Below are 288,358 nucleotides of genomic sequence, written 5' to 3'. Positions count from 1 at the left end.
AATAAATCAATTATTTTTCCTGATAATTTTTCAGGGGGAAAAAAAAATCACTGTTACTCTATACTAGTTCTCAGATCCTAGGACCTCAGCGTTATGTGACCCAATCATTTGGAGACAACTTTCTAGATTACCAAAATACCTTTCTCCAACCCTTCAAGTTATGGCTTCCTCCCTCTCCTCTCCACTGCTCCACTATCCCACACTCCTTTCCACTTCTTCACTTTCCATTCTTCACCTCCCACTCACTCCATAACCCACTGCCTTATAGCGTGGTTTGCTCACCTGATCACTGTGGCCCACTAGCCCACCGAGAATCAGAATGCACTAGAGCAAGGTTGCTCTGGGTAAAATAAATCACCTTTAAAAATAAATCCTCCATTTAAGCATTTGAATAAAGATTTCCTTTGTAGCCTTGCCAAGTGAGGAGAGGTCACTCTGTGCCTTGTTTTAATGAGGAGGACAGACAGAGACAGGAGAGGGTTTGCCATTGCCAAGTGTGCTGGGGTTGACCACAAAGGCTCTATCAGCAACCTTTTGTAGCTGACAAACAATGATATCAGAGACAATTTGGGTACTGTAACTCTGCCCCAGGCTCTGCAGGAGTCTCCAGTAGAAGCCTCAGAGCTAACTCCACTATTTGGCCTCAGGAAAAGTTTCCCCGGCCAAGTTTAAACCCCTGGAGATCAGGGGTGTATAACTTAAGCACTAATATAAGCTAAGAGGGAAAGCAACAATACTAGTGCTTCCATAATGGAAAGATCATTATTTTTAGGTTTGTATAGAAAGCAGAGCTGGCAGCTGTGAGGGAAAATGTACCCTTTGAAAAGAACCTACCATTGTTATATTTAAGCTGTTGGGATACAGCTTTTGACTCAGAGGCAATTGTCATATGCTCAGAATTACCCTATGAAGAGTCACAGGCTTAATGATTTTGAAAGTAGCAATATACAAACAAAGAAAAGTGAGGGACCAGGCCCATTATTTCTTTTGCCTGCTAAAGAATTTGTAACCATACTCAGAGCTGATGGAGAATGATAATGCTAAGTTTACTTTTATTTTTGCTCATAAATATTTACCTGTCTTTCTTTAGGCAGGATAACAGAGGTTAAGTACTTGTTAAAATAGACTTCATCTAAAATACCAGATCTGCTACTTACTACGTGACTATGAGTAAGTTACTAACCTCTCTCAGTTTCCAGTTTTTCATCTAATAGATGCAAAACAGAGATAATAAAATCATCTGTCTCAGATGCGGCATAATGTTTCATTCATTCTACACATACTTATTGGCAGCTACACTGTGTCTGGCAATGTTTAGGTGCTGGGGATGCAACAGAGAACAAGAGAGACACAAGATCCTAGCCCTGTTAGAGAACCTTACAGTCAAGTGAATCAGATAAGATAATGCATGTGTGTAACTGAGTAGAGTGTAGGGCATGAAGTAGGTACTTAATAAATGACAGCCTTTATTCAATGGTAATATCCCACTGTAAAGGCCATTAGGTGTACGGTAAAGGGGAGCAGAATTTGCAACCCCCAAATATGCCTCTTTGGCATAAGGATTATCTTAAACTGGTTATTTTTAAGAAATGGTCCACACAGGAGAAGCTCTGAAAACTGAGCAGATGTTACCCTTTTGTAAGAGACATTTACATTTATAAGGGAAGTCTCCATTTATCAGAGTAGGTCTGCTCTGTACCAGGAAGAGGAGGTTGACTGACACTCTAGAAACTCTTGACAATGGAAAAGACACCAACTCAAATCTGCATAACAACCATACCCTTGTTTACTGTGCTTTTCCTGGCAACTTCCCATAACTGGCTCCCCACTAACTTCTTTCCTTTGTCTTAATCTGAAGAAGGTATTTAAGGTGATGGCTTGGGCCATTTGGAAGAGTTGCTCAATTTTCCTGGGCATCTCCCATGCATCCAGGAGGTATACATGTTATTAAACTTCTGTTTTTCTCCTGTTAATCTGTCTTTATTATGGGGGGTGGGGGTGGGGAGAGTGTCTCAGCTGAGAACCTAGAAGGGTATTATTTTTCCTCCCCTACAGGGGTCAGGCTGACCAGGCTTGATCCCAGTTCTACCACACATGAATGACTTGGCTGGGGATAAGGCATGTCACCTCTTGCAGTCTGTTGTTTCCTCACTTGCAAATCGGAGGCAGTAACAATGCCTACTTCCAAGAGTTAGGGAAAAGGATGAAAGGAGATAACTCACAGTTCCTGGCATCCTGAAGAAGGTTGTGAATCAGAAACCCCTCAGACTGAGATATCGACAAATTGACGATGGCAAGAGAGGACTGAAAACCTGACTGGGTCTGAAGGCAAACAAAAGCAGCTGTGGCCATTTCTGGCCTGAGTCCCACTTAACTGCCCTTTATTAACATCTGCTATATTCCAGGTATCACACTGTGGGCTGTGGAGAAGTGAAAAGCAGTTTCCCTGTCTGGGGGCATGAGGGGAGAGGCAGTTTCATGAGAAAACAGAGAAGTAGGCATGTGACTCTAAGACCGGACACTTCAGTGAGTGCCGTGGGGTAGATGCACGTGAAGGGTGCGGGGTCTGTGGGAATGCAGTCAGGTCTGAGTCCTGGGAAGAATGTCTGCCACGTAGGCAACCAGACCTCTAGAGCGCTGGCTCCATTGTAAACATAATGCTTTGTCATTCTGCAATCACAGATGCCTACCCAGAGGGGACACCCACAGCTGCATATGAGCGCCACGCTAAATAGGGGCAGGGGACAAGAAAAATAGCACCTACAGGGAACCCACTAGGGGCCAGGCAGTGGACCAGGTACATTAAACATCATCTCACTTGATCTTTCCAACCATTCTGTGAAGGAGATGTGTCTGCACACTCCATTCTAAAGTTGAGGCAACTAAGATTTAGAGGGTCTAACTCACTTGAGCAGGAGCATGCAATCAGTAAAAGGTGATGCAATGTGTGTACCCCCAGGTCTTAGTGATTCAAATGCTCCTTTTCCTACCCTACTATGATGCCTCTCACTAGTCATATATAGATCACAGTTTTCCTTGTGGGGGGAAAAGTAAGATCAGGAAGGTGGAAACAATTCAATAAATTGGTTCAGTGTCACGCAAGTACAATGTACTATTATTGCCAAAGGTCTAAAAGAAACTGGATTTACCCAGGCAGAGTAATTTACCAAAGAAAGTGAGGTTTGTTTGGGTCTAGAATTCAAGTTATTTTTATCTGTTGATATATTTGCCTGATCCCAGTATGGGACATAATCTACCAGGACCATACGCAGTGGACTTCTAAAGGGCATGAGTATACACCTTGACTTTGAGCAGGAACCCAGGACATGATCTTGAAATCATTATGGTGGTTAATGAGCATATTAAAATGGTTACATCATCTAGAACTATCCATGAATTGCAAAATAATTGGGTTGGTTGGTAGACATTATAAGAAATATGGATTCAGGGCGAGACTCAAGGTAACTAAGCAATGTGTGGTCAAGGATCAGAGACCCAGAAAAGGAGGCTTAGTTGTCCTTTGAGAGGTCAACTCACAAAACTCATGAGATTAGTCACTGAAGCAGTTTTTTTAATGGACCAGATTTATCCCAATTCAAAGGCAAGAACAGGTGTGCTTAGAAATTCAGCCAAGGTTCGAAAGGATGCAAAAGAATCCTGTAGCCTGGCCACTGGTGGTATTAAATCTGAGAGAGTATATTTTTTAAAAATAAAGGAGAGGGAGGAGGGTATTTCTGCACCCAAGAAGAATAACGGTAGAATGACACTTCATCAGTGTTGATTCAGAACTGTCCAAGGAAAGAGATACTAAATATAGAACATACCCATATTCTGGAGAGTCCAAGAGCTACCTCCATGCCTAAAGAATATATTTCTCTCTATTATTCATTGCTTTTTGCCCTAATTGCACTTGCCAATGGAATAATTTAAAAGTCTGATGTGGATTACCTGGAATTATAGATGTATATATTTCAATTATTTGCAAGGTATAACCTGCAAATACATAATTGTGAACTAATATGTTGGCCTCTGAATTCTACTTTGATCTCTTGTGATTTTGGCCAGTGTTAAGTCAGTCCCAAGTAGCCGCTTACCTTTGAGTGCCCTGACACTGTTTTTGAGCCCACGATGCTGAGGTAACACCCTGAGTCAAGACGGTTATACCCAGGCTTATAGCCCAGAGACACCCATCTGACATCTGATCATCACCTTCAGTGTTAACACTCTCATTTCAGCACATCATGAGTACTGAATAACCCCAATTTTTTTTTTCTTTTTTACGTAGAAAGTTATTCATCAGGCCTTAAGCTGGAAGACAATAGGTGTAGCTCCTTTTTTTTTTCCCGACAGTGTTTGGGTGACCATGTGACATTCAGCAAACAGCCATTACTCATTACTGAGTTCACTGTGTTAGCAAGTACAGAAATGAGTAAGACTGAGGCACTGTCCATCAAGTACTGAGCCAGGTGGAGGAAACCATTCATGCATTCATACATGAATTCACTTACACTTGCATTCATCCATTCATTCATAAACCCGTTAAACATTGAGTACCTAGTGTATTCCAGGCTCTGAGCAACCAGCAGTGATTATAACAGACCAATTCCTTGACCTCATCATTCAATAAGGAAAGAAACATGTAACATATCAGATGATGATCAGTGCTGTGGAAAATGTTAAATCAGGGTAATCTGGAAAGAGAGTGCTAGGCTGCGGGTAGGGAGAGTAGTAGTCACTATTTTATATAGATTGGTAATGGAAGGCTTCTATATTAAGGAAGCACGTGAGAAAGACCTAAAGGAAGCGAAGGAATGAGATAGGTAGATAAATGGAGAAAGGATATTCCTGGGTGAAAGAAAAACCTAATGTAAGGGCACACTCAGCGTGGTCAAAGAGCAACAAAGAGCGAAGTGGACATAGAAACAATGCAGGTATGGTTACCAAGGGGGAAGGTGGGGGGATAAATTGGGAGATTGTGATTGACATATACACACTACTATACACAAAATAGATAACTAACAAGGGCCTACTATAGAGCACAGAGAACTCTACTCAATAATCTGTAATGGCCTATATGGGAAAAGAATCTAAAAAACAGTGGATATATGTATATGTATAACTGAGTCACTTTGCTGTACACCTGAAACTAACACAACATTGTAAATCAGCTATACTCCAATAAAAATTAATTAAAAATAACAATAAAGCCCTTTACCATCCTAAAAGAAAGAAAAACAACAGCAAGAGGTAATTTCAAAGAGTTAATGGGGACAACATTATGTAGGACTTTGTAGGTGGTGACGAAGAGTTTAGCTTTTCCTTGAAGTGAAAGGGGAAGCTAGCGGAGGGGTTTACGGAGGGGAGCAATGTAGTCTGACGTTTTGCAAAGATTACTGTAATTGCTGTGTGAAGAACAGGCTGTTAGAAAGCAAGGGTGAACAAAAAGATATCACAGAAAAACTGCAGCCAATTTTATAAGCACTAACCCAGCAATTCAGGAATAATTAGTCTATGTAGAGAAATCTATACCGGTCTTCAGAGGCCACACCCATGGGCCAGGTAAGGCTTCCTTTCTTTTAGGGGCTGGCCTTCAAGAGGTTAAAAGAAATAGGGCTGCACAATCTCTGGAAAGAGCACCAATAGAGCATCTGCCTGGAATCTACTTGAGGTTGAATAAATTCCCACTCTTAAGCAAGGTGGAAATAAAAGAGTAAAGATTCGGTCCAGGACACAAAAGGAAACTCAAGTGACTCATTTCTTACCCTATCCCTGACCCAACTCTAGTTAGGGGACACTATAAATGCCCTCAAGTGGAAATAAAAAGATGGAGATTCCCAAGCTCTCTTTACTAGCCAAGACACTGAGAAGGAATGACAGGAATTTCTGGAGTGTCCCTCTTGGGGCTACATTTCAATCTTTCTCCAAAGGTTGAGATGGAAACATCACTACCATCTTTGGGAGAGAAAGGCAGTGGTGTTGATGATGATGTTGGCAGAGGCAAATGGGCCAGCAAAGATGTCAACATTTCTGAATACAGTGGCTTGGGAGCTAGCTAGGAGCAGCTCTATATGGGGAAAAATGGTGAAAGCACCTCAGCACTAAAACAGTGACTCAGGGCAACACAATACAACCAAGAACTAGACAGGTCAGCAAGACCCTGACCGGGAGCTCTGAGGCCTTTCCCTTCAGGGATCACGGCCAGACAGTGGAAAGGGCAGAAGCTAAAATGGAGGTGGCGAGATGAACAGATACACAGAGGGTAGGGTAACAGGTTAACCAGGTGCTGACAGGGGATGGTGGCAGCGGAATGTGGAGCACAGCAGAAAGCTGGTGGTGGTGGTTGTCTCAATCCCCTCTCAAGGACCAGGTAAAATGTCACATATTTGCATATGTTGCTTCCTTCTGGCATCAAGTAGGAAACATCTAAACAGGGTTAGGACTTATCTAAGTGTTAAACTAACAAAAAAGGTAACTTGTTCCATGATCTGCCCAGGGTTTATTTTCCTGTTATAACTTATGTTGCACTAAAACAGATACAGGAGAAGGTCTGTACCGTAATAAATGTGGCACCTGTCAACTCCTACCAGAACTGAAAAATGGGGAAGGATAGAGCAAGGCACTATGAATAGCTCCGGCCACAGAAGGAATTGTGGCCTTAGATGAGATGCAATGATATGGAGGATGCACTGGGCTCGTTCTGACTAAAAAGCAAGTGGGAATGCAAGGTCTGCTGCTGAAGGAGCGCAGAACCCAAAATTCCTGGGAAGGAAAAGGCTGGGGAAAGAGATGCATGGGAGAGGAAGGGCTTTTAAAAATGTCCTCATATAACAGGTAATCGAGAAGGCCAAGCACATGTCCAGGGCTGGAAATATGCTCAGAAAAAGTCCAAGACCTAAACTTTCACCTCTAGCTGAACTTCAGACTCTGCACGGCAGGGAGTGAAGACTGAAGCAGGGCTGTAAGTGGACTGTCTAAGCACTGAAGGAGTGCCCCGGCAAAGTCCCTATGCACAGACTGCTAATGTGTCTTTGTCTTTCTTTTCCTTTTTTTTCTTTTCTGTGGCTCCAGGCATTTAAAGAAACTCTGTCAAAACACTAGCAGACCTGTACGCAAATGGAACACAGACTTTCGGTGTGCCCACATGAGAAATAACACAGAATTTACATTAAAAGTCTAGAAAATCACAAAACAAACCACCACCATCCACAACAAAGCACCTACAACAAACTATTGGAGGGGGAGTATCTGAATTCTAGAATTGCCACATTATATTATTCAAAATGTCCAGCCAGTAACAAAAAATTATGAGGCATGTAAAGATACAAGAAACCATGGCCCACGCACATATAAAGAGAAGTTAGTAGGAACTAGAGTGTGTGCCATTTCCCCAAAACTAATACGTCCCTTAACAGATAAATGGATAAATAAACTATGGTAAATCCATACGATGTAATATTATCCAGCGTTAAAAGGAAATGAACTATCAAGCCACAAAAATACAGAGTTGAATCTAAATGCATATTGCTAGATGAAAGAAGTCAGTCTGAAAGGGCTACACACTGTATGAGCCCAATCATGTAATATTCTGTAAAAGGCAATACCATAGAGAAAATACAAAATCTGTGGTTGCCAGGGGTGTGGGTGAAAGGGACAGTGTTGAGTAGGTGAAGAACGAGACCTTCTAAAGTGGTGAAATTCTTCTGCCTGATATTGTAATGGTGGATATACGACACTATGTATTTGTCAAAACCAAGAGAACTTTACAGCACAGAGTGAACCGTAGCACATGTAAATTTTTAAAATATCACTCAGGAGTTCATGGGATCCTAGAATGAAATGCATAATGTGATAAAAGAATCTGACCATTTTACAAATATATGAAATAACCTCATTTGAAGGGGGTGAAGAGAAAAGAGGGAGACCTAAGTAATTGAAAATGAGTGGAGTCTATAAGAAAAAGGTAAAAGGACCTCTACATAAGCACTGTACTCTCATCAATAAAGCTATTTTTCATGGGGGAGGGGTTGACTGATCTCATACCACTGTACATGTGAATTGAATAGTTAAGTAAATGATGGCGAATGGCAGTCAGGTTTCTCACTGTTGCATGGGAGGTTACACAGAAGCAAAGGGAAGAGGCCAGAATGATCTATGTAGTGATGAATTATAGCTGGAGATATCAGTGAGAACTCATGCTTAGCTTAATATAGATATAGGTAGTTATACAGAGAAATATGTATAGATACATGTATATACACAGTTTTAGGAAACATGCATATTTTCCCCTGTTCTTCTGGCCTAGAAGCAATGACACCCCAGTGACAATGAGTGCACCACGCTCCCAGATCTTGGTTTCTGATACAATTCTCCAGTGAAAGGAAACAGGGGTTCTTGGTGAATGGATTATTCTAGGACTGGGGTAATAAATATTCAAGATGCACTAGGAGCATCAGAAAGTAGGAAAGTGCTAAAAATAAATAACAATAATGGGGGTATGTCAAAGGGACACAGGGGTCAACTGAAAGAGCCCCCAATGACCAAAGATGAAACAATTTGAGCAACAAAATAAAATAACATTGGATTAAAATTCGGAGTATGAAGTAAGCATCAATGAGTCCATAGTGATACCGATACCTATAAATAAATCAATGTGGGAAAACAGACAAATCTCCCCATACAAAAGAATTCCAAATTTTTTTACGTAGATATCCATACCCAAGCAGGTAGAGTATAACTCCCCACGCCCTAACTGCAGTCTGTGCACAGTGACTTCCATCAGAAGATTGCAGTTTGGAAAGAAGGACACACAAAATAACTTTATAGTAGGAAAACCTAATGAACCGTATCTCTGCCAGGTGACCAAAGTTAATACCAACAGTGATGTCATCTTGAGAACTTGTGGTCTTGATGTGATGTGAGAAAAATGGTACTTTGCAGTCTTCCTCCCCCAAACACAGAACACCAGTGTAATTGTGAGAAAAATATCAGAAAACTCTCAATTAAGGAACATTTTTGAAAGCATCTCGACAGGACTTCTCAAAGATATTAAGATCATCAAAAACAAGGAAATCCTGAAAAACTGTCACAGCCAAGAGGAGCCTAAGGAGAAACAATAAGTAGATATAATGTGGTATCCTTAGTGACCCTGGGACATATAAAAGACATTAGGTTAAGAAAAAATTAAGGAAATCTGAATAAAATACGGATTTTAGTTAATAACAATGTATCGATATTGCTTCATGAATTGTCACAAACGCACAATACCAATGCACATTAAGGGAAACTTGGTGTGGGGTATATAACTCAATACCATCTTAACAAAATTTGGGTAAATTTAAAACTGTTCTAAAATGAAAGTTATTTATAAAGAGAACAATGATTAAAGTCATTATATATTTCCTTCAAGAGTGTTTTCCTATTTATTTTATACACATTTAAATTGATTTTGTTTGTACTTATATAATCTGGGTTTTTTTTCAATTATTTTAGACATAGGCATTTTCCCTCATTATAAAAAATCTTTTATTTAAATCATTGCAATTGCAGCAAAAATTATGTATGGAGGTACCATAATTTACTCAATCTCTATTACTGTATATTTAAAGTATTTACAGTCTCTATTTATAAGACACTTTCCACACAGTAGAGTATTTCTAAAGGATTCGATATCCGTGGGATTTTTCACTAGTTTTCAAGGATGAGTATCAGCCATGTGGTCATTCCAAGGGCACAGAGTAGGAAACAGTGCTATATGCTAAACACAATGTTTCTCACATCCTCAGATAAGACTGGCCTGCAGATCCTGTTAGTTAAAATGTAGATTCTGATTCAGTGGATCTGGAATGTGGCTTGAGATTCTCCATTCCCAGCAAGCTCCCAAGTGATGCCAGGGCTGCTGAGCCATGGACCACAAACTTGGAATGCCCAGGCTGTAAAGAGCACCGTGCCTGGATCCAAGGGAGCTGGATTTTCTGCTTTACCATTTCTCCCTCTCATGTGACCTTCAAGAATCCCATGCTATTTGAGAAACACATGCCCCACCCCCCACCTCATTCTACTTTCCTCCCCTGGCTGTTATGAATCAGATCATGGATGTGAAAGCTCCCTGTGAACTATGAAACACCTAGTATAAGTATGTTTGAGCTCTCTCTTTCTCTCTCTCTCTCAATGGAAAGCTCACTGTACAAAGCCCCCCACCTTGCACACTGCACTTTTGTAAAAGTGTCTCAAACGCAAAAATGGCAACATTAGCAACTTAGACATGCATGAAATGGCTGTAGCACCATTAAGGTTCTTACAGTCCCCCTTGCCAAGGGTCAGACCGTTTAATCCTCATTAGGACTGATATCATTAACGGAAGGAGTTCGGGAGACATACGTGGCAATAAAACCTGAGCCTTGTTTTCAAGGAAATTGACACTCTTAGCAGAGCTGGGCAGGGTACCAGTAGGTAGGAACGGTGGAATCATCATTAAGCAGGAGCAAGTCAATCACACCGAAGACGGCAGGCAAACCTTGTGTTTTCCTAGAAACGGATGCTCTCAGCAGCACGTTCCCATCAGGGGCCCATGACATATTCTCACCAAAATAAAACGGCATGTTGGGGTTTGCATTTTGGTCCCTGGGGTGTGTGTCAAGTAACATGAGATCCAAGAGATAGAAACTCAAGACAGACAGATCCAGTGTAATAATCTAACAATGAGGAAAACACACTTGATTTCATTTATTTAACTGACTGGAAATTAATCAAACAAATTAATATGACTTTTTACCTTATCTTATTATGAAGGCTCTGTCAGGGCTGATGGATGGATTAATACATAAGTGAAAAAATAAGTGAATTATAAGTGAAAGAGTGAGTGAATAAGGGTTTGACAGACCCACTCACTTTGAATTTGGTGAATAATGTAAGTACATTTTTAACATGCCAGAAGCTCCATTAAACCTAAGGGTTCTAACAAGTGTATGAAGAACTCTAAAGCTAACGAAAAGCAGGCAAATCAAATGCACCTACATGCATACTGTGAAACTGGGAAAGGAAAGAGAAAAACAGCAAAAGACAAGATCGAAAAATCTGTGAGGGCAGGAACCAAGCCTATCTTATTCGTGTCTATATGTCCAGCACCAAGTACAATTCCTGACACACAATGGGCACTGAATAAATATTGCTGAATGAATGAATGAGAAGGCGATCGCAGTAATTGTGCTAAGACTTTAAAGTGGATGAGAATCACTTGTGGGGCACGCACAAAGCCTCCATTTCTAAAAATTCTGATTCTGTGTGTATGAGGTGGGTCCAAGATATTTACTTCTTCAATGAACTATCCCTAGATGACTCAGATACAGGTGAGCCACACTGAGAAACCCCAACCAATTCTTTATAAAGTTATTTCCAGGTGCCCAAAGAGACACTAGACATGCCATATGACATTCTGATGCAAACAGTGTAATAGCTCAGTATCAAAACCAGAGCTTTGATTTCCAGTTCAAGACTGCCTCTGTAATGCTAAAGTTGCTAGGCCATTGGCTGAATAGATAATTCTGCAAACAAGTTACACTTCAAACTATACTGTATGTTCAGAGATTTCTGTGTCCCACCCTTTCCAAGATATTGGTTAGTACAGTTGTTCTCAGTCCTAGATCAACATTAGAACCACTGGATGGAGGGATTTTAAAAAGACTGATGCCTGAGGCATACCATAAGCCAGCAAATTCACAAATCTGAAGACAGGGCTCAGGGGTCAGTGGGTAGGATGGGTGTCCTCCATACAACCAGCTGGAAGACCCTGCCTCATCGGCACCTGTACCACATTCAGTAAAATTTCACATAACCCCTCTTAACTCCCTCCTCACCATTGGTTGTTTTATTCTCTGAAATATGCTGGACTCAAAACATTTTATATCCTGAATTCTGGTTAAAATCAAGGGAAAAGCTCACTGCATTAAAATGAACCAGAGCAGAAATAAACCAGGAAAGAATCCATCTTTGAAATTGTAGTTTCATGTCATTTACTTTTATTTAATAATTTAGTTTGGAAAGGCCATGATATGTTTCACTGCCATGCAGCTTGAATTTGGGAAGGGGAGAAGGTTTTGCAAATCCAGTTCATGACCACTGTCTTACCAGCCTGTCCCTGAAATGACCCCGTTGGCTGAGCTGGTATCCTCAGGTGAGAGAGGCTCATTCCCAAATACATACCTCCCTTACTGAGTTAAAAAAAAAAAAAAGTATGTGTTTTATATATTGCCTATGCTCCAAAACAGATTAAGAAAAGTTCTTAAATGTAATTCTATATATATAAGAGAAACATACATTGGAAGTAGGTGAAGACAATGAAACAAAGAGAAGCAAGGGCACACCCACAAAATGAAGCCAAGTATGAGTCTAGGTCACGATCTTCTCTCCGCAGGACTCCCTGAGGCTCCCAGGGCCTCCCCAGTCTCCCCAGTACTATCAGCCTGCATGGTCTTCTGATGCTGATTTCATCATGCTGATCCCACCCCTTCCCACTGACTCACTGCACCCTGTTCCCAGCCTAGCATTTCTGCCCTGGCAGTGTTCCGCCAGCTTTGGCACGCACAGGAATCTCCTGGAGAGCTTGTTAAAAACCCAGATTGCTGGGCACCTCTTCCTGAGTTTTTCATTCAGCAGGTCTGGAGTGGAGCCTGAGAAGGTGCCTTTCCCACAAGTTTCCAGGTGATGCTGAAGCTGTGGGTCTGGGGAGCACAGTTTGAGACCCAGTCCTCTGATGGTTTCCAATACAACAGGCACCCTTTGGATCAGGACAATGTATTTCCTCTGACTTGCATGCAGTTCTGGCTTCTCCCTTCTTCCTTAGGTCTGTTTAGCAAGATTCTCTCCTGAGCCTCTAAGCTCCTACTGCAATGCCCTTCACCCAGTTTCTTAAGCAAGCCATCCTTCCTTCTCCCACACATGCAGTTCCCTCTCACCACTAACCTCGTCTCACAACCCTTGCCCACCCCCATCTCCAATGCCCTCTTTGTCTAGTTAACTCATGTTTCATTTCCACAGGGAAGTCCTTCATTTAAATCAGGTTGTTCTATACTCCCACACAAGCCTATTCCTTTTCTCTACAATACTCATCTCAACTGATAACTATTCATTCATCAGTGCGACCTGTGGATTAATGTCCTTCTCCTCCTCTACACTCCAAGCCCCATGAGAATGGGAGCTCTTCTTGGTTTTGTGCACCGATTTATCCTGAGGTCCTGGTGTTGCTGAACTAGGTTTTTTTAGCCCCACGTGCAGCAGGCCAAAACACCAAGGTTTACAGCAAAGAGAGGGCTTATTCACAAGGCAGCCAAGCGAGGAGATGCGAGAACAAGTCTCAGATCTGCCTCCCCAAAGGCAATGGGCTCAGGGTACTTCTGGGATAAAGAAGCATCATGGTCTGAGGCATGGGGAGTGTGGGAAAAGGTGGCTGGAAAAAGGTGTGGTAATCATCATTCTTTTCTGGTGCAACTAAGCTATAGGCCTCTGCACATTCAAAAATGCAGGTGCTTAGCATGATCTGAGGGTGGAGTTTTTGGCCTCTGACATCAAAATGTCACATAGTGGACAATGGCAGTCTCAGAAAGAGGGTTGATGGTCCTGTCCAGTCTTAACCGGCTCAGCTCCAACTAGACACAGCTGACTCCAAGTTCCTGGAAAACAACTTGGGCAATCATCTCACTGTTTAGGCTACCTGCTGCCTGGAGGACATGCAAATCTTTTGTAGCAACATTTAAAATGACCTTGATTAGTGAAGGCAGGTTAAATGGATTTAACTGATGATTACCCACTGTTTCACTAGCACACTACTTGGGACAGAGGAAAGCCATTTACTTTTAGTGGCATAAGACTGCATACACTTGATAAAGTTGACCTCACATTTAGCTCTAACTTTCTAGCCAAAATGTAAAAATGAAAATTAAAATAAAAAAATGCTATTCACAGTCTACGTTACCCATACGTTTCAAGGAAATCAATTGTTCGGAGCTATTACAACCATCTCTGATTCTCTGATTCTTACACTGGGGTGGGGCTGCATGTAACCCAAACCTGCTGGTCAAAAGCAACAGAACACGCATTGATGTCAGTCCAACTGCAAACCCAGTAATCAGGGTCTTGGCTCCTGCCTCTCGCTCAGTGCCCAGCGTGGGCTGGGGGAAGACGTCCAGAGCATATGCCATGGTGCTGATGGGTAGACACAGTGGGATATTCTGCAGGTACACTGCTGACGGCTGATGCTCTGGTTGAATCCAGAGTTGACTTCGAGCCCTCAGAGGAATAGGTGCATTCTACATACTCCAGGCCATAGTCCAAGAATATTGTTTCTCTCGGCAAAACCTTTGAAAACTTGGATATCTCCAGTGTGTTTAAGATTTCAATCCCTGGCAAGGATAGTTTGGGTGGGTTCCATGAAAGAGTGAAACCTTATGCTTTACAAGCCAATCTAGATGAGGAATCTGAACCTTAGACAAGCTGCCCGGGGCCTCCTGGAATAGCCAGGGTCACATCTATGATCATTTTAATACTCATATGCTGGCCTCCCTGATCTGTAAGCCTAAAGCTTTCAGGCTCCAAATCTGTTACAGGAAACTGCGGTGGAGGCACAAAGATTCGTGCAGTGGAAGCATGGAGGCTGAACATGGATCACAGCAACCTGAGTTCAAATCCTGCCTGCGACAATGGCCAGCTATATCTCTTGGAGTAAATTATCTAAACCTTCTCTAACTACCAGTTTCCTCAACTGGAAATGTTAAATGTGTTTTTAAAAGATTAGGGATAAATAAGATAATGTATGTAAAGTGCCCAGCTTATGAAGTATAATAAATGTTAGGTTTTCTGCTTGTTTTTTCTTCCATGACTCACGATTTTAATCAGCTATTATTTTAAGAAACCCAAAGCTTGACATACTACCACAAAATGATGTCACAGGAATTTTCATTTGTGAAGCAAAGCAGATTTGAGGTCAGGCTAAGCTGGGCTCTCAGCCTTTGTTCTTGTTCCCTCTAACGCCTTGAGAAAGATGCAGTGGATGCTTTTTTTAAAACACTAAAATAGAAAAAAGTGACTCCCCAGGGCCTAGTGGATGACAGAGCCTGAAAGAATCAGGCTGCCTATTGCTCTCAGCCAGGTGGTGGCAGGGAAAGGCACCTGGGGCCCACCTCAGAGGCTTTTGTTCACAGCTGAGTCCTGCAACCTAGGGTGCTCATGAACACCTTGTAATTCAGGTATTAACCTGGTGTGCTCAGCTGCCAGATCTCTCCCCAGTGGTTTCTGCAAAGAGTTTTAAGTTTGTCAGCTCATTTTTCACTTGCAGCATCTAACTCGGGAAATGGCAAATGGGCTTGGGCTGCCCCCAAACTCTGATTAGCATACGGAGCACTTCTTAACAGAATTTTCCATTTTTAATATTGCTTTGGAGCACCATAGTCAAGCAGCACTCACTCGGCATCAGGAGACATAGTTTGGACCTGACTCTGCCCATAAAAGGGCATCCAAGGAGAGGGAATGGCATGTGCAAAGTTGCAGAGACAACCGAATAACCTGGGGTACGTAGAAAGAATTTGGAAACTCAGTGGAGCTGCAGCCTTTGGGTTCCTGGGGTGGTGATGGAGAATAAGGACAGGCAGGGATGTCGGGAAGAGTCATTAAAGGGCCCCTGTTGTTCCAGAGTTCTTCTTACTCTCAGGAGCCACGAGAAATCAGCTCATGTAGGGTAGACATGGAGGTGTGGGCACAATCAGACTGTGATTATGAAATGTCAGTCTCACTCCTGTAGGCTTTGTGAAGGATGGAGAGAAGATAATGTAGACACAAGAAAACAAAACACCAGTTGGGAAGCTGTTGAAGTAATCCAGCTTTCTAAATTATATATATACATATAATACACATATTATATTTATATAATACTTATATATTTATATAAAGTATATATATTTTTTCCTTATGTGAACACCTTAACCACCTCCTAACCATGCACGAACACACACACACACAGTTTAAATAGAGAAATTACAGTGAGGGTAAATAATAGTTATTAAATTGAGGAGGTGATCCTCAGGAAAAATCAACTGGATGTAGGAAGAAATAGGGGAAGGAGCAGGTTTTCAGTTTGCTGGCTTAAACTGTCTGGGTGGATAAAGAAGTTATCATGAGGAAAGCTCTAAACAAATGCCTTTCCCTCTAGGTTTTGGTTTTGCCATTTGTAAGATTAGCAGATTGGAAGACAGAACTTTACTGAAATAGAGGGAAAATGAGTGATCTCTGTTGCAACCACTATCGTGCCCAAGGTGGTCTTCTGGTCAGCAAGCAGCAGCTCTATTTTTGGAAAGAAGTTTGTGGTTTGAATCTGCAGCATGAAGCTCCACATGCAAATATTTAAAAAAGGGTTAATGTTTCAGGACATGTTGCATCTTTGAATACTAGGATGAGAACTTGTGCTTGATGAAATAATTCCATAACATGAGATAGATAACAGATAGATAAATGTGGCTTCTCAGTGGGCCTGGGCTATTTCATTGCAAATTCAACCAAAGACAACATTTCTCAAAACTTGAGTTCTCTGCAACAGGCATCTATGAGCAGGTTCTATATCCTTAGATAATTTACATAAGTTGTCTCAGCGTTCATTTCCTTAACTCTAAAAGGGGTAATTAATACTGATCTCATCAGACTTTAGTGAACCAGAATGAGAGAATGAGTAAAATGACCACCATGCAGTTTGATATATAGAAGGGCTCACTTGAAGTTAATCATTCCATCCTTCTGTTTAGAGGATGCAGCCTCATGTAAAGGAATATCTGATGATTTGGAATCAAATAAACCTAGAGACTGTCCTATGAACTTGAGTAATTTGAGTTCCCTGAGTCTCAACTCTCTCCTCTGTAAAATGGAGATGGGAGTAGCTACTTTACATGGTTGATGAAATATAGCCAATTTAACATTGTTCAATGTGTGGTAGTAATAAATTTATCAGCTGTTACTGAATGAGCTGCAACAAAAGCAGGGTGTGGTTATGAGAAGTTTGCTCAGACAATTACAACCAATCCAGGAAAGAACTGGAACACTTCCTTTTTAACTAAGTTTACTGATGAATATGTGGGAAAGATGGAGACCTCAGCTCTACATAAGTCTCTGAGAAAGAAGTGATGTCTAAATATTATTCTTTTCTGCACAATTTATTATGTAACAAGATTACAACAATTCAGTTAACAGCAAACAACACATTTGAGCACTGATCAAATACTATGTGGCAGACACAGTACTTGGTTTCGAAAGTAATAGGAAAAGAAGAAAGAAAATACAAGATCTCACCTGCTTCCCAGGGAAAGTGATCCACAAGCAAATAAGAGTAGGGCACTGAATCAGTCTTTTAGTTAAGAGTACGAACATATGTAGCAATTCACAGACCTATTTCTTAGCTTGCTTTCTTTTCCTTAGGTGACCAACACGTGCCTTTGCAAGGAGTTAATTCCTCAGTTAGGAATGCACCCAACAGTTTTGACTACTTGAAGGACTAAATCACAAAGCTAACAGAAGACTGTGCTCTCTAAGAGAGGCTCACACAGAGACACAAAAAGACCTTGAACATCTATAAAACATGGGCCCTCATCGAGGGAAGCAGAATGCATTTTCTATTTCTAAACAAACTTAATATTTTTCATCTGGAGTTATTTCTATACTGTCAGCAGAAAAAAAAATCTTTGCATGTGGTTGTGTATTTATGAGCGAGTTTTATCTCTAAACAGATTTGTAACTAAAAACAGAAATATCTTTTTATGGGAGACAGCTGGTTGGGAGATTAAAGATATACATGGAGAGAGAAAGGGTCTCAAATTAACAAACATTCCTAGACATAGAATGTCTGTGAGTATTAGGAATCTTTCGACTTGTGACCTAAAAAATATCTAATCCTCACCAGTTTCCCAGGATAGATTTCAGCCTCTTTGGCACTTAAAAGAAAAAAAAAAAAAATCTTGGAAAGCCTAGTACAGAGCTATAACTCTCCAAAATCTCAGGGAATCATAGATAACCTATAAATACTATGTGGGGCATAAAATTCCTAAATATGCAGTTCCCTTTATGGGATTCAGAAAAAAAAAATAACCAGTCAAATCAGGCCAATTCTGGGCTTACTTTCTCCTTCCTGAAATACAGAAAAAGATGTGCTTCTGAAATTTTGGATTTGATCTCCAAATTTCAAGCCTCTGCCACATGTTTGTGCTGGGAGTGTGCTGTAGTTGCAATAAGGCTATTCTTGGGTTTATGTTCCAAAGGGCACTGATAAACTTGAATTTTTAAACCTTTTTATTGAGGCTGGGTAAAACACTTTGAATCTGGTAAACTAATCCCTAAATTGGATTTATAGGACACCAATGATTAAAATGTCTCTAGTTATTTCTTCCTAGTCCAGCAATGGCTTTTAAAATAAGTGGCCAGCGCATAGCACAGGGAGATCAGCTCGGTGCCTTGTGACCACCTAGAGGGGTGGGATAGGGAGGGTGGGAGGGAGACGCAAGAGGGAGGAGATATGGGGATATATGTATGTGTACAGCTGATTCGCTTTGTTATACAGCAGAAACTAACACACCATTGTAAAGCAATTATACTCCGATAAAGATGTTAAAATAAATAACTAAAAATAAATAAATAAAAAGGCAAAAGCAAAAAAAAATAAATGAATGAATTAAATAAAATAACTGGCCAGAACTCAGGCTGAATTCATTGGAGACTGCGGTCGCTGTCAGGAGTGCACTGGCGAGAGAGGGTTTGAGGAAAACCACTTTTATGTAATAAGCTCCACGACCCAACTCAAGAATCACATGTGCTTTAAGTTGACTTAATTTTTGGAATCATCTGAATAAGACCAAGGCATAGAGTTGGCTATACTCGGTGATTTTAACAGCAAGACCAAAGTTGCAATCATCAGGGTTGGCTGATGCAGGAGAAATTAAGCAAAGTCTATTTCCCACACTCCTCCCAATCTAGCTAGGTGTTTCTCAAAACTCCATTATTAAAACTGACTTACACATTTAATCTATTTGAAAAGCACAAGTATGCCTTTCTCATATATGGGAAATCAACATCAACTGCCACAAGCAGAAGGTTATGTACAAATAAATACAATGAAAATAAAATAGTCCTAGAAACGGTTGCTCCCTGAAGACCCTCAGTCTGATGCCTACTCTTTGGTGATGATTGTTTTTTAAAGGGAGGTTGGCAAGTTTTAATAGATGTTAAAGATAAATTACCAATAAAGTCATTGCATGGACTGACTGCTGAAAAAGTTATACATTTACACTTTGTAATATTTATTGTCATGTGCTCATACTACCATGAACAATCATCTATAATACCATCTGTGGTTTGTATTTCATGCCTTGGGAAATCCTTCTCTAGTGGACAGCTGCTGCTCTATATGGAAGCCTTATCACTCAGTAACGCACAACTTTTTAAGAGCTTATGAGTCATTAGCACCTGGGAGTGGATGAAGTTTAGATTCTTTCTTGATCTCCTTCCTGCCCATCAACTCTGCCTCATATTCTCCATTCCAGGGTTCAGACACAGGGTGAAGCTTTCCTTTACTCTTGCAGGTCTCCACGCTTTTACATGTATTGCTTCTAGGATCTAAAAATTCTCTTCCTCAAGGCAATCCTTCCGCTCATAAACACATCTTGCTCCACTTAGGCAACTTACATTCACCTACTAAGACTCAAAAAGCCATTATAGAACAAATGGATTATAGATATTAAGTGTGCTACACTTGAAGGAATTAATCACAAATATTTTGTTAAAGGTATGAGTACAAGAATGATTATTTTAGTATTGTTTGGAAAGACAAATATGGAAGTAATGGCAATATCCATAAATATAAGACTGGCTAAATGACCAAGCTCCCTCCATAAAATATAATATTTCAAAGTGGTTTTAAAAATGGAGTCATCTATACACTTACATGGGAAGAGAGCCACTTTGTCTATATAATTTATTGAATGCATCATTGCTATTTGCCTGGATTGATTCATTCATTCATTAACTCTTCACAAAATTATTAAGAGGTGGTTGCAGTATTACCCCATATTACAGATGAGGAATTCAGGACACAGGAAGGTAAGGCCATTTGCCCAAAATCACCCTGTTAGTGTACAGCCAAGATTTAACCCAGGAATTTTAATGCCTTAGATAGTTCTTCTGAATTTTAGACTGTATCGTAGGGCTTGAAGAATATATGTTAAATTGTTAATTTCATTTAACCTTGGAAGGAAGTACCAGATTCACAGGGATATCTCTGTATCTGCAACTGAGCACATGGTGTTTGTTCTCATTGCCTAACTGGCTGATGCCTTTTAGCCCTAGTTAGAGGGAGAGACATGAGAGGGGACATGTCTATTTATGCTCTGGGTCCAGTAGCAGACTCATAGTGTTACTCTGTGAGCCCCGATGTCTGGGGTAAAGACCTTCCAAAAGGACTCACCCCTTCAGGACTGGTTTATCACAATCATATTCCTACGGATCTCACTTGGGCTCACTAGCTCCCAGTCATGATTCCTCACCTCTTCCCGCCTCTCTGACCTTTCTGTCTGGCAGTTCTTGGACCTATCTTCCCTAGCTCTGTTCAATTTTACCTCTTCTAAGATTTAGGGTTCTTCTTAACGATTCCTGAATATCAGACCTCAGCTTCTTCCCCCTTTTTGTGGTGGGGGAATTTTTATTTCCAGAGTCATGCTGAGCCTGCACAATCGTCCCCAAGTTAGGATGGATAGAACTGAACGTGATTATAGCCTGTGGTTTTAACCCTTGGATTCCACCTGTCTTTTCAAGGTGAAGCGCAGAGATACAGTCTAGGGAGCTGTTGATGGAAGCACTGAGGCAGGAACTAGCTTACTTTTAAGTACATTATAATCACTATTGGCAAATCTATTCTGATCATCTCTCTTTGAAAATGAAAGCTCTGGGCAGTATGACAAGTATTGTGAAATACCACCTTCCTACTGACAACATAATTATTATTATCATTGTTATTATCCCACAGAGGTTTATTTGCAAACTTTAAATGGCAAGTATTTTTATCTGCTTTCCTGCCAGATACCAGGTGTCCCTCCCTCTGTCTTGGTTAATAATGCCTATAAACATCAATTGGAAATAAGTCTGTTGTTCTATGAACATTTACATGACGCAAAGTGGCAAAAGATGACTGAACATTGGGGGACTGAACGATGGCAACAAGACCATCATTCCCGTGGGTCTGATATGGGGCAGACACTATTACTTCCTTCATATTCAGAATCTCTCATCTTCTCAAGATAACATCAAGGTAAACTTTATTAAACCCCATTTCAGAGACTGGGATATTGAGGATTTGAGAGGTCATGTGATTTGACCATGGTCATCAGTGAGTGGTAGAACCATGACTCAGACACACACCTTCCTGACCTAAAAACCTCAACATGTTATCCAATTCCAGCTTCCATGCCCAAACCACAGACTTGCTTTAGTAACTTCCCATCTTTGAAAGGAGTTCCTTTGACAAATCTGAATGCTAAGGAAACTCCTCTCTAACTTCTGGGTTGTGGCCACCATGAAGGTGTGGGGACATGTGGGTAGGCGTTGGCTTTTTCTCCTTCCTACCCACAGCTATACATTTTAGAAGCTCCCAAACCTTGGCACTGTGCTGCATCAGCACACAGCTGTGGGATGTCTTACAGAGAAGATGTTTCTTTTCACTGACCCTTCCTCTCCCAAGGTTTAGTGTTATTTTTTTTTTAATGGGTTTAAGTGTGAACAATCACCATCCACATGAAATCTTCCAGCTGCTTCTGAAGCTCTTTGGAGACCAAGGTCCAAAAGCCATAGTCTTCCCTCTTTGAGGGAAGAACTCTAGAGCAGGGGCAAGGCTGGGAGGGAGCACAAGCCAGGGAAAAATCCAAGCCAAAGATGCCTCTGGACCCTCAGTGGCTGAGGGGGGCTGGCTGCTGGGATGATCAGCGGACATGGAAGTCCTTCCAGCACTGCTCCTGTTTATTTCCCTACTGGTTCTTTTTGTGGATTTCAGGACTTGCTTCCAAGTGATTTTTATTTGGTCTAAAGGAAAAGGCCCCAAGCTTTCTGTCAGGAACTGCAACTTTTCACCAGATCAGAAGGTAATGAGATCTACTGGATACATTCCAAGTGTATTACAATGTTGCATTACACACTTAAAAAACAACCAAACAAACCAAACTTCTTTACTGAGATAAAATTCACCATTGTAACCATTTTAAAGCATATACAGTGCAGTGGTTTCCGGAACACTCGCAATGTTGTGCAACCATCACCACTATCTAATTTCAGAATATTCCCATCACATCATCTCACTGAACCCCATCCAATATCATGAAGGAGGTGTTCTTGTTGGCACTTTACAGATGGGGAAATGAAGTCTCAGAGACTTGAAGTGACAAGGGTTGCAGAGGTGTGGGGTGCTGGAACTGGGATGCATATACCAGAGTGCCTCCTTTCCAAACTCAGCTGAGCCTATGCACCGGGGGCTGCTCATAGTAAGGTTTCTCGATACATGGAGACATTTAAGTGCCACTAAAAACAAGTGATTTACTTCTGTAGGAAACCCAGAAAATCGGGTGGAGGAGAAACAGTTGGTGGCATCGAGTTTAAAAACCTATCAGGGAAAAATTAGAGAGGTAGCAGGAGACTGCAATCTGTAAGTTACAATGGGGCCTGGGGGGTTTTGACTTGCACGTCAATAGAGCAGAGGGTATAAATGAAAAAAACAAATAACGCAACAATAGAAGTATGTGTTCCCACCAGAAAGTCAACACATAGGTTCGTCCCTCGGTATCTTCGGGGGACTGGTTCCAGGAACCCCCCCATGGATCTGCAGATGCTCAAGTCCCTTATATAAAACGGCAAATAACCTAGACACATCCTCCCATATACTTGAAATCATCTCTAGATTACTTATGATACCTAATACGATGGATGTAAATACTATGTAAATAGATGTAAACACAATGTAAATGCTATGTTAATAGCTGCCTTGTGTGGCAAATTCAAGTTTTACTTTTTGGAACTTTCTGGAATCTTTTTCTAGAATACTTCTGATCCTCAGTTGATTGAATCTGCCGATGCAGAACCCGCAGATACAGAGGGCCTACTGTATGTTGGGTCTGCATCTCGCTATTTCAGTCATGTCTCTGCAGAACTCTTCAGCACGTTACTCTGATGAATGAATGTATTCTACACTCTTATCCAAGTATCAGTAATTTAGCCAACAAACTAAGCAGCTCGTGTAGGGCAAGACTGGGTTAGTATAGATGGGAAACATTAGTTAGGAAGAATATTTACAAGATTGAGGAGAGGTCATGCCTGACACATGATCACTCAGCATTAGGGGGAGATCAACTTGGGCAGGAAAGACAGGCAGCAGAAGAGACCCAAGGATAGACGGTTCTAATCTCCTGCATCAGAGAGGGCTTCAGGCAGAATCCTAGAGGAGAAGGGATACTGGGCAGCTCCTGAGGCCACAGCCAAAGCTCTTATTCCTCAATTAGGAGGCTTCCCTATTGCTTCCTCTTTCTCTGTAACATTCTGTCTCTCAGAGATGCTGCTTCTTTATGTCACAGCCTGGTTCACATGGGTCCCCAGCATAATCCTCATCACCTCTTCTTGCTGGGCTGGAGGTGAGAACTGGATGTGGTCTTCCAGATGGAGTTATATCGCCCGCTGGATCTAGAGGACTGGCTTCAAGGTCAGAGGTGTGGATTCCTCTTTCTCACTGCTGGTCAGTTAACTCCCTAGGATTCTCTTTCTCCCAATTTATGTTGGTCTTGGGGTCTGAGGTTTGCAGTTGAGCTGTTCTTCTATCTGAGCCCTGAGCCTCAAAGCTCTTTTTCCTCAATGACCCCACTTCAACATGACACATACCCCTTTTTAATTCCTTACTCTAAAACTGCTGAAATTTCCCATTTAAAAGACAATATATAAGGGCTTCCCTGGTGGCGCAGTGGTTGAGAGTCCGCCTGCCGATGCAGGGGACACAGGTTCATGCCCCGATCCGGGAAGATCCCACATGCCGCGGAGCGGCTGGGCCTGTGAGCCATGGCTGCTGAGCCTGCGCGTCCGGAGCCTGTGCTCCGCAACGGGAGAGGCCACGGCAGTGAGAGGTCCGCGTATCGCAAAAAAAAAAAAAAAAAAAAAAAAAAAAAGACAATATTTAAAAGCAAAGAGGTCAATTTCTCTCCAAATTTATCTCTAAGTACCTCCTATGCAATTCCTATCAAGCTCCCAGCAAGATTTCCTTGTAGACATAGACAAACTTATTCTAATATTTATATGAAAAAGCAAAGGGTTTAAAACAAGTAAAACAATTTTGAAAAACAAGAATGAAGGAGTCACTCTATCTGATGTTAACGGTTATCATATAGCTACATTAATTGAGACAGTGTGGTATTGGCAGAGGGAAAGATACAGAGCCATGAACAGAATAGAAAACCTAGATATAGACCCATGTAAATATACCCAACTGATTTTTGACAAAGGCACAAAAGGATAGCCTTTTCAAAATATGGTACTGGAGCAACTGGACATCCATAGGCAAAAAAAAAAGGAGTCTTGACCTAAAACTCAACTCAAATCTTGCACAAAAATTAACTCAAAATAAATTGCAAACTTAAATAAAAAATGTAAAACTATAAAACTTCTAGAAAAAAATAAAAACAGGATAAAATCATCAGAATCTAGGGCTAGACAAAACACCTTTAGACTTGACACTAAAAGTATGAACCACAAAAGGAAAATGCAATAAATTGGACCTCATCAAGATTTTAAAAATTTGCCCTATGAAAGATCCTGAGAAGGGGATGAAAAGACAAGCTACAGACTGGGAGAAAATATTTGCAAACCAGGTATCTGGCAAAGGATTAATTTCTAGAATATAAAGAGAACTCTTGAAACTCAAGAGAAAAAAAAAGAAACTAACAGAAAGTATTCAATTAGAAAATGTTCAAAAGACATGGAGAGATATTTCACCAAAGAGGATATACTGACGGCAAATAAGTACATAAAAAGATGCTCAAAATTAATAGCTATTAGGGAAATGCAAATTAAAGCCACACTGCGGTATCATTACACGTCTGTCAAAATGACAAAATAAAAAATAGAGAAAACACCAAATACTGGCAACAATGAAGAGCAACTGAACCACTCATACATTTCTGGTGGAAATGTAAAATAGTACCACCACTCTGGAAAAGAGTTTGGCAGTCTCCTATAAAACCGAATCTGCAACTATTACATAACCCAGCAATCACACTCTGGCATTTATCCTAAAGAAATGAAAACTGACGTTCACACACAAACCTGTACATGAGTGTTATCAGAAGCTTTATTCACAACATGCAAAACCTATAAACAACCCAAATATTCTTCAACAGGTGAATCGTTAAGCCACCTGTGGCACAGCTATACTGTTAAATACTATGCAGCAATAAAAAAGAAATGAACTATTGTTATACATAACAACTTCAGTGGATCTCAAGGGAATTATGCTGAGTGAAAAAAGACAATCTCAAAACATTAAATACTATACAATTCCATTTATATATCATTCTTGAAATAACCAAATTGGAGAGATAGAGAACAGTTAATAGTTGCCAGGCCTTACGATTGGGGTGGGGAATTGGTGGGTGTAGTTATAATGGGATAATGAAAAGAAGCTTTGTGATGATGGAAAAATTCTACATCTTGATTTAATTGTGGTGGTGGTAATAAAATCAACACATGTGACAAAACTGTACATAACTATATATGCATACAAATAAGTGCATATGATTAGCAAACCTGAATAAGCCTTGTGAATTGTACCAATGTCAGTTTCCTAATATCAATATTTTACATAGTTATAGAAGATGTCATCACTGGGGTAAACTGGGCAAAGGATACACGGGAACTTCCAAACATTCTTTTAAACTTCCTGCAAGTTGATGATTATTTCAAAATAAAAAGTAAAAAAATAAACATTTCCTTGAGCACAGTATGTCAACAAATGATCCCCATTTTTTTCCTCCCATAAAAAAGAGCCTACCGACATTTGCCTCTCATGCTTCTCTTTCATTGATTCTATCACTCACAATCTCATTGAACCTCCTACCGATTCATTCAAATTCTTTTCCTTGAGGTCCCTGGCAATGCTTTGGTCTCTTCTCAGTCTTTTAGAGGGATTTGATCATATGGTGAATATTCACCAAACTCTGTCCTGAAGGACACTGATTTGATTAAAGATATTTGAGTAGGAAAATGTTAGCTGAGTCTGTTATTCAAACGCATTTCTAAAATGTTGAGCAAAACAACTTGCTTCACTGCCAAATTGCTGAGAGCCTTTAATGAGGTGATTTACTTTATGTACTTCTAAGAATCTGTCAGAGCTTGAAACAATCCCCTAAGTATCTTTCCACATACGCTTTCATTCAGGGAGCTAATGCATGGGACTGGTGTTCCACATGAGACCACTTTTGGCAATTCTGCTACGCAGTACATAGCCCCACACCCCTATACACCCACACGCACTTACACATCATTCTTTTTATATTCTTTCTCTGACCTGTGTGTTTCTTTGTGATTCGTGTTGCCTGTTCTATTCATGTATCCCTAAAGGCTCATTATATTCCTTTCTTGCAACTTCCCGTCCTGTTTCCCAAACGGTAATGTTTATTGTCTCACGACAGTCAGTATCCAGGACACATATCTTTTTATTCTGCCTCCCCACACTCCGTGTCAATTTTCACGGTTCCCTTTATCTCTATGGGGCATCTTCTAAATCTGTCTCATCAGTCAGGTGTTGCCTCTCTAATTCACACTCATGTACCCAATCAACAACTGGCATCTCCATCTGGGTGCTGTGAAAGCAACTCCAAACCAACTTGTCCAGAGCTGAATTGCAATTTTCCAATCCTGACTTTATGGACTGAATGTTTGTCTCCCCCTAAAATGCATATGTTGAAGCCGTAATCCTCAACGTGGTGGTATTTAGAGGTGGGGCCTATGGGAAGTAATTCGTTTAGATGAGGTCATGAGGGTGGGGTCCCCATGATGGGATAGTGTCATTTAAGACAAGGAAGAGAGACTGGAGCTCTCACTTTCTCTGCCATGGGAGGAAGGACACAACAAGGAAACAGCCACCTTCAAGCCAGGAAGAGGGACCTCACCAAGAACTGAATCTGCAGGCACCTTGATCTAGAACTTCCTTGCCTCCGGAACCGTGAGAAATAAACATCTCTTGTTTAAGATGGCTATGGTATTTTGTTAGAGCAGCCATAGCTCACTAAGACCCTGGTCGTCTTCTTAGTTTCCTCATTTCAGGAAAAGCCACCTCCACAAACCCAATCATCTAAGCGAGAAACTTGGAGGTGGTTCTACCACCTCTCCCTCCAAATCATAGTACCAGAATTACCAGTTACAGAGTACCAGTACTTACCATATGAATTAGGTCATATATACCCATTCCCTTAAGGAAAACGTGATTTAGATGTTAAGTTCACACCAAAACCAAAGTAATGCACCTATGTCATAAACCTCTATTTTTCAGACATCAAAATCCAGTCTTTTCACTTAACCATTCCACCTCCTTTAAATTCAATATTTCAACAACCTTCAATATTCATTCTCCCCTTTCCACCTTCTCTGCAGTTCCCCATGGCTTCTTTCCTAAACACTTGTGACAGTCTCCTTAGCTAACTTTTCACCTCCAATCTTTCCCTTCTCTATTTACTATTTCACAGTACCATTACATTTTCATGACCTTCAGTAACAATTATCACCTTCCACTGGATACTGAACTAAGTTTACAATTTTTAATCACAAAATTAACGTGACTTACAATATGTCCCACCCTCTAGCTCCATCTGTATATATAAAACTGCACTATTTTAAAAAATCAAACCCTCCTCTTTTTAACTACTTATTTATATCTATGTCTTTGGTTTATCCATTCATTTACTGGTATCAGAACCTCTGGATTGGAAACTCTGGGTCCAGTCTCTATCTTGCTTAACATCTTTTAGCAACTTGTATAAAATAACCTAAAGAACTTTTAAGAACATATGTGAGGAGGAAGCCATATGGGAAATAATGTGATAACAAGAAGAGATTAATGTGAATTCAAGCTATTGCCCACCTTCATAGCTATTGGGTTGGCCCAAAAGTTCATTCGGGTTTTTCCATAACATCGTAGGGAATGAGTTGCAAAAGGATTAGTGGAAGAATGGATGCACGAATATAAGCATACATGGATGAACAGGTAGCAGATCACAGTGTGTGTTATAGAATAAGATTTAAATATGTGGGGAAAAAAACAGCTAACTTCCTACATTGCTCAGCCTAAGACACCAAACAGGGAGAATTGGCTTTGCTAATCCCCTACAGATGAAAGCATGAAGACTCTAGCATTATCCAATTCTCAGACTCTGCCTTTTTCCTGCCATCCTAGGAGTAACTCCTACCTAGTTACCCCACATGAAATGAAAAGATACATTGAAGACCATAAAACGAATGGCAGGATATGTTGTCCTGCCTGATCAGTGGATTTCCAATGGACGTGAGTTTTCTCATCAGTAAATTGAAGACACTGGATAAAATAATGAGGTAGGATAACCCTCTCCTTAATCATGCCTTGTGAATCGGCCATGAGTTAAGCTCTTTCCTAGTGTGGCTTCCACTATAATGGCCTCAGAGAACCATGAATCACTTCCTGCATGAGCAGGATGGGACTATGGGGTCTCAGTAGATCAGCTGCCTCTGTCTGAACTTCCCTGGATAACCCACCTATCTGTCTTCATTTCCATTGCAGGCTTGGTTCCCTGAGACGAAGATTAATGCTGCAGTAACTTTATTATGGAATATTCTTGGGATCAACACCTGTGGAAGGATAGGGGTAGAAGCAGAATTGGCTAGACAGAAAAGTCAAGTGCAGTGTGGTCTCAAAAAGGGATTCAAAGGGCTTCCCTGGTGGTGCAGTGGTTAGAGTCCGCCTGCTGATGCAGGGGACGCAGGTTCGTGCCCCAGTCCGGGAGGATCCCACATGCCGTGGAGCGGCTGGGCCCATGGGCCATGGCCGCTGGGCCTGCGCATCCGGAGCCTGTGCTCCACAACAGGAGAGGCCACGGCAGTGAGAGGCCCGCGCACCACAAAAAAAAAAAAAAAAAAAAAAAAAGGGGGATTCAAATGACTTCAAGAGGAGTGCTGAAACTTGGATGGCCTTTTAGAGTTGTCTCCAGTTATAGTGGAGAGATGGGCCTTTATATCCCAACTACACTTTGGATATAGGCTGCCCCAGTTTGAGCAAGGAAGTTCTCTTTAGCCAAGGCACTTCCCAAAGGGACTGACTGCCTGGGGGCTATCTGCCAGTGGCACTTTCAGTAGCCGAACAATAGGCTCTTTATTCCTATCATGGGTCTGGGTGGACCATTATAATGATGCATTCTGCTCCCAGGTGTCCGGAAATCAGTAACGCCTGGTGAAGAAGTAGGAAGGCTTTGTGCTGGCAGAGGTGTCTTAGAGAATGGTTGGAATTCTCGTGTCTTTCTCACTGTATGGAGAGTGACCTGTCACTAGTTAAGCTACCTACACATCCCTCAACAGGCTCGCTGCCACTGACACTAATAGAGTCATTTACTGCCTGGCCTGCCCTCTCTCTCCCAATATTTTGTTGCCTGGCTAATTTCATTCTCCCATTCTCAATTCACCTCCTGGTCAGAAGACTTCATTTTCATTCCCTTCTGATAGGTCTCCATTGTTCTTCTGGATGGATTGCTTGGAATAGGTTCCTTCATATAAGGCTGACTTCATGGGTAAGCAATTTGATGGAAATTTGTGGAAAATGGATGGATTTATGGATGAGTGGATGGGTATATTTGATGGAAAAAGAGTTCCCTCTGGCCAGTTTATCTTCAATTCCTCCCTCTGTTCCTTTTGTTGCAATATCAGAAGAGAAAGAATGAAGCTCAAACTGGAACTTTGGTTGGAAAGAAAGAAAGAAAGTAAAATAAAGTACACCAGTGCCAAAGGGAATCAATCTTGCTGATCTCAAATGTACCAGGCTCAGGTCCGCTCTGTTTCTTGCCTATGCACAGTTCTCTCCATCTGTGATTTTCCTGGTCTCCACTCTCATTTCATCCATCCTTCCTGATCCAAGAGAATTCCCCTAGACATCTCTGCCTTCAACAATTTATCTTGTTCTCTGAACCAATTTAATACTCGCTGCCTGAATAACAGAACTCAAGGTAAGAAAAATTCATTGATCACCTATTCTGTACGGGGACTGAGTTATGACTTCAAGATTAAAGAAGAATGGCCAAACTTGGTTCTTCTTTCAAGAAGTTTGTTTTCCTTTTATACATATTTCATAGTAGTACAACACGGTAGTCATTACCACAGAAGATGCAAGACGTGTTGAGAACAGAAGGTGTATGGTAAATGCTCACTAATTTTTTTAAATGAATGAATGAACAGATTTGCATTTTAGCAATCATTCAGGTCGCATAGATAGTTATGATGCAGGAAGGCCAGGTAGAGGGTGTTGCCTGAAATGAGATCGTGAAAGAGGACAGTGGCAGAGAGGTCAGAGAATTAACCAGATAGTTGAGAAAATGTTGCCCTGCCCAGGGATACACACACAGCTTCTCTCAGGGACTTAGCAACACAGCATCTTGGATCAATGAATGAATGGTGACGAGGCTTGCACCCTGTCACATCCAAAGTAATAAATTCAAAGACTTAAAAAGAGTTTATTTTCTTTTTCTTACTATTTTAAGTCTTTTCTTGCAACTTCCATTCCTCCTTTTTCACCAGTTTGTAGCAAATTCATTTATAGTTCAATTTAAGTAATGGAGCATTTTACATAGTGATCTTTTCACATTTAGAATAATCACCCGGTTGTTTTCCCCAAACATATTTATATTAAGACTTTTGAGGAGCAAATTTGTAGTCTGCCAGCCATCAAATGTATAATAAAGCCAAATTTTAGCAGTTTACCAATGAAATAAAACAGACTGAAATCTGAGTTGTCAAATCGTCATTTTGGGTTCCGGAGTGACCAAATGAGGAAGTGCAGGCTTTCTCCTAAGCTCAGAGCTATAGTGCAAAGCACCTCGTTTATTGCTGATTTCTAATACTCGTAGTTTTGAATTTCAGACTTAAAAAAATTATGTCTCTTACCCAACCCCCTGCCACACATGCATACACTCACTAGCTCAAGCTATAAAAAACAACGAATTTCACCCCCCCAAACACTGTTTTTTTAGTCTTCGTGTTTTTGTTCACGAGTTTCTTCAGTGATAAATGTCCTCTGTAAGTCCCTGTTGCTTAACTCCCAGACTTCCACTGTGAGAATTAGCCACTGTCTTCTCTGTCTTGTCTACATCATATTAATATGTGTCATTATTGATGTCTGGCACAAAAGCTGTGTTTGATAAACATCTACTGAATTAGATAAATGCAGAGACCACAAGAGAAAATAAAAGACCAAGAAAGAAATGCATCTGTAAAATCTCAATGAACATACAATTCAGATTTTTGCATTTCATTGGATATAAACTATTATATTTAAAGAAAAAATACTGTAAATAAATATTAACTTTAGTTAGTAATGTGCATACTGAAGTAATTAGAAGGAGTGTACAGGTATCTACCATTTACTTGGAAATGTGTAAAAAATAGATGGATCAATGATGGATAGAGGGATAGATAGATGGATAGATATGTGATTTGCAAAACAAGTAAGATGTACATGGTAGAATTTACGTGATAGGTATGTGCATGCTCACTGTAAAATTCTTTCAACTTTGCTGTATGTTTGAAAATTTTTATAATAAAATGCTGTGGGAAAAAAGGTGGAAAGGAAAGATTTACCAAGGAATGGATAAATGCAAACAAAGTAATCAATATGATCCCTTTTAACTCTGACAATCAGCATTACCTCAATTTTTTTCTCATTAACTTATTTTTAAGTACCCACTATGGGTCACACAACAATGTTGTGCTATAAAATAGGTTAAGAAGGAACCTTTGCAAAATATTTCCATGGGAGAAGGAAACCACTAAAGGACACCCAGGTGGTCACTCCCTTTATGCATACTTACCCCAAAATTTATCCATCAATCTGAGATGAAAACACAACTCATAAGTTCAGAGATTAATGATGGTACATATGTGTTTTTGAGGTATGGGCAGAGACATTTTTTGGAAACAGCCAACCCAAGATTTGTAGCAGGATCACAGGGAGCTCTGGCCTGAAGCCAGTACATCACTCATATACAAAATTTTATTTATTTGGATTTCAAGGAAATAAATTAAGGACACATTTGAGGGGTGAGAATGAAGCTTTGTAAATCACATATATCTGTCTTTAGACTTTAGAGCAGACTAATAAATAAAGGCTGGAGCTTGGTTGGTTAGATCTAAGGAAGGTGGGTAAAACACTGCAGTAATGGGGACCCAGGTTAGCTAGTCCCTTGGGACGAGCCCCTACCTCACAAGTTAATTCACAAATTAGTTCACTCACTTTATACCTTAAGTATTCTCCAAACTCTCCATACCTTAATCGCCTCATCTGTAAAATGGAGCAAGAGTCTCTACCTGAACTTCCTGCTAAACTTGGTGGACTGAACACATTGGTTTGTCTCTGATCCCTCCTAAGAGTTAACTAAAATGACACTATAAGACTAAAGGGGTCCAAGTCTAAAAGCACAAGGAGAACAAAAAAGGAAATCCAAGAAGAAAATGAATGAAAACACAGGAAGCACATGAACAAGAACACTGACTTAGTAGAAGGAACACAGTTAGGGCCATCAACAAGGCAGGCCATTTTGTGTCTGTTTTGAGAAAAGCTCTGAAATCAGACACTCCTGTTGTCTCCGAAGGCAGAATGCGCTGTAAGACTGAACTCAGGCGACTTCCCTGGTGGCGCAGCAGTTAGGAATCTGCCTGCCAATGCAGGGAACACAGGTTCGAGCCCTGGTCCGGGAAGACCCTACATGCCACGGAGCAGCTAAGCCCGTGTGCCACAACCACTGAGCCTGCGTTCTGGAGCCCATGCTCTGCAACAAGAGAAGCCACCACAACGAGAAGCCTGCGCACCGCAACGAAGAGTAGCCCCCGCTCTCCACAATTAGAGAAAGCGTGCGCACAGCAACGAAGACCCAACACAGCCAAATATGAAAAAAAAAAAAAAAAAAGACTGTACTCAGGAGGGCTTCTTCACTGTCTTTATATAAGGTTGCTAGGATGCTCAGGCCAGTTCTTCCATGCTGTGGGACCAAGTCACCACCATCTCCCAACTTCAGTAGAAGACTGAACTTAATACTTAGAGAAAGAGAACCAGAAACTCTAGCCCCAGGCCATAAGGTACAGATGAAAGTTTAAATGAGACAACATACCCAAAAAAGAGAGATTAAGTGAATGTTCACAGACTGAAAGATGAGACTCCACCTCAAACCCTTTCCACGTCTGGCTCCTGGAATTCTGGTAAGCAGTCTTAGAATTGCAGGAAATGTGAGGATTCATTACTGGAGAAACTGACCAGCTCAACATAAATGGAAAAAAAAAATAGATTAATAGATGGATGGATAGATGGATGGATAAATGGATGGAGAGAGAGAAAGAGAAAGAACTACATAAAGCTTTTTTAGAAATAAAAAGAGAGGGAGAGAAAGATGGAATATTTGACAAGAGGAAGTGGATATAAAAGAACTAAATCTTATCTTCATACTATGAAGTCATTAGATTGTATCTAAAAATGAAAAAAAAACCAATATGACCTTGGGCATATTAATTAGAAATGTGAAGGTATATACTTGGTGAAGACAACCAAAGGATTTGAGAGCAGTTGTTTCTGGGTAGAAGATACAAGGCTGGGGAAAGTTTGGGCAAGAAACTGCTGGTTTTTGCTACCTATGTTATAGAATAATGTGATTTTTAAAAAACTATGCCCATATTGTACCTTTACAAAAAACTAGTAAACATAACACTAGGGTAACATACGCCACTGCACATAGTAGGCAGTGGGTCCTAGTGGTTAAGATGTAAGCTCTGAGCTAGGTTGTCTGGAGTCTTCCTCTGGCTCCATAGCCTTACAAGTTGTATGGCCCTGGGAAACTTATTTATGCTCTGATTGCCTCAATTCTCCTATCTGTAAATTGAAGACAATTTCATAAAGAAAATGAAGGACTAGATGAATAGATAAAGAAGATGTGGCACATACATACAATGGAATATTATTCAGCCATAAAAAGGAATGAAATTGAGTTATTTGTAATGAGGTGGATGGACGCAGAGTCTGTCATACAGAGTGAAGTAAGTCAGAAAGACAAAAACAAATACCGTATGCTAACGCACATATATGGAGCCAAAAAAAATGGTACTGATGAACCTAGTGGCAGGCAGGAATAAAGACGCAGACATAGAGAACGAACTTGAGGACATAGTGGGTGAAGGGGAAGCTGCGACGAAGTGAGAGAGTAGCACTGACATATATACGCTACCAAATGTAAAATGGGTGGCTAATGGGAAGCTGCTGCATAGCACAGGGAGATCAGCTCGGTGCTTTGTGACGACCTAGAGGCGTGGAACAGGGAGGGTGGGAGGGAAGCTCAGGAGGGAGGGGATATGGGGATATACATATACATATAGCTGATTCACTTTTCTGTACAGCAGAAACTAACACAACATTGTAAAACAAGAATACTCCAATAAAGATATTAAAAAAAAAAAATGAAGGACCCATTTCATAGCTTGGCTGTGGGATTAAAGAATTAGTAAATTTCAGTGGATTAGTTTACAGCTAAGTAGGAAGTGCTAAAAAAGTATAGTATCATTATTATACAAAGCCACTGAAAAATGATGTTTCTATGTAAAAATATACAGTAAATAATAAAAAGATAATAAGGTCTATATTGGGATGTTTGGTATATTTTTTTTTAAATAGGAAAATCCTAGAAATAGAAGCAACATGTAAAGACTGATTTTCTCTTAGTTGTGAAGATTTCTGTACCTTCAAAATTTTCTACTGTGAACATATCTCACTTTTATAATCAGAAATAAAACCTTGATTTTAAAATGCAAATGAGTTTTGGAAGATAAATCTGGCTGTCACAGGGAGAAATGATGTGCAGATTAAATGAGAAATGGTAACATCTGGCACAGCCAGACAAGACATTAGCTTTGTCCAAAGGTAATATTCCGAAAGCAAGGTGACTTCACTAGTTTTATCCAATCTGGGCTCCTGTTGTGACCTGGGGTCCTGGCAACACACATACCCATCTCCACCAATATCTAAAGAAATTCCTTTAATCACATGTATGTGCAACAGTGATAAAATGCTTAATCAAAAATGACTTAAATTATTAGTCATAAGAACTGCTATATATCAGTGTTTAATAGGTAGTAAACAATTTAAAAATATTTATTGATTGAACAGATAAAAACTATTGGGATAAGAACTACATACAGCTTACTGTATCACTGTCTCAAGTGTAATATTTTAAAACAACCCATAAGAGTTGCTGATTGTATTCCTGATATAAACCTTTAATTCCGTATTCATCAGGGAACTATTAACAACCACTGTCATGGGGCCAGTGTATCAGCTGAAGTTTCTCCTGGACTCTTTTCCTGGTGCTGCCCACATTCTGCTGATGTGCTTCTATTCAGTCCTCTCTGCTCCTTTTCACATTGACCTGCATTCCACTCTCTTGTATTAGAGCTCTTGTTACCCTATGCATAAAATCCCTGGCTTTTGCTGATGTTCTCATTAATGTTCACTTTATGTAATTTAACATGGCAAAGAAAACTCGCTTCCCTCCAAAATGTATGTCAAATGTTTTCATTCATTCATTTACTCATTCATTCATTCATCTGTTTTGTCAACAAATGAGTACTGAGAACGTACTATGTTCCCGATGGGCCCTGATGAGCAAGACATAGTTCCAGACCTTGAAAACTGAAGTCTAGTGGAGACAAGAAACATTTCCCTTTACCTCCACAAGGGAGTGGATGCATGCCTCAGCAGAGGAAAATATAGGGTGTTGATGGGCATGTATAAGGAAGCACCTGATCCAGAGGGGGTGAGTCAGGGTGAACTTCTTAAGGAAGGGAAATGGTTTATTACCTCTGTTCCACTTTTCTAAATGGAATGCCAACTGGTGCTGCACTTCATTCTGTTATTTCTGGGACAGGTATAGTCTCCTAACGTATGATGGACATAACACATCAGTGTAACGTCATCAAATAAGCCCTACATTTAAAACAGCTCAGGGAGCTTCTGTTTAACTTCTTCTCAGTCCGTTACTCTAAGCAAAATTCTGACTTCCATTAGAGCTGAAGAGCAAATCTGTCTTGTTCGTGTTTTAACAAAAGTTTTTAGCACTGCTTCTCACATAGTAGGTGTTTTATGAATACTGGTTGGATAAATAAGAGAATGGACTGTAGAAGATGAATGTCCATTCATCTTTCAAATTAAAGGGCTGGAAGAGATGCTCACCAAGTCCTGTTTCAGCCCAGAAATGTTTTTAGTTATATGTCAAATAGATCTTTTCATAAGAATATTGGCCTCTTTGGGCTCTTCTTCAACTTGCCTTCAACTGCCTCAAATAAGACAGGAACTTCCCTGGTGGCGCAATGGTTAAGAATCTGTCTGCCGGGCTTCCCTTGTGGCGCAGTGGTTGAGGGTCCGCCTGCTGATGCGGGGGACATGTGTTCGTGCCCCGGTCCGGGAGGATCCCGCGTGCCGCGGAGCGGCTGGGCCCGTGAGCCATGGCCGCTGGGCCTGCGCGTCCGGAGCCTGTGCTCCGCGGCGGGAGAGGCCGTAGCGGTGAGAGGCCCGCGTACCGCAAAAAAAAAAAAAAAAGAATCTGTCTGCCAACGCAGGGGACGTGGGTTCGATTCCTGGTCTTGGAAGATCCCACATGCCGTGGAGCAACTAAGCCTATGTGCCACAACTACTGAGCCTGCGCCCTAGAGTCCACGAGACACAACTACTGAGCCCGAGCGCCACAACTACTGAAGCCCGTGTGTCTAGACCCCGTGCTCTGCAACAAGAGAAGCCACCACAACGAGAAGCCCGCACACCGCAATGAAGAGTAGCCCCCACTCACCACAACTAGAGAGAGCCCGCGTGCAGCAATGAAAATCCAACGCAGCCATAAACAAAGAAAGAAAAGAAAAGAGAAAAGAAAGGAAGAAAGGAAGAAAGACATCAAACAGTAAATCAAGGGGCTTAGAATCAAATGCTTATGGACCAAAGGAATGACATAATGGACTTGGACAAGACAGTTCTGTGTTCTGATCCTGGTGCTACCAGTTACTAATTGTGAATCCCAGGGTCAATTCAGACCCATTCTCTGGGTCTTGGCTTTTATCTTCCTCAAAAGAGAAACAGCAGTATGTGCGTGATGACTTACAGAAGGCACTCAATACATATTTGTTGAGTGAATGAACTCAACAGAAAACTAGATGAAATAACCTATCTGTATTACCTGACGTAAGTATTCAGGTGTCCATTTCCTCCTTCCAAGCATTTTACAGTCAAATGCAAGTAAACAGGATGATGGCAGGAATAATGTTTCCTCTGGATTTGAAAAAAGTATGCGTTATGGCAAATATTTAAAGGAATAAAACTGCACGACTTTCCTACTTTCCCACAGAATTTAAATAGAAAAGAACAAGTGAAATGAGACAAGCAATTTATTAATCCATTTCACAATAGGCCCCTATTACATTACCTTTAAGGTCCTTTAACAAACAAAAATTAATTTCCAGACCCACAAGTTGTTGGCACATTGACAGACTCCTTAATTACAGGGTCTTTGGTTTAGAAAATAATGATTGATTATTTTAGACTATATTTCACTTAGTTATGGATGAGACCCTGAGTATGTACACAGAGAAATTATTTCAAAGTTATTATGATTAATAAGTGTTATAGACAGGATGTCTGAATTACTGCAAAATCTGAGACAATGAAAGCAATTTTCTAGGGTATCTGAGAGGGTTGTTCTGAGGTAGATGACAGGAAATTGGGAAAATGAATTGTGCTTCTGTTTATTTATTCCACAAATATTTATTTGGTACTTTCTAAATATCAAACCTTGTGTTGGCCACAGGAGATACAAAGTTAGAAGAGACATGATTCCTGCCCCAAGAAGATTACAATACTATGGAGGAAACCAAATGCTACACAAATAAATTCAGGGCAGTGATAGAGGTACCACGATAGAGCTCAGAGAGGACTCTCAAACGTGCAGCTTTATTTGATGTGCTAAACGAACAAACACACATCACCTCCTACACAAGAGGACACAAGCTGAAGTTGCAGAGATGAGTAAGGGCTTCCTGGGTGGACAAGGGCAGGGAAGAAGTCCCCGATAGTTGAACCAGCCTGAGCAAAGGCAGCACTATGCTTAGAGGCCCCTTCCAGGAGCGTGACTGTGGAGTAGAGGGTACCAATAGGTGAATGGCAGGGAGGTGAACTGTCCATTGGAGGTTTGCAAACAAGCAAGGAAAATGATCACGGTCACATGTTAAAGAGACCATTCTGGTGTCAACGTGAAGGCCTGAAGATGGCTAAAACTGGCCCCATGAGGCCCTTTGAGAAACAATATAGTAAAGAGGGGGAGGCAATGCTGGGATCTAAAATCGCAGTTGGATGCAGTAAAGGTAAGGTGACCCTCAGATTTCTGAGTAAGGGTACTGGGTGTGGGGTAAAGAGTGAGGTCACTCACGGAGGTAGGGAACTCAGAGAGAGACAAAGTTTGATGGGTAGGATAGATCAGAAAAAAAAAAGTTCACAGAGATCTGAACTAGAGGTGTTTTTCATTCATTAGAGATATATTCTTACCTAGATGTGATAAAGTATTTGACATAGTTGTCTTGGTTTTCCAAGTAAGGATCCAAGCTCTCTCAATCCTCTAGTTATTTTAGCACTAAGCAATGTGGAATGCTTTATGCTTTAGCCTTGCCAATGGAGTATAAGGGGAAACAACAGTCATAGTAATTTTTGTGGTAGTTGTTCTTGCTTTGGGATTCATTGCCTGCTGTAAAAAGGGAGAGAGACTCCTACCTGATTCACAAGGTAAGGATATTAGGAGAAGATCCGGCTAGAGGTAAGGAAAAGTATAGAAATTCATGGCTTTTCTCAAGCTGGGTTCCAAGCCCATGTTTGTGTGTTTAGTTACACAGGAATAAAAATTACAGGAGAATAAAATCTAACTCCAGGGCGACCTGAGGTGACTTCCATCTTCTTCCCATGGGTAATCCTTGAGATGGGGTTCTTTCCTATTTTGTCTGTCCCTTTTTGTTCCATCTGCATCAAATGCCTTGGCAGAAGAGTTCAAGGAAACAGTGCTGACAACAGAGATAAGATGTCACTGGATGGCCAGCTAAGGGTGCACCAGGACAAACAAACTGAAAACAAGTTCTATGTGTGCAGACAGTGGAAAATAGGGATTGTTCCAGGAACTGTGAAAAAGCAAACATTTAGAGAAGGGAATATAAAGCCCTGGACAGGCAGAGATCTTCCTCTTTTCACTTCCAACCTTTTGATGTAACATCCCTTAGACCAAATCCCCACAGAGGAGGTCTTATGTTACTAGAACGCCCCAAAATGGGCTGGAATTCTGGCTCAGTTGCTCTGTATATGACCTGGGGAAAAACTGCTGAATCTCTCTGATGTTTATTCACATTTATATATTCATTCATTCATGGAGGCAGGGCAACCACAATTGTCATGTATTTGGCAGTGCTTAAATGAAAGAATAAATTCACATTTTACTGGTGAGGAAACTAAGGTGCAAAGAGAGGTTACAGGGGGTTCATAGTGGAGCCTGGGCTTGATCCCAAGTATGGGGATAGTTACCACGAGCATTTTCCATAGGAGATGGTAAAGGAGATCTCCTACCCTCTGCTTCAGACGGTAGCAAGACTATGAACTTGATTTGAGTTCCTTGGAATCATATCACCAGTTTTCCTCTGTTCTCAGACCTGTTTAGGGTTGTGGGGCTTCAAGGGTAACTTGGGTAAAAATATTTAAGTAATTTATCAACCCTCCACTTTGCTTAGGCTGTTCAGCTCTGGCCTAAGGGAGTCAAACCAGGAGCCTTGCTCACCAATGAAGGCCGTCAATCATTCAGTCCATCCTTGTCCCCAACCCACTGAGAAGAGCTGGAGCAGCTAAAGGGAAGTTTGCTATTATTTATGGAATAGCCAGAACATAAATATGGTCATTCAAGATGCATGCCTTTTAAAAAAGAATTTTTCACAAAGCACCCAGCTGATCTCCCCGTGCAATGCAGCTGCTTCCCACTAGCTATCTATTTTACATTTGGTAGAGCATATATGTCCATGCCACTCTCTCACTTCGTCCCAGCTTACCCTTCCCCCTCCCCGTGTCATCAAGTCCATTCTCTACGTCTGCGTCTTTATTCCTGTCCTGCCCCTAGAGGGGTGGGATAGGGAGGGTGGGAGGGAGACGCAGAGGGAGGGGATATGGGGATATATGTATTCATATAGCGGATTCACTTTGTTACACAGCAGCAACTAACACAACACTGTAAAGCAATTATACTCCAATAAAGATGTTTAAAAAAAAAAGAATTAAGGCATAAGAGAGAAAAAAAGAATTTTTTTCCTGCAATAAAAGGAAGTAATGATTATCAGGGCAAGATCCATGAAATAGCAGATAAATAAAATAGGCTTTTATTAAGTCACCATTTCCATGTGGTGGAAAGGGAAATAAATAACAGAAGGCAGAGCTAGGGGCTGAGAAAATATTGCCAAGGGTGGAGTCTAACGACTTGACTACGAAGCAAAGACCCAGCGAATTAAATATACTGGTGAAATCAGAATGAATTTTCAAGTTCTCCACTGACCTTATGTGCAAATGCTTCTTTGTTCCCGGACTTTTAAGCTCAAGATGGACCCTTTAAATTTTTTTTCTTTTTCTGATCTCTCCTGATTTCATTTTAAGAAGTTCTTAGCCGTTGTTAGGCTCAAATAAATCCTCTGGTTCATTAGGATTCATTGAGATTTTATAATATGCTATTTTAAATAATACTGCAATTAACATTCTTCGTGCTTTCATTCTCTGGTAAGCTCTCTTGTCTCACCTCTGTGTGCTGCCTTACAGCTATCATAGTCAATTTCATATGTGTATGTGTGTATATATATATATATATATATATATATATATATATATGATTTCATATTGTGTATATATAAATATATATAATTTTTCTGGTAGGTTGCCTAGGCTAGATTCTGACTGCTTTTATTTTGTAGGTCACTGCAATGTCATATTCATATTGAAGTCTTTAGTAAACTGTGCTTTGTGCTAGGAAAAAAGTAGAAACATGTTAATTTTCCTTCTCTTCTATCCTTAAAAAAAAAAATCTCACTTTTTAGCATCTTGATGAATTTATAAATCAAGCTTTAAGGTTTTATTAAGTTTCAGGTAACAGTAAATTAAAATCTATTCACAGATGCTTCATTAATTTCATGTTACCAATAAATGCATCTAGATTTCTTGCTACATTTGAATGTGTCCTATAAATATATATTAATAATGAATTCCTAGCAAGAAATATAACACATTGTTGTATAAAGCATATTATAATGACAAGTATTTTTAAAGAATGTGTTTAATACATAATTCAAATGATCAAAATGTGGGTGTAATAAATCATAGCAGAGTTTAGAAATGAACTTTTCAAATGTGTATATGTAAATTTCTAGCACGAATCTTTCTATTTCTTTCTATTTTTTTTTGTGAATGTGTGGGTTTGAACAATTACTTGATAGGAATCCACACATACTAATGGTTTCTAAGCATATCATAATTAATATGTCCTCCTAAATGTAGTGCAAAGGTAATTTTCTCTTTAAATTACTTTAATAGAAACAGCAAAAATACCACAGCTTATGTTTACCGGATAGAATATCCTAACTGTGGCTTTCCTCTTGTTTCAATGAGTTCAGATACTGATATAGGCTGGGTCACTATTTTTGCTTTTGTGTGGTTTAGACAGAGCTGAGGAACTTGGAATGTAGACGGAAAGAAAAAGAACCAGGGACATCCAAGCTGTCTTCTCTCCCCGGATACTGTATCTTCAAATATTTATCCTGAGGGTGTCAAAAATAAGGATCATCAGCAGGGAAGGGGGCTGACACTGGCTCTAAGTAGATGACATTAGCTCAATCTAGTCACAAATAATTAAATTGGAAACTATGTGTGAGTGTAATTGGTCCAACTTTAGAAAGAATGTCTGATCAGCCCAAAGTATCACAATATAAAGAAGACAGCCTTAGAGCTAATGTGTTTCCTGCTACTGGAAGTATTTATGCAAAGGCAAGAAAACCACTTGATAAGGAAGGCGGTTTCCTCTAGATGACCATGAAAGGGTCTCTCAACTTGGTTATTTTATGATTCTCCCCGTAGGTCAGAGGCTCCTGAGAGAAAACAAGAGAAACAAGAGAAACAAGAGAAAACAAGAGAAAATCCTCTTGTGGATTCTTAAATCAGCAGGTCAAATAGTTGGGGGTCACCTAGGTTGGTTTTATCCTCTATGAGTCTGGTATCTCAAAATCTTAGAAACTTGAAACAGAGGGTACTTCTAGACATTTTCTGGCAAAGAGATGTCACGTTAAAGAAACCAGTGTTGAAGGACAGAAGAGTGAAATGATTTAATTAAAAATCACAAAGTAAGTTAAGCCTTGTTATGGCTTGAATTGTGTCCCCAGAAATTCATATATTGAAGTCCTAACCCCCAGTACCTCAGGATGTCACCCCATCCGGAAACAGGGTCATTGCAGATATAATTAGTTAAGATGAGTTCATTAGGGTGGGCACTAATACAATATGACTGGTGTCCTTATAAAAAGGGAGAAAATTCAGACACAGAGATAGAAATGCACACAGAGAAAACAGCATGTAAAGACTGGAATGCTGCCCCAAGTCAGGGAGCTACCAGAATCTAGGAGAAAGCCCTGCTGTGGATCCTTCTCCAGCACCTTCGGAGGGAGCATGGCCCTGTGGACATGCCTTGATTTCAGACCTAGAGGTCACATTTCTCTTCTAGAATATGTCCAGTTCACACCCATGTCTGAAGACTGATCATGAAAGAGCAGAATTCCTTTACATTTAAAATTGTACCCTCTTTAATATTTTGACATCTCTTTGAAATCAATACTGTAAATTAGAACTCTTCCAAGATGAAGCAAATCTTCACTTATTTTCTTGCTCCATGTTACAGATATCGCCAGGCTATAGTATAGTGGATCTCCCTGTCTAAGACAATCCCTGATCTGTAGCATGAATAAACACAGTGGCATCTGATACCTGGATCCCCCTGGAATTTTATTTAGGTTTTTCTTGATTTACAAAACACTTTGACACTTTCATTACCTGATCTCTTCCTACTATCAATTCCAGAAAGTAAGCAAAGAAGCTAGTATGCTACTTTAAATTTTAAAATGTCCTCATTTGTAGAAAGATTAAGTGGACTGTTTAGGATCACACAGAAAATTAATGACAGATTAGGGACCAGTGTATTGGTATTTTGTGCCAAATGCTTTTCATCTAGTGGATGTCTGCATGTGTTTTACTTCCTTCGATATGGAACTCTCAAATATCTACTGTATCTACCTTGGCAAGGGTTAAATACTTTGGCTTCATTGTTTTCTGGTTTGGCCACATGACTTGCATGATGAATGCAATGTGAGGGGAAATAACATGTTTATGTTTAAGCAGAAACCTATACATCATCATGTGGTCCCAACATGCATGGTCCCTCTGGCATAAGACTGGTAATATTCCCAACAGAAACTTTTCTTTCAGCTTGAGTTCTGGCATAAAAGTGGCACATTGCAGGCCACATCCAGCATGTGATGGTCATGTAAAAGTGGATGAGAATAATCCTTGGTTGTAAACTATTGAGATTTGAGGGCACTTCCTTAGCACAACATAATATAAGCTACCTGACTAATACAGACTTCAAAGAAGTTATCTTCTCTATTCAGCCTCTGGAGGGAAGGTTTTATTGTTTTCCAAAAATCAATATAGAGATTTCCCTGGTGGTGCAGTGGTTAAGAACCTGCCTGTCAATGCAGGGGACATAGGTTAGAGCCCTGATGTGGGAAGATCCCACATGCTGCAGAGCAACTAAGCCCGTGCGCCACAACTACTGCACCTGTGCTCTAGAGTCCACGAGCCACAATTACTGAGTCCGAGTGCCACAACTACTGAAGCCTGTGTGCCTAAAGCCTGTGCTCTGCAACCAGAGAAGCCACCGCGATGAGAAGTTCACGCACCACAACTAACAGTAGCTCCCGCTTGCTGCAACTGGAGAAAGCCCGGTGCAGCAACAAATACCCAATGCAGCCAATAAATAAATAAATTTATTTTAAAAAATCAATATAGTAAAAATAGATATTGAATGTATTATGCAGACTCTTAATCTGATACATTAATACAGATAAATTAAATACCTGTGTGTGATAAGACCTAAAACGTACTGAATATCTGTTATGTTTTTAAGCATTTTATACCTCATTTTCTCGAACTCTCTCCCATCAACCCTGACTTGTTGTGTGGTAGACTGTAAAAATGTTAACAAGTTCTTTCCCTTCCTGTACCACACCTTAGTAACGTAACATAGCAGGTCCTCCACGTAACGTAAGAGCTAGGAAGTGTTAAAACAATAACAACAAGAGCAACAACACATTTCCTTTTTTAAAAAATGTGAAAATTAAATCTCAAAGAAAGGAAGAGACACATTCAATATTTCTCAGTTAAGGTTTGTGAGAGCGGCAGTACAATAACCCAGTACTCTCTACATCAGTGTTAGCGTAACTGACTACCTCAGAAGAAAGGATTTTCTTGAGAAGTGTTGGATTTGTGTTCTTTCCCTTTCATCTATTTAACAACATTTATCTAGAGTTCCCCCCCAGTCTAGAAGGTTGAATTACTCCTGCTTTGCATAAAATTTTAATTGTGAATCATTTTCATGATTGGTATCATCAGGGCTTAAATCATAGACCCACTGTATGATATGTAGACAAGAAGGGGCCCAGCATCTCAAGGGAAATGTGGAGTCGAAAAGTTTGGGACAACATTCAAGTAAGTTCTCAGTTTAGTAAGAGTATCTATGAAGATCACTATCTACATGTAGAGCTACTAGGATGGAAACCAAATACACTAGACCAGAGAACAAAGGTGGAAGGTAAAATCCGGTGGAGTTCCCTGACAGTGAAGAGGGTTATCAGAGTGTATTTTCTTAAAAGATCCTGATCTGTGAATGTGGACACTGATGGAGCTGCTCCAGGTGCTAACCTGGCCTGGACATCCAGAGGTGGGAAATGTTCCTTTCAGCAATTCAGGGGCAAAGAAAGTGCTAGATCCTGTGAATTTATAGTGGCATCAATTAAAAAGCCACTGTAGGAGATGGTCTCATGCAACTGACATGCCTCAGAGAAGGTTGCAAAATAAACCAAGAAATGAGTGTAAGATGCATCAACAACTCATCCCCATGCATTTGAGAGTGGAGAAAAGGCCAGGAGACATAAGCAGCATCTGTCCTCACATCTTACAGAGGGAAGAACAATACTTGTGGAAAACATGAGACAACTGTAAAGAATGCCTGAGATCAACCACATATATTGTACAATATAAATCACTGTTAAATTGTTTTGGCATCAGTATAAAACTTAAATGATTTCAACAAGAATGAAAAGAAAGAAAGAAAGAAAAAAAAAAGCAAACCTGTAACGACCAGAAGAGAGAAAGGTAGGGGTTTAGGAAGAAAATATAAATGTCTTAGGTGTAAGAACAACATGGACAAGCATGTGTATAAGTTGGCATACAGATGGACAAGAATGCTTGTGAGGGTGGAGTTTGCCAGAGGAAGGGAAAGGACTTGCAAATATTTTAGTACACTTAGGCCTATGACCTGTTCATTATAACCGCTTGCCCCTGCATCCCCTCTTGGTAAAATCAGAGCTCTTTCTAGATAAGCCGCTAGGAAATATCTGTGTGATGGGATACAATGAAGAGGCACTGGCAGGGATCCTTTCTGGCCCCTGTAGTTCGCATTCTAATGATACTCACCCACATTTCCTAAGTAGAATCCTAATGACTGAGGCCTTTGACTTTCTCTTTCAACATTTTAAAGCTTTGCTGAAGTGTCTGAAAATTCATTATACTTTGACTTCCTTTTATTGTACAGAAATAAGAAGTCCCTGATGGAATTCTGGAATCAACATTACAGATACTGCACCCAGCAAAGTAGAGGAGAATCTTTAAAAAAATGATGCTCCCTGTAAGTCAATTAAGCATTTACACAAACATGTATGTTTACACATGTGTGCAAGCATATGCACCCACCCACTCACATGTGTATCACTCATGATATGGTCACACATTTCCAGCAAAGCCAACCCCCCACCCCTTGAAAATGAGGTCTACCCATCTTTGAAATAAATTACACATGTGGCAAATTACATGGGAAAAGAAAAAAACAAAAAAGTAAAAAAAAAAGGCAATTCAAAAGGGTAATAGAACAGACAGTAGTAGTTAATTATGATTTATAAACTTATTAAGTTGCTAATCACTGCAAGAACCAAAGAACACATTTAATTTTAAATAACATTAAAGTAGTGAAGTTGCCTAGTGAAAACACAAGCTAAGGAAATGTATTTAAAGACTGAGAAATCACATTTTTTTAGGAAATAGCCCAAATGTCACCTTTTAATTCAGCTTTCATCATTTAACATGAAGGCAAGTAGAACTAACACAGCACAACAACTCAACATTTCCTAGATAATTGTTATTCAGTGAAATAATGTGAGTTTTTTTCTTCCCTTGACGCAAGTTGCGTATTACTGGCAAAAACAGATTACCATGCAGTTTATAGTTCTGAACTCTAATGTTCTTTGTGCACCTACTCCGTGCAAACCATGGTCTAATAGAGTCTATCTTATGCATGTACAACTAAGCAGAAGAAAGCATCATGTCTTCATGAAAGCAGAAAAAGACATTAAAATGGTATCGAAATTTTGATATTACAGAAATCACCTTCATAATATGTGATGACAAAGGTAACAGTTATATTTGATTACATAATATTAGGTTGAATTATAATTCTGAACTTCCCTGTTTCTGCCTTCTAGCATATGAAACAAGAAGAAAATTTTAGTAAAAAATAAAACAAAATGTGCTTCTTTAGGCGTATTCTACTTGCCAGTTCTTTACCACCTGGGAAGTGATTCTGTTCCTATACCAATCACTCCAAGTTTAACATGGATTGATGATCAGACGTAAAGGAATAACTGTGTGTCTCCCTATACTAAAAAGTTTTAAGAGACTAAAAACCTACCATACTCTCACCCTTTTTCAAATGAGGCATACATTTCTACATAGCACCTGAGTTTTAGGTGCATATCCTCCTCGTTTTCCTGAACTGCCCAAGTAGAGCTCAACTGTGCCCCCACAGAATCTAGCTCTTTTTTTATATTTATATATAATAAAACTGCACACGTGCTGAGCACTTATTCTATGTCAGGCACTGTGTCAAGGATTTTACAGAGATTACCTAATTCCTCAAAAATAATCCATTCGCTGATGGGAAAATTGAGGATTAGAGAGTTTAATAATCCTCCCTGAAACATCAGGCTGAACTGGTGGAGCTGGAAGGGATCCCAGGCAGCCGAGCTTTGTAGGATGTTCTTAAGTCTCAAGCAGTGGGACCCATTTGGTGGATGGTTGGATGGCTGCTGGGTTGGTCAGTTAGTTGGCTGGTCATCCGTTTGACTGGTTTGCATGCCTTTCCCAATTAACAGGGAGCTTCTTGACAATAAGGATTACAATTTACTTATTTATTCCTGAAGCACTGATTTTCTACCACAGTCTAGACACTGTTCTGGGTAATTGGGATATAACAAGGAATAAAATAGAAAAAAACACCGCAGTCTATTGGAGTTTACTTTCTGGAGGGGGAAGAAAGACAAATACAACTTTATAAATAGATAGTGTGTCTGGTGCTGTAAAGTCCTTATGGAGAAAAATAACCCAGAAAGTAGAATAGGGAATGTAAGTATTTAGAAGGCAGGAGAGCTAATTTATAAATGGTAATCAAGGAAGGCTTCAAACTGAGGTGGTACTAATTCCAGATCAGTTATTGCAAAGGCCATGAAGCATGGCTGTATGAACTGTGTAAAAGAAACACCAAGAACAGGTGGTAGGAGGTGAGGTCAGAGAAGTAGCAAGATGAGGGAGGGACCCATCAGATAGAGCCTGAGGCCATTTAAATCCTTTAGTTTATGTATACAGAATGGTTCCCATTCAAAAGATTTTAATTTTAAAAAACAAAACAAAACAACTTGAACTGACCTTGACCAGGTCACTCATTGTCTCACTGATGCAGAATCATTACCAGATAAATAATGGGGTTGGTAATTGATTCCTTGACCTCTGCAAATCTGATTTTAAGTTTCACATGTAATCATATCAGTATAAGGTCTATTCTTTAATGACTTGATAAAATAATTTGCAACCAAGACCAGCAATGTCCAAGATCAAAAAACCAAGAGATGACCCTAGACTAATGCTAGGCAACTATACTGTGCTCAGGACCATCTTTTTTTTTTAAGAATCTGGCCATTTATAGGATAATTTAAGGTGTTATGTGAGGGATTTAGTTACCTATTTAGCACTGGCTGTTGGAATACTCAGAGCAAAAGTGGATTGGAGGGGGAGAGCGGAGAAGGAGAGGAATGACAGAGAAAAAGGAGGAGGAGAAAAAGACAGAGAAGAAACGAGGTGAAGGAGGAAGAGAAGAAGGAAAAGAGAAAAAAAATGATAAGTAATTTCTCAAGGACAGAAAACTGGACAGTTGAATCAGTCAAATCTGGGTTCAAATCCCAACTCTTCCACTTGGACACGAGAGAAGGCTGGCTGCCAACCTGCAGGCATCCCATTTCCCTTCTTCCTTGATCACCTTGGTCTTGTCTTTATTATCCTCGAAATGGCAATGTCACCAGGGAGACTAAGCCCACCTCAACTTCATGATCTGAATCTTTCTTGGTCTAAGGTCATATTATGGTGGTCTCATTTACCTTGCTAATTGAAAGATTTGGTGTATGTAGGTACAAACTCTATATACACCTACAGTAAGGCTCTGGGAGAGCTTCTGGAAAAGCTTTCTTTTATCTTAAAGAGACACAGGACAGAAATGTTCCCTTAGTTCAGCCTCTAGAGAATGCCAGCTGCATGTGCCAAGCTGCCTTATTTGGACAAGCTAAATTAAGGGTGGCAAAATGTGAAGCTGTTGGAAACCTGATCCACTGGAGTGATGTTGAGTCACTGAATTAAACTGTCTTGGTCTTGAAATAGCAGTAGTATCATTTAAGCCACTTTCAGATGGGTTTTCTGTTTGTTGCAACTCAACTGAAAACCAGCTAAGCAATGAAATTCACAAGACAAGTGATCTCCTTCCATCCACCAAATATTTAGTGAGTCCGAAGAACCATTCTAGGAGTGAAAGGCTCAAGGACGATAAGGTTTCTTAATCCTGCTGAGCCTTAACTTACAAATTTGCAAAGTGGTGCTACTAATACTGACCTCATAATCTTGCTATGGAGAACAGGTTATTATTATTATTATTCTTGAGCTTTGGAAACTGTAGGAAATCAGCTAAGGGATTATTATTGTATAAGTGGAAAAGTTCAACGGATGCCTTTGGCTGATAAAAATGGTTCCAATACGAGCTTTGGTAATTAAACAAAGACCCCTCTTCAGAATATTAATGCTAAATAAGGATGTCTAAAATGTAGGTAAGTTTTAGCTCCTTACCCTGAAGAAGGTTAGGTAATACCATTGTGGTGTCATGGAAAGAACACAGTTTGGAATCTGGGATCCAGACAGCTATATCATTTATTGCTATGTGACTTGGGGAAAGAACGTAATTTCTCTTGATTCACTGAGAAAATGGAAACAATATTCAGAAAAGAAGTTCCACCTGCTCCCATCAGCAAATATACTAACGTCTCTATCATTATCTGCAAAGGTGTGTCTTTGCTCCTGTTATGATGAGTGAACTCACCATGCTTTGCAGGCCACTTTCTCCAGTGCGCCCTGGGCCCTCTCTGACCTAGCCAAGGATCTCTCTTTTGCTGTTATCTTCTCTCTTTTTTGCATTATCATGTTTCCCCTATTGACTGCATTGTCATCATACAAAATCACTGTAATATTTCCCACGTCACCAAAAGCTCTCCCTTTATCCCAGAACTGCCTTAAACTACTGCCTAATATCTATGTTCTCCTTTACAGGAGAACTCCTAGAACAAGATGTACATTCACTGTCTTGACTTTTCCCCTTCCTTGTACCCATTCCAATTAAGTTTTTAGTGTGACCATGCCCCTGGAACCACTCCTGTCAATTATTTCTGTCACCTAATACAATGGTCATTTATTAATCCTCACTGCACTTATCACATCAGCAGCAATTGACATAAACTCCCTTCATCTTTAAATGCATAACTTGGTTTTAGAGAAAAACCGTAATTCAAAACGATACATGCACCCCAATGTTCACTGCAGCACTATTTACAAAAGCCAAGACATGAAAGCAACCTAAATGTCCATCAACAGATGAATGGATAGAAGATGTGGTGTATACACACACACACACACACACACACACACACACACAGGAATACAATGGAATATTACTCAGCCATAAAAAAGAATAAAATAATGCCATCAGCAACATGGATGGCCCTAGAGATTATCATACTAGGTAAATTAAGTCAGACAGAGAAACACAAATATCAAATGATATCAGTTATACGTGGAATCTAAAAAAAAGATACAAGTGAACTTATATACAAAATAGAAATAGACTCATAGACACAGAGAACAAACTTATGGTTACCAAAGGGGAAAGGGGAGGGAGGGATAAATTAGGAGTTTGGAATTAACAGATACATACTACTATATATAAAACAGATAACCAACATGGATCTACTGAATAGCACAGGGAACTATACTCAACATTTTGTAATAACCTACAAGGGAAAAGAATCTGAAAAAGAATAAATATATATATATATATATATATATATATATATATATGTGTGTGTGTGTATATATATATTTATGTGTGTATATATATATGTATATATATATATAACTGAATCACTTTGCTGTACACCTGAAACTAACACAACATTGTAAATCAACTATACTTCAATAAAGGATTTTTTTAATAAATAACTACATAACTTGGCTTCTGGGACACCACTCGGTTCTCTTCTTACATCACTGGTCATCACTTGTCAGTTTCTTTTTCGTGTTTTCCCTCATTTTCCCCCACTTTAAATAGTGAAGAATCCCAGGGCCGACTCCTCCTTTTATTTATCTAGCTCTACCTAATACCTAGGTTATCTCATTCAACCCTTTGAATGTTGAACTAATGTGTTTATCTGCTTATTTGATTAAACATCTCCAAAGTATTCCATCCCAAGCCAAATTCCTCATTTTTTCCCATCCCACCCTGAAATTGGTTCCTTCTACAGTTTTCTCTTGGTAAATGGCAACTTTATCTTACTATCTTTATCTATCTTTATCTCAGTGCACAAACCTGGGTGTCAGGGCCGAGTCCTCTTCTCTCCTCACACCCCATTTCAAATTCATAAGCAAACACCGACAGATCCATCCCTGAAATATTTTAAATTTATTTATTTATTTATGGCTGTGCTGGGTCTTCGTTTCTGTGCGAGGGCTTTCTCTAGTTGCGGCAAGCGGGGGCCACTCTTCATCGCGGTGCGTGGGCCTCTCACCGTCGCAGCCTCTCTTGTTGCGGAACACAGGCTCCAGACGTGCAGGGTCAGTAATTGTGGCTCACGGGCTCAGTTGCTCCGCGGTATGTGGGATCTTCCCAGACCAGGGCTCGAACCCGTGTCCCCTGCATTGGCAGGCAGATTCTCAACCACTGCGCCACCAGGGAAGCCCCCCTTTTTTAAAATAATTAATTAATTAATTAATTTATTGGCTGCATTGGGTCTTCGTTGCTATGCGCGGTCTTTCTCTACTTGCGGCAAGAGGGGGCTACTCTTCGTTGCCGTGTGTGGGCTTCTCATTGCATGGCTTCTCTCGTTGCGGAGCACAGGCTCTAGGCACACAGGCTTCAGTAGTTGTGGCTCGCGGTCTCTAGAGCGCAGGCTCAGTAGTTGTGGCACACAGGCTTAGCTGCCCCGCGGCATGTGGGATCTTTCCGGACCAGGGCTCGAACCCATGTCCCCTGTATTGGCAGGCAGATTCTTAACCACTACGCCACCAGGGAAGCCCCATCCCTGAAATATTTTGAATCCAAGCATTCTTCATGTTCCCTGCTGTGATCTTCGAGTCCAAGCTACTAATTTCTTACCTGATTCTGTATTGCCAATGCTGCTCCCAATCTCTTCCCCTCACAGCAGCCCAAATGACCGTTTTAAGATCGATCATGCCACACCTTAGCGCAGAATCCTCCAAATGCTTTTTATCTTTTTCAGTAAAAAAGCCAGAGTCCTGAAAATTGCCTACAAGGCTGACGTGACTCCCCTGCCACCAACCCACCCCGTGACCTCCTCTCCTACGACTTACCCCCCTCCCTTTTTTTCTTTGCAGGGTTCAAAGATTATGTTTATTATATAATTCTTCTCATATTTTTATCATGTAATATTCCTTAACTTTATTTATTTATTTATTTTACATCTTTATTGGAGCATAATTGCTTTACAATGGTGAGTTCGTTTCTGCTGTATAACACAGTGAATCAGCTATACATATATATATCCCCATATCTCCACCCTCTTGCGTCTCCCTCCCACCCTCCCTATCCCACCCCTTTAGGGGGACACAAAGCACCGAGCTGATCTCCCTGTGCTATGCCACTTGTATATATATGTCCATGCCACTCTCTCACTTCACCCCAGCTTCCCCTTCTCTATTACTCAGCCATAAAAAGAAATAAAATTGAGTTGTTTGCTAACACATATACATAGAATCTAAAAAAAAAGGTTCTGAAGAACCTAGGGGCAGGACAGAAATAAAGATGCAGATGTAGAGAATGGACTCCCTCACTTCTTTCAGGTCACATTTGCTTCCTTTTCTCCCTGAAGACTCCAAGTACCTCCAGGGCCTTTGTATCTAGGGTTCTCTCTGCTTGTCTCCAGTTACCTACCTGGATAGCTGCCCCACTTCCTTCAGACTTCTAGTCAAACATCATCTTTTCTATGAGGCTTCTAAGACCAACCCATATAAAATAACCCCAATAGCCCTCTAGCCCCTTATTCTAGTTCGTTTTCTCCAAAGGAGTTTGATCATCTAACATACTATACGTTTGTTTCTTTCTCATACACCCTCCCCTCTTTATAATATAAGCAGCACGAAACAGCAGTTTGGTCAACTTTGTTCACTACTGTGCGTGGAACTGTGTCTACAAAGTTATAACCTCTCCATAAATGCCCACTGGAAGAATAAACAAATAAATGTACTAATCATCTATGGTCATACAGACTATATACACAAATACTAACATCACATGTGAGTAGATTTAGCATTTGTGTATCTTTCCTTCTTATCTTTTCCTACGTATACACATACCTTGTTTGCTTTTCTATTCTTTTGTCTTATAGAGTGGATATCTTTTATATATATATATATATTCATTCCATTTTATATTCTAATTGTTTCACTTAACATGAAAAGCAAACCATTTCACACATTAAACTTTTCATATATGAGTCTTTCAATGGTGAGGTAACCTTTCTTCAAAGAGGTGAGTCAGATTTTACTTATCCATCTGCCCATTACTGGACATTTAGGTTCTCTCCATTTTTTATTTCACTCTTCTTATTAGCAGGATAATAAACATTTTTACCAAATAATTTTTTACTATTTCAAATAATGTCCTTAGGATCGGGTGAAAACAGAATGGGTGGGAGGGTGATGAGTTCTCTGAGACTTGAAAGATTGTTTACATAGCCTCCCAGAAGGGTTAAACCTACTCATACTCCAATACTGGATTTCCTTGGCCAGCCTTGACTTTACGCTGATGTGAGTGTATAGCCTTGGTAAACTCTTTTCTTGTATTATTAATGTATTTATTCTTATTAATTCTCCAATCCTAGCCATTACTAGAAATACATGTCTTAGTCCTGTTTCCAATGCTCCAGAAATACAGTGATTTTTTAAAATTAGTTTTCTCAAAGGAGTTGGATCACCCTTATCTTGATGGTCAGTGAGGCTCACGCTTTTTCATATGGAAAATGCATGACGTGGAGTAACTTGGCTATTTTTAGTACCACTCTGCTTCCAGAACTTTAACCTTTTCCACCAATCTTTACATGCTATGCTTTTCACCTGCCTAATCAATTAATATGAGTATTCATATTGGGTTGTATTATTGAAAAAATGGTTTTCACAATAGGGTTTTAGGCCTCACTTTGTCCACACACCAGTGTGGACATCACTATGTTGTCCTGGGAAGAACATGGCCTTTGAGTTAGTTAGGTGTGGATTCGAACACCAGCTCGAACTCTGTGACCTTAGACAGGTTTCTGAGTCAACCTGAACTCAGCTTCTTCACCTATCGGAACAGTAGCGGGAACTCATAGGGTTGTGGTCAAAACTGAATGACAACTGAATGAGAACAGTATATAAAAGTTCTTGGAAAATTATAGAGTTGTTGGCTCTCTTTCCCTTTGTTCAACCAACTGTAGATTATTCTTTTGCTGTTGTTGTTGTTGCTACAGGGGTCCTCCCTAAAGGAAGATTTTACAGACTTACACTGTTAAACTCTAAGGACCATGTGAATTGCTTTGGCCAATGAAACATGGACCAAGCGATGTGTCACTTCTGAGCAGAAGCTTTGTCCGTCACGCCTTGTTGTACTCTAGGTAATGACAAGCAAAGGAAGACTGCTCTATTAGCCTGGGTCCCAGACTAAAGATGACAGAGGACAGAGCTATAGCTGACCCTCCACGGACATGCAGCATCCGAGAAAGCAGAACCTCCATTTTCTGAGTCACTAGGATTGGGGGCATTTATTATCACAGTTTAATTTTAGCCTAACCTGACAACCGACCCCTACAATAAAAGAAGCGTCTAGAGTGTCTCCCCACTTCAGTAACAAAAAAGAAGCATCTAGAGCATCCAGGTGAAAAAAATGTAAAGCAAACCAAAACACACACACAAAGAGCCATGCTAAGTATGGCCAAGGTTCTTTGTGAGTTATCAAAATTATTTATAGGTGTTATTTGCCCTCAAAGAGATCACAGTCCATTATTTCAGCATATGTTGTTATAAATTATCTCTTTTCTGTTCACACAAGGGAAGATGCTCTCTGACCTGGAAACTTGAAGGAGATGTCAACAAATGCCCTTCTGCCAAAAGGGTGTGGAGTGAAGAGAATTTTTTTTTTCTCATTGTATCTACATCATATTCTACGTATATCCCAAAGCGACGAGCTCACTGCAGTGTCTGTTATTGTACAAGGACAAAAAGCAATTCCACAAGCTATTTTAGTTTTCCTAATGGAAAAACTAGATGCTGCTGATGAAAGAGTTATTAGAAAAATAAGTCTTAGCTACTCTGTAAAAGCATCATCCAAAATGCACTGCCCATCGCAGCCAGTCCATCAGCACTGTGAAGGGGTACATTAACAGACAGGATCTCTAATCAAAACATACCTTACATTTCAAGACTTTTTCACCAAGAAAGTAGCCAAAGAAGAAGCAGAGCCAGAAAAGACACCTGAAGCGAACGTGTTCTGATGCATCTGTCTGAGGCACCTGTTTCCAACAGCAGACAGAAGCTCTGCAGCTAGTGTTCACTCAGGCCACTCGCCCAAGCTCTAGTTTCTCTCCTCCCTTTCCTGGCATTATGGTTCCTTGTCTCCACTCTCAAGTTCTGCTTCTGATGATGTGCTTCTCTGTCCCTGATCTTTGCCATTTCTTCCTTCTTTTGTTTAAATGTTCAATTGTGATAAAATACACATAATATTAAATTTACCATCTTAACCATTTTTAGGTGCACAGATCAGTACTGTTGCCCAATCAATCCCCAGAACTTTTTCATCTTGCAAAACTGAAACTCTATACCCATTAAATAACAACTTCCAATTTCTCTCTCCCCAGTGCCAGCAATTACCATTCTTAGCTTCTGTTTCTATGAGTTTGACTACCCTTGATACTGCACGGAAATGAAATCACACAGTATTTGTCTTTTTTGTGACTGATTATTTTACTCAATATAATGTGCTCAAGTGTCCTCTGTGTTATAGCATGTGTCAGAATTCCCTTCCTTTTTAAAGCTGAATAATATTCCATTGTGTATATATATGACATTCTGCTTATCCATTCGTCAGTTGATAGACATGCAGGTTGCTTTCATCTTCTGCCTATTTTAATTAATGCTGCTGTGTACATGGATGTTCCATCCCTTCTTAATGCTGACTTTATGCAGAACCTCAGCACAAGATAAAATGAGTTTGCTCTTCCCTCCCCAGGTGGTCTGGGTAGGGATCAAACATTGGAGCTGGTAGTGGAGTGAGGTGATGAGGCACTTGCCTTGCGCATAAAGTCAAAAGGGCTCCAAGAAACTCAGCAATCAAGGCCCACAGTATTTCAATGCACTCTTTTAAAATACCAAAATTCATACAAAAAAAATCCACGGTAGACAAACTATCAAAATTTTATGTAGAGACAATAACAGTAACTACTGTACAGAGCCGTATTAGCACCAAAAGCAAAAGAAAAACATTAGTAATATTGATCTTGCCTTTATTTAAAATTTGTCATTTTGTTCATCATGGATTTTTTGCATTATTTTTTTTAAATACTGAATTAAAATATTATCTGGATTAGTGACCTTTTTGGTACCTTCATAAATGGCGTGACACCCATGACAAGAGCCTCCCTTTCCTCGCCCTAGTCCCAGCCCTGGGGAGCAGATTAGAATTAGGTGCTTACGGTCCCCACTGGCTTTATAAAGTCAGATCAGACCAAGCAATAGCTTCTTTATTATTATCTTTCTAAACTGAGAAACAGGCCAAGTTCTATAGCTTAAGTCATCATCAATCTTGCCCATGATCCTGCCAAATATATCATTCTTTGAAACACCCCTTTTTGTGAAAATAAATTTTTCATGGCCAAATTGGTTTTGTAAGTGATCAGTTAAACACAGCTAAACAGATATTCCTTGAGAATGTCCAGGAATATATGCTGAATGTGCTACTATATACTTATGTGCCAATATACGAGTCTTTTAGGTAGGCGGAGGCTGTATTATGTTCGTATTTGAGTAAGAAAGCACATTTTCAAGCACAGATCCAACTTGGACATCCAGAGAAATGCCCAGACAGTCTTGGGGAAGAGATCTCAATAAACTCGAAGTACATGCACACAGCTTGTGAAAAGGTAAATTGATAATAGGCACGCTGCCACAACCTAAAAAATGGTGTCACAACAGAAAGTTGAAAATAGCGCACTTGCTACTCGGGGGAAAGGAAGTTTACACTGGGTGATTTAACATCCTCCTGTTGCTAGATAACACGCAGCTTCATGGAGGAGAGAGTAGGAGAAATGTGAGTTATTGTTCACAACCCTTTTTTGGCTGATAGACTTTTCATTGACAGAAAAGTACCATTTTGCTGATTTCCTTTTAACTTTCATAAAATCATCATTTAGAGTTGAAAGACAGGGTCAAAGCTAGCTTTACAAAAAGGTAGGGAAATGAAATTGATTAATTTGAAGGCATGGGAAAAGGCTTCTCTCTCAGCATAATAATGGCGAAATCCATTTCACTGAGTGAGACAATGCACAGGCGTTTCTTTTTATTAGATATTGGCAGATCAGTGGTCTTAAGGACATCCCATTATAGAGTAAACAAGGTTTACTCTATAAACTTTGTATAAATAAAGTTTATTGGTTGTTCCCCATATGCCAGCTCCTGTGCTAAGTAAGCACTTACGTGGATTATCATTTTTAATACATACGACGGTCCCATGAGGTAGAAATTATAATTACCCCCATTTTACTCAAGAGGAAATTGGGTTCAGAGAGGTTAAGTCACTTACCTAACTCACATACCTAGTAAATGATGGAGCTTGGAGCAGAAGCTAGGCAGTCTGACTCGCTTTGCCTCATAACCTCTAGAGGCTAGAACCTTAAAACCTTTGCGTGCTAAGTATCAGCAAGCATTAAGTTGGCATCTATCTGGGAATACAAACCATCTGGCTAGGAACAACTTAAATAATGCTATCCTGAAAGAATTAAAGAGCAACAAAGGGAACTGGTGGCAGGACTGTCAGCAGCAATTCAATAGGTTCACGTTTTTTCATGCGCACAATAGTCGAAGAGAAAACAAGAACAAGCACCCCGTGCCACGGTGGAGTTGTCACAATAAGGGCATTACTTCCTACAAAAACAGAAGACTAAATCTATCTATACTACATCATAGCCACAAACTTCCAGAGAAGGAAAGAAAGTTAGAGGTAAATGATTCTCAAAACCTGACTGTGGTAAAGACATTCACTCTCCTCCCCAAACCTATGTCCCACTCCTCGTTTCTCAGCTCCCTACCAAGAGGGCCATGGGGTGAGGTCTGACCAAGGGATTTGTCAAAGATTTAAGAACTACTACTGCATGACCCTTCAGCTCTTCTCCTTGCCTCTTGCAAGAACATAAATGGCAGAGTCAAAGAAGGAGTATCTTGGATGTTTCTGCAAAGACGACACCTTGTGAATAATATTGCATCGTATGTATGTACCACATCTTCTTTAACCTTCCATCCACTGATGGACACTTAAATTGTTGCCATATCTTGGCTATTGTAAATAATGCTGCAATTAACATGGGGCATGCAAACATCTCTTCAAGATTCTGTTTTCATTTCCTTTGGATATACACCCAGAAGTGGGATTGCTGGATCATATGGCAGTTCTATTATTAATTTTTTGAGGAACTTCCATACTCATTTCCAAAGTGGCTGTACCAATTTACATTCCAACTAACAGTGCACAAGGGTTTCCTTTTTTCTCCATCCTCTTGGAATCTAAAAAAGCCAAACTCATAGAAATAGAAAGTGCAACGATGGTTACCAGAGACTGGGGGGAAATGGGGAGATGCTGGTCAAAGAAAACAGACTTCCAGTTCAAAGATGAGTAAGTTCTGAGGATCTAATGTACAGCATGGTGATTAGAGTTAATAATACTGTATTATGTATTTGAAAGTTGCTAAGAGAGTAGATCTTAAATGTTCTCACCACAAAAAAGGAATGGAAATTAATTATGTGACATGATGGAGACGTTAGCTAACCTGTGGTGATAATCTCATTGCAAAACCTAAGTGTATCAATCAACATGTTGTACACCTAAAAATTACACACTGTTACACATCAATTATATCTCAGTAAAGCTCGAAAAAATAAAGGAAAAAATAAAAAAAGAGGACATCTTCTTTAGAGAGTCATCCAAGCAGTGGATTTGTTGAGTAAGAATAAAATTTAATGTGATATGTTTCTGATATTTCATGTTTAATTTGTTACCACAGCATTACATAGACTATCCTGATAAATACAAGGTATCAGGATCACGTAGGGAGCGTACAAAAAAATACAGGTTTTAGGCCCAGATGTCAGTCTACTAAATCAAGGATGGAGCGTGAATCTCTGTCTTTACACAGCTAGGATATTCTAATGATTAGCACTTTAAAAAAAATACTGTTAGATGTCAGCTTCCTGCTTCCTCTCCAAACCCTACCATGATTGAAACACACACACACGAAAGTCCACATATGTTGGAGCTAAGCCTTGGGTATTCTGGTACAGTATAAGGAAGAGCATGGATTTGGCTACCAACTCCGCTATTTATTACTGGCCTATTTATTGGGCAAATTATATAACTCTAGTGAGCCCACTTTTTCTCATCTGGGAATTAGAGATAAAAATAGCATCTACTTCTGGGGTGATGGAAATATTCCTTTCTTGATTAGAGTACCAGATACACAAATATATACATTTGCCAAAACTTATGAAGTTATACAGCTAATACAGGTGCATCTCATTGAATTAAAGTTTTATAATAATAATAATAATAATACACCAGTACCTACTAGGCAGAATAGTGAGGATTAAATCAGATAACCATGGAGAACACTTAGCCTGATGCCTGGCACTTTTTGGAAGTCTTGCTATTACTAGAAAATACTAGCTATCATTACATTTATATTATATGCTGTGTGTTATGGGTTCGTTATCATGTATCATTATCAGAATATCCTCCAAAGTTACACATATTGAAAGCCATAGATTTGAGAAGGTGGGAGGAAAACTTAGACTATTTTAGACTGAATTGCGTTCTCAAGATGTATTTCTTCATGTTTTAAGTGCATACATTCTCTTTACCAAAAGTATTTCAAAAAGCAAATTTCATACTTACTCTGTGTCTTACAGAATGCTTTGAATTCATACCTCAGCTTATCCATGACTTATAATTTTGCAAATGGTGCATGCTCCAACACACAATATATATTTTATTATGCCTCTGCTATAATTAATCAAGCAAAAAAATGAGTATTATATTTCCTAATGACGACTTTGTGCCTGCAAAGAAAAACCTTTGCCACAATGTTAATGTATCTATATGATCGCCTGCATCAAAATGCACAATCCTTAATTCTAATTTCAAGCTTTAGTTGCTACAGGCCATACTAATAAGGGATTTTTTTTTTAAAATACACTTTCCGTAGGTTTTCTCTTTAAGAAATGCTACGTAGTATAATGATATATGACACCCAGAGAACAACAGGATAAAAAATACCAAGCGTTACAAATGTGTTTGGAGAGAGACAGATTAAGTTCCTACAAATTTTAATTTACTGCAACACAAGAAAATGCACCTAACAATAATATACTTTAAGAATAAGGCAAGGGGCTTCCCTGGTGGCGCAGTGGTTGAGAGTCCGCCTGCCGATGCAGGGGACACGGGTTCGTGCCCCGGTCCGGGAAGATCCCACATGCCGCAGAGCAGCTGGGCCCGTGAGCCATGGCCGCTGAGCCTGCGCGTCCGGAGCCTGTGCTCCGTGGCGGGAGAGGCCACAACAGTGAGAGGCCCGCGTACCGCAAAAAAAAAAAAGAATGAGGCAAAAGTTTTTGAGTAAGAAATGTGTGAAATGGAATATAGACTCTTCCTTCAGGCAGACCCCAGAGAATATCTGAGTGTTTACTGAGCTTCTCTTCTGGGTGGGGATGCAGACAATGAGGAAGGCAGGATTCCTTTCCTAAGAAACTTACACTTCACATTGGGAATGTTACCCATAGTTGGGGTTTTGATAAATTGCCAGTCTCCTGTCTCTAGAACTCAAAACAGCAGCAACAACAAACACAACAAGCTCAAGATTAAAAGCCTTAAAATAAAATAAATGATAAGTATGATCGTCACAAAGAGATAAATGACTCTTAGGCAACAGAAAGATTTGGCTGTAGCAGAACTGCTTATATTAACATATTTGAAGAAAAGTGCGGCTATCAAAAGAGAGAGGAGCAGGAAATGACAGACAGATTTACAATGTGTCTGTCCCAGCAATGTTTGGGGGCTGAAACAGAGGCCAGACATGCCCACATGGACCCCTCTCCTTTGACAGGGCTGATCCTATTGCAGGGGTGGTGCACAGTGTCTGAAGCACTGACAACATGGACCATCCCTGTGCTCTCCTCCTTCTTTTGTGAGGCTCCCCAAAACCTAATTATAACAGGTCTTTTCATGCAATTCCCAACACACACACACACACACACACACACACACACACACACACACACACACACTCTTCTTAGACTTTTCATTGTTACCAACTTCACTAACGTGTTTAGTTTCTTATGAATAGTGGATATAAGTTGGCTTTCCCATAAGAAGATAGTAAGCACATGTTGAGTATTTACTATTTCCATATAGTTTACATTTTCTTTTTGTTTAATACTCTTAAGAACCCTAAAAGCATTATCAAACATGATAGAACTGACTGAAGGTGTTTGGCAGGAAAATAAAGATGAGGACTTAACACTGCATCTATATATAAAAAAAAAAATTCCGTTAGACATTCCTCTGCTCCACAGCCACCTCCTAGCTTTGATGCCAGTGGTATCACCTGAAGTGGTGTGATGTAGCAGCCTGGTACAATTTAGACTCTGACTCCCGATTTTTCATCTCTCCACCAGTCAAGGTGCTCAGTCACAGCAAAAAATTCTCCTGGAGCTATAGTGTCCTTGAGAAGGCAATCTGGGAGCCACACTGAGTGTCTTCTTGCTGCTCACCACCCATACCACATATTATTCATTTCTTCAAAACACATATGGGGCCCCTCTTAAGGAAAATTCTGGTGAATGATGTTTCTTCCCTGCCTTACAATGAGATTGTGTGCTTCTGTTTTGCCCAGATTCAGTGCATTCTTCACAGTTAGAATACCCTGTAAAGCTGCTTAAGACCCCCAGCTGGCATTTCCCTAGTGATACTGTAACTCGCTATATGCATCTCTCGCCACTTGCACAGGAAAGGAAAACAGAGTCAAGAGGGGAAAAAATCCAGTAGGACAAGACAGCACATGATCCTGAATCGAATTTTGTGATGCAGAGGTTAACATCTACAGGATCTTGAGAGAAAACACCAGGAATCAGAGAAGTGAATAAAGACTTTGTTGGGGTGCAGGTCTTGAAAGATGGCTGGAGAATGTATGACACATAAAGAGAACATCGTGTGTGTAAACAAAAAGAAGGCGCGTGTACTTCCTATATATTTCCATATATTATTCCACTGAGGCTAGCATCATTATCTGAATCACCTCATCCAACTTGGGTTTTTAAGTCCCTTGGGGGAAGAGACTCTCTCTACTAAAATTGCTTACAATCATTTGTTTTCAGATATCTTTAATTTTATTATTCTTGATGTACTGACAATATCTCCAAATCTTCTCACCAACTTTGATTTTCCAATTCCTATTCAAGTTCTTCCACTTACCCTACATAGGTCCCTTTTGATTTCTCCTTTGGAGAAGATGTGTGTGAGCCATACACATAAATTGACCTGTTCTCATGCAATTGTGAGGCAGCTCTTCCTATGAAGGATGCAGTGGCCACAGAATTAAGTGGATTCCTCATAGAAATAATTAAACAATCTGTCTTTGATAACTGCAATTTACACAACCAGCAGTGTACACCTAGATGCTCAAGAAAGAACATTTCAGGAACAGAGTATCACTTTTTCCCAAATTAAATCTGATTTAAGCCGAGGATTATCACATGTTATTCCTCTCCTTTGATTTCCTCTCCTCGCCTCTCCTTTCCTCTCTTCTCTTCTCCCCCACCCTCTCTGTAAAACAGACAGGTAACTAATTTTGTGGTGAGACATACATGGGCTTGAGCGTTATTATCTGGCCAACCAGGAGCTGAGGGTTTCACCTCCCAGAGCTTCAGTCCCCCACAACTGCAAAATGGGGTTGAAAGCATGGACCATTCAGGATTGCTGTGCAGGTTAAATGACATAGTGCATGCAACATGCAAAGTGTCTAGCAGAGGGAATATGTACCTTATACACAGTAGCTACCCTGCAAATCAATAGTAATAGTAATCATAGTAGTGGTGGTAGTAGTAGTATAGTAGTAGTTTTACCATTAGTAGAAATACAATTCTGTCCGAGGCATATGGTACTCCAACTAGACTTTTTACAATTTCTATTAAAATTTATATTTAGATGAGATCATGGTGGTCCTGTAGTATCTTCTCCTACCCACAGCAGAAGACCCCTGTGAAATATGATAATACCTGTCAGGGGGACGGCCAGTCTGAGTTCCTGTGCCTGATGTGAACCAAAGCCTCTGTTCTGAGGAACACAAGATCTAGTGGCAGAGACCTTTGGGGCCAGATATCTGTCCTTAGACTGAGCAGCATTTTCTCTCCCTCCCTGAAGTTTCTATCCATCAGTCCCAGTTTCGTACCCCCCCGGGGCCAAGCAAGATGAATCCAAACACTCTTCTTCATGACAGTGCTTTAGATATTTGAACAAAGTGATCATGTGCCTCCAGAGCCTTCTCTTCTACGCACGACACAGCCTCAGATCATTTCTCCACGTGGCTTACATTCCGGGCTCTTCAATGTCCTGACTGTCAGTGTGACGCCCAGGACTGAAAACTCTAACACCGTCTATGGAAGAATACAGAGGGCAGAGAACCACCTGTGATCTGCACTGTGTGTTTAACAACGTGGCTAAATAAGTTGCCAATCTCTTTGTGTTGAAAACTTTGTGTTGAAAACTTATCAAGTGCATGATTAAGTAAAACACCCAGCTCTATGATGCGCATGTGTTTGTACAGGTAAGTTGTGTATTTATGTGTATGTATATACACGTGTATTTGTGTGCATATTTCTTGTCCTCTCTCTCTCTCTCACTAGAAATGATCCTTGTTAACAGTTTTAATCTCACCTGCAAGTTATGAGATTTAAATGAGTCTACATGTAAACTGCTTACATGGATCAGATGACTATAATGCTACCTATTCTTATTTTATCTTCACATGCATTAATATGGTCTATTTGCCAGCCAAGGTCTGCGACAGGTTCTAGAGATATTGATATATCTGGGAATATGTATCCCTAAATGATGTATAAAATATGGCCTCTGCCCTTAAAGAAATAAGAGCCCTGGGAGAAAAAAAATTTTTTACATAATGGGTCAAGTACTGTACACTGTTCCTGACTTATGATGTTTCAACTTTACAATGGTGCAAAAGTGATACATGTTCAGTAGAAACTGTACTTGGAATTTTGGATTTCGATCTTTTCTGGGGCTAGTGATATATGGTCTGATAATCCCTCGTGCTGGGCACGGCAGCGAGCCTGAGGCTCCCAGTCAGCCACTCAAAAACAAAGGTAAACAACCAATACACTACAACCATTCTGTACCCAGACAACCGTTCTGTTTTTCACTTTCAGCACAGTAAATTACATGAGATATTCAACACTTTATTATAAAATAAGCTTTGTGTTAAATGATTTTACCCAACTTCAGGCTCATGTAAGTGTTCTGAGCACATTTAAGGTAGGCTAGGCTCAGTTATGATGTTCTGTAGGTTAGGTTATTAAACGCATTTTCGACTTATTTCGACAATATTTTCAAGTTACGATGGGTTTATGGAGACATAATCCCATTGTAAGTCAAGGAAGACGTTTGGAATTAGGCACGTGGTGGGGTGCACAGAACACAAAGGAAGGATACTAAGTTCATACTGGCAGCAGGGTAGAGAGATGGGCAAGGAGTATCAGGAAAATATTTCTGGAGGATAGGACAGCTGAGCATGGAATTTTCAAAGAATAAATTGGAATTAGCCAGAGCATAAAGGAGCAAACTTGTTCTAAGGAGGGGGAGGAATATATGCAAAGAGGATGATGCTATGGGCCTCTGAACACGGGCAGAGTTGAATAGGTTTCCATGCACTTGGCTTCAGGATATAGATGCATTATGAGATGTTAAATGTCCAGTTTATAGGAAGTTACCATCCCCGCAGACTGAATGCTTGTCAGTTTACATCTGAGAAATACCAGCGCATACTGGAATGAGAAAGCTCTAGGGAGACACCCAAGCTCTAAGCTGTACCAACCTGGACATACAGCTTATCACCTGGCATTACAGTTTCTTCATCAGCAAAATCAGTGTAATTACACTCAGCAATAATACAGAGAAGGCACCTCCTTTCTAGTAACTGCTTACGATGCTGCTGCTACTACTGCTGCTCACTTGTGACATGATATTTAAAACAGACATTGGCCAAATAAAATGTGGAAAGTAAAAGGAAAGTAAAAGATGTTTATCGTGGAAAAGCAATCACTGGGTGCTGGGCATGAGGGTGAGAAATAGGGTTAGGAGGAAAAGGCTGGAAAGCACTAGCTGCTATTTTCAGCTGCCTTTCTGCTTTGAAATCGTACCTCCTTACAAGTGTTGATCTGGATAAATCTATTTGTTCCACCAGAATCTTTTGTAACTACACAAACTTTTAGCTGGAAACATAATCTTACTTCACTTTCTACACCTGCCACACCCAGAACAGTCTTATCTGATGATTGATTATTTTATAGCACAGCTTCCAACGTTTGCTTCTGTGACTCAACTGACATAAAGAAAATAGACTGTCTGGGTGCATTTTCCCCTTCCATAGATATAAGAAAAGCTATAGGAGGAGAGCAAATCGACTGTAAATACACATGATAAATTTTGCTTCTGTTGATAAACCTTCCTTAGTCAGTCAAGAATTGCTTGTACTGGGGGGCTTCCCTGGTGGCATAGTGGTTAAGAATCTGCCTGCCAATGCAGGGGACACGGGTCCGATCCCTGGTCTGGGAAGACCCCACATGCCACGGAGCAACTAAGCCCATGAGCCACAACTACTGAGCCTGTGTTCTAGAGCCCGTGAGCCACAACTACTGAGCCTGTGTGCCACAACTACTGAGCCCATGAGCCGCAACTACTGAGTCCTGTGCACCTAGAGCCCGTGCTCCGCAACAAAGAGAAGCCACCTCAATGAGAAGCCCGCGCACCGCAACGAAGGGTAGCCCCCGCTCACTGCAACGAGAGAAAGCCCGCGCACAGCAACGGAGACCCAATGCAGCCAAAAATAAATAAATAAATGAATAAATTTATTAAAATATATATATATATAAAAGAATTGCATGTACTAAAGACTAAATGATGACTATATGTCACATAGTAGAGAATTACTAATGTAATTTGGGTCAGTTAATGCATTCTGCTTTTACTCTATTTTCCCTTCATATTCTATACCAAATCTCTTTAGAGGAGCTGGCCTGACATACGTGATTTTTTTTCCCCTCCTCTTTGGTCATCATCCCTCTTCGAGGATGCCTTCTTTAAACAACCTCTTTGGCAGTAAACGTTAGCAAACATTTATTGAACACCTACCGTACGCCTGTATGCTTGAGAGACAGTGATGAAGTATCAGTAATTATTGGTCTCTAAATGTCTCCTACAGAGGGACAGTGGTGGGACAGACAAGCATTGGGGATAATATAATAATACATAGGGGATAATAATAATACACTGTAGCGAAATCAAATTGTAGACAAGACTGTGGGAAGGGAAAGGTCAGGAAATACTTTTCTGAAACGTTTGATGCCTTAGTTCAATTTTGAGAAACGAAAGCTAATGAGAAGTAGGAGTGAGATGAGTGAGGAGCAGAGGAGAAGAAAAACACATTCACTGAGTATTTACTATATTCTAGGCACTGCGATGTATCACCTTTCTAACTTACAGCAATTCTCTGAAGGAGGTACCAATGTTATTAGATGTGGAAAATGAGGATCACAGAGGTAAAGTATCTGCCAACAGCAAGTAAGGGCCATAACCAGAATTCAAACTTGGGCAGCTCAATTTCCAAGTCCATCGTCTGTGTCATGGAATCCTGCTCCCTCCCCTGATAGGAGCAGAGAAGGAGAAAATAAGATGGTATGGACACTTTAGGTAAGAAAGTGGACAGGTAAAAATCTTTGGAGGCCTTGAACAGCAAGGAATTGTTGACAAATGGCCCTGAGTGGCAACATCAGGGGACCTGGCTGACCTCCGCACTGACCTCTGGGGTAAACTGAATGCCCTCCGTGTCCTACCACTTGTGTTTCAGGGCAGGACTCTGACTGACACAGAATCAATATAAATGTATCCTTTGGACATACTTTTGAAAAACTGTGCCTGGAGTGAAGGTAATCAGTAACCATGGGCTTTCAGAGGGAAACAGAAATGTAGAAATCTTTCAGCCAAACTCCTCATTTTAGACAGGAAGTGGCTCAGAGAGAGGAAAGTATTTGTCCAAAGTCAGAGTCTGCTCAGAGCTGAGGGATTTCTCTTTTTAACTAATTAAACATCAGGTGACACTGTCGTCCTGACCCAGGAGGATATTTGTGGGCACAGGAAAGGAGAGCAGCCTAGTGCCCAAAATGATTTCATAAAACTGCAGGTTATATATACATATATATATATATATATATATATATAAAATATATTATATATATATTATGAGGTATATTATTTACTTGAGGTAAATAATAATGCTGTGAACATTGGGGTGCACATGAAAAGACCCTCAACATGACTAATCAACAGGGAAATGCAAATGAGGTATCACCTCACATCTGTCAGAATGACTGTCAACAAATAGATAAGACGTGTTATTAGCAAGGATGTGGAGAAAAGTGAACCCCTGTGCACTGTTGGTGGGAATGTAAATCGGTGCAGCCACTATGGAAAACTGCATGGAGGTTCCTCAAAATATTAAAAGTAGGACTACCATATGATCTAGCAATTCCACTCCTAGGTATATATCCAAAGAAAACGAAAACATTAATTTTAAAAGATCCATGCATCCCTTCTTTCTCTCATCCACTTGAAGCCACTATGCTCTTTGTCAACAAATACAATCAGATCACTTCTGCTTAAGAAAAAAAAAAAAATCAACAACTGCCCATTGCATTCAAGATATGATTCACGATTCTTTCCTTGTCCTACAAAGCCCTGTGTTATCTCTGTATTTCCACAAAGCTCATTAAGCATCAGTCTTAGAGTATTTTTTAGCTCCTCAAAAGTTCCAAATTCCATCTTGCCTCAATGCCCTTATGTAGTCTATTTCTTCCATGAATGTTCATGTTCTCTCCCTACACTTACCCTAACTAGCCCGTCTGCATCTTTTAATTCTCAGCTTTGATTCACACCTTTAAGGAGACCTCCGCTCACCTCTCCTTACCACCTCTCCCATATAGATTAGCTCCTAGTTATATTCCCTTGTAGACTCTGAGCAATTAAGTCACATTTAATTATTCATTTATTAGCAAACTATTTGAGTAAGCTGACCAATTTTCTGAGCTTCCCTGTTCTTCCCTATAAAATGGGCATAAGAATACTTGCTCTGTAGAACAGTTGTAAAGACTGAAATTAAAGTACTTAATAAGCATTCAATGAATAGCTATTCAAAGTGTTATTCTTTAATTCTACCCATGCCCAGAACAATACTCTTTGCAATGGGGAATCAATCATGGCTCAACACCCAGAACTAAAGTAACTGTCAATTAGAATAGAGAGACTTTTCTGGAATATTGTTTCCAAGAAGCAAGCTCTTGGGCCACCTGTGTAAAATACTGCATTCCATTTTGACCTACCTTTGCTCTATGGAAACATCACTATTATCTCTTAGCCACCAAAAAGGCAACTGAATAGGGAAAGGGAAACACACAACCACTAAAGCACTGAAATAGTCTATGCTGTGTAAGTTCATCTATCTTGAGCTGAGGACACTAAAGAAAGATTTTTTTTTTAAGCCTTCTCCATCAGCTAAGGATCATTTCCGCCTGCTCTTCTCAGCACTGATAGTCAATGTTTCAACATTCATGAAAATTGGAACACAGAGCTCTCAAATCCTGTAGTCTAAATTGCAGACTATTTGCAAAGCAAGCCGGTACCAATCTTGAAAATACTTCCAGTGGTTCTCCAGGAGCACAAACATATTTTAATGCACCTATTCACAAGTTTAAAAAGAAACGTAAATGTATGCACATACGAACATTGAAATAGCCCTCTGTGAGGCATTCTATTAAGCCAATTTCTTCGTCCATACATCAAACAAGAATTAGAAATCAGAATCAGAACTGTCATTATGCATACCTGTAATTCATTTTAAGAAATTCATATGTTCTAGAAAAGCTGTCTGCATACCACCACTTTGTAAATTGGATTATATTTTTAAAAGCACTAAACAAGGTAGCTATTTTAATTAGCTTTCCAATAAAACCTTTGGTAAAATGCAGAATCATTTTGTAGTGTGAATAACTGGCATCATTAAATTCACTTTGTAAACAAGGGACACTTGCACCACATTCAGATTCAAGCAGATGATTCATCTGCTCTTGGTTTGGGGATTCATTCATTCAGTTAGCATTTTTCATGCATATATTATTCATGTATTCATTCTTCAAATATTTACTGAGTGCTTACCATATGCCTGGCACAGTACTGGATGCTCAAGACACAGGAGTGAATGAGAGAGATGATGTACTTTGCCCTCCTGAAGTTATAGCCTGGTGGAGCAAGATGACCAATAAAAACATGTAAATTAAAATATGTAATATGTCAAGTACATATGTGTTATAAACAAGAAGAAAGCAGACTAAAGGGATAGAAAGTGGTAGACTACGGGGGATTCGAGCATCGAATGGGTGATTCTGCTGGTGAGAGAGCCAGGTAAATCCTGATTAAACAGGCAAAATGAGGGAGCAGACCATGAAATAGGGGCAGGGTGCTTCAGGCAGAGGGCAGAACAAATGCAGATGTCTTGAATCTGGAGTACACGTGCATTTGAACAACAACAAGAAAATAAGTGTGGCTTGAGTGATCAAGGGAGAGATTGGAAGATCAGCAAGATAGTCAGGGGCTGGCTCAGGTTGTAGCATCTACACTGTGGAATGGAGGCATGCGTGAGGCAATTGTTCTCAGCAGCAGTAGGGGCAAGGGATGAGTGACCCTCAGAATCCGCACATCTCTGCCCATCATGGAAAGGCATGGTTTTTCCATATAGATCAACATCCTTGTATCTTTTCACTTATATCCTCCTTCTTCCTCTCTTACTTTCTCCACTTCTGCTGACTTCCCCTTCCTCTCTCCCTTACCTCCTTTCACCCTTTCATCTTTTACCCTTCCATGAAAACTTTTTTGTGTACCTACTATATTGCAGACACTGTGCCTAGGGATCCGATAGATGCCCTCTGCCTTGGGCGTAGAGGAAAGTTCCTCTCTCTTCCCCACACACCCGCAAACATATCAAGACTAGAATCTGTTGCATGAGCTTCTCCACTTAAAGGGCAAGCTAGTGGGATGACTTGTGAGTCAAACATACATAGGCTGGAATCCCAGTTCCAGTACTTACCAGTTGTATTTATATTGAGCACAGCATATAATTTCCTTGTCTCAATTCTCTCATCTGTAAAATAAGGATAATACATACTTTGAAGGAATGTTTTGAGAATTTCTAGTTTTATATATAAGTTGGTGATTAACATTATTACATTATTATTTCTGCTTGATTTCTTCCTTTACAACTGGAACTTCAAAGTAAAGGAAGGACATGGTTAGAGTTTGGTAAGACACTGAAATCGCCTTCTGATCTTGTCTCCTCTAATGTTCTAGAATATTGTATTCATGATTATAGGATATAACCCATGGGACCTGACAACCCAAGATGACCCAGAATGGTGGCATGATGGAAATCTGTTTCTGCTTGTGGGAGAGTGCATTAATGGCCCCAACTCTTTACACTTCTCTGTATTCAGACTCTTTGCCATGCAACTTCTGAAGCTTCTTCCACTAAGAAAGCAGATTATATTTCTCCACCCCTTAACTTTCAATCTGGCCATATGGTGTGCTCTGGCCAACAAAATGAGATCAAAAAGATAGTTTCCAGTTCTCAGCCTACACCTCAAGACACCGCGCATATTTCTGCTTGGCATCTTGTGCAGTGGCCATCACCATGAGAATATGCCCAAGCTAGCCCTAAGGAGGAGGATGAGAAATACAGGAAGCTGAGTGGAGTTACCCCAGCCCAGCCCCAGCCAACCCACAGATGTATGAGAGTAAATAACTCTTATTTTAAGTCACTGAGTACCGCGGTTATTCATACCCTAGTATTACTGTGGTGATAGCTGACTGACATACTGGCCTTAAGTTAATAAAAATATTTCTTAATTAACATTATCAGTTAATCAAATATATTGATTGGACTTCTAATGCTGGAGATACAGACAAAAACCAAAAAAGGTATCATCCCTGCCCTTGGGGAACTTATAGTCTAGGTGAGAGGGAAAGACAAAGAAACACTACAGATAAGAGTTAAAGTGGGTTATGTTTGAGAGAGAGGGGATCCTTGGAGTCAGGTCTTAGCCTGAGATGATTGCCTGACTGCTCCTAGTGGTGGAAAGAGGAAATGCACCTAAGAGATGTTTTCAATTTAACAGAGTCTGACTTAAAAAACTCCAGAATTTCAGCTCTGGAAGTATCCTCCTCAGAACTTACGTTGAGTAAGCTCTCATTTACAGCCACGGGAACTGAGGCTCACAGAAAGAAAATTACTTCCCCAAGGTGATTCAGTGAATTTGCAGATCTAGGACATGAAACCCAGGGCCCCTGCCCCCAAGGCTGGCACATCTAATTCTATATGACCCATGACAGGCCTTACAGTGTCAGTAAATTTTGAACTGCTAAAATATTCTTGACCAGAAGTTTTATTACTGATATCATTTATAATAAGATTAATCTCCATCATTATTATAATTCATACTGTAACATGACTCCTTTCTTGCTCAGGTGATTTAAGGTGTGACAATAATCAGACCTCACAATTAATAACAGTAATTAATAACTTTCATTTATTGAGCCTCTGCTTTAAGCACAGTGCTTACTGCTCTAGGTACGTGGGCACATTTAATCCCTGCAACAAACTAGGCACAGATAACAAGCCCCATTTTACAGAATTGGAAACTGAATCTCACAGAGATTAAAGTCTTTGCTAGTAAGCAGCAGAACCAGGAATCAGACTCAGATCAAAGGCCTGTGGTCTCCTCACTTATCTGTGGCCTCAGCTGTGGGAATCTCTATCTGAAGTGCCCGGTTCAGAACAGGCATACCTGTTCAATCTTTCTCAGTGTTCTCCCCCTGCCTGGGGAAGGCATGATGCGGGCCTACTGCAATGTGATAAAACCATCTCCCTATTTGGATCCTGTCTCACTTTTTATACCATTTACCAAAGGATGCCTCTAGAGCAGGAAACTTTGAGAAGGCCTGGGGTAGCCTGGGGCTTCTAAGTGAAAACAAGGAACTGACTCAGCAGGGCCTGGCTATCTTCAGAGTCTGAGGACAGAGGCATCAAAGGGATGAGAGCCTGGTAACTTTGATGAAGGAACCAACAGGAAATTACCAGCCTCTTGCTGACAAGGACAAAGACAAGAAAAGGCCCATTTGAGCCTCATCTCTGTCTGAACTGAAAGAGTCAGGAAGCAGAAGGGACCGTTCAATCCTGCCTCCAGAGCAACCCTGAACCCTGGCTTCCTCCCTTGAAGAACAAGGTGAAGGAAAGGTGAGGCAAGTTAAGATAAACACCCAAACTTTTGGCTGCTGGATGAACTGACTCTTTTAATTTAAACTGTCAGTGGGTTCTTTTTTTTTTTTTCTCTTTTCCTTTTTTAATCCAAACTGTAATCACACAATACTCCACCCAAGTGCTTGATATGGATTTCTAAGACAGATCCTAACATAGTCATACAAAAATCCCCTCGGAAATGTGCACTTTGTACTGTGTCTATGTGTAGGTGTGTTTAAAATGTCACGAACTGGAATGCCTAACTCTAGTTCCCAGGAATTAATCACTTAGAAGAGTGATAGGGGGGAATTAACTTGCTTTAACACTTATAAGACTCTCCAAAGCAATCGCCAAAATAGAACTTGCTGAATAGAAGTATGGTTATCCTTCCATAAGAACTAGAACTCTTCTTTTTTTGTTTAAACATTTATCTCTCTATAAAACTGCCTTGCAAAAAGTTTTTCCCGTGGGGCTCAGCTGTAGGTCATAGATACTCTGGGAATAAAGGTGTAAAAGAAATTTTTGCCTTTCTTTTTGGTTACAATTCAATGAATTTTAATAAATGTATAGATTTGTGCAACCATCATCATTATCCAATTTTAGAACATTTTCATCTCCCAACAGTGCCTTCATGCCCATTTGCCGTTAATTCCTATTCATACCAAGACAACCACTGATCTGTTTCCTGTCTCTATAAATTTGCCTTTTTTGAATATTTTATATAAATGGAATCAGAAAATATCTGGCTTTTAGCATGTTTTAAGGGCCATTCATACTGTAACATGCATCAGTATTTCTTTTCTTTTTAATGCCGAATACTATTCCGTTATATGGATATACCACATTTGTTTATCCACTCACCCGTTGATGCACATGTTAACTGTTTCCAGTTTGGGGCTATAATGACTAACGCTGCTATGCACATTCAGGCACATGTGCCTGTGTGGACGTAAGTTTCCAGCTGTCTTAAGTAGACTCCCACGAATAAAACTGCTGGGTTGTACAAAGGAATATTGACTTCTGCTATACACTGGGTTCCATCTGATTCAGGTGTGCAATGTCAGTAGAAATCTACCAAGCAATTTTTTTTTTTTTTTTTGCGGTACGCGGGCCTCTCACTGTTGTGGCCTCTCCCGCAACGGAGCACAGGCTCCGGACGCGCAGGCTCAGCGGCCATGGCTCACGGGCCCAGTTGCTCCGCGGCATGTGGGATCTTCCCGGACCGGGGCACGAACCCATGTCCCCTGTATCGACAAGCGGACTCTCAACCACTGCGCCACCAGGGAAGCCCTACCAAGCAATTTTTAACATACTTTTGAAAATCCGCTGACGCTATCATTCACGGAAGGGATGGTCTAAAAATAACCGACCACCACCAACAAACAACTGCTGTCACTTAACGAATTCTTAACCAAAAAGCAAAGAACACATTCCGGATAATGTCAGGTCAAATGTGACAAGGCTCATCCTTGGTCCTGTCTCCAAAATGGAATTAATGAAACTTTTCTCACGGATCAAGCGCTGTCCTAACCATCGCCAATCCCCGACATCACTGTATACCTGCAATTAGACTGATGAGGCCTTCCCGTTCCCTTCCTGTTTCCACTTTCACTTACGTGGAAAGCATGAGAAAATTCAGACAAGCATTAGTAGACAAGTCAAACTCCGAGTATCTCTGAGGGAGAGTGGGGCCTTGTTCCCTCCTCTCCTCTGTAACTTCATTTATAAGTGGAAGCGTTGAGGTCAGAGCACCCCATCACCATGTACTGCCCCTTCAGAGTGCGGGGACCTGGGCGGTGGCGTAGGACATACTAAGCCCATACAAAGTTTTAGGGCTTAGAGCAGACAGAAGTGGCAGATGAAAAGGCAGGACCAGAGAGGATGATAAAGGAAGTAGGCAGAGTGTGGAAGGGACCAACCTGTGGAGGGAGAAGAGACAGGCACCGCGTCCCACTCACTGCGCTCTCGGGGAAAGCGCTCCGCCTCCTCGGCCTCGCGAGGGCCTCGCACCGGCACGTGTAGGGCGAGGGTGGGGGGGTATGTAGCGCCCAGAGGCCTGTCTCCTTGCGGCATTTGGGAGGTAAAGGGGGCCCACTTTACCTCCCAGCGGGAAACTCACCGCCCCCGCCCCCAGCCGAGGAAACGGCAGTTTAAGGGCCACGGCCACACGGAGGGCGAAGGACGCGGCAGCTTGGCTCAGGACGCCGGCTGGGGCGGCGGCCGACGCCTCAGGGATCCCGGAGTCGCCGAGAAGCCGGCGGGCGCACGGAGGGGCGGGGGCGTGGTAGCCGGATGGCCCCGCCCCGCCCGTCGCCCCCGCGCGCAGCCCAGCGCAGCCCCTTGCCGCGTGCAAACGTGAGGGTTCTGCGTGCAGCTGGGACTCAGGCGAACAGGGCTAGGAGCCCGAGAGCCGGCTTTGGCCGCCCCCACTCACCTCCCACTACTACAGTCCCTTCCCCCTTCGCGCACCCTCCGAGGCTTTCTCTTCATTCTTCGACCTCATTAGTGTTAATTCCTCTACTCCTGTCCGCCCCTCCCGCCCGGCTTTCCCTCCGCTTCCTCCTTCCCCTTCTTCGCGGGCCCATCACTCCTTTTCCGTCCTCATCCCCGTCCCTCCTGGGATTCCTTTTCCCCATTATCCGTTTGCTGCTCATCTTCTCTCCGTCTCTGCTTTGTCCGCCGCCTCCCACCAAAGGAACTTGTTCCGGCCAGGGGTTCCCACCAGGTCACAGACGTCCGCCTCCACCCTAGGGACGGCGGCGTGTGCGGGTCCCAGCACCACTCCCGAAGCACGAGCGCCCCGCCCAGTCCCTGGCGTGATTCCGAAGCCGAGGCCCCGCCAGCCTTTTCTCCCGGCGACTCGCGAGGGCAGGAAGCAGGCCCGGGGCCCCCTCCTCCAACGAGTCCTCCTGGAGGGCTACGGGGGCCACCCAGGGAGGATGCAGGCACTGCGCCCTCAGGCCCGGTCTCCCGCAGAACTGCACTCTCCACCGAGCCGGGGCGGGCGTGCGGCGAGGGGGCCTGAGGCAACAAGTGACGCTGTGTGCGGGCGGGGGCCACTGTACCTGCCTGGCGCGGGGACCGGGCCGACCCTGGCTAAGCGATCCCGGCACCCGCCTTCCCCACACTAGGCTTTGGGGATGGGGGGAGGGGAGGGAGAACTGGGAGAGAACAGAGACGTGGTTCTTCCCAAGTCCAAAGTCTCCCTCCCCCAGGTTTCACCACCCGCGCCCCAAGCAGAGTTTGCTAGGCATGGGGAGAGGGAGTAGGGCAGAAGCCACCGACGTGGAGGGATCTTTGGAACGTGGGGCGATGGGGTGAGGAAGCACGATGCCGGATTGCCTCCCCCACTTGGCCGACGCTTTCCCCCTACCCACCACCCAGGCCTCCTGGGCCAAGGGCCCAGCCTGACCAGCTGGAGCGGATTTGGGCGAAGGAGGAAAGAGGGGCCCCGGAGCCCTCCCCAGTATCCCTGTGCCGCCCTTCCTGATTGGCTGTGCGTCCCTGGAGCCCAACTTCAGTCGCTCCGGACTCCGTCTGAGCCCCAGGGGAGCCGGAGTGCGGCGACCCAAGGCGGGAAGGGGGCGGCCACGAATCCCGGGGGCTGACATCCCGGGGGCCCCTAGGGGGAGGGACGCGGACGGGCCGGCCCCCGCAGCCTCTGCGAGGCCCAGCTCGCCGCGACTAGCGGCCTCCGCTCCTCTCCACCCCCCGCCCTTTCCTTCCCTCCCAGCGGCGGCCTCCCTCCTCCTCCGCCCCCCCACCCCGCCCGCCACCTCCCCCCGGTTTCTCATTCCTGCCACCAGCGCGCTCGGCGGCTCATTCCGCGGCCGCCGCCAGACGAGGGGAGCGTCGCGAGCAGATGCCGCGGGGGCCGCTCGCAGCCGCCGCCGACTTGTGAATGGGACCCGGACTAGGGCCGGGGCTGACACCGCTGCGCTCGCCCTGCGCCAGATACCGACGGCCCGCACCTCGTGCCCACCCTCCAGGGCCCCAGGTGAGGCGCGCCGCCAGTGCCTTCCTCTCGCCTGGATGGAGCTTCTTCGGGTGGGGTGGGGGTGTCTCTGGATGAGAATGTTTGGGGACGGGGGAGAACTGACTCGAGACGGTTTCACTAATGCAAAGCAGAACCGGGGGGAGGGCGGAGGTAAGATTTGTTTAAAAATCGAAAAGGAAGAAGGGAGCCAGCTGTGGACGCGGGCAGCTTAGGGGGCAGAGGCGCCAGATGTGCGCTCCAGCCTCTCCCCCTGCTCCGGCCTTTTATGGGGTCTGCGCCGAGGCCGCGAGACAGGGGCTTTGCACCCGGCTGGAACTAGAGGCTGCAGAGCTGCGCTCCGGACACGCCGACTGCCCCCGGTCAGGTCTCCGGGGAAAGTCGCCCCCGGCGCGGTGCCCGCCCGCCCGCGCTGCGACTCTCTGCGAAAGCGACGACATGACCGCGCTCTGCAGGATCCCTACCCCTTCCTCCCCATCCCCGCCGAGTGCTCCCGGGGACTCAATTCCTCCATCGAGACCGCCGGGGAAGCCCCGGAAAACCGAAGGAACCCAGCTCGGGTCGGCGATTCCCCCGGCACTTTTATAGCGTGGGTTTGGGTCCACTGACTGCGGCTGGGGCTGCCGACTGCGATGCGCGCGCCAGCCCTCAAGCCGGAGTCTCTTCGGGGGCTCGGGGGGCCGTTTGTAAGCACCCGCCAGCTCAAGGGGTGACCCGTAAGCGGCTCAGACTCGGACTCGGCTCTGGCTGGGGCTTGGCGGAGCTTGCCGGGGTCAACGTTAACTTTGCGAAGCGAGCCTTCCCCGCAGCCTGCGCCTCCTCCCGGAACGCGCCGAGCCTCTCCAGCTCCGCACGCACGGCCTCCCTCCCTCATGTTTGCCCCGGAACGGGAGCCGGGGGTGAGGAGCTTGGAGAACCCCGCAGAACGTGGGGTCCGGCGAGGAGAGCACCCCTCTCCCCCTACACCCGGGTACAGCTGTAGGAGGCCTGCCTGGTGCTGTGAAGAAAAGAGTCCCCAGAGAAATTGGGGTCAGGGAGGCCCCCGGGTCGCTCTTCTTCATCCCTTTCTTGCCAAGGCCTTGCTCCTTGCTTTCTGGGCGGAGGGGGGGCTCGGGGGCGATTGTGTCCACACGCCTCCTTTTCCCGGGTGAAAGGTTTCGAAATGCTAGAAAAAGAAAGCCCTGTTGCTTTTGCTGATAATGCAGCAGGAATTTCACGGGCCAAAGCACTGCTATTAAGAAATTGCATCTTTTAATTCTTTAATAATGCCATCCCTGCATGACGACGCGTCATCCCTAAGGGGTGGGGTGGAAGGTTGTTTCTAAAATCCTGCTGCATGTAGGTATACATCTGCCTATAAAGTCTTCCCTCCCGTTTCCCTCTAAAGAAATCGTTTTCGGATGGCTCTGCAATCTTTCCTGGTTTTCCTCTTCCTATCATTCCTATCAGTTTCATACGAGGCAGAGTAAGTTTTCGATTTAATCACAGGGAAGACACGATAATTAATCTGGTGAGAGGATGGATCGATTTATCACTTGGGCTTACAGCAAACATCGATGGTTTTGCGGGGTGTCTGGATTTCCCGGGGACCGAGGTGTAGAAGTGTTCTCAGGAGCGAGGATCTGCCAGCATCGCATGAGCACATTTGCCACGCTGGGCTCTGAGAGCTAGAGCCTAATACCATGAGAGAGAAGAGAAGAGGCTGACCTTCATTTCATTAATCCTGGAATTATTTTCCCTACAAATACAGAGATACAGCCATCAGAACCCAGAAGTAATCACTGCCCAACCCCAGCTGCAGGGAGCCTGGTCTTCTTCCAGTAGAAGAAAGGAATAAAAGTTGCAAAACAAAGAGACAGAGGGTTGGGGCCAATGCCAGAGGGACCCTGAAGCTCCTGGTCACTAAAGTTCCTTAGTCATGAGCTCTAATTCAAAGTTTTAGAGTTGGCCAGTGGGCCTTGGAATTCAAACCTCTGTGCAAGACTGAAATCCTGCCTAGTACAAAGGAATGTGAGTAGTTTTCAAGTACAGACCAGGAAAAGGCATCTGAGAGGCCAGGAAACTTTGCTTGAGTGAGAATTATCTTTACATCTTGCTTCTGAAACACTGCAAATTAATACATTTAAAATGTCTTGCAGCTGCACTTTATTATTAATAATTATTATTACCATTATTTTCCTTGTTATTTCAGAGTCTGTATAAGCTGGTCATTTTATTACATTGTCAGAAAAGAAATAAATAAATAACCCTCCCCACCCCTGGGGGAGGGAAAATGAAGAGCCGCACTGAACGGACTGAGATAGGATAATCTGTTGAGGCCCAGACACGTAGATTTGCTCAAACTGAGCTTATTGCTTACTAGAAAAATAGGCTTTTGAAATAGCTCTAATTGAAGCACTGGACCATCTTGATAGCACTTCAGAACTTTCATTATGTTCAGCATTCTTATCGAAACACCAGACAGTAAAATTACTAGAAACCTAAATTCTGTTTTCAATTAAGATGCAATATTTTGTTAATTTGAGAATTTTTTTAAAAGTTACATCTGTTTTTTTACGACCCAGAACTCATGTTTCCTCTTTGCAGTGTTGGCTGTGGTTGTGTATGTGTGTTTGTTTATTCGTGTGAAGAGGAGGGGCAGGGTTGGAGAGCCATGCTGTGATTTGGGGGAATACAGATCAATTTCATGGTCCTTTAATGCACTTGTCTTCATAATTCATGGTTTTTCTTCCACTTTGAATAGAATTACATGGCTGCTTTGTAAAGATTCTGGTTTGGGGACCCTCATATGGGAAACGCCATGACTTTGACCTCAAGGCTTGATTTACAATGCCAGAGCTACAGTCCCATAAGCATAGTGTGTCCCAGAACCTTGCCTGTGAATGTCTGTGACTTATGAAGTTGACAGTTCATGTAAACTTTGATCTGTGATATTCAAAGCTATTTTCAGAACCATCTAAATATCTGCAAATCTGATTTTAGTCTGCCTTCATTTTCTACACATTTATGTAGGCAGATGTTCCAAAAATATGATCATTTCGTTTATTTTCAATATTGATTTTTTTCACTTTGATCATAAGAATACCTTATCATTAAATAGTAATAAGACAGTGGTCTATAGAGTTTGAAAGTAGGTAGCAAATCTTTTTTTCTTGAAGTGTCAAATTTGCAGAATAACTATAAATTCCAAAGTTTTTATTTTCCCTAGAAAATCTCAGCATTGTGTAAATTCACCAGCCAGTGGTTTAAGGGATTGGAATGTGTTTGGGATGTTTTTCCCTCTTATGCAATTGGTCCTTGTTCCATAAAAAGTTACCTGATTTGTCAAGAACCCCTGTTCTAGATTTACCAAAACATCGTAGTTGTCAGCCTTTCCAGTCCAAAGTTATTACCCCTGAAATATGTAAATATCTTTGGTCTCTCTCTGTCTCTCTATTTATAGATATGTGCGTGTGTGTTATTTAAGGGACTAGGGGAAAAACATCAACAGGTCTGCTAAAAAAAAAATAATAAAGCTGGAGAAAGTTGGACAAATTCTGGTGCACCAGTAGGAATGAGCTTTTCCATCAGGATTACTATGATAGCCATCCACAGCCTCCTCTATGGGCAAAGAAGGACTAAAGAAGACACTCGAGGAGGATAATTAAACATCTTTCTGCTATAATTTTACACTGACATTGAGAGCCTTGTGCATCTCTGGAAATGGGCTCCTTCGCGGAAGATTGCACTTTTGGCCACTAGAGGGCAATGGCACCCTTCTCCAACTTTGTGCGTGAGGCCCATCTTCTTTTGAGGGCACCATGAAAAGCGGTTTTGTTACCAGCAGCCTTGTCTGGACCTCTCAGGAGAGACCGAATTCAATCTAGCTGTGGTTCAGGCTACCGCTTGAGCAGTTTGTCAGGATTAACATCTTTCTAGTCGGTGGATCCCCTTACCTTCACTCTCTTCCCACCTTGGAGCTTACTAGAAAGTTGCAATATCTGAATCTTGAGATGTCTGAGCAGGAGATGGATGGGGGCTGGGCTGTATGAGAAACAAGGTCAGTTCTCACTGAGTCAGTGATCTGGGAGGATTTTCTGCCTCTTTTTTTTTTTTTTTTCTTCCGTGCAAAAAAGCGTCATTTCAGACTCTGAGGGGAAGAGAATGAATAAAGAAGAAAAATATTAGTGAGATTGCTGTGATATCATTGCCTGTTCTTTCAAGAGGTTTTTGAAGACGTCTGCAAGACATTTTTAATTTGCAAAAAAGAATAGCACTTTGATCTTTGGTAAACACTTTGGGGCCTGGAGTTTTAATAAAACAGTAAATGTTTTACTACTACCTTTAAACCATTCTTGATATTGCTGTACAAAACCTAACTTTAGCAGAGTGTAAAATTTAATTCAAGATTGGTCCTCATGCCCTGGAGTTTAATCATTTGACTTTTTTTTCCTCCTCAGTGATATGGAAATTACTGCTTATGATTAAATTGCGTATTCCAGGCTGCACAAATTTATATTTGTTACTGTTTGATAGTGTCATTAGGAAATTCAGAAGAATGAAACAAAAAACTAATGCTATATTATAATTAAGAGGAAAGCTCTCTTTAAAAAAATAAGTTCTGTCTTAAGTAGATTCTTATTTGTATCTTTTTTTTTAAAACTGAGTCCAGTTGCCTCCCTGGTGAATCAGCAGTGGAGTTCTTTGCAGCTCTCAGTGTGTTGGAATGCATGGGCAGTTGATGAAGGAGGGATCAATGCAAATGGATTATGGGAGGGAGTATTAAGTAACTCAGTGGAAAGTAAGACAAAGTGTTTTGTAAACCGAAGCTCACTTACGCTGGACAGTTTATTTAACTTTTAAAACGAAGGCACTTTTAAATTGTAAGTGCTTGTGAATAATGCACGCTCATTAGAACTGGAGGGAAAATTTCACTGTTATTTGGTTTAATTAGCCGTCAGACAGTCACAGAGTTCCAAGATGCTTATAGAGATAAAGCATTGTTCTCGAGTCTCTGTGGTCAGGGTTTCTGCTCAGGCAGAGAACCTAGTACACAGGATGTTAAATGAGATGGGAGTCTGAGAGAGAAGAAGAGAGGAAAGGAAGAAAGAGGAGGGGGAAAAAAAAAGAGTGTGGGAGAGACTAATGATGCTGTTTCTCATGGCAGGCCAAGGACTGGTGTCTCTCTCCCCTTTCCTCTCTCTTTCTACTCATTTAGACCATGTGAGGTGCTGAATCCAGAAAGCTGGCATACACAGCCTTACAGGCCACAGTAAACAGTGGCCAGAGCCTTATTCTATTGCCGCCTGGCACTGAGTACTCATCAAAGGATGTTGTGAATAAGCACTGCCTTTTTCTCGAAGTTTTCTGGTTATTCCAGTTGAAGAAAAACCTTCATTTACTCCATGAACCTCCTTATTTTCTGGAAATCCTCCTGACACGGTCCTCTGCACTGGCATGACTTCGCAAATTAAGATTACTTCTCCACGTTCACTTTTCTTGAAGAAAATGGCCACCATGATGATCATCTAACATAGCAACCATAGCAGTGGAGGCCCCTACCTGAATTTAGTTTAAGACACACAGAGATCTCTTTTCAGCCATTGTTAGGCTCCACCAGTGAGATCAAACAGTGAGAATTTAGAGCAGCATCCCTGCCATGGATGCTGTTCTATTCTCAGTAAGAACAAGCATGGATGAAGGCAGGGATAGACATAACCTCTGATTATGGTACATTCACCCCCACCATGATCTCTGCGTTATGTGTTACTGCTGATCACATCCTGAACACTCCGGCCTGTTACCATCATCCCCCAGGCCTGGACCACCTATTCAGACTTAAGAGGCAGTATTGCCAAGCGGCAGGGCCAAGATCAGGGTGAGGAGAGTGAGGCTAAGACATACAAGTGCAGAGTTAGATCCTGTCTGTATTTATTTATTTATTGGCCACACCACAGGGCATGCAGGATCTTAGTTCCCCGACCAGGGATCAAACCCGCACCCCCTGCAGTGGAAGCGTGGAGTCTTAACCACTGGACCGCCAGGGAAGTCCCAATCCTGTCGTTATTGAAAATGTTGATATTTTGCTCATTGTGGATTTTTTCTAGTGATCTTGATTTTTTAAATATTTCCTTAAAATATTATTTATCTTGATTACTGAGTTTTTTGGCATCCCCTTATATTCTGTCCCAAGGACAGAGCTCCACCTGACACCCTAGTTCCAACCCTGCCCAGCAGTTTGATTCTTCTCAATTCCAGCTCCACTGCTTACAAAGTACTAACCAAAAATGAGCTACCTTACTTCTGTAAGACTCAGCTACCTCACCTGTGAAAATGGAGCCCCTCACAATACCCACGTCCTAGGACCGTTGTAAGGTAACATAAGGATTGGGTTCAATGCCTGGTTCACAACAGGCACACAGTGACTGCTCAGGCCTTGTTGTCCTCTCAGAAGGAGACCTGAGTTTCACTTTTATAGACTAATGGTGGCAGGTAGAAGTTCTTCCTCACAATTTTTAGGCCAAAGTCCTTCACTAAACTTTCCCTTTGGCTTGAGGCCTCTCCGAATTAGTGACAAATTGTTTATTAGTACCTGCCTTTTTAAAAAAATCATTTCATAAGTTTAAGTGACCCATCCCTCTTCCATTTAAAATATTCAAGAGGCAGTTGAGATTTTAGAGATAAGTATGGCTTTTGAAAAGTGCCTGCCTCCTTCCTACCTTTGCATTTTCTCCCCGCTTGTTTTTACATATGGGTTGCTGTGGAAAAGCTGCCCTGAAGTAATATCTTACTGGGAAAGCTTGCTAAGCATGTGATGTTGAGATATTCCTCACAAGGGCTGCTTCCCTTTAAAAGGGACGCATTACTATTCCAGACTAGCTTAAATGATCATTAGTCTCTTGATAAATTGTCGCCATTCCAGAATATGCCTGTTTGTTTTTCAGGTAAATGTAGTTTGGGGTTTTCAGGAGGGTGAGCAGTGACGGTCTGACTTGTGGAAAGACTGCAGCTTGAAGAAGCTCTTGCCCTGTCTGCCGTCTTCCTCGGGCCGGAGCAGAAGCCCAGGGATTTGGCATCACGTTAAAAATAGCAGGAACCGTCACCCCCACGCAGCTGTTGATGGTGCTCTGTTTTCACACCCAGTATCACAGTCAGGCTGGGCTTTCCAAGGCTCCTGGTTCTTCCAGATTGTCCTGCTGTGTCCCATCTGTGGCCTCCTTGTGTCATCTGTTCCTACCCCAGGCCCTGTGCATTCGCTCCTGAGTGCAGGGTGCAATGAAAGGAAGGCTCTGCCTGTGTTTGCTGGGAAAAGGGCAGGGGAGAGAGCCAACTTTATGAGACGCTACTCTGTGAAAGGTGCTGCACCCACTACCTCCTTAATTCTATGCCGTCACCCCATGAGGAGGGTACTGTCAGCTCCATTTTACAAGCGGGGAAAATGACCCCCAGGAGGATTCCAGACACTTGTCCAAGCTCACCAGGCTGAAGGAAGGAAAGCTGGGTGTCCGAGCCTGTCTGACTCCACATGCCCAGCGGCGTTCTGCTCTGTGTGACGTGTGTGGCAACCCTGGGCCTCCTCAGCTTCCTGGAGAAGAGCAGCTGGACAGAGAGCTGAGCTGACGGCTTGACCCTGTGCCCCTACAGGATCCCAAATCTTGACCGTAAAAGGAGCCTCTGAGATCTTATGGTCTAACTCTCCCTCTCAGCAGGTTTTCTGCTTGCCACTCACCCTGCGGCTGCTTCAGTGTCCTGATGACAGCACGCTAGCGACCTCTCTGGAAACCCATGACATGAGAGGTGATTCATTACCTCTGCTCCTTAGAATGCCCGCTCATATGAGGAGCTAAAATACCCCTCTGCTGTAACTTTCTCCCAGCAGTCACTTTGCCCCTGCTCGCCATCGCTTTTTCCTTCTCTGACAGCCCTACAAATATTTGAAAATGGCATCCAATGACAGTTAAAATCCAATAAGAAGTATTTATTGAGCACTTAGCTAGTTTCGGGCACTGTGCTAAGAACATTCTATAACATGAGACTTATCCACAGTGACCCTACGAGCTGGTAAAATGATTGCTAGCTCCTTACAGAGGAAAAACCCAGACATTCCCAGTGTTCCACAGCTGGCAACTGGCAAAGCTGGGATTCAGACTCGGGCATCTGACACCGAACTTAACCCCTAGGTCCGTGTGCTCTGCCATTCAGTGCTTCAGCTAATCTGGCGAGATGCAGTTTACAGACCTCTCACCGTCCTCATCTCTCCCTTCTACTTCCACTCCATTTTGTCAATGTCCCCATTAACATGTGACATCTTACATCAGAGTCTCTATTGAAGTCTAACCATCATACGGTGATTGGACCTCCTACTACCTGTAACAAGGACTGGACATCCCACTTTACCAAGTAGAACTCTCAGGAATCAGATGTTTGAAGTCATTAACTGAACTATCAGCTATTCCAGTCGATCTTCTTTTAGCGATGAGGGTCCAGGGACCCAGAGAAGAGCCATGGCTTGCCTGAGGTCACTGGGTGATTTAGGAGCAGAGGGGAGCAAGAACTGGGGAGTGGGGGGTCTTGGCTCTTAACCGGATCTTTTACCACTATCTGAAAGCAGAAGCCTTTTTATTTTTTCTTTAGAGTCTATATACCTGTGCTCTGATTCTTATTTAAACAGATCATTGGTTCAAGTATATAGATGTGTATATATATATATATAGATAGATAGATAGATATATGTATATGTATGTATTCACCCTGTAACATCATTTGGTAGTTAAATCGTAACATCTATATATGGGGCTTTGCATGAATCTGCTATTTGGAAGGCAGGGTCAGCCAATGCAGTGCCATTTGATAATATTTTGCAATATGTACCATTTGACTTCACCCTTCAGCTCTGTCCTATCTGAAAGACATCTACCACTAATACCTCCATTCCAAGTTTCCAGAGATAACAGAGTAGGAATGGCATCCTCACCTTGCCACCCCTAAGCTTTCACAGGGCCCTCTGGCAGGGTTTGGTTTGAACTCCATCTCAAACTCATTTCTTTGTCCCATACTTTATTGAAAGGCCTGGGCTGGGCACAATGAAGTGGTCAAATCACAGGGCCTTCCTTCAGAGAGCTGACAATATCAATGGTGCAGAACACACTAGGTCTGTCTGTAACATCTCAAGGCCTCATACTGTCCATGCTGCAAAGGAAGTATAAACAAAGAGGGCCACAGTGAGGACAAGCCACATGCAGTTTAATGACCAGGGACGGTCTGGGGAAGGAAAAACAGCATTGCACTCCTGCATGGTAGGAGGGGACCCTAGAGGCCACCCAGACCAACACGTTACGCCATTCCTGGCTACCATGTGGTGATGGCTGGAGCATCGTTAGTCATATGGAGCTCATTACCCCTGGATGCAGACCACTGAGACATTAGGAGCTTTCACTTCTAGAAATACTTCCTTAGGTTGAGCCAAACTCTGTCTCCCCAGAGGTTGCATTCTTTGGTACAAGCCTTTGATGTCATGCAGAATAGATATAATTCTTCCTCCCCATTGCAGTTATTCAGGATCTAAGTTGTCTTCCAGGATGCCTTCTCCCTGGTCTTAACATCTCTAGAATGAACACCCCATTCATTTTTGCTCTAGCCCTCCTCGGAGGGAAGGACTGAAGACAGAAATCTAGAGGCAGCTAGACTCTAGACTATCAACTCCCTTCTACACACTTCTTTTATTGCATCCCGAGGCTACATTACATTAGCTTTTATTGCCAGCCACATCACCCAGAGGACTTATGCTCCACAGTTTATTTGTTTATTTGTTTTTCCTTATGTGCTGCTGTTAAGTCACATTTCCCCACCTGTCCCTGTGCACATAAGACATGATAAGGCACCTTCAGCCGTGCTAGGGAGTCAGGCTGCCTTGCTTCAAAGCTTGCCGCTTCCCAGCTGTGCAAGTCACCATATCTATTTCTCAATGTCCTCAACTGTAACACTGGGTTAATGATATCTACCTTATAGGATGGTTCTGATATTAAACAATATTAATATATAAAAAAGTGTTTAAAGAGTGCATGGAATGAGGTTGCTGTTATTATTATCTCTGTTATACTTCATATCTATAGTCTGGGTCCATTGATCCAGCCTTCCAAAATGTTTTTTAAATTTAAACCTTTAGTCTCTTGTCCAGAATATCTGTCATCCCTCCTAGCCCCATGCAATAGGTTGGTTTACTCAGACACCTACCTTTCTTATTAGAAACAAAACACAACACAACAATTAAAAAAAACAGAATAGAAGCAGGGACAGAATCTTGTTAAACTACTGAAGACACTCCTTTTGAGTGATTCCACCCTGAAATACAATATTCTTCATGTTACTCATTTCTTGTAATGCATAATTGCCATTTTGTTTGCTTGTTTGTTTGTTTGACTGCATAGCACCCAAACCCCCTTCCTGTGTTTGGAGACTAACCCACAATAAGACTCTTTAGAAAGAAAGCCCTCCTTCTACTCCACAGCCTTGAAGGGCCACAGAGTTGCTTCCCTAGCTCTCCTGGAAGCTAAAATGCTGATTCAACTTCCCAGTGTGCTTTAAATTTGGATTCAGTATCTTACACTTACGCTTGTGCACGTGAGCACATGCACACACGTGCACACACACGCACACACAATCACTGGTCATGAAGAACTCCCTCTGGTCATTGTGGCAGTGACTGCTGTATCATCAATTTCCAAGGGTAACCAGGGTGGTGGAGCAAGCTATCGCTACCCGTGTTCAGCGGGGACAGCCACAGTGCCCTCACCCACCTGGTTCTGTGGCAGGATCTGGTCTGTGGTTCTGACTGCCCAGGCTCCTACATTCCTGACCATTTTCTGACCCTGCTTCTCTAGTCTTCCTGCAAGCACTGTGTTACCCAGAGTCTGTATCTGTTGCTTTGAACTAAGAAACCCAAAAGGCTTCATTTCCCTGCATATCCTTGCAAGACTGTTGTAAGAAAACTTATCCCCTGCAATACTGAGTGGGGTATCTGGCTTTTGAGTTCCTCTCAAATGCTTAATAGAATGTTGATAGACAGATAGATGTTAAGGTGTGAGGATAGAGCAGAGAAAGCCCTTATTAAACATTGAATGGTCCAGTTTGGGTTGAGCAAGAATTGGGCAGGATGTCAGGACCTAAGCAGAAGCCTAGTGATAGGCTCAGGAGCTCAGAGGATGAAGTAGGATTTCCATAGGCAGCCATGGTGGAGAGCATAACTGCTAGGCATCTGAATGGCAAATGGTCTCTTGGAAAGAACAGGGCAGATTGTATGGTAAAGTGGCCCATGGATGCTGGCTCTGGAACCAATGCAAAATTCCCAAAAATATTATCCAGAGAAAACTAAGGCCAGATTCAGGAACAAGAGTCCAAATTGTATTCCTAATCTACGGGCAGCCAGATAGAAAGGAGTATTCTGAATTCAGAGCCAAAATCTTGGAGAAGGCAGGATGGAATACATAGGAGCTCTCTAGGCATTGATACGAGCACAAAGGATGCCCCCATAAGAATGGGCAAGTGACCTCACCACATCCCAGCTTCTGGAGGGGACAGCTCCCACACCCTCCCAGCATGCTGGCCTCTTTCTTGGCCCAAGGATTGGAAGATCAGGTGGAAGCTGTCAGTGCTTAAATTAGGGCAGATTAGGGCAGCAAGGAAAGACAGAGGAAAGCTTCCTCTGCAGCTGGTCCCTTATCATCCCAGGACAGCCTAACCCACTGCTGAAAGGAATCAGCGTCATCCTTCCAGAGAGTGGAGCTTTCAGGGAAGCTCAGAGTTTCAAAGCTTCTGAGACTTGCTAGCCCGTCTGCTGGGCCAGGGAGTTAAGCCACTGAACGGTTCTGATGTTGTGGCTGACGGCACCCCTTGCCCAGGCCTGAGCCAGCGGTCACCAAGCTGCACAGAAGTCTTGGAGCCGTGCATTTCAGCTTCTGTGTGGCACTCCCTGACAGGTCACCGTGGACACAAATCCAGATCATAGACCAAGAACGACCAACTAAACATAGGTGAGGCTGTTCGGGCAGCTACATCGATAGTTATCTTTCCATTGTCTAACTTTTTAAAGCACGCATATTTAAAGGTTTTAAATATTTAACAACATATTTAAAGGTTTTATAAAATAGTTCATTGACAATAGCAGCAAAACTGTGTTTAGATTCCAAATCCAAATTGAAAATCCGGCGTACTTCATGCAAACAACTCCAATTCACAACACTTTCCCCTAAGATATCCCAATAGCGAAGGGAGCTTGCTCTTGAACTGCCTCACTCCACCGTATACTTCATATATAGACACACCTGCAGTATAAGGTGTAGTTTTCATTTTTATTATTATTCTAGGGAACTTAAGAAGCACTATGTAAACGAAGCATCCTATTAGTATTATTATCTTAGAGTAAAAATTGCAATTTAGCAGTTAGAACTGGGCACACTCGCCTTCAAAGTAATGCATTGGCGATTCTTGTGTTTTATTCATCACTGTTCCTCCTGCAAACCTTACAGAGAATCTTCAACTTCAGCAAACCTCCACAGTGCGTTTGGGAGCATTAGTCAGGAGACTAATGCAGCCTGAGAGGATATGTCTCTGAAGTGAGGGATGGATCCTGCGGAATCATTTCAGCTGCTCTCGCCGTGAACCCCCTCCTGCCGTGCCCCGCATTGCAAGCCAGAGAGGGACCAGGTTTTCACTTACACAGAGGCATGTCTCATGTTCTTTTCTCATTGGGTGCTTTTCTTCTGTCTCATTTCCCATGAATGGAGAAAGATAACCTGTCAGCAAGTTTGCAGCCAATTGCTGACAGATTTTCCCTAATAGGCTGCCCTGTGGTTTCCTCCTTCTAGGCAGACTAGCCTAGTGAAACCCTGGTGTTCTGATAAATAGCTGTGTGGCCTTGGGCAAGCCAATTAACCTCAGTTTCCTCATCTGTAAAGTGGCCTTTTGGGTCCTTTCCAGCTCTAAAATGGTCTGGCTCTCAAATCTTCCACAAATTACTTGGCATGGTGCCTTCTGACCGTCACATCTCAGCATTCTGGAGAAGGAGCCATGCAGACAAAAACGCCAGGATGTAAATGCACAGCTTTGTTTTGCCTGCTGGTGATAGTGGGCAGAGGAGGCATGCAGGGTGGTGAGTTTGGGACTCTTTGTGAAGTATGTTGCATGTCAAATTTAGGGCTTTGTACTTCATTCCCCAGGTTCTAGGGAGGCTTTGCGAGTTTAGAGCAGGGGAGTGATGTGTTCAATGCTTTATTAAATGATTTCTGGACCGGCATTGAGAAGAACTGACAAAGGGGCAGAGACTCTAAACAGGGAAACTGACAGGAAGCCGGGAGTAGAGGGCAACATTATTACAATCAATCACTGATGTGTACTGAGCATTTACTATGTGCACACACTGTGCTCAGCACTTTCCATAAATTATCTCAATCCATCCTCACTACAACCTTAACGAGGTGGAAGCTATAATTATCCCCATTTATAAAACATGGAAACCAAGACTCAGGGTAGTTAAACAACTTTCCCCAGTGTTATGTCTCTGGTAAGTGGACAATCAGGGATTTGAACAGAGAGAATTTATGTTCTTCACTGCTCTGTTACAGAAAGACAGACTCAAGAGGCTTCCAGGATAGGTTCATGAGACTTGCTACTGATTGTCAATAAGGAATGGGAATGGGTATTTTGCCAAGCGCTTACTGAGTGCCTGCTACTGAGCCTTCCAGAGATTATCTCTTTGCATCTTCCCAATAAACCCCAATATCACACTGATAGACAGTTGCAAAGGATTTGAACCCAGGACCTGAAAGAACCAGAAAGCTTTTCCTGTGACTCTTCTAATGCATCCCAAATTGCTGGATTCTTGGCTTTCTCCCCACCTGCGACGATTTATAGATGACACCAAATATTGTTTTCTGTCATGTGCTCATGCGACTTAACTATTTTAAAAGATGTGTTAGGCAGAATAGAAGTTGTGATTCCATGATCCATGTTCTCTCTTGATATTTTGGTTCCTGTCTAGCCCTGGCATAGGTGAAGGGAAGATGCCATCAACAGTGTCACAGAAGAACATTTATGTGGCACCCAGGGTTCAAAATGTGTTTCTAGGGGATGTTGAGAGAAGACATGTAAACCCACTCTTTGTCCTTCAGTGGGCACTCTCTCCTTCTGCAGCAAAGGTGGGAGAGTCACACCGCAGCTGCTCTGATGCATATTAATAAGGACCCAGGTTTCTGAGAGATAAAAAAATCATCTACACTGGATTTGAAGAGGACATGAAGATTTGACACTCCAAGCTAGGACTCAAAAACAAATGCAATTGCAAACACCAACCTGGCAGAGTCTTGTTCAAAGAGATGAAGTCCACAGGGTCTCTGTGCTTAGTATTTCTTTGTCTGCTCTCATATTCTTTGAGCATTTTCATCTGTAAAATGACCCATCCATTTCCTCATCCCTAATTTGTTAATCAACTCACCGTGGGACAAGAGGGAACTCACTTCCCTTGTCTGGATTTGTTTCCTCTTTTGTAGAATAAGAAGGTTCCAATGGAAAACTGCCTCCCTCAGGAAGAACAGCTGAGCTCTGTTTAAAAAAGTCCAAAAAGAAGAGTCAGTCACCTGCTTGACCCAGAGAATATACCTGTATTATTCTCCTCTTAACCCAGCTCCTGGACTTCAGATTTTCATTTGGACCGTGAAAACCAAATGGGTGGTAGGCTCTTGGAAACTCAGAACTTAATCCTCAGCTCTGGCAAAGAGCCTCCAGAACCTGTTCCCTAACTCATTTAAAGCAAGGGTTATAAAAACAAAGCAAGTGAGACAAGCTTTGTGGGTAAGAATGTCAATTGATTAAATTCATGGAAATAGCATCACTCCTCAAAGATTGCCTGCCTTTGCTTAATGTTGAAACTATTGATACTATCTCTAGTATTGTTTCCCCTGTTTTTACATTTGCATGGGCAATGACTCAACATTTTTTTCTGAAGGTTGTTTTCTTCCTCTGAGAAAGTTACATTGACTGTATGGGTTTGGCCCACTGATCATGCCTCCTCATGCAACGCTGATTTGGATGCAAAAGGGAGCTATTTTAGAAACAGTAACTTCACCTGCTTTGTTGCACCTCCCTTCAGGGCTCAGTTGGGCTTGCTACTGGAGAGCATTGAGAATGCCATTCACATGCTCTTGAATGTGAGAAATTGTGCTAATATAACTTTAATTTTTGTACCAAATTGAACAAAACTAACTAAGAAAACTAACTAAGAAATTAGTTTGTTGGAAATAATCATGGCTCCTGCAGAGGTGCCAGGTTGGCTAGTTACTGAAATGTGACTGTTACTTTGTGAGGTGACATTTGTGTTGGGCGGGTGTGTAGATGGAGGTCATCCAGCATGCTGGACCGGGTTACACCCCCTGGGGGATTCCTAGGGGCCATTCCTGGCAGAAGCTTACCCCAGGTAGGAATATTCCCTCATCTCCCACTGTATTTGGCTCCCCTTCGGCCTCATTCCCAGTGCCCTGCTGGGCCTTGTACAAAAACAAGACAAAACAAAACAAAACAACCCTTTATGTAAATAGTTTGATTTCTATGACATTTATGCTTGACCTTAAATAAAGACATTGTGACTTGATGCTGTGTCTACAAAGGTGACCCTAGGGATACAATGTAGTTTGGGAAAGACTTCTGTCACTCATTATATTGAACATGTAGAAACAGATTTTAAGTCTATTATCTGTGAGGCCAGAAGTCTTTTGGCTTCATATTTCATAGGCTAACTTTTTTTTTTTTTTTTTTTTTTTTTGTGGTACGCGGGCCTCTCACTGTTGTGGCCTCTCCGGTTGCGGAGCACAGGCTCCGGACGCGCAGGCTCAGCGGCCATGGCTCACGGGCCCAGCCGCTCCGCGGCACATGGGATCTTCCCGGATCGGGGCACGAACCCGTGTCCCCTGCGTTGGCAGGCGGACTCTCAACCACTGCGCCACCAGGGAAGCCCCCCATAGGCTAACTTTTCAATGTTATTTCCCCAAAGCACTCAATAATTTTTGCAGGATCCAGGACACTGCTAATACTTCTGAGTTTCCGAAGTCAGCGTGGGTTCCTCCTCATCTTTTGGGGTTTCTCTTTTGAGCTAATGCAGCACAGAGTGATATAAATTCAGTATCCTCTCAATGCTCTGTTGTGCCTTCATAACAACAGTAAAAATGTGTACCATTCCTTGATGATCTTGGTAACGTGCTTTAAGTTCATTATCTCTAGTTCTGTGGACAGCAGGGAAAGTCTGATCTGAGTATAGAGCAATGATTAAAAGCTCACTGTGAATTAGGTTCAGACTAGGAAGGTTGAGATTTCACTGCCACCATTTTTCAGCAATGTGTGGCCATGTGTATATAACTTATCCTTTTTTTGTATCAGTTTTCTCATCTGCACCGTTGGGGTGACAATGGCATCTACAAAGATCTGAGTACTTAGTAAACGTTAGCTAATAATCTGTGAGTGAGAAGTGTATTGTTATTTCTGTTCTGCAGAGAGGCAGTGGAGATGCAGTGAGTTTAGACACTCTTGCCCTGGGTTATACTGCGAGTGACACTGTGGATATTGTATCCAAGTTCAAGGACTCCAAATTCATTTGTTCCTTTCTGTTCCCTCTACTGAAGTTGACTCAGCTATTGTTTCTCTCTTCCACCCCAAACTCTCATCTGGATTTGAGGGGTAGTTTTCCATTGCTTATGAAGGTTTCATGCTGTACTTTTTAAAAAAAACTGCCATAAATAATGCTCTCTTTCCCAGCATGACTCGTATTTGCATAGCTCTGAGGATGTTAAGAACTCAATTTTCTCCACTAAATCCTTTGTTTTTGAGCTTTTGTATGTTTATAATTGAAATATCAGGACAAGGACGATAGCTCTCTAAGCCAGTGCTGTCGAATAGACATGTAACGCAAGCTACCAATGTGAGCCACACATGAAATTTAAAATTTTCTAGTAGTACAAGTAAAAAAGTAAAAAGGAGATATGTGACAATTGTAATAATGCATTTTAAGCCAATATATCCAAAATATTATGATGCGTAATTAATATAAAATGACTGATGTGATATTTCTCATTCTTTCATACTAAGTCTTTGAAATCTAGTGTGTATTATACACATAAAGCACATCTCAGTTGGAACTAGACACATTTTAAGAGCTCAGTAGCCACTTGTAGCTAGTAGATACTGTGCAGATAGAGCAGGTCTTAATTTTTCAAAGGACAATTTATACAACAAAAAATTTTTAAACTATTGGTGAGGAAGATGCTCTGTAAGACACATTATTATGTTATCTAATTTTATTCTCAAAACAACCCTGTACTTTCACCCTTATTTTTCAGACAAAGAAACTTAAGGCTCAGGTTATGTAACATGCTTATCATTATGCAGCTGGCAAGATGCAGAGCTTGAATTTGGATTACACAGGGAATTCCCTGGCGGTCCAGTGGTTAGGACTCCGCACTTCCACTGCAGGGGATACAAGTTCAGCCCCTGGTCAGGGAACTAAGATCCCGCAAGCCGTGCGGCACATCTCAGTTGGAACTAGACACATTTTAAGAGCTCAGTAGCCACTTGTAGCTAGTATATACTGTGTAGATAGAGCAGGTCTTAGTTCCCTGGTCAGGGAACTGAGATCCCGCAAGCCGTGCGGCACAGCCAAAAAAAAAAAAAAAAAGAATTTAGATTTCACAAATTTTGTCTCCCTTTCCAGGGCTCTTCCTACAATACTGTAACCACCTGACGATGATGATGATGGTGATGCCACGATGATGAAACATTAGTAGTCTTAGCATAATACTTCTGTTAACCCCCGGTATTGGTGAATTTATAACACTTTCTCTTACATTGTCTCACTTAAGGTTGTGTTTATTCACATATGATACACAACCCTTTAAAATAAGTACTTACATCCTAAATGAGCCCTGAGCAGTTTGCAGATAGAAAGGTCCAAAGCAAACCAAGAAGATGTGATAACTCAGTGAACCCAGCTGCTTCCAATGCCATGTTTATCCAGGAAATCAGATTCATGTGAAGGTTAGAGAGAGTTTCAATGGAACGAATAAAGTCTGAACAGTAGGGAGATGCAGTGTGGTGCTTGGGCCATGTGGGTACACACGTATGTGAACATGCTTGTGTTAAGACCTGGACAGAGGGAGACAAGGAAGGCACAGGAGACAGGTTCACACCACGTGTCAGTCTTGGCACCTTTTGAACCACAGCTTCCTTAGCCCCCTTCTTTAACACTTCTTAGCTCCATTGCAGCTCTCCCAAGTCTCCACCCCAAAGCTGGGTCTAACAGAGGGATCCACAGAAAGGGGGTGGCCAAGATAGAGTCATTCTTACCTACACCCAGAGATAATCCTGGCTTCTAGAAGTAGGAGTGAGCTAACGTTGACACAAGCTTCAGACCTTGCAGTGTGGGCTACCTGCGTACAAAGCAAAATACATTAGATTAAAAATGTGTCATCCATCAGTCCATACATTTAGCGAGTTTTCATGATACACTGATAATCCGTTAGGCTGCAGATAAAAGGGCGGGCAAGACAGACATAGTTTCTACTCTTATGGAAAGCCAATAAAATAGAAACAAATGAACAAAATATTTTTTCAGTAATGACGAGTGTGATCAGTAAAACGTGGCACTGTGATGTGTTAGGAAGTGACTGACATTTGAGAATGACAGCCACTCTCTCTGCCCATCCCTGCTGAGGAGTACAGCTGATGAAGATGAGGAAGGTGATTGTGATGTTACTTACCATTATTGGGGGCCTCCAAAGTGATGAGTAGAGGAGAAGAAGGAAGGAAGAAGGAAAATAGAAAAAAGAAGAAGAAAAGTGAAAAAGAAGGAAGGCAGGGATGGAGGGAGGGAGAAAAGAAGGACAGGATATCAGTGTCATGGCCGACATTTTTCATGAATGATTACAGGGAATCCCAACATTTGTTCTGAGAGTCAGGTCCCCTCATGTTGAAGGACAGCCCCAGAGAGGGAAAGGAACTTGACCAGCAACACAGGTGAGGTCAGGGCTCTGCCAAGGGCAGAATCTGGGCCTCTTGGTCACGGCATGTGTGTTCATGCCCATGTCTCCTCATGGGTGTTCACTGCCTTTATGCCAGGGACGGTCTGTCTTAGCAGTGATGTAGTGGGGTAGTGGTATGCATCTCTTGGGGCTTCTGAGAGGTGGATGAATGTGTACAACAAGTTTGTGTAAGTAAATGGTTGAAATGGATAGATTTATTAGAATATAGTTCCTCTGAGTAATGAAAAGAAGCTTTGAGATGATGCCTGGAAGAATACAGCCCACACATATTGGAGGGATTGCTTTGAGGGAAAGTTATTAGGTTTTCACTTCTGACAGTATAAAAAAAAAGCAACTAAATGTCCATATCAGGAAGAAACATTTACATTAAATCTGAACTTCTGCCTTCATAAGAGATGTTAACTATTAGTGGAAGAACAGAGAATTGTTTTCTCAGAGGGCATTAAACACAGCAATTGTCTACCCACCTTTCGTATCACCAACAAACGCCATTCTGGTGGAGATACCCTGGTGGCCCCTTAATCCAACTTCCTTAAATTCACTGTCTCTTAGGTTTTCTTAACAAATTTGAAATTTTACTTTTGGATGCAGGTAAGGAGACAACTGTCATTCAGGGGAGTTAAATTGTGTCCCTGACTGCTGTCAGGAGATTGTATAACCCCTTCCATTTCTTTTGAGTATGAAATTTTCTGTAGTTTCCCATTTGTAAATATTGATGTACGCATAGTGCCTCATCCAGGATTCTATGAGGAAACGGAATCAATAGGATATACATATATTAAGAGATTTATTGAGAGGAATTGGCTTAAGCTATTGTGCAGGTTGGCGAAGCATGTCTGAAACCCAAAGGGCAGATGGGCAGGAAGGGCAGACGGGAGCTGTAGGGTGTGAGCTGATGCTTCAGTCCTCAGGTGGAATTTCCTCTTCATTAAAGAAGCTTCCATTCTCTTCTTAAGGCCTTTCAACTGGTTGAATCAAGCCCACCCAGATTATCTAGGATAATCTTCTTTACTTAAAGAAGATTGAGTCTAGAGTTTAATTACATCAACAAAATACCTTTGCAGCAACACCTCGATTAGTATTTGACTATATAACTGGAGACTGTAACCCAGCCAAGTTGACACATAAAGCTGACCATCACATGTAGTAACTACATTTTCTAAAAACTGTATTTTAGATGGTGTAGTATAGTAATCAAAGGGTATAATGAGTATGAAGGAATGTAAAATATGGTATTTCTCGTAACAGTGTGAGAATATGGTCGGCCATACCCAGCTATCTAGAGCTCATCTCTTCCAAAGATGTTTGGAGACATCTTTGCATACAACCAATTAGTTGTGATTCTGTCTTGAAACTCACTGTGATGTCACACTGAGAGGCAATGCAGCAAACTGGACAGAGCTAAGAGTGAGGCCAACCTGGACTCAAAGCCTCGCTGTGCTATGTAAGAGCCATGTGAGTGCGTCTGTGACTTAACTGCACGAGAGAATAAAACACTGCCTCGTAAGTTCTGGTGAGATTCGCTTGAGACTTGAGAGAGGCTTGTGCAGTGAAAGGCAATATAGATACATACATGCAGAGATATGTGTATGTATGTATGCAAACACACACACATGCACACAGAAGCTATTTTAGCAAGCATGCATTTATACACAAAGCATCTACTAGGTAATAGCCACAGTGCTAGGTACTAGGCACACTGAGGTAAAACTATCAGTCTCTTCCCTTAAAGTGCTAATAGTCTGGAGGAGGAGGATGTAATTAAATTGGTAATTTCAGTATGTTCTGATCCACGCTGTAATGCACACATTTAGAACCATAAAAAGGCCTCTTAGATGTTGAATAACTGAAAGCAAAATTAATTAGCTAGAAGTCTGTTCTTTGAGTATATGCTCCTTGTACGACCATGAGGACCAACTCTGCCTTAATAAGGAATTACTATGTGTTAGGGTTTAACTAAATCTCTGGACAGGCTGCCAGGAGAAAGGTGGTTGGCTTCCCAGAGGCTGGCCAGGTGAAGAGCTTAGACAGTATGGTTTATTTACTTGTCCATTTATTTGTGGCTGTTTCTGTTCTTAAGAGAGGTTGAAATGGCCTTCATAAATACCAGCTCTGCACTAAGATTTCAACAAAATAAACTTAAAAAGAAATTAAGATGGGGGGAAGCAAGAGGAAGGTTGTAAGGTAGAGCAAGAAACTTCACTGAAAAGCACACCATAATTTATGACGTGCAGCACTGTTTCCTAGTAACCTAAGCAGCTGGAGAAACACCAAGAGTTAGACAACCACCACAAATGAAAAATGCATTAGTTTCCAGGTGAGACAAAACATTTCTTGGCACTGATGCCCGTAGAATTTCTTTCAAAGAGCCTTATAAAGAGACCAGTGCCTCTAACAGTATAACAATAAGCCCAGAAAACTGTACACATAGTACATATGTATTTACATATAGATGTATAGATGTACGTATATATCAATATATAGAGAGAGAGATGTATATGTATGTATAGATGTGTGTGTATATGTATGTGTACACACATGTCTCTAGGGTTGCTTAATTCAAGTGGGGGCCCAAGCATACTAGACCACTTAGTAATCAAGATTCTTAGGTAGTGACACTTCCATGGAATTTAGAAGATCCTGTCTCAGTCCAGCATCTCCCCAGTCCTCTCCTTGTTCCTTTAACACACTGCTCCATAGCTTTCTCCCAGAAGGAGCCAAGAGGGCATGGACTAGAAACAGAGGAATATAAGCAGGTAAACCAGAGCTGCTGATTGTTCTAGAACCACACCACTCTTCAGAGTACTGGGCTCTGAGCCACTGAGAGCCCTGAGTTCTGGGCATCTCTGTCTCTAGTCTCCTCTACTAGCTTCATACAAGGCTTTTCCCTTTGTGGCCCCAGAGTTTACCTGTCTATGAGTGGGTCACTGGACTCCTAAAAGGCTTTGGGTCTCAGAAATAAATAGTGAACAGGTACAGCATCCAAGGTGGGTTTTAGCCTTTGGCCTCCCATGAACTCCTGAGAAAAGAGATATTTTTTTCTCATTACTGGAAATTTAATGAATCTGTTTAGTATATCACATCACTACATAAACAATATTAACACAGGGTTCTTTTTATTTATATACAGACATACCTTGGAGATAGTGCAGGTTTGGTTCCAGACCACTGCAAAAAGCAAGTCACACAAATTTTTTGGTTTTCCAGTGTGTGTAAAAGTTACACTGTAGTCTATATTGTAGTCAAGTGAGCAATAGGATTATGTCTAGAAACATGTACATACCTTAATTAAAGATACTTTATTGATAAAAAATGCTAATCATCATCTGAGCCTTTAGCAAGTCATAATCTTTTTTTAATAGTCACATCAAATATCCCTGGTCACAGATCACCATAACAAATATAACAATAATGGAAAAGTTTGAAATATTGTGAGAATTTCCAAAATGTGACACAGAGACACGAAGTGAGCAAATGCTTTGGGGAAATGGCCCCAATAGGCTCGCTCAGCGCAGGGTTGCCACAGACCTTCAGTTTGCAAAAAACGAAAACAAACACGATACCTGCAAAGCACAATACGGCAAAACACAAGAAAATAAGGTATGCCTGTACTTTCCTGTAAGGAAAAGCCTCTCAGGATGAGGAGAAACCACAGTGTCTGCTGTAGAATCATGGTTCATGGTTTTGTGCAGGAATGGGACAATGGGCCTATGATTTGAGCTGAGTTATAAGAGAACTGGGGAGATGTGTCTGTGGACCAGGTAAATGGCCACGTGGCACCTGGCCTGGGCTTGGTCACATAGCTGTAGCCATGTCCCACAGCTCCTCTGTGTCCCAGGAGTCCCTACCAATAACTGGAAGATAGTGACAGCTGCCATCTATATTATGGTTGATGTGCAAATGGCTATATAAAGAGAGAATTATACTTAGGGATTTGATAGTGCCAAAGACACCAAGAAAAGGGATTCCTATCACTTTTTAAAAAAAATATTTATTTATTTTATTTATTTATTTTTGGCTGCTTTGGGTCTTTTTTGCTGCACGTGGGCTTTCTCTAGTTGTGGTGAGCGGGGGCTACTCTTTGTTGCATTGTGTGGGCTTCTCATTGCAGTGGCTTCTCTTGTTGCAGAGCATGGGCTTCAGTAGTTGCGGCGCACACACGGACGTAGTTGCTCCGTGGCATGTGGGATCTTCCCAGACCAGGGCCCGAACCTGTGTTCCCTGCATTGGCAGGCAGATTCTTAACCACTGCGCCACCAGGGAAATCTGGGATTCCTATCGCTTTGGTCCAAAGGACTTCCATTTCCCTTCACTCAGTGTGAGTGAGCATCTCTTTCCTCTGCTCCAGGCTTAGAGATAGCATCACCAAGAAGCTGTGGAAGAACACTGCCCTGGGAGTCAGGAATTCCAGATTCTCACCCAGATTCTGTCATTTTTTAGTTATACCTCGGGCAATTAACTTTCCTTCTTGGGGCATCTGTTTACATTTTCTTTTTAAATAATGGAGCTAAACGTGATAACCTCTAAGAACCTTTCCAGGTCTGAGAGTATACCACGTACTAATTAACAGTTCTACAAGATGGAGCTCTGTTAGTGAACCAGACAGACCCTGCCCTCTATGAGACTTCTGTTGGAAGAGGCAGAACGTCCTTGATAGGACCATCTCAAATTGGGGTAGTTGTCATAAAGCGCATAAATAGAGTCATGTAATAGAAAGAGCTGAAATGGCTCATTCAAGCTAAGGAGACCCAAGAAGACGTTTCTGAAGAAGTGACATAATTTGATGTTCCTGTTCATCCTTGCAAACTAAACAGTTAAAATGACATCTGAAAGAATAGCCTTGTCCTTTGCAAATTCATCTCAGCAATAGCATTAGATGACAGAACTGATTTACAGAGAGGTCTCCTGCACTAAATTCTTTGTGGAATGTGCCAGGATATAAATAAAGGAAAATAAATAGAGAAGATCTTTACATCTTGAGCAAGAGATACATTTATAGCTCTGGGACAGGGATGGGGCTCCATAAATAATTTTCAAGATGCATTAATCAATTCAGAGAATGTTTATTGAGCACCTACAATGTGCCTGACTTTAAGCAGGGAACTGAGGCTAGGATGTTTAATCATCTGGAATCTTCCTGCAGAAAAGCCTAGTCTAGAGAGAGAAGCAGTATATAAAAATAAATATCTCTCTCCCACTGTAACAGTGGTGGTGGGAAGGGATATGGGACACCCAGGGACATTGGTAACAGTGCTGGTTTGCTGAGGTATGATCAAAACAGTTTACAGAAAACAATAAGGATGACTGTTTCAGTGCAAAAAATAAACCACTGAAGTTATTTTAAAGTAATATTATTTCTGCTGAGATTTTACAATATTCATCTCACATTTGGGGGAATTAAGACTAAAGAAGTAGCTTGAAATGTTAAAAAATCAGATGCACAAAATATTCATCATAGCAAAAAAAATGAAAAAGAAAAGAATGCTTAAATATCTATCAAGAGTAGATCAGTTAAATAAATTATGGTGTATTTTTATGGTGGGCTGTAATTGTCACTGGAAGTATTCACAAAGAAGATGTAGCTACGTGGACATATGCTTAGAGTCAAATGTTAAGAGGTGCAAAGTAGGCCACTGAATTACCTGTTCAGTGTGATTTCAACTTTCTACATACACACACCAGAGGATGGAAAGGAGTCATGGAAAGGAGTCATTCTGAAATACCAGTGGCAATTATGCAGTGAGGGTATCATGAATTATTTTGTTTTCTTTTAAAATTTTATCATTTTTCAATTTTTCATTACTGCACATTAGTACTTGAGAAAGAAACATATTGAACGTAACTCCAAACCTAGGGTATTTGGAGAAGAATGAAATAGCGGTTGCTTCTAGTTCAGTCTGTTTCTGATGAATTAGCCATTATTCCTCTGGAAGAGAAGCTGAACCTTGAATTTAAAAATAAACTTTACATTTTGTTTTTAATTCTAGGCTTTTGCAATATCACAATTCATTTCTACTGTCCACATTTTTTTTTCTCTCTCCAAATTTAAATGAAGCAACTCAATAATGCTTCTTAAAAAGCATATGTGAGTTTAGAAAATCTGGTTTTATTGTGTGTTTCTGTTGGCAGTCAGGAAGAGCTGAGGAAAAGGGCAGATCTATTAGAAATAAAAAGGACCTTAGCATAGCCATTTTATAGCTAAGAGCAGTAAGGCTTAAAGATGACGGGTGGTTTGCCTATGCACATAGCTAGTTTATAGGGACATTAGGCATCATCATGGTACAGATGTGGAGAGTAAGGCTAGAAAGGATATGGCCCAAGATTCAGTGCTGTTTTGGTGGTGATGGTGGTGCTGTTTGTAGAGGTATTGGTGATAATGATGATCATGGTATTTAGAGGCAGAATGAAGACTAGGGATCATGCTCAGTTAGAAGTTCAATGCAGTCGTCCTAAGAGTGTAGAACCTTCAGGATACATCCTTTTAAAACCAGAAGCACAATGTCAGAAAGAGAGCCAATACTAAATCAGATAGAACTTAAGGTCTAGATTTAAGCATTGCTATTCCATGAAAACTCAGAACATGTCAATTTTCAGAATAGAAATGTTTATCTCCATATCTGAATTTTAAAATTCATTGTGCATATGTTCTGTGATTTAAAAGTAACAGTCTTTCCCATTTTTCTCATTCTATTGCAAATTGCAATCGCACCATGCCATCAAAAAGTTATTTAGTGACAACTTCTGGGAAGCCACAAAGTTTCCTGTAATTTGCATATATTTTCCACATTTGGAATGCTAGTGATTACATTTTTTTGTGTTCACTTAAAATAATATATTATTATTGAAAATAAATATAATAATAAATGCAAAATGTTGGCTCTAATGACATATGCTAAACATTTTCACAGTGCAGCACAGCATATGCTTAGTTCTTCATTAAGAGATTTTAAAATAACTCGTATTTAGCAAGAATACATTATCTTTTATTCAAAATTAATTATATGCTGTTTTGTGTACCATAATTTAAAGTGCTACCCACTTCTAATATGTAATACGCAAAAGAAACTATGGTTACAATTCATTAGAATTGGCTTCTTTCCTTTGCAGTTTAGTGGCATAATGAATACATAGAGCTGAAATGGTATTTGTTACTTAAATCAAAAGTTACATGAAGTGCTGATAACTAACAGTTACAAATCCTTCATTTTTTTAAATCACAGCATGCCTCAAGAGAATGGAATAAGTCATGAGAGTAGTTCAGGCATAATTAGTTATTTTGCCATTCTTTGATAGTTTTTTTCTAATATAAATTTATTTATTTATTTATTATTTATTTTTGGCTGCATTGGGTCTTTGCTGCTGCCCACAGCTTTCTCTAGTTGCGGCTAGCGGGGGCTACTCTTTGCTGCTGTGCTCGGGCTTCTCATTGTGGTGGCTTTTCTTGCTGCGGAGCACAGGCTCTAAGTGCACGGGCTTCAGTAGTTGTGGTTCATGGGCTTAGTTGCTCCGCGGCATGTGGGATCTTCCTGGACCAGGGCTTGAACCCGTGTCCCCTGCATTGGCAGGCAGATTCTTAACCACTGCGCCACCAGGGAAGCCCCTTTGGTAGTTTTAAGAACAAGTTTTTAGAAGGGCTACTGGAACTAGAGGGTGGAAGAATATTTAGAAATCATTTTGTATTCTTCAAACACAGAGTGTTATTGTTTGGCATGCCCAGACAGACCCTTCTTTGAAAGCACACTATGACTTTTGTAAAGAATTTAATTCTAGGTATCTATTAAATAAATGTAACATACCTTCTTAAAAATGAAGCCCCTTGTCTCAAACAGTGACCTGGAGATGTATTAGTTGTCTGGTTAAGTGACTGCAACTTTTGTTTGATCATCTTCTATGTCAACTCTTTTTCTAGTGATAAGGAAAATGATAAGGTTAAATCCTTAGAGAGGGTAATATAGCTCATGACTGGGAACCCAGAGTTGAAGCTTATGTCTCTTTGTTTAGGTAAGGCTGTTATTTGGTTTGCATGCAACTTACTCATATTGTCACTCAACCTTAATTATTAGCGAGAAGTTCAATAAGGGAAGCCCCTGTGAATACCATGTTACCTTAAAACTAAGCAGGATGGAAGGACAAAAGCTAAGTGCATCGAAAGTGAAAATGAAAATTCCTAAATGCACTTTCCATTTTTGAACTGTATGGTGACATCTTGACTTCTTCATTAAAAGTGACAGGACCTTAAATACTTCTCCTACTACTCAAGCTGACCAGGGTGGAATAAGATGAGTACTCTAATACTTTGCTGATGGCAGTATGAATCAATACCGGAGGGCATTTGTCAAAGTTTTTCTTGAGATTAAACATATACAGACCCTTTGTCTTAATTGTTTTACTTCTGGATATCTAGCCTTAGGAAACACCTGAAACACAAAGATTGAGTCACAAAAAAAATGTTCTTCCAGGTGATTTCTTATGGTATATAAATCATACTTTAATAAAGCTGTTAAAAATTGCTCATCACATTTTTTTTATTGGAGTCAAAAGTGAAAACATGCTAAATGACTAGCCCTTAGAGGAAATCTCTAAATAGTAACAGTTCATTCATACAACTTAGACTTGAGAAGTCATTTGTTAGATTTATGAAGATATTTTTAATAATATGGGGAAATGTGGTATAGTTTTATCAGAAGATACATAAAAAGAATTGCATGTAAACCACAATCTCTACTTTGAAAAATAAATTTTAAAAAGCATGGTTAAAATAATTAGAAGGTAATAAACTCAGACGGTAACTAATGACGGTTATGATTGGGTGATAAGATTATCAATAGTTCATTTTGCAGTCATTTGTTTATTTATTCAAATAAACAACTTGAATTTGTTTTAAACCTCTGCATTTTCAAAATGTTCTTCCATGAAAATGAATTACTGTTAAAAATTAGGAGAAGGGAATTTAAAAATATTAAAGTGAGTCATTGTCTTTTAGCGGCATCTTGATGATATCAAAGGATGACCACGTGTGGCACATTTTAGAGTAGATTCAGCTATAGTCCAAAGATAGTCCTTACCTGGGAGGAGGACCCAATTAAATAGGATTAGCAAAATCCATTATCACTTCACTTTCTCAATCATGGTTATCGTGTATCAGCCTTGAGAGATCAGGTGGAACATGTTACATCACAAACAATTCACCTAATGCAATCAATTTACATAAATCCTCCCTTTGACATTTAGCCAACAGTGGGGTTTTTAATTTCCATCATTTGTATCAACTGTAATCAAAGTGTTAAGAGCCTGGAATTCAGAATTTGCTCACTACAGCAGTGTGCGGTGAATGATTGGCATTAATAAGCCAGCCCTCGCTGCTCGATACCTTCTCATGGACAGGTCGTCGGTTCCAGTCCAGGATGTAAATGCATTTCCTGCAACTTGTTAACTCAATTACACAGTCCTCTGAATTGCTGCAAACAGTTTTTATACAAAGCGACTTGCAGAGTCTCTATGGTAGCTGACACTCGATAATTCCTACGGGAAGGCATGAAGAATTAGACTAAATTCCCTGCATTCTGAAAGAAAGGGAAAGCGATTAAGACACTGAAACTGCTCAGGCTGTGCTGCTGTCATTACTGGAGGGAGCAATCCTGTGTCAGGTGCAAAAGGTAGTAGCTCTGACTACCCCGTACCTATCTTCTGGGACATTTCCAATTCACACCTGACTCTGAAACCTGCTCTAAATTGAAAGATTCCAGGGTGTGCTGGTCTAGAGCTTCCTTTCCTCTCAAATGATATTTTTTTTCTCGTTTAAAATTCATTCTGAAGGTCCTAAAGTCGAATATTTGACTTAGATGTTTTCACACACACACGCAAATTAGATGCACTTTCTCTTACTCTCTGTTATGGAACATCTAAGAGCATACAGTTCTGTGGGATGTCCAATCACTAGGCCAAACCCTGGCCTTCAGAGCAAAGGGTCTTAGGACCTATTTCCTTACAAGCTCTGGGATTTGTCTTTGTTTTCCAAGGGTTTTATAGGAGGTGGTCTGCACACCGTCTGCTTCCATGTTCCTGGGGACCCTGTTTCAAAGGAAGCTTCTAGGACCCTAAACCCAGCCTTGTGCAGCCAGATGGGGTGTGGGTTCTGAGAAGCTCCATTTATAACAAGTCTCCAGGTGATGGGGAAGCTCTATAAAGTTTAAGTGCTGGGTTAGCTCTTGTCCATTTTCAGAAAGCGCCCACCCCTACTGCCCCATTCTTTACTTCTTGTCAGCTTTCTTGACAGAGGCACATGGATACTCAGAAAGGGGGAATAAACATTCTAATATCTCAGAACCAACAGAGATGAGTCTAGGACTTGACTTTCAAAATGTGCTCCCTGGACCAGCAGCGTTATATCACCTGGGCTTGTGTTAGAAATGCATTTAGGTGGTCCATGCAGGGACTTTCTGAGTCAGAAACACTTGGAGTGGTTTGAAGAGGTCATCGGGTGCTTCTGATGATTTATAAAGTTTGAGAACCACTGGTCTACAGTATAGATGACCCAGCACGAGCTGCATGCCTTCATTTATGCAAGGTGTTCACCTTTCTGATTTCTGTAAAGGATGAGACACTGCTTTCCTTCAGACCACAATTCTTTCTAGAGAAGCTCACAGACCTAAAGATCCAGAAGAGATTTTAGAATCAATGTCATAGGCAGATGATGCCTTGAAAACAGACAGCGGCCCTACCAGGAAGAGGGAATAGTTTGGTCTCTTAAAAGCAGCCTCCAGCTAGTCTGACAAGATCCACTGGGTTTTAAATTAGAAGACAGGCTCCTAAGTTGAAGCTGGTTCAGGTGAATCTTAGTATTGACATGTACCGGCTGTGCAGCTTTTAGGAACGCTCAAGATTATCTGGCAGCCTTACTTTTCATATCTGAAACAGATATAATGAGAGTTCCTCTCTTTCACATGGCGATTTTGAGGCAGCGAGTGAAAAGGGCTTTGCTGAGGGCCCGGTAATCAGCAAATGCCCAAAGAATGTCAGAAGACCTGTAACCATGATATGCATTGCAGTTTTCTGATCTTTAGTTCCCTTATTTTAAATTGGAAGTAACTGTAGTGCCTAAAAGTGGTGAGTTTCAGTAATAAAAAAATGGAACTGAGTGAATCTACGCAGCAATAGAATCTCAGATCTTCCTATGAAAGATGAGAGGACGGAGACTGGACCTGTCTGCATCCCCAGCCTCCAGGACTGGTTTCAGCACATGTTCAGTGCTTGCTGAATGGACATGTGTGCAATTAATCAAGAGCTAAATTTTACAAAAGGAGCTATTTTCAGAATCTAGTTAGAGTCTTTCAGGATCGACTGTATTCTTAAGAGAATCTAGATATCTTATTTTGCTTATGATAATCTTTATGATAATTATGCTTATTAGTATGAGCAAAATTCTTTGTCTGATACTCCCAACAACCCCATGAGCAAGGTAGAAGGTACTTATCTCGTTTTACAGAGAAGGGAGCTTGGGTGAACTGCTACGGTGGAACGGAGTGACAGTTTAGGTTGTCTGACCTCAGCACCTATGCTCGATTATTCTGCTTGCTGCTTTAACACTCTGGGCGACTTTAGCCGGTATTCTCTAGAAATAAGCAACAGGGGTGGACAAGGTTAGAAATAACTTTTTAAGTACCTGTGGGAAACATGGAAAAAGAAATAGAAATGGACTTGGATGAATCAGTGATTTTTTTAAAGTCTGTAGCTATAAGCTAATTAACTCCTAGCCAAAGTGAGAAAAGAAAGGCTTTTTATTTTGTTGTTAGTATAATGTTAAACTCTGTTCTTGTTAGATATAATACAGAAAACACAAAGACAATTGTACAGCTAAGTGCATTGTTCCAAGGTGAGCACCTCTAAGCCACCATCCCTGTGAAGAGGGAGAAACAGGCAGGACATTGCCTCCGCATAAGCCTGACCACTTTTCTGACTTGTTTGGTGATCACCTTCTCATTGCCAAGGTGAGCATCCCCAGACACTATAATTGAATTTTGCCTGTTTATCTTTACGTAGTCCTTTCCAGTTTATTTTAATCTGTAAGTGCTTCCATCACTCCCTGTCGTTGAAGAAATGGAATAATCCTATAATACAGGGTTTCTCAGCCTCAGCATCACTGACATTTTGAGCAGGATAATTTTTTCTTGTGGGGGTTGTCGTATGCGTTATAGGATGTTTAGCAGCATCCCTGGGCTCTACTCACTAGATGCCAGTAGCATCCCCTTGCCAGTTGTGACAACCAAAAACATCTCCAGGTACTGCCAAATGCACCTTGGGGCTAAACTTGCCTCCAACTGAGAACCATTGCTGTAGAGTTTCCCTCAGTCCTCTTAATCTTCTGAAAAATGGATCTTGGATGAGAGTCTTAACCAGATTCAGATTCAATTTTTGTGTTTCTTTTATTCATTGTTAAGACTACTTCCTAGGTGGTGGTGTGTACTTCCCCCAGGAGGCACATAATGTCTGTAATTTCTCTTTTTGTGTTGCTAGCCACCATTGATGCCAGTGCCTAGATCCTTTGTAAGGGGTTGCAGGATGTTGATATGCCAATTCTATCATCCCCTAGCCATTGATTTGTGAGAACATCTGTATAAAGAGAAGCCTGCCTCAGCTACAATTTGGGTGCCAGTATGGTCTGGACGGGAAAGGTATGATACAGGTTTTCCATTCTCCTGGAATGCCTTTCACCTAACAGCCAGCCTTTACCATTCTTGCCATTTAGACACACTCTCAGCTTTTAAGACCCAATTTATCAAATGAGTTGGGACCAGTGTGACCCCTGACATCAGTGACCTCATAAGGTCAGCCAGTGCTCCTGTGCTGCTCAGGCTCAGTATGAAACGTATCATGTTGGGCATAATCATTGGTTGTGATTGGTTCCCATGTCCGCTCTCACTAGGAAGTGAGGAAAGACTGTCTCTCACTCTTCCTTCATCTCACTGCCTAGATTCGGACCAGGCAGCCTGGTACCTTGGAAAAAGCACACGCTTGGCAGTGAGACAAAACTGGACACAAACTCCAAATCTGAAAAGTAGCTGCTGGGTAATTCAAGTGAGACACTCAAAGTTTGGGGGCTTCAGTGTATTACTTGTCAAAATATTAAAAGTAAGATCTCACAGAGCTGTTTTTCCGGATCAAGTCATTTGGAACAGTGCTCATGGGAGACACATTCACTACAAGTATACGGTGTGCTTTCCTATGAAAAAAGTATGTCCTGTTTAAGGAACACTTACTATGGGCCATGCTCTACTACGTGTGCCCCTTGTGTGCCTTCTCATTTGATCCCCCTGCAGTGCCCCTATCCTGTGTGGTAGGTGAAGAAAATGAGGTTTACCACAGTCAAGTGGCCTGTCCAAAACTTCCGAGCTGATGGTGGGTTGACTCTAGACTAAACTCAGACCTTCCTGATGCTAAAATCCATTCTGTTATCCACTGTGCATCCTGCCTTTAACTGGGTGTTAAGCTTTGAATGAATGGATGGATGAATAAATGACTGGATATAAGAAGATGATGCTAGAAGTTTATTATCAAATAATTCTTTCTCCCCAGAGGGCCTCTTTTTCCTGAAATTCAGTTAAATCTGGGCTTTTCATTTCACATTAAGGTTGAGGCAAGAAGGAGCAGAGCCGTGATTTGGGTGTGGATGTTGGGGGACAGTAGCATGTCAGGTCCCGTCTGGCTCCTGTGACTGTCCGGTGGTATGGTTTGCATGTTTCTCACCTGTGCTCACACACTGCCTAGCACTTTTTTCTAACCAACTCTTCCCCCTCTTATGATGAGAGGCTCACTGGTCTACACAGTCCTATTGGCAGCATAGCGCCCTGGGTGAGGCCTATGTCCCTGCCTCTTCCTTTCTACACAGCTATTACCTGTTAAAGGGGGAGTTTCCTAGTTGTCACCTGGGCAGACAGTGGAGCTGGGAACCTGGCCAGATGTCAGGGTGCCACTAGAAGGAATTTAAGCCGGCATGGCCCAGGAAGCTGAGCCTTCTTGAAAAGGATGTGGGTGGACAAGCAGCCCTATGGTTTCCTCCAGGGGGTGGGGATCTCCTGTCCACAGCCTCTGAGTGGGACCTCATCCAAGTGGGAAGGGGAGAGACTGTTAGGTGAACTCCCACTGAAATGGGAAGCTGCAGCACCGGGCGTGGTGCGTGGACCAGAGCGGGTCATCGGCACCTCTCTCTTCTTTGTCCCCCTCCCTGTCGGGAATGCTACATGGACTTCGTGTGACATTTCCTGGAACCCATTCTGTGTTCACACTACAAGTCACATCTATGTTTTCAACACAAATTGATTTCAGAACACATTAGTGAACTATACAGCTATTTGAAATCAAGTTTTATTTCAGAATATATTCAGAGTGAAGATTTTTGAGTTATATGATGCCTTTATGGTTTGGAGAATACAAAAAAAAAAAAAAAAGTGCCCAGGCTCCCTTTGGGATGTTCTGGGTTTTGATCTAGCAGATAACATTCTACTCTGATAGTCATCCACCATTTTGATCGGCTCTGTTGTATTGCATTGTATTGCAATCGATAGCAGATACTCTCCCTACCTATCTTGTGTGACCCATCCTAGCATTACTATTATATTGAGTGGCTCATCTTTGCAATACCATTAAATTTTCATATCAATTTTTAGGATATGTAGTTTGATGGATCAATTTAAGTATTTAAAAGAAATAATAGAATAGTGAATAAAGAGAGGCGTGTATTTCAGTATTATCCAATATGAAATATATTCAATATATAAAAATTATATATATGTGCATTTTCATATATAGAAGCAAATCATTTGAGAGATGAGTTTTACTAAGAAAATACAATACAGTTCTATCTGGCAAGGATTTATGGAGGAATGATTATATCCCGGGCTCTGCCATTCCATAAAGTGCTGGAGATACAAAGATGAATAAAGTAGGACACCTGTCCTAATGGAGGTCATGGTACATCCGGGAGCCAGGCATGTGAAGAAACAACCATAAAGGAAAAAAAAAAATCACAAAGTAAAGAATGGACAAATTAAACTGCCCACTTTTGTACATCAAAAATATCATAAGCGGACTTCCCTGGTGGCACAGCGGTTAAGAATCCACCTGCCAATGCAGGGGACACGGGTTCGAGCCCTGGTCCGGGAAGATCCCACATGCCACAAAGCAACTAAGTCCGTACGCCACAGCTACTGAGCCTGCGCTCTAGAGCCCGCAAGCCACAACTACTGAGCCCATGTGCCACAACTACTGAAGCCCACACGCCTAGAGCCCGTGCTCCGCAACAAGAGAAGCCACCGCAATGAGAAGCCCGCGCACGGCAACGAAGAGTAGCCCCTGCTCGCCACAACTAGAGAAAGCCCGTGCACAGCAACGGAGACCCAACGCAGCCAAAAATAAATAAATTTATTAAAAAAAAAAATCATAAGCAAAATTATGATTAAAGAGCAAATCTGGGACATACTCAAAACTAATATGATCTAAAGAAGTATTTTAATATTTGAATAAACAGCTCTTGCAAGTGGATAAGAAAAAAATACCATCACCCCAATGGAAAACAGGGGAAAGACCTAATCATACAGTTCCCAGAATTGTATGTGTGACTGTACACACACACACACACACACACACATATACACACAAACATATGAAAAATTCAACTGTGTTGCTATTCAAAGAAAGAGAAATTGAAGCAACTATGCATTTACACCTTTTACAATAAAATATGGGTGGAGCAGTTGCTACCATGACAGGACAGAGGAGTGTAACAGCCATTTCCACCCTACTGGTGGGTTTGTTAATTAAAACATATCTTCTGGAGAATAATCTGCAATATGTACATAGAGCTTTAAAATATCCTCTCTTTTGTCCCAGCAGTTTTACTTGTAAGCATCCCTCCTAAGAGAATACACAGGTATATAGACAGAGATTAATGCACAATTAAGTTTTCTTAATTAAGAAAAAATTAAAACTACTGAATAGCCCAACAGTAGGAGGTTGAATGGTCATATAATCTGTTGTCCATCCTGACAGGCAATTACACTACTGTTAAAAGAGGGTTCCCTGGGCTTCCCTGGTGGCGCAGTGGTTGAGGGTCTACCTGCTGATGCAGGGGACACGGGTTCGTGCCCCGGTCCGAGAAGATCCCACATGCCGCGGACCGGCTAGGCCCGTGAGCCATGGCCTCTAAGCCTGCGCGTCCGGAGCCTGTGCTCCGCAACGGGAGAGGCCACAACAGTGAGAGGCCCGCGTACCGCAAAAAAATAAAATAAAAAATAAATAAATAAAGAGGGTTCCTGAAGAATGTTTAGCAGTGGTGAGGTCAGGTGCAGTAGAAGAAAGACCTCAATTGTGTATAAAAATAGGGGAAAATAGCGGAAGGAAATGTTTATTTTCTCATCTCTACATTTTATTTCTCAAAATTTTGACACTGAGTATGCATTATCTGGTAATTTAAAAATATCAATAAGTAAAACCTAAGAACTGAATTGATAATCATAATGCAATGTGAGTCGAGAATTATACAAAGGAGAGAAAGGCTTCCAGGAGATTGATCCGTTAATTCCACCTGATGAGTCAGGCAGAGAAAGCTAGGGAAAAGACGGATTTTAAAGACTGAGACATAATTTACCCTGTGGGAAAGGGAAAGAAGTTCATTTTGGGACCTCCAGGAGCATGTGTTGTGCAAATGACAGAAGCATAAACATACCTGGCATGTTGAAGGGATGAAATTGATCTGGTGTGACTGGACCATGCACTTTGCAAGGCACAGGGCTCAGCTGAATCAAGAAAGGTAAGAGATGCCAGGCTGTAAAAGGGTTTCCATTTTCAGGCCATGCTAAGGAGTTTAAGCATCAAAACCTAACCACAGAGTCTGGAAGACTCACAGCTGAATGCTGATTGGGAAAGACACACACACACGCACACACACACACACACACACACAGAGTAAGATAAATTTCATAACACAAATCAAAGCAAAAGCATACATATAAATATAGGTACAAATGCTTTTCAGAAAACATCTTGGGGAGGGGGTAAAAAAATCAGTGTTTTCTCTATGATAAAATTCAAAGAAAACCACGGTAGGAAAAGAATTACCATACTTAAAAATACTGTTTTTTCCCCATCGTTAACTCTTCCCTGTCCTTCAAGGCTTCCCAGCCTTCAATAAATCTGTTGGAGAGGCTATTCCTGAGCAACTCTTCCCATAGCAGCTGTTCCTTCCTCCTGGTTATCTATTAGTGATCACTAATTAGATTGTAGACTTCATACAGACAGTGAAGAGACCTACCGTACATGCCATTGTATCCCCAGCACCTAGTAAACAGAGCATGCTTATACTCCAATAAAGATGTTAAAAAAGAAAAAAAAGTAAAAGAAACAAAACGCAGAACTAAGAAAGGAAAGGTTAGTGACTAGTTAGGGTAAGTTTAAGTTTAAATTTACTCAAAAATAGAGTAATACTATTTTGATTGCTGTAACTTTGAAATATAATCTTTCTCAAGATTTAAAACAAAAACAAAAACACAGCATGCTCAGTCACAGTGCCTACCTGAATGAATTCACCATGCCCCTGCATGTGAAAGGCTTTATCAGCATTCAGGAGGCTGGCTACTTCTGTAACTTCTCATGACTCAGACCACTCCTAGTTTAGGAATAAATGCAGGCATGCTGGAATGGGGTGATAGCACCTTTTATACACATATGGGTGTTCATTTTGAAATTGTTTTTAAGCTTGGAGACAAAGAGTGGCTAGATAACACTTTGCTTGTGGTTAGGCAGTCAGAAGCCCTGGGCTTCTGCCACAGAGGCTTCTCATTTAGCCTCTGCCACAGATTCCCCAAGTGGTATTATTGATAGTTTTGCTTTGTTCCTTCAGTTTCCCCCCCTGAGCTAAGAGGCTCTGAACTTCCTCTGAGTGGCTGATTCTAGCATCCCACCACAGGATTGCTTACCTACCTCATGATCTCTAGTGCAAAGTACAGCAGGAAGCAGCAGCTGATAAATGCTTGATGGCTTGTTCATCAAAATGTCTGTTAGAGGTCTTCCCTGGTGGCGCAGTGGTTGGGAGTCCGCCTGCCGATGCAGGGGACACGGGTTCGTGTCCAAGAAGATCCCACATGCCGCGGAGCGGCTGGGCCCGTGAGCCATGGCCGCTGAGCCTGCGCGTCCGGAGCCTGTGCTCCGCAACGGGAGAGGCCACAGTGGTGAGGGGCCCGCGTACTAAAAAAGAAAAAAAAAAAAAGTCTGTTAGATTAGAATTCTTTACGTTTTGAGACTGATAACACCATCCTATAAAGTTTCTGGGAAGTTCTTGAAGAAAATCTAGTTTTCTTCCAGTGTGACAGGGGATTTTTTACAACTGTACTTCAGTGGGAGAGTCCATGGTTTCCTCTGGGAACTCTCTATCCCTTTATTAGGGTAATAGCATAATATGAAACACAGTTAGCCCTCTGTATCCCCTGCATTCATGGATTCAAACAACTGCAGATCAAAAGTACTTGGAAAACAATTCCAGAAAGTTCCAGAATTCAAAGCTTGAATTTGCTGCATGCCAGCAACTATTTACATAGCATTTACATTATATTAGGTATTATAAGTAACCTAGAGATGATTTAAAGCATATAGAAGGGTGTCTGTAGATTATATGCAAAATCTGCACCATTTTATACAAGGGACTTGAGCATCCATGGATTTTGGTATCCGCAGGTGGGGTTCCTGGAACCAGTCCCCCTCAGATACCAAGGGACAACTGCAGTGTTTCTGCTGATGCTAATACTGAAGGTATTCTATCCCCACTGATATATTAAGTGTTCCTGCTGCCACCAGGAACACCGATGTATCACATGTCTCAAGCAGAAGGCAGAGGTTTTGAGCTCAATAAATATATTCATATTTACTCCATAGCAGGGGTCTGTGCATTGTTTTTCTACACATGGAAACAGCAGAGTGAGGGCAAGAAACTGTGAAGTCTTGTAGACAAACACCATCACAGATTTAGCTCCCTTGATTTCACTCTCAGTGTTGGGGCGATTCCTTTGACTTTTATATATTGTCAGGATATATATCTATATCTAGGGATAGACATGGAAGTGATTTCCAGAAGAATGAACAGACGACACCATAATTTGCTTTCAGTGATAATGCATCTCCTGGGGGTGGGGGTTTCTCAAGCAAGTGATTATAGTCCGCAAATCAGAGGATCAACATAATTGCCACCTCCTGCTTCAGAAACACTTGAACTAAATGTCTCTGTGTTTCCATACCTGTGAATGATGTGGACGTGGGTGTTAAGCACACAGAGAACGTACAGATGCATTTCTGGCCAACGTAAATTGAAGTGAAGATATTTGAGAAGAGTAGGCTTTATCCTTGATAGGAAGAGGTAAGATGCTGCAAAGTCTTGAAGATGAATGGAAGAGTGAACTACATAATGTTAAAGCTGTTTTATCTGTCCCATCAAATATGTGGGAAGCTTGATATTGCTGAGGTCTATAGCTGTCTAATGACTTAGTATTTAATTTAAAAGGATTTCCTCCTTTAAGCGTGTGGTGTTGATTGTAAAAACCTGTACACTTCCTCTTAAGGTACCTCATAATTCACTTTCTTCATTGTCTTAACTGCAAGAAGCTTGTTAGGATACTGTGTGGGTGAGATGTAGCATTTACTAATTTTATTTTTCCTTTCTTTTCTCAGTTGCCATTGTGTTTTTGCATTTGAGTACCACCTGTATAATCAGCCTATGCAATAGCTTCAGTTTCATTGTTATCATCCTCTTTACATTAAATTTTCACTTTTCCGCCACAGGCGCCTTATGGTAAAAAAAAAAAACATTTTCTTCTGGAGCCAAGAAAGGAAGTACACACGTGTAATGAGCTTCTGTATCGTGCCAGGCTCTTTGCTCCATTAGCTCATTTTACCCCTGTGTAATCATCAATAAAGATGCTTATACCCATTTTTTCCTCAGATAAGAAAACTGACATTTAAAGGGATTAAGTGATTTTCAGGTGTTCATATGTTGGAATGGAAGTTACACCTGCCGGTGGCTTTACTTCTTCGTGACCTTTGCATAGAGTGTTTGCTGAGGAATAAGAGCCTACGGGATGTTTTTTTCCACTTAGAAATAACGTGGTGTTATGGAAAGTGCATGGAATGTGCAGTCAGGCAGGTCTGGGTCCCACTTATACTCCTGATTCTCCCTAGATGCCTGTTGGAGATTGGTTAGACTCTCTTGAGTCTTAGTTGCGCCTTAAAAAATGGGGTTGGCCAGAGCTCTCTTTCCATGTGTCTGCAGGATTAGAAATACCACTCTCCCAGGATGGGCTGGATCAGAGGGAGCTATTCTTCTTGCTCTCTCTTTTTTTTTTTTTCTCCACCCATCCTCCGTTTTTTCAGTCTGTGAGCCATTGTTGGAGGTTACTGATGGCTTCTCCAGGTGGAAAAGCAGCTCAGTGAGCCCCAGAGAAGGAGGGTTTTCTTTTTCGGTCTGTCGGCATCACCCTGTAAAAGAGAAGAGAAGAAGCAAAGACAGCCATGCCTTTCAAGCCAGGATACAGGAATTGGAAGAGGGGTTTGTAGACGATAAATCAAAGAAAATAGTCTAGAATTGGTGCAAACGAAATTTGAGCTTAACAAGTGCTGGAGTGGTGAGGCGGGATTTGTGCTCCTCTAGCTGAAACGCAAGTACTGTACCTCCAGGGGGAAGGCAGCTTGTTGGCAAATTCTCGGAGGCACAGCAGTACTAATCTCATCCTGCCTGGGATCGGGGACTCATAGCCTTTCTCAAAGGCAGAGCTCTAGGCAGTCAGTCAATGCCCCTTCTTTCCCGGCACACCTCCCTTACCAAAAATATCAGGTACTGTGTACTGAGCCCCACCACAAACCGGGCGCTCGACTACAACAGGGGAAAATTACAAACAAGTGTATATCCATGGAGCTCCTTATTAATGTTCAACTTCTTGGGTGTTTTTTTGGACTTTGGGAAAGGTAATGTTATTGTTTGTGTATCATACAAAAGTACATATATATGAATTATCTCACAGCAACAATTTAACCTTCATGACAGTCCCCTAATCATGTACATTTTGTAGATGAGACCGCCTGTTCAGAGAGGTTAAACAGCTGCCTCAAGGTCACGCAGCTATTTGGGACACAGCTGGTCCATTCAGTGCCATGTGGTCTACACTGGCTTTGCAGTAGCACCTTGTCCAGGGACAGTATCCTGGGAGCATCGGGCTGTGCCCGTTTCATCAAAAGAGATAAATCTGCAGGGCTGTATTGCTTGTTAGAGGTAGATTCTCCTGAAATACCCTTTTAGCTATACTGTGAAAGCCAGTGATTCAAAGATCCTTGCCAAAGGATCATCATAAATCCTGTTTAGACAGAGAAATCCCTGAAGGAAGAAAGGTTCTTTGCAGTGGCCCACAGCCTGGAGCAATAGTGTCCAGAAGAGGGAAATTTGCAACAATGCTTGAATGAGAGCCAAGGGGCTTGTTTACATGGGCAGGGGCACAGATGGCCCCATAAGTAGGATTTGATGAAGAGTGCCCCTCCCCCCACAGGAGAGTGGGTAAGGGCTTTTGGACAGTGCTGCTGAGTGGCCACTGTCACATGTGGATTCTTATAATCCTTGGCCTGAGTTGCTATGTCTCATTCAGAGACAAGCAAGCTTGTCTGATATTCTGTCCCAGACCTTGGTGAAAATTAAAGGCGTGGCTGACAGCCATTTCTTCCAGTCTTCTCTTCTCCATCCTTTTAGTCTAGTGAGGCTGGCAGGCCAGTCTGGCAGTATACACCCCCCAAATGGTGGAGAGATGAGCAGATCACCAGACACACAAGCTTTTCCTTCTGTGAAATCAGTCTGCTCGTGTTTGCCAGGATCCACCACGTGTAGGACCCAGTGCTCTGTGCTACAGGGTGTGGGATACGAGGGAGGAGAACGGTAAACTTTGTGTGTGAGTGTGTGTGTGTGTGTGTGTGTGTGTGTGTGTGTGTGTGTGTTTAGGGGTGCTTTCTTCCTTTTGAAAGGATATTTCCAGGTACATGCATTTTAATAAAAAATATATTAACCATTTCTTCCACCCAAGGATGGAAGATGCTTTAATATCACCATAATAAGTTTTGCATTATTCTGTATAACAATTAGGAAAGGCTTACACAGAAAAATACTATTTTGAACACACACCTTCTGAGACAGGGTTGGACTTGGAAACAGAGGTGAAAATTACACACAGCGTACATCCATGGGAGCTTCTTATTGATGTTTAACTGCTTGGGTGCTTTTTTTGGACTTCAGGAAAAGTAATGTTATTTTTCACGCGTCGTACATAAATCTATATGAATTATCTCACAGCAACAATCCTATAAGGTAGACACCATTAGTATCACATTCCAAATTTTAAAAAAAAGAAGGTTCAGAGCAGTTAAGTCACATGCCTGAGGTCACACAGCTAATATGTGAAGGAACCGTCACCTGGACCCCAGGTTACTAAGTCCAAAGCACCTGTGTTCTTGCTCCTCCCTGGAATTTTACGGAAGGGCAGTGAAAGAGTTAATTCGGGCATGTCGAACTAGTGCTGCTTTATTACTGTCATCAGCAACTTATTCCCTACGGAGCCTGGGTGTTTTTGCAGTGCTAACTGATGCACACCCCCATCCTGTCCTTTGTGACATTCCTGTGCCTGCTTCCACAGCCAGGCAGAGGAACAAGGGAAATAGGAAGTTAAATGAACTCCCCAAAGGGCAGTCACCAGAAGTCAATGGGTATTTGCTTTATTCTATTTGTTTGATTTAGAACAAAACAAAACAACGAATGTTCCCTGCCTCTGGGTCCAAGGACTTAGCAGCAGATTTAACAACAGAGGTTCCCATGAATAATGAAAGAATTTCCAAGTTGTCTGAAAATGACCATGACATCAAAGAGACACACCAAAATGAAGCTCAGGTGTTTACTTCCTTTCCCAAGTGACCCAAGCCTCAGCAGCATCATATCCATCACCTGGGCTCTTATTAGATATGCAGGGCCTCGGCCCCCTCGCCCACATCTGCTGGAGCAGAACTACATTCTACTACTGTCCCCAGGTGACATGCCCAGTACCTCCCAGCCAAGGCCAGGGCCAGGATGAAGTGAGGGAGTCACTCAACAGGGTCTAAAATTTGAGTGCCCCAAAATGCAGTGATCAACATGAGCAATTATTTAATGCAATATTTTAAAAATAGTTTTTAAAAGTTTTAAAGGTAGCTGAACATCTGCAGTATTCTCCTTTCTGGATCCTTGGGGGAGAGGGCAGGAGAAAAGGCTAGAGAAGGTCTGGGAGTTTTGATTTCTTGTTTTCTCTAGATAGTCTGAGTTTTCAGCAAGAGAAATTGCATTGAGTTGTTTCTATTTTGGTCTGCATACCTCTATATTATTGGATTTTCCATAACTGTAATTATAGACAAAGAATGTACCATTATAACCTGAACATTTGAGTTCCAAGTTCAGTTCGACTGCCGAACATAGATCATACTAATGACGATGATAATGATCACAGTAAGTAGGTAACGTTTATCGAGGCCTTGCTGTATGCTAAGTGCGTTACATGAATGAACTTACTTCATTTTTACAAGAGCCCTATGAGGGAGGTACCGTTTTTATCTCCACTTTAGATATGAGGAGATGGAGGGATACAGAAGTTAGGTAGCTTGTCTGAGGTTGTCCAGTTCGTAGTAACTACAGGAGGACAAATTCAGATCCAGGCAACTCGCTCCAGAGACTGCTCTCTTTACTGCTTTACAAATCTACAAATAAAATGTGAAAAATGAATTTATATGGTATCCAAAGTTATAAAGCAAATTTATGCACGCTTTTATTCCTTCAGTGTGCAAGTATTAGGTTGCCAAGTGTCTTTATTTTGAAAATGTCCCTTTTTACATTTGTTTATGTTAAAATGCTCTTTAATAAAACAATGAAATGAGAGTAATAGACGATAGTAGTTGCCTTTTAAAAATGTCCATAAAATTTTGGCTGCCATTTTCTTTTTAATTAAGCCAGGAGTGGGTTGGGGAGAAGATGCTTTTTAGTTGGAGGGAAGACAAATATTTCAGGGTCCTCCTTGCTATGCCAGCAGCACCTATGAGCCCAAGTGGGCCCCATGTGGCCCTGCCCCGCCCCGTCTTTGCTTCTGCTGCAGCCCCTGCTCTTGCCTCTCCGGCTGGTGTCTGTGTGGAACTCATTAGCAGTGGGTGTGTGTCTCGCCACAGTGGCTCATTCTCAGGGCTGCCAGCAATGCCAGGGATCGGGGCCGCCTCTCTGGCTGTCCTGGGAGGCTGTCTCTCTGGGCTGTCCAGTACAAAGCTGGGCTGCACCCTCTCATGGCCCTGCAGACTTCGGTGTCCCCACAGGAGGTGTCCTAAGATCGAGGAGGAAAGGTGCCTTGGAGATGGCATTGCCACCACCGGATCCTGCCTCTCAAGGAAGACTCTAGGTGGCCAGCTGCAGCTCGGTGACCTTCGTGGTGGTGGAGTGAGTAGGCACTGGATTTAATGCGCCTGGCCTCTCCATCTGCCAGCCCGGGGGGGAAGATGCCAGCGACGCTGGCCGGCCTGGATGAGGGACAGGAATAGTGGCACAGAGATCCCAGCAAAGGGAACTGGCTTTTGTGGACACAAGCTCAGTGCCGTTTTATGTATGCCTTGCCCACGCTGTTGCAGCTGTCCCCTCCGTACCTCTCTGTGTGCTGTGCACTGTTTCTATACCTGCTACTCATGTCCTGACCTCCATACGATTCAGGGTTTGTTTTTAATTCTGGCTTGGGCGTTGCTGCTGCCAAAGTCAAGGCTCAAGTCTCAGCCTGGACTGTTGATCCTATGTTAGGAGTTTCCAAAAGTTTGTTTTGGCCCAGCTGTGAGAGAACTGACGTGGGCTGGGCCCCGTTGCCAGATTGTGGTGCCTGGGGACATGCACTTGGGGCATTCTTTCCATCTCTGTCTTTGTCTGGTCTCCTCCTCATTAAATCTTCCTGGGTCTGTGGAGCTGACTACCAATTGGTGCCTGACCTACTTACAGGGAGCCACCACGTTCCTCTTTACTCATCATAATAAATGGATCATAACGGCTGGTTCACTGTGGTTCAAAGTGGACTCTTATTTTAGAGTCATTTCTACCTCCTTGGGGTGTGTATTTCTGCATGTGCATACATACATGTATTCATGTGTGTGGATGCACGTACATCCAGGTGTGCGGGTGCGTGTGCGTGCTGTGCAGCTGCCTGAATGAAGGCTGGCGTTTTCCATTGCTATGTTGGGATTTTGCTTTTGGACAGCAGTCCCGTTGCTTTGTATCGCAGACTAGTTAAAGGGCCCGCTGTTTTCCCTGCGTCCACCCCCTTTCATTTTCTACTTGGAGCACTTTCTCTCAAGCCCGGGTGCTCACATTTTCTGCTCTTGGTGTCAGCTCTGTTTGCCTCTCTTCTGCCAAAGGGCACCATGGAGTTACTCAAAGGACCTTTTGAACTGTTTGTTCGGTGAATGAAGAGCTCATTCGGGACAGTTACTGGGACAGCACATGCTTCCAACTGGTCCCTGACTCATGCCTTTTGGCTTCTGCCTCTGCTGATCTCAGAAGCCACATGGGATGTTGGTTTTGTCGGTGTATCCCGGTGTCTGACCTTTTCAACACCATTTTATCATGCATTTTGAAAGATACTTTCCCCCTAACAAACTGCATTTATAAAGTAACAACCAATCTGTGTTCTCATTTTTAATTAATCATATATACATAATTGTCAATCAGAGTTTCCAATCAGTATGAGTTAATCAGAGTTAACATTTATTTATTTACCAAGCACCTTCTATATGGCTGACCTATGCCAGGTGCTGGGGATAGAAAATTGAACAAGATTAGCGGGAGTCTTAGTGGGAGTTTCCAAAATATAATATTCCTGTTAACTCATCATTTTAATTTGGGTAAAATTTACTGAGCGCCCTTTGTGTGTTTGGAGTGGTGCCGAGTGCCTCGAGTGTATCACCTCTTTACCTGCTCAGAGCGACCCGGTGAGTTAGGCATTAGAGACACACCACTTTTCACGTGAGGAAACTGACAAGAGTTACAGAGTTGAGTCATTCGCTCCAGGTCACCCATTTAATTACAAGGCAGAGGATTTGAACTCAGGATTATAATACTCTAAAGCTTTCCCATGGATATTTCAGTCACCAACTCCCTGAATTCCTTCCTTTTCTTTTCTACTGGGTAGGCGTTTGCTTTTGTGGGCAGGAGAGTGCCCTATGTTTTCTCCATGTTCTACTGCTTCTAGTTTAGGATTTTCCCCTCAGTTTTACTGAGATATAATTGACATATAACATTGTACTAGTCCAAGGTGTACAATATAATAATTTGATATAAGTATACACTGCAAAATGATTACCACACTTAATTAACATCAATCACCTCACAGTTACAAATTTTTGTTCTTGTGATGAGAACTTTTAAGATCTACTCTCTTCGCAACTTTCAAATATATAATACATGATTGAAGTCTCTGTTTATAGTTTAGTTTGAAGTCTCTGAATGAGTCTGTTCAACAAATGAGTCTGTTGCCTCATAGAATAAATGGAGCTTCAAGTTTCCTAAGACATTCAACTTACTCACCTCCTGATTGCTTAGATGGGGAAACTGAGTAGCAAAGAGGCTTGCCCGTGGTCACAGTGTCAGCATCTGAGCTTGAACTCAGCACCCCTGACGTGCAGGCCAGTTGTGTTGATCACAGCACATTTCCTTGTTACTGGCTAATTTATTCTGAGCTACGTGGCACATCTCAAGATATCTTCTGGGTACTTCTATCCAGGCGTGAGGTTAGAGCAGCCAAAATTAGATGATGATGCAAGCTCACTAAGTGCAAGGTCTAATTTTGTCCACCCCTTTGTCCCCAGTCTCCAGCACATTCCCACGTCCACCGTAGGAGGTCAGCAGGTGTGTGTTGGATGAATGAACTGGATGAAATGAAGGGGGGCCTCCAGGGATAATCCTCTCGTGCTATCTTTTTGGTAGTTGCTGACCTCCCTTCTTGGATTCTTCCATACCACAGGGTACTTTAGAATCAAATTGATGGTATCCTTATTTAATTTGACACTTCGATGATTCAGTCATTTAGTATCGTAAACTATTTTCCTGTTTCTATTTTGGAATAAACTGGCTGGTTCTTTTGGTACCTCTTGACAGAATAGGGTTTTTTTTTGTTTTTTGTTTTTTGGGGTTTTCTTTGGCTGTACCGGAAATTGATAGAGGGATCTCAGTTATTAGACCACTAGTTCACTTTGGGTGTGGCCAGCTCACATACCTTCCTTGCGAGAGAGACACTTCGAGTTGCATGATGAGACTATAAAATTACAAATTTATGTCTAGGACAGATAATATTTTTTTAAATTATAAAGAAATGAGGAGGAGAGGAAAAAAAAAAACACTCATGGTTCATTCACTCTGACTCATAAATTGTCCTTATTTTTCTCCTCCCTTCCAGTACTCAACTTAGTCAGGAATATTTTTACATCATCATAATTGGAGTAAAGACTGTGTTTCATAATGAACCACATTGAAATATCCCAACATGTTCTTCCACATTGCTTTACAATTCACATAATTTCAGCTTTGGGGAAGGACTGCTATTTCATGCAGGGTGTATACTGTGTCTTACTTAAAAATTGTTCTATTACAAGAAGGCAATTTTGGCTTTATGTGAATAGAAAGATTTAATTCTTATTGGGAATCTGGGTGAAATAAAACGGGATTAGAAAAGATTTGCAATACCTAGAAGGTCCTGTACTTCAAGTCAGTTATTCCATATCCATCAGCTTGTTAAAGCTCAAATGCTCTGTTTCCTTAAAGAAAAAAAAAAGGACACTTGAAACATGCATAGAGAAGCCTAGAATTGGTCAATACCAGAATTGTTTTGGTCCTTTTTCTAGTTTTAATAATTCAGATAGTTAAGATGCCTTTAAAAGCAAGCATCTTTCCTGATTGCCAGGAGCATTTTCCTCATTTCTGAAGATGGGTAGCATTTAACTGACAGGCAAAACCACCACAGCAATAAACATTGAAAGCTGAGTACTTAGGAAAGCTGACCTGGTCTTTAAACTTCTTCAGGAAAAACAATCAGAAAGGCAGAAAACAGCTGAAGTAAATCCATCTGCTCACGTTCAGGTCAAAAGCCTGTGAGGATTAGTCCTTAAAGGACGTTATGGGGTTTTAGGGGATGTGGCTGCAGAAGTGATCTGGTGACGAGCTGACTTGGAAGAGAAGGTTGGGAGAGCTGTCATTAATTCTGTTTGTGTCGTAATTCGGCAAGGTCACTGGAGAGGATCTTCCTTAGGCCACTAAAAATAGACAGTCTAAATAGATCCAAGCATGCTGTCATCTCTCCTCTCCTTTCCTTTCGTCGTGTCTTATTTTGGGAGCTCTCTTCATTCTTCTCACCCGCCTGCCTCCTCTGTCACTCTGCGCTTGCTTTGGATAAGCCATTTGTCCACGTGTGTCGGGCATGAGATGGAAGGCAGGGAATGTCAGGACCCCCGCTCACCTTGCAGCTATCAGATCCATCCTCCTTCCATCCTCCTTCCCTCCCCCTACCTTTCTGTCTCACCTTAACTTGGCCCCCCAATTCTATGTGTTTATCTCTGCAAAGAAACTGGCACATAGAACTACTCAGTATGTAATTATTGTATGTAACTACTCAGTATGTAATTATTGAATCAGTGAAGGAAAGAATAAATGAATGAATGGTGAGAGCTGTGGAGAAGGCAGTGTTCTAGTAAGGGAACAGTGGGGCTAGGAAGACCTCTCTCTCCCTTCAGTGTACATCCCATTACTGTTGTAATACCCTCCTCTTTCCAATCCCTTGTGCCCACCCCCACTTCCTATGTAATATGTCACCTGTTCACGTATGTGTTCTCTCTGTCTAGTCATCTGTCTGTTGTTGTGTACATCTGTCCCTATCTAAACATGCACATCCACTCAGCATGAGGTTCTGTAAAAATTCCAAGGAGTCATTTAACTCCTGGATTCATTATTTCTATTTTTCCCCTCTTGATTCTGTGAATTTCATGCAGATGTTTGTGAACAAAATCTTACTCCCAACCCTGCTATGTATAAAATGGACAAACCAGAGCCTGTGTGAATTAAATAGAAGAAAGGAGGAAGCTGTGGGGATCCCAGAACCCTCCACCCATACTGCCCTCACCCACCATAGCCTGCAGTAGCCTTTGGGGTATCTGGGAATTACCCAGTCTCTGCTAAACACGATTAATAGAATCACTGGATTAGATCACCACCGAGTTTCCATTTTGCCCTTACATCCCGTGATTTGTGATGTCCCTCAAACTTCAAGTCTGCGTCTCTGTGTTTAAGATTTGTAGCAAATGCAGATAATCATGCAGTGGGTGCTATAGGAGCTAAAATTACTGCAGACAACAGAGCTTCCGCTCTTCATAAGCTCACAGGGATTGGGGGTGGCAGACAAATCTAATTATTCCCTAAAACAATGAGGTATCCTAGGACTTAAGGCCAAAATGGTTGATAAAGATTATAAGCAGTAGGTATTGCCTCTCATTCCATCAGATATTGATTGAGCATCACAGATGATTTAAAGGGATCCTAAGATTCAAACCATCTTAAATGTTCTGTGTCATTCGTCACTACGGTTTGCTGTTTATTTTTCTGTTCACATCCTAACTCTGCAGAAATAGCGGCTGTGCTGTTTGTACTCTCGGGTCCTGAGTAGGATCTGGCACATAGCAGATACTCAAGAAACATTGATGGACAGGTTGAATGGTTGGTAGGGATGATGCTGTGATGAGCTGTGTGTGTAAAGTTGGGAAAGGAAGGTGAATTATCAGAAGGTAATCATTTTGTTAGGGCCTTGGAGGACAAGAAGTTTATAAAGATGAAAATGCATTCTGTGTAAGGCAAAAGCGGGAGCAGTGGTAGGGAAGAGTGAGATCATATATGGTAAGTTGAGCAAAAAAAGATCAGTTCCTGGAAGGAGCTGCCCTAGGTGAGGCTGAAGGCCGGCTGAGCTCGCTCATGAAGGGCCTTCCCTGGGGGTCAGGGTGAGGTGAGTATGGAAGTCCTGCAGTCAGATTGCCTGGGTTTGAAGCCTTATAAGCTGGGAGACTGGGGTACATTAACTCAGCCTCTCTGTCTTATGTTTCTCCATTTTCAAATTAATGTGACGATCCCTGTAAGCACAGAACCTAGAACAAAGCCGCCTTGCTTGTTGTTAAAAACAGAAGAGGCCAACCCAAGGAGACATTCGATGCTTTGAAATCAGGAGTGGCACAAGCAGACTCATGGTGTAGAGGGAGCATGTAGCAGCGTGTGGAGGATGGACTGGCTCTCAAGTCCTCCTGGGAGAAAGATGCTGCCTGCATCCTCCCCTTCCTTCCCTTGCCTGCTAGAGACTCTGAGTGTCCTCCATGTGCCGGCACTGCCAAATAATTCTAGTTCCATTACGTTTACTCTCAGGATATTGCTCGTTGCCTAAGGCAGGGTCATCTATGTGAGAACCAATGGGATAAATAACTGTCTGGCATCAGTATCTGGAATGGCTGTGATCTAACTGAGGACCAGTTCTCCCTTCGTGGGCACGTGGTCTTGCACCTGATCGTGTTTTCCTGTCCCTTTGTGTGACGCAGCCCTGGCAAGTGTATGACTTCTTAGCCAGAGCTCTGCCTGTGAACCTTGGCTCAAATTATTTGATGCTGTCATCTCTCCTTTTCTCACTTTTGTTATGTAAAGCAGCACTATATGTTTTCTGTGCTACATGCATCTTTGCAGGCAGCCTTAAATTCCCTTTGGAATGAAATGGGATGTGCATGGGATGTGCACAAATGCATGCGCGTAAATAAAATGGGATGTGCGTAAAATGCATGACGTGAATTGTAGAGAGAGGCAGGGTGGGTTCTGTGCCCAGTGAGTTTTCAACCTAGTTTCTTCTCCAGGAAGACCTAGGTTCCTGGAGATTTCTAGACTCTGCTCTCACCTCCACCACCAGGTGGGGACTGACGTTTGTCTCTTCCTGTCATTCTGTCTCTGCCCTTGGAAGAGAACCAAGGTCATTCCCCTCACACATGATCTGACACGGGGTATTGATGAGGATCCTGCAGAGAAACTGTGGGATGTCTGGGGCAGGGTCTCTGTGGGCCCTGCTCATCACCCACTGGCCACTCGGGGCCTCAGTCTCTCCTTCCAGAAAATAATTGCAGCGTGACGGATCAGCGTCCCCTCCTTCAGTCATTCATGTTTGTCTTCACAATATCTGGGTACCACCCACACCGTTATTTACTTAATATGTTCTTTTGACTCATTCTGCTTCCCTTAAGTATTTTTAAAGAAAATTGTATCATTATCATTGATGGCAAACTAGTACCTCTTATCATAAAGAGAAGGTAACCCCCAAATAGGTAAAATTAAAAGGAAACTATAATACAGTTGACTCTGCTCTGAGCCTGAGACTGCCTTTTCTGTTAAAAGAGAGATTTGCTCAGGAATCACTGCAAATGGAGACATTCCCTTTGCTGAGATCAGGATTGAAAGGTAATTGAAAAGGTACTTCTCTGCTTCCTGATTCATTGTCATTTAATGCCAATAATAATAATAATAATAGTAGTTTGTTGGGCCCCTATGGTGTCAGGCATTGCACTATTTTTTGTATGTCTTTATATAGAGTCTGTATAACAGAAAAGTGATAAATTTTTGATCATGATGATGTTGACGAATATTTAGTGAACAACTAATTTGTGCCAGAAACAGTAGTATACTTTACGTGTATTATCTCATTTGTCCTCACCACCAGGGGCTCTGTGGGGTATTGTAGCGCCCGTGTTACAGGTAAGGAAACAGTCCTAAGTCATGCAGCCGGTGAGGAGTCAAGCCCCGTATTGGGAACAGGCAGGACTCTGAGTTCACACCCCAGCAGAGGCTGCGCTTCCTGCCACGGTCTGTCTAATCCACAGTGTGGCCCCCTGCTCTCTTCCTGCTTGCTGGTGACAGGCCCACTTGGTCTGGCTCCTGGACAGGGTCATCTGGCTTTCTGCAAGGTGACCAGACCATCTTGTCCGGGACCGTGAAACCTGGCTGTGTTTACACGTCTCCCCAAGAGCTAAAGGAAGACTGTGCTTGCCCTCATGATCCCCTGCACATGCAGTGTCCTCTTAAAGATGGCTTCATCGTGATACCAGCTTTGCCCCATGGAAACACAAACTCCTAATGACTATTAGAGAGGGAAAGATCCCAGAGATCCAGCTCACTATTTTCCCAACTGTGGTCAGAACTCTGCTGAGGAGCTGGGCTGCTTTTAGCTGGGGAACTGGCTTTTTCAATTACAGAATTTTGTAGACTCAGAATAGGAAAGGACCTTACTAACCATCAGGTTCAGCCCAGACCCCAGGGTCAAAATTTTGTATAAGTTGCTGGATAAGGAATGTGGTTTAAATATTTTAAGAAATAAGTGATCAACATGTTAATAGTGTGTGTGTGTAACTTACACACTTACAGTTTCACACAGCTACAGATATCAAAGCCAGATATCCAGCCCAGGCTGAATTCTGAAAACCTGTTTCAAAGTTCAGCCTGGTTTTCTTGGCTGAAGCCTTAAGACAGAGATTTAATAAGTGGGTATTGCAGCGGAGGACCTCACGGAGCCTCTGATTTGAGTACAGATAGGACCATTTGCCTGCCACTTCCACACTAATGATCCAAACCCAGTCTAATAAGATGACCCAACTCACAACTGTGGACAACGCCATTTTTCTCTTCATTTTCCGTTCTTATCATTGAAATTGGTAAAAATGGACTTCACTTGTAATCATTTGAAAAATTTTTAAAAAGATGAAAAGAAAGAAAGGGATGATGGTGTGTGTGCATGTGTGTGTGTGTGTGTGTGTGTGTACATCTGCCTGGGAGGAGAGTCCAGGGGGAACAGCCTAGATAAAGCTTCCTACGAGGACATTAGATTCTTGACATTGGCATGTGATTTTTCCCAAGATCTTTAAGAATGTCAAAATTGGTGCACACAAGTAGAGAATACTATTCCACCAATAAAATGCAGCAAACTATAGCTGAAACATTTTAATGGCCCACTTCCCCTGCTGAACCTGAATGAATCCAGTGTACTTAATGAGGTGTGATAAGGATGCAGAGCGCCTGCTAGACTCGCTTGCTGGCTCGCATCAGCCTCTCTATGGCCAAATTCGTATTTGTTGTTGAAGAAAATTTCAAGTCACCACCTAGTGTGGGCCTTCATTGGCACCTGTACGCAGGTGGGACTTTGGTATTAGGGACTCACAGGGGGTCATGTGTTCAGAAGCTATTCGGGAGCATTAGTTTGTGCCTCTCTCCACCCGATTTACAGCCAGCAAGAAAACATTCATGCTTCTTGCCCTTGTGGAGCTTGTAGACAATTTGAATTTGTACAGCTTGTGTCTTCAGAGTAAGTGTCTAAGAAGACAGAAATAACAAAATGACATTTTCTTCTTCTTAATTTAATTTCATGTTGCAAAAGGACAGTCCCGCTTAATTTTGAGAAGCCTGTTGCTTTCTGAGTGTAATGGCCTCAGAGAGAACCCTCTCCTATTATATCATAAATCAGTCTCACTGCTATAGCCAGTGCAGCTTACTCTTTTTACTATGAGAAGATAGTAGGAGGCCGTGACTATTTCTAGCACATAGCAGAAAGTCTGCAGTGTGTGTGTGCATGCGTGCATGTGTGTGTGTGTGTGTGTAAATACTTCCCTGACTTTGTGAATATGAGGAGTTGCAAATAAGTGGCTTTCTTGGTTGTATGGAAGTTGCTCAGATTTGATGAAACATTAGAGATACTGTTTCAGGCCTTGGGCCATAGTCAGAGGGCTTTGCTGTTATCATTTCATTTGGGGGTGGTGATTCATCAATGTTTGCTCTCTCTCTCTCTCTCTCTCTCTCCTTCTCTCTCTCTTCCTCTCTTCCTCTCTCCCTCTCTCTCTCTGTCTCTCTCTGGCCTGGTAAAGTGATGCATTCATTGATCTTTTTTTTTTTTAAATCATTGGACTATTTCCCTAAATTAGTGCCCTAATTTATGTCTGGAGAAAATAGTTGAGTGTAGCTGTTGGATGAATTGCTATAGGTTCAAACTGCCTGTGTCCTGACTTCGCCGTTTAGTGGCTTTGTGAATGAGGGCCACTTTATTCAACATTTCTGTGCCTCAATTTCCTAGTTATGAAATATAATCATAGTACCTGATGTATCAGATTGTTATAGGATTAAATTATATATTATAGGAAAGGACTTAGCCCAGGACCTGGCACATTGCAAACTCTCAGTAAATGTTAGAAATCATCTCACCTGTTTGGATTAAGTTGTGTCTACATGACACGCAGCTCCTGGGGGTGTTGAAGAGCTGAAAGAGTTAGCATCACATGTACGTGACTATGATCATGCCCTTAAGTCCTCAAAGGTGATTAAATGCTTCACTTGGCATCAGAGGTATTTGGGAAATATCGATCACACTTTTTCAAACTCAGTACATGTACAAACACATGGATTTACTGTCAGTCACTCAGGAAGTACCTGTTGGTTACCCAGTCTTGTTAATAGCCGGTTGCTTACAAAATGATAGTCCATTTTACCGATCTTAACTATTTTAAAAAACAAAGTGGACAGCTCCATATTACTTTTATCAAGGCTAAATAATATGGGCCAAGTGAGTATATTATTATAGTCCTTTGAAAAAATTACGAATTTTATCTGTCATTTGACATCAAGTAGATAAAAAGGCAATAGATTTTCAGTGTTTCAGAATTTTAAAAATAGTTTTATGGTGGTTCTCTGTTTCACCTCTACCATTTCTCTATTTCTCCAATAGGCCAAGCCCTTTAGAGGGCTAGCAGGTTGACCCAGGCCAGACAAAAATGACTATAAGATGTGATTTCTGTCTTCAGGGAGCTCAAAGCTTCCTTGGATGCAATGTTGGAAGGGGCAGACAGCCATAATAACAAGGACCTCTACCCGTGGGAGAAATCAAGACGTAATACGGAGTTCTGACGGAATCCGGAAGCCCTCCGAGTCCAGCACAGGGAGCAGCGTAGAGTCCCACCACCATTATACCAACCGTGAAGGGGAGGGGAATTCAGCTGAGGGAACAGTACGTGCAGGGAGGAGCAGAGGTGCTTAGCCTGCCGGGCTCACCTGGGCAGGAGGTGAGGCCAGGACAGACGAGCGAGAAATGCGTAAGCTCTGTCGTCCAGTGCGGGCATTTCCTGACCTGGTAGGGAACCATTTAGAGTTTAAATATTCTCGAATTCTTTACGTAAAGATTGCTGTCCTTCTAAGAAGTAGGTGGCTCCTACCCAGAAGGAAGTTTCTGTCTTGTCCTGTGCTTTACTGTCAAATGTTGAGCTATTTGTTCATTCACGGCAAGGAGACAAATTAGCTAAATAAACTATGGAAGAGGTAAATACTGTTCCAGAACAGATGTGATTGCGTATGCCCTACCTGCTTTGTTTACTCCAGCAATTCTTTCTGAAAGTTTTCCAAATGACCCAGTAGATATCCCAGAAATTCTCCTGAAGTTGGGTTATATTTATTTTTACTTGCTTGCCACTCCCTCCTTACCCCCCTCCCACCAAAAAAATAAATAAATAAAAAGCAAAAGTGCTGCTATTTTAGGGCAAAAATAAAATATACTCTCTTGGAGAAAGGCTTTTTCTTTTCCTTCGATTCTAAGTGTTCCCGGGTTCTATAACAATATAAATAGACTTAAGTGTGTGTGTGATCTTTATAGTGGATGTGTTTAGCTTTTCCCCCTTTTCTGAGGTTGAATTCCTTTATTATTCAGTAGAGAAATCATCATGGCAAAGTGGGAAGGCAGATCTTTGGGAGCATGGGAAATTTAGATTTGCATTCCCATTCTGCTGCTAATTAGCTTTGTTATCTTGGGCAAGTTATTTAACTTCTCTGAGGTTTAATTCCCTTCTCTTTTAGGACGTAGGAACGGAATAAAACAAGCCCCGCCCAGTGCTGCTGGGAAGATTAATTAAAAGAAAAATGCACGTACAGGCACCAAGGCTATATATATTGGGGATATGTGGTGGGTGACAAATAAAACTGGAGCTCCCAGCACTGCAATTGTTAAAATGTTAAAGGGGAGAAAGCGAAACTCCATCATTTAGGCGAGAAATAGGGATAAAATGTAGAGTAGCAGGAGGTTTGCTCATATGTTAGATGACTGTTTGTTTATTCATTTCCCAAAGATATTACAAAGGCTGTGAATATTTATTTAGTTCTGCTCCCAATAGCCCTTCTAACAGGGAATTATTTGGGTACAACGAAAGACATTTGTAAATGCGGCTGATAAGACTGACACTGGACAAGGAGTGTTTTGTTGGACACAAGAATTCTATTGTCACTGGCTTCAGTTGTCAAGTGCCCGGGGAACCCAGAATTTATGGTGACAGCACAATGGGCCTTTCAGGGCCCAGCAAAAGAGCTGTGAGATCCCGCTCCCCGGCTTTTCAGGGCTTCTAATCTTTTTATCGGGCCCGGACAATGCCGGATTCAGCTGCTGCCTGCGCCTCCTGACTGTCCATTGGCCATCAGGTATTGTGCGGTAATTACCATGGTGACAATGGACTCTCTCTACACCAGTCCATCGGTGCTTTGGAAAACGGCAAAGGTTGTCACTTTGTATTAGGTGCCTCTAAAGGCATGGCTTACTTAGAAAAACTACTAAAGAGAAATAAAGATAATCATGCTAAGAGTTTGATTTAAAGGGCCACTGTGTCAAATCCATTTGTAACCCAGGAACTCTTTATGGATGTTTTCCCGTAATTACAGCCAGACGCTGGGCGTCATCCCTGTACAAGCAGTGAGTGGCCGGCCTTCGAGATTTTGCAGGGAGCCCTGAGCTGTGGGCAGCTGGCAGCCCTTGAAGTCCTATGGGAGCAGAGGTCTAAGCTGAGCCATTCATTGTACTTTGAGGGATCCCTGAACTTCTTTAAAAACTCAGTTTCCTCATCTGAAAAGGAATGGTGTGGAAAAATGCTCATAGATTAATATTAATTATATATCCCGTGAATGTATATTAATATATACAAATGTATGGTTATTAATCAATATATGAAAGCTTTTCCATCTACCATAGGGCTTTGTGAACAGCAAATAGACAATAAAAGGTAAAACTAATGTTATAATCGTGCACAATTGAAAAAGCACCATCTATACCTTTTCATAATCACAGCTACTAATAATCATTGAGTGCCTACTCTAAGTGAGGTACTGCATTTATTATCACTGTTCTTTACAATAATCCTACAAAAGAGTTATTAATATCCCCATTTTATAGTGAAGAAACTGAGGCTCAAAAAGTGCTTGCCAAAGTCAAATTAGCTTGGAAGAGGCAAAGCCTGGATTTTAAGTCCTGTCCCCTCACATTTAATAGCTTCTTCCCTCATTTTTTTTAATCATAATCTACCAATTTATCTTATAAAATATGCTTCACCGTATGGTTTTGGAACTTGGGCAATAACAGGAAAGAAAAACACCCAGTGGTGAGTATTTAATTGGGTTTATTCATCCCTTCAACAATGTCAGGAACATGTGACACCCATAAAAGGAAGAAGCCCGCATCTGCAGGGAACCCAGGCTCTACTGCCTGTGCCCCTTCTCCTGTCTGTGGAGCAAGAAGAACACACAGCAATATCAACAAAACAACTTGGTGTTTCTAGACCAACAGAAAAGTATATGGCCTTTGCTTGACTTCTATGCCCAATAAAAGTTTCAAAAACCTGATATTTTATCGTTTAATAGTAATGTATTTAATCATAGTTTGTATTACTCAGCTCCATACCAAAATATCTCAAATTCCCTGTTGTGTTGTTATACCAAAAAGTAGAAATTATGTTATCACATCCGAGAGAAACGGGCATACTTTACCCGGGGAAGTAGATCTCGTTGTGGGTTCTTAAAGCTGGCAGGAAAGAAGTAGATTTTTTAGTGATTTGGTCTCTGCTGCTTCCTTGCTCTATGAATTTGGATATTTACCACTTAGCCTCAGTTTTTTCACCTGTAAAATGGAGCTGTCACTCTCTCCTTGGGCTACCCTGCTCCACTCAATGGCAATTCTTTCCCTTTTATACCCATCACCCCTGTGTCATACCTATATATGCACAGTTAGTGGCCTGAGGATCCTGAAGCATGCACTGATGGAGTAAGTGGGGCGGGGACTATTTTAATCTAATTCACATATACTTTCAGCCCTTATCCTCCCCCACAGCACTATATGTTGGTGTTTTTGTTGCTGGAGTGCTGTTGACAATGATCCTGGCACACACCTGCCCGGGCTGAGCCCACATTCCGGAAGAAGACCCACACATGGAGAGCTATAAGCCGGGGTATTTGATTTGGAGCAGAAATCCTAAGAGAGGGATGGCAGCATGACTCGTGGGTCAAAGGGAAGGATATGGCTCTGCATGTACTGAGTCTTCAATACAGTCAGAGCTCAGCAAAAGAAATTTGCCACAGTCACATCCCCATCTGTCCCTGAGTTTCCTCCTTGATTTTGATATGCTTGCCAAGTATTTTCTCCATCCCACTTTACACCCTTGGCTTCATGGTGTTCCTCTTCCTGATTTCTCAGTCTCTGAACTAATATATGGCATGGAGTGTCTTCGCCTCTAAGAGGTTCAGTACTATGGGTAGCCGAGCACAGCAATGGAAGGGGCTGGTAGAGAGCAGTGGTTCCCGTACTTGAAGAGGGCCCGTGATGGCATGCAAGCCTTGGGAAATGAAGGGAAGATGCCCTGAGAGTAGGTAGGAGTGCGTGCAGCAGGGCTGCATTGTATTTTTCTGTCTCAAAAGGGACCACACGATTCCAGGCCTCGGGGGAGTCATTAGATGTGGGGAAGGTCTGGGGGGAGAGGGAAAATGAACATTCCAACCAAGAACACCAATGCAGAAAGAGAACATCTGCACTATACCTGCCCAGCCCTCTCAAACCTAATGAACTCTTTTTTCCCATCAATTCTGTTAAAAGCACAAAAACAACTTAGATTTCTTCTGTTCATTTTTTTTCTAAGAAAGATGGTATAATTGTATACTACAGACATTGTCCACAGAACCCAGAGCCCTCTTTCTCAAATGTTTGCAGTGATCAGAATCATAGACAATTCACCCATTTATTTTTGCTTTCCTTCCAAGGCTCTTAATTGTCAGTGCAAGCTTTTGGTGAAAGGAGTTTTAAAGGAGACATTTTGCAGGGAGGTAAAGAATGCAAGGCCAAGTGGGAGTTCAATTCCTTTTTATAGATTAGAGAAGTAAACTTTTAAGAGCACAATGGCTGTATCATGAACTGATTGGAGACCAGAGAAGAAACACAGGCTATGGAGTCTGCACTGCTGGATTCTGATCCCACCTTGGGTGTTATGGGCTGTACACCTCGGGCAAGAGTTTGACCTTTTTGAGTGGTGGGGTGAGATACCCTGATGAGTTCATGATACCCAGAGTGGATATATGCATTTAAAGAGAATACATTGGTAAGGACTGCAACAAATGCCCGTTCCATCCCTGTTTATGGTCTCCTATTCATCCATTTCTGGGTAACATACCACCCCCAAATTTAGTGTCTCATAACAACTATTTATCATTACCTCTTACAGTTGAGTTGAATGAATCATCTGGGCAGTTGTTGCTTGGGCTCTCATGCTGTGTAGTCAGATGGCTGGAGTCACATGAAGGTTTGAGTGGGTTGGATGTCCAAGATGGCACCTTGGCTTACCATCTGGCTCTTCAGCTTGGATGCCTGGAACAGCTAGACATGGCTGGGCATCTCTCTCGCTATCTATGCAGCTTCTCCACATGGCTAGCTGGAGCTTCCTCACAGCATGGAGGTCTAGAGCATTCAGACTTCAGACGTGGCAGCTGACTTCTCCCAGAGGAAGCTTTCCAAGAACACAAGACAGGTTACCAGGTTTTTATGACTCAGCTTCTGAAATCATATAGTATCACTTTTGCAGTGTTTAATTGGTTACCCAGGGGCAACTCGGAGTCACATGGAAGGGGACCACATAAGGGCATGAATGTCTGGGCGTGTGATTCATTGGGGGAGGGCTGCTGGAAACTGGCTACAATGTGGTTGCAAGTTGGGTCCTTCCTTATCAGTTATGTGCTGAATGAACTGCCCCCTGTGACTCCATGTGCATCTTTTATGACTCCATGTGCATCTGCTACTCTATCTTTGACATCCTGGAAATAGCACACATTAGGACAGTTTTCCTGTTCTTGATACAGTCACCAAATCAAGGAGCCATGAACAGATTTCAGTAGATGTACAGTTCATCCTCAGCCCTTCACCAGAGGGTTTTTCACATGTTGTTGTTGTCCTTGTTTGTTTTGGAGAAGGCATTGTGTGTGAGGAGCTGTTAGGTGGAACCAAGATGAGGCAAGGAAAAGTGGATTTAGGAAAAATGAAAGATAATAAAGTCAAAGTAGGAAGCTGTTTAAGCCCTTAGTGCAGCCCAAGTTGATCCTAGAAGGTAGAAGTTGTGGAGAGGAAGGACATTCAAGAACTCCTTTATGCTGCTGTGTTAGGGACGCTATGCCAGCCGCACCTTCCTTGGTTCAGTGCCTCGGTTTTGGAAGACGACAGCTGTTCAGACACTCCATATTCCTCTCTTCATTCATTCAGCAAATATACATTGAACAGCTGCTCTGGGCTAGGAAACGTGTTAGACACTTCAGGAGACGTGAAGATGAATCAGACCCGAATCGAGGCAGAACACAGCCCCACACAGAAACTCCAGAATGTGGTGCAGAGCAGGAGGGGGGCGGAGAGGAATGTCATCTTGACAAAGAATTGCAGCTCTGTCAGCCCAGTGCTCTGCTTTGCCAGCATGGGGATGACATCTCCTATCACAACTGCCACCACTGTCACTCTCTGCCCTTGAGTCTGTCATTCCATGAGGATTCGACAGCACCAGAACAGTGCTTCTCCCTTTAGGAGGGAAGGAACTTGCTTTGGACGCCAGTAAAATGTGGATTCTATCAGCAACCGGCTCTAAGACTTCCTGTCTCCCCTACAGGTTTGTCGTTAGTGCTAGAGCAGATGCGTGTAAAGTATGTAGCGTATTATAAGAAGTTGGATGTATGACTGCTTTTATCTTTGTTATCAAAGTTCCAGATGTACAAATGGTTCATCAAACCATCCTGTGGGTACCTCTAAATCCATGACAAGTTTTTCCCAGTTTGCACACAATTGTGATAATTTGTTTACATCTTTCTACACCTGGACCGTTATTGTCTGAGAAAAGTGTGTCCTATGCAACTGTGTACCCCCAGTGTCTACTAGTGTATCACTTTATTGATTCATGTCACCTCTAGGTTACTGACGATCCTTTCACTTTTTGCAGAAATCACTGTATATTCGGCTCAGTGGCCTCCTGACGATCATTCCTGTTGCCATTTGTTGAATGACCAATCAGATGGGTGGAGTTTTGCGTTATAGAAATTGGCAGCAAGTATCCAATGGGTGAAGAAGGTAAGATGGACCGGCGTTACTGAGTGTTTCAAATGTAACTGTATTTGTGGAGATGGAAACGATGGCTTCCAGGCCCATCGCATAAACCTGCGGTGGTTTGAACCTTCACAAATCCAGAGTAGAATCTGACAGGGAAGTAGGCCTGGGCTTTGAGGAATGTGATTATTCACTGTGGTTATTGGGTTATCTCTATGGAGCATCTATTATGTTCCCGTACAAGGATGATGGCAGTTTTTTGTTTTGGGTTTTTTTTTTTTTTTTTTGACTGTAGAAGGTTTAGAGGAGAAAGAAGGAACTAAAGGGGGTTATAATTCCTTAGCAAGAGCTCAGCTGGATAGACTAAGGCAACCGACATGTTGTTTTTTATCCCATTTTCTTCTTTTGAAAACAATCCTCTAAATATGTACAAGGTGGCTTACGTCCCACGAGGAAAAGAGATCGCTAGGAGGCTGAACCTTTTAGATCTCAAAAGACAGAGCACTAGATCATAAGCCAGGAGGATGACTTCAACTCCAAGACCTGACTCTGCCGTTCATTGTCTGTGTGCCCCTAGGTTAAGGAGCTCTTCTCTGGGACACAATGGTGGTTGGATCCAGAGTCTCTAACAGTCCTTAAGTCTTAGGATTCTATGAATGTATTTACCTCCTTTATCTGCTCAGTGGTAACTGGAGCTATATTTTATAGGATATCCAAATATTCAGATAAAAATTTAAGAATTAATTCTACCAGCATGACTTTCCACACTTTAGTGTCCTAGACCCATCCTTCCACGTGTCGGTGGCTCATCTCCACGTGTGTGTCCACCAAGTGCCTTAAATGCGGGGGCCAAATGCAAGTCATGATTTTCTCCTCTAAAGCTTTACCTTGTCCTGTGTGCCACACTTCAGCCACAGCACCAAAATTCACCCACACCAAAAACGCGGGAGGGATCCCACATGCCTCCCAACCCCTACCCCAATAGCAACTGATTCCTGTTGATTTACTCTCTGACTATCTCTGAAACATTTTTATTTTTCTCTATCCCCACTGCCACCATCCAAATGCAAGCCAGATCCCCTTTCTCCAAGATTTTGCCACAGCTGCCACCTAACAGATCTTTTTGCCTCCAGTGTTACTTCTCCCCCTGTCAGCTCCAGCATGATCCATCTTTCATACACATCCTGAACAGTGTCCCTAAATCCAGAGATTATGTTACTTTGCTACTTAATCGCTTTCGATGTTACAGATCTGAACTCCTTCTCAGGCTTCTAGGACCCTTCGTTGATGGGGCCACTGTTCTGTTGTCCAGAGTCACTCTCAGCTGCTCTCTGCACACCCACCCTCACTGTACACGTCCACTCTAGGATCTACTATAAGGCACAACCTTTATTTCCCCAAAGCCCAGTAATCTCCCTGTCTTCACAAGCTAAGTTTTACTCATTTTATACCTTCACTTGGACCTCACTACCTCTAAGGAGTTCTTTCTGATCCCTGAAGACTGGGCTTTGGGTGTCTCCTAGGCTTTAGTCATCGAGATTACACCATTTACTGTGATTCCCACATTGGGTTGTAATTGCCTGTTTAGTTGTCAGTCTTTCCAGCTAGACCTGAAGGTTCTTGAGGATTGGCCTTATTTTGGAACCACCAGGCTCCCAGTTGCAAGCACTGTATCTGGTGCAAAGTAGGTTCTCAATAAATATTTACTAAATGTATGAATAGAGACTTTAAGTATAGTTTAAATAGAAGATGAAGAAGGGGACCTGATGTTACCACAGAGAGAAAAGTCACAATGTTGACAGCTAACAGGTATTGAGTGCTTACGATATGTCAGGCACATAAGGTCTTGAAAGGTATCACCTCCCTTAATCCTTGCAGAAACCTACTGTGATAGATTCTATTAATATCCAAGATATTACAAATGCGAAAACCGAGTTTTAGAAAAGTAACTTGCCTATGGCCATATTGCCATACTTTTATCCTTGGACGTTTTTATCCTTGGAGGTCTGACTTTAGCTAGAGCTTTTATCTTTGCTTACTCCTTTCTTTTGTCTTCCCCAGAATTAATCTGGTCCATTATGGACAAAAAACATTTCCTCCACGTAAGGCTAAGACTTTTCCTGCAGCCCACACAAGCTATTTTTACTTAGATGGTCAGCCCCTGTGACTGGGGCGTGTAAATCTTTGGTGATTTTCCAGGTGTTTTACACTCATATTTTAATGTGGGTTTGTTCTGGGACAAAATTTCAATTTGGGGAGCCCCCCTACTCTTTCCCCCATGTTCTGGCCAATGTTTGTCATGGGAATAAACCAATGAATGAAAACACTCTTAGTGAAGGCAGAGCCATGCTTTCCTGCAAATGCACCAGTATGACTTGGAAATTATGTGGCCGACTCCTCTCATGTTAGCACATTTTGCACTCATTTGCTCTGAAGCCTGGCTCAGCAGAGCGAACGCATCCCTCCTCTGGAAATGCCTGTGAATGATGATCATCTCATTTCTGCCAAGCCAGATGGGTCTCTTCATTTCCTCCGACCTTTGAATTCTTCAGTAGGACTTGCGGCTGACATTTCCTTTTTTTCTTGGTAATAGGGACAATTAGAATGAGGTATCAATGAAACAGAGTCAGAAGTTAAATGGAAAGTACTTCAATTTAATTTGTCTTCTAGGAAATCGTTTAGGTGTTTTTTTTTTTCCCACTTAGAAATTAAGAACAGCCTGTTTCGAAGAGTTCTGCATAGCTTTTATTCCAAGGAGAGGAAGGTAAACTATTCTAATGTTTGTAGCACCCTTAAAAAAACACAGGATGGTACAGATGGAACAGTCCTTTGATCTTTCAGGATAATCTTCTTGTTTTAGACATAGGATTTCTTTTTTTTTTTTTTGCCTAGAGGCAGGAAAGGACTTGGATCATACTACAAGATTTTGGAAGGGCAAAATGAAACTTACCTACAACTTTGGCTCAAGACTCAGATTCTTGATCCCCAATCCATTCAGGATGGCCGTGTTCCTTGAACAAGTGCCTGTGATGTGCCAGGATACAGGCAGGGATGAAAGGCTCTTTCCCTTTCTTCAAGGAGCTTACAGTCAAGGAGCTCTGTATAAAGCACTCAGAATCCTAGTGGGAAGGGAAGAGAGGGGGATGGGAGGTAGAGAGAAAGACTTTTCACAAATGGTTGTGAAGTGGTTTGGACTTAGGGATCAACTCTCTGGCTGACTTCTAGGGAAATCCACTTGAACCTCCGTTCCTGGTACATTTTTCTTACTTAGACACCTCCTCAGAGCAGGAGAGGAATGACCTGAGTAGCTACAGGACAGAGCTTCCTGGCCCCGCTACCACACTGAGCTTTTAGTAGGGCATTGGGGCACAGATTCGAACGTCTTGAAGCGAAAAGTATTTGTTGTTATCCTCATGAAAAGTATACACACGTTGAGACCCTCCTGACTGATAATCAGCAGGGGCTAATCATCACAGGCCACCCAATTACCTTTCATTTGCATAAACATTTGCATAAAAATCAATCCCAAAAAGCCCCCTGGGGGGGCAGCTCACCTGCGCTGGAGCAGCCACCAGGCTCTGCATTGTCCCTGACAGTGTGAAATGTCAGCAGCCTGCCTCCTAACCCCTCTGCCTGCTGGGTCTGTCTGTGAAGGCACATTTCCTATTTTGGGATATAGGCCACTGCGGAGAAAGAGGCCAAGTATCTGTCTGTAGCTGGTGCCCTGAGAATCATAAACAGACACTCAGTTCACTTGCTGACTCCTCTGCAGATCCTCAGTGTGTACAGTGTGACTGTCACTAATGCAATCAACTAAAGGATACAGGAAGCTCTCATGTGCCAGGTAATGTACATATCCCACCTTTGCCAGAATCAGTACTAAAGGACAAACTTCAACCGAAGCCATGGTTCTGTAATCTTGCTTTATTTAAGGAACGGTGAACAAAGTGCACAGAGCCTCCTGATCAGGACAGTGAGAGCTGATGTTTAATGCAACGCCCATGTGCAGACACTGTGCTACGTGCTCTATGTTCATTGTCTTGTTTGACGTCACCAACACTTTGGTATGTGCCGTTGTCCTGATTCTTTTATGATGAGGACACGGAGGTTCAGAGAGGTGAATGAACCTCCTGAGGGCCAAACGATGAGCGACGTGTAGAGCTGGGGCCTCTACGCCCCAGTATAGTACCGTAGTGCCTCCAGTGTGTCTCTTCCAATTCTTTGGTGTCTTGCCTTCTGGTCTTAACCAAGTTGGATGGTGGTTATGTTACAGTTCTTTTGGCGGTCATATCATAAATCTCCACGTGGGTTATAAGGGAGACAGATCTAGGTGCTGCTGGCTAATGTCGCAGTGTGCTGCTGAATGTAGGCACTGAGTGAGAGGCAACCCATGGGGACAGGAAAATCATCAATCATCTCCTGAGAACCATTCCTACTTTAGGCCTTGGACTAGGTGCCGATACAACAATGAACGAGATGCACATGTATCAACACGACAATTGTACCAAAGTCATATCTTTAAAGAGCACCCCTTCTTGTGGTGGAGCCAGGTCAGCAGAAAATAACCATGGCTTAGAGTTTCTTAGCTCCATGGGTTCGTAGGAGCACAGAGGGACTGACTCTGATAAGAGAAAATCTGGAAAGGCTTCAGTGAGGAGGTGACCTTTGGGTTTAGATGTGACGTATGAGTCAGAATTTACCAGGAGACAATCAGGAAGGATTTTTCAAGCAAAGAGAAAAGTGCAGAGGTTCTTGAGGCAAAATATTCATGACTAGGTGGTTTGTTTGTTTGTTTATATCAATAGGTAAGACAGTTACAAGGTCTACAGAAAATTAAGCATCCTTCGATCCCTATCTTCTAGTCTCTCAATTTCCTTCCCTGGAGGCTACTACTATTTTCAGTTTTCTATGTGACCCTCCAGAGAGTTTCCAGGCAGTTACGACGCTACAACCACACACCCATGTACTCGCTTCTTCCATGTTTGTATACGTAGGTGGTATCCAACTGTAAACACTCGTGCGTACACTGTTCTACACCTTGATTTTAAAAAGAAAACTTTATTAAGTTTTCCCCCTTGTTTTTGTTGCTTGTTCTCTGATTTTAAGCTTTCATTAAGTTTTAAAACATTTCAAACCTACAGAAAAGCTGCAAAAATAGTAAAATTAATTCTTATAGACCCTTCATCTTGAGTCACTGATTTTTTTAAATCATTTCCCCCATGTTCCATGCAACAGCTGTATGAACGTAATGCCTAATCGAGGTACAGCTTGGAGGTCAGTTACCCAGACACTTAGGTGAGCTTCTTCTCTCTCCCCAGCACTTACTTAGCAAGATAACCAAGATGTACTTGAAACCAAGAATACGTTCCTCTCTTTGTCAGTTTCCCTGAGATGCCAGAAGCAGCAAATGTACCCCCAGGATGGAGATGGCAGGAGGGGCCCCTCTTTGGGCCACTTGCTACCCGCTTGATGCTCATCTTTGGGAAAGGATCTTCCCCTGTCTCGTCAAGTAGGGGAGTCTCAGGCAGGTGATCACGCTCTCTGCACACTTCCCTTCTGGACCCAGTGGTCCAGGATGGGAACAGACAGTCCCGCTGAAATCTACCCACTTCATTTCCGGCAACCAGCCATGTAGACAGTGTGACTTTTCTGTTCTGCTTGTCAGAGTCAACACGGCATCTCAAAGGCTGGTGTAGGGTTCCCTCCTTTTAAAGATCAAAGCACTTGAACACTGCTTGTTTATCTGTGCATTTCCTCCGTGCATTACATGGCAAGGAATAGTTTGTTCTCAACGTGAGAGGGACTTTGAATACTGTGACAGGCAGGAAGTAACCCAAGAAGACAGTGTGATATGGTTTTGCCGTCAAGTGCTCTGGGCCCAGGAGGATTGTTTTCAGGTATTCATTCATTCACTCATCAAATAATTCCTGAAAGACACCGTGACATTCTTTCATGCTGTGTGCCAAGACCTATGCATGCTCTTTGCAGGCTGGGTACTCAGTGTCTGTGGGGTGATAAACATATCTGGGCTGAAGAAAGTAGGTGAACCTGAGAGGGGTCAGGTGGAATCACCAGGGAATGACTTCCTGGCCATTCAGTAATTGAGTTATTCATATATCAAGCACATTTACTGACTGCTTACACTGTGCTAAGTCCACACATTCACCTGTGACTAAGATTACTGCAGTTCCTGTTCTCATGGAACTCATATGCCAGTGAAGAGGGCTCCCCTGACCCCCTTCTAAGTCTACCTGTTTTCTTCAGTTGGGCCCATCAGGAAGGTTCAGCTGCTCCCAGAATGTTTCAGGAAAAAATCAGGCCATTGCCCAGCAGCCCTCCCAGCCCCATGTGATTTCCAAGCCAGAGACTCACCATTTCCTCCAGAAGCTACTAACCCAAATTACCCTGTGCCCTGTGGGGCATGCAGAGCTCAAGGCAGTTGGAGAGAGCAGAGAAGGAAGGGTAACAAGACATTAAAATCAGCCACCAATTAACTGTGTCTGCTGAGAATCTAGAAGACTGCAGCCTGACACCTGGCAAATGCCTCCATTTGGAGGCTTTAGAAAAATTGTGGAGGGGCCAGTGAGTTCATCTTTTCAAGAGGCTCTGAATTTTAGAATCTAAGCACCATTTGAAGTGATGTTAGGTTTCCATAGCAACAGTTCTTATACTTTTTTTTTCTTAAAGAAAACATGTTTAAGAGTTTGGCCACATACCTGCAAGAGCTAGAAGGAACCTCTCTAAATGAATATCTAGCAAGTTCCCTTACGTATCACATTTCTGTCCATAACAGATGCTATTTTGGATCTCTCAACATTCCCAATCTCTTTTCAGAATTTCTACTTGAAAAATGGACCCAGGAGCATTGTTACTCAATGCCCCTAAACCATTCGCATCATGCTTTGGGCAAAGAAAAAGCCTTTGTCGCTTGTGTAGTTGCATTCTTGTCCAGGGTTTACGCTGGACCGCACAGTGGCAGGGAGCAGCCTGTGCTCACACGGGAGGGGCCAGGGTCGCTGGTGACCAGGATCATGGGAGCACATCCGGCTCCCTGATCTCCTCCCGAGTCCTCCTCCACCGAGCTGCAGCAGGATAGATTTTTCTACAGTCTAAATTGTATCAAGTTCCTTCAGTCTAAAACTCCAAGCTTCAGAAGTTTGTGGTCTTTCACAGGATAAATTGCAGGTTCCTCCGCCTGGCTCCTAAGACTGACATGATCCAGTCCCCAGCCCCTCTCATCTCTTGAAGCCCCTATTCCACCCTCCCAGTTAACGTTCCATCCATACCGTATTGCTGAGGGTACCTGTGCTTCATGATGCTTAACACTCCATCCTCTTGCATCAGTTCTCCTTCTCAGTCTCCATTTGTCTGAAGATGCTGTGAAGGATCCTCTCTTCCAGGTGGGGTTCCTGACTCCTGAGTGCCCTGGTACCTTGGGGGTCGTGATATGTCTTCATGGGCCCTGGGCATCTTTGCCTTTATGAGCTCCTTTTTCTATTAAAAGAATTAAATGTTATATTTTATGGCTGCTTTGGTATGAAGATGAATATAATCTTTACCCTCAAAGGTCAATTTTCCTTCTGACCTTAAAAGAAACTGAAACATTCCTGTGAGCCCGTAAAGGTATTGTGGACCCCAGGCACGATACTTCCACCTAATGGAGAAGCCTCAGGGCACCTTCTGTTCCCTCACATGCATGGCTCTCCATTATGCAAGGCCTTTCCTGATGTCACAACCTGTAAAGGCACACCCACCCCTCGGTTATTCAGTATTTCATTATTCTGTCTTATCCTTCACAGGAGTCATCATAATGTGTGAATATCATGTCTATTCCCTTTCATGGTTTACCTTTTTATTAGTTGTTTCCCCCATGAGAGTCTAAACCCCTCGAGGTTCAGAGACATGGTCTGCCTTGCCCACCCCTATATTTTCAACGTCCAGAGCAATGTGGTCCACACTAGTAGTAGCTCGGTAAAAATTTCTTGAATGAATGACTAAACCAACACCTAATTCTTGAATGTTTCTCTTATGGGTCGACAGGAATATGATGGTGGGTTGCCTGTCTTAGAAAATTGTGGGGGGCCGAGGGCTGGAGCGTGAGCTCCTCCATGCTGCTGGGTTGCTCAGAATTTTCAGACGCCTGTCTCTCTATTCCTCATTTTCTCCCTCCCTCTCGCTCTCGCTCTGAGTTCCTCCTGGGCCACCATTTAGATCGGAGTGGCATCGGTTCCCAGAGCACTCCACTCTGGGGATGCCAACAGCTGCATCATGGCTTTCTCTCATGTGCATCTGCACATTAACACAGGCCTTTCGGGCCTGCTCTGGCTTGCCTGACCCCAATCCCACCAGGAAAGAATGTGCATCTGTAATACTCTGGAAAATTGGGGCTGACATGTAGCTTGGTATCCAAAGTGGTTTCAGTCAAGCAAACAGAGAGAATAATAGCCATGCACTTAAATGCTTGAGCAAATATCAATTGGAGGAACGTTCCAATAATCCGTGTTTATAAAGCCTGTGAGTAGGAATTTTTGAAATAGCACTTACCCCACTTTATTCTTGACAAATGATGTTTGTAGCCATTGAGATATTTTATTCCAATTATGTGCCAGTGTTGTGGGGAGAAGGCTTCTGACGATAGCAGGAATAAGCCATTTTTACTGTGCCTCTATCACTATTCCCGTTGCTAAACTCAACTGGACAGTTCATTAAGATGAAAAATTAACAGCACACGCTCTGGGGAGAATAATCATGGAACATGACAGCTTGTGGAGGCACTGGCATTCAGAGAAGCAGACAGATGACAGACATGCTGGTCTTTGGAAGAAGTGGTGATTGGCCAGTCGGTCAGGAGCCAGGCATTTACTGAGCGCCGACTTGTGTGTTCAGCCCTGAGCTGAGGTGCTGGGGGAAAGAAAATGCAGGCAGTATGGCCTTTGCACTCCAAGAGCATACCATCTATTTGGGAAGGCTGGGGAGATTTCAGCTGTCAATCTGGAAGCCCCAGAGGGGTGTACAAGAAATGCCTGACACTTTGGTGCCGACTGTAAGTTCAGGAGTAATTCAGTGTGGACTTTGGAGAAGATTTCTTAGACCTTGAAGAAGAACAGGATGTTGATTAGTAAACTGTACTCTAAATATAGTAGCTGCTAATGGCTATGATTTTGATTTTGGGAATTGGTGAAATGTTCTAGAATTAGATAGCAGTGGATTGATATACAACTTTGCAGATTTACTGAAAACATGGAATTGTACACTTTAAAAGGGTGGACTTTATGTGAATTATATCTCAAGAAAGCTGTTATTTTTTTAAAATGCTAAATTACAGTAAATCTTATTCAGAGTAAATCTTGTTCAGGGAGTTGAGCTTAGTTCCAATAGAAAAAAGGGATGGGACAGACTGACATTGATAGGAAGGAAGCTCATACCCATTTTACCGATGAGGAAGTGAAGGGTCAGACCAGCTCCTGCTTTGCCCAGGAAGCCACAGTGAATAGTGGCGCTGCGACTTCACCTCTAGCCCTCCTTGGCTCCAGCACTTAGATGCTTCCCATACCACGCTCCTGGTGCCCAGAAAAAACAGACCCTGGAATACAACAATAACACGAATGACAACGATGACAGTGAGTTCCCTGTAGAGCACCCTCTCCTCTCTTTTCTCTCATTTGTTCTTACAGCACCCCTGTGACGAGTGATCAGTATGAGTGTGCCTGCATCTGTGGAGGTGGGGTGTGTCTTAGGAGAAAAGGAGGACCGAGAGAAAGGAGATCACATCTGCTTTCCAGGCAGCATAAAGAACGCTGAATTCTCTTCTTCAGGCATTCGGGGTGTTTCCACCTCCACTTAGCGCTCTGTCTCTCCCTGGACCATTATATGCATCCTATTTCTCCAGGGCAAGCAGAATTTCTAAGTGAAACCATAGAGATGTGGAATCCACGGATATTTAGAAACAAGGCTTGGAATTGGGTGTCCTGCCCGTTAAATATAGAAGTCAATGCTGTTTCTCTTCTCCTCTGTAGAAGGAGCAGATACACATTTCTGTTGTAAAGCACACGTCTAGATTGAAGTCACTTAAATCATTATCTCCCCTGCAGTTCATAAGAGAGCTTTTGATGTCATTCTCAGCTTACTAGTGTAAATAATGGGTCAAATTCTCATCCTGTTGGACAGGATGGAAATCTGACTCAGGATTTGTAAATACTGCTGCATTTCATTTATTTTCACGGGGACATTTTCTTCCCCAGCAGACAGTGAAATAACAGCATCCTGGGAAACAGCCTGTGGAGGAATCACGACGCATTAACCTAAGCAGTGAGATCTAAACAGAAGCTCTGCGATCTCCCGCCAGAGTCCAAATCCCGGCAGTCCCCACTGTTTGGCTGCGTTCAGGAAGCGTAAATAAAACTAGATCTTCGGGGCTTTCCTGGTGGCGCGGTGGTTGGGGGTCCGCCTGCCGATGCGGGGAGCGCGGGTTCGTGCCCCGGTCCGGGAAGATCCCACATGCCGCGGAGCGCTGGGCCCGTGAGCCATGGCCGCTGAGCCTGCGCGTCCGGAGCCTGTGCTCCGCAACGGGAGAGGCCACAACAGTGAGAGGCCCGCGTATCACAAAAAAAAAAAAAAAAAAGATCTTTGTAGAGTAAAAAGGAGCTGAGATTTAGGAGATGGGAGTCTTTCTCAAGCAGCAGACATCCTCTTTCCCAATTTCATTACAGTTTTCTTAGCTTTTAAAGAAGTTAAAAGAATAAAAAATAATAATAAAAGATTAATACTTCCTGAAATATATCCCTGCCTATTTCAGAGTGTTTGCTTTTTTCCCCTCATTGAAGGGTCTGGACTAGTGGCCTGACTCAGCGGTGGGAATGGCCAGGTTCTAATCTTGTTTCTTACTGGAAAGTGACTGCTCTGTGCTCCTCTTTGATAATTTGTCAAATGTGTTCAACAATGGGGTGATTATTGTAATCGCCCAATAATTAGAGTCTTCTCTATAGGGATTTTGTGACAGTTGACGGAGCTATTACCTCTAATGCACTTAGAACAATGCCTGTCACATAGAGACGGCTTCCTGAACAGGGCTTAGGGTGGTAGTGATGGCAATGCCTGAGTCTATACAATTCCAAATATCCAGGTGTTTCCAAATTCAGGTTCCTAGACAGAAGTTTGCAGTGAATGACGGAACACAGGTCATAGCCAGGTTTGTAGAGCACAGGCACGCAGGTTGGCCCTGGAGGGCCGGCCTCCCCTCGAGCTGGCCTGAGCGTTAGCCTGTGAAGGTGGCGACAGGCACGGCCTCCACTGGGCTCTGTTGGCACCATGTGCTGGCTTCCATGAACAGGGTGCTCCTCTTTGCAGAAGGATGGTGCCAACTAAAGTGCCCCACAAAATACAGAAGAAGCGCAGCGCATGGGCCGGGAGTGGCGTCACACACAATGACCTGGGTTGGAATTTTGGGTCTTCCTCTAACTGTGACTTTGAACAGAACAGTAACTCTCTCTTGTGCTTGTGTTTGTCTGTTTTTGTTTTTAATGGAGCAGGAAGCAGTGACCGTCTTGACTGTCTCCCAGGGTTGAAGAAGGACTTGCATGTTTTAAATTGTGAAACTGTACTTTCCTTCTCCTTCCCCAGCGCGATGTAGCTCAGCACAGAGGAGAAGGAGCTATGGCGTCCCCCTCTGTGCCTCATCTCAGCTTCCTTGTGAGCCGCTACGTGTGACTTCTGCTGAGTGCTTTAACCTCGTGAAGCTTCTGCTTTCTCATCTGTTAAATGGGCGTATTAGTTTCCTGTTGCTGCTGTAACGAACTGCCACAAACCTAGTGGCTTTAAAACAACACAACTTTATTATCTTACAGTTGTGGAGATCAGCAGCCTAAAATGGGCCCCATGGGCTAGAATCAAGTTATCCATAGGGCTCTGTTCCTTCTGGAGGTCCTAGGGGAGAATCTTATTACTTGTCTTCTTCACATTCTAGGTGTCTCCTGGGTTCCTCAGCTCATGGCCTCTTCTTCTGCCTTCAAAGTTCATCACCTCATCCTCTGCTTCTCTCATCCATTCTCTCTCTCTCTCTGTCCCTCCTGCCTCCCTTGTATAAGGACCCTGTGATTACACTGACTCCACCTGAATAATCCAGAATGATCTGCCCATTTCAAGACCCTTAATTAAACCACATTCACAAAGTCCTCTTTGCCTTACAGTTTACTACATTTTATAGGTTCTGGTAATTAACACATGGACATCTTTGTGCTGGGGCATTGTTTGTACTCATATGACTGCTGCAAGGATCAAATGAGACAATGCATGTAAAGTACTTAGCACGGTTCCCAGCACATAGTAATAACTCGATAAATGTTTATTCTCCTCCTTAGAATCACTGATAATGACATTTGCTTGCATACCTCCAGGAGACAGCTCGGGATTGCCACAGTTGTAATTGCCCAGCTCTGCACGCTGGCAGGAACAGTGGCCTTGTTTGGCCGTGGCTGGAGGCTTCCACTCATCTTAGCCTTGTAAGGAAGCCAGTCTGCAGAGACACTTCTGTCTGAATAATGCTCCCTCCAACAGAGTTAGCCTGACTAAGTTTTGCCTCTTTTCTAAGCTTCAGCTTTCTTATTTGTAAACTGAGGTTAGGGGGAGGAGCTTGACTCTGGGGCCCCGGGGTTCAGTGGTTCTTCTGTTGAAAATCTATGAACTATAAGAAATGATCACAGGTGAACCAAAAAAAGTGCAGGTTGGTATTAAGGTATGCTTACTGGCTTCTCAGGGAAAACAGCCCATTGCAAAACAACAACGATAGAAACGGCTATCATCTTCTCTTGCTTTCCATGAGCCTTCATCAGGGTTTCTACCTGCGGGTGCTTCTGGCTCGGGCTGGGCTATGTGATGATGTAGACAGGAGGCTGGCATTGGGTGCTTTCTGTAATGTGTGGATCCCAGATAAGTGGAGATGTGAGCTCAGGTTTCCAAGATTAAGGTGGGGGCTGAATTCTTCTAGTTAGAAGATACATCGTTCATGGATCCAGGACTGGAGAGGAAAAAACAGAAAGAGGAAGAAGCCTACTACGTGTCAGACACGTAGGGATGCTGTCTTTGTATCATTTAATTCCCACCACTGTGCCTGGGCTGGGGAGCATTTTATCTCCATTTTTCAAATGAGAAAACAGAGTGTGAGAAAGATTGACTAATTTGCCTGATGCCTCACAGCTGGTAAGTGACTCGAGAAGAAGGAAGATGAATTAATACTTCAAATCCAAAACGGAGCTTCTTAGCTATAGCAGTGAGCCTTCCTCAGTCTGGGCGATCTGGCTTTCTCTGGTACATGGCAGGCCACTGTGAAGTGACTTGGTCAGCCCCCTGAATGTCTCCACTCTCCCTCTCTAGTGGACAGAAAGCCAAGGCCACGGTATATTTCATTTCCTCTTTTACCCAAATTCTTGCGAAAAAAATCTCCAGCTGCCCTGTCGTCTCCTTTACAGTCCTCTGTCTTCCCATCTCAAATCCCTCTTTTTCCAAGTCATTTGAGGCAAAGTCGAGTGATGGATGTTTGCAAACAAGTTGAAACCCTAGCACCCCAGTGATCCCTCTCGCCTTCAGATTTCACCTTCCATTGGAAGCTGGACACTCGTTGCCTGTGGCACCGTCTTCACTGATGATCTCTTTGGGACTCTTCCGGGGGATCTGTGTTTTGAATCATTTTACAAGTGGCAAGAGCACTGTCTTGGGAGAATATTGGAAGTTCGTCAGAGCCACCCAGAGACAAGATGGCTGCAGGCCGTGAGGAGGTCCTGCCACTTAACGTGGGTTGTGGTGAGCAGTGACTTGTGACTCTGATGAGATGGGTCTGCATGTCTTCTGTGACTTAGAAGCTGCCTCCAACAGGACATTTGGATGCATGGATTCAGGTGTTGGCACAAAATTAATCTCTTTAATTGCAAACCACAGTCCGTACAGAGGAGGAACACAGCAGGCACCTTCCGAGCAGGTGCAGTATCAGATCCAGCACCTCTAAGAGTCCTGAGCAGATGAAGCCAAGCCTTGAATCTGACCTGGTGCAAGGGGCAGTGAAAGCCAGGAGGCTCTGGGGGTGGAAGAAAGAAAACAGATACTATAGAGTATTTGTTTTCTATGAGAAAGGCTGTACCAATTGGGCAGTCCTTAAAGTCAAATTGCTAAAAGTAGAACCTCTAAGATCAGATGGTCAGGGGTGGTATTAGTTGCGTGACCTTTGGTGAGTTATTTAACCTCTCAGAGTTTCAATTTTTCACCCATAAAATGGGGATAACAGTAGTAAAAAAACCCATAGGGCTGTGCGCAGATTAATGAAATAAAGCACATAGAGTGCTAGGTGCAGTATTCAGCATGGAATAAGCACCCCGTGATTGTGAGCCCCCCCTACCACTGGCCGCTGTTAATCAGCTGTGTCCTCCTGGATGAGAGGAAGGCCAAATGGGAGCTGATTTTGGAAACCCTGTTCCCCCTCAAGGAAAGTTTTTCCTTTCTTGGGGCAGGATTTTCAGCCTAAGCCCTACTCTCAGATAGCAGCCTTCACCTTCACTGGTAGCTCTGAACATTAGTCTGACTTGTTCTTTCACTCTCCATCAATAAAACAAGGATAATAATAACCCTCGCTTTTGTTGGCTGATGTGTAACATGAGCTAATGTGTGTGCAAGTCCTTTGTAAATTACAAAGTGCTATAAAGTATGAATTATTGTTGTGATTGTTCCATTCTAGGCATCTCATAAACAATGCGGAAAATTAAGGATGAGTGCCACTGGTATTCAAGAAGCATTTATGCCTTTTTAAGTGTGTGACTATAAACTATCAGCAGAGGGACCTGATACTGCAGTCTTCAGTCTGGCTTAAATACTGCCCGCTGAGGGCAACGTTCTAGCAGGGACAGTGCCGGCTGGCAGTGGAGCATAATGGTTAGCTGGGGCAGCTCTGTGATTCCACCAGGTTGGAATACCAGCCACTGATGTGCTTTGTGACTTTGCCCGGAATTACCAAAGGACTTCTGAACCTCACTTTCCTAATTTGTAAAGTAAAGATAGTAATTCTTACCTCACTGAGTTGCTGTGAGGGGTAAGTAAGATAATAATCATCGAGCTCTGGACACATTACACAGTATGGGGATCTGGAGGACCTAGACACCTCCCTCATTGCAGCCCCCTTGCCTTCTGACTGACAGGTGTGTTCTCTTTCACCTGAGGATTCCCACTGAAACGCTAGTCAGAATTAGAGCCCTCGCTATCACCTGGGCTCCCAGCCGCCTCACCGAGGCCACTGCCATGCTCACTCAGCAGCCCAGCCCCTGGCTTGCCCTGCTGTTGTTCAGGCCTCCAAGGTCAGTTCCAGCATGGCCAGGCCTTTGCAGATTCCAGTGCCTCCTATTGATAAATCTGTGTGTGCGCTCAGTGGGGTGGGGCATGATATAGAGCAGGAGACCACCTGTTAAAGCCAGTGTGAACAGCCTGAATTCTTGGCCACAACCCTCCAATGGTGAGGGGCCCACCTGGACTCCAAGCACCGTACGTTACCAGCCAGATCCATGTGGACAGTCCAGACACAGCCATGTGCACACTGATTCGATGACAAACCAGAGAAATGTAAAATTGACCTCAACACTATAAAGTTCTAGGGGCCGAGGCTTTAATGCTGACAATGATAAGAAATAGTATTTATTGAGCACTTACTACATGCCACATACAGTGTCCAGCACCTCACAAGAATTATCTCATTTAATGCTCACAGCCACCCAAGGAGAAATGTGCTATACTATTCCCCCGCTTTTCAACTGAAGGCGTGTGATGAGGAAGAGCAGAGGTAGGCTTTAAACCCCATGCTCTTGGCCACAGCAGTGCCCATGGCTTATGGGGTGGGGGGGGGGTGTAGGCTCATGGCCTGGGGGCAGGTGACTGGGAAGAACTGACAATCACAATGGGCTATTTTCCCCTCTTGCTCAGCCTGCACTCTGCCCTTCTCCTTCTGTGTCAGTGTCCTGGGGCTGCCATAGTAACCAGGTACCACAAACTGGGTGGCTTGAACAACAGAAATTTGTCTCACAGTTTGGGAGGCCAGAAGTCCAAAATTGAGGTGTTGGCAGAGTGGGCTTCTTCTTGAGGGCTGTGAGGGAGAATCTGTGCCCTGCCATCCTCCTAGCTTCTGGGGGCCTCAGGCAGTTTTTGACTTATAGATGGTGTTCCCCAGTGACCAAATGTCCCCTTTCAATAAGGACAACAGTCATATTGGATGAGAGTCTACCCTAATGACTTCATCATCATCTTAACTTGATCATCTGCAAAGACCCTATTTGCACATAAGGTCACCTTCAGAGGTACTGGGAGTTAGGAGTTCAGCATCTTTTAGGGAAATACAATTCAGGCTATAATACCATCCAAGCTCATTTCTAGGATTACCACTTTAGACACAAATGTGTCCACTATAAGTCTTTTCCCACAGACTCAATCAACAAGTATTCATTGAATGCTTCCCACGTGCTCAATATATCAAGCTACCCACTGGAAGTAAGATGATGAACAAAACGCATATGAGCCCCATCGTCATGGAGCATTGATGATGCACTCTTGGAGAATTTCAATCACTAGACCCTCACAGTACTACAGCTAAGCCTTTTATCAGTAATTCCAAATGCCTCATCTAAAGGGATAAGTGAATGTAGCTTCATCGTTCTGAGTAAATCTAAAGAGAGAGTAACCGGACATAAATATTAACATTTGCTCAACTTCATTTGCATGTACACATCCCAGTTCATCCATTGCTTTGCAAAGTGGCATGTGATTTCTTAAAATCTCTGTGTGTTTTTTTCCCCTAGTTTACTGGTAGGGTGTCATCACAGGCCTCCCAGACCAAACACTGTAAATAGAATGATTTTAACCAGTGTACCACTTATTAGATGGGAGAGCAATTAGCCTGTGCTCTGTTTAATTAAGCCTCACTTAATGGGCAAACGTTTTCTTTAACGGGCTTGCTGTCACCTCCTCAGTTATTTAAGGCAGTTCATTTCACAACAGGGGGAAAAAAGAAAGAGATAGGAAAAAAAATTCTCATTTGCTCCAAGTCGATTGGTCTGAGGAAAAGCTTGGCTGTCTAGAAGATGCCTAATTGCCTCTGTGATCCTGTGCTTAGTCTCTATTTAGTCTTAGGCTTCTTATTGAAACGCTAGTCAGGGTTAGGTCTCACCTCTTGAATGATTTTGTAAAAACTTGATGTTCCTCTGCTTAGCTAGGAATGTCTGCATGCAAGTATAATGCCACTCTGACTGAATGGAAAGATAACTAATCCCCTTAATTTTGCAAAGAGGGCTCTGATTTGGTACATACAGTACAGATCAGGGGAAATCAGAATAAAATTAATTTCCTTCTTTGCATAGGCACCACCTCTGTTATACCAAGAGCCACTTTTCTTTGGCTGAGTTTGTTAGGGATTTGGAGAATGCTTGGCACGTGTATTTGAGCTTATTTCCTGTAGCTGGGGTCAAATTTAGGTTATGCCATTTTATCTGGTGTCAGAACTTGGGGAACTTAAGTTCTTTGATTCTCCGTTTCATCTGTCAAGTAGGAATAATTATCCCTACATCACAAGACTGTAAGGAGTTCAAGTACCATTCACGCTCCTAGCTCAAGGTCTAATTATTGCAGGCATGCAATACAATATATTATCTGCCTCTCCCTTTGTTCTCTGTCCCTTCCCCCAACCACCCACCCTTGAAGGTGGGACAGATGTGGTTGGTTTTGGGTTTTGTTTTTCCCCCACAGCCGTAACACACTCACCTTAAATCTGAGTCGTAGGCACTCTGCTGCTTCTGAGTTCTAAGGTCTTAACACATCTCACGATGAAAAATGACTAATTGAAGCAGACACCCATTTATTTTTGACAGAGGAGAACCACAGTGATGGACATTTGGCTATTCTTGCACGGTCAGCTGACTTGCTGCTGACTTTCCGTCTTTCCATGCTGCAGTACAGGTATGAATTCAAGCATTGCCTTCACCTGCATTGGCCAAAGAGTAAACGCTATCAGTATTATAATTATTATTTATTATTTCTGCTTGTGGTCTGCCTTGTGCCTACCTTTCCTGCCTCACCCACTTCCTCTTCTTGAGCAGTTCCCGTGCTTTCACAGTCCCACATTCCCATTGTTACCCGAACACAGCATCTAATTCCACTCCTTAGATGTTTGTTCCTGCTGGTCTGACCCTGAACATCTGATTCATTCATATATTTCAAGACTTAATTCTGGCTTATCAAGTTAAGTCTTCTCTGACCAACCACGTGCTCGTGCCCTCATTTATGTGAGTCTCCTATGAGTTCTCTCAGCTCTCTCACTTCCCCATCAAAGCACCTTCCACATTGTTTCCCAATTTTCCAGGCTGCTGCCCAGCCCGCCGCCACCACCATGAGACACTCGGTGACTTGAGGACCATGACAACATCCTCTTGTTACTCCCTCTGCTTAACACCAGGTTCCCATTTCATGCTGAGGGCACGTTCGGCAAATGCATTTTTATTAATTTGTGTGTGTGTGTGTGAATGAAGATCCATGAATGCTGCCTCCTGAAATGACCTTGGAAGCTGCCTGCTAATCCAGCATGGCACATGCTCCTAATATGAATGATCCTGACTCTCAGATTTGGGTAGTGGTTATTTTCTCAGAACCGGTGTCAAGTCAGAGGATGAAAGAGAACATTCATTCTTCCTAATTCCTCAATCAATTAGCACTATAGATAATTCTTTCATCCTTAGGCCTTTTACACTGTAGGTCGCCTGTCAATAACCAATGGCCTATTCTACCTTCTCCTGGGAAATCTAAAATCCTTCCGTGGTTTTCTCTGACCTCAGTTACACTGATTTTAAAAGTTCCCAAACTGTCAACATTTACCCAGATGTGATCTCTTCTGCCCAGTGATGTTGCTTCTGTGAAGAAATAGGCAAGAGAATTCTGAGTTCACAGAGAAGATATTTGAAGACAAAATGATTCTGGAAATTAGGATAAAAATAATTTGAAGCTTGAAGATTGGCTTACCTAGTCCAGTTCTTTATTTGTACAAATGTTTCCACTTTGTCAGACAAAATACAGGACTTCCAGTTAAATTTGAATTTCAGGTAAACAACAAAGTGTTTTAGTATAAATATGTCCCCCAAATTTTATAAGACATACTCGTACTAAAAATAACTGTTGTTTCTTTGAAACTCAGATTTATTTGGATGTCCTGTACTTTCATTTGCTAAGTCTAGCACCCCTGCTTTCCACTAAAGTTAATGACCTGCCCACTATGATTTGATAGGCTTGACATCAGGCATGATAGTGTTGGAAACACACAGGCTTTCTGAGACCCAAACCAGTATTCATTCCTAATTCATATGATTGGGAGTGGAAATTTTTCTACTGTAACACAAAGGGCTTTTGGCAAGTTTGTGATCCTAGAAATCTGCCCCATCTTAGCAAAGCAAGAGTTGGTTCAACACGCAACCCAACTCAAGAGAAGTGAGCCATATTAAAACAGGCTTATCAAGGGTAATTGCAACATAGTTTTGTCAGTTCAGCACACCACAAGCCTGACTGCAAATGCCAGGTGTGTGCCCATTGACACCAGGTTCTCTCTAAAAAAATTGCTTTTGTTTTCTGTTGTGTAGGACATCGGCAAAAGGAACTGTATTGAGGATTACCAGAGCCATACAATAGAATATGGACAAACAGTTTACTCTGAAACCATCCATTTATCCAGTATGCATGATGTCTAGTTGTCTCCAAAATAAACTCTGATTCTCCATGCTCACTAAGGAACTGACTTAAAATTCTTTAGCCAGTTATAAGTAAAAGAATTTTCACTATTCTGCTATCATCTGAATTTCTCCTCTTTATCATGCTTTCTTGTTCCAAGATGGCTTCACTGGGGAAAAAAAAAAAAAAAATCACATCCTTCTCTTAAGGTCTTCATTACTCTTTTTTTTTTAACATCTTTATTGAAGTATAATTGCTTTACAATGTTGTGTTAGTTACTGCTGTATAACAATTCATTACTCTCTGCAGGAAAAAAAAAATGTATCTTTTCTCATCTACCTGCTCAAAGTGCAATCTCAGTGCCAAGTCTGTGACTTGTAATGATTTGAAGGAGATGTTGCATCTTTTAAATATGTTCAACAAAATGTCTACTTGCTTTTTCTTATGACCCCAGGAAGATATTTTTTGGATTTTGGTTTAGATATCACTGGTGTTTCACTCTGAGTGTTCTCAAAGTGAAACCTCCATCCCCTCCTCATGTCAAGAAACCTATACTCTATTCTCACTTATGGTAAGAGTCACTTTTCAATCTGGATACAATCTGAAAAGCCATTCCCTTTTCAGAAAAGCCATTCCATCCTGTTGCCAGGATGCATCCTGGGTAACACTTAAATCTTTCCTCTCCTGTAGGAAGATCTTAATGGTTACCCAAGAAGTGAAGGCTGGGCATCTGTTGAAGAGGGTGTACAAGCTGGTGAAATACTGACATAAAATAAGAATTTAACTTATGTAGCAGCCGAGGGTTCAGTTCACTCCCTGCTGGATAAAACATGATTCAGCAGCAAGGTGCAGAGACTCTGCCATAGGGCCTGTTGGGACATCTCAGCTGCAGAGTGGGAAGGGCAGGAAGGTGAGACACAGGCGTGTGTGTGTGTGTGTGTGTGTGTGTGTGTGTGCGCGCGCGCGCACGCACGTGTGTGTGTTTGGTTGGAGCGGTTAGCTAGAATAACTCTAATGCAGTAGAAAATATTAAGATCCCAGAATCCCAGAGCCCTTGCTCTGGGTTGGTCCAAAGGGTATACATCTGAGGGAGAAGTACAGTCATCGCCAGAGTTACACAGCAGATACAGGCAGGAGGCAGCATCATTTACTGTCTCCTCTGCCCAGATAGAAGGGAGACCCCAAGAAGTAGGTAAAAATGCCAGAGTCAGGGGCAGACCCCAGGGAGAAAAACCTGGCATGGCCTAGGTACAACCTCAAAGTCCTAGGCAGTCCAACTGGGCTTATCACCAGAGAAGCAGTCATGGTGAGGATTAGGTAGTGGGTTTCCCAAGAAACAAGGCATCAACTCATGATGTGGAGGGCATGGCTTCTGAGGAGGAATAAGAAGGGGGCTTTAGTACTGTCCTTCCACTTCTACATTCCAAAATTCTACCCATCTGTTTCCAGATCTAGGTCCTATTTCCTTTCTGGGTGAAGTGTCTATGCCATCCTGAGTATATTTTGACCTCTCTGAATGTTCATCTTTACTGTTCATTTTAATGAGCTACTTAATCTGGGGTTGTTAGTATTTTCTGAATGTGTATATTTGTCAAATCAACTAGCTTTCAAATTCTGAATCTCCCCTCCCCAACCTGCCCCGACCTTGTGAGTTCTGGGTGGGATTTACTAGGTTGCTGGAGTTTAGATCTTAAAATGTGTATGCATAGAAGATGGAGAATGGGAATTTAGACCTTGGGGATGCAGAGGGTCCCGCCTGGGATACCCAGTGAAGAGGTTGTATTCAGAAGCAGGAAGAGACTGAATGAGGAGACCAAGTCATGTTTCTATGTCCCTGAGGGCAGCCATCCTTGAGATGCAAGAGTGGGCATCTCTGTCATGGATGTCTTGCCAGGAAGGCTAAGTAAGTCCTTGATGATAAAGTTCATGACTTATACAATAACTACTTTGTTGTTCAGTCTTCCTCTGCCCCTTGTGTGACTGGGGCAACTCTGGTCCAAGGGACTTCCCCGTAGTGGGTGATGCTAGAGAGCCCATTCCACTTTACCAGCAGTACCATGGATTGCAAAAGTCTGCCCTTCTGATAAAATCTTTTTGGAAAGAGGTACTTGATTAAAGGATGTAAGATTCTTGAGAGCAAGGGCAGAACCCATCCCCTGCTGTACATGCTTCTCCTGGGGAGACATCATGGCATACCTGGGAAATATCCCATTGTACTTTGTCACCTTGGTGCTCTATACACTGATTAAAGTTTTATATTTTTTGTTTGTTTACATAATTTTGTTAAAAAAAAAGGTTATTTTCACCGCCTCTCCATTTGCTGTTAAAAACAGGATTGAATCTCCTTTGCAGTGTGGGTATTGAAGCAACCCGTGGTCTTCCTGTCAGAGAATACTTCTGGGCCTCACCTTGGATGCCCTCAGATGAACTGTTGATGTGTGGGACTTGCCTCCATGAAGGCATAATCCTTCCTTCCATGAGCTACATACCTAATCTTTTCAGTGATGATTAGCTCATGAGATCTCACAGAGCTATCTCACGTTGGGCTGGTTCCTATTGTTGGAAGACATTTATTGTCTGGCTGCCTTCCTATAGTTCCCTGCACCACTTGCATATTATTACTCATTAGCACTTTCTCTGAGGCTGAGGCAGTGAAGGATATAGAGGAAAATTTTGTTCTAAAGTGGAAAATGTTGTGAGAGAGAGGTTTGGAAATCACGATTCATTCCTTCAAGGACTGTTTGGAAGAGTGGGGCAGGCTGGAGAACACCTAGGGAAGGGTTGGGGCAATTCCTCTAAGGAAATGTTAGGGGACTGGTTTTGTTTGAATTGGAGAATTAATTGCAAGACTCTTGGAGGAAATACGCACTCTCTAAAAATGCTAGTAACCTGAGTTTCTTGAGAGCAAAGAATATGTTTCACCTAAGTTTGCAGCATTTAACAATTGCAGAGATCCTACAAATATTTATTAAGTGGTTGTGATGTGGAATAAGATCCTGCTGAGCTCTGAGCATCCCCAGAAGGAAAAATTAAGACCTTCAGAGGACAATTACAGAGACGTTCATCATCAAAGGTGGAAAGATGAGAGCTTCCGAATGGGCCATACATGGCTTCAAATTTCATTTCAGGTGCCAACTAAACCGAATGCTCTGAAAGTGAAGTTCCTCTGGCCCTTGTTTCCTTATCTGGACAAAGGAGGCGATAATGCAAAACTCAAAGATGCTGGAGGGAGAGAGGCTATGAAGAATCTACATAAAGTATCTAGCACCTAGCAAGGTGCCTACCACACAGTAGGTGCTCAAAAAAACAGAACCTAGTTTGTAGATGATAACTCACTAACAGTTATGCCACCCCCCTCTTCCCCATGGACTGGGCTGTTTCAAGAGGAGGCTGAATGGAGAATGAGTGATTTGCCAAGATGGCCTCCCTAACTCATCTGGTCAGGAGAGCCCACCCTCTCATGTGACAAGTACTTGGCAGCTTTGTCCATACTCCTTATCATCGCTCCATTCTCATCCCATATCAAGGATAACTGAAAGACCCCTTAGTCTCTGCAGAGAAACTTCTGGCCTTTATCCCTATCAAGTCTGGGTCCTTGCTGGAATCAGCCAGCCCCCTCTCCCCAGCACACACACCATCCTCTAGGCAAGGAGGTCAGTGTCTTCACAAGTCACCACTACAGAATTCCCTCTGGTCCTGGGGCAAACAACAAGGATGCCCGTGTACATTTGTAGCATCTGGCAGATTTTATAACCTTATCAGAGAAAAGGAGTGAAATCACATCTCCTTTCTGTAAGAGTAACAGGTCATTTACATTTATCTACAATCCACACCACTAAAGGTTAAAAGCCAAAACTTTAAAAATTACTCAAAGAAATGGAAGTTGCCGCTGCTGTCAGCATCTCATCATGCGTCCCCTCACTTGTGTAGCCCACATTATGCGTTTACAAAGAGCTTCCCAAACCATTATCTTATTCGACCCTCAACTTAACTTGGGAGCCAGGGAGGTCATGCATCATTTGCCTTTCTTTTCATAAGAGAAAACAGATTCACAAAGGTGAAGTGAGCTGTCGGTTGTCAGTGGTCCCACGGTTTCCTGAGCCCGGACCTCCTCCCTAAACCAGGAGATTATAGGCACTGAAGCAGGAACTTACTTACTGTTGCTGTATTGAGACAGCAAGTCTGTTAGATATCAAGATCTCAGAAGCGGTTTCTTTTTTCCTTTATTGTTTCTAATGCAGCTGAACTGCTTTTCAAGGAAGCATTTTGCCCAGTCTAGCTGTGTGTCCTGTTTGCTGTGGAGTACGGGGCCTGTTGGTTCAGCCATCCCCCACCCATTGTAGTCCTATCCCTTGATTTTTCCAGGCATTCTGCTAATGTCATGTGGAGAGTCACTGTGTTACCCAGCCCTTTATTCCACAGATAGGAAAACTGAGGTCTAGATGATTGGCCGTAAGCAATGAGTTCATGGCAGGTTTTGAATGCCTAGACAGTGTTCTTTGTCTACCTTCATTTCCTGAACAGACATTTCTGCTTAAGATGAGGATGTTTTAGTGCCCAAGACCAACGCTGACTAATAAGAGAAGTTGTTTTTCGATGATTGAAATCACCGTTGAGCACTTGAAATGGGACTAGCATGTGCAGGAAGTACCTTTTAAATTTCATTTAATTTAGATGAATTTAAATTTTAAAAGCTACATGTGTCTAGGTTGCTACCATATTGGCGGGTATAGCTCTAGATCAGTGGTTCTCAGCTTGAATGTACACTGCAACCACCCGGGGAACTTCAAAAATACTGAATCCTGGTTTCTTTGCTTTCAAGTGGTTTAGAGTAAGGCCTTGGCAATAGGATTTTTCAAATAACCTTGCTCCCCTCTGGTTAATTCTAATATGCAGAAAAGTTCTTGAGACACTATAGTCTAAATTTTAAGCCCTATGAGGGGCAGAGGCCATGTCGGCATATACATCACTGTAGTCAGGGGCAAGGAATTCAGTGAGAACTTGGCTATGTTCCCAAATCTTAGGGAAAAGGAAAGGTTAAAAGTGCCCTTATTAAGTTGCTTAAAAGGACAGTGTGGGCTTCCCAGGTGGCGCAGTGGTTGAGAGTCCGCCCGCCGATGCAGGGGACACGGTTTTGTGCCCCGGTCTGGGAAGATCCCACATGCCGCAGAGCGGCTGGGCCCGTGAGCCATGGCCGCTGAGCCTGCGCGTCGGGAGCCTGTGCTCTGCAACCGAAGAGGCCACAACAGTGAGAGGCCCGCGTACCGCTAAAAAAAAAAAAAAAAAGTACAGTGTGATCAAACGAATGGAAATGGTCCTTCTTCCTGGCAGAGAGAGAGGATGAAGTAGGTCTCTTTGTGATAATGACTCTGGTAATGAATTATAAGGTATGCATTTTTTCCAGAAATGCATTTGTAGCAGTAGATGTTTTTGCCAAGCAAGTGAACTCACGTCTGTAATTCACAATAGGATTAACCTGGGATTATAGAAAATCTAATTAAGTGAACCATATCATCTGAGAGCCACAAAAGACACTTAGCGTTGCCTTTGAAAGTCCTGCCTGTCTGAGAGTGTTTGGCATATGCTTCAGAAAATGCTCTGCACACGTACAAGGCACTTGACTAGTTTGCTGTATCCCATTACTTTTCTTTTATGCTTAACTTTTTTCAAAAAAAAAACTCTTACTTTTGATAACTGATGTTAGTGCATTTGAAAAGAAAGAATTGGGCTTCAAAGATTGGATTATTTGAAACCACAATGCGATCATTATGAAGCTATTGTTGGTGTCTGGTTTCTGAAAACAAGGAGGGGCAGGGACTCTCTGTGGGGTATGTAAAGATACAAAAAAAAGCCATTTAAAATACGGCAGAGTTTAGTCTACTCCTAGCAATGATAGCATAGTTTGGGGAGGTCCATTAGAAAGAGACCTCCAGAACAGCCCACCCACACTCGGGTAAAAATCAAGCTTCTGATAATTGGAAGCAGCTTGACTCTCCATTCCTCACTCCTGTTCAGCGGCTGATTAAGCTGGACGGATGCACAGGGACCGCAGTGGATTGAGGTCACAGGCTGGCCTTCTCAGAATTCTAAAGGCTCTCGGAGGTGGTGATTGGAGGCACTCTCTCTCTCCTCGCCTTAGTAATTATTTCAAAAAACCACATCAAGCCCTTGTCAGTTATTAAGGCCACCCTGGGATAACTCCTCCTCTTATTGTTTATGCTTTAAAAAACAGACTTTGTGGTTCTCTGCAGGATGTCACATTCTAGCGAGAACATGTAGATTGCTTTTCCTCTTCCAGTTCTCCACTGATCATCTTTAAAGAGCTCCCAGGTCCTTATTTCTGAATGTCTGTTTCTTTCTTGAACCTGGACTGGCCGTTTCATAGAAATCGTTTGAAAAGGAGGACTGCTTTTAATCCAGGTTCTGAGGGGAAAGGGCAGGATAGATGTTATAAAAATTATCTTTCACTGTCGATACTTGTTCCTCCTCCTATATTTTCGCTCCATACAGTGAGGTCTTTAGGTTTTGTTCATGCTGTCTTTTATTTTGCAAGTTACTTATCATTTCTGTATCTCAGTTTTGCCATCTGTCTGTTGAAGAAGGATGAATAGTGGAAAATCTAAGCTAGGATTTCCCCCAGTTCTGAGATTCTAAGATTAATTAATGCAACAAAATGTCCGAACTTGAAACAGAAATGCTGACATTGACAATACCTACTACTGGAAGAAGTTGGGAACTGGACTTACTCTGAGCTTTCCACTTGAGCATCAATCCATTGGCTTTACAAGCTTAATATGTTTAAAACCAAACTCATGTTTTTTATCCCCAAACCAGTGTCTTCTTCTTTTGAGGCCAGAAGTAGCACCACTGTCTTCTCACTCTCCCCAGACTGCAGTTGCATCCTCTATCCTCAATCTGTCCAGTTCCCAAGGCCCTTCACATTGCATGATTTCTAGAAAGGCCTTCTTTCCTCCATACAAGGCTTATTTTTCTAGTTGAGAACCATACTATCTCTCACCTGAACTATTGCAGTGACTCCAGGAGTCTCCCTGGACTCATATATTAGTATCATTGCATTTAGCAATCCCTATTATAAATATCGGTTTGTCTGTATCTCCTTAATGGACAGCCTCCTGGAGACCTTTGTGAGGCCTGCACCGTACTGCATGTTGTATGTGTATTATATGCCATATTCATGCATCCGGGGCTTATAGTACTTATTTATGTATTCTTGTTGAAGGAACAAAACTCCTAATTTATCGTCTTTATCACCTGCTGTGTGCCAGCCCATGTCAAGTACTACACGGAGTTCTCTTCATGCACCATCTTGTTTCATTTTAGAACTCCCCCGTTAACACCGGTCCTGGTGTTCTTCACATCTTCAGCATTGCGGTGTGGAGACCTACAGAGGCTGAGTCACACACGTAGTGAGTAGTAACTCTTGAGCTGTAATCCTCTAACCCCATCTGACTCCTGAGCCCATGCTCTCAACAATTTTGTCAGAACTGCCATTTCTCATGTTGGTTTATCCTGTATACCCCTGACAGCTCGGACTCCACCAATCTCCTGACCAGAGAACTTAATGGATTCCCACTGGCCATCAGGTAAAGTCCTGACTCCTAATGCTGGGTTTTAATACCTGTCACATTAGCAGGTCTTGCATTGCCCAGTCCCAGAGGGCCCCATTCACATTATATCTGATGTAAGTGGGACTCCTGGAGTTGTGCATGGAGCAGCCCTGCCAGTGCAGCAGGATCCAGACCTTCTAAATGAATTTTCATCTCTCTCCATCCAGGGAAAGTTGCTGTGTCTCAGCCCAGCACAGACTCACAGGCTCCTTTAGACAGCTCCTTAACAGGCTGTTGCCAGTCTTCTATTTTATAGAAGGAGAAACTCAGTCCCAAAGGAAGAGTGTCTTTTCTAAGGTTATACAACTGTTTAGTGGCAGAACCTTTGCTACAACACAAGTGTCTTGACTTTTGTTGTACACCTCTCCCTATTGCCCAGTATTCCTTGGAAATTTAGAGAAGAAATAGGCATTTTCTACATCTGAACAAAGGATCTCCACAGCTATAGTACTTCACCCTTGACCAGGGGAAGAACCACCTAACTTTTCCTCTTGATTATTGTATTGATAGTTTACTAGGTTTGCTGTTTGATGATAAAAGAAAGCACTCAAGTTAGCTCATGCACAAGGGGCTAATTGTCATCTGATGTATAGGGAGGGCAGTGCAAACAACCTCATAGAAATTCAGAAACAGAATATCAGTAGGGCTGGGCCCTGTGGAGACAACAGCTGGAGGAAGTCCTTGATTGCCAAGATCTTCAGATAACAGGGCCATGTGCTCTGCCATTTGCGTGGCTCAGGGACAGAGGCCATGTTTGTTTCTGTTTGGTTTCTAACTGACTTGCTCATACTTTGATTTCACTGAAACACTGGCCCTAAGATGCCACTTTGTGGCTACTCCATCCCCCAGGTGCCTCATAACCTTCTGTTTCAGTTCCCTTACTAACTGGCAAATGGTCCTGTTTTCTTTCATTAAAGTTCCCCAGTGAATCTGATTCACCCAGGTTATCTTTTTTTTTTTTTTTTTTTTTTGCGGTACGCGGGCCTCTCACTGTTGTGGCCTCTCCCGTTGCGGAGCACAGGCTCCGGACGTGCAGGCTCAGCGGCCATGGCTCACGGGCCCAGCCGCTCCGCAGCATGTGGGATCCTTCCGGACCAGGGCATGAAGCCGTGTCCCCTGCATCGGCAGGAGGACTCTCAACCACTGCGCCACCAGGGAAGCCCCCCAGGTTATCATTTTGAACGAGGTTACACAGTTTGATAAAATCAGGGGTTGGTTTATGGTTTGGTTATCACTGGACTATATGTGGTTCAGTCATCCATGGCTCTGGGTGAGAGTGGAAACTCCAGATGTGGGAGACTGTTAATATAGGTATTTGCTTGGAAGGGGCTGGAGTAGGCAAGTGCCAGAAGGCAGGAGTGATATGTTACAAATTCATCTGCAGAGATGTGGTCACTGATTCCTCTGTGTTCTTTTACCCAGTCCTGTTTGCACTTATCACATCATACGATCATTTATCTGCTTAGACAACTGTCTCACCATTGTTTGAGTAGAGTCTACAGATCAGAGAGGCACTGCAGCCTCCAGGGTCCAACCCAGGTCTGGCACTGTGAAAAGTTACTGCTGAATGAAGGAACCAGGAAGTAAAGAAAGCTTTATAGATATTCACTGCTCTGAGACAAAGAGAGATTTACGTACAGGCCTTTGATACCACAAATGACGTTACATTATGTCGAGCATCTGTTTATCATTACCATTTTTGCCCTAATCTTCCCTCAGGTACTTTCACTCATGCAGAAGAAAAATGGAAAATAAGATCTCTCTCTTTCCACACATTCATATAGGGTGTGTATTCATAGCCCAAGATGATACTGATGACAGTGTTATTAACTGTATGTGATGATATATTTTATTCATCTTAATGATTAACATTTTAAAATATTACAGTAAGAAAAAGACTACCTTAAGGATTGAGTAGAGCAAAAATAATAAGTTCTTCATATCACAGATTGTGTTTAGTCATCTTATCATTTGAAGATGATTTAATTACTTGAAAAGATTAATAAATAATCAGTGAATGATTCTATATGTTTGGGGTCTGGGGACTTAAGATGGATTTCTAGAATACTCTGTGGCCACAAAAGCCTAAGAATATAAAGGCTGATTGTACATGCTCAAATGAACTTCACATCTAACGAAGATTTTTTTCAATGTCAAATACAATATGGAGTTTAGACCATCCTTGGAGATGGTCTGAACCATGTCCTTGTGTTGAAGATCAGGAACATGGACTCTGGTGTTTGGGAGCCAGGCAAAGCCGAAGCATGGGTCTTGCAGTCACATGAATTTGAATTTGAATTGCAGCCTTGCCCGTGTTTCAGAGTGTATCCTTGAGTGATTTACTTCATCACTCACAACCTCAGTTTCCTGGTAGATTATATTGTGGGTGATATTTACATACAGTTGTGGTGAAAATACAGTTAAATGGTGTATATCAAGCCCTGAGTATACTGCCGAGTACTAGAAAAATCAAGCACCTCGTCAAGGATAATTTCAACTATCATTACCTAACTTTATATAGCCCATAAGTGATGGAACTAGGATTTGGACCCAGGCCTTCCCAATACCAGGCATGGTCTGATCTTTGCACTTCCAAAGCTGACACTCCTGTGGTTCTCTATTTCTCTAGAAGCAGAGAATGAAACTTACATGGAACAGTTTTAAACATTCCACTTGCCCTTAAAGCACGTCATGGTCATTGATAAGGAGCCCTCTTTGCTACCTACTGTTTTTTTTTTTGCGCTACGCGGGCCCCTCACTGCCGTGGCCTCTCCTGTTAGGAGCACAGGCTCCGGACGCGCAGGCTCAGCGGCCATGGCTCACGGGCCCAGCCGCTCCGCGGCATGTGGGATCCTCCCGGACCGGGGCACGAACCCGTGTGCCCTGCATCGGCAGGCGGACTCTCAACCACTGCGCCACCAGCTAAGGGAAGCCCTTAGCTACCTACTTTAACATTTGAATTTGGTATCAGAGAGTGGAGTAACATATACAATGCCTGCTGGGCAGTCTCTGCTGTGTATTCTGCACCTGAGCAGAAGTGACTTACCACAAGCTTATGCTTTGCTCCAAGCGTAGAAATCGGGGAAGAAATGTGATTCAGTAGTTCTTGTAATACTTCCTCTCTCCATTCTCTGTGATTTCCACAGACATGGCATAATTCCTGTGATTTGATTTGAAACTAGAGACCAGCTCAGTGCTGAATGATGAGATCTGAACGGGGAATAAAATATGCTTGAATTAATTTGCATAATGGAATCCGATTGGTCACAAAGCTGTGTTTGTTGCAGTGGGGACCAGAGCCCCTGAGCTCCTGACAAGAGGACACTGCACTTGCAGAATAAGGTTTTGAGTTGTGGTGGGCTCGGTAATATTCTTAATGTAATGATAACCTGTAAAGATAACCTGTCTTTAACTGTAAATTAACTCCCTGGAAATGAAAAGAACAGGTCAGCCTGTCTGATCCTTCCAGCTCTGTGGGGGAGGAGAAAGCTAAAAAACCAAAGCCGTTTGATTTTTGCTAAGCGTTTTCGTCTTTTTTTCTCTACCCGATAACAATTTCCAGCACGAGTCCAAATATACTTAAACACCCGTATGTCATTTTCTTTAACGGAGACAAAAGCAAACACAGTGAGTTTTATGCTCAAGGCTCAGTAGCTTATGACGGGCTATCTGCTCTCAAGATAGAGGGGCGAGCCTTCCACTTAGAGCTGGTGGTTTTGCAAATCCATTTTCCTGTTATGTTATTACTCCTGTGACTTTCAACAACATTTATTTTTCCTTGCAAGCAATATCCTCCCATCATAAAATAAAGTCCTCCTGTATGTTTTAGTGGAACCTCAATGCTTAGACATTCTTGCATACTGCTAGAAAGTGCTTAAAAGGAAGGACTGTTCAAGAACTGCCTTGGGGGTCTTTATTAAAACCAGTTAGAACACTGATATATTTCCTTAGTTGTTAACAACATGAAGGTCTTCTTAGGAGGGTGGTCTCCTGTTCATTTTCATGAGTGATTCCTGCAGACTCTGTACCACTGCATACATCAACCAGATCTCTAGATTTTAGAAGCATTTACAAATAATAATAATCTTTCTGAACACATCTTTTTTAACCTATACATATAGAAATCCTGAAACAGGGTTTTTTAAAAATAAAAAAGCAAAGACTTACTTTTGTGTACTAGTGCTGTTCAAGGACCTGGTTGTACTGTGTTGTTGATGAACTGATATAATCACTTCCTGTTCCTCTTCACTTTGATCATTGCTATAAAATGCTTTCCTCTTTCTAGTTTGGTTTAATATTTTAGTTACAGTATTACCCCCCACCAGAGTGCCACCAAAACTTAAATTATTTTCATCATTAGACTATTATGGTATGTCTTATGATATGTGTCCATATTTGATCTTCAGCCTTCTCTTAGAGAGGCAGTATCACATGGGATTATAGGGGATAACAATGCAGGTCTTGGAACCAAGCATCCAGTGTTCATATCTCAGCTCCTCCACTTGCTGGCTGTGGAACTATGAGCAAGTTACTTAATCTTGCTATGCCTCAGACTACTTATCTGTAAAATGGGGATAACAATAATACTATTGTGCAGACTTATTGTGAAAATGTATGACTCAACTCATTGAAAGCACTTAGAAGAATGTTAGGCAGACAAGAACACTGGACAAATGTTTACTGTTATTAACATTTTCATCATAGTCATATTATGAGTATACACTAGGTTCTCATACTGGTTTACTGCATGTGGCATCTAGGTTACTGTTTTTATCACAGTGTCCATATCGTCTCCTTATGAATCTCAGAAACCAACAAGTGGTGATAGCTGGTATTGCTCACTGGCTAACGACACAGACTCTAGAGCCAAACGTCATGGGCTCAGATTCAGCACTACAATTTATCTGAAGCATAACTTTGCAGAAGTTGCTTAATCTATCCGGGCCTCAGTTTCCATCCTTTAAAATAAGAATATTCACAGTACCTATTCATAAGTTTGTTATAGAAATTAATGGATGAGTTACTATTTGTAAAGTTTTTAGAGCAATAGCTAGAAAAAGCTTTTGCTAAGTAAATTTTCACTCTGAAATTGAATTTAAAAATGTCTTAGGGCTTCCCTGGTGGCGCAGTGGTTGAGAGTCCGCCCGCCGATGCAGGGGACACGGGTTCGTGCCCCGGTCCGGGAAGATCCCACATGCTGCGGAGCGGCTGGGCCCATGAGCCATGGCCGCTGAGCCTGCACGTCCGGAGCCTGTGCTCCGCAACCGAAGAAGCCACAACAGTGAGAGGCCCGCGTACCGCAAAAAAAAAAAAAAAGTAAAAAAATGTCTTAAAATTCGTCTTAACATACCTGAGATTAACCATTAAAATAACTTTATATAGTACATACAGCCATATAAGTATTTATAAATAATGGTTTCAAGGAATTACTTTTAAAAGCAAGTTGATTTTGCTGTTCTCTCCAACAGAAGAAAATAGATAATTTCACCTTTTTAACAAAGGGTGAAATTTATTGTTTATTGGTCATGTGGAAACTCTTAAATTCATTAGTATCATGCTAGAATTTTTCTTCTGTAAAGGAAAAAGAAAGTTGTCGTCTAGTTTCAACACATTTAGTGTCAGGAATAATTGTGCTTTATAGCAAAATGTCAGCCAGAAGAAAGAGGTACAGAAATATCAACTTGAATTAAACCCTTTCTTTCAAATACACTTCACAGTTTATATGCAAGGATAATTTGTCACCGTGTGAATGAACACTTACTAATTGGCATGGTGTAAAATGGGCAGAGATCTTGTTGCACCATATGCTTTTTTTTCTTTCCTATTTCTTCTTCTTGAGATTCTATGGTGGCAATATCAAGTTTGAACTTGAAGTATCGGGTTCAAATCATACATTCAGCTTTTACTGGTGTCCTGCTTTGAGCTCAGGCATTGGCCATCTAATTGTGAATAAGATATCATCCCAACCATTAAGAGGAAACCAGTATAGTAAGGAGATGGTGTATGAATCAGAAGTGCCCCAAGATATCTCACCCCAACTCCAAACAAGAACATGAACCCGGAAACCACTTGTAGAAAATGTCACCCAGTGGCTTCACTTTACAGGGAATGAGGCAGAGCCACCACTCTCGGAGCTGAGGGAGGTCCCACTACCAGCTAAGTGGCAGATTCTTAATCATATTTTTGGCTTTTTGACTTAAATGCAGGTATCTTCCTATGGCTTCACATTGCCTCAGTGTAGGATCAAACTCCTCCTGGTCCCTCCCTGTGCTCTTTCCATGCAGTCAGTTTGCCTTGTAAGAAACAGCATTTGAGGTAGTATTGATATGCCTGAGTCTCAGGGTGAAGCTGTTAAGTGATGACACTGCCTTTTGAATCTTTCTCTCTCTTCCACACAGCCATTTACATATCCCAGAGTCTGTCTACAACAAACACTAAACTCCCTATTCCCTGAAAAGAGACTTGCATAAAACATCATAAAATGGTCCTGAGGACAGTGATGGACGCCTGAAATGAATGCACATCTGTGGCCTCCCCAGATAATATTTTTGCCATATTACAAAAGAGCAGAAAGGCTTAGGTTGATGAAATCAAAGAGCCTCAGAAGAAAAGGGGTTCTGCCAGCAAATTAGAATGCCACCAGTTCCCTTATTTTTGAGACCTCTAAGGCCAGATGGCTGTGGTACCTCCATGTAACTATTATTCCTCAATTCCTCTCTTAGAGAAAGCACCTCACCCCTGTCTTCTGGGCATCTCCACCTGCAGGGCAAGAGCACTTCCTTCTGCTGAGTGAGGGCTGCATGCTTGGACTGTGATGCTCTAGAAAGAGAGGAAGAGATCCAGTGTGTGCCCAGTTCCCTCTCTGTCTTCAGCCCTGCATGTGTGTACCAATTCTTGTCATCCCTATTGTTCACATGAGACTGAGGGGGCTAAGAGTGCCTGACTGACATGTTGAAGGCCACCCTGATTGAAATATGTAGAAGTGGTGTTCCAATTCACGTTTACCTGACCTCCAAATCTAGGTACATTCCACTCTGCCAAGATGCATTCTCTCTCTCTCCTATTCCCCTCCCCCCCATCTAACCACTTCATCCAAATCATATAGCAAAGAATTAGGTGATGGTTTTTATTCCTACAACACTCAAGAATCTCACCAATTTCACTGGTACAGTCACTATGGAGAACAGTATGGAAATTCCTTAAAAAACTAAAAATAGAGTTACCATATGATCCTGCAATCCCACTACTGGGCATATATCCCGAGAAAACCATAATTCGAAAAGATACATGCACCCCAATGTTCACTGCAGCACTATTTACAATAGCCAAGGCTTGGAAGCAACCTAAATGTCCATCAACAGAGGAATAAATAAAGAAGATGTGAGATATATATATATAAGAACCAGAGTGCTAGAGAGAGGACTGGAGTGACTGTAGGTGAGAAACCACAAGAGGCATGGAAAGGCATTAGCAGCTTATGTGTGTGTGTGTGTGTGTATATATATATATATATATATATATATATATATATATATATATATATATAATGGAATACTACTCGGCCATAAAAAAGAACAAAATAATGCCGTTTGCAGCAACATGCAGCAGCATGGATGGACCTAGAGATTATCATACTAAGTGAAGTAAGCCAGACAGAGAAAGAAAAACATCATATGATATTGCTTATATGTGGAATCTACAAAAAAATGACACAAATGAACTTATTTATAAAACAGAAATAGACCCAGAGACACAGAAAACAAACTTAGAGTTAGCAAAGGGGAAATGGGGTGGGGGAGGTAAATTAGGAGTTCGGGATTAACATATACACGCTACTATATATAAAATATATAACCAGCAAGGACCTACTGTATAGCATAGGGAACGATAATCAATATTTTGTAATAGCCTATAAGGGAAAAGAATCTGAAAAAGGATATATATATATATATATATATATATATATGTATATATATATAAACCTATATATACACACATATAACTGAATCATGTTGACATACACCTGAAACTAACACAACATTATAAATCAACTATACCTCTCAAAAAAAAAAGAATCTCACCAATTTCATTTAGACCCACTGGTGTTGAAATGAAGTGTCATCCTCCATGCCCAGCAACTTTCTGAGAGTCCCTCCTGTTGGGGATGGGGGTGGTAGTGAGGACAGTCTGGTTCTGGGAACTAGGGGTCCGACTTGTTTCTGAGAGGTGCTCCAAGGGGAGAGGATGACTGTCCAGAAGGAGGTATAGGATCCTAAGATAGGAGAATGAGCTTTGGAAGTTCCTTAGGGGAGAATTAAGTTTCCAGCACCAGAAAAACAAAGTCCCGTGAAGAAGTCCAGAAAGCTGAGGCAGGAGTTAAGGACCAGAGAGAAGAACCAGAGTGCTGGAGAGAGGACTGGAGTGACTGTAGGTGAGAAACCACAAGAGGCATGGAAAGGCGTTAGCAGCTCATCTTTACTATCGATGAGTAGCTGAGTCATGGCTGGGTGCCAGGAACAAGACCTTTGGACCAGCTGGTGGGGATTCTGTCTTATTTTGCTTTTCCTTGTTGGAGAGAGCTTATAAAGTATCCTTGGAAAGACTGTCAGGTTAAGGTAGGATCTTCAGGTTCTTGGGTGGACACTGGACCGGACAAGAGCAAATCTTGCTTACTGAATTGACACTATATTGATCCAGCAATGAGAATTTGACCCATTATTTCACTGACAGATGTTTTAGTGGCCATCAGTGACCATCGTAGGGTCTGCCCCGACCTCCCATATCTAGAAGGATTCATTGCTGGCTTCCTCCTTTCTTATACCGTCCAGTAAGCCGAACAGTCTTGGGACGTGCTATGCTTGTGACCAGCTCTGGGCTTTGGGGCATGCTGTTCCTTCTACCTGGACATCCCGTCCATTCCCTTCTTAGCACAGTAACTCATCTGATGGTTGTGCCCATCCATCCCATCCTTCAGGAAGTCCTCCTTAACGGTCCCCACTCTCTGCCATCTCCATCCTCACCCCCCATCAATTATGTGTTCCTCTCCTGGCCACCCATAATGCCCTAAGTTTCCCTATTACAAAAACATACCCAGGCACAGTTATGATCATAATAATAACAGATAAATATGAAGCGTCTACTGTATAGCAGGCCTTGTGCTAAGAGACTTCGGGGTATTACTCGTGTATCCCTGTGTAGATCTTGCAGTGAGTTCGATTCGCGAGCCCATTTCATAAATGAGCAAGCTAAGCTCAGTGTCGGCTTACCCCAAACCCAGAGCTAGTAAATGGTAAAACTGACACTCAGACCTGGGCAGCTGGATCCCACAGCGCTCACGTTTTATCCTCCTGTAGACCTTGAGGGGTTTCTTCGTGTATGTGTTTATCTTACCCACCGCGTGGTAAACAGCCAGAGAGCAGGGACTATTCCTCACTGGCTTCTGCATCCTCAGTACCCAGAGCAAAGCCCTAACAGGGTCCAAAGTGGGTCAGTGTTCACAGAATGGAATTGAAATGAAGTGGGGATGGAGCCTGCGACTAGTCTGACCTTTCTTTCTGCCTGCAGAGGCCGACGGGGGAAGTGGGCAGCCCTGATGTGATGTGCTCAGCGAGGAGAAACATTCCAGTCCGAGAGAGCTCGGCGTGACGCGTGGGAGGCCACCAGTGGCCAGGCCGCAGCACAGTCGCTGGAAGGGGTGACAGCCGCATCCTCCTGTGCCTACCACGTAACCAAAAATGAAGGAGAACTACTGTTTACAAGCCGCCCTGGTGTGCCTGGGCATGCTGTGCCACAGCCAGGCCTTCGCCACGGAGCGCAGGAGCCACCTGCGACCCTCGTTCCACGGGCACCACGAGAAGGGCAAGGAGGGCCAGGTGCTGCAGCGCTCCAAGAGAGGCTGGGTCTGGAACCAGTTCTTCGTGATAGAGGAGTACACCGGGCCTGACCCCGTGCTCGTGGGCAGGGTAAGGCTGCTGTCACTCCCCATTTATTTCTCACTCTCCACCATCCCTGTACTAGGGGTGGTCAAAACAAAAATATAGGAGGGGAAATAATAATGGTCTGGCCATCAGTAAAAACCACAAAATCATTGTTCATACATCCTTTATCCTTTTTTTTTTTTTTTTTTTTAGTTCATAGGCTTATCTATGTTAACACTTCAGTTTTCCACTTGATGTTATGCCCTCAGAACTCTGTTTTTTAATGGTTACACAGTAGTCTACTGAATAGAAATGATGATTATTTATTTAACCATTCTCCAACTGGGAACATTTCCCCTACCACATCCAAACCCAAACTTGGATGCCATCGTTTGTGTTCTTTTGATGCTCTGGACTCTTTTCATCATAGCTTTCCTTTCTGTAGTACACATGTCTACATATTCATCTATCTCCATCACTGGACCCTAAGCTACTTTCCATCAGGAACAGCGTCATTTTTGTATCCCCAGGTCCTGTACCAAAGTCCAGCTTTGGGGGCGCCTCTGTGAATATTTGACAAGATGAATGGATGTGTCATAGAATGGGTGGAATGTTATCCACTTTGGCTTAGGGATGGCAAAACCCATTTCAGAAGGCTTGAGAGTCTTAGTACTACTGAGAAATCCTGCATTCTCTGTGTACCCCCTCCAAAAAGTGCAAGGGTAGAGAGTTCAAAATATGTTTGAGGGAGTTCCCTAGTGGTCTAGTGGTTAGGATTCAGCACGTGCACTGAGGAGGCCTGGGTTCAATCCCTGGTCGGGGAAATGAGATCCTGCAAGCCGCACAGCACAGCCAAAATTAAAAAACACAAACAAACAAAAGATGTTTGAAAAACTGACTGCCTGCTATATCAATTATGGTAAAACATACAGCCACCTTTTAGAGAACAGTGACCTTAACTGCGAGGAGATAGGTGTTCACACACATAAGAACATAAAGCCTGCTATGGGAAGGTACAGAGTGAGGCAAATGGTAAACTAGGGTAAAATAGTCCTTGGTCTCAAAGAGTTCAGGGACTAGTGGAAAAGAGACACTTACCTAAGCAATTAAAAAACTAAAACAAGGAGTAGAATAATGAAGAAATTCACTAGCAATTCAGTCTACATGGTAAAGTTTGGGAGGGATGAAGGGAAGTTTCATGGAGACAGTGGTAATAACTTGTGACCTGAAGGATGAGTAAAAGTTATCCTGTGAAGGGGGAAAGGGACAAGAGCAGATTTGTGGGGTGCTCATTTCTGAGCCTCATAGATTTCAGTGAAGTTATCTTAGTTGCTGCTTAACTTGAGAATAGCATTCCATATTTATGGAATTGACATCTTTGGAGGAGGTTCATATTAGCATCTCAATAATATTGTTAAGGGTTGGAAAAGTGCCTTTTTGAAGAGATGTACTAGAGCAATTTCATCATTTATATCCAAAATGGAAAGATTATACCCAAAGTAGAAGTATCCTTGAGAAATGGAGCACAGGGAAATAACTGGCACATAGAATTCCTTCCATCAAGGAGATGGGCTGTATGCCCAGAGAGGAAGAAGAGACTTGAGCCACAGCAGGAACAGTGTGGCTTGAACAATGTGGAGAGCTGTGCATGAACTGTTCTGAGAAAATAGAACATCTGCCACGGGGACTTTCTCAGTGAGAAGCAGGGTGTGTATTAGGGTGGGGAGTGCAGAAGAGACAGGACCTAGAGGGCCATTTCAGCATCTCTGTGGAGCAAGCAGGTGTCATGCCTCCTAAAAGTCAGCAGATGGAAGAGGATGGAAAATCTAGACACAGGAAAATGAGCCTGATGTCGGATTGGATGGGGGTAAAAAGAAATAAAGTGGTTGGATCCTATGGAACTTCCTTTTGCGACAATGCTGATCTGTAGTTCCCCATGAATAGGAGGACTAGACTAGATGACTTGTTCCCTAAAAACCTTTGATTTGATGACATTGAAGGCTGAGTGATACAAGATGCTCTCAGTGGAATTTGGGGGGCTTCCCTGGTGGTGCAGTAGTTGAGAGTCCGCCTGCCGATGCAGGGGACACAGGTTCACGCCCCGGTCTGGGAAGATCCCACATGCCGTGGAGTGGCTGGGCCCGTGAGCCATGGCCGCTGAGCCTGCGCGTCCAGAGCCTGTGCTCCTCAACTGGAGAGGCCACAACAGTGAGAGGCCCGCGTACCGCAAAAAAAAAAAAAAAAAAAAAAAGTGGAATTTGGCAAACCATGGACTCTTAGATTTCCTGCAGGAAGCACAGTCTGCATCACGCTGTGCTCTGCAGAGGGGATGCCATCAGTCTTGGGAGTTAGGAACTGGCTGTGTCCACCTCAGCAACTGATACCTTGATAGCACTGAATGGTTTGCCAAACTGCTTTTTGTGTTGAAACTAATAAATATCATTGCTGGTTGTATGGCTCATGCTCATCTTTGTTGGAGAGGGAAAAAAAGGAATTTATATCCAACTTTGAACTCTGAAAACAAGATAAAAATAATGAGCAGTATATTTGAATGTTTTTCAGTTATTTGGTTGATCATGAAATTCGTTTAATTCCCAAGAGTCTTGCCGAATTCATATGTAATATACGAAGGTCCCTAGAAACATTCCTTGTCTAAACACTCCCATTAAAGTAAGTGTTGCATTGATTTCCTTGTTGGTATTCACATGGCTGAGCCCCTGACTTTTGCCAGGTCTGAGGCAGGGAAAACAAATGAATGTAAACAATTATTGGGGGTTAGGTGGGGAGCCAGAGGAATGGGGGCAGGGATCCTGCCCTCACTGTGGAAACTTGTATGAAGACTGGGGCAATCTGGGTCATCATTTGTAGCTTCATGTATTCCAATAGCTTTGTATATTACTCGCAAACTGCCTTATTCATAAGAAATGTGTAGTCATAATTTCATGACAGCACATAGCTTGTTATGAATAACAAGTTCTGAAGGAAAGTATGCTTTTTTTCTTTTCCTGAGAAGCACTATAGACTAAAATCAACATGTAATTTGTACCTACAGGTATCCCCCTGAGCTGAAATATTTGGTGTTTCACTGAGGCACTGTAAATCAGTTAGATATTTTGGGGGACACTGAAACAATACAAGAAGTTTTTTAAAGCAATGTGTTCAATCCTGCTTTGTGATTCTGGACAAGCTTTCTAAGCCTTGGTTTCATAATAATTAAAATCACATTAATAATATTAAAATGGAATTATAATAATAAGATAATAATTATAAGTAGTAAGCATTATTATATTTCAATGTCATTTGAATAAAGCTTTTTAGTTTATACTAGGTTTTCTTACGTAGTAGGTAGAACCAAGGGCTTTTTATCCACTTGGTTACTCTTGAAGCCCATGAGAATGGTGAAAGTAATGCTTATCTTTTCCCACAAAGGGTAAAATGAGGGCAGAGGAACTCATCAAGATGATATCTGCAGAAATTGAGGTTGGGCAACAAGGTACAATAAAGAGTTTATTGCTACAGGAAAATTGGATGTGGTCTTTGGGGGGAGTTCCATGTTACAACACACAGAGCAGAGTCAAGGCAGAAGGCACAGGTGGGTAGTTAGGAGACCTGGATGACTTCCTGGCCCTGCCAACTGTGGATTTAGGCAAGTTCCATCATTTCTCTGGGCTTTGTCAACAGAGGGGGAAATCCCAAGGATATATAGTCTTTCTATAGTCTAAGAGCTGCATATATATCAACCCACCCCACTCACCCCATGCTTACGATGGGAATGGGGGCTTGTTCAGGCAGGTTCCATCCTCAGCTCCTCATACATCCTGCGCCACACAGCAGGTCTTTCAGAAAGTCTGACCAATGGATTGTTTGAGGTAACAAAAGCCTGGTGTCCTTTGGAATCTTAGTGTCCTTTGGAAGAGGACTGAAATTATAATAACATCCATACAGTTGATGAGGTCGATTTATATGTACCAGTGTGGAAGGGTCCTCTGAATTTATTGTGGTAGGAAAGCAGAAGTGAAGAGTGGTTTGTGCACTATGCACTTTATTGTGTAAAAATAAACCAAAGCACGTGTATCTGTATAGATATTCTTGCATATGCATAGAATATGTCTTAGAGGATTCACAAGAAACTGGTCATAAGAGCTGTCTCTGAGCAGGGAAAAAGAAGGAATGGGAATCAGAACTTATAAGATTTACTTATTGCACAAATGTGTGTTTTTTATTTTCTATAGTATGTGCATATTTCTTTCAAAGTAACTGAACTAATGTATATTATATATATTTTGTATGTGTGCATATGTAATGGGAGAGTGGGAGGGACAACATGAATCTTAAAATTTAAAAATGTTTGGACCCTGGCTTCACTGCTCCCCAGCTGTGTGACCATGGCCAAGACAATTATCTTCTCTAAGATTACATTTCTTCATTTGTAAAATGGGGTGAGAACATCTCCCTCTCAGTGTGTGTGTGTATGTAAACAGTGTATTGTCTCAACAGCATGTAAGTGTGTCTCTACCTCCCCAGTGCATCTGTCAAGGAATTACAAATCTCGATTTCTCTTTTCCTAGCTTCATTCCGATATTGACTCTGGTGATGGGAACATTAAATACATTCTCTCAGGTGAAGGAGCCGGAACCATTTTTGTGATTGATGACAAATCAGGGAACATTCATGCCACCAAGACATTGGACCGAGAGGAGAGAGCCCAGTACACGCTGATGGCTCAGGCGGTGGACAGGGACACCAACCGGCCCCTGGAGCCGCCGTCAGAATTCATCGTCAAGGTCCAGGACATTAACGACAACCCTCCCGAGTTCTTACACGAGACCTATCATGCCAACGTGCCTGAGAGGTCCAACGTGGGTACGTAAGGGCAGGGGAGGGCGGACCCACTCCACCTGCAGGCCTGGTATCTCTGTGGGTGGGCGGGCTGGTGCCTATTCTCCCAAATCAGGAAGTAGAATTTATGCTGTATCTTCTATGGCAGAATAACAAGCAAAAAAAATTCATATATGTAGCTGACGTTTCAAATATTTTAAATTGCCCTGAGGTTTTAAACTCTAAGCTTACAAAGTATGAGGAGGTGTGGAAGAGTAGGAAAGACATAATCAAATCCATGTCATCCTGGCCCTGGTGCTAATTAACCTTGTGACTGGGAATCAGTTGCATCTGTTCTCTTAGCCTGAGTTTCTCCTCTGTAAAATGGGGATAAAAGTTTCTAGTCATGCAGGATTAGAAATAACATACGTCTGGTCACTAGTGCATGTTGGTGTTCAATAAGTAATAGCAGTATTTGTGCCATGTAGGCACCATGCTAATTAATGATTTACATGCAGTATTGCATTTAATCTTGGCAGTGACTCATCTTTGCAATGAGGTAGGTCCTATTGAAAATATTTTGCAGATGGGAAACCCAAGCTAGAAACAGGTTAATGAATTTATTCAAGGTCATCTGAGCTATTAAGTCAATCCAGAATATATATCTAACCATGACACCATGTCATCATCTGTTAGAATAATTCAGAAGCAGCTATGTCTTTTATCATGCATAAAGACACATCACATTGTTAGAGGACAATTCTGTGAAAGATTTATTCAACTAGCTACCTTCTCCTGGCAGTAACCTTTGTTTGGCTTTAAAGAATGCATGTAGTTGTGGTCTTTTGAGAAGCATGCCTCATATTAAGAAGGATTTGTTTTTCAGACAATGATCAGAGCTGTACTAATCAGGGAGTGAGTATGCTTACTCGAATCAGAGTAATTAAAGTTCCCATGAGGACTTCCCTGGTGGCGCAGTGGTTGAGAATCCGCCTGCCAATGCAGGGGACACGGGTTCGAGCCCTGGTCAGGGAAGATCCCACATGCCACAGAGCAGCTAAGCCCGTGCGCCACAACTACTGAGCCTGTGCTCTAGAGCCCGCGAGCCACAACTACTGAGCCCGCATGCCACAGCTACTGAAGCCCGTGCGCCTAGAGCCCGTGCTCCAGAACAAGAGAAGCCACCACAATGAGAAGCCTGCCCACCACAATGAAGAGTAGCCCCCGCTCGCCGCAACTAGAGAAAGCCTGTGCACAGCAACGAAGACCCAATGCAACCAAAAATAAATAAATAAATTTTAAAAAAATAATAAAGTTCCCATGAACGTAAGGATCATCAGGGCCATTTTACAGATGAGGAAACTAAGCATCAAGATTGGGAATCAGTTTGCTCAAGAGTGTTACATACAGAAATGACTCTACAACTCTAAGCTCCTTCCATTCTGCATATAGAACTTTTGATGCTAAAAAAAAATGCCCCCTTCTTCTCCTCCAGCTAAAGTCAAACACTTCTCATACTTTATGAAAACCCAGCTGAGCCTTTTCTGCCTTCTTCTCTTCCCTTTGCCCTGCCCAATTCTTTAGTTTCTCAGTGTTCACCTGGGGACTTTAATGAGAAATAGCAGACATCAAATAAATCAGTAAATAGGGGACAGCAGTGTCAGCAGCTGAGCCAGGGGACAAAGGCCAGCCATCATACATGATGCTCTAGGGGAATTTTCATTGATCCCACCTCTTGGGGCAGCTTGGTGCTTAAGGAGTAACATCAGACTTTGCATCATGGCCTATGAGAGTAGAGTCTGCTGCCAGACAGTACTGGGTTGGAATCATGGCTGTGCCTCTGACCAGCCAGGTAAACCCAGACAACATCTTACATCTTTCTCAGTTTTTGTTTTGTCATCTATACAATGAGGATAATGTAAATTCTAATGCAAGTTAAACAACATAGATGTAAAATACGAGTTGTAATGAACTTAGTGGATTCCTCGAAGCAAATTAAGCATAAAAAATAATACTTTCCCTAGCTCTACCATGAAGGTAGAGAATAGAGCTTATTAACTCCCTTATAAATCTCCACTACTTAGAACAGTGCCTAGTTATGTGGGAAATGCTCAGAAAAAAGTTATTTTTACGAAAAAATGAATTACAGAAAAAAAAGTGAGATTTATTCTTATGCCATGTGAAAATCACTGACAGCCTTGTAAATTAAAGGGTTGTCAGAGGCTGTGTAAATGGACTCCCTTGCCTTTCACATAGAACCTGGCCCCTCTGCTGAAACTGTCTCGGAAAGCACTTGGGTTTGGTTGTTTGCTGGGTAGAGGTTAGACTCCTGACTCTGGCAATAACCCACTCTGAAAAATAGGTTGCAAAACTTCCTACCTGTCATACTAAGTACCTCACAAGCACAGTGAATGTAAAAACACCCAGCAGAGGGGCAGAATACATGGAACATGCCCCAAACAATGCCTGGCACAGAGGAATTCTATAATAACCAGCTCTCTCCCTTGAGCATCTCCCCTGCCCCATTCTGAAGCCCAGCATTTCATGCCCTCAGATACTTGTGACCATCAGGGAACAGAGGTTTTTTCTAGGAAAAACTAAATCCCATCTTCCTTCAATTCCCTGGTTTCCTTCCATTGTGACCCAAAAATGCTTGCCTTAGATCTCACCAGATGTCTACTGGTGGTTACTGTTATATGACTACCAGACCTGTTAGAGATGGGAAGATGCAATTTTCATGCCAGTAGGGAACAACATTCTGTACAATATTTATAGCCATCAATTAATTAAAATGTAGTATTAGCAGCCATTTTATTACATGCAAAGCAACAATAAAATGATGTATTTATTCCTCTGCTACAGATGGAGGACTGCACTCTGTCCTTTCATGAAAAGCAATTCATCATTAATTATCCTTTATTATACTATTTGGGAAGATTTTTATTTAATTATTTGATATACTGAACATTCCAGTTGCATGGGTCTTAGAATGTTTTTGCAATAATGTTCATATTATTATTTTAACTACTAAGTATAGCAGGATGTACTATGAATATAGAAAGTTCATTTTTAAGCTATGGGAATTAAACAAAAAGGAAGGGAGAGAGGGAGGGAAGGAGGTTATTTTTGCATCTCAACCCCGGAAAATGAAAGCATGTTGAATAATTTTGGGGCTCTCCTCAGTTTTTAATCTTAAGATAAAACTTTGCAAACTAGAATATAATTTGAAAAGCTGAGGGACTGTTGCTAATGACTGTATTTCACTTTTAAGGAACATCAGTAATTCAGGTGACAGCTTCAGACGCAGACGACCCCACCTATGGAAACAGTGCCAAGTTAGTGTACAGTATCCTGGAAGGACAACCCTACTTTTCAGTCGAAGCACAGACAGGTACCGTGGAATGGCATTGCGATTTGCGACACATTGTGAATAAGGAGTCCAGGCCTGCTCACTAAAACTTATTTGAGTCCTAGTTTTCTAAAATATAAAAAGGGCCACCTAACAAGGCTATTGTGAGAATTAGATACTGTCTGTATTGCACCATGTCACAGTAATAAATATAATCTTAGATGCAACTTTTCTCTTAAAATCATATCTTAAAATTCAACTTAAGAATTTATCTTAAAGTATGTTTTATCATAAAATTCAACGGTGGATCCAAATTAAGAGACCACAGGACTTGAAGACTGGTATGAAAACTGGCAGCTCTCAAAGCCAGGGCTGGGGGTGGTGGGGGTGGGAACTGATGCTAACGTGTGTCTGGGAGGAGGCATATCCCCAGCCTCCTCCACTGTGCTTAGATTCCCAGCGGCGTTAGCATCCAAGAAGGAGGCTCTGCAAATTCCATACAGAAAACAAACAGCAAACCGAAAGAGTGAACAAATACAAACAACCAAAACCCACGCCAAAATGGTTCACTCCATTTGTACCAAATTTGATTCTAGGATCCTTGTATTAGAATAAACACTAAAGTCCTGTGAACCTGCTAGTCCACGATATTATACCCCAAACTCATTTCTTTTTTTCCACAATATACCCCCACGTGTTTGAAAGATGTTTACAAACAATCCGCTTTTATTATTATAGTTAAAATTTATCAAATATATATGTTTATATGTATATATATATGTATATATATAGCCTTCCAATCAGATACTTTGCCCACTTATTGAATATAACTTCCACTTACCTATGTAATCATTTATTTGTAGCCTCTTTGCTTCAGATCACAATTTATGGGGCTACTTGCTATGATTTCATCAAAGGCATTTACCAATTAATTTTGCCAATTAATTTTCAGATTAACCAAGGATAAATGTGGGATTTCATATGGATTTTTGAGATGTTAAAATCGCTGGAAGGACTCCAGTTGCAACTTTCGTGTCTCAGGGACTCATAGTTAAGAACCACCAATTTGAACCTACCAAATTATTTAACAGACAAGAAAAACGAGGCTCAGTGAGTTCAAGGATGTTGCTGAGAAACATACAAACGTCAGGGTCAGAAAAGGATAAGGGCTTAAAGCTTCCACAGCACTCTCTTATATTTCCAGTATAAATGTTACCGTTATCTACAGACAGAAAAAGCTTGAATATGTTCCCAAAAGATTTAAGTGAGCATGGTTTCCACACCAATAATGTGCTAATATCCAGAGATGATGTAGAATTCAATTATTAATGTATCATTGTTTCCAGTGATAGCGGATAGTAGACAGTAAGTGTTTGTATAAGCATTGTATATATTTTTAACCCATTTGGTATACACTTAAAAAAATTAATATTAACATTTTAATATATCGCCTTCTACCTTTAACTTAATATGGACCATAGAAATGTTTCTAAGAATTGCATGCAGGCATAGATAGTCAAAAGATTCTGTTGGCAGTCCAAAAGCATGGGTTTGTTACTGATGTTCATGCAGTGCGTCCTCAAATATATCAGTCTTTAGGATCTTTAAGTGTCACACCTGGGAAGGGTGAGGTTATTACTTGAATTTACAGTACAACATATGAAACATTAAATTTTAATGCTGTATTAATAATTAGGACAATTTGCTAGAAAGTATATCTATATGATGCTCCAGGTATGGCTACTTTTGATGATAATTGCCATGTTTGAGTGACTCTTCTGTGAGGGCAGGTGCTGTTCTATTCATCTTTGCTTCCCCTGTGCCTAGATCGTTTTTGTTATAATGTTATCAATGAATATCTGTGATGTTCCCTGCTCACCTGTCCAGGTATCATCAGAACAGCCCTTCCCAACATGGACAGGGAAGCTAAGGAGGAGTACCACGTGGTGATCCAGGCCAAGGACATGGGTGGACACATGGGTGGACTCTCAGGGACAACCAAAGTGACGATCACACTGACTGACGTCAATGACAACCCACCAAAGTTTCCACAGAGTAAGTAGGTGGGCTTGGCTTTCACTTTCCAATGGTGCCACAGCCAACTCTTCTCTGACCCATTCCTGCTGTACTCAACTTTCCAGAAGAAATCTAGAAAAATGGAGGCTCTTTATATCATTCTTGCAAAAAACAAGACAACAAAAAACTTAAGTGGAGGACAACAAAGAACTTAAGTGGAGTAACGACAACAAAAAACTTAAGTGGAGGAGAGGTAGTGGGAGAAAGTGGAGACATAAAATGTTCTACAACCCTGGGAACAGAAAATCCATTTTGCTAAGTGCTCATGATGTGATGTAGTAATTAATTAACCTTTCTCTGTCTCAGTGTTCTCATTTCTAACCTGGATATGTAATAGTACCTGAATCAGTTATCTATTGCTACCTAACAAACTGCCCCAAATCTTGTGGTTTAAAACAATTATAATCGTTTATTTTTGTCATGAGTTTGCAATTTGGGCAAAACCTGAAGGAGGCAGCTTGTTTCTGTTTCCATAGCATCAACTGGCACAGTTTGGGGCTGGAAGATCTATTTCCAAGATGGCTCAGTCACATGGCTGGCAAGTTAATGTTGGCTGTTGGTTCCCCTTCATATCAGCCTCAAAGGAGTGGCTTGGATAGGCTCTAAAAGTGAAGAGAGCCCCAAGGACACCAAGCAGAAACTGTATTGCGTATTGTGACCTAGCTTCAGAAATCACATAGCATCATTTCTCCTGTAGTCATAAGACTGCCCAAATGTAAGTGGAGTTCTTGTAGACCCCACCTTTCAAGGGAAGGACTGTTAAAGTCATGTTGAAAGAAAAGCATGTGGGCTTGAAGATACTGTTTGGACTATTTTTGCAAGATACAATCTTCCACAGGGCTCAATTAATAGGATGTTGTTAGAACTAAATGAGCTAGTGTAAAATCTTACAATGTTATCTGGCATAAGTTGTCAACAAATGTTAGCCATTATTATCAGTATTATCTAGGGGATTATGGTCCTTCTACAAAACTGATAGGCTTGCAACAGGAAATAAAAGAAAAAATGATTTGAAAGGTCATTATTAATCATTATAATTACAACAACTACCATCCTTTAATGAATAGTTACTACTATTACAGATCTCTACAAGAGCCTCCATTTTACAGATAAAACTGAGTCCCATGAAGGGTGCAGTAACTTGCCCGAAGGACGTGGCAAAGCCAGATTTTGTACACAAATCTGGTTATGTGTACATTATAAGTAGAGGCAGAGGTACAGTGTGATCGTAATGATGCTGCCGCTGCTAGGTCACGGGGGGTTCACCATGAAAGTGTCTTCTTCATTAATGAGGAGAGCAGCTGGTAGAGACTGTGAGTTTATTGCCAGAGAGATGGCACTTTTTATAAATGAGAGAACAGGGAGGGCCACCAAGTATGGCCCCAGGAAGGCACCATGCATGGTCACTCAAAGGAATCCAAAGACAACAATCTATGCAAGGGAGACATTGAGATAGAGGATTACAAGGCAACAGCCAGTTCTCATAAAGTCACCAAAGAGTTGAAGACTGCCTTGCCTGGTCAGCCACCAGGTTCAGCATCTCCAATAAGCGTAAAGCCTTAAGAAACTGCATGCTCCGTTATCCACTCTAAAGCTGGCTGGTATGCTGGATGCAAAAGGCCATGCAGGACTATTGGCAGATAGTGATTAATGCCCTTGCTCACATACAATCATAGAGTAAAGTTGCATCACTACTGTGAAGATACCAGGTTTACAGCTATGAACTTGACGAAGACTGGGAGTAGGTTTTTCTAAACCTTCATGTAAATTGGTAATTATCTGCAGAGACTCCCACCTCCTACTTGTCCTCTATCATGGAGGGCATGGTGTGTTTAAGTTAAATATGGGTCTGAACCGAAAGTATTCACAGCCAAACAATATATTGGGTTGGCCAAAAAGTTCATTCAGATTTTTCTAAAAGATGTTATGGAAAAACCCAAACAAACTTTCTGGCCAACCCAATAGATAAATGCAGACAGAGTATTAGAACTGATAAAATCCACATAAGGGGAAACTAAAGCTTAAAGAGCTTAAGTAACTTGCCCAAGACCACTTGGCTTAAAAGTGGTAGAGGCCAGGTTTCCAACCCTTGCTTCTCTATGTTGTTTCGCAGAGAGTATTTCTGAATTGTGATAATGCAAATAAGATTATCTCCAATCTCACTTCTCTACTGAAAACCTTTCAGTGGCTTCCCACCAAGTTTAAGGAAAACCTGAAGTCTTTTCCATCTCCTGCAATGCCCTTTGTGCACAGTTGGGCCCCAGCCTCCCTATATACCCTTACCTCCTACCAGAAGGCTGCAGTCACACTTGTGGTCTTGCTGTTCTGTATGTATTCACTGCGTTCCCACTTCAGGGGTTTCTGCAATTTGCTGTTTGCTTTGTTTATAATTTTTATCCCCAGGTATTCACATGATTTGTCTGGCCCAGTGAGAAGCTTTTCCATATAAGGTATCAGTTAATCAAATGGTGAAGGAGGTAAAGTAAGAAGAGTCAGATATACAGCTGGAAGGATCATGACCATGAAGGATACAACTTGCATTTGATTTTAAAATAAATATGGAGCTACGGAAGGCTTTTAAACAGGGAAGGGTGGTCTTTTTCTGGGCACCTGGCAGTGCCACATGTGAGCCTTAGAATTAACTTACAGACCATTCCAAAGACGTAAAAAGAAGTTTTGATTTTTTTGAATGTGTGAAGATATACATGGCTCTCCATCAGTTCCTGATGGGAAATGTAACTGGGCATTGTTTTCCTCTCTCACATGTGACGGGTGACCCCACCCTACCACCCTGGACCCTGATATTGTTTCATCATCCTTTGCAGAAAACATTTCTTTGACAAGCAAGCCATGTGGGATCTTTCTCCCATCCATTCACTTCTTTCATGTTTTCAATCAATAGAAAGTTCAATGTCAAACCCTTTGAGAAATTTATTGAGATTCAATGAAATCTAAAGTCTTACAGCTGCCAAATAAAAGGGAAAATAAAAATAGATGTCTTCTTCTTCTAGGCGTATACCAGATGTCTGTGTCAGAAGCAGCTGTACCCGGGGAGGAAGTGGGAAGAGTGAAGGCTAAAGACCCAGACATTGGAGAAAATGGCTTAGTCACGTACAATATTGTTGATGGAGATGGGATGGAATTGTTTGAAATCACAACGGACTATGAAACACAGGAGGGTGTGGTGAAACTGAAAAAGGTGAGTTAGGGTGAGGAATCAGATGTGGCAGTGCTGTGGCCTGCCTTGCCGAGCACCGCTGCTGGAAACAGGGAGTTGAAGGCTAAAGAAAGGAGAATATGGACAACTGAGGGCTGGACCTGACTCTGCAGTTAAACTCTGAGCTTTGGGGAGATAACAGAACTGTATTCCAGAGGAAGCTGGCAGAAGGGGCCAATGATGCCTGCCTGAGTTTGATGGTTAGTTTTTGTATGATTTGGGGAGTATAGTCAATAATAATGTAATATCTTGGTATGGTGACAGATGACAACTAGACTTACCATTTTGAAATATATAGAAATATCAAATCACTACGTTGTGCACCAGGAACTAAGATGGTATTGTAGGTCAATTATACTTCAAAAACAAGCAGACAAATAGACTCATGGAAAAAGAGATCAGATATGTGGTTGCCAGAAGTGGGGGGTGGGGGAAGGGGAAGTTGGATGAAGGGGGTCAAAAGGCACAGACTTCCAGTTTTAAGATAAATAAGTCTAGGGATGCAATGTACACTGTGATTAATATAATTAACACTGCTGTATGTTATATATGAAAGTTGTTCAGAGAGTGAATCCTTAGAGAGCTCATCAAAAGGAAATTCTTTTTCTTTTTCTTTTGTATCTATATGAGATGATGAATGTTCACTAAACTTACTGTGGTAATAATTTCCTGATGTATGAAAGTCCAATTGTTATGCTATACACCTTAAACTTAGACAGTGCTGTATGTAAATTATATCTCAATAAAACTGGAAAAAAAAAAAAGGGGAGTGATAATACCTGCCCTGAGATTGCTGGTTAGTTCTTATGTGACTTGGCACAGTTTCCCCATGGAAAGAAATATAGCTAGATAAATCTAGATTTTGGACAGACAGCCCTGAGCATACATGGAAGTTCCCTCTTTAGCTCTGCCAAGCTGAGTCTGTTAATATAGGCTCTTTGGAACTTTTCTTATCTCAAACATCCAAGGTCCGTTACATTGCTGGGCCTTCTATGAAACTTAAACCAAACCTCTGCTTGATTTTCCCTCAAAATTGAACCTGAGAAGCAATAATAATGGGCCTTCCCTCATAGTCAGCTAAATTGTTGCTAAAAATGTGTCCCTGAGATTAATTCACTACAAAAATGAGATTATTGCTTGTTCTTGTTTGGTTTAAAAAAAATCTAACATTTACTCAATTCTAAATATTGGCCAAAGCCTGAGCCTCTTATAAGCATTCATTTATTTTACATGATAAAAATCATATAAAGTAGATGTTATTACCCCAGTCAGCAATGATACCTCAGTTTAATTGTGAGGAGACTGGGGCTCAGACAGATTAAATAATTTGACCCGGTTGTAATCACACAGCTAGTAATTTAAAGACATGGAATTCAAACTTGGTGTATTCTAGAACGTCTTCCCACTCAAGACATTTTGCAAATAGACAGACCAGAAAGGGGGTATAGAAGAGAGCCAGATTTGATTCACTTTCAGGTAAAGAAACAGTTACAGTATATTCTAAAACGGTTTTACCCCTGATTTACCACTTAAGAAATCAACACTTCTCCATCATCAAAGTATATGGAGTATTAAATCTGAATTGGATGATGGGATTACCTTGGTTTTAATCAGGTATTCATTTTCAACTTGGTTTTGTAACATGAATATGAAGCTCCTTGGTGTGATGGAAAAGATTGGCCTGGAACACTGATAAAAAAAAATTAATTTGAAGAATCAATAAAGAGGCCAGTAGCTGGAGAGGAGGCAAGGGTGGGGTAGAGGGAGATGCCTGGGAGGAATCTTTCGGTAAGGAGAACAGGGAGAGAGGTGTTCTAGGAAGCCGACTTTTCACAACATAAGGAAGCATTGTTAGGTTTGGGGGAAATATGAGGGGACCCAAGCAAAGAGAAAGTAGAAGTGACTCTGTCATAAAAGAATATGGAAGTCGGGGTGAACTCTGGATACTTGGAAAAGTCAACATTAGTGATGATGAGTGGTGTAGCCACGGAAGCCTAATCAACAGCCACAAGGGGCTGGGGTAGTCACTTCTTCTGGTTTCTCCTTTGGAAAAGTAGCTGTGTGACTATGTGTAGCATAGAGCTGTCAACTGGCTTTGTTAGTTAACATTTCTATCCCTCCTGCTTGCCACTGACATATGAGCAGTGACTTCCCATCCTTTGCTGTTCAAGTAATTGGGTAGTTGGTTATGCTTAGGTTGTCACCTGTTTTCAATGTATTCAGGGTATAAACACACACTGTGTCTCTAAAATCTGAAACATGTAAATCACCCCATGGAACTAACACATCGCACGTGAGCTCTCTGCATATGATTAATTTGCACATTTTCCCCCAATTCAATGTGTTTCTTCCGGGCAAAGGAATAATCTATAAAGCACTGATGTTTAGGTTTAAAACAGAGTAAGATGTTCTTTAATTTGTAAAAGAACGTTTGCTTAAGCTTATAACACAAAGTTCCAACTGTCCAGCAGGAAAAAATATTGAGAGGTGAATTTAATAGAGTAAAATGATGGATCCTTATAGAAATTATTATATATATGATTTAATAATATAAAAAAGATACAGAGAGATCCGTGAAAATATTTTTGTCTTTTAAAAATATTTTTAATATAGTTTTTTCACTTATTCCTTAACTCATTCAACCTTTTTCTACCAAGAGTTATTGCGTTATTATTATTTGTCAGGCACACCCTTTGTGAGAGGCTGGACATCTAAAACTGAAGAAACAGAGTCCTGGTCACAGGAAGATCACAATTTAACAGGACAGTTAAAAGCGAAAAGACAAATAACATAGAGGGGGTTTTCCCAGCCTTGACACTATTAACATTTCAGGACAGAGAATTCTCTGCTGTAGGGGCAGGGCTGTGCATTGTATGGTGATTAGCAACATTCCTGGCCTCTCCTCACTAGATGTCAGTAAGCACACATCCAGCCCCACCAGTTGTGATACTAAAAATAGCTCTAGACATTCCCTAACACACCTGGGGTGAGGTACAGCAAAATCACTCCCCAGCTGAGAAGCAACTGTGATAAAGTATGATAAGATCTGTGACTATGGGTCATGAATGACTGCTTACAGGGGGCAGTTCTAGAGCTGAGCCTTCATAGATGAATAGGAAATTACCAGATAGATAAGGAGAGGAAGGTCAGAGAAAATGAGCTCATGAAGGACTGGTGTTGAGGGAAATAGGTCACAGTTAAGAAACTTGAATAAGTTCAGTCCTGAGGGTTTTGAGATGGATACAGTGGGACCAGTTGAAGAAATCTTGTTGGAATGCAAGGGAGGAATTACAAAGACCTGAAGAAGGCAGAAGAGGTAAAGGCGAAGAATTCAAGAGTTATTTAGGAGCTAGCGTCATTCATTTATTGAATAGCTTAGAAAGCAATAAATATTTCTTGAGTACTCTGTGTCAGACACAGTAGGTGTCAGGATTATAATGGTGCATGAGAGAGAGAAGCTGCCTTCAGGATACTGAGACAATCTCTGTGTGGTTAGCAAAACAAAGATGAGACTTGTAGGTGGCTTGGTAGACTTGGGGAGGAAAATCCAATCCTGCAGCACCTTTGACCGAGTGGGACTCCAATGATCACTGAGAGATCCTGGCACAGTTTCTGAGGTATTTACTTTCAAACAAATAAACTGCCTGTAAAGCAGTGTGAGAACAGCATTAGAAGGCGTTTAAAATATTTTTTAATTAATAATTTTAATAAAGCCAATTTTATGCCTGATTATTTCTTTATATTCTCTGTCCACATGTATATAGATGTGGATATGTAACATTTAAAACAGTTGCAGTCATAGGGTGATCTGATTTGTTAACTTAATGGCACATCATAAACATTTTACATGCTGCTATATAATATACATAATTATTTTTAATGACTACATAACATCCCATCCTATTGATGGACCATTATTTCCTTAATAAAATCTCACAGTTGGATTTGGTGTTTTGTGTGTATGTTTCCCATGATTAAATATAACCCCTCTATGATATCTAAACATCATGCTGGGTTTTTTTTTTTGCCATACACGGGCCTCTCACTGCTGTGGCCTCTCCCGTTGCGGAGTAACAGGCTCCGGACGCGCAGGCTCAGCGGCCATGGCTCATGGGCCCAGCCGCTCCGCGGTATGTGGGATCTTCCCGGACCAGGGCACGAACCCGTGTCCCCTGCATCAGCAGGCGGACTCTCAACCACTGTGCCACCAGGGAAGCCCACATCATGCATTTTTGAATATTGTTTGTTTGGGTTTTCTGTTGAATTAATCCCCCAGGGAGAATTTTTAGAGGTAGGATTAGTAAACTCAGGGGTATTGAGATTTTTATGGCTTATGTAGTATGTTGCCTCATTTAGCTTTATTTCAACTACTCATAACATGGATATAAAGGTTCACATGGGAAACTACCTTAAATCCCTTTTGGAAGGAGGCAGGGAATAAACTGTAGGCAAATGCTTAAATGTTGTCCATCCATCAACTCTGCTTCCCATTCAGTCGCAATGATTGGTACATGTGATCACTTGGTATGGTCATTACTGGGCATTGGGGAGGCAAAGATCAACAAGACTCAGTAGAGTCCTTTGGGATGCTCCTCACCTAGCTGGGGTGGGGGATGAGGGACTGCAGATGGGCAACTAAGGGGCCACACAAATCTGTCTGGGGGAGATGGGGAGGACTTCACAAGCCTGGGATGAGCACCAGAAGACAGTAAAATCTCACCAAACTAGGAAACAGGCAAACACTTGCAAAGATCTGGGGACCTTCACTTGAGATTCAAAAAGTATCAGTCAAACTGCAGCATGACTATACTGGCTTCAACAACAACAAGGCTTTCCAGTGGAAACAATGCTCTGGGTCCTTAGGTATCTGTCTAAACCAAGTTCAAAACTTTCTGTTCTAGGAGAATCAACAGGCTATCTGAGATCAGAAAATTTCTTCTTACCTGGTCTCAGAATATCATATTCATGTTTTAATTTTGTCTAATAATCGCAGAGATTTTTGAGGAATTGCAGCAGTCTCATACCTTCAGCCTATAAATATCATTTCTTTCTGCTGCTCAGTAACCCAGTGAAGGACAAAGATGCTGCTGAGTTCGGAATGACGGAGCAGCTGGTGACACATTTTGCTTCAGGAAAAGGGAGTGTTCTCTGACTCTGGGGAGGTGGGGGTGGAAAAATGATGGAAAAAGTGTCAAGGGTGTTGAATGCGTTTAACCTTCCTGAAACTGGAATAATCCTCAGTTTAGAGTGCTGGAGAATTAGGTTAGGACTAAGCCCTATGATTATATGCCCATTCAAAATAATACCAGGCAGATGATGACAACATGGCAGGCAGATGCTAGCCTTAAAAGACCCAACTCTTTCCAAACATTTGGGAGTTCAGTATCATCCAGAGTGCTAATTAGAAAGTTCTGTTTCCTAGGCAGGAAGGCTTGTTTCTCTTCTGTAATTTTACTTTTCACCCTTTACTGATTGATTCACAGAACCTTGTCTCCTTCAGATTTAGGGAGTGCTTACCATCAATTTCTTAATAATGACAGCCATTCAAATGCTGCTTCTTAATATTTTTTCACGTCTGTGTAAAATCTATATTGTTTATAATAGTTTTTCTTTAAATGGACTTTTTTTACATATATGTATTCTTTTAACGGGGAAGTATTCACACTGTACTATATCACTTGCCATAAGTAGGAGGTAACCTAAAAATGAATGCAGTCAAAACAAAACGATGTCATTACATTCTAGCTAGAGAGTTATATCATAGTCTCCTGAAAGGGAGATCAGGAAGCGTAACAGGAATGTTAAAAGTTAGCAGTATACTGAGATATCCTTGACGTGTTTGGGAATGGAAGAATTGGAAAAGAAATAATAGGATCAGTAATTAGGATAATGTCATTCAAAAAACCCACCCACGCAAAATTACCCATAAACCACCTTAAGTCAGTGTATGGGTCACTGCTGGTAAGGGTCCCAGACTTTGAGAAATGCTACATGGTCAGAAACTTTAAAAATGAGACTATCAATATGATTAAGCCAGAAGTGTGTATGTGTGGAGGGGAGCAGTCATCTAACAAGACATTGCTTTTTCTTTGCCTGAAATTCATTGACTATTTTTATTACCAAGATTCTTAGTACTTTTCAGAATGGGCTATAACATTTATTTTTGTAATGTCTTAATTCCTTTCCTTAAATGATTTTAGTGACTGAATTGGGCAGCCTTAGTGTGTTCATAGAATGTGGTTCACTTTTGATGATGTCCTTCTGTGTCTGTCATGCTCCTAGAATTACCCATTAAGCACATTCCAAGTTTCAGCAATTGATTTGTCTGATTTTCTAACCAAATGGCTCAGGTAACTGGATATTGAATAAACACTGATTTTCTCTCTTTGAACAACTATTCATGGTGCCCTATAAAACAATCAGGTTTTTCTTTTCCATTATTCTTTCAAGGAATTGGTTGTCAATCTTCTCTTCTTTCTTGCCAGCCTGTAGATTTTGAAACCAAAAGAGCATACAGCTTGAAGGTAGAGGCAGCCAACGTGCACATCGACCCAAAATTCATCAGCAACGGGCCTTTCAAAGACACCGTGACGGTCAAGATTGCAGTGGAAGATGCTGATGAGCCCCCCATGTTCTTGGCCCCCAGTTATATCCATGAAGTCCAAGAAAATGCAGCTGCTGGCACTGTGGTGGGGAGAGTGCATGCCAAAGACCCTGATGCTGCCAATAGCCCGATAAGGTACAGAGAAATTTATTTTTAAAGCCTGGATGGGCAATTCCAGAGGCAAGAGATTTTAGGAAATCCCTATAGGAACCAGGTCCTTCCGTCTCAGAAAAGGTCCAAGATATCATTCAGTGTAAACAAGATGAAGACTTAGAAGACATGAGTTCTACTCCACCTCTGCACCAACTCTTTGGATAGACTTGTTCAAGCTCCAGGATTTCTGGAGCAGATTTCCCAATGTATACTAGGTGATGTAACCCTAAGCTTTGCCTGTCTCAGAGAACTGTGGTGAAGTATAAATAATGATTGTGAAATAATAACAGCAATTCTAATTTATTGAACACCTTCCTATGCTCCAGTTACTGCACTAGGGGTATCAGATATATAATCCAATTTATCCCCTCAACGTTATTTTCTAGGAATTATTATCTCTTAAATTAAGAGGAAATTGGGGCTCTGCAGGGCAAAGTGACTTAACCAAAGAGACACAGACAGTGAACAGGAGGCTCAGAAGGCAAGCCCTGTCTATCTATCTGCTGAGCACTTTGAAGAGATAACAAAGTGCCCCTCAAATTTAGGATGCTTTTATTACCACAAATATACTTTTGTGACTTAGACAAGAAAGCTAGAAAAGCCATTCAGAACCCTGCCTCCCCTGCTCCCCAACCTGAGCTAATGACCAATGAGATTGACGATGAAGATGAGAGGGTGATGAGAAAGAGGCTGAGAAGGAGGCTTGAGTCACAGGTTCAAGGCATGTCCATATAGGGCAGAAATGTAAAGTTGGCTGAAACCTGCCCTGGACTGGATTCTAGCAGGTGTTTATTTTTCCATGGCCACTCCCCTAATTCCCTTCTTGCCTAGATTCCTTCCTCGGCCTCCTCATGGTCCCCCTGCCCCCGATCTCCCACCTACCTTTCCATCATCCTGTAGCCAGACTGATTGTTTTAAAATGCACATCCAAACATCACATCACACTTCAGTTAAACAGCAACAATGACAAAAATAATCACTGATCAAATTGTTTCCCATTGTCCCCTACTCCAAAATAGTCTCAATTCTCTTACTTGGCTTAAGGCTCTTCTTCGAGCCCCTCCCCCCCCAGTTCCTGCTGTGTCCTGCTGGTCTCCTGCTTTTTGTCTTACTCTCCCTTCTCATCAGACTCTCAGTTGCAGCTAGACTGGGCTACTTCCTGTCCCCTTTTAATTCCTGACCTTTGTGTGTTCTTCCTTCTGGTTGGAGATCTCACTGTCATCCTTTCCAACTTGCTACATGGTACTCATTTTTCCCACCTCCACTTAGGTGTCACCTACTCTAGGAATTCTTCCAGGGCACCCTAAGATGGATCAAATGCGGCTTCCACCTCACAGCTCTCACCATACATCACAATGACAGCTTACACTGTGTTGTCCCTGGCACAGTCAAAGAGGGCCAGGGATGTGTCTGTCTAGGTCAGGGGTTAATAAGCTACAGCCCACAGAACAAATCCAGCCTCCATCTACATTTTGAGGAATCTCTATACTGCTTTCCATAATGGCTGCATCTTGAACACGTATCTGCACTCTCGTGTTCAATGCAGCATTATTCACAATAGCCAAGATACGGAAACGATCTAAATGTTCGTCGACAGATGAATGGATTAAGAAATAGTGAGATATATATATATATATATATATATATATACACACACACACACACATATATATGTGTATATTATATATATAAAACAGACTATTATTTAGCCTGAAAAAAGAAAATCCTGCCATTGGTGATAACATATGTGAATTTGGAGGATACTGTGCTAAATGAAATAAGCCAGACTCAGAAAGACAAATATAGCATATCACTCATATGTGGAATCTAAAAAAGTCTGACTTATAGAAACAGAGAGTAGAACACTGGTTGCCAGGGGCTAGGGAGTGGGGAAAATGAGGAGATATTGGTCAGCATGGTAACTATAGTTAATAATAATGTACTGTAGACTTGAAATTTGCAAAGAGGGTAGATCTTAAGTGTTCTCACCACACACACACACACACACACACACACACACACACACACACACACAGAGGAAATGGTTGCTGTGTGAGGCAGTGGCTATGTTAATTAGCTTGATTACGGTAATCATTACACAAGGTATACTTATATTAAAACATCATGTTGTACACATTAAATACAGACTTTTTTATTGTCAATCATATTTCAATAAAGCTGGGAAGAAAAGTAAATAGATCTGAGTATGAAAAAAATTGCCATGGACAATGGAGTTTTTCTATTTATACCAAAGAAAATGCTGACAGAGCAGAAGGAAGTCCCAAATGTAAATGCTGTTCAGTTGCCTTTAAGTCTTTGAACATTGCCCCTTTGGTGAGAAAGGAAGGAAATTACCCTTTACTGAGCATCTTCTTGGCCCCAGACAACCCTGCACTAAGTTATTTAAGTTAATCCTCAGACACCCTTGAGGCTGTGATCATGTTAGGGTCCAATAGATGGAAACACTGAGGCTCAAAGAGATGATGTGAATTACCCAAAGTCACATGAACAGTCAGTATTGGAGACTGGATTTTAGTCCAGAGCTGCCTTGAGTCCACTATGAGCTGTTTACTCTCTCTGGGCAGCCACTGACGGAAAGATTTCCCAGGAAGGTTTGAGTACCGTGCTCTCTGTGCAAGAAGATACATCAGGTAACGACTGAGGAGCTTGGTAACACCTTTAAACTACTCAAAAATGTTCATGGTGTGAATTTTAAATGAGTTAACTTTAGCCTAGAATATCAAGGTGCATTAGCAGCTTTTTAGAAGAGAGATGATATAAAAACACATGGAACAGCTGCTCATTTCCTTGACGCCTCGTTATCTCCAAGGATCCACATCTGTGATTGGTTATTTGGGTCATATTTTCATTGGAAGCTATTCTGTGCATGGAGCCATTTTTCATGTCTATAATTATCCAAAGATGCTCACTGTGGCCCTTGAACCAACTCCCCTCACCCACTCAGGTCCTCATTCTTAGAACTGCCAAACAATTCATAGAATAACATTTAAAGGTTTTTATTCAGTGGGTCTCCTAGCCAGACTACCTACTTTCCTGAGTGCTTATCGTCACCTTTAAGGACATTTGTGTCCTTAAACATATGGGTAGGAGGGCCTTATAGCGTCAGCCAAACTCTTAGCTGCTTCAAAATGTTTGCAGCTTTCTTCTCAGACTCTAGCATCAGAGACCTTTTCGTTTACCATTGCCTTCCTGAAATATTCTTTCCTCTTAGCTTCATTGGTAGTAACCTCTTCATGCCTCAGACATACCTGGTGTCTTCAGTAGTCTGAGATCCCAGTCTAGGCACTGGGGGCTCCCTGACACTCAGCCTTTCACTTCAGACTTTCTCTCTCTGTGTCCACTTATCTATAGAGTTTCCGTCCATGCTACTAATTGAATTGAGTTAATGCTCTAAATTTTCTGCCTCTAGGCTGATCTTTCTCCCTGATTCTAATTCTGTACTTGTTCTGCTGTCTGCTCTGCATTTTTACCCACTTCCTTTTTCCTTCACCGGCTCATTCACTAAAAACATATTTTTGAGCCTATACTTCTTGTGACATACTTAAAACAATAAAGACCGACTATACCCCTGACTCTGTGAAACCTCTGATAAACTTGAATCTTGCTCTCCTGGTGTAGCAGCATAGCCCTAGTGGAAATTCAACCTCTCCTTCCTGGTAAGTTGACTTTGTATTTCCCAATGTCTCCCTCTCTGCGACACTCAGGCTAGAAACTCTCAAGGACTCTCCCAGCCTCCCACAGATCTCCAAATATCAACTGAGTCCTCCTGGTTCTGTCTTTATCACATAGTCTTCCATTCCTTCTGTCGCTTCTATACCTCACTCTCTCATCACCTCACTCCTAAAAACTATCAATACATCACCTCCTTAAGTTTCCTCTGTTCCTTCCTCCACTCTCACTAGCTCAGACCACCTTGCCCACCCTATCTTATTCATCACCCTGATAGTCTGAATTAGTTTATTTGTTCCTCTGATCAAAAGCCTTTCATGATTTTTCACTGGCTATAGTATGAAAGTCATACTCTGTAGGCTGACATTTGATCTATCCACAGTGTGTAACAGCAGCGACAACAACAAAAATCAGAGCAGCTATATTTGTTGTTCTGTTTACTATGTGTGAGGCACTAGGTTATGCATCTTCAACATCTATCATTTTATGTAATTCTCACAGATAACCTAAGAGTTAGGTTACTATTAATATTCTAGTTTAAGTGATAAGTAAGCTGAAATTCAAAGAACTTAAGTGGCTTTTCCAGTATCACTCAGCATATATGTAGCCAAGCATGAACTTGTACCTAGGACTTTACAAAACTAAAATCCATGCGCTTCACTTCTATAGAATAATACTTGTTAATTATCGTTCTTCCTGTGAGCCTGTCTTGTCATGTCAACTAGATAGTAAACTCCCTAGTGGCAGGGAAAAAATATTCTATTATTTTCTCTTTATTTTCACATAGAGCTCTGCTGAGCGTTTAGTCACTGAGCCTCTACTGACATTTATGAGGTGTGTGATAGTTTATCTTCTCTTTCCTCACTGGGGAAGGGGACTCATCATTCCATTCTCATAGGGAGCTGTGAAGGCATCGATATCATGGATGAGCTCATGTTTTCTATATTGCGAAGTGCTGCTCTGCACTAAATTCCTCTCCCTTGGAAAGAACATGATCTAGAACTGGAAGATCCAGGTTCTAATATTGGCTCCCCCAGAAGCGAGATAATAGACCATTTGCAAATCCTACCATTTGTAAATTGAAGAATTAAACTCTGTGACATCCATGGTCTTTGCTAATATTTTCTAATATTCTTTGGTTTTATGGCCCTAAATGAATGCCTTCAGACATATGTACAGTTGGCCTTCTGTATCCATGCATTCTGCATTGATGGGTTCCATGTCAATGGATTCAACCAACCACATGTCCAAAATGTTTGGGGAAAAAAAGTCCAGAAAGTTCCAAAAAGCAAAACTTGAATTTGTGGCACACCAGCAACTATTTACATGGCATTTACATTGCATTAACTATTTTAGTAATCTATAGATGATTTAAAGTGTACAGGAGGGGGCTTCCCTGGTGGCGCAGTGGTTGAGAGTCCGCCTGCCGATGCAGGGAACACGGGTTCGTGCCCTGGTCCGGGAGGATCCCACGTGCCGCAGAGCGGCTAGGCCCGTGAGCCATGGCCGCTGAGCCTGCGCATCCGGAGCCTGTGCTCCACAACAGGAGAGGCCACAACAGTGAGAGGCCCGTGTACCGCAAAAAAATAGAGATAAAAATAAAGTGTACAGGAGGATATGTGTAGGTTATATGCAAATATTACGCCATTTTATATGAGACTTGAGTATCCATGGGTTTTGGTATCCTCAGGTGTCCTGGATCCAATCCCCTATGGATGCCATGGGACAACTGTCAACACTTATTAAAGCCAGGTCTCCAGAACTTTATCCTGGGCAAGTTATTTTACCTTACTACACCACTCCTCTTGACCCATCTTCTACCTCACCTTGCCCCATAATATTCTGGAAATTAGTTTGTCTTTTGTTAGAAAAAAGCAAATTTTCTAGTGGACAGGAGTAGCTGAAACCTTCCAACTATGCTGTTAGGCTCAGTCTGGGGTCATTAAAGTGTGGGGAGAATGCTCTACAAATGAATGGCCAAGCCCTCTTTGCATATTTCACAATGGAATTCAGAACCAAGCTACCCGAGAACCCCTAAAACCAAATAAATTGAATAAATTTACTCAAAATATAGTTACCATTTTCCCTTAAGTAAGGAGAAAACTGATTTTTCAGTACCGTAAATGATCTTTGATGATAACTTAAGACTATTTAATATTTCATATGCAGAAATCTGGCAAGTATTCCGTACACTTGTGACTTTCTGAGTAGTTTGGAAGCAAGGCAGACCCACTTCCCAAATGCAGGTTCATAAATTCAGATGGTGGGTGATTGTAGTAAATATGAAAAAATATGCAGCATGCTATTCCATTTTTCAATCAGATATGCAACATATTATTCCATTTCTCAATCAAATATGCTAAACAGCTCTTTCATTCATTGTCCTGAATAAAGAATTCCAATGTTGCAAAGTGATTTCTATAAAAGATTCATGTAAGAAGTTTGAAAAGTAAATTTGATTAAAAAGAAAACCTAGCTCAAGCAATTCATTGAAAAAGTTGCTTTAAATATAGCATGGAGAAAATATTCAAATATTAAGCTGCTTGGAATGTCTTGGTCTAATTGCCTCATTTGCATTCTGCTTAGGTATTCAATCGATCGTCACACTGACCTGGACAGGTTTTTCACTATTAATCCAGAGGATGGTTTTATTAAAACTACAAAACCTTTGGATAGAGAAGAAACTGCCTGGCTCAACATATCAGTTTTTGCAGCAGAAATCCGTAAGTATTATCCTAAGGGTTTTGATTCTACTTTACCAAATATTATTCCTTGAGACTTTCTATATATTCTGGAAAATAACAGCTGAGATAGAACAATTTTTTTTTAGTCTTAAACATATTTTTCAATCTTTAAAATTTATTTTTGGTTGTCTATCTAGGGAGACATATAAGCAAATAGAGATGTTTTCATTTTCTTTGGCAGAACTGGGTACAGACTTGGCACATGAGCTGATAGTCTGTAGCAGCTTGAAACTCTTAACCACCGCTGAAAGATTCCCCACTTTATCCTCAGTTTTGTTTAAACCCAGAGCAGCAGAATCCTTAGAGCCAAGATCTGTGGGTTCTTTTTTACCTATAGACCGGTGGTTTGCAAACTTGATCATGCAATGGATTATCATGAAAGGCTTGTTGTAACAAAGATTTCTGGATCCCACTCTCAGAGCCTCTAACTCGGGTCTTGGGTTGGGTTTGAGAATTTTCACTTCCAACAAATTCCCAAATTGTTTGATGCTCCTCTGGGGATCCCACTTTGAGAACTGCTGTTGTGGACTACACTCTGAGGGGGACAGTCTCCATTATAAGCATTTAGAATTAAACCTCAACAGAAAGGGAAAAGTGGTTTATTTCTTACTGGTCTAATGTTGACCTTTATTCTAGGACATCCCCCTCACATTGGATTTGGCATACTTTGGATTTTAGGTGATTTTTGTGCCAACAGTGCCTTTCCCTGCAGGGCCTGAATGAGTGGCTGGAGCTCACTTTTTCCCAAGAGTAACCTTGGACCAACATGGATTCCTCCCTTGCACATGTTTACTGTCTCAATTCTCTCCTTTCAGACAACCGGCATCAGGAAGCCAAAGTCCCTGTGGCCATTAGGGTCCTTGATGTCAACGACAATGCTCCCAAGTTTGCTGCCCCTTATGAAGGCTTCATCTGTGAGAGTGACCAGACCAAGCCACTTTCTAACCAGGTAACGCTGCTCTGCCTTGGCTATGAATAAGCATTTAGAAACAGAGTTTGGTTTTGAGAGCATCACCTGGAGATACTTCCCACTGCCCAAGAAGGCTTCAGAGCCCTGGTTTAGCTCTGGAGCTATGTTCTCTAATTAAAATCAGCCTTCTCAGCCAGCCAGGAATTTTTGAATGAATGATGTGCCGATGTCAGCATGATTTATTTATGGGCCACCTTTCTCTTTCAGCCAATTGTTACAATTAGTGCAGATGACAAGGATGACACAGCCAATGGACCAAGATTTATCTTCAGTCTACCCCCTGAAATCATTCACAATCCAAATTTCACAGTCAGAGACAACAGAGGTTCGTACCAAGGTTCCTGTGCATTCAGAGAAGTAGAAATGGAAAATAAACGGCTTTTATGTTGCAGAGCACAAGTATTTCCCCTAATCTTAATAATGCCTTTCTGTTGAAGAACAAACAAAAAATCATAATGCCACCTTCATTTTGAGATATGGGCTCTCTTGGTGCATAGGAATAAGTGAGTCTAATTTTATTTTACGTTTTTTGTTGTTGTTGGCTTTGATATTCACGAAGCAGTGCGAAAACCAAGTGGGGAGGCTTACAGGGTCAATACGCAAACAACTTCATTTATCTTTTTTTAAGAGGTTGATACATCCTTAGGGGGAAGCATGGCTTTATGAATATTGATATTAAGTAAAGCATTAAAAGAGATCAGTTCAACCTTGTAAGGTAATGTAATCTTTCAGCTGTCCTTCCCTTCCCAGCATAGTTTTAATGCAATGTGGTTGATACCTAAAGGTAGTTATGGAATTACTGCCTGAAGGGCATGAATAAAGCATTGTTCTCCACTGTAAACATGCAAAATTTGATGCAATTTCTACTTCTCATTTCATTAGTCAAGGAGGTTCTAGACTTGGAAATTATTCGAAGTAGTTGTTTTCTGTTGTTGTTGTAGTATAGGCCCAAACTGATGCAGTCCCTTGACAAAGTGTATAGCAGAGCCAAGATCAAAAAATAAATTTCTTGACTCCTGGCAAGAGTCTTTTGGCCTGCACCTGTTCCTATAAGCCTGTGACAATGCAGGTCTATTAGAACAGGAAGACAAATGCCATGATTTGACATAGGAATAAAATGTGATCCTTCTGAACACATGTTTGCATTAGACACATGCTAGCTATGTACGAGGTTATAGATATATTGCTTTCTTGATGACTGAGATCAGGTTTATAGGATCTTAAATTAATCTAATAAGTAATATTACTTTCCCCATCACCATTATCAGTATTAGCTATATTTCACATACCAGTAACTATGTTCTAAACACCGTGCCAAGATCCTTCCCATACTTTATTTAATTCTCTCAACAGCATCATAGGTGAGGATTATTATTATCATTCCCATTTTGAAGATGAGGAAAATGAGGGACAGGCCATTAAGTAAATCAGCCATGTGAGAGCGAGACCTAGATTTTAAACCTGGACATTCAGAGGCTAGAGGTTGCAGCCTAAACCACTGTGCCCCATGCTCCTTGGATTTGGGGGGATATGACCTGGCATACTTTATTATTATTTCTTGGACTGATTTGAGCTTTTCATTATGATCCTTATATCTATGTGTTCATATAATCCCCAATTTACATTTGAGGGCTAATTGCTGGATGTATTCCTGGCAATAACCCTGTTTATCGCTGGACACCTCCTAAAACAGCTGGTGTTTCTAGGCTTTTCTTTGCCAACTTTGCCTCCATCACCTGCCTTGTCTTCTTTTTATGTGTGCAATAATATTTAGTTGCTGTTTACCCTCTGAAAATATTATACTAAGACCTATTGTTCTCTAGGGACTTATAAATATTTCACTTTGTCACAGTACTTCGGAATGCCATCTATATTTTCAAGGAGATTATATTACCATGGAGAAGCCAACCTACTGCACAATTTGTTTCCCCTGCCCTTTCCTATAAGAAACTAATCCTTTGTGGAGCTACCACTTTTGCAGGGAATTGCTACTTTTTAAGAAAAATGACTTTATTAACTATGGCAAACAGTTAATGAAAACTCCCATGTTTAGAGCTATTACAGAACTTTAAAGCAAATACAGTCCTATAATTATCATTTAATAGAGTTTCCTTCTACCAGATCCTAAAAGTAATTACATATTGAAGTGATCCAAAAAGAGTAATCACATTCTACATCCTATTAATAGCCTACTGAGTTACCAAATTTCCCAGCTGAGACTGTTTTCCATAGAAAACATGAGATACTGGTTTACAGCATGCTGAGTAAAAGCATCAGATTTCTCTCTCCTTGAGTGCTTACTTCCATTATGCCATGTAAATAATCAGGATTGTGTTTGCCTAAACTCGGCATAAGCGTTTCGCCTCTTTAAAAATATAAGAGGGAAAGCCATCTTAATACACACAAGCCTTTTATTTCATTTTTATCTTACTCCATTCTACAGCCCAAGCTTCAGACAACTCAGCAGGCAGCAGGAAAGTAGAACACTGGATAACTCTTCAACATTTGAGTCCATCTGGGGCTAATAATATCAAGAGTGGTGCTGTTTGGGGAAATGAAGAGCTGATCCACCCAGGCTTTGAGATGCATTTATTTTGAAAATATTAGACTTATGGCATCTTTAAAAAAAAATAAGGAACATGTAATGAATAAGAAAAGTGCAAAGAAAAAAATACTGAGAAGAGCCCATCTCATTTATGTAGCTCTTCATTGGATTATAAAACCTGCTAATGGCCATTGTTCCACGTAGTTCCTAAACAGCCCTAGGGGTAAACAGCCCTAGGGGGTAGGCATGTTGGATATTTTTATCCCCATTTCCTAGATGAGGAAAGAATATGAAACATCAGAAGATTCAGAGACTTGCCCAAGGTCACTCTAGCAATAAGTGAATTGAACTAAAATGTTTGAGTGTTTAAAGGGTTCTGTCTCATGTAGTAACACTTTATATATTATGAATATAGAGCTTGTGTCTTTTCTAATTAATTATTTTCTTTAAAAATCTTTGTTTACCCCATAATCAAATAACAACAGTCTTCAGAAGAGAAAAAATCTAAAATAAATTCATCAAACTAGTATTACAGGGAAAGTGTGAATAGAAAAGGACAAACTGTACTTCAAGTTTAATTTTAATCACAGCCATAGTAATTGTAAAATATATTTGCAAAGAATTTTATAAGTTTCTTCTACTGCATAATTAATACATATTCCTTGTAGGAAAATTATAAAATACAAACAAGCAGAAATAAAATTAGAAATAATAAAATAACTTAATATACTATCCAGAAATAATCACTGCTAATTTTTATAGCCTTCCAGACTTTTTCTTGGCGCATATATATATATATATATATATATATATATATTTTTTTTTTTTTTTTTTTTTTGCGGTATGCGGGCCTCTCACTGTTGTGGCCTCTCCCGTTGCGGAGCACAGGCTCCGGACGCGCAGGCTCAGCGGCCATGGCTCACGGGCCCAGCCGCTCCGCGGCATGTGGGATCTTCCCGGACCAGGGCACGAACCCGCGTCCCCTGCATCGGCAGGCGGACTCTCAACCACTGCGCCACCAGGGAAGCCCGGCATATATTTTGATCTTTAAAAAAGGCAACCATAAAATAATGTCCGCTTTTTTCCCTGCATAATAATACATGGTATGCATTTTTCAGCATCAGTATACTTATGTCAACATTTTTTTCCCCTAAATATCCTCCTAACTTCATTACAAGGGTATATGATATCAGTTGACTATTGTTGTGTAAGTACGTTGTTTTCACACACCTTTGCCAAATATCTAATTATTCTTTTAGGATAGATTCCTAGAGTGGAATTACTGTATCAGAAGCTTTTGATACTTAATTGACAAACTGCCTATCAGAAATATTATACCAATTTATAATTGCATCAGTAAAATAGGTAAGCTCCCATTTCCTCACATTCAAGCCAACTCTAGATACTATTATTCTTTTTAAATGATTCACAAATCGATAAGTGAATTATAATCACATATCACATTTAAAATTTTCAATTCCTTTCATTACTAGTAAAGTTAGGATTTTTTAAATAAGTATTCTTTTTTTTTAATTGAAGCTCTTTTTATTTTTTGCTTTTATTTATTTATTTTTTGGCTGCGTTGGGTCTTCGTTGCTGTGCGTGGGCTTTCTCTAGTTGCAGTGAACAGGGGCTACTCTTCATTGGAGCACGTGGGCTTCTCACTGCGGTGCCCTCTCTTGTTGCAGAACATGGGCTCTAGGCCACGGGCTTCAGTAGTTGCAGCACACGGGCTCAGTAGTTGTGGCTCGAGGGCTCCAGAGCACAGGCTCAGGAGCTGTGGCACATGGGCTTAGTTGCTCCGTGGCATGTGGGATCTTCCAGGACCAAGGATTGAACCCATGTCCCCCACATTTGCAGGCAGATTCTTAACCACTGCGCCATCAGGGAAGTACAAAATTTTTGTTTTCTTTTTTTCGGCCACGTGGCATGTGGGATTTTAGTTCCCTGACTAGGGATCGAACCCGTGCCCCTTGCAGTCAAAGCCCAGAGCCCTAACCACTGGACCACCAGGGAATTCCCTGATTCTTTTTTTTTGCTTTATAAATCGGCTACTCATGTCCTTTACCCAGTTTTTGAATTGTATATTCGTCAATTTGCAATTGATTTATAAAGTCTCTTCATCTTTTAATGCTGTTAACTTGTGACTTATCATACCTATTGCATAGATTTCTGCAATGTTTCAATGTCCTTTCAATCCTGATTATGCTATGTTCTAAAGTATAGATGTTGTAATTTTTGTATCAGTTTTTCTGCTTAAAATTATTCTTAGCAAGACTTTCCTCATGGAAAAGTGATATCAATATTCACCTAGCTTATCTTCTTATATATCATGTTTCCCATTTCAATCATTTATCCATGTGAAATAAATACACAGGCTCCCTTTGTTGGCCATTTCCTAAATATCATTTAAGAAATGGTCATTTCCAATTGCTTTGCAATGCCATCCTTATTTTCACCTACATTACATACTATTAGATTTTATTTTTTTGGACTATCAACTCTCCCTATTCTATTTATTCTCATGATAGTATCATATTTTTCTTTAACGGTTGCACACGTGTAATATGTGTGTTAAAATCTGACAAGGGTTTTGTCTACATTATTTTCATTTTATTACTCTTTCTTAGCTTTTGGTTTCTTTGCTCCTCCAGGTATAATTTAGAATTATTTTTCAGGTGCCTGATAAGTATCTTCATGAATTTTATTGAGTTTACCTTAAATTTATGGATTAATTTAACAACTAAGAATTTTAAAATATTCTTCCTATCTAGAAGCATGATCTGACTTTCCACTGATTCAGTTCTCTTTTTATTACCATCAGGAATGTTTTATAGTTTTCTTCATTTTTGTTCTATGCATTTCTTACTAAGTTTATGGCTAGCTACTTTATATTTTAGAAACTATTATGAGGTAGATTTTTAAATTATGTATATTTTCTAAGTGACAATTTTTAGTATAAACTATAGCTCTTTTAGTTAGTTCATTTATTATTGGACATTGTTCTAAAGTGACATAACTTCTAAGCTTATTTTCTTAGGTTTTCTAGGGAGACAGCTACATAAAAATTAAATAATAATAATTTGCTTCATTCTTTTTTTAATATTTGGGTTTTTTTTACAAATTGCATAGATTTGCATTTTATATGTTAAATAATAGCAATAATAATGGCTTTACTTGTTACTTTAATGGGGATATTACTTCTAGAGTTTCATCATTAAGCATAATATTGGTTGTTAGATTAAAATTAAGAAGATTAAAATTAAGATTTGTGTTAGGGTGTGTGTGTATTTTAGGAAGTTTCCTTTCCATTAGCATTTTATTTTTAAAAATGGATGTTCAATTTTTAATCACGATTTTTGGATTCTAACAAAGAGATAGTATGATTTTGACCCTTGACCTAATGACTCAATAAATTAAATTGACATATCCTGATACTGAACCTCATATTTTAAAGTTCCAAACCTCTTATTCTAAACAATGATAAAATATAGAGAAAAGAGCAAGAGCTAAAGATTAAATATTGGCTTTAGCAGATAGTCCCAGATGTCAGGAAATTCCCAAAAGCACATGCAGCAAAGTTAGTTATATTGTGAAAGCACAGCTAATTTTGATAGTGACTGTTTCATGACCTACCTGCAGAGGAGCTGTAGCTATCATGATGGCCTCCAAACAGGCTGTCTGACTCTAGTCTTGCCCCCCATTAACTCAGCCCTTACTGATAATGTCTTTCTTCTTAAAATTATTCTATGGGTCTCCATTTCTGGTGGATTTAACTGAAACTTTATAGCCTAGTGAGCAAGAAATGAGATGACCTACCTCCCATAAACGTTGCATCTATTACCTCCTTTCTCTTGCTACCTTAAAACGTAGGCTCCAGAAACTTCAAACCACCTTTAGTTTCCCAAATATGCCATGCTCTCACATGTCCATGCTTTTGTTCTCTGGAAAATGTACCCCCACTGCCTATTATACCACCTCTTTCAAGTCTCACCATAGATGAAGTCTCTTAGGGGAAGCTTTGCTGGACATCCCTAGCCCATTTGGATGCTACGTCCTCTGTGCACCAGGAACACTGCACTAACCTCTAGTATTTTTCTTATCACTCTGCGTTCTAAGCATACATTTCCCTGTCTGTCTCCCATTAGAATATGAGCTCTGTGGGGGCAGTACCCCACTTAAGAAAACTTAAGAAAACTTAAGAAAAATGGGTTAACTGAACGCAGGAATTAAAGTGAAAGAGTAGATGGAAAGACATGTAATGTGCTTCAGACATTTCAGGGATTAGTTATTACTGTGGAAAAATGATTATGTTATGAGATAAGCTTCAGGCTGAAAAAGACAACCCATCTTTTGGTGTTGGAATGTTCTGTAGGAGCCAATACCACATCATCCATCCATCCACCCTTTCATTATTTATTATTCCACAAAGTTATATTGGACATCTAAGGTTTGGATCCAGGAAGAGGTGACTTTCAAATGTATTTATTTTGCAAGTGTATTATCTAATATGGGCCAAGTTATAGATCAAATGAGCTCTGATACCTGATACATTCAGAGTTAAGTTTGAACTGCTAAAAAATAAAAAAAAACAAAGAGAACAAAATAGAGTTTGTATGGAAAGCAGGCTTGGCTGTGTAAGGAAAGATAGCCAAGACAGATTGACCCTGATTAGACCAATTGGCAAACATCTTTCTTTCTTTCCTCTTCCCCCTCCCCCGCAACCCCCACTTTTTGGTCTAAACTAAGGACAGTTCTTTTTTTGATGAGCAGCACCAAAAATCATCTAAATATGCTTCTGGTTTTTCACTTTTATAATTCAAAGATAGCCAAACAGATTTCTGTGGAACTTTTTCCCCCCTTAATTGCTTCAATATGGAAGATGCTCTGTTGGCAGATCAAAATGGCAGATGGCTTTTAATGCCCTGCCATTTTCACTGTATAAATAATTATGTTCTCTTTTCTGCCTGAAATTCATGCTGCAGCTTGTCCAACACAGAATACAATTTATCTGGAAACCCACCCCCTCCTCAATTCAAGAGAAAGAGAAATAGGTCTTCTTGGTGGATCAGACAGATTCTTCTTTCAAGGTTCCCTCTGGTCACTGACTTAACTACTCTTGGGATTTCTCAACTCACTAAAAGACCCTAAATGTTTATATCCCGCTGAATTCCTTGGTAGTTTTCCTTGTCTTAAACCAAGAAATATATTCCTTTCTCCCTCCCTATCACCAAGGAGAAAATTGTCCTCTAACAAAAGTGCAGGGAGAGTTGATTCTAAGGGATGTGATAATTTATAACAATGAAAAGTCTATTGATACCAGGAACAGGGCACACTTAGATGCCTCATACACACATGCACATAGGCAATTATTCCACAGTGTTATTTGTTGCATTTTGTATTTTGCCGATCCCTCAGTGTCAAAGGTGTTAAGTAAAAGATCATGATCCTCCCCCTTCCCCTGTAGTATGTAGCTCCTTGATTTAGAGGGGAAACATTACAGCCATCAGAGTCTTGGATCAAACAATTTTCTGCATTAATATTTTAAGGCTAGTCTCATAGAATTTACCTGATTGTAGCATTTCCTTTATTCCAAAATATTGAGAAAATAATAGATTTCTTTTTGCCCCTTGCATGTTGGCTTGTTTCTGAAGGTGTGTGTGTGTTTCTGGAAGTGCTATGGGAAGAGAGGTGTTGAATGAGTGCCCTTAATTCTTTGTAGGTCTCTCTGACATAAACATCTTAGGTTTCTAAGAGCAGCTCTTTTATCTGGGACCTGAGTCTATCTGAATTTAGCTATAGGCGGTGATGGTGTCCATCTAATTAACTAACCATGTTGGGGAAATTTGGTTAAAAAAAAAAAAAGAACCAATGTAATTGGCATGCAATAATATCAGGATTCTAGGGTCTGCTGTGCACTGGGAAAAAAGAGTGAAACCTAGAGGAGTTTGAATCCTAGTTTCGTTTGTATTTTCCATGTTATTGTGATCAATTGCTTCCTCCATTTCTTTTCATATAAAATAAAGGTAATTATACTTTCTGCACATAATTTAAAAATTCTTTGGGATAAGGTAGGAGGAAGTAACAAGGAATAAGGTTTGCACATATTAGCAGCTCGATAAATGTTACTTAGTTGGATCTGACTCACCCTAAATAATGAGAAAAGAATAATGAGACAAAGAGATGATATTTACTGGGAACAGATCCATAATATTGATACAGGCAGCGCTGATGGAGTTGGGTTCAAACTTACAAAGTGGGAGAAGATGGAGTCTGGAAATTGATGGCAAGCTAATCAGTAAAATCTGACTGTGTGGGAAAGCCAGATGGATGCTGAGATATAGTGAAAGAAACATCCTTCAACTGTTTATTCCTCTAACACACAAAATGCTGCTAACCGAACAGTGATGAGTGAGCAAGGTTCTTGCCTTCAGGGAGGTTACTGTCTGATGGAGAGGACAGACATTCAAACAGTTACCGTAGACTGTGAAATGAAATATGAGCAGTGACTATGGGTAGATAGATGGCTCGTACGGTGTTCAGAAAGACAAGAAAAGATATATACGCAAGCTATTCAGTTCACCTTTAAGCATTAGTCATATCAGAAAATTAATGCTACAAACTTTAAAAATGTTATTTGAAATTTCTATTATTTCAGTCCCTCCCTCAGATTCAAGGTGGCAAATACTGGCGTCAAAAATTGAAATTAATTTTTCAAAAATCACATCTCTAAATGAGTATTAAAAAACCTAAATAATTACACTTTTCAATGATGTCTTTTGTAATTGTATAGCATGTATACTTCTGAAATTATTAAACTTGAAACTCCACTGAGACTTTTGGGACACACTATATATATATGTATGTATATATATATATGTATATATATATTTTTTCATTATTCTTATACAGCTATTGCCACATTTCTAAGGAAAGTAGAGAGGACCCAGAAGAAAGTAATCAAATAATGATTATTCTACTAGTGACTGCATAACTGTCTTCAAGTGTGTGGAAGCTTTTAATGTGGTAGATAGATCTACTTTGTCTCTGAGGTTTGAGCGGAAAGGGTAGAGTGGGTAGATTTAGGTCAGAAGTGAATTAAATAAGAGCAAGGCTTAAGGCTTGGCCTAGATTCTCCATATTTTTTTTTTTTTTCTTTAACAGTCTCAAGAGATGGGCTCCAGTCTGATGCAGACAGCGCCTATCTTCACAGGCTGAAGTATCTCTGATCAAGTTGATCAGTGGGGGAATTTTTAGCTTTGGAACAGAGAGGGACAGAGGGAAAGAAGTGGTAAGGAAGAGCATCTTAAGATGCTCTTTAGGAAAGCTACTGGGGCAACATTCTCTCACCTCAGGCCAAGCCTCTCTCCTGACATCATGGTGAGAGCAGAAAGTACTAATCCTTTGCTTCAGTGATTCCTCTTTTCAGGTTGTTAATATGCAGGGGCTATGCCCATATACTGCCCATTTTGCCCTGTTCCCATTATTTTTTTACCTAATACAAGGTTGGCACTCTGTGCAGTCTGTGTATCAAAGGCTGCTCCCCTATCATAATTTTCCCTTTTAATATCAGTTGTATATATTCCTCCCTTGGGTGACATCATCATCATAGCCCATACATTTGCATCTCTAAACTGGTACCATGGAGACATCATTATCAGGAACTTTTACATTTTGTTAGTGTAATGACAAAGTGTGCAGATAAAAACAGCATACGGTTAGGAGTCCAGGTTGTAGCCATAAAAATTTGAAACCTGAATTTATTTTCCATTAATAGAAATACTACAATTTGTACATCACATATACTAGTAATTTATAGCCTCATTTACAAGTTTTTGCCTAAGTAGGGGTAAGAAAAAGGAACTGCTAACTGCTTCCATGTTTGTGGCCAGGGAGGAGAACATTGGGTGTCAGGATGAAACACCGAGGTGCTTGAAAAACATTTTCTTGGGCTTCCCTGGTGGCGCAGTGGTTGAGAGTCCGCCTGCCGATGCAGGGGACACGGGTTCGTGCCCTGGTCCGGGAAGATCCCACGTGCCGCGGAGCGGCTGGGCCCGTGAGCCATGGCCGCTGAGCCTGCGCGTCCGGAGCCTGTGCTCCGCAGCGGGAGAGGCCACAACAGTGAGAGGCCCGCGTACCGCAAAAAAAAAAAAAAAAAAGAAAAAAAAAAAGAAAAACATTTTCTTACCATGGGAAATATATCACCCAGGATTGAAGAGCATGAACTATCTCCTGCCTCTGGATGATGAGCCCTTCTATGTAGGCAACTGCATTCAAAACTGCGATGACATTTCCAAGAATTCACTTTCCTCTCTTTGTCAGTATGTTTCTCTTCCTCATTAGTCTACTGCACCAAGAGGAGAGCTTCCAGAATAGAATTAATATTTACTGAGCATCTCCAACAGCCTGGCACTATGCTAAGTACCTTTATGAATGGAATCAAATTTAACCCTAAAAATTATTAGCTTTCTGGATGAGAATACAGCAAATCAAGACATTTACCTAACATGTCTAAAAGTCAGGCAATTGATATGTAGAAGAGTCGAGATTCAAACCCAGGTCTGTCTGACCCCAAATACTGAGAGATTTGCTCTTTGGAAGCTTTATAAAGGAGAAGGGTCTGAGAAATCTTTTGATGGAAATTTAAAAATCCATACAACATTTGTCGTTTTCTGCCTCATCTTATTAACCATGGAGCCAATTTGACACTTCCCTGAAAACGTGTCCTCACAGAAGCTCTTATTTTTTTCTTGGGTCACCAATAAACCTCAGAAATGTGTATGTCCAAAGTAAGGGGACCCTCTCAAAGACAGATAGGGAGTAGCTGGCTAATTAAAATAATTTAGATGAGAGAATCTGTAGCCAAACATAAGATGCAAAATTGATTTCCTAGAGGGTTTTTTTTATTACTGTGTGTTTCTTTTTCCGTTTGTTTTTCTAGAGTTGATTTTCATGGAATCCCTGCCCATAGTGGCTCTTTTTGTTAGTAAAAGATCAGTGATCAGAGTGGACCACAAGAAAGACTATCAGAGAATATGGCACTGTCTCCTCTGATATGGCCCTCCCCCAGAAAAACTCATCCCTGCATTGGTGCTGGGGCCACTTAGATCTAGAGGGGGGATATTTTATGCATTCATGCCACAGCAACCACCTACGTACCACAGTAACCACCTAAGTGCCAAACTAGTCTGGTTAGACATGCTTCTTGTCTAACCATATCTACCCTTCACCAGTTCACCATCCCTGGAGGATCTCAATACTAGTGCTAGGTTTTCTGGTAGAATGATTCCTGAGCCCTCTGGAAGCACAGCCCAGAGGACAACCATGGGCTTTTATTATATTATTTGGTTCCAATAGCAACCCCATGAGGCATGCTTGATATCAACCAGTGTCCTCATTTTAAAGATGAATAAGTGAGGCTCTGACAGGACAAGTGACTCATTCTAAAGCATGGATTTAGAATATGCCCAGAAAGAGACCTTCACTCCATTTATTTTCCACCTCTCAAACTAATCTTAAAATCCATATGTGAAACATGTTTGACTAGAAGACACTTTTTAAAAGTTCTCGAGATTCTACTGATGAATCACTCAGCGACAGTAAATGGTTCAGTCAGCAGGGTACTTTGATGAGCTTTCATTTCATAGTTAGTGTGTCTGAGAGGACTCAGCTGTTCAGAATGTGAAACATCTTGACTTTGCAGGCTGGTGTCCTGCTCAGAAACATGTTTTCCATTAGTGTGTGATTTTCAATTACCTTCATGTGTAAGCCAGCCTGCTATGATCTGGAGGTACAGTCTTGCATGGATGGCACATTGAAAAACAGATTTTAAATTATGGCTTCCACGGGTTTAAAAAAATAAAAACACTCAGGTCACATTCCCTCCAAACTACACCATGGGTAACAGGGTGGAACCCAATAGATAAACTAAGTGAATGCCCTCTTGGGGATGTCATTTGTAACAGAGAGGTATATTTGACTGAGCAATTAATTTGCTTTTCTTCGTAAATTTTTCATATTCATTTTTATTTACGATGGCATTTGTGACATTTCAGAGCATTAAAATGTGGTAGATATTTTAACTTTTTTTTCTTTTTTTTGCGGTACGCAGGCCTCTCACTGTTGTGGCCTCTCCCGCTGCGGAGCACAGGCTCCGGACGCGCAGGCTCAGCGGCCATGGCTCACGGGCCTAGCCGCTCTGCAGCATGTGGGATCTTCCCGGACCGGGGCACGAGCCCGTGTCCCCTGCATCGGCAGGCGGACTCTCAACCACCGCGCCACCAGGGAAGCCCCGATATTTTAACATTTCATTTGTGAAAGTCTTACTTGAATTCAAAAGAAATTTATGAGATGGAAAAAATAACATTTGAATTAATTATGTAGATATGTAAATTTTTTGTATTTGTTAAGCATACAACAATGTTATAGCCTAGAATAGGAAAGAACAGTCAGGAAACTGAATATTAACATTCTATTTGACCAGCTTATTATTATTTTTTCATGATTTTTCATAGTACATATAATTTTCCTCCAGTGGTAAGAGCAATATACACCAATCACACAAACTTCAGAAAATACAGAAATGAGGGCTAGCTGTTCTGCCCTGTTTTTATTGAGAGATTGGTAGCAAAGGGCAGAGGATCAGTCATTAATAAGTCTTGCCAGGGGCTTCCCAGGTGGCGCAGTGGTTGAGAGTCCGCCTGCCGATGCAGGGGACACAGGCTCGTGCCCCGGTCCGGGAAGATCCCACATGCCGCAGAGCGGCTAGGCCCGTAAGCCATGGCCGCTGAGCCTGCGCGTCCGGAGCCTGTGCTCCGCAACGGGAGAGGCCACAACAGTGAGAGGCCCGCGTACCGAAAAAAAAAAAAAAAAATAAGTCTTGCCAAAAGCCAGCAGGTACACACACCTTACCTTCTGCAATACTCAGAATATCTGCTCAGTCCTAAATGAGACTGAATCTGCCATTTGTATGTATTTTTTATCTCACACAGAATATATTACATTTCCTTTAACCTAAAATATATGAATTCAATTTTTAGATTCTAAGATAATTTTTCCTACCACAAGAGCTAATTCATGGTCCTGTCAATCCATTTAAAGCATGCTGGCTATTGGGCCATCATGTTGGTCATAACATTCTTGTTGCTATAAATTACTGATTCCTAACTCACACAAAAACATGTGTGCCATATTGAGGATGTGTGTGTGTGGATGTGTGTGTGTATAATTTGATGGAGTATATTCAAAACTTCCACAGTTTTATAATAGCGATGTTTTCCAAATGCAGAGCATATGGCCTAGAAAAATTCTTTATGGCTGGTAGAGATATGCAGAAAACACGATGAGGAAGCATTTGGAGGAATAGGTTACAAACAATTGGGAAATACATGAAAACCAACATCTGGAACTTGGGTGAAACTTTTCCCAGAACAAGGTTACGACATTTGTTCAACAAATATTTATTGAATGTCTGCTGTGTGTCCAGCAGTGGAGAGACTGAGATGAATCAGATAAAAGCCCCTATTGTCTGGAAGTTCACAGTCTAGGAGAGACCCAAGTAGTTATGCCACCAAATAATGACAGAAGAGTGGGAGGCTGATTTCTGTAGGAACGTACAGTGGGATGGGTCACAAAGGAGAAGAGGGGAGAGGTCTAGAAACGGCTCCCAGAAAGTGACTTTTGGATTCAGTTTTGAGGCTTGAGAAGCTGACTTGTAATGATCAAAGGAATGGCTTTTGGGGGCATTAAAGCAAAGGGTCAAAGCCAAGGCGTACAAAGAGTGTAGTGTGCTGGGGAACAGACACGAGTTCTGCACAGCAGGCTGAACCGGGGCGTGTGGGAAGGGGCGGGCATGAGCCTAGAAGGCAAGGTAAAATCTAGATCAGAGAACTATCTGGTGATCCACCATGTAGATGTGGGCTGTGTTGTGTGAGCAGCAGAGAAAACGTCATCTTTTTAAGCAGGAATGACAGGTTTAACTGGGTGGCTGAATTTCAGAGAAACTGTAAACCTGCTGCTGGGATTATAAAATATTTCCACTCTAAAGATAATATTTTCCTTTAGGACTTATAAGTGGGTTCATAGTTTGGGCAAGATTTGAGGGTAGATTAGAAATCTCTCAAAAAAGTAACAAAAACTGGCCAAAGGCTTGTCACGAAGTAGGGAAAGTACAAACTTGAAAAAAGAAGGGTTTTGTGTGTTTTTTCTCACACTCGCCTATATATTTAATTTTATCGTATATTAACATAGAGTGTGGAATTGAAGCCCATACTTCCTTGTATTTGAGGAAAGGGACAACACCCAAACAGAAAATGGTGTGGTTACCCGGCCACTGAAGGCATTCATATCGACGAAATAAAAAAGAGCTGATTTCTGCGTTTCATTTCGAGATGGGACAAAACTCAGGGATCCTTTTCATGCCAAATGACTGTGGCTTCTATAGATGTCTAGATTAAAGAACAAGTGGGGAGGATTCAGATTGTAGCCCTGGGGTGAGAAGAGCACATTCAGATCAGCCAAGCTGAATGCAAAGATGTGAAGTCTGTGATTCCGTGGTCTTGCTCTGCGAGTACACCTTGTCTCCCCTCTTCCAACAGATAACACCGCAGGGGTGTACGCCCGGCGCGGAGGGTTCAGTCGGCAGAAGCAGGATTTGTACCTCCTGCCCATTGTGATCAGTGATGGTGGAATCCCTCCCATGAGTAGCACCAACACCCTCACCATCAAGGTCTGTGGGTGTGATGTGAACGGGGCACTGCTGTCCTGCAACGCAGAGGCCTACATCCTGAACGCCGGCCTGAGCACTGGGGCGCTGATCGCCATCCTTGCCTGCATTGTCATTCTCCTGGGTAAGGGACCTCCCAGGTTACCTGTAGGAAGGGCCTTTCAACCAGATGCCCATCCTTGAAACACATATATTTCTCAAGTTACTGGGATTTGTGCTATATGCCGTGGAGGCAATTTGAGACAAAAAAGAGGGGATGCCTGCCTGCTCATGTATTTTAGGGTATGGTGGGGGAACAGGCAACTTAACAAGCATTAGAGCCGAGTTGGGGGTGGTTGTGATGAGCAAATGCCAGGCATCACAGGACTGCATAACAGAAGACATCTGGGGGCATCAGCAGGGGACGGGGTTGAACATCAGAGATTTTTCAGGAGAGGAATTTAGGCAAAGACCTAGTATATGAACAATGGTGAGCCTTACAAGAGGAATGAGAAGAGTTAGAGGTAGAAAGAATAATCGTGATGTCAAAGACGGTCTATGAAGGACTCAAGGAACTGGATGAAGACTGGCCTGGCTGAAGCTGGATCTGGGCTCCTCCTCTAGATGTCATATGTAATATCTGGGTGCATGCATCAGCTCATGGGGAGCCCAGAGCAGCTTTTCCTGCACTTGCCTGCTGAGTTAGGTGCCCCTCTTCTGCACATAGTCCCACCTGTGGTTTACTCTGTAACAGCAGGAATGTGCTGATGCAGGTAGCATCTACCAGTGCCGGGCCTCAGGAAGATTAGATCAGTCGTCCCAAAGTCTCAGAACTCGTGTATGACAAAAAAGTCAGGATTCAAATCTAAGTATGTCTGACATCAAATTTATACTTGTTCCATGATGGTTAGTTCTTCACTGAATGAATTAATGTGTCCCTGATACATAGGGAAGAGCCAGCAAGTTTAGTTCAACCAATAGTTCATGAGTATTTTCTGGGTACCAGCCCCTGTGTTCAGCCCTGGGGGATAAAGAGAAGAATCATACAAGATCTCAGTGATCAAAAAGTTCATAGTCTATTGAGGAAAATAGGCATGAGCAGATAAATTGCAGAGGCACATGGTGAGCACCATGATAGAGACACGAACCTAAGGCAGTGGGAGCACAAGAGTAGAAAGTACCTGACATTGACTGGGAAGGTCAGAGACAACTTCCTGGAGGATGTAACATACTTATCAGATGCTGAAAGAGCTTTCCAGCTGGGGAAAGGGGCTGGGATGGATGGATAGTCCTAGCAGAGGGAGCAGAAAACAGAAAAGCTCTAAGTTCATAATCTAGTGGTGGAGGCAGATGTGTGAACAGTGTGACACGTGTCACGGTGATGGCCAGGTGGGTACATAGAGTGGATACCAATAGCCCTGTCTGGTATCAGAATGGCATATCAGGAAGGATTTTTGTGATGAAAGATAAAGAGTCAGCCAAGAAAAGAAAGTGAAAAAGAATGAGCCTGGTGAGGGTGCTGTTACAGAAGGCACAGGGGAAAGACACTGCCTGCTGAGCACTGGAAGCCGTTCACAGTCTGGTCCAGTGCAGACCCTCATCCCTGCATCTCAGAGTGATGGTGGACCCAGAGGGGCTCTCAAGTCACTTGCCAAATTCAGCCACAAACACTTTCTTCAATCTTGCTGAGTGTGTGGGCGAGTGTTCCAATGGAACATTGTGGGGAGGTGGGGGGGTTGATAGGGAATGAAACAGTGTCAGAGCTTTCCTTATAAGCAACTCTGCTTATTCATCCTACATGCCCTGAGTTTAGTGGAATCCCCTCTCCCAGGGAAGAGACAGTTACAGTGGTTTCATCTGGAGTTTCAGCTGATGCTGTTTCCCTGTATTCAGATAGAGAAGATTTGTCATTTGTCTCTTGGGGGTCTTTATAAACTACCCCTCTTCTATACAGTGGTCTGAAGAGAGTCTAGCCATGCTTATGATAAGATTTCTTATAAAGGTAGAGTAAGGTCAATGCTGACCCCACCTCAGAACTCTGGGCAGGGGCTCAGCACCTCCTGTAGAAAGTTAGGACCTCAAGTCTCTGAATGTCCTCATTTGTAAACTTTGGAGAGGCAGCTGTCTTCCTTTGCAAAAAGAAACAGGCATAACCCACTTTTAAGAGGCTGCAGACGGACACATTTAGAATCTTCCTAATTCTTCTGAAGATGACTTCTAAATAATGTTGGATTCATTTGTAAAAACTCAAAATAGTTCCAACTTGCCAGTTTGTTTGGATATAATATTTTCCTGGAAGCATTTTGCAGATGAAGAGCCAGGTGTAGGGCAACTTTGCACATCTTTGGGGATTCCAGGTAAAGCTCTCATTTCATAGACTGGTCCCAGTTCTGAAGCATGTGTACACCATGCTTTAAGGTAAGCAGAGTTTCCCTGGGAAAAGAACCCAGAAGACTGGGCTTAACCTATGCTTCCTTTCTTTTTCTTTTTTTCCCCCTGTAGTCATCGTAGTGTTGTTTGTGACACTGAGAAGGCAAAAGAAAGAACCACTCATCGTCTTCGAGGAAGAAGATGTCCGTGAGAACATCATTACCTATGATGATGAGGGGGGTGGGGAAGAAGACACAGAAGCCTTTGATATTGCCACCCTCCAGAACCCTGATGGTATCAATGGATTTATCCCTCGCAAAGACATAAAACCTGAATATCAGTACATGCCTAGACCTGGGCTCCGGCCAGCACCCAACAGTGTGGATGTGGATGACTTCATCAACACGAGAATACAGGAGGCGGATAATGACCCAACCGCCCCTCCTTATGACTCCATCCAGATCTATGGTTACGAAGGCAGGGGCTCTGTGGCCGGGTCCCTGAGTTCCTTAGAGTCGGCCACCACAGATTCAGACTTGGACTATGACTACCTGCAGAACTGGGGACCTCGATTTAAGAAACTAGCGGACTTGTACGGTTCCAAAGACACTTTTGATGACGACTCTTAACAAAAACGATACAAATTTGGCCTTAAGAACTGTGTCTGGTGTTCTGAAGAATCTAGAAGATATGTAAACAGGTATTTTTTTAAAACAAGGAAAGGCTCATTTAAAACAAGCAAAGTTTTACAGAGAGGATACATTTAATAAAACTGCAAGGACATCAAAGTGGTAAATACTGTGAAGTACCTTTTCTCACAAAAAGGCAAATATTGAAGTTTATCAACTTGGCTAGAGGAAAACCACTTGGCATACAAAATATTTAAGAGAAGGGGAAGTCTAACGGTGAACTCACAATGAAGGGAAATTGTTTATGTGTTATGAACATCTAAGTCCTTTTTTCTTCTTTTTTTTTTAAATTTGTCAAAGAAGCTTCCACAAAATTAGAAAGGACAACAGTTCTGAGCTGTAATTTCGCCTTAAACTATGGACACTCTATATGTAGTGCATTTTTAAACTTGAAATATATAATATTCAGCCAGCTTAAACCCATACAATGTATGTACAATACAATGTACAATTATGTCTCTTGAGTATCAATCTTGTTACTGCTGATTCTTGTAAATCTTTTTGCTTCTACTTTCATCTTAAACTAATACGTGCCAGATATAACTGTCTTGTTTCAGTGAGAGGCGCCCTATTTCTATGTCATTTTTAATGTATCTATTTGTACAATTTTAAAGTTCTTATTTTAGTATACATACAAATATCAGTATTCTGACATGTAAGAAATGTTACGGCATCACACTTATATTTTATGAACATTGTACTGTTGCTTTAATATGAGCTTCAATATAAGAAGCAACCTTTGAAATAAAAAAAACGATTCTTTTTTAATTCTGGGTTTGATTCTTAACATTGAAAAAAATTATTTCTAATGACCCATTTATAATTCTAATTTAAGATATTTGTGATCTTTTAATAACTCTATTTATGATCTGTTGTAGTCTGCTGCTTTTATTGTTTATTTAAAATCAAATATGTTTTACAAATGTTTTTTCAGACAAGATTCTGTAGCATTGTTTAAAGCTCTTTTGTACATTCTCGGTGTTAGCTTCCTGACTTCTCTTCACACGCATCTTCTATAAAAGAAGGATGCTAAAGATCTAGGTCAGTCTATGATTTTGCAATACTTGTTATATAATATGCGTTTATCTTGTGTATCAGTAATTTGATGGTTATGAGAAACGAGTCCATGAGGGAATGAAACTATCAGAACTCTGAAGTTCAAGATGGAGATTTTATGCCCCATACCGAGCATTTGAGGGTTGGCGGGGTGAAGAGTCAAAAATATACATTTGCCACGTGTAGTTATCAGATCAGACCTCCAATGTTATTCTATTCTTCCTTACTTTGATCTTGCCAGGCTATCATAATGACCCTGCCAGCTGAAACTGCTTATTTTTCCTTTTATAATTTTAACTCCTCTTAAAACAATGTGGCATTCTAAAGTGTGATCAAAGAAAGAGCAATTCATTTCCAAACCTTGTTTTAAAATATGCTTTGGGCCATAAGCTCAGAATGAGGACAGGGACCATGGTGGCTTCTGAGGGTCAATGCCATTTGATCTGTGAGTATGCCTGCAGTCTCCTGCAGTCCCATCTTGCTGCCTGGGGGTTGGGACTTCTGTGAAGGACACTTCACCTGCTCCGTAGGGCCAAAGGTCAAAACATAGCAATACTCGGGGAAAGGACACACAGGTTATGCTATGCTGTAAGTGCTTTTCCTCTTTCCCTTAGACAGAGGGCACACGCCTTCTCTATGATTGCAGATAATTTTTAGATTATCTTCTTTTTTTTTTTAACTTTATTGTGGGAGTTTGTTTCAAGCAATTTCTTGATATCCTGCTACATCCTATTTTTATGACTCAGTCAAAATGCATACAAAGAGAAATGTTTTGATGAAGTGCTCACTTCCATATTCCTTTGCATTTAAATCAAATTGTCTGAACACTTCAACGGAATAAATTCTGTGGACAATGTCACCTTGGAATCTTTCATTTCAGTGAAGGATTGCACACTCTCAAGACTTCCATAATTGCAGGTTTTGTTCATTTTTTATATGTTTTTTGTAATCCAAAGAATATTTTGCTAGATTTGCACAGATCTCCAGTTGAATTTGAAGTGAAGAAATAACTCAAAAGGAAAATGAATAGCACTGGGCCTTCTCTGGTGGCGCAGTGACTAAGAATCTGCCTGCCAATGCAGGGGACACAGGTTCAAGCCCTGGTCCGGGAAGATCCCACATGCTGTGGAGCAACTAAGCCTGTGAGCCACAATTACTGAAGCCTGCGCACCTAGAGCCCGTGCTCCGCAACAAGAGAAGCCACCACAATGAGAAGCCCGCACACCGCAAGTAAGAGTAGCCCCCGCTTGCCGCAACTAGAGAAAGCCCGCATGCAGCAACGAAGACCCAATGCAGCCAAAAATAAATTAATTAAAAAAAAAAAAAAAGAAAATGAATAGCACTTAAACAAGTATACAGCTGTAAGGAAGCCTGTCACCGTGGATGATCCTTTTTTCTAGGAATGTATTTGGATTAGATTTGACAACTACAGTTTCACATTTTTTATGTTTAATTTTTTTAAAAAAAAAAAGGCTGTCTACTTTTCAATAGTTAAAAATACTTGTTTTTCTTTTTATCTTCTCTTTTTTACTTTAAGCCTCTATTGTTTGTAGAAGAACCCTCTTAGAAGCTTGGGAATAAAACGTCTTTCCCAACTAGTGGAGTCCTTTTTTCATTTGGAACATATTACCTTAAAAGCAATCTTAGTTTAAGTGGTCCTTCCTTATTTCAATATAAAGTAATCACTGCTTTATGACATGGATTCAGCTAAAGAAAGGACTCTGCTTTGTTATTCTTGTCCTTCAGTAGTAGGTATTGTTTCAATCATCATTCATTCACTCCTTCATTCACTCATCAAAATCTTATTTTGTAGACCCTGTGCTAGTTTCCCAAGCTTGCAGAATGAATCTTGCTTCCTGATGTGTTTCAGGCTTTCCAACCCTTTCCAAAATATCTATCCTTTTGCCTTGTAATCAGCTATTTACCTCTATGCCCACCCACCTCCCCAGACAATGCATCAGGTTATTTCCTCTCCTTCAGAGTTGAGGGAAGAAAATAAATAAAAGACATAATAGGATATGGTGAGATGTTAACTGTGAATGGAGGGTACGCCAATCATGGCCTTTCTGGACAGATCTTGTGTTTAGCTAAGCTGCATTTTATACGCCACTGTTCCTGGCATGATGGAGAAAATAAGAGAGCAGATTATCTATATCACTTGGAGAACTCATTAAAAAGTACACATTCAAGTTGCCCGGAGAGTACAACCCTGTGTATAGGGTGACACCTGGTCAATAGTATTTGAAATTGCTCCTGGGTAATTATGCAACATCCTTCACCTCTTTTTGAGAGCCTCTGTAGGATAATGGGGGGTGAGTTGGGACCTCTGAGCAGAAGAGTGGACAAATCTAGCTGCCAGGCAGTGTGGCGGACAGATTAGGAGCATATAAACCCAGAGGCATGTCAGGAGGGTTATTATGAATGTCAAAATGTGATAGAAGTATCCAAAAATAATTCAGTAAATTGGTGATGGAAAAGAGGCAAGGCTTTGCTGTTTCTGCACTGCCACCAGCCTGGTCTAACCCATCATCATCTCTGACCTGAAGGATGAACACAGCCTCTTAGCTGATCTCCTGCTCCCAACTTCTCCACAAAGAAGCCAGAGGGATATGAACTCCCAACTCAGACCACATGACTCCATAACTTAAACCTCTTCACTGGCTTCCCAAAATCTTAAATATATGTCAGTTCCCTTACTTTATTGCTTTACATGATCAGCACCCTGCAAATCTCTCCAACTTCATCTTACTCCATTCTCCTATCAGTGCACTGTGATCCAACCACCTTGGCCACCTTTTAGTTCCTCATACAGACAAAATGTGCCCCCTTTTCCATCTAAAGTAGCTCACTCTATGTTGGTTTCCTTTGTATCAGTTACAACTCTGTAAACTTATTTTACTTATTGGCTTTTCCTGTATCTGTGAGTCTGACCACCCCACCAGAATGCAAGCCCCAAGAGGGCAGGGATCTTATCTTCTTGTATTCCCAGTTCTTTGCATTTTGTCTGAAACATATCAGTCAATACTTGAATGAGGGGCTTCCCAGGTGGTCCAGTGGTAAAGAATCTGCCTTCCAATGCAGGGGACACGGGTTCGATCCCTGGTCAGGGAATTAAGATCCCACACGCCACAGGGCAACTAAGCCCACATGCCACAACTATTGAGCTCGCATGCCTCTATAAGAGAGCCCGCATGTCACAAACTACAGAGCCCACAAGCTGTGGAGCCTGCGTGCCACAACTAGAGAAAGAAAAGCTGCATGCTACAACTGGAGAGAAGCCCACGTGCTGCAACAAAAGATCCCGTGTTCCTCAACGAAGATACCCCATGCCGCAACTAAGACCCAATGCAGCCAAAATAAATAAGGAAAATAAATAAATATTTTTTAAAAGTACTTGAATGAATGACGGTACACTGATAAGGCAGACTGATCAAGATTTGATGACTGATTAGAGAATGCCAGTGAGATACTAAGCTTCCTTACTTGAGAAATTGAGTGGATTGTGCTTTTGGTATCTGGGATTGTAAATCCAAAAGGAAAAGTGGTTTAGGGGGAAAGAAGTTGAATTAAGTTTGGGTTGGAGTTGTAAATTAGAGATGCTTGTGTGGCAGCTAGGTGGAACTAGGTAATCAGAAACATGGATTTGCCACTTAGCTCACTACAGAAGTAGGGCTGGGCATGTGGAGTAAGGGTCGTCAGGTGGTGAAGTCTCAGGAGTGACTATTTCTAACTGGGTTTCACTGCTCTCTCCCAACTTTAAAGGAGTATTTTGATGGTAAAGTAAGTCCCTCTGGTGTTGAAGAGTAATGCTGACTTTAGTTTTATTAATAAGGATAATTAGTAAGCATAAACCTTATCCTTATATGTCAAATGCTTTGAAAAATAAGAAGGGAGTATTAATTAATGCACTAATTCTTTTCTCCAATTAATGAGGCTTTTTTTGAGCCTGTACTGTGTGGGAGGCCATGTACTAGATACGACACTGATCTCATTCCTATGAGAAGACAAAGTATGTGCTACAATCCCCATCTTACTAGACCAGAGAGGCTAAGTGTCTCTCCAACACATACACAGGAGGTGATTGTCAAAGCTGGATGGGAATAGATCTCGTTTCTCCCACCTTGATCAAGGGTTTTATCCTTTAAACTTGAAGAGCTAACCGCGATGACTATTCCTCATAATCAGTGACTTAGCTCAAGCTTGGCAGTAAGAACTTGGGATGGACACTCCTTCAAGCTGCCATTCACCACAACTGGACAATAGGATCTAGTCACACCTCTGAATGCCCAGCCTGCCTTCCAAGTCCAAAGTGATAGATGAGGCAGGACTGTGAATTCTTTTTGCTGGGGTTTGCAGTCTTTCTATAGTATGTTGCAAATCAAATATAAAAGAAACTGGTTAGGCATGTCATAGCTCTTTATAATATGTTTCACAGAGAAGTTTGATATTCCATCCTCTTCGTTGCACTAAAATTGTGTGAGGGGAAAAATGTCAGTCTGGAGCCTTTGTCAGGCCCCAGTAGACTGGGAGTAAGAACTGAATTTTCATCTTGCAATCTAACTCAGCTAATGATTTTTATTATCATAAAAGGGCCTACTGTCTTCATAAAAGGGCCTTCTTCATTCAAGGTGTTTTAATACATTTTTACATGTGATTTTATAGCTCTTGCCACTTTAATCAGCTGATCGCCGGCACATGGTCATCTGTCACAGGCTCACAGAGGCAACACTAGTCTAAGGCTCAAACCTCATGAACCTCAAATCTTCAGCTCAAGAGTAAAAGCAATATACTACCCCTTGTTGGGTGTGGCATTCATTGCATCACTGTGTGTAAAGCCTGGCTCCAACACTTACTAGCTGTGTGACTTTGGCCAGGTACCTTGACCTCTCTGAACTTCATTTTCCACAAACATGCAATGCAAATAACATGGCCAGTGGTGGTAAAGAATAAATGAGCTCATGTTTCTAGAGCCACTAACAGTTCCTAGAACAGGGCAAACCCTTAAAATAAGGTAGTAATTATACTAGTAGTGTCAATATCCTTTTCCCAATCCCAGGTTGCAGAACAATGTAAGGGAAGAATTTCATTTCCTTATGCCTCCCTTTTCCTCTTCAAAATCAATTCACTCTCTCATCTCTCTGTCCTGAGCCAACAATAGAACATAGCTTGGCACACCATAGTTTAGGACAGACATAGAACTGATTAAGTTTCCTACCAGCAAAAAAAAAAAAAAATTTTTTTTAAATAAGGCTAATTACCTGATGAACAAATTCGCCTGTTTGACTACAATGGATAGCAATGATATTGGCAAAGTGCCAGGTAAAATAGGTTTTAAATGTTCCATTAGAAGACAATAAATAAATTCACATGATTATGAATTATATTTAATTGGGTAGAAACTGTGTATCAAGTGATACATGGAATTTGGATGAGCTTGTCAAGAACTGCACAAACTTACATTTAATACGGGGAATTTCATATTTGATATATTTTTGCCCATTTGTTCAAAAAATGGGACTCCTTTTTAATAGACATAACTCTGAAAATATTTAGATTTGAAGACATATAATTTCATTAGCATACTTTTTTTTAAAATAACCATCCTGATGAGTTTAGTTTAACCACAATTTTTACTTCATTTAGCACTCAGGAAATTGGAAATTATTTTATGCTACAGTAATTTTCTTCCTCTTTTTTTTCCCAAACACTAACTGGGATGTGAATGAAACAGTAGTGCTTGGAAACATAATTTTCAAATTACTTTCTCTTATAAATCAGTAAAGAGGTGGTCACTTTGATGATGGTGACCTAGCAAACTAGATCAGTGGGGCACCCACCTTTTCTTTTTTTTCTCTTTGGATTACTAGCACAGAATAGGTGCTGAGTAAATATTTGGGGCAGAAATATAGGGATGAATGGGTAAAGGAAAATAAATCCTTCATTTTATGGTCTAGGTATTATAGCATTTTAAAACTACTGGAAAGGTATATGTGAGAGTTCCTCTGGGTATCTTCCCTCACTCCCCGCCCCCATGTTTTGATAGTACCATTATCATGCTTTGGATTTAGATTTGCCATGACTGGATATTCACCCAACACATAGATCAAATTGGGCCTGGATGCACTGAGCAGATCGGTGAAGTGCCATCTGATAATCTATGTGACTTACTAGCCCTGCAAAGTTCACTTAGTGTCTGTGGGTCTCATGGCCAGTGGAGATATCTAATCTCTGTCTGGCATTCCTCTAAGAACTCTAGGAAAGATGGACCTAGAATAGGAAAATAATTAAATGTATAATTGCAGCACAAATGAATGACTTTATTGTTGTTTTTTGCTGTTATTTGGGCTGTTTCCTACCATAAACCAGATATTTCTAGCATCTGCAAGAGATAACTTCAGATCCAAAAGTGAAGACAAGGGAGATTAGGCTTCTCTTTTGAAGACTTTGATCCAATTGCATCAGAGCAGGCTTTAAAATGCTTAGAAGAGATGGCTATTGCATTTTGCCATGTAAGGACTGTGGCCCCAGGGGTTCTCCCAGACGCCTCTCAACTTTGCTGCAGATACTCAAGTCCCTTATATAAAATGGCATAGTATTTGCTTATAACCTAAGCACAACCTCCTGTCTACTTTAAATCATTTCCTGGGGGATTGGTTCAAGATGGCGGAGTAGAAGGACGTGCACTCACTCCCTCTTGCGAGAACACCAGAATCACAACTAACTGCTGAACAATCATCGACAGGAAGACACTGGAACTCACCAAAAAAGATACCCCACATCCAAAGACAAAGGAGAAGCCACAGTGAGATGGTAGGAGGGGTGCAATCACAATAAAATCAAATCCCATAACTGCTGGGTGGGTGACTCACAAACTGGAGAACACTTATACCACATTAGTCCACCCACTGGAGTGAAGGTTCTGAGCCCCACATCAGTCTTCCCAACCTGTGGGTCTGGCAACGGGAGGAGGAATTCCTAGAGAATCAGACTTTGAAGGCTAGCAGGATTTGATTGCAGGACTTCGACAGGGCTGGGGGAAACAGAGACTCCACTCTTGGAGGGCACACACAAAGTAGTGTGCACATCAGGACCCAGGGGAAGGAGCAGTGACCCCAGGGGAGACTGAACCAAACTTATCTGCTAGTGTTGGAGGGTCTTCTGCAGAGGTGGGGGGTGGCTCTGTCTCACCATGAGGACAAGGACACTGGCAGCAGAAGGTCTGGGAAGTACTCCTTGGCATGAGCCCTCCCAAAGTCCGCCATTAGCCCCAGCAAAGAGCCCGGATAGGCTCCAGTACTGGGTTGCCTCAGGCCAAACAACCAACAGGGAGGGAATCTAGCCCTACCCATCAGCAGTCAAGCAGATTAAAGTTTTACTGAGCTCTGCCCAGCAGAGCAACAGTCAGCTCTACCCACCACCAGTCACTGCCATCAGGAAATATGCACAAGCCTCTTAGATAGCCTCATCTACAAGAGAGCAGACAGCTAAAGCAAGAAGAATTACAATCCTGCAGCCTGTGGAACAAAATCCACATTCACAGAAAGACAGACAAGATGAAAAGGCAGAGGGCTATGTACCAGATGAAGGAACAAGATAAAACCCCAGAAAAGCAACTAAATGAAGTGGAAATAGGCAAAATTCCACAAAAAGAAATCAGAATAATGATAGTGAAGATGATCCATGAACTCGGAAAAAGAATGGAGACAAAGACGGAGAAGATGCAAGAAATGTTGAACAAAGACCTAGAAGAACAAACAAACAGAGATGAACAATACAATAACTGAAATGAAAACTACACTAGAAGGAATCAATAGCAGAATAACTGAGGCAAAAGAACGGATAAGTGATCTGGAAGACAGAATGGTGGAATTCACTGCCACAGAACAGAATAAAGAAAAAAGAATGAAAAGAAATGAAGACAGCCTAAGAGACCTCTGGGACAACATTAAATTCAACAACATTCTCATCATAGGGGTCCCAGAAGGAGAAGAGAAAGAGAAAGGACCTGAGAAAATATTTAAAGAGATTCTGGTAGAAAACTTCCCTAACATGGGAAAGGAAATAGCCATCCAAGTACAGGAAGTTCAGTGAGTCCCAGGCAGGATAAACACAAAGAGAAATATGCTGAGACACATAGTAATCAAATTGGCAAAAATTAAAGACAAAGAAAAATTATTGAAAGCAGCAAGGGAAAACTGACAAATAACATACAAGGGAACTCCCATAAGGTTAACAGCTGATTTCTCAGCAGAAACTCTACAAGCCAGAAGGGAGTGGCATGATATACTTAAAGTGATGAAAGGGAAGAACCTACAACCAATATTACTCTACCTGTCAAAGATCTCATTCAGAATTGATGGAGAAATCAAAAGCTTTACAGACAAGCAAAAGCTAAGAGAATTCAGCACCACCAAACCAACTCTACAACAAATACTAAAGGTACTTCTCTAAGTGGGAAACACAAGACAAGAAAAGGACCTACAAAAACAAACCCAAAACAATTAAGAAAATGGTCATAGGAACATACATATCGATAATTACCTTAAACATGAATGGATTAAATGCTCCAGCCAAAAGACACAGGCTTGCTGAATGGATACAAAAACGAGACCCATATATATGCTGCTACAAGAGACCCAGTTCAGAACTAGGGACACATACAGATTGAAAGTAAGGGGATGGAAAAAGATATTCCATGCAAATGGAAATCAAAAGAAAGCTGGAGTAGCAATACTCATATCAGATAAAATAGACTTAAGGGCTTCCCTGGTGGCGCAGTGGTTGAGAGTCTGCTTGCCAATGCAGGGGACACGAGTTCGTGCCCTTGTCCGGGAAGATCTCATGTGCTGCGGAGCGGCTGGGCCTGTGAGCCATGGCCGCTGGGCCTGCCTGTCCAGAGCCTGTGCTCTGCAACAGGAGAGGCCACAACAGTGAGAGGCCCACATACCGCAAAAAAAAAAGAGACTTTAAAATAAAGAATGCTACAACAGACCAGGAAGGACACTACATAAAGATCAAGGGATCAATCCAAGAAGAAGATATAACAATTATAAATATATATGCACCCAACATAGGATCACCTCAATACATAAGGCAACTGCTAACAGCTATAAAAGTGGAACTTAACAGTAACACAATAATAGTGGGGGACTTTAACACCTCACTTACACCAATGGACAGATCATCCAGACAGAAAATTAATAAGGAAACACAAGCTTTAATTGACACAATAGACCAGATAGATTTAATTGATATTTATAGGACATTCCATCCAAAAACAGCAGATTACACTTTCTTCTCAAATGCACACAGAACATGATCCAGTATAGATCATACCTTAGGTCACAAATCAAGCCTCAGTAAATTTAAGAAAATTGAAATCATATCAAGCATCTTTTCTGACCACAATGTTATGAAATTAGAAATCAATTACAGGGAAAAAACCATAAAAAACACAAACACTTGGAGGCTAAACAATATGTTACTAAATAACAAATAGATCATTGACGTAATCAAAGAGGAAATAAAAAATACCTAGAGACAAATTAAAATGAAAACACAACGATCCAAAACCTATGGGATGCAGCAAAAGCAGTTCCAAGAGGGAAGTTTATAGCTATACAAGCCTACCTCAAGAAACAACAAACATCTCAAATAAACAATCTAACCTTACACCTAAAGGAACTAGAGAAAGGAAAACAAACAAAACCCAAAGTGAGCAGAAGGAAAGAAATCATAAAGATCAGAGCAGAAATAAATGAAACAGAAACAAAGAATAGCAAAGATCAATAAAACTAAAAGCTGGTTCTTTGAGAAGATAAACAAAATTGATAAACCATTAGCCAGTTTCATCAAGAAAAAGAGGGAGAGGACTCAAATCAATACAATTAAGTATGAAAAAGAAGTTACAACAGACACCGCAGAAATACAAAGCATCCTAAGAGACTACTACAAGCAACTCTATGCCAGTAAGATGGACAACCTGGAAGAAATGGACAAATTGTTAGAAACGTATAACTTTCCAAGACTGAACCAGAAAGAAACAGAAAATATGAACAGACCAATCTCATGTAATGAAATTGAAACTGTGATTAAAAATCTTCCAACAAACAAAAGTCCAGGACCAGATGATTTCACAGGTGAATTCTATCAAACATTTAGAGAAGAGTTAACACCCATCCTTCCCAAACTCTTCCAAAAAATTGCAGAGGAAGGAACACTCCCAAACTCATTCTATGAGGCCACCATCACCCAGATACCAAAACCAGACAAACATACTACAAAAAAAGAAAATTACAGACCAATATCACTGATGAATATAGATGCAAAAATCCTCAACAAAATACTAGCAAACAGAATCCAACAACACATTAAAAGGATCATACACCATGATCAAGTGGGATTTATCCCAGGGATTCAAGGATTCTTCAATTTACGCAAATCAATCAACGTGATACACGATATTAACAAATTGAAGAAGAAAACACATATGATCATCTCAATAGATGCAGAAAAAGCTTTTGACAAAATTCAACACCCACTTATGATAAAAAACTCTCCAGAAAGTGGGCATAGAGGGAACCTACCTCAACATAATAAAGGCCATATATGACAAACCCACAGCAAACACCATTTTCAATGGTGACAAACTGAAAGCATTTCCTCTAAGATCAGGAACAGGACAAGGATGTCCACTCTCACCACTCTTATTCAACATAGTTTTGGAAGTCCTAGCCACGGCAATCAGAGAAGAAAAAGAAAGAAGAGGAATAAAAATTGGAAAACAAGAAGTAAAACTGTCACTCTTTGTGGATGACATGATACTACACATAGAGAATCCTAAAGATGCTACCAGAAAACTACTAGAGCTAAACAATGAATTTGGTAAAGTTGCAGGATACAAAATTAATGCACAGAAATCTCTTGCATTCCTATATACTAATGATGAAAAATCTGAAAGAGAAATTTAGGAAACACTCCCATTTATCACTGCAACAAAAAGAATAAAATACCTAGGAATAAACCTACCTAGGGAGACAAAAGACCTGTATGCAGAATACTATAAGACACTGATGAAAGAAATTAAAGATGATACCAACAGATGGAGAGCTATACCATGTTCTCGGATTGAAGAATAAATATTGTGAAAATAATTGTACTACCCAAAGCAATCTACAGATTCAATGCAATCCCTATCAAATTACCAATGGCATTTTTTACAGAACTAGAAAAAAAAAATCTTATAATTTGTATGGAGGCACAAAAGACCCCGAATAGCCAAAGCAATCTTGAGGGGAAAAAATTGGAGCTGAAGGAATCAGACTCCCTGTCTTCAGACTATACTACAAAGCTACAGTAATCAAGACAATATGGTACTGGCACAAAAACAGAAATATAGATCAATGGAACATGATAGAAAGCCCAAAGATAAACCCATGCACCTATCGTCTTCTAATGTATGACAAAGGAGGCAAGGATATACAATGGAGAAAAGACAGTCTCTTCAACAAGTGGTGCTGGGACAACTGGACAACTACATGTAAAATAATGAAATTAGAACACTCCCTAACACCATACACAGAAATAAACTCAAAATGGTTTAGAGACCTAAATGTAAGACCGGTCACTATAAAACTCTTAGAGGAAAACAAAGGAAGAACACTCTTTGACATAAATCACAGCAAGATATTTTGTGATCCACCTCCTAGAATAATGGAAATAAAAACAAAAATAAACAACTGGGACCTAATGAAACTTCAAAACTTTTGCACAGCAAAGGAAACCATAAACAAGATGAAAAGAGAACCCTCAGTATGGGAGAAAATATTTTCAAATGAATCAACGGATAAAGGATTAATCTCCAAAATATATAAACAGTTCATGCAGCTCAATACTAAAAAAAGAAACAACCCAATCCAAAAATGGGCAGAAACCCTAAATAGACAGTTCTCCAAAGAAGACATACAGATGGCCAAGAGGCACATGGAAAACTGCTCAACATCACTAATTATTAGAGAAATGCAAATCAAAACTACAATGAGGTATCACATCACACCAGTTAGAATGGGCATCATCAGAAAATCTACAAACAACAAATGCTGGAGAGGGTGTGGAGAAAAGGGAACCCTCTCGCACTGCTGGTGGGAATGTAAATTGATACAGCCACTACGGAGAACAGTATGGAGGTTCCTTAAAAAACTAAAAATAGAATTACCATATGATCCAGCAATCCCACTAGTGGGCATATACCCTGAGAAAACCATAATTCAAAAAGACACATACACCTCAATGTTCATTGCAGCACTATTTACAATAGCCAGGTCATGGAAGCAACCTAAATGGCCATCGTCAGACAAATGGATGAAGAAATGGTACATATATACAATGGAATATTACTCAGCCATAAAAAGGAACGAAATTGGGTCATTTGTAGAGATGTGGATGGATCTAGAGACTCATACAGAGTGAAGTAAGTCAGAAAGAGAGAAACAAATATCGTATATTAATGCATATATGTGGAACCTAGGAAAATGGTACACGTGAACCAGTTTGCAGGGCAGAATTTGAGACACAGATGTAGAGAACAAATGTATGGACACCAAGGGGGGAAAGCAACGGGGATGGTGATGGTGGTGTGATGAACTGGGCAAGTGGGATTGACATGTATACACTAATGTGTATAAAACTGATGACTAATAAGAACGTGCTGTATAAAAAAATAAAATAAAATTCGAAAAAAAAATCATCTCCTGATTACTTATAATACCCAATACAAAGTCAATGTTATGTAAATAGTTGTAAATACAATGTAAATGTTATGTAAATAGTTGCTGGCCTGCAGCAAATTCAACTTTTACTTTTCGGAGCTTTCTGGAATTAAAAAAAAAAAAATGTCCCATCTGTGTTTGGTTGAATCTGTGGACATAGAACCCACCTATGTGGAGGGTCAACTATAGTGATTTTTAGGTCTAGGCTATGAGGAACCTTGATCCTTCTAGTCCATTGTTTTCCAAGTTTGGAATGTGCATTTCTGCATCTCTGGTGGTTGGAAGAAAAGGTTTACATGGCATTAACAATACTAAAGAGAGAATAGTGTCCTCTTTTAAATTACTAAAGTGATAATACACACACAGTTCTCCCTCTGATTGGAATCCACTTCCTCCTTAGCTGGTTCTTTCCCAGTCTAAAGTTTCCTTCTACTTCCTATTACCTATCACCTATTACCTATTGCTCTCCTGTCATTCTTTGCAGAATGACAAAGACTCTCTCCTTTGACTGAACTTTAATCAGTCTCCTCTGACCCAGCTGCTGGATTAGGCCCAAACTTTGCCTTCTTTGTCTTTGTAGAATCCAGTTTGAGCAAGAATCTTGCTAAATCTCCTGAAGGAAAATTCTCCACCCTCCATGTCTTAATCACCATGGCCTGTCCTCAGCAAGAATTCTGTTGGGTTGGTCTACCGAGAATCCCCCTTACCTTTGAGGTTTCCTCTTAGTAATGTTCTATCCACTGACCTGCTCCTTGGATACACATCTCCACTTGTCCTACTGGAACTGAGTTTGATCTCTCTCCCCTACTACAAGACCTCACATAGTAGCCCAACTTGAAGAAAGCGTGCCTTACAGTCTTTAAGAGATATCATGGATAATTTTTTCTTTAACAAGAATACATGTATCACTTTTTAATTTTTTTTCTCTTTCCATTGCTTTGTTTATTTTCAGTAAATCTATTTACTGTCTAGACTGTAAGCCTTTTGGGAAACAAAGACTTCATATTTTTCTCCATGTATCTCCAATCCTAGACCAGAGCCTGCTGTATTGTAGATGTTCAATAAACAATTGTTGGCCCTTTAGGTGTGTTGGTAAAACTTACATTGCTCCTTCTGACGGGGTAAGGCCTAGTTTGGGGCTGTATGTCTAACCACTGCAAATCCCGTTTTAGAAAAGGAGATAAAACCTCAAGCCTAAAGTCCTCAGTGTCAAATGTCAAGATAGAATTTAATAACATGGTTTTCTTTCCATGCATATATTTGTGCAGTTACCTTCCATACCATGGAGAGTTTTCCACTCATAGCAATAATACAACATTTTCTTTTAAAATTGTGACATTGTGATTTATAATAAGAAATATATATTTGGTCTCCCTCCCATTTCTGGCACAGAGCTCTGTAGTGAGGTGGATGATCTTAGAGTCTATCATACAGAGTGATGTAAGTCAGAAAGAGAAAAACAAATACCGCATGCTAACACATGCTAATATAATATATATATTCCATATATATATATGGAATCTAAAAAAAAAAAAAAATGCTACTGATGAACCTAGTGGCAGGGCAGCAATACAGACGTAGAGATAGAGAATGGACTTGAGGACAGGGGGTGGGGAGGGGGAAGCTGGGGCAAAGTGAGAGTAGCATTGACATAAATACACTACCGAATGTAAAATAGATAGCTAGTGGGAAGCAGCTGCATAGCACAGGGAGATCAGCACTGTGCTTTGAGATGACATAGAGGGGTGAGATAGGGAGGGTGGGAGGGAGGCTCAAGAGGGAGGGGATATGGGGACATATGTATGCATATGGATGAGTCACTTTGTTGTACAACAGAAACTAAAACAGCACTGTGAAGCAATTATACTCCAATAAGGATGTATTTCAGAAAAAATTCCCTAAGTAGAGAGAGGTATCTTTTGTTATATTAATTAGGTGACCTTTTGAACACACCTAAGGATATGGGGGCTGGTTGCTGACCATCCAGGGAGGGGAGAGAGGCTAGAGTTTGAGTCTAACCACCAATGATTTAATTGCCAATGATTTAGTCAACCATACCTATGTAATGAAGTCTCCCATAAACCCAAAAGCAGAGGGTTCTGAGAGCTTCCAGGTCGGTGAATATGTTAAATTTGGGGAGAGTGGTGTACCTGGAGAGCTTAGAAGCTCCATGCCCCTTCCCCTTCCCTTGCCTTATGCACCTCTTCCATATGGTTGTTCCTGAGTTATATCCTTTTATAATTAAGCAGTTACCGAGTAAGTAAAATGTTTCTCTGAGTTCCCTGAGCTGCTCTATCAAATTAATCAAACCCAAGGAAGGGGTTGTTGGAACCACCAATTTATAGCCAATCAGTGAGAAGCACAGGTGACAACTTGAACTTGTGATTGGCATCTGAAATAGGTCAGGGTGAGGGGCAATAGTCTTGTAGGCCTGAGCCTTCAACCTGTGATTCGGTAACAACACCATCTCCAGAATAGTTTCAAAATTGAATTGACTTGTAGGATATCCAGTTTGCGTCCAGTGATTGCTTGTTGGTGGGGAAATTCCACCCTCCACTGGAATTGGGTGCTGAAACCTTTAAAAATACATCTGTTTAGATAAAAAAAATGAGCTACTTAAAGATAAATGTATATTATTTAGACAGTTATTCAAATACGTTGACTGGGAAGAGGGTCGGGGGAGAAGGGTGATGTTGAATTCAGCGGTATCCTGAGAGTTTGGGCAACACTGATGATGTCCAACCAGTCCATTTATGGATAAAAGAACTGAGGTCCTAGAAGTTGTTACCTTGCTTCAAGAATCAGAGGACCAAGAAGAGGATCTGAAAAGAAAATATGGATCTTCTGCTTATGACCTTACTCTCAGTTCTAAGAAACCTGAACTCCAGAGTTACCAGCCATTGAGTCAGTTTTTTACTGCCAGGTGTTTTTTTTCTGCCCAGATACATTGACTTTCTCCTTATATCCACCATTGCTCTACTTAAATGTCACCTTCTCAGAAAGGCCTCCATTGACCACATTATGTAAAATAAAATCCCTTCTCTCTGAGTCCCTTTCCAAGCCCCCTGTCTCATTTTTTCTTTCACTGCAATTAGCACTACTTGACATTATAATTGATATCTAGGTATCGTTTATTATTTGTGTCCCCCATCCCACCAGGATGAAAATTCCATGAAAACAGTGGTTTTGTGTTGTTCATCTCTGTACACACAGAATTTAGAACAGTGCCTGACATATAAAAGAGCTCAATAAATAATTGTTGAACTAATGAATGCATAACAATAAGCATTATCAACCCTAGGTTTTTAATGTATTGTTTTAATCGAGTGAGACTTCATTCAACTTCTTCTTTCAGTTCCAATTATTAACAGCAATGATGTTGTCAACCAACTGAGGATTAGAGAAGACAGTGTAACTGCATTCACTCCTTGAATACACACATTTCAGATACTCAGAGCAGTGATTGATCAGCAATTGTTAACCCCTTATTGGGGTTTTCCCTCTAGCTTTTCCAGCATCCAAAAAGTTACAGCACTGAACAGCTTGGCATCCCCAGTGCTAAAGAAGCAACTCTAGATGAAGTGAATACAGCCCTACATGAGTGCACTAAGAGCTCATCTGGCCATTTTTGAGGCCAGATGAGCTCTTTTGAGGATCCTCTTTTGAGGGTTCCCAATGTTTAAGTGAAAGAAAGCTTCAAGGAGCTTCCCTGGTGGCACAGTCGTTAAGAGTTCGCATGCCAATGCAGGGGACACAGGTTCGAGCCCTGGTCTGGGAAGATTCCACATGCCGTGGAGCAACTAAGCCTGTGCGCCACAACTACTGAGCCTGAGTGCCGCAACTAATAAGCCCATGCGCCTAGAGCCCGTGCTCCACAACAAGAGAAACCACCGCAATGAGAAGCCTGAGCACTGCAACAAAGAGTAGCCCCCGCTCGCTGCAACTAGAGAAAGCCCGCGCACAGCAACAAAGACCCAACGCAGCCAAAAATATAAATAAATAAATAAAATAAATAAATTTAAAAAAAAAAAGAAAGCTTCAAAATCCCATTTTAAGGACCCACAAGGATGTACAAAGCTTTGCTATGAAGTGAGTTTCTAGTTAATGAGATACATTTTTGTTTAAACTATGATGCATTATTATACCCAGACAGGGTGGTAGAAAAGGAACTAAAGTAGTTGTTAGTCACTCTGCTAATGTTAAACACCTGCTCTTACATCTTACCTGTAATGAATGCAACATGAACGTGATTCCCAGGCTCAAAAAGCAAATGGACAATTTAATGGCAGCCTGCTCTGTTCTAGAAATTAGACCCATTTAATATTCATAGTCCTTCCCTTTCAATTGTTCAGCATTATGGGTAAAACTCCAAATGAAATAGAATATATTCTAGATACCACTCACTGCGTGGGATTTTTTTTTTTAACTCTCCAGCAGGATGATTGAAGTCCCAAAGATCCAAATATCCCATAGCCATAATTTTTGTTTGTTTGTTTGTTTATTAGAAACAAGTAGGGGCAGGGTTCTTCTTATGGGTATGCTAGTTCTCCCTGAGACAGTCCCAGTTTTTGTTTGTGGTTCTAGAGCAATTTTTTTAAGAGTGCCCCTTTCATTCTCCAAAATGGCCCATTATGGATAATAATTTATATGGTCATCCTACCAATAATTTTTATCCCACAGTATGTTGACAGTGTAATAGGTTTTCAGTGGCTCATAGAGACTTTTCCCACAACTGCAGAAAGGTGATCAGCCTACTGCAGGAAGGAAAGAAAAGGAAAGAGACCTGAGACTCAGTCTCATTAATCTTAAAGCAATACTTCACATAAAATTTTCCCATCTTTGCAGGCTTAAATTTTAAGACTGATTTTTAAAAAGCAACCTTAACCCTCTTCCCCACGATACAGAAATACTGAAAATAAAAAAAAAGAATATTGGGTTTATATTGTTTATACAGTTTGATGTTCTGTATGCTTCACTTAACATAAAAGCAGTATTCAATATCAAAAAAGTTTTTTTTAACCCTTACTTAAATTATATTACATTACTTAAATAGTATTATATAGTGTGGATGAATCCCCACTTATGTTTTCATTAAATTAGCAAATATTTATTAAACACCTAATTATAAGCTGGACACTCATCACTGCCCAGGGAAAACAATAGCAAAATAGACCAAGTGCCTGCTGGGGCTGTTCAGATGGAGGAGAAACCTAGAGATTAAGACTTAGGGGATATAGCAACCAAAAAAATAATCTTGGATCCTTATTCAGTCTTACTTAGATCTTTATTCTAACAAACAAAATGCTAAAAAAAAAAAAAAAGAAAAAGAAAACTTGGACACTGGGACACTGATTGGATATTTGATATTATTTAATATTTGATAATAATTTGTCATTATGTTATTGCTAGTGTGATTCATTTTTTTAAAGAGTTTTTTTCTTTTTACAATACATGCCAGAATACATATATTATGATGTCTAAAATTTACTTCATATAAATTGGGACTGGGGATGAGGTGGGGAATAGTAAGGTATATGGGTGAAATAAGATGGTCCATGTGTCGGTAGCTGCTGAAGCTATCTGATGGCTACAGGTGGGCTCAGTCTACTCTTTTTTCTACTTTTGTTTTACATTTTCCTTAATAAAAAATAAAGAAAATGTTCAAGTGGCTTTACTGTTGTTGCTGTTCTTGATAATGTAGGGGAGCAAAATTTGCCATCCCCAAATATGTCTCGTTGGCATAAAAATCAATTTAGGCTGATTATTTTTAAGGCCCAAAAGACTCAGAAAGAACCTTTGGCCTTCTTCTTAACCACTTAAAAGAAGGGAGCCATCACCATAGATAACTAAGGTATGAACCAGGTGTGTAGACAGGAGGAAGCTAGCAAGGTCCGTTTGTTAAAATTCCTCTGTGTGCCACACTGTCTCTGCAGGGCCCAGCAAACATTTGGTTTTCCAGCTCCATGTGAATTGCCATCCTCCCCACTGAAGGACCACACCACTAGCCCCAACATCCTCTTTTGTCTTTAGCTAAAGATACTATTTGAGGTTGAGGATTTCAGCCATTTTGGCAAGTTACTCAGTTTTCCTGGGTCTCTACCACATATACATGTTATTAAATTTTGTTTGATTTTCTCCTGTTAATTTGTCTCATGTCAATTTAAGTCAGACCAGCCAGAAGAACCTAGAAGGGTAAAGGAAATTTTCTTCCTCCACAACGTCTTACCCTCATCCCAGACTGATTGATTCAGAATGAGATGGTACTTAACACATCTGTATTTTTCTAAGCAGTGCCTTATCTAGAAATATTGGAGCCAGAAAAAAAAAGGAAAAATTAGTAATACTAATTCTGCCTTTATTTAAAGAGTCGATATTTTCTTCATCATGTATTTTTTGCATTAATTCTGACTTTCAAAAAAAGTTTGCATTAAATTTTGTTTGCCTTGATAATTGAATTTTCAGAGCTCCCTTGTACTTTGCAGCCAAGGCCAGTGCCTCAGGGGCAATTCCTCCCCCTTGGGATTCTTTTTTTTGTTTTGTTTTGTTTTTGGTTTGTTTGCAGTATGCGGACCTCTCACTGTTGTGGCCTCTCCCGTTGCAGAGCACAGGCTCCGGACGCGCAGGCTCAGCCGCCATGGCTCACGGGCCCAGCCGCTCTGTGGCATGTGGGATCTTCCCGGACCGGGGCACGAACCCGTGTTCCTTGCATCAGCAGGCAGACTCTCAACCACTGCGCCACCTGGGAAGCCCCTCCCTGGGATTCTAATGCATGTACAGTGAGGGCTGAGAAGCCTTCTCCAGTGACTAGTCTAGGCCAACACATCTCAAAATTGAACGTGCATGTGAACCAATTTGGGATCTTGTTGAAAACTGACTCAGCAGGTCTGGAATGGAGCCTGGGATTATACATTTTTAACAAGTTCCTAAGTGATGCTGATGCTTCTGGTCTACAGAACAAAGTTCTGAGCTAATCTGAAAGGTATGAGGTAAAACATTCCTCATATGTACATGGAACCAAAGTGAATGCTATCCCACTGCAAACAGTCCCCTGTCCACATGGAGTAAAGATAGACTGGATGGGGATCCATGTGCTGCAGAATGTGACTGACAGTGACAGAACCATCTGAGGTGAATCATTTCATAACCCACAGGACTCCCCATTAAGTAAATGGAGATTTGAAAAACAAGTAGCAATAGGTCTGAGACTCCTCTAGCCATTAATGTTGACCAGGGCATGACCTTGATTCTCCAGAAGAAACCCCCAAACACAATTTCTTGGAAATCACCATTGGCTGCTTATCTTACTTTATATCCCATTAAAATATGTCCTTCAGGTCCCCAGTCAAGCCTGCCACATTTGGATGAAAAAGTCCCTCTCAGCTCAGCTGTCAGTGGGCAAAACCTCCTACCTGGAGTAGGTACCAAATTCTGTTGCTTTGGTTCGATGAGTTCAGCTCAAGGTGGGTCAGGCTGTGACTAAGAGCTCTCTGACTAGGGAAATTGTATAGATTTTGTACCTCAGACAGCAACACTGGTACTGCAAAGAATACCACTGTCCTTTTTCTTTTTAAGTCTATTTAATCTCCAGGGGCATGTTCATTCTGCCAAACTGGAAGAATTGCACCCCAGCCTTTATTGCCCCTCAATTTCCTATTCAGGGTTGCACTGGAATCCGGGAACCTTCTGGAAAATGGAGGAAAGACCTTTAATCTCCACCTCAGTGCAGTCTCAGCAGACACCTTGTGGGTCTTGTGGGGCAGCCCAGTAAGATGGACATCACACCTTTTTGCCTCAGTTGAGGGTGAAGGTGGAAACTTAAATGTCTCCCCTCTCACTGCTATTATTTCTTCATTGGGTTTCATGTTTTACAAAACAGTTGGAAAAGCGATTTGACTTCAGGCTATGTCTGCTTTCTCCAGGGCAAATATCCTTGAGGCTAGAAGCTCAGAACGTTTTGACAGCTTTTTTTTTTTTTTTTTAATAGAATAGAGTCAGGTAGAGAATATAAGAAGAATCAGGTTTGATTAATATTTAGCAAAAGTATTCTGCTATTTCATTCTGGTGATGGGAGAGGACAGACAGTAAGCACAACAAATCAGTCATAGATAATACAGTATATACAGTTATAATTAAAGTTGAAGTTATATATAGTTGTACAGTGAGAAGTGGTAAGGAGAAAAAAAATGAAAGTGGAAAAGAATTGTCAAGTGGAGGAGAAGTTACTCAAATTTTATATCGTCTGGCCAGAGAAGTCCTCAGTGAGAAGCTGGTATTTGATTACAGCCCTGAAGGGGAGAAGTAGCTAATCACACAGACATCTGGTGTAAGAGTATTTCAAGCAGTGGGAACAGCTAAAGCAAAGACAACTGAACCAGAAAGGCAAAGAGAGAGATGGGAAAATACGTATGTGAAATACAGCAGGTACAGGGATCCTATCTTTTAAAAACTAGATAGCTCAAATAAGTCAATAGAGTACTAATAGACAGATGAGTAAAGATTATGAACAAACTGCAGAAGAGTAACTGCACTGACTAGCAACAGCCCAGAAAAATCAAGTATATATCGTCACCGACTAGTAATCAAACAAATATATACTAAACTAAAGTAGCATTTAAACTGCTGTATTTCAATGAAACCAAGATAAAAACAAATAAAAACAGCTAAAATTATAATGCTTGTCCCGGCAAGAATGCATAGAAGCAAACACATTAGTGTTCTGATGGCAGAAATGTAAATTGGTATACTACTTTGGAATATCAATTTGGTAATCTGTATCATAAGCCAAAATGTCACAGCAGCAGTAATTCTACTACTGAGAATCTATCCAGGGATGTCACCCAAATACAGAAAAATACATGCATGTGTATATTCATCAGAGTGGTCAGTGGTATCAGAAGCAAATTAAATGTCCAGCAATGTGATGTGAGCTAAGGAATTATGGCACAGTCTCTCAATGGATTAATATGTAGTTATCAAAAGTGATGATTCAAAAATGACTAAGTAACATGGTGACATGGTAAATGCTTATGACATGTTGTTACACAGGAGTGGGTAGGAAGAGAGCAGCCTCAGTTGTACCATATGAAATAGATTTCTTGGAGAAAAGAGATACAAGAGGAAGGAGGACAAGTTAGCCATCTTGAGCAGACAGAAGTTCTGACTAGAGTTTACTGCGGGCATTATCCTAGCCAACCCGCTCAGAGCTTTCAGTACGGCATTAATACCTTCTCTAAATAATCATTTTATTTTCCAGGTACATTCCTTTATTTGTTCAACATAATAAAGGGGAAGATAATATATGTCTGTCTGTCCTAGTCACATCACAACTATAGAATCGTTTCTAGACATGAAAACCCCAGTTGTCAAAAAGCCCTAAAAAACTGACATTTAAATGATAAAGGATCTTGAAACCACTTCACAAGGATAAAGGCCAAAGGTACAGTCCTGGTAGTCTAGAAAATAGACCTTTCTGGATGTGTTTAGGACTGACAATAATCCCAAGGATTATCCTGTGGGATGGGGTTAGGCTTCCTCCAGGTAGTATAGTGGGTGGGAATAATAATTTAAAAAATTATTCTCAGTGTAAGGAAGGACTATGGAATTTATGCTTTGGAAAATAATAAGCTCCCCATTACTGGTGGTATTTAAGGAGATATTATAGATTCACTGATTAGGGGTATTGCTTATACATTGATTGTCGGGGATTTAAATCTACAATCTAAGGGTCCTTCATTTATTTATTTTTTTTCAATTTCTAAATACTCTTACCAAACCCAGGAATGTTAGGGTTGGGTGTGGGTATTATAGGTCTAAACACCTATACTTCTCAATGTCACAATGAATATTTTGACACAGCCCCATTTTAAGAAAATCTAGCTTTTTTTAAAAAAACTAAAGAAGATGTATGGATGGCAAATAAACACATGAAAAGGTGGTTAACATATTAGTCATTAAGGAAATGCAAATTGAAGCCACAATGAAAACCACCACTAGACACCTCTCAGAATCGGTAACATAAAACAAATAAATAAAAACAACAACAAAAATACCAAGTGTTGGCGAGAACATGGACCAACTGGAATTCTCATATGTTTCTGGTTGTGTGCAAAATATTACAACTGATTTGGAAAACCTTTCCGCAATTTTTCATAAAGTGAGGCGTACCTACTCTGAGGTATTTAACCAAGTGAAATAAAAACAACTGGGAATGGAAAAACTGTGGTACATCCAATAAAAAGAATGAACTATTCATACAGTTAACACCATGGATAAGTTTCAAAAGCATTTATGCTCAGTGAAAGAATCCAGCTTCAAAGGCTGCATACTGCATGCTTCCATTTCTATGACCCTTTTACAAAAAGAAAACTACAGGAACAGTAAGCAGACCAGTGTTTGCCAAGAGCTGGGGGTAGGGGGGAAGTCAACTACAAAGAGAGATGGGGGAATTTTCTTCTATATCTTAATTATGGTGGTAGTTATGTAACTGTCTATATTTGTCAAGACTGGCAGAACTCTGCTCTTAAAAGTGTGAATTTTACTGCATATAACTTACATCTCAATAAAAGAAATGGAAAAAAAAAGTATTAGGATACAAAACTTTGAGGCCTTAATAAACAAGAGCATCTTCATCCTGTGCCATCCTCCCAGAAGGCTTCCTGGTCCAGATCTGAAATTCCAGAAGGTGGGGACCTAGCCACTTGGCATACCTATGTGTACTTAACATAGGGTGGGCTTAATGCCAAAACCAGGCAGCTTCTCAAGCTGCCAGGATGTATTCATCAACTCCCATTAATCCCATTAAGAACAAGCCAATGACTTTAATTTGGATTCCTGATTGAAATATAAACTACACTCCATCTGCTTCGTAGTCTAAGCAACGATAGGCCAACACTTCTTGGAGAGGAATTCACTTAAATGCTCGAATAGGGGAATTGGGCAGCTGAGTATGTTGTTGCCCAACCTCTGGTGATTAGGGAGACCTCCTTCAGTTTGAGTGTGAGAAGGGACATTTTCTTGATACGTTCATATTCATCACTTTTAGGCCCATCTGGCATTCGTGGGGGGACAGAACGTTCACTCTGTTCACACAGCTGTATGAGTACATTTCCATCATCTGTTTGTGCACTTCCGCTCCAGGCTAGCAGACCTGCCCCAAGCAGTCCTGCTCATTCCTGATGGGGGCAGAGAGGAAGGTTTTCCAATCTGTGCCTAAACTCTCACATCTTAGTTGCTACTTTACTTAACTTTAAGAAAATAAATTTTTCTGGTAGGGCTGGGTACTTTACTTTGTGACCAGAGAAGGATTTTTAGAGCCTTATCGATACAGAATAGTTCCAGGGGAGAGGATACAGCTGAAGTCTGAAGTCCAAAAACCTGTGTGATGAAACAAACAATTGAAGTGATTACCACAGGTAAATAGATTCGGTCCTAGGTTGCTTCCATGTCTTGGCTATTGTAAACAGTGCTGCTATGAACATTGCAGTGCATGTATCTTTTTCAATTAGAGTTTTCTCCGGATATATTCCCAGGAGTGGGATCGTTGGATCATATGGTAACTCTTTTCTGAGTTTTTTAAGGAAACTCCATACCGTTCTCCATAGTGGCTGCACCTATATACATTTTCACCAGCAGGGTAGGAGGGTTCCCTTTTCTCCACACACCCTCTCCAGCATTTATTTGTAGACTTTTTAATGATGGCCATTCTGACTGGTGTGAGGTAGTGCCTCACTGCAGTTTTGATTTGCATTTCTCTAATAATCAGCACTGTTGAGCATCTTTTCACATGCCTGTTGGCCATCTATATGTCTTCTTTGCAGAAACGTCTATTTAGATCTTCTGCCCATCATTTTTGATTGGGTTGTTTTTTTTGATATTGAGCTGTATGAACTGTCAGTATATTTTGGAAATCAATCCCTGTTGGTCGCATCATTTGCAAATATTTTCCCTTATTCTGTAGATTTTGTGTCGTTTATGATTTCCTTTGCTGTGCAAAAGCTTCTAAGCTTGATTAGTCCCATTTGTTTATTTTTGCTTTTCTTTCTATTGCCTTGGGAGACTGACCTAAGAAAACACTGCCACGATTTATGTCAGAGAATGTTTTACCTATGTTCTTTTCTGTCTGTTTACATGGTTCTCTCTATTGAACTTCTGTTGGCTCTGCCATTTTGTTTCTACAATGGATTTACCAGCCTCCTCTTTTTTTTTTTTTTTTGCGGTACACGGGCCTCTCACTGTTGTGACCTCTCCCGCCACGGAGCACAGGCTCTGGACGCGCAGGCTCAGCAGCCATGGCTCACGGGCCCAGCCGCTCTGCGGCATGTGGGATCTTCCCGGACCGGGGCACGAACCGGCGTCCCCTGCATCGGCAGGCGGACTCTCAACCACTGCGCCACCAGGGCAGCCCTACCAGCCTCCTCTTAATTGCTCTCCACCAAGATCTCATTTGTTCTCCACAACATCTATTGTCTTAGTCCTTTTGGGCAGCTATAACAAAACAGACTCATTATCTTATCAACAACAACATTTAATTTTCACAGTTCTGGAGGCTGAAAGTCTAAGATCTGGGTGCCGGCATGGTTGGATGAAGATCATCTTCCTGTTTCACAGCCAGCACCTTCTCACTGTGTTCTCACATGGTGGAAGGGGGTAGGCATCTCTCTGGAGCCTCTTTTATACCCTGCTGACAAGTACCTCCCAAAGGCCCCACCTACTAAAACCATCATCTTTGAGGGTAAGAACTTTAACATATGAATTTGGGGGAAACACAAACATTCAGACCATAGCACTCATAGGTAAGGAAGAAGAGTGTGGAGCTCTTGTCTTTATGACCTGCCTTTCCCCTGGGCACTGCATAGAACTGGGGATGGGACCCAGTTTTCCAAGAGTGACACCAATGCTCCATTATTGGACATTGTGTGGAAGCAGAAGTCCATGGTCTTCTCAATTTGCCTCTTGCAGAATAGAACCTCCTCTCTATGAATGAACTGGGGTGGAGGTGATGGGGAGGAGTTGATGGAGGGGTGGGGCTGGAAGCATTCTCTTCCCCTAGGAGGGAGGGATGGATGAAGGGAAAACAGCCTCACCTTTTAGCCTATTGACTGAAATAGAGAATAGAGACTCTGTGACATAGGGGTGGGGGATAAAAACCCCCGCAAACAGCCTGCCTCTCCCAGGTGGACCAGTAACCCCACACTGTGAGCTGAGGAAGGGGGAGCCTCTCTCTTCTTGGGTCCAGAGTAGAGTGCCCAGGGTAGAGTTTTTTGTAACGTGGAGCTAGCAGGGAAATGGAGTGGGTCCTGGCTCAGATGCCACAGATTCTTGCTTTTCATATTGAAATTTAGTAAATTTTCTTGAATACATATTTCTTCATTTGAGTGTGTCCTTGAAACCATTTCCAGATACCTTAAGTAATCTTTTTTTGTTTTGTTTTATTTTTTTATAATTTCCACCAATAAAATATTTTTTTTGGTAGGGAAAGGGTCCACCACCCTCCTTACTCCACCATTTTAGAAGTCTTGGAATTATTTTCTTCCCACAACAAGTGTATAGAATACCAAACCAGAGAATGAGTGATGTTTTGTCCACACATGATCTCTATTTGCTTACCCTGTCACTTTAATTTTATCTATACAAACTTATATCGCTTAAGCCTGGATTTTTGAAATTCTGCTCCAAATTCACCCCTCTCCCCACACACTGAGTTTTCATTTATCTTTCTGTTCTTTCTATGAAAATAAATACAATTGTGAGTATTTATTGACTTCTTTCAAATCACTGACTTTATTTCTCTGTACCACATTTGTATGTGCTTAGCATATGGAAGGGGCTTAATAAATATTAGTTTCCTTCCTCCCTTCATCCCTTCCTTCCTTCCTTCCTTCCTCTGCATCACTTACCTGCTATGCCTTAGGTTTAGATGCTGACCAAACCTATCTTATCTCCCTCACTAGACTATTCAGTCTCTGAGGGTAAGGATGCCCATTTTTCTTTCCCTAACTTTCCTATGAAGTTGGCACTATACTTTTCAAGTGGCAGACACTCAATACATGTCTGTTTATTGATTAATTATACTCAGCAAAATTGCCCATGCTGGAGCTCTTCTGGAAAAAGGAAAGGTAGAGAGAAAGTGACAAGACAATGACAAGAATCAGATTATGTATGTTTCATAGCAGACCAAACTGTGGAGGAGGCTACTAGCAGTCTCGCTTCCTTACCTGGACTAAAACTCAGGCTGGATGATCATGGGTACATGAGAGCTGTAGGCAGTGGAAAACCTGGGGCAACAATGAGCATGTCATCACAAAATGTGAGAAAGAGTCCATCCAATGTGGGAAGAATGCACTGGCGTTGCTAAACATGAAGTCCAGGTGTTTATGGAAATCTTGCGGCAAAACTTTGCTAAGATAACAGAAGGCTGGCAGTGCCAGGTGCAGAGACCTTCCAAAAGGAGTTGATATTGACATTTGTGGGACACCAAACTCATGCCAAATGAGAGAGGTGTAAGAGTAACAGCTGAATCAAGACCAAAGTTTGCATCAAACAAGTTGGAATTTTCTCTTTAGCACAATGCAGGGTTCAGGAACACCAGACAAGTCACAGAAATATGTATGTTTATTGTATATTAAAGTAGCCAGACTCTCTGTGCTCTGTGGGTGGGCTGGGTAGAAATGACCCTGACCAGAGAGGGAGCGAGTTGGCCTCTGTGTCTGATGTTGTGTGGGGGGGCTGAGAAGCCTCAAATGTGAAATTTATGAGCACCCGAGTCTGATAATGAAGGGAGGCAAATGGAGACATATGGGCTCAGCGTGTGTGCACAAAACATCGCCCTGGCAAGGACAAGAAAAACTTTTTGATAAAAAGGTGCCTTTTAAAAATTGACTGCAAATATTACACATTAAAAAAAAGAAGCCTGTATACCATGTTCTTGGATTGGAAGAATAAATATTGTGAAAATGACTATACTACCCAAAGCAATCTACAGATTCAATGCAATCACTATCAAATTACCAGTGGCATTTGTTACAGAACTAGAATAAAAAATCTTAAAATTTGTATGGAGACAAAAAAGACCCTGAATAGCCAAAGCAGTCTTGAGGTAAAAAAACGGAGCTGGAGAAATCAGACTCCCTGACTTCAGACTATTCTACAAAGCTACAGTAATCAAGAAAATATGGTACTGGCACAAAAATAGAAATATAGATCAGTGGAACCAGATAGAAAGCCCAGAGACAAACCCACGCACCTATGGTCAACTAATCTATGACAAAGGAGGCAATGATATACAATGGAGAAAAGACAGTCTCTTCAATAAGTGGTGCTGGGGCTTCCCTGGTGGCACAGTGGTTGAGAGTCCGCCTGCCGATGGAGGGGACATGGGTTCGTGCCCTGGTCCAGGAGGATCCCACATGCCGCGGAGCAGCTGGGCCCGTGGGCCATGGCCGCTGGGCCTGTGCATCCGGAGCCTGTGCTCAGCAACGGGAGAGGCCACGGCAGTGAGAGGCCCACGTACCTCAAAAAAAAAAAAAAAAAAAAAAAAAGTGGTGCTGGGAAAACTGGACAGCTACATGTAAAAGAATGAAATTAGAACACTCCCTAACACCATACACAAAAATAAACTCAAAATGGATTACAGACCTAAATGTAAGACCGGACACTATTAAACTCTTAGAGGAAAACATAGGAAAAACACTTTTTGACATAAATCACAGCAATATCTTTTTTTGATCCACCTCCTAGAGTAATGGAAATAAAAACAAAAATAAACAAATGGGACCTAATGAAACTTAAAGGCTTTTGCACAGCAAAGGAAACCATAAACAAGACCAAAAGAGAACCCTCAGAATGGGAGAAAATATTTGCAAACGAATCAACAGACAAAGGATTAGTCTCTCAAATATATAAACAGCTCATGCAGCTCAATATTAAAGAAACAAAAAACCCAATCCAAAAATGGGCAGAAGACCTAAATAGACATTTCTCCAAAGAAGACATACAGATGGCCAAGAGGGACATGAAAAGCTGCTCAACATCACTAATTATTAGACAAATGCAAATCAAAACTTCAATGAGGTATCACCTCACATGCGTTAGAATGGGCACCATCAGAAAATCTACAAACAACAAATGCTGGAGAGGGTGTGAAGAAAAGGGAACCCTCTCACACTGTTGGTGGGAATGTATTGATACAGCCACTATGGAGAACAGTATGGAGGTGCCTTAAAAGACTAAAAATAGAATTACCATATGACCCACAATCCCACCACTGGGCATATACCCTGAGAAAACCATAATTCAAGAAGACACATGCACCCCAGTGTTCATTGCAGGACTATTTACAATAGCCAGGTCATGGAAGCAACCTAAATGCCCATCAACAGATGAATGGATAAAGAAGATGTGGTACATATATACAATGGAATATTACTCAGCCATAAAAAGGAACAAAATTGGGTCATTTGTAGAGATGTGGATGGATCTAGAGACTGTCATACAGAGTGAAGCATCAGAAAGAGAAAAACAAATATCGTATATTAACGCATATATGTGGAACCTGGCGGTGTGATGTATGAACATTTTTAAGACTCTTGATCCATTAATGTCAAATTGCTTTACAAGACTTCCACATCAATTTACATTTCCATGCAGTGTATGGGAGTTCTTAGAAAGATAAATATTAAGACACAGAGAGAGTATGTATGCCAGAGTCTCTAGGTAGGAATTAATGGAATGAGCTGCTGGGTATCACCCAAGAGATGAAAGGAAATATCATCACATCAATCATTTACAAATAGAGAATATTCCTGGCATATACCTGAGTAATAAGTGCGTGCTTGTTCTTGGATAATTACCTTTATTCAAGAGCCAATTTCTATGATACTACCTCCATGACATCCTCCTACTTACTCCAGCCAAACTACGTTACTCTTCTCCTTGCAGATATTCCTTCAGAACCTTTCCTCTGACCTCTCTTCTTAAAATTAGTCCTAACCACAGTGCTGACTCAAGTTCAGGTTCATCACAGGGACTCAGAAAATGTTTGCTGAATTTAATTTCTATGTCCAAAGTCCACGGGAATATGAAAAGAATGGAATCAAGAAGAAAGATGAGCTGCACATAACTATGGAGAGACAGGATGAAGTTAATGAATCAGTTTATTGTGCAAGGTTGGCTTTCTCTTTGGTCATGATGAGGAAACTACTGGCATCAGGATTTTCTGAAGCCTTTGGGGAGGAGAGCAGAGAACTGGTATAGACTGAGATCATCCCACATGTGGGGATATAAGAGATTGAGTAATTCATATCTTGAGAAATGTGCTGATGTCTGTGTACTGTGATAGGGTCTCATGGGGGTCTCCTGTAGGGAGTGTTAGGGATGGAGGTGGGGAGAGCGGTTCTTAAAGGGAATGGGGACTCCAGCTATCTCAATTGCCCTTGGAGGAAGTCATCTTGAGTAGGAAAGAACCAGGGTGAGAAAATCTCATTTCTGTAGAGGCGTTCAGTGTGGCCTGTGTCCAAAGGAGGGGACGAATAGACTGTACTTCTTTCTGCTATAATCAGATCTTCAACGCAACCTTCATGCACTTGCTGGCCATGTCTATGCAGCCCTTTGTGGATTTCAGGGAAGGGGCTTATCCTAGGACCAGAGGACAGGAAGGTAGAAGAACACAGAGTGGCGGCATGCATAGAGTCACCATCCAATGCACAGCTTTTCCCAGGCAAATGGGGACTTCTTCAGGGTCACTGCCAGAGAGTGAGCTGAGGTCAGCTAAATGAGGAGGTGCAGAAAAGATCAGAGGACCTGATCCTAAGCACACCTGAAGCATCACCTTGGGGACCAGTCAAGATGAGCTCATGATTGCATTCTGCACAGCCAGTTTCCAAACACAGAGGGTGGAAGGAGCTATGTCCATTCTAACTCATGTCACACAGCAACACAACAGGGACAAGATGACTTCCTCTGCTCGGGTTTTTCTTCTCCTCCTGCTACAGAACTTACACATATGTAGACTCAGTAATTTCTCAGTCACCCTATATAGTCAATGGTTATTCATACATTTTTCAAGAGATGATATATATAATTTATATTAAACATAGGCATTAAATTCTGGTTCAGGAAAGTCAGAATCTGGACATCTATAAAGAAAAGTTCAAAGGAAAAAAGAATAAAAAGGTTAAAGAGGGAGAAATTGATCCTTTTCTTTACCAAAAAAAAAGTAAAACATAAAACCTATGAAATCAGTTAGCCAAGGTGTTGGAGATGTAAAGATACTGGAGATCCAAACATACTTACAAAGTAAAGGGCAGGCATTTTATTAGAAGGTTTATAAATAGCCTTTGGGTATGGGGATATGATTACAAGTGATTGAATCATTTTCTTTAGTGTTCATTTGATACATTCACTGCTACTTAAATATGTTTGAAATTAAAGCGGGTTAGCTAGGAATGGAAAGACAAAGGCAAACTTGGAGAACAAAGAATTTCCAAGGTACCAGAAAAACTGAATCTTTTAAGTGTGAGTGTGTGTGTGTGGGGAGTGGAGGTTATCCACTCAGAGTGAAAATCCCACCTTAGGGAGAATAGAAGGAGAAAACCTGAAAAAAACAAAGCTCCCAAAATACAGAGTTCATAAAAATTTTGATAAACAACATCTATCGTATAGTTTACACTATTGAGAGAAGAAACTTACATGTGTAATGTAAAAATAGCTTTTTTAAATAAAAACATTATAGGATGCAACTAAATGCCATAAACGTACACAAAATGTATAAAATTAGAGAAGTTGCTATCATTATTAGCAACATTTAGGTAAACTACTACAAATCCTTCCATCAGGAGAGCAGCCTTCATCTCTGCATGTACAAATGCCACCAATCTCTGTTATACTCCAAATCAAAGACTGCCTCTTCCCTGATCAACAGTGCTTTATATTTCTATGTCACTTAATTATGATAGCTTCTTTTAGACAGATTTAGTGCCTCCTCTAGAGATCCCTACTTTGGAGTTTTCACGTTTAGTGGATATTTGCTAAATGCATGCAGGAGAAAACCTTGTCATTTCAGCGTTCTTTATGAATTTTAGTTTCAGTAATATAACAGTTGTGAAAGTAAAGTCCCATTTGCACATTTATACCAAAGTAGAATTACCTCAGTCTCCCTTCAACTTCAATATTTGATAGCCCCATGAATCAAAGGGAAAATAAATAGCCCCACTGGTGAGCTTTGATTGACACAGCCCATCTATTCTGGGCAAAGTTCTGTGCTCAGCATGGGGATGGCTGAATCAATAGAACACTAAAGCCTCAAACCCATCTTGGAGATGTTTGAATGCCCGAATGGAAATGTTGACCTTTTCTTGCTGGAAACTCACTCCTCCATTTAATGAAGTTGCAGCTGCAAAGAAAAGTGCGTGGTCAGCTGGAGTCAGAAAATAATTTCGCAGTGATTGGATGTTGATCATTCCTGACATCAAATCCCCTACCCTGATGCTGTTACTCTAGGCCCTCATTAGAGGGCATAACATGGAATGGTCTGGTCTCCAGCTCCTCTCTGAAGCAGAGCCAAGAGAAACGAGATTTCAGGAAGACTGGCCAAGGGACAAGCCACCCATACATTCTCCGAGGGACTCCAGGGTGGATCAAACAAGACATTGAAAAGCTATCACCTGAAAGGTTTCAAAGGAGAAAAGAACAGTAATGTAAAATTCTGGCTTCCCTCCACTTTCTAGGAAGAGGAAAGGTGATATGTTCCTGGAAGACAGAGATCTTAGAAAAGGATGCTGAGGACACAGTTTTCCTTGGGCTCAAGGTGAGGTCCAGGGATTTTTCAGTGAAAGCCTTGACATTTTGGGGGAAACCAGTTTTCCTCAATACCCTTAGGATGAAGGATGTGGTCTTTTGAAAAAGAGACAGTGCACTTTGAGTTCCTAACAATGAGGATATCAGAACAGGTGCCAGTTTCTCTGTCTCATAAATGCTGAGTTTGTCACTCAGTGGGAATGACTGGTCCCTGTGATGCCTTTGAGTCATATCTGAACAGAGAGATAAGAACTTTCCTCCTTGACTTTAGAAGACACAAATAGAGCCTAAGGTCAGAAAGGGTCAGGAAACTGGAGGTAGTTAGATCTCAAGAGTGTTGTTTTGTTTGTTTGCTTTTAAACGGTCAGACCAGAATGGACTGAGCTCCCTTTGGAGGAAGAGGCATGAGCTCATATCCTCAGAGGTGTCCAGACATGTGTATTCAGAAAGACTTCTCTGCAATGTTGGCAAGATATTAAAGATGCCTGTGAGCAAGGAATGGATGGGGCAGTGTCTTGGGTGTCCTTTAAGGCTCATTTTGATCCCCAGAGTCTGAAACTTCATTTTATCACCTGTAAAGTGGGAATTTAGAAACATCCCGCCCTCATAGAGAGCTCATGAGAATTGAACATGCCTAACACTGCACACCTATGGCAGGACCTTAATTAAATTCGGTTCTCTCCTAGATAATTCAGCTCCAACCCAAGCTTCACTGTTCCTGGAGTTGTGATTAACATTTTAAATACGTATCATGCTCCAAGGTGTCCATCTGCAATGTCTCAGGAAGAAGAAGTTTTAATAAGTACACATGCTTACAATGGTGATATGCTGACATTTAAAAGCAATAATATTTGAACTGAGCAAGGAAAAAGGCTGGCACCCCAACGTGACTGCCTTGCGTAATTGCCTCGACCCTTTTCTTGTTATGAGGCATGATTATGCACCCAAGCTCAGTGTGGCACTGCACGCTTTGTTTGCAGGTGAAATCTAAATCCAATGCCACTCATTGATTTGCTATTGCCCTGCTTGTTTAATGTCGCTGTCAGAAAGTGGAAATGAAAATCTAGTGATTTTTCTCGAAAACACTCCTACCCAGACCTCTGGGAGGTAAGAAACTCAGTCTAAAAGGAGCAGTATCAAAATTACGTCCTCAGTAGAGACACAAGGTAATCACCTTTTTTTCTTTGATTCCTAATGGGCGGCTGTGGGTGCTAGGAAATTTCACTAAGTGTTCAAAAAAGCCATTTGCTTAACATGTCTTTAGTCCATAAGTTAATGTACATATTTAATCTAGTCCGAAATAAAACATCAAAAGGAAATTCTCTGCAACAAAGTAAAATTATTATAAAATATATTTGGGCATATACATGTCAAGTAATGGCTTAATGAATTAGCAGATGCTAGCTGTTTTGGGTATAAAACTATATCATACAGCAGCAAAAATAACACAGCATGGTGCTTGTACAAAATCAGACAAATGGATCAATGAGACAGAAGGGAAAACCTGTATGTGTAGGCACCCATATAACTTGTAAAACTGTAGCATTATATAATTGGAAAGAAGGGACCATTTTATAAATGATGTTTGTAAAATTAGCTAATTTTTGAGGGAATGAAAATTTCAACAAATCCTTTGCACCTATATACTAGTATAAATTCCCAATGGATAAAGGACTTACATATAATCTAAGCACAGAAAATGAAAATAAAATCAACCCTTTATGAGAAAATACTTATACATTTTGAAGTAATATAATCTTAAAGGAAAAATCCAACAGTTTTTTCTCCCATAAAATGAAAATGTTCTCTACAGTAAAGTAAAACAAACAAATTTAAGTCAGATTTAGAAAAAAAGGCTAAAATCCAGCAGTGATGATGATATCTAAAATACCTGTTGAATTTACACATATTGATAATAAAACAATTCCAGATTATAATATATATTAGTACAGAAAAATTCTCAAGTAAGGAAGAACAAATTGTAATCAGAAATGAGGATACAGATGGAATGTTTTCATCTGCTGTATAATCAAAAACAGAAAAATGGACTAATTTGGCATTTTACTTTTGTGGTGAACTAGCAAATTGTTATGCTATGTCGGGGGGCAATGAAGATTGATAGAAACCTTTTGGACATTAACATACAAAACATCCAGAATCATGAAAATATTCAAGCCATTTGAAAGCGCTAACCAAAGAATTAATATTAGGGAAGTTATTCAATGGCAAACCATCTGTCTGATAAAGGGTTAATATCCAAAGTATATAAAGAACTCATACAACTCAATAACAAAAAACAAACAATCTGATTAAAAAATGGGCAGAGAAACTGAATAGACATTTCTCCAAAGAAGACATATAAATGGCCAACAGGAATATGAAAAGATGTTCAACATCACTAATCATCAAGGAAATGCAAGTCAAAACCCCAATGATCTATAACCTCACACCTGTCAGAATGGCTATCATCAAGAAGACATGAGATAATAAGTAGTGCTGCTGAGGATGTGAAGAAAAGAGAACCCTTGTGCACTGTTGGTGGGAATGTAAATCAGTTCAGACACTATGAAAAACAGTATGGAGGTTCCCCCCAAAGTTAAAAGTAGAATTACTACATAATCCAGTAATCCCAAAGGTAATAGAAACAGGATATCAAAAATCTGTTTTCGCCCCATGTTTATTACAGCATTATTCATAATAGCCAAGGTATGGAAACTACCTAAATGTTTGTCGATGGCTGAATGAACAAAGAAGATGTGAAATACACACACACACACACACACACACACACACACACACACACACGTATGCAATAGGATATTATTCAACCATGAGAAAGACAGAAATCCTGCCATTTATAACAAAATGGATAGACCTTGAGGACACTATGCTAAGTGAGATAAGTCAGACAGAAAAAGACAAATACTGTATCACTTATATTCGGAATCTAAAAAAGCTAAGCTTGCAGAAACAGAAAGTAGAATGGTGGTTTCCAGAGGCTGGGGGTGGGGGAATTGGGGAGATGTTGACCAAAGGGTATAAAAATACCATTAGAAATGAATAAGTTCTCTAGATATAATGCAGAGCATTGTGATTATGGTCAACAATACTGTATTATATACTTCAAAGTTGCTAAAAGACTAGATCTTAAATGTTTTCAACACAAAATGCAATGATAATTATGCCATGACAGAGGTGTTAGCTAACTAGCTAAGGCTACTGTGCTAATCATATTACAATATATAAATGTATCAAATCAACACACTGCAAACCTTAAACTTACACAATGTTATGTGTCAATTATATCTCAATAAAATAAAATAAAAAAGAGTATGTTGTAAAGGATAAAAACTTTTTTTAAATCTCAAGATATCCTTTGGAGCATTGTCTGAAGCTTGAAAAGAAAAATGAGGGAGACGATAGAAGAAAATTTACAATAGTGTCCAGTTTAGAAGTAGGCTTAGGTCAAGCCACTGAGTATATGTGTATGGGGGGAGGGTGTGAGGGGAAGCATTTCCATCACCGACACTCTGAAATGCTTGCCACAATTTTTGGAAAGAGCCTTTGGAATTAAAGGATACAGTCTAATGATTTTCAGCCATGGCTACACAGCAGTAGCAACTAGGAAAGTTTAAAAAAACAAATACTGACTCCTGGGTCCAACACCCCACCAATTAAGTCAGAATTTCTTGGAGTTGAAGACCAGGTTTCTGTTACCTTTAAAGTTCACCAAGTCATTATAATGTGGAGACAAGATTAAGATCCTTATGTCAAAAAAGCATTTTAACATCAGCTCTCTTATAGCATTCCAGGAATACAGTTTTCTGTTTCTTTCCTTTTCTTTTTTTTTCTGTTTCTATCCTAAACAAGCATAGAGACAAAGCCAGACTACCTCAGGCCTCAGTAAAATTGAGTAAGAGAAAATATTTACTACTGTTTACTTATGTATTTAATGTATTTATTTACATACTTACATGTTTACACTCTTTTAAAATTAATATTTTATCTGAGTATATGACTTATGGTTATAAAATGTTCTCATTATAAAATTAATTCAGGTTCATATTGAAATTTTAAAGGAACATGAACATAAAACTCAATACCACCTTAATTTACAGCTCAAAGAAACAACTACAAGTTTTTTGCTGGATTTTTTTCCCCACTCTCCTTATGCATGAGTTTGTATGAATTTTTTACAGTTAAGATTATACTATGTATAAAGTTTTAATGGTATGTTTTCCTATCAAGTCCTGTATTTTTGTTTTTCCCATATTAATAAAAAATCTCAGGATATCATTTGAATTGTTTCTAATTATTTGCTTGCTAGACTTTCTTTTTCTTTCCTTCTTTCTTTCTTCCTTCCTTTCTTTCTTTCTTTTCTTTCTTTCTTTCTTTCTTTCTTTCTTTCTTTCTTTCTTTTTTCTTTTCTTTTCTTTCTTTCTTTCTTTCTTTCTTTCTTTCTTTCTTTCTTTCTTTCTTTCTTTCTTTTTTTCTTTCTTTCTTTCTTTCTTTTTCTTTCTCTCTCTCTCTTTTTTTTCTTTCTTTCCTTCCTTCCTTCTGCTGCACCGGTTCTTAGTTGTGGCATGTGGGATATTTAGTTGTGGCAGGCGGACCTCTGAGTTGTGGCATGCAGACTTTTAGTTGCGGCACGCATGCAGGATCTAGTTTTCCGACCATGGATTGAACCCAGGCCCTCTGCATTGGGAGCGAGGAGTCTTATGTACTGGACCACCAGGGAAGTCCCTAGATATTTTTAATTAGAAAAAATTTAATTGTGTGAGGAGGGATAATGAAGTTGCCTGGCTTGTATATGGTTCCATATGAATTATAATAACAATATTTAATCATATCTGCCCTCGGAGAAGTTGTGAGGCTCAAATGAGATGAAGCATGTAAATTCCTTAGCATAATCTCTGTCATTTAGTAGCAGGTAAATAAGTGATTAGAGTGATAGGGCATCTTTTGTTCTATTATTTGGTTTTAGTCCTGGGTTCCTAAAATAACTTCAGATCCAGAAAGGTGAAATGGGTGTTTTGTGTTATTCATAACAATCCCCCTTCAACTATACCTGAGTTTATGTTAATAAGGTGATTTTTGGAAAGCCCCTAGATAACTACAGGATGGGAGCTGGTTGCCAGGGGAACCAAACAGGTGATTAAAGGGTTGGAACTTTTAGTCCAGTCTGGACCTTCTGAGAGGGGAGAGGGGCTGGAGACTGATTCAATCACCAATGGCCAATGGTACTTAAATCATATGTACAATACAAAATGAAGCCTCCATGTAAGTCCCTTATGTACAGATTCAGAAAGCTTTAAGGTTGGTGAACACATGGAAGTATTTGGAGGATGACAGCATGGGAGCTCTGTGATCCTTCCCACATACCTTGCCCTATGCATCTAATCCTCAGGCTGTTCCTGAGTTGTATTCTTTTATAATGAACCCATAACTTAGTAAGTAAACTGTCTTCCTGAATGCTGTGAGCTATGCTAGCAAACTATCAAACCCTAAAAGGGGGTTGTGGGAAACTCGGATTAATAGCCAGTGGGTCAGAAGCACAGGTTACCACCTGGACTTGCAACTGGCATCTGCAGTGGGGTCAGTCTTGTGGAACTGAGCCCTTGACCTGTGGGATCGGATGCTACGTCTAGGTAGAGGGCGTCCAATTTGCGTAAAAGTGTAGGACACCCTGCTGACGTCTGAGAATTACTTGGTGTGGGGCATCCCACACACATTTAGTGACCAGCAGGGTCAGAAATGTTCTGGAAGTAGAATGTGAGAGTAAAGAAGAAACAAATTCTCTCTTCTTCAGGATATTTATCCAATGATTCATTTAGTATAAATTCCTAAGGGTGATAGGCACAGAGCATGGTTAAAAATTTTTCAAACATGTCATTAACGAGTAAGGTGGTGCTAGGTTTTGTTCCTATATAGTACATGAGGGTTCCAGTTTCCAAAACTCTTACTGGCCCTGGGTATTATGTCTCTTATTCATTCATTCATTCATTCATATTTGCCAAACTGATAGTCAAATTATATATCGCAAATTTTCATGCATTTGATTGCAGGGAACCTGAGACTAATTTACAGGCTTATTGGACAATGTGTTTTTTTCTTTTATGTTCAGAGTATCTGTGTTTCTCCTAACCATACCATGTTGCTTTTCAAAATCTTAATTTCTCATTTCCGTTGCTGTGTTGCCACCAGAATCTTCAGACTCCGTATTCATAATGACAACAACAGCAGAAGGCTCTCAGTTGTACCTTTGGAAGGAGTGACAAGTATCTAAGTATACTGCAAGGCAGTAAGGACGCCTGAGGTAGCCAAGTGTCTGATTCGTGGCTTTGCATTTCCAGCCTTGGAATCCCTTTTGCTGGTAAGCCGCAGTCCCCTGGGAAGAGAAAGCTTGTCTGCTGTGCTTCCTGTCTGGCAGCTGTGTGGGTGTTGGCTCAGCTCCCTGCAGAACTCCCCAGGGATCAGGGCTCCTCCTTTCTTAGCTGGCTACCACTTTTAGGGGAGGAGAGGCTGGGATGGGAAGAATGGGGGTGCCTTCTGCTTTGGTCAGACAAGGTGCATCAGAAGGAATGAGTCTGAGCCTCCAGCACTCATCGAGGGTGAATGGGGGAGAAAGTCGTCAAGACCATTCAAGACAGATGGGCTAAGACAGCATGCTTACAGAGAGGATGCTGGGCTACCAAGTAGGTGATGCTGGGCTTTATAAATGTCATCATTTTGCCTTTGTACCTGGTTGGCAAGAGGTGTGTATTATAGTCACCGATTATAGATCATGAAACTAAGCCTTCAGTTTCAGCTATTTCTTCTTATCATGATTCTGGTTCCATCTGGCTTTTGACCATCTTTTCTCTCCAAATCCTAGCAGATTTAGAGTCCTATGCGGAATTCACTGGCATCTTCCTCTTGCGTGTGAGATAGCACCTGCCTCCCTACCCATGCTGTCAGCCCATGGGGGCAGGAGCCAGGGGTTATTCTCAAGCCAGAAGCAGCAGGATCACAGGATGGCTTGGCTGCGGTCTGTGCCATTTCTCCCAGAGGATGTATCAGAAGTACGCTCACTACCTTCCTGTGCAGTGGGGCTTGATGGTACAGTAAAAAATTATACACTTGTTCCCTTAAGCTTTTGTATCACCCCTTGCGTCTTCTTAAGAAGTTTTCTTGCTGTCTCTTGGTCTTTGATCAGGGAGCTCAGAACACTCAAAATGCAGCTAACTTTGCTACCTTCACAAGATTGTCTAGCACTAAGGGAGGGTCAGCTGGGATGGTGACCACTCAGCCAAAAATAAAAGAATTATTCAAAAACAAGATCAAGACACATTTAGTTGTTTGGTTTAAACTATCTGCTACTATAATTTGTCAAGTGCCTGTTTTCTTTGAGCAAAACCACATCCTCATATCAATCTCTGCTTTTCCGTATCTTATATGGCATATACAAGAGAGTATGTTCTGTTTTTTGGGGGGTGGATAATAAGTATTCTGAGTTCCTTTCTGCTACCAAAATTATCCCATTGTATTAAAATCTGCCCCTCTACTTGCCTGTCTCTTCCAATAAACTTTGAACCTCTCCGGCAGACACTAAATTGTTTTGATCATTGTAACTCCAGCTTCCCATGCAGTGCCCAATCTGTACATAAATAATTACTGAATGATGAATGAGTGAATGAATGAATGCTTAGATATTGCTTTGAGTTCCAGTCCTCTAGCAATAAAGTTAAGGGTCAGCTTTTTCTCCCTCTGACAAATATGTAAGCTCAGACAAAATATCAGAGAAATTTATAGCTAAGGAGGGACCTTTAAGAAATCCTATGATCCAGACATTGTTTTTCCCTAGATGTCTAAGATTATGGCAAAAATGGTCTAAAGTCACAGGGTGCATTCAAGCAATAGTTAGGCAGCTAGATGGATAGATACTATGCTCTATATATCTGTATCAACACACATGTCTATAAATCTAAACATACCTGTTTATACATATCTGTGTGTTCATGTGCACATATATATATGTATACACACACATACAAAAATATATTTTTTTAAACTGGCTCACTTTTTTTTTAATAAATTTATTTATTTTATTTTATTTTCATTTTTGGCTGTGTTGGGTCTTCATTGCTGCACACGGGCTCTCTCTAGCTGCGGCGAGCGGGGGCCACTCCTCATTGCGGTGCGTGGGCTTCTCATTGTGGTGGCCTCTCTTGTTGTGGAGCACGGGCTCTAGGTGTATGGGCTTCAGTAGTTCCGGCACGCAGGCTCAGTAGTTGTGGCTCTAGAGCTCAGGCTCAGTAGTTGTGGCACACGGGCTTAGCTGCTCCGCGACATGTGGGATCCTCCTGGACCAGGGCTCAAACCCGTGTCCCCTGCATTGACGGGTGGATTCCTAACCACTGCGCCACCAGGGAAGCCCTAAACTGGCTCACTTTTAAAGAATACTCACTGGATGCTAACCTTCCACACCCCTCGCACCCCCCCCCCCCCACACACACTGTACAAACTTCTGAGGATCACTGATTTGAGAGACTAGCTTGAAGATACTAGGACAGATGCCATGGAGCCAATCAGAGGCCCATTGTGATAATCCAAGCTGACAGGGACAAAGCCCTAGGCTCAGGCGGCATGGAGAGAAGGGCTCTGATTGGGGTGCAGCCAGCAGGGGGTGACTATTCAGGAGATAAAAGCAAGGAGACAACATTCTTGTTCCTCCTCTTCTGAGAGTGGATCGTGCCTTGAGTTTGTCTGTGGTAGCACCGTTCCTGGCCTGAGATGTTCTTTTTTTTTTTTGCGGTACGCAGGCTTCTCACTGCTGTGGCCTCTCCCATTGCAGAGCACAGGCTCTGGACGTGCAGGCTCAGCGGCCATGGCTCACGGGCACAGCTGCTCCGCGGCATGTGGGATCTTCCCGGACCAGGGCACGAACCCGTGTCCCCTGCATCGGCAGGTGGACTCTCAACCACTGCGCCACCAGGGAAGCCCCCTGAGATGTTCTTTTTAAGTGAAAGACCAGAGGGGCCTTCCTTGGTGAGGACACATACCAGGGAGAATATTGTTTCCAGCTCTTGAAAACTTAGAGCTGCAATTTATCAAAAAGTCCCAGAATTTGAGGTGTTCCTGCATTGAGCAGATGACCCCTCCTCCCCCTGCCCCAAGTAAGAAGACCCAAAGGCTGGTGACACAAAACAGTCCTTCCTCTGACAAATGGAATCATGCATTCCGGAACAAATCCCCAGGCGCCTTCTGCCTCACTTATCTGTGGAGTTTTCCTCTTGTCTCTGCTCTCCCCTTTAACTCCATCTGTCTTGTCTGTTGTTTGCCTCTGAGTACCATAGGATGATATTTTGCTCTCTTCTGGCCTTTGCAGGCAAACACACTGCCCCAGAGGAAACTCTGGCCTTGGGCTTTGCAGTAGACCTGCCGATATTCTTGACCTTGACCTCACTCCTCTGAAGCAGGGCTTTCTGGCAGCCTTGTCTAGGCTGTTATCTTTCCTGTCCCTGGAGGGGAGTCAGAATGTCCCAAGGAATCATTAATCAAGGGCCCCATCTGACATCAGCTCTTTAGAAGCTCTTGGTGCCTTGAGGGCATCTGGAGGTCTAGGCAGACCTCACCCAGCAGCTTTTATCCACAGACCCTTCCCAGAGCAGTGAGCTGATTGATGGCAAAATGGAGAATTAAACACCTATGTGTGGAAGACCAGAAAGGCACAGAAAGAAAGGAGTTTAAGTGCACGTGCGTCCTGGAGGAACATTATCCGTATCAGCACGGTGGTTTCTCTGAATAACGCCCATTTCCTCTCATGTTTACTCACCTGTAAGGAAAATCACCCCAATGTAACATCAGTCCTGGTTTGTCAAATCATATTAGGAAATTGAGCTGCTTCTCCATCCAAAGAATTGCAAAAGACCTGGGATCTCTTTCTCTTCCTTTAAGATGTGTTCAAGTACTATCCTTTACAGTTTGTTTCCTGACAACTTCTCCCACCCCAACTCTGCAATGAATCTCTACTCCCAGAAATAGTTGAGACCCAGCCACCACACTTCAGAGAATACTCTGGGGGTTAGAGGAGGGAGGATGATATCCCCTTTGTCTTATTGAGTATGTGTCGTGATCAAAAGGGGCCACACTCATGCTGGGTGAGGTTGGAAATGGAGAAGCAAGATTCATCAAAATAGGGGCAAGAACTTCGAACAATGTCAGAAACAAATCAAATGCACTGTCTTGGCAGGTAATGGGATTTCCTGTATTTGGAGGTTTTCAGAAAATGTTAGACAGCTGTCTTAACAACAGTGGAGGAGTCAAGGTTATGGTACGGAGCCATGTGCTTTGAAGGGCTCTTCAAAATCTAAGACGCTAGGAGTTTCTTCTGCACTTTTCACACTTCCCAGCTTTCTCCCCATAATATTTTAGAATCAATATTCTATATTTTAGGCTCAAATCTCTTACAATGACGGCACATGTTTTCTTCATAGAATCTTGACCAATGGACACAATTATTCCGTAATGTAGAACACTGTTTTTGCTTCCATTCCTCAGATGAAGTCCCCAAATAGGTCTATGGGATCAGATACCTAATTCTTCATGCTTCTAAAGTGGTTTAGAAAAGTTACCTGCAAACTTAAATAGCTGCATTGTTCTAAGTAGAGAAGTAAGTTACCTACTTTTTATGATTGGAGAGTTCTTAAGTGTGAGAAGAACTTTTCTAATGAAATGCCAGCGTTCTTGGTATACTGGTAGAGAGTGAGGATACCTTCAGATCCCCAGGTGCCCCTATCCTCTACCTCTTTTTCTCATTGTTTCTGTCAGTCTGTCTATCTCTCTTTCTCTCTGTTAAACTGTATCATTCCCCTGAATATATGATGCAAGTGCAGATGTCGTGAGTACCTTGTACAGCCCAGGATACTATGGGAGGAGCCAATCAGAGAATAGGCAAGTTATTGGGGAAGCATTTTGGATTTGGAGCCACACGATGCTTGAGCACAGGATTTGAAGTCTGTTAGATAAATACCAATAGATCCTGTCTCAAGGATCTATAGAAATTATTGAAGGATCTACCGGTATTTATCAGTATTGACCTGTTGGAAGCAATAGGTATTATTAATTCCATTTTATTAATGAGGTATTCATTAATTCAGATTCAGAGCTATAGAGGTCAAACCAGAATTAAAACTTATTAGCAGACTATAAGTACTGATTTATTATTAATTATTAAGATAATAACTATCATAAGACAAAAACCACAGATGATATTTTTTTTTCAACTAAACGGTCCATTGGTTTTATAAATTTGATAGAGGGGTGAGCTATTTCATAGGAACTGAACTTATGGAACTGACATATATAGAGAAGAAGTAGAAAGGAGTCACATGTTTAGGTAGAGCAGTTTTGAAACCCAGTAATTCTCAGTGGTGGACATGGTGAGCTGGTGACATAATTAGGTCTAAACTACAAGGTTGAAAGGGATTCTTGCTGATAGAATTTGATTTTTACATATTTAAAATGTCAGAGGGGTTTGAGGACACTAAGAGCTTAGCTCTCTCTGGATAAAGATTTACTCTTATGGGCTTAGTTTCATGATGTGGCCAGATGGCCTAATAGGTTGAGGGATCCTGGGCAAGTAGGTGAAGAAAGTCATAGTGGTCATACACTATACACTAGGCACTCTGCTTGGGTCTTATATGTGTTTCCTTGTACCTTTACCACAACTTGAGAAGCAGATGCTATTTTTGTGAAGCTTTTTCTATTTTCAGGAAGCATCATATTTTAGAGCAAAGAATGTTCTCAAAATTGCTAGCTGTTTTGTGACATGTGCCATGCTTTATCTGCCCTAAAATGCTTCCATTGAGTATCCTTGCCTTGATCTACTGAAGTTTGGTTCATTCTAGCCAAAGCCTCAGTGACTCCATAGTCTGTGAGTGATCTTTATCTCCTTTTATCCTTTGCATTTTAAGATAGACTTCATCATTCTTATCAGATTATGTGCACAAACACACACACTATAGAACTAATCACATTGCATTGTAACTGTCGATTTTTGAGTCTTTCCATTTCCTGAGAGTACAAACAAGGTCTCAATCATCTTTGTATCCCCAGCTCTTAGCATAGTTGTTATACAGAGGATGTATTCAAATTGTTGAATGGATGAATTTATAATTGAATTTTAACTTTTTTTTTTGGATTGTCTCAGCGAAGATGATCTTTAGTGTCAGGCATAGGTAGTACTGGGTGAAGAATAACAGGATTACAAGGTCCACCATTCCACCCCAGGGTGAGATGATCCTTTTGTTTTGTTTTAGAATCTTCTTTTAAGGAAGCAATTTCAGATTAATGGAATGCTTTTCTGCCAACTTGTATAAATCATAAAAGAAATCAGAATAATTTATAAAATTTTCATTCCAGCACTAACCAGTCATTTTCAAAGCAATCAAACATGAAGGCATTTCTTGATGATAATGAGTGTGGGTGAAGTGGGAAAACTGGGTTTCTGTAACTCAGGCTTTCTCCAGGATAGAGTAGTATCACCCTTCTCGGAAACTACATCATCATCGTTATTATGGGGGTCCCCTTGAGAGATCAGCCCTATTCACACACATGCATTATGGAGGGTCTACTCCATCCTGCTGTCAGATGGGCTCCTAGTTAGCTATTTCAGGCTTAGCGAAAATAGCTCTTTGATGTGTGATCTCATACATAAATGGCTATTTATGCTGGGCTTTCCTCTATCCCAACCCATCAAACCACACTCCTTAGAGATTGCTTATTGAGTTTTAATGTATTATCGAAGCAGAAGTTATCACGTGGCAATGGAATTTTCCTCCACATGCTGCTGTCTGTCATAATATATAGTCTTTCCTCTACTACATATCAAGCTACTCAGATACATATGACTGCATTATATCAGCCTTTGTCTTTCTTAAAGAGTTCTGAGACAAAGGATACATTTGGAAGAGAAATACTTTTACTCTTTTTTGGAAAACGTCTCTGAATTCAAATGTGGGTAACAGGAATGACCAGGAGTTTGGTTTCTTCTCTTCTCTTGCTGGAGTGTCTAATCAAATAGACCACATTGGACATTTCTGTTATAGAATCACAAATGTGGTCCTATTAATGCAGGGATAATTCAGAAAGCTTTGCAGTCCTGATCAGTCCTGGTATTTGATCTGGACTCTACCTCCAACCCTAACAATGACTTGTATATAATATGTTTAATAAGTTATAAGTGATACTATCACTGTTGTCAGACCATGTCTTGGTGACATGACCACAAGTCTCAGGCACTCCATACTAGTCCTGTCTTACATGCTGGCCCCTCAGAGATGATTTCTTCTACTTGGATCCTATTATCGGCTGTTGTAGTGGAGCTGAGCTCTTTGAACTCAAGTTCTATATTGCAATGGACAAAGTGCTTTATATCATATGGCTTTTGCCTATCTCTTCAGTGTCAACTATAACTTTTCCCTTCTCCTAGTTTGTATACCACCCTAGAGAAGTACCTATAGACAGAACGATCTTAGACAATTTACTTAACTTCTCTGAGCCTCCTTGCCTGTAAGGTGGCAGTGATCATGGTACCCATCTATGGGTTGTTGGAAGACTAGTTGAATTCATGCACACAAGGTACTTATGAGCATTTCAAGCCTATCTACAGTACGAAGAGGCTGACTGGATACAGAGAGGTCAGGTAGGAGTAAATTGTAAAAGAGGTAACGAGAGTTCAGAGTGGAGCAGTGACAGCAATGAAAACGCCTAACATGTTTTGGCAGTTTTACATTCCAGGTACAGAACCAAGCATTTTATCTGAATTGACACCCTTAGTCCTTGGGAGACCCTGAGATGTAGGTATCCCTATTTTGAAAATGAGGAGTCTATGTTTCAGAAAGAGAAAAAACAAAACAAGACAAAAATCCCTTTTGGTTGGTAGAACCAGGATTTGATCACCATTTATGTGAAGCAAAATACTAACCTATTCTTGAAATAGAAAAGAAACAGAAAAATAAGTTTGCATTGTGCTCATTATTTATAAAATGCTTTCAAACATTTTGTCTAACATGCTTCCAAAGCATATAGCAAAATCACAAAGAACCATATTTAAAGTCTGATATAAACAGGAATATTATGATTCAAAGAGAAAGAATTGAAAACTAGGGGAAACGGTTCATTCAGGCAATGAAGTACCATGCAGCCATTCAAAAAAAAAAAGACGAAGCCTATTTTGATGTTGGAAAACGTGCTCTGCATGTTTTGAGTTACTGAGTGATACAAGCAGTGTAGGGAGCAGCAACCATGGTGTGATGCCATGTTTATGAATGAGCACACGTTTTTTCCATAATCAGAAAAAATAATTTAACTATTTAAATTTGAAAATCAAAATAAACTCCTTTCCCCACACTGGCCAAAACAAAACCAAATTCCCCATTATATTAGTTTCTAATGACTGTCTCCTCTACTAACCTGTAAACTCCATGAGGGCCATGGTCATGTCTTTCTATCACTTTATCCCAGCACTTAGTACAGGGACTGGCATAGGGTGTATTTTCAAAAGGAAAAGGTTTTGTCTGTGTTAATAATGGATGTGTGCATATACAATGTTATGTGTAGTAGAAACCTAGTAGTTTAGATGCATCTCTCCTCAGTTTTCCCAGCTGTAAAATGCCAGATAAAAGTTTTTCATTCACTAGTCTGTAGTTGGTAGGAAACTTTTGCGCATCTGATAATCTTTTACTTTTGAAGTTTCTTCTTAAAACAAATAAACAGAAATTATCCATAGTCCTGAGTTCCCATCTACTCCCCATCACAGAGAATAAGCTTTGCTATTGCTCCAACACAGAGGACAGAGCTGGAGGTCCCAGCTCTCTGGGGCAAAGGGTACCACGTTTTCCCTTTGCTTCCCACTTGTGATGAGAGTGTCACTGGAGCCCCACGTCATCAAGTTTCAGCATTTATAGCGGTCTTAGTCTTGCCCAACTGAACCTTTTCCTAGCTGTCTGATAATGCTCTTCCTTACCCACTCATTTAATCCATCTCCCACTTCCAAAGAGGAAGTGAATGGACATTATTATAACTAGTATTTGGGCAAATTTATTATCTGATTAACAAAACCAGGAAAAGTCCCTTCAAAGAGACGTGTGAAGGTAGGAGCAAAACAAGGGCAGGGTTTTTTTTACCCAGGGCAGCTAATGACAGTGGAACTCAGTGGGATTTGAATCGTAGACCAAAAGTGCAGCAAGAGGTCATAGCAGAATATAGCAAATTTAAGAAGAAAATTGTTAGTAAGAAAACACACACACACACACACACACACACACACACACACACACACACACCATCAAATGATGGGAAGAATGAGAAAGGTTTGAAAATGTTGTGTGTGTTAAGCAAAGATAAGTCATTTAAAACAAAAATATGCAGCATGTACCAGAGGAGGTCTTTTATTTGATGCTGTCAGTGACAGACTTGATAACTTAAAGCATTTGGAATAAGCAAAAAGAGTTAAGTGCAAGGAAAGCCTTTTGTGGCAAATGCTTTGTGGCAGACACACCCTTCTCCCTAAATCTATTTCAGATATGACAAGCTTCCTAATGCAGAGACTTAAATATTGATGATCAGCTTTCATACCCCACTCTATCCTTCTTTAGATTTCAAAGAAAGAAAAAGAAGACAATGTGGAAATTCTGGACTAGAATTCTTCTAAAATACATACATATTCTCCTTCTAAGACACTTTTTTTTTTTTTTTTTTTTTTTTTTTTTGCGGTAGGCGGGCTTCTCACTGTTGTGGCCTCTCCCGTTGCGGAGCACAGGCTCCGGACGCACAGGCCCAGCAGCCATGGCTCATGGGCCCAGCCGCTCCACTGCATATGGGATCCTCCTGGACCAGAGCACGAACCCGTGTCCCCTGCATCGGCAGGCGTACTCTCAACCACTGCGCCACCAGGGAAGCCCACTTCTAAGACACTTTTAACTTTCTTTTATCTTTTCAATTCACCATTATTAAGGTTCACACCATTTTTGCTCTTGAGTTCAAAATTTTGCAGGAATGGCACACACATGGATGTTCTGGGTTTGCCTTGACTTCATTTGTGTTCCAACTTTGCTAAGCTTGCAGACACCAGTTTAGGGACATTCTGAGGGAATGCAAATGGCCACCAGGATTTTTACTGATCAAAGGGAACATGTTTAAACAATCCTCAATAGATTTACAAATTAGAGAACTCCCCACATTAGAATTTCATTCCGCGAGCACTTCCTTCCTTTTAATTGCATGCTAGCTCCTTCATTACATTGAAGTTCTCCATCGATGTTTAATGCTGCAGCTGTTTTTTCCCCCGGTTTTTGTCTCTTTTAGAGTAAACCATTAACTTGCCATTTCAATCTTCTAAAAAAATGCTTATGATTGACAAAACTTTGTGAAACAGTGGCAAATTGGAAGAAAATTAGTGCCACGAATGAGGAATAGCTAAGCAGTACTTGGAGAGAAATTTGCCATTGTGGGCTAACAGTGTAATTGGCCAGTTAAATATATTATAAACAGGTTCAGCTTATACTCCCACCCCTCTCTCTTTTTACTTTCTTTCTTTTTTGTTCTGCCAAGGCTTAAAGTTATACAATTTCATGTCCCTTGGCTTTGCAAAGATTTACCATTTTTTTCTAAAAATTTGAAACATTTTTGTTTGGTTCATTAAAAAATGCACGCCACGAATATAGAAGGTACTATATGATAATCATCTTTGTAAACATGCAGTGGCACAAAACCTTAAGTCTTGTTGCCTCACTAGCAATGAGTGGCTCTCTTAATCAGTAGATGCCACATTAAATTAGCCAAGCAGGCCAGGAATCTAGGTAAACTGGGCTTTTATATTCCTAATACTTGTGTATTTTAAATTGCAGCATAATTTACATATAGTAAATACACACATTTTAATGTAGAGCTGAGTGACTTTTGACCACTCAATACTGCTATATTGAAGGAAATCAGATTTTTAAAAAGCAGACTTGAGGGACTTCCCTGGTAGTGCAGTGGTTAAGACTCCGCCTGCCAATGCAGGGGACAGGGGTTCAAGGCCCGGCCTGGTAATATCCCACATGCCGCGGAGCAACTAAACCCATGTGCGACAACTACTGAAGCCTGTGTGCCTAGAGCCCGTGCTCCACAACAAGGGAAGCCACCGCAATGAGAAGTCTGCGCACCACAACGAAGAGTAGCCCCCACTCGCCACAACCAGAGAAAGTCTGTGTGCAGCAATGAAGACCCAATGCAGCCAAAAATAAATAAATAAAATAAGAAAAAAGTATACTTTGAGGCATTAGTTTTATAGGTTTTCATGCCCCCCACCCCTGAATGATATAGGAAAAATCCCTTGTGAAGCATACTCTTTTAATTCTTTGTAAAGAATCCATGATTCTAAATCTAAAACTAGCCTTGTCCAGAAGACCTGATTTTTGAAACAGCAGTTGGGTAAGTGATGGAAGGAAATTCAATGGGGTATGATGACTAGGGTGAAAAATCAGCTACTTTTTCCTGGACTGAAATTTAAGTCATTTAAGAGGTGCCGATTTCAGTCTTTCTATAACTACCCTCGGATCCCCAGTTCACAGCTCTGTGTTCTGAAACAGAACACTGCCATGAGACAGAGCTGGCAAATCATTTATGTACTTATTTACTCATTTCTTTATATTCTTTGGGTCTACAGCAGCAAAATGCTGGTATAGCTGCTAATTAAAACAGCTTTTAGACATTATACTTTTCAATTAAGATGCAATTCACTAAAACAATCAATTATAGGTTATTACAAAATCTCAAAGGTGACAAAATTAAGAGACCATAATTTGCTCAAGAGGGCCACCTGTATTTTGAAGTGTTAGCTGGCAAACAGTGTATGATCTCCTAAAAAGTATGGTAATTATGTCCACTCCCTTCCCATGTCTGACTAATGTATTAAAATAAATTAAAAGGGAAGTTTAGAAATATGTCTCTGAAGTTGCCCCCATATTATTAAATCAGGGCCCAAGAATCATATTCTTTATGCCAACTTGCCAGAATTTTTACTGCCCTTGAGATAAACACAAATTGGGAATAGCTACCATCAGCTTTTTGAAAAGAAGCATGTGCTATTATGAAGGCTTGTCCTTCTTTCAGATTTGCTAATACACCCCTGTATGTACCCAGATGTGGACACGTGCATCATTCTGGTGCGTTCTTCTCCTGACAGAAGCTCATAGTGGGAAAATTTTCATTAGGCAAGAGCTGTGGGTGTCATTAAAAAAGAACACGATTAGTATTGACTGTGGGAAGCTAAGGTCAGAGAGGGGCCTGCCTTTCCCATTACTGCTCTTTTTCATATGTATCTAATCATTTCAGGTCCCAATGAGTCCTTTGTGTATGGAATTCCTGCTTTAAATGTTGTAATACATCACATCAAGGTTCATCTCAAAGAATGTGCTTCGAAAGCTGTTCCAATTTTGCTGCAGTAAATTTATTATTTAAAGAAAATGCTGTGACATACAATATTTTAATATCTTTAAAGTGCAGGAGGGCTAACAGAGAGGGCAAAGACAGGGAAGGGAAGATGAGCAATAACCTTCGTAGGCTGCTATTGGAGAGGGACTTCCCAGTCTGGCCAGAGAGATCAAAAGTGGTGGAGGATCCAGAAATAACAGAGGAGGTCAGAGAAGGCCTTTTTTTGGCATTGTCCTGCTCCTAGAGCACTGTCTGTGGCATTGGCCCCAGGAGGCAGGAGCTATAGTGCAAGGCCTGATGCAGAGCCCATTTCCCCTCCTAGACTGCGGCAAGGCTGCCTTAGCCTCTCACTGCCCCTCCTCCTTCCAGGCTCTCTGCCCAGAAATGCACACCCAAGGACCTCAGGCTATGCCCCACACCCACATCTTGTCTTATCAGCACAACCCAGTGTGGCTGGTTATTGTCTCTGGTCACTTCCCAAATCTCCAAGGAATTAAAAACCAGTGCAGGACTTCCCTAGTGGCACAGTGGTTAAGAATCCGCCTGCCAATGCAGGGGACACGGGTTCGAGCCCTGGTCTCAGAAGATCCCACATGCCACGGAGCAATTAAGTCCGTATGCCACAACTACTGAAGCCCGCACACCCTAGAGCCTGCATGCTGCAACTACTGAGGCCTGAATGCTCTAGGGCCTACGTGGCGCCAACTACTAAGCCCGCATGCTGCAACTACTGAAGACTGCCTGCCTAGAGCGCATGCTCCCCAACAAGAGAAGCCAGTGCAATGAGAAGCCTGCGCACCGCAACGAAGAGTAGCCCCTGCTCACTGCAACTAGAGAAAAGCCTGCGTGCAGCAACAAAGACCCAACGCAGCCAAAAAACAAAACAAAACAAAACCAGTGCAGTCTGCTTGGGCCAAGTCCTGGAGTTCAAGGGCATCCCCTCCCCAAGAAGGAATCTGCAGCCCCAAGAAGCACATCGGTGATGTCAGACAGCCTGGGTTCCCATCCTCCCAGGCATGCACTTGGAGAAGACCTTACTCCCCCTGTGTTTCAGTGGCCTCATTTGCAAAACCATAGGCCTGCCTCATGTTGTCTGGACACATCAAACGTGCACTGCGTGCGACATGCTTGGCACAGCGCCTGCCACAAAGCAAGGACCCAGTGTGTTACTTCCTTCTTCTCCCCTTCCTCCAAAGCAGCTCCCAGTATCTTACCTCTTGTCTGCCAACTTTTTAACGTTCTACAGCCCCAGACAATTTGTCGGTGCCATCAACACGCCCTTGGGGAGGGAGATTGGTTTCTTTAGCCTAAATCTTAAGGGTTTTGATGCAGGAGGCATGTAGCTCTGTGCCCTTATGAACTTTGACAAGCACACAATTTAGCATGGGGGAGAAATGCGTATGTGATTAATATTCATATTTATCTCTATAACTATGCCTATATCTATATTTATACCATCTCTCTTTCTTGTTCTAAACTTCCCAAGAATCAGATCTGGGATTTGCCTGTATATTTCATAGTGCGTGGAAGGGAAGGGACACTAAGCATGGATTTTGGGGGAAACCAAGAATCCAAAATGAATTCTGCTATCTCCATGAGGTGGAGGAAGGGTAATATTCCCAGTGCTGGTGTTAAAGTTAATGGACTGGATCATAAATGAATTAGATAGGTAAATAACAAACTAAACAAATTTAAAAGCCCTCTCTCCTATATGTGGCATTACCCTCACCTTTATGGTAAAAATATTCCCGTATCCGAACATACAAATAAAAAATAAAATGCTCTGACATTTAAAAGTGTGATGTGCAGAAGCTTCAAGAATCCTCCAGTGTTTAAATACCTTTCTAACACATCTTATTGCCACTCATAGATGAGGGAAACAAGGCTGAGAGAACAAATGTCAGCCAGAAGGAAAGTGGTAAATCCAGCTAGGGATCAAGATGATCTTTCTGAAATTCAGTCCATGTGACAACTGCTCTCCTCAGGAGTCTTCACTCCATAAGGCTTGGCGCTAAGATTCTGGGTCCCAGACTCAATTAGATGTGAGAGTGTGCTAAGCTCTGCCAGCCCTGGGGACTTCAGTTTTTCCATCTGAAAAGCAGAAATGACATTGTCTGCCCCATGAGGCTTTTGGGAGTATGAGGTTTGATTGCATTTGTGAAAGTGTGTCTTGCCAAGCTTGGCACGTGCTTCATGCTTTTAACAAATGTTGCTTTCACTTCTTTCCCTTTGGACAGTACTTTTGATAAAGTAAACCTTACCCCATTTCTCAGATTAGGATGCCCAGGCCACAGCTGCCGAGAGCTTGCATGACTTTATGTTTAATAAAGAGGCACATGGAAGATTTATCACCCAGATGTGAAAAATGGGCCCTTTCCCTTTTCCTTAGCTTGTGGCAGGCCATATGTTGAAATTAGAACCTGTCATCTCTCTTGATGACCCTTGACCTATTGATCCTTGTAATTTTCTTAAAAGAATATTCCATCTGCAGGACATGTACCTGCCAATTTCAGAGATCAATACCATCCTTTTTGGTGGTCATTACAGGAACTTGTAATGTCACCCCTCAAATGGATGCTTGAGTCACAGGGAAGCAATTCATTCTGCCCAGTGCAAACACACCTCAGCATTTTTGTTGGGAAATACAACAGTCTCAGGGAATCACTTTCTCTAAAGAGCATTTCTTAGTGGGAAGGATTCTACACTCAACGGGGAATTTGAGTCAGTCATTTGTATGGTCACTGAACATTCTTTTATTACTTTAACCACCTATGATGTGTCAGACTCAGTACTAACCACAGTAACTATAATCGGTGCTACCTAGGATGTACACACACGCATACACACTTATGTATATTATGTGCATATGCACACATATGTATGAATATATATCTATACTTGTATGATAGAATCTCTGATTTGCAGAGATGACATGCACATAAATAACTACTAAATGACGAAATATATGTCCAAAGGGAGAGACAGCAAATAAACTATGAAAATCTACAAAAGAAACCATTTCCACGTTGGCTATATCAGAGACGACTTCATAGATTGTAACGTTTGGGAAGAACATGGACAAATGCACATCAGGAAGCAGAAGGTATTGAAGAGAGAAGAAAAAGCATAAGTGCAAAATGTGACTATGAAATAGTGGGTAGATGAGGTTCAGTATAAACTGAGAGCAGGGACTTTTCTCCCTTATCTTCACTTCCTGGCACCTTTCAGCAGCATGTAGGTGCTCATTAAAGTTTTGTTGAGACACCAGAAATACATTTACACGTGGAACAACTCCTACAGAACACCTATTGAACGCTGGCAGAAGACCTCAGACCTCCCAAAAGGCAAGAAAGTGCCCAGGTACCTGGGAAGGGCAAAAGAAAAAAGAAAAAACAGAGACAAAAGGATAGGGATGGGACCTGAACCAGTGGGAGGGAGCTGTGAAGGAGGAAAGGTTTCCACACACTAGGAAGCCCCTTCGCAGGCAGAAACTGTGGGTGGTGGAGGGGGGAAGAAGCTTCGGAGCCGCGGAGGAGAGCACAGCAACAGGGGTAAGGAGGGCAAAACGGGGAGATTCCCACACAGAGGATCGGTGCCGACCAGCACTCACCAGCCCGAGAGGCTTGTCTGCTCACCCGCCAGGGCGGGCGGGGGCTGGGAGCTGAGGCTCGGGCTTCGGTTGGAGCGCAGGGAGAGGACTGGAGTTGGCTGCGTGAACACAGCCTGCAGGGGGTTAGTGCACCACGGCTAGCCGGGAGGGAGTCCAGGGAAAAGTCTGGACCTGCCGAAGAGGCAGGAGACTTTTTCTTCCCTCTTTGTTTCCTGGTGCGCGAGGAGAGGGGATTAAGAGCACTGCTTAAAGGAGCTCCAGAGACAGGCATGAGCTGCAGCTAAAAGCGCGGACCCCAGAGATGGGCATGAGACGCTAAGGTTGCTGCTGCCACCACCAAGAAGCCTGTGTGCGAGCACAGGTCACTATCCACACCCCCCTTCCGGGGAGCCTGTGCAGCCCGCCACTGCCAGGGTCCCCGGATCCAGGGACAACTTCCCCGGGAGAACGCACGGCGCGCCTCAGGCTGGTGCAACGTCATGGTGGCCTCTGCCGCCGCAGGCTCGCCCTGCATCCGTACCCCTCCCTCCCCCCCGGCCTGAGTGAGGCAGAGCCCCCGAATCAGCGGCTCCTTTAACCCCGTCCTGTCTGAGCAAAGAACAGACGCCCTCCGGTGACCTACACGCAGAGGCGGGGCCAAATCCAAAGCTGAGCCCCGGGAGCTGTGAGAACAAAGAAGAGAAAGGGAAATCTCTCCCAGCAGCCTCAGGCGCAGCGGATTAAATCTCCACAATCAACTTGATGAACCCTGCATCTGTGGAATACATGAATAGACAACGAATCATCCCAAATTGAGGAGGTGGACTTTGAGAGCAAGATTTATGATTTTTTCCCCTTTTCCTCTTTTTGTGAGTGTGTATGTACGTGTATACTTCTGTGTGAGATTTTGTCTGTATAGCTTTGCTTCCACCATTTGTCCTAGGGTTCTATCCGTCCTTTTTTTGTTTGTTTTTTCTTTAAAAAATTTTTTTCTTAATAATTATTTTTTATTTTAATAACTTTATTTTATCTTCTTACTTTCTTTCTTTCCTTCCTTCCCTCCTTCCTTCCTTCCTCCCTCTTTTCTTTCTTTCTTTCTTTCTTTCTTTCCTTCTTCCTTTCTTTCTTCTTTTTCTCCCTTTTCTTCTGAGCCGTGTGGATGAAAGGCTCTTGGTGCTGCAGCCAGGAGTCAGTGCTGTGCCTCTGAGGTGGGAGAGCCAACTTCAGGACACTGGTCCACAAGAGACCTCCCAGCTCCACATAATATCAAATGGCGAAAATCTCCCAGAGACCTCCATCTTAACACCAGCACCCAGCTTCACTCAACGACCAGCAATCTACAGTGGTGGACACCCTATGCCAAACAACTACCAAGACAGGAACACAACCCCACCCATTAGCAGAGAGGCTGCGGAAAATCATAATAAGTCCACAGACACCCCAAAACACACCACCAGATGTGGACCTGTCCACCAGAAAGACAAAATCCAGCCTCATCCACCAGAACACAGGCACTAGTCCCCTACACCAGGAAGCCTACACAACCCACTGAACCAACCTTAGCCACTGAGGACAGACACCAAAAACAACGGGAACTACGAACCTGCAGACTGCAAAAAGGAGACTCCAAACACAGTAAGATAAGCAAAATGAGAAGACAGAAAAACACACCGCAGATGAAGGAGCAAGATAAAAACCCACCAGACCTAACAAATGAAGAGGAAATAGGCAGTCTACCTGAAAAAGAATACAGAATAGTGATAGTAAAGATGATCCAAAATCTTGGAAGTAGAATAGACAAAATGGAAGAAACATTTAACAAGGACCTAGAAGAACTAAAGATGAAACAAGCAATGATGAACAACCCAATAAATGAAACTAAAAATACTCTAGATGGGATCAATAGCAGAATAACTGAGGCAGAAGAACGGATAAGTGACCTGGAAGATAAAATAGTGGAAGTAACTACTGCAGAGCAGAATAAAGAAAAAAGAATGAAAAGAACTGAGGACAGTCTCACAGACCTCTGGGACAACATTCAATGCACCAACATTCGAATTATAGGGGTTCCAGAAGAAAAGGAGAAAAAGAAAGGGACTGAGAAAATATTTGAAGAGATTATAGTTGAAAACTTACCTAATATGGGAAAGGAAATATATACATTATGGAATATAAAAGAGTTAGCTAGTGGGAAGCGACACCATAGCACAGGGAGATCAGCTCTGTGCTTTGCGATGACCTACAGGGGTAGGATAGGGAGGCTGGGAGGGAGGCTCAAGAGGGAAGGGATATAGGGACATATGTATGCACATGGCTGATTCACTTTGGTGTACAACAGAAACAAACACAGTATTGTGAAGTAATTATACTCCAATAAAGATTTAAAAATAAATAAATTGGAAAAAAAAAAGTTTTGTTGAGTAAGAGTAGTTGTGGATAGACTAAAAAACGGTTGGTGACAATTATTTTTTTTTTATAATAACATAAATGTTATAGATCTGATCCCTGGGAAATTTAGAGCAAGAAGGGAGATATAGGTGATGGCTATGGCTAATGGATATAGATATGATTATATATATATATAATCATATATATAGATATAGATATAACTATGGATATCAATCACATATACATTTCTCCTCCTGTGCTAAAATGTGTGCTTGTCAAAGTTCACAAATTATTGTGCTAATTGTTGACCTTAGAAATATATAGTATTTGAAAAAGAAAGATTACTTCATTTCATTTAAAATGTGGTCCAAAGTTCGATTTTTCATTGTAGAGGGAAAATTGTCAAGGTCTATCTGCTTCATCAGGAAAAAGCCCCTTTCTGAGCTGTAAGTCTGATGTGTGGTTTGAAGCGCAGTGGTTTGGAAGAGTCTTCTTTTATTTCTGGCTGTCCTTCAAACTTGTAAAGGCCTGGTGCTGAAAGAGGCTGAGATTCTCTAAGGCTGACCCCATCAGAATTCATCAGTGAGCACGGAACAAGCCCCTGAACCCATACCCCGTCTGGGGTGCTCAGGAGGTACACAGCCTGGAGGCAGGGTGAAGGGCGGCACCCTCACGGGCACTCAGCATTTGACCTACATTCCCTTAAAACTGTGCACTGGTGGCAGCACCATCTTTGGAGCTGGTCATGTCCTTGTTGAAGAAAAGAATTTGAAAGAAGGCATGATAAAGGGGCTGAAGGTACAAAGGAATGGAAAAAAATTTTTTCAGTAGCAAATAAGAGAAATCGGACTCAAACTAACCTAGGGCAAGGGGTGAGGGGTCGGGAAGGAGGAGGATGGGAGGGGAGGGGCGGGGAGTATTTACTTTCTCACATAATGAGAAAGTCTGAGGTTGGAGCCAAATGTCTCCAGTGACTTCAGGAATATTGTCATCTCTCTCTCTTCCCCTCCAGGTCTCTTCTCCTTTTTCCTCTCCATTTCTACATGTCTTAGCTTTAATTCTCTCAGTAAGTTGCCCTCCATCCCATAGTCAATTATCCTGGAAAAAAGAGACACAGGCAAACCCAGCTCCAGGCTTCCACCTGCTTAGTTTTCTGAACCTGAAGGAAATGGAGAGCTTACTTCATCTATATGCAATCCAGGCTGGTGACAGACTCGTCATCGTGTAGTCACTGTGGCCATTGGGATGGGGCACCCTGAGTGTCCAGACCTGGGTCAGATGTGCACACTCAGGAGGATGGGATACTGTGATTGGCAGCCAAAGCAGAAGAACAACATGTTCCAAGAGGGATGCCTGGAGTGGGAGGCTGTTATTAAACACAAGAGAAGGAACCTGACATTTCAGAAATGGAGGAAAGACTTTTTTAGGCAGTTGACCGCACTGACTGGTGAAGTAAAAAACTTTTTCAGAGTCCTCACTAGTTTGGTAAGGGTAGTTGGTTAGAAACAGAGCAAAGAAAGCAAAGCTTCGGGCATAGCCACAATATTCCAGTATGTGGCAGAGTGGCCTGATTCTGCAACAAAGAAACTAGGACCTCTTTGAAATGTTGCAGCCCATACTCAATGTTAACTCTTTTTAAAATTTCAGTCATACTTAATGGATGGATACAGCTTTTGCAACAGGCATAGTCTTGTGTTCATTACATAAATAGTAATATTCATGATGATGATGATAGTCTCAGGTCAAAAATATACCATAAGTCAGATGGGCTTAATCATAAGAGCTGTGCATTCTCAAACTACATGGTGGTCTGTGGAAGGAGATGGAAATTAGGCCTGATAGGATCAGGGGTGAGGGAACTGACTTGGTTCTTAAAATAAAAATAAAAGATAAAAAAATAAAAATAAAATAAAATACTGAGCATCAGCTCTATGCCCAACCTCATCCATTTCTTTTTATATGAAGCTCTCATTCAGTCCTTCAGAACTTCCACCAAGAAGCTATTACCACTTCTGAAGAGAAGACCAAAATACAAAGATTTTCTTGTACAAGGTCCAAGAGTGACCAGGTTAAAACCTACTTTGCCACAACGAAACAAAAGCCAGCAGCAGGGGCACACGATGTCAGGATATATCTTTCCAACGCAGTTAGCATTACTAGAATAGGAAGACAAAATGCTTCCGGAACACAAAGGAGTGAGCACAAAAATGCTGCTGGTCTTGAAGGCTACAGAATATTAGATGGAGTGAGCAGACGAAAAGGAAAGCTGCACGTTGGGAATGACATTGCAAAGGCTCAGGGTTCTTAAAGATCAGATATTCCATTGTGAACACCTGACCCCAAAGGTACTTGGGAAATGCACATTAAAGGAGTAAATGAAAGATAAATGAAAGAATGAATGAATATTCATTCAGTATTTTTACTTATAAACCTTCATTATTAATTCGCATGATATATTATGTCTGCTTGGGTCTTTGAGGAGTTGAACAAATCAATATGTTCCACATCTCATTTCCACAAAGCTTTCCAGAAGAATGAAGTTGAGAGAGAGATAGTGTGTGTGCTGGGGGTAGGGGGCTCATCCCTGCCCTCTTCCCATCCCTGCCCCTGGATAGCTCTTCCTAAGGGGTTTGTAAATCTCTGCCTATGCACCCCAATTCTGGTGTCTGACGAAGAAAAACTTCCTGTGAATTATAATTTGCAATTTTTTTTTCAATATAGGGCCGTCAGAATGAAGCTTTGTTTTGGCCACCTAATTTGGAGGGCATTAATTTTAGCCCTGCAAAGGACCAGTGGTACGAAAACAATTAGGATCTTTTGTCAAGTTAATTAAATTTTACTAAGTGTAGTAATCTCAGTGGGCTTTGTACACCAGAGGTAAAACTAATTAAAACGCAAATTCTTCCTAGTCTAATAAGGAGTTCTAACTTGGGTAGCTGAGGAATGTTGTGCATACTGAGAGATATTCAAAACTAATTTATAATAAGATGAGGGCAAACCCTTAAATGGCTCAGTTCTGTTGAAGGCTCACTTGAGGATGCCAATAAATATGTTAAATTGGAGGCGGCCACTTAAAGAAAGGAAGGCAGATTGGCAAACCTTGCTGGGCTCAGGAGAAAAAGGGATCCTGCTTTAACAAATTAGGATGGGAAGTCCGTGGAAATGAGGTATCCGGTTGTATCTAAAATGTGCTGTTTTCTCTCCAGGTTCCTTCTTTTCATTAAATTCTCCCAGGGCAGGCTAAGCTAACGGCGATTGCTTTTCCTGTAGTATTCTTTTCTTAGAAAGCTACATGGAGCAAGAATGTTTAGTTCACAAGGATTTAAATCAGTAGTTGATCCACACCAAGTCTCCTATTGCATTGACAACCCCATTTTCAAGATGAGGTCATTGAAAGACTGAAAATTCACTGTATTCCAGATATTAGCAGAGTATTAAGACGGCAATCCAAAAATGGCTCAGTCTTAGACCTTTCTTTAGAAACAACTGACACCAATTTCTACCTCCTGTCAAATGTGTATGAATATTTGCGGTTGAGAAATTCAAAATGATTGTTGAATCACAATGGGCAATCTTCATATAAACTTGGGCACACTTCAATTGATACGCTATTACCCATTGATTGAAAGTGGTATATACCTGCTGACATTTTCCTCATTTCTCTGTCTTATTTCACACCCTGTGGTCTGGCTCTGGACCTGATACCCCACCGACTTTGGCATGTGCTGCCAATATCCTTCTAATCACCAAATCTAATGGCTTTTCTTTTTTGTGTGTGGTACGCGGGCCTCTCACCTCTGTGGCCTCTCCCGTTGCAGAGCACAGGCTCTGGACGCGCAGGCTCAGCGGCCATGGCTCACGGGCCCAGCCGCTCCGCGGCATGTGGGATCTTCCCGGACCGGGGCACGAACCCGTCTCCCCTGCATCGGCAGGCGGACTCTCAACCACCGTGCCGCCAGGGAAGCCCCTAATGGCTTTTCTTGGTTGCTACTACCTTCAACCAGATTGGATCATCTGTCACCTTGACCACCCTGTCCCTCCTGACCCACACTGCTTTATTTAGTTCTGTGATGCTGTTATAAATGCAGCAGGGCTTGCTGGGAACAAGCAGTAGTGAAGTCTCTTTCTTGCCTAGTTTTGCTCAGTAGGAACACTAGGATCTGCCTGAAAATAAGTGAATGCCATCTTATTTGATATCTACAATAAAACTGGAATATTTCCTTGTCCTATATTATTTTAATATTTGCATTATGTAAGTAATGCCTGCTCATTATAGAACAACTAGGAAGAACACAAAAATACAAGGAAAAGAAAAGGTGTGTAACCAAACCACAAATTTATTATTTCCCTCTTTTTTTTTTCTTCTATTTTTCCTTCATGGTCTTAACATAGCACCTGTATCTGTAATCATCTTTGTCATGTAGCACTGTAGCCTGAACGTCTTTCCCATGTCACTGAAAGTATTACAAGCAATTCAGTGAAGTGGGAAGGATATGGACTTTTTCATTTGGCACATCTGGTTTGAATCCCAGCTTTACCTAATCACGTAATGTTAAGCAAGACTACAATTTTTTTTTTTTTTTTTTTTTAGTGTAGATTGTCTGTAAACTGGGGATGATAATGACTATATCTTAAACTTGATAATAGGATGAAAATAGCTAATGTTGAAAAATTGTCTAGCTATGCAGTTGGTATTATTATTATTTGGAATAAGTGTTTAATGGTTCACAATATTTCATCATGTAGATATTACATAATTTACTAGAATTAGTCCCTACTTTTAAACATTTAATTTCTTCAGTAGTTTCTCATATCAATAATTCTAGAAGGAATATGCTAATATCTTTATTAATAAAATTTTCTACACACAGACGTACAAGTTCCTCCCTAGAACGTCTGCACCAACTTCTCCTCTTGCCAGCTGTGCATTAGAGGGTTCCTCTCCTCTTAGCGCTTCTGGCTGCCTTGTTGCCTTCAGCAGGAAGAGGGAGGGCCATTCTAGCACCATAGCCACTGGTAAAAGACCAATGGCCTCACCAGAAGTCTCAACTCAAGCCTTCTGCCCAAGACTCAAAAACTGTTACCCCAACTCAGGTTGACTTACCAGCCTATATTTTTTAAGGAAATACCACTTTTTACAGGATTCTACCAGTAACTCTGATTAACTGCTCCCAGTTCTTCAATATCACTTCTCTCTCCTTACTCTAAAATATAAGGAGGCGAAACACTCTGTAGTGGGTAGTCATCAGTTACTCTCTTCACTGAATAGGACCAAGCTGCAATGTCCCAAACTCTGTTCTTGACTCTAGAAATACAAGATAAGTATGAAAAGTATTTTCCTTTGTAAAACTACTTGATTGGGTCGGGTCCACAGAAATAGGCTCATCACTAATGACACTCTAAAGTAACAAGTGATATGGTGGGGAGACATTGGAATATGGAGGGGAAAGGTAAGAAAGGTGATGAAATAGGAATGCTTCTCATTTGAGCTGGGTCTTTAATATTGAGGGTAATATTGAGGGTAAATTTAACATTGAGTAGTCTAGGAAACCCAGTGTTGGAAACAGTTTAGATGGGAGGTCATGTTGGGTAATGCATCCCCTATAGTTTGTGTGGCTGGATTGGACCTGGAGGAGATGGGATGGGAGATGAGGCTGAATCAATGGGGGAATCATAGGACAGGGCTCAAGCGCCATTCTAGAGAATCTGAATTTTATCATCTATGTGTTGGAGGATCGTTGCAGATTTTGATGGAATTTGCTTTGTCAATCAATGGCTTAAATTTACTGAGATATTTTTCTGAACCATGGTGATCGTGGTGAAGCTAAGAGACTCAATTCACTCATCTAAAGCTAAGGGGAGGGTGCCGCTGCCTGTCCTAACCCACAGTTTGGTGGCAGAATCATGTGGCATTCCATAAAACAAGCAAAATTAAGCTATGTATAAAGTAACATTTTCTTCCAAGAGTGTTACACAAAGGGAAGATACCTCTAGGGACTGCCATCACAGGCTTTCAATAATGACAGGGCAATAAGCTAATTACTGTGTTTTATCTTCTTCCTTCATAGAGCTCCAAGCTGAATGAACAAACTTACGAAATTAATTTAGGGCTATGAACAAACAAAACCACCAATAGAAATGACATATTAGGGTACTCAAACTTTGCATGTTAACCTCAGCTTTCCTTCCCAAACCCAAAGGCTCTTTATATGTGCTCATGGGTTACCAGAAAAACTAGTGTGGGGAAACCCTGCTCAGAGTCAGAGTTCTAATGCAGTCAACACTTCTACAATACAAACGTTCTAATTCTTGCTCTGTGACCTTGGATTCAATTCTAGGGTCCAACATTCAACCCATTAGCCACTGTAGACTTTCTAATCCCAGGAGCACTGATGACAGTAGTTATTCTAAATCCTATTGATCCAATGCCTCTTTTTATAACACATATTTTATAATATTCCCTTTATCATCCTGAAATGAAATTCATAAATAATCTAAATTATCTATATACATAATTTTTATAAAATCAGTGCAATGCCCTAATCGTGATGCAGAAGAGAAATTAAAGATAATAGATTACAATAAAGTAATAACTATTATGCACAAGTTAAGTACTACTGTGATAATAGTAATAACTATTCCCCATAATTAAGTTATAATGTCTGACATGACGTTATAAGAAGATATAATGAAGTAGTAAGATATCTATATCCATACATAAAATCACCATAAATGGAACAGCCAAAAATACAGGCTGAAACAGATATATTTTACTGGCAGTATAAACACCAGTAGGGGGACTTCCCTGGTGGCACAGTGGTTAAGAATCCACCTGCCAATGCAGCAGACATGGGTACGACCCCTGGTCTGGGAAGATCCCACATGCTGCAGAACAACTAAGCCCGTGTGCTACAACTACTGAGTCTGCGCTCTGGAGCCTAAGAGACACAACTACTGAGCCCACGTTCCTAGAGCCCATGCTCCGCAACGAGAAGCCACCGCAATGAGAGAAGCCCGCGCCTCAATGAAGAGCAGCCCCCGCTCGCCACACTAGAGAAAGCCCGCGCGCAGCAACGAAGACCCAATGCAGCCAAAAAAACCCCAAAAAACAAAAAAACACACCAGTAGGGGGTATTTCTGTAACTAATAACCCTTTGTAATATTTTTATTTTAACTGAAGTATAATTGACTTGGTAAGATTTTAAAAATCTGTCTTCCCCAATTTACAGAGAAGGTATATTTCTGAAAAATTCAGTGCATTTTAAAGCAATAAGATAAAAGCCACATGTTTATATGTAAAATGGACTTGAATCTAGGTACATATAATTATAAAGAGGTTTTAATCTACCTAACTACCTGGTGGACTTTCAAAAGTCATATAGAATGCACGATAATTTTTCATTGTACAGGACAGTTGTGTTGCATCCCTGACCCCCACCCATTCAAATACCAGTATTGCCCCCCACCATCCCCATCATCATTAAAACACACACTCTGTGGTGCTCTCTTGGTTGAGTATCCAAGGTCCAATGTCTTACATTACTTAGCTTAGCTTGGGCCACTCATCTACTAGGTGGCAAAATGGGCTTTAGACCTAAATACAGCCAGACTCCAAAGCCCACGTTCTCTACTTCTATACTGTATTCTCCCTCATGTTCAGGTGAATCATGCTTGAGGTACATCAAATGTTTGGAACACAAGTCTGAAACCTCTTGGGCCACTATTAGGGATTACACCTATGAGTATTCTGATTGTGAAGAACTTGTTCAGAGAACTTGGCTAACTCTGCAACAGATAATCCTAAAATGGCAGGCATTTATAAATCATTTATGATATATTAGAAGTGGTACAGTATAATGGTTAAAAACATTGATTTCAAGGTAAAGTTGCCTGGGATCAAATTCCAGTTCTGTCATTTACAAAACAACTATCTTGACCTCTTTGAGGCTCTGTTTCCTCATTTGTAAAATGACAGTTCCTATCTCATAGGGTTACTTTGTGGCTAAAGCGAATTGATTTATATAAAGAGGTTAGAACAGTGTTATGAAATGAGGTGTCAATATAAGCTACCTAGGGACTTTACAAATGCCATCTCATTAGTCCTTACAGCAATTGAGAGAATTTTGCTCTCTCTGACCTCCAATCAAAGATCAGAGAGGTTTTGCAATTTTCTCAACATCACATATCTAGTAAATGGAAGATCAGTGTGACTCCTCAGCCTTGTTCTTTCCAAATGATCTATTCCTTTTCTCAAATATTTCCAAAGATCTTCTACATATCATGATAAAACAACACTGTCCCTCCCCTTCCCCACCCTACAAATAACCTCTATTCTTTCTGCCAAATAATATACCTAGCTTTTTCATGGCAAGGTGAGATAAAATATCAAGCCCTGAGATTGTGTGGCGTGTGGCTATTTTCTATTTTGCTGGAGAAAATAGAAAAACACTCATGGGTTAGTTTATTCATTCAAACCAGAAATAGATCCCTGCAGCACACCATTTCATATGCCCCACAAAAATGTGTAGATGTAAAGGGAAAAATGTAATCTATCACCTGGATTTTTCTTTTGCTATTTGCTGCCCAATACTTGAAGACATTGAAACATCTATATGCTCAATAAGGAAAAAAATATCTGGAACAAGCACCATATTTTTTACTTTCCACTCAAATGTTGCAGCAGCATGTGGATATACCCAGGTCTCTAAAGGAGTTAAAACCTTTTTACCTGGATCTGAAGGTCATGTTGCAGATGGAACTTGGCTGTGTCCACACCAGAGCATGGGAAATCACTATATTTTGGTTGCATGAAAGAATTGTCCCCATCTGTCCCCGCACCCCGCCAAGAAGTGTAGGAATGTATTCACCACCAGGTTAAAACCAACATCAGTTTGAATCTTTGCTCTACTGCACTCTGAGTTCTGTGAATATTAATGAAAATTTCTTTGTTGGATGGTTCGCTGCTTAAATTCATCTGCCATTCTTCGGTTGGAGTTATTCAGGCAATTAATGTTGAGCATGTGCTCACTCTAATAGGGGCCAGGTGTAGGGCATGGGGATGCAGGCAGTGTTACGTGTCTAAAGGTCAGACTTGTGAAATCCAGCACAGGAAAGATGGTAAGCCACCACCAAGATCGGTAACTTCGAATATATTTTAGTTGCAAGTGATATAGAGGCAGCTGACTTTTTATTCTTATTTGATAACCTTTGATAAGTCCGAGGTCTAAAACAACCGGCCTATGGTGTTTCACCTATTGCTTTTATGCTACCAGTGCAGTCCAGGTGGCT

The 288,358-nt window shown here is 41.5% G+C and overlaps 1 protein-coding gene across 9 annotated transcripts; it reads left to right on the top strand.

The window, feature by feature from the left end:
* Positions 1-77,012: 77,012 nt before the first annotated feature.
* On the top strand, positions 77,013-223,646 carry CDH11 (cadherin 11). 9 transcript variants are annotated; one of them, XM_060000316.2, is made up of 16 exons: positions 77,013-77,242; positions 137,716-137,843; positions 148,064-148,210; positions 164,889-164,974; positions 165,095-165,151; positions 174,740-175,137; positions 179,661-179,955; positions 183,182-183,301; positions 185,147-185,314; positions 188,347-188,534; positions 195,038-195,291; positions 201,586-201,722; positions 202,559-202,692; positions 202,921-203,038; positions 217,855-218,106; positions 220,464-223,646. In XM_060000316.2, the coding sequence occupies exons 6-16, from the start codon at positions 174,910-174,912 to the stop codon at positions 220,958-220,960; spliced, it is 2,391 nt and encodes a 796-aa protein (XP_059856299.1). In that variant the 5' UTR covers positions 77,013-77,242; positions 137,716-137,843; positions 148,064-148,210; positions 164,889-164,974; positions 165,095-165,151; positions 174,740-174,909; the 3' UTR covers positions 220,961-223,646. The 9 variants fall into 9 exon arrangements, with proteins under 9 accessions (XP_059856299.1, XP_059856300.1, XP_059856301.1 ...); XM_060000317.2 differs by having other exon boundaries at positions 148,061-148,210; XM_060000318.2 differs by lacking the exon at positions 148,064-148,210.
* Positions 223,647-288,358: the final 64,712 nt, after the last annotated feature.

The sequence above is a fragment of the Delphinus delphis genome, chromosome 20, assembly GCF_949987515.2.
Source record: "Delphinus delphis chromosome 20, mDelDel1.2, whole genome shotgun sequence".
Lineage (NCBI taxonomy): Eukaryota > Metazoa > Chordata > Mammalia > Artiodactyla > Delphinidae > Delphinus > Delphinus delphis.
This window is presented reverse-complemented; position numbering and strand designations above follow the sequence as displayed.

What these genes read in the sequence shown, in the direction of transcription:
- CDH11 (XM_060000315.2), top strand. Translation starts at nt 174,910, where the DNA reads ATGAAGGAGAACTACTGTTTACAAGCCGCCCTGGTGTGCCTGGGCATG. An exon ending in ACCCCGTGCTCGTGGGCAGG is followed by an intron (nt 175,138 to 179,660) that starts GTAAGGCTGCTG and finishes CTCTTTTCCTAG; the next exon opens with CTTCATTCCGATATTGACTC. An exon ending in CACAGTCAGAGACAACAGAG is followed by an intron (nt 203,039 to 217,854) that starts GTTCGTACCAAG and finishes CTCTTCCAACAG; the next exon opens with ATAACACCGCAGGGGTGTAC.